At 38.2% G+C, this 256,372-nt stretch overlaps 9 protein-coding genes and 1 non-coding gene across 15 annotated transcripts; 4 read left to right on the forward strand and 6 right to left on the reverse strand.

Moving 5' to 3' along the window:
- Positions 1–795: 795 nt before the first annotated feature.
- Positions 796–20,641, reverse strand: ppp1r14bb (protein phosphatase 1, regulatory (inhibitor) subunit 14Bb). Its single transcript, XM_046852316.1, has 4 exons — positions 20,000–20,641; positions 3,134–3,217; positions 2,999–3,031; positions 796–2,524 (listed from the first exon to the last, which is right to left on the reverse strand). Exons 1-4 carry the CDS (start codon positions 20,195–20,197, stop codon positions 2,456–2,458), a joined length of 384 nt encoding a protein of 127 aa, XP_046708272.1. The 5' UTR covers positions 20,198–20,641; the 3' UTR covers positions 796–2,455.
- Positions 20,642–39,553: 18,912 nt separating this feature from the next.
- plcb3 (phospholipase C, beta 3 (phosphatidylinositol-specific)) lies at positions 39,554–99,026 on the forward strand. Of its 4 annotated transcripts, none has more exons than XM_046851039.1 (34): positions 39,554–40,414; positions 60,595–60,681; positions 76,399–76,467; positions 77,620–77,772; positions 78,210–78,289; positions 79,183–79,236; positions 79,440–79,512; positions 83,104–83,204; positions 84,384–84,550; positions 84,684–84,830; positions 85,267–85,424; positions 85,554–85,636; positions 86,189–86,273; positions 86,526–86,673; positions 86,955–87,068; positions 87,206–87,282; positions 87,919–88,015; positions 88,155–88,239; positions 88,359–88,483; positions 89,615–89,769; positions 89,864–90,025; positions 90,789–90,888; positions 91,175–91,279; positions 91,449–91,543; positions 91,647–91,776; positions 91,977–92,012; positions 92,130–92,239; positions 92,359–92,468; positions 92,592–92,751; positions 93,844–93,920; positions 94,163–94,252; positions 94,446–94,503; positions 95,117–95,203; positions 95,309–99,026. In XM_046851039.1, exons 1-34 carry the CDS (start codon positions 40,316–40,318, stop codon positions 95,594–95,596), a joined length of 3,765 nt encoding a protein of 1,254 aa, XP_046706995.1. In that variant the 5' UTR covers positions 39,554–40,315; the 3' UTR covers positions 95,597–99,026. The 4 variants fall into 4 exon arrangements, with proteins under 4 accessions (XP_046706995.1, XP_046706996.1, XP_046706998.1 ...); XM_046851040.1 differs by having other exon boundaries at positions 91,449–91,534; XM_046851041.1 differs by having other exon boundaries at positions 39,556–40,414; positions 86,967–87,068.
- Positions 99,027–102,342: 3,316 nt separating this feature from the next.
- Positions 102,343–161,213, reverse strand: slc8a4b (solute carrier family 8 member 4b). The gene is made up of 10 exons (XM_046851921.1): positions 160,759–161,213; positions 159,876–160,016; positions 134,943–136,019; positions 134,484–134,747; positions 133,512–133,990; positions 110,803–110,909; positions 108,180–108,301; positions 107,433–107,532; positions 106,876–107,148; positions 102,343–105,567 (listed from the first exon to the last, which is right to left on the reverse strand). The coding sequence occupies exons 3-10, from the start codon at positions 135,966–135,968 to the stop codon at positions 105,188–105,190; spliced, it is 2,751 nt and encodes a 916-aa protein (XP_046707877.1). The 5' UTR covers positions 135,969–136,019; positions 159,876–160,016; positions 160,759–161,213; the 3' UTR covers positions 102,343–105,187.
- A 7,594-nt stretch (positions 161,214–168,807) lies between these two features.
- Positions 168,808–175,115, forward strand: cct7 (chaperonin containing TCP1, subunit 7 (eta)). The gene is made up of 11 exons (XM_046851845.1): positions 168,808–168,950; positions 171,175–171,328; positions 171,472–171,578; positions 171,663–171,841; positions 171,921–172,092; positions 172,468–172,632; positions 172,906–173,094; positions 173,381–173,478; positions 173,618–173,750; positions 173,876–174,082; positions 174,465–175,115. Exons 1-11 carry the CDS (start codon positions 168,945–168,947, stop codon positions 174,693–174,695), a joined length of 1,641 nt encoding a protein of 546 aa, XP_046707801.1. The 5' UTR covers positions 168,808–168,944; the 3' UTR covers positions 174,696–175,115.
- Positions 175,116–175,196: 81 nt separating this feature from the next.
- On the reverse strand, positions 175,197–187,941 carry hspa12b (heat shock protein 12B). The gene is made up of 13 exons (XM_046851844.1): positions 187,606–187,941; positions 186,676–186,747; positions 185,084–185,178; positions 184,350–184,474; positions 183,966–184,152; positions 183,681–183,785; positions 182,753–182,869; positions 181,939–182,116; positions 178,986–179,072; positions 177,682–177,786; positions 176,630–176,888; positions 176,425–176,528; positions 175,197–176,342 (listed from the first exon to the last, which is right to left on the reverse strand). The coding sequence occupies exons 2-13, from the start codon at positions 186,722–186,724 to the stop codon at positions 175,681–175,683; spliced, it is 2,073 nt and encodes a 690-aa protein (XP_046707800.1). The 5' UTR covers positions 186,725–186,747; positions 187,606–187,941; the 3' UTR covers positions 175,197–175,680.
- Positions 187,942–196,264: 8,323 nt separating this feature from the next.
- LOC124387639 (polyadenylate-binding protein-interacting protein 2B-like) lies at positions 196,265–205,532 on the forward strand. The gene is made up of 4 exons (XM_046852092.1): positions 196,265–196,419; positions 203,855–204,015; positions 204,419–204,598; positions 204,824–205,532. Exons 1-4 carry the CDS (start codon positions 196,413–196,415, stop codon positions 204,878–204,880), a joined length of 405 nt encoding a protein of 134 aa, XP_046708048.1. The 5' UTR covers positions 196,265–196,412; the 3' UTR covers positions 204,881–205,532.
- Positions 205,533–206,731: 1,199 nt separating this feature from the next.
- On the reverse strand, positions 206,732–212,899 carry nagk (N-acetylglucosamine kinase). The gene is made up of 10 exons (XM_046852091.1): positions 212,800–212,899; positions 212,486–212,570; positions 211,436–211,534; positions 211,193–211,334; positions 208,589–208,699; positions 208,364–208,476; positions 208,187–208,274; positions 207,996–208,093; positions 207,811–207,889; positions 206,732–207,371 (listed from the first exon to the last, which is right to left on the reverse strand). Exons 1-10 carry the CDS (start codon positions 212,826–212,828, stop codon positions 207,178–207,180), a joined length of 1,038 nt encoding a protein of 345 aa, XP_046708047.1. The 5' UTR covers positions 212,829–212,899; the 3' UTR covers positions 206,732–207,177.
- A 2,199-nt stretch (positions 212,900–215,098) lies between these two features.
- On the forward strand, positions 215,099–229,459 carry dok1b (docking protein 1b). Its single transcript, XM_046852456.1, has 5 exons — positions 215,099–215,457; positions 223,494–223,787; positions 224,628–224,718; positions 226,860–227,032; positions 227,645–229,459. The coding sequence occupies exons 1-5, from the start codon at positions 215,401–215,403 to the stop codon at positions 228,791–228,793; spliced, it is 1,764 nt and encodes a 587-aa protein (XP_046708412.1). The 5' UTR covers positions 215,099–215,400; the 3' UTR covers positions 228,794–229,459.
- A 2,359-nt stretch (positions 229,460–231,818) lies between these two features.
- On the reverse strand, positions 231,819–255,008 carry LOC124387305 (meiosis 1 associated protein). 3 transcript variants are annotated; one of them, XM_046851571.1, is made up of 10 exons: positions 254,782–255,008; positions 252,325–252,583; positions 251,987–252,172; positions 250,471–250,660; positions 238,315–238,500; positions 238,040–238,199; positions 236,951–237,092; positions 236,076–236,273; positions 233,781–233,963; positions 231,819–233,034 (listed from the first exon to the last, which is right to left on the reverse strand). In XM_046851571.1, exons 2-10 carry the CDS (start codon positions 252,571–252,573, stop codon positions 232,876–232,878), a joined length of 1,653 nt encoding a protein of 550 aa, XP_046707527.1. In that variant the 5' UTR covers positions 252,574–252,583; positions 254,782–255,008; the 3' UTR covers positions 231,819–232,875. The 3 variants fall into 3 exon arrangements, with proteins under 3 accessions (XP_046707527.1, XP_046707528.1, XP_046707529.1); XM_046851572.1 differs by lacking the exon at positions 254,782–255,008 and adding an exon at positions 252,726–252,746; XM_046851573.1 differs by lacking the exon at positions 254,782–255,008 and adding an exon at positions 252,664–252,683.
- trnae-cuc lies at positions 243,150–243,221 on the reverse strand. The gene has a single exon. It is a non-coding gene; the product is annotated as a tRNA-Glu (tRNA).
- Positions 255,009–256,372: the final 1,364 nt, after the last annotated feature.

Here is a 256,372-nt window from a genome sequence, read left to right on the forward strand (position 1 = left end):
TGGCAGTTTTCTGGGGGGTGGACATTGCTGTCACTCATTAGTCAGACACTGATGTCATGCATGGGGAACTGGGGAAAATCAGTGTTCAAGTTCATCCTAAAAGTGTTCAGTAGCATTGAGGTCTACATTTCTACACCAACCTTGGCAAGAATGTCATTTATTTGTAAACCAGCACAGGGGCATTGTCATGCTGGGAAAATATTTGGACACCTTTTTAACAGAGTTGTAACAATGCAGCATAGAAAGACAATTCTGTGCAAACAGAAGTTTGATTAAGACTTGGATATGAGTTTAGTGGTCTCTGCAAATATTTGACCATTATTGTGTAGATTGTAAAATACACCTGTACTGATAAAATCCATAGATTTGTTTTTGTTCTGTTAATTGGGGCTCACCGATTGTAAATATTTTGGGAGCCATTTCTCTTAAAAAAAAAAAATAAATAAAATATATATTCATGACAAGTAAAAGATGTCTTAGTTAACCAAAAATAATTAAAACAACTAGGACCATGTGACTGGTTATATGAAAATAATTCCCGTTTTGCAGAAGTGCATTATTATCCAAAGTTTTATGCTGGATAATAATGATTCATTCACCGTGCTTCCATTGAATTATTCTGCAAGCACAATCTATTTTAATTTTTAACCTGTAGTGAGCATTGCTAATAACCTAGTCTTTTTCTCAAGTGAACATGCAATATGTCTTGTGCTCACCTTTGAGTGGCTCCGCGTTTCTCCATTGTATAATTTACATGCAAATGTGCATCACAAATCAAACAACACGCACAGCAAATGATGTTTAACAATATTTTTTTTTTATTAAAGTTGCATAAAATTGAACACACCCAGGAAACTAACAAATTATTGCTACATTTTCTCATAATTGCCCCCCACCCCTAAAATATGACCTTCAATCACATCACAAACTAATGTCAAATGCCTGCACTTTATCAAAAGCATCATCTGTCTTATTAAATTTAGTTAGCATATTATGTGTGCTGTTGTAGAGAAAAAAAAATCAACAGCTTCACCTGGTACAATTCACACACTAATAAAACGAATGACTCCGTTTTATTTTATATACACCTAAAAACGACTGTTCTCCACACGTATTCACCTTTTTTTTTTCTTATAGTAAACCGAAGTCAAGGAAAGTACAGTGAGGAGATTTTTAACCCTATAGCCTAAAAAATTCCAATTGCTCTTTTCTATATTTTCCAAATGAATACCTCCAAGTATTTGGTTTTTGTAACATAGCATATGTACTAAGGCAACGTCTGATATAGAAAAGGGTTTCTTACTGAGAGCGGATGAGGGCTGGATGGATAGAGGAAGATCGCAAAATAAACAGAAGCGTTCAGAGGGACTCTCTCTGTCTTGTACATCATGTATGCCCTGATCATGCGGAGTTCAAATTAAAATACAAACTAGCATATACCATTTAAGAGGCTGTGCATTCGTTTGTGGAAATTGAACAAATGTGTGTAAAATGGAGGATTGAAAATGAAGCCTCTTAGTCCTCTGACAGACGTGGAATATGCGATTAGCCCTATTAACATTGTGTTTAATCAGCTATGAGAAAAGAAGCAGATGGCTTTCTGGGTAAGATGATTTAGCAGAATCAAATGAAAACATTAATTGGGATCTTATAAACTGGCAGACCTCACGGCAAGCCGCGAGACCCTCCAGCACGCCGTCATCTCCCTCTGTGCCCCACATGCTATCGTGTGCACATCTGTGTGTGAGTGTGGGGCTTAATAACCACAGCTGTGGTGTGTGGTACATGTTCCCACTAATCCCTGAGGGGGGTGACGCCCGTCTGTCTGAGTGTGAGTGTATGCGGGTGCGGGTTTCTGTCTATGTGGGTTGCAATGTCTCTTTTATAAAAAAAAAAAAAAAAAAAAGCCTTTTAAAATAGCTTTTCCACCACCATCCCCCTCATCCTCATCATTCCCATTAAAGATCTATCATCGCAAAGCACTTTCATGTTGAATGGGAAAAGAAAAAAATATTTTTGATAAAAAAGATTAAGATAAAACAAGGGAATACATAAGAATAAAAACAACAAGGCCACATAAAACTTACTATATCGCAGTGTGGGTCATAATAATTCCAGAGAACTACAAACAGTACGTTTGTTGTCCACTAGGGACAAAATTTCATTCACCTAATACCTAAAATATGTAGAAATATATTGCTAGGATTTCTACAAATGCCTCAAAACAACAAGGTAATCGTTTCCCCTTATAGAAAAAAAAATATATACCATAAAGTTAACAAAAATGAACAAAACAAAAATAAGCCCTGCTTATAAGAATCTGATTGGCTAGATTCCCCAGTCCCATCACTTCTCCCTCTGCCTCATGCGATTGCTTGAGAACCTGGTAAAACAGAGGAAGAAGCTGCGATTGGCTGGGGGAGGGTTAGAAGGAGGAGCCGAGGCTGTGAGTGTATCATTTCTTCTGAGGTGTGCTGAGCTTCTGCATGCCACGGATTTTGTCAAGCAGCTCGACTACAAAGTCCTGTAGGGGAAAACGAAGGACAAAACACAATCAGCTTTTCAAAAGATACACAGAGAAATCTGGGATGCAAATACAGTGTGCATTTGGTTGTGTATATCATACCTGTACTAAAGTGCTCAAACATATTTGTTAGGGTTGGGGAGTATACAAATATTAATATAATTAGAGGCTTTTGGATAATTTTGGTCACTATTACTAACTGTATATAGAATCAACAGTTTTTATCAGGTTTTCTTGTTAAATATTTAATTGTTCCACTGTAAACAACTCAGTAACCCAGACACAGTGTGTCTGTTCAAATACATGATTTTATTCATATTTTATTTATGAAAAATGTCTTCCCTTTGTATGCATGATAAAAGAAAATCTAGAACAAACCAAGTCAAAATATTTAAACATATAAAAACTGAATTATATAAAAAAATATCCTAAATGACATATGTATTCTAACTTGCTGCTAAAAAAGATGCTTACTTCAGTAGGTTTGTAACAGTCCACCAGCAGATCCTGTGAACAAACAGAAGAAATATTGCATTAGTAAGATCACTTCTTCCTGAAACTATTGCAAAATAATAGGATGACATGGGTAGAGGATGTAAGTGGTAGGACCTTAACACGTGCAGCTCGATCCTTATCGCTCTCCATGTCCAATAACTCATCCACATCTATCTCCAGTTCAGGAATTGCCTCTTCCTGTAGGGTGCACACACACACACACACACACACACACACACACACACACACACACACACACACACACACACACACACACACACACACACACACACACAGAGACACAAACCCAGTGGTAAGAGTCCTGCACATGTGATTTGTGCCAAACAAAAATAACAGGCTCGAGTGATTAAATCTCATGGAGGATTAAATAACCCTTGCCATATAAACAGTGTAGTGGCACCAGCTCACCACAAGAGGTCTCTGTTATGAAGTTGATCAAGTACAACATGCAAAAGTCTAGCCTGATGTCATCTTTACAGTGTAGAACTGTAACAAACCACGTGGCCAGTTTGCGGACAATTCACCAACACGCTGGTGTGAACATCCCAATTCAGATTTATTTCTGTGATTCACTCTTGTGTGAAGGATTTCCACTCGAACATGGCTGTGGTGATTTGCTTATTCAGCCACTCTTGGTAAACTTGGCAATTCAAGTCTTTATGATTGTCACTTACTATGCAGGGGTACAGTTGTGCTAGTACATGTTTGAGCCTATTTTCATTGAAGGTTAATTATAATGCTACAGCATTCAAAGACATCCTATATAACTGTATGCTTCCAGCTTGGGGAGAACCAAATATGGATGCGACGACCAGGTGTCCACATACATTTGGCATATGTAGTGTACATGGTATATTATAATGACATCGTGTTGTTGTTTTTTTTCCTTCTGCATTAAGGACTTGACTACAGCTCCATACAAAATATGCCAAACAAACCTAATGCAAAATTCCAGACTACATTTGTTGTAGTAAAACCATCAAGATTATCCTGAATGTCATTTTAACAGTGGAATGTGCGTTTTGGGCACCGCAGTGCGTTAGGACGTTGGACCACTGTGACATGATGTTTATTTATTTTTATTGAACTGGCAGAGTCTGTGTTCCAATAATCCAATAAATCCCAAAGTGATTCTGGCAGAACAAATATATCGATAAACATTTGCATCCTACAATCGTATCTCTCTGATGTACATGTAGCTAATGGTGAGTAAAATGTTATTTCCTTCAGAGTGCAAATGATTTGCTTTTTTTTAATTCTCAGAAACGGTCTACATATGAACAGAGAGAAATGTACTGTTTGCTACGAAGCTGAACAGAAATGCTGATCAGAGCTGGAAACTAATATTAGCTCATGTAGGCTATTTAGGCAACTGGATCTAACCACAGAAAATAATCTGACATAAGACAGAATCCAAAACCTCCCCAAGGCTCAGCAGTGAAACAGAGCAGAACCTCAATTTAGCATTAACAGTTCATTCTCAAAGTCTCCTTGGTCTACTAGGGAAAGTTTTTAAGACACAATCAACCTAAATTTGTGTTTATGCTATTGCTCGTTCAACATTTGCATCTCCTCCAGTGTTAATATGGTCGATTCAGTGAAGTTTGGACGTACAGCTAAATGCCTGTTGGGAACTGGTGGGCATGAAACAGATGGGTTTGGAAATGGTCATCGAAAGTCACTGGCTCAGTGTGTGTTTTCCATTCCTCTCGCTTTGGCTCGATTTGTCCACACGTCTGCTGTCTCCAAGCCGTCCTACAGCAATTAGCTCAGCCTTCCTAATATTGTTTTGCTTGTTCCCTTTTATTTTAGTTCTATGTTTTATTTGTCCTAGTAGTCTCATTGTGCTTAAATCTGCCTGTTGAATGTGCAAGATCAGATGTGCGCTTCATTTCGGGTGTAAAAATAGCGCACATGGCTGGAAACGCCAAACCCAAATTACATGCTGACGTTCTCCCTCTCCCTCTCCCTCTCCCTCTCTCTCCTCTTCTCTATTGCTTTAATTCTTTTCACTTACATACAATGTAGTTTAATGAAGGCTCGTCTTTATTCAGCCCAGCCCACCCATCTCTCTCTCTCTCTCTCTCTCTCTCTCTTTATCTCTCTCTCTCTCTCTCTCTCTAATTTTTAACACACAACCCTCTTGTCAATCCTCAATAGTACCTCAGTGCAAACACAGCCAATGCAACAACAGTCTAAAAATTAAGTTGCACTGTGCCAAGAAACATTAAAATGTCCTTAAATCCTAAAAACACTCACAGTGTTCTGTAGTGGAAAATGAAATGTGGTTGGAAGTGCTGCTGGTGGCACTCGCACGTCCTCTTTTCCACTGCCATGTTCACTCGTTTCTCTCTTTCCTCCCCCTCGGCTTGGGCTGCCCACACCAGCTGTCATTGCACCTGCCCAACTGCCCCCTACCCAAATCTCTCTCACTCTTTTACACACACACACAAGCAGTCGCTCTTCACACAAACGACCTTTCACTCAGGAACAGAGTTGGTACACTGATTCTGCCACAACATGGCTCTGTTCCCGATTTTACTCGATTTCTCTGAATTACACGCACTTATTAGAAACGTGGAACCGAACCCCGACGTTCACACCAGAAATCCAGGGTTTGAGCATGACGGACAGTAACAGTTAAACGAAATACAGCTTTTAAACCGTACTAGTAAAACACAAATAAATTCATGCAGTAGTGAGTGAGGAAGCGGTTTGATTTTCATGTAACATGTGCGCATCACTGCAGATTAGCAAAACAATAGTTTAACTGCAATCGCTCAATATGAAAAACAATAGTCTCTGCTACCCAAGTTAGATTTTCCCTGCTAATGTCCCTATTATGCAGTACATTCAGTAGCAGGTTATATATTGTAGCATAACCTGAAACTATGCTGATCAGCTTTGCTTTCATTGTTGCACATTGGACAGTAAATGGGAACTAACTGCAGGTGGAAACTAAAGTGTCTAGGGAACTGAAGAAAGGTTGGACCGCACGTGCCATAGGAAGGGTTTAATCATTTGTATGTGTTTCTTTACTGAAACCAAATACCCAATTTAGAGACAACTGAGACTTTAAAACGTTTTTTCTGTCACTTTGATGCTTGAAACTGCTCTATCTAGAAAATGAAGGAACCCTTAATAATATGATCTGATCTGTCAACCAATCCAATGTGTGGCAACACAGAGCTTGATCTGATCATTCGATTTATAGGTCTGACCCACAGGAGAATTTCCCAGATGGTGAACTCAAATGAGGTAGTTAGCTAACAAACTCATGAGATGCTCAATAAACTTCACTTTAAATAACACATTTGGCCTTTTATGTGTGTGAGTGTGTGAGAGAGAGAGAGAGAGAGAGAGAGAGAAAGAGAACACACAAGCAGAAAGTCAGGACTTAAAATGAGTCACACATGAAGTTATTCAGGAAAGTTCACAAAGTGCTTTCATTCGGTAGCAGGAATTCATAGTAATCAGTGTCTTATCAAATTCGATGAAATTCCAATTTGCTGCCTTAGGACACAGTAAGTACACCGTAAGGTCTAGGCCAAAGAGAGTGTGGCACTTATTAATGTGTGTGTGTGTGTGTGTGTGCGCATCATCTTGTGTGATTCAGTGGCGTTGGTATGATTCAGAGTGACTGAAAAAACCTTTCCGGTGACCTGTTATAGTGGCGTGTTACCATGAGAGTTAACAGGCTAAATCATTAATATGCACTTGAGTAGTGTGCGTGTGTGTGTGTGTGTGTGTGTGTGTGTGTGTGTGTGTGTGTGTATATGCTCCAGGCAGCATGTACGCACTCAGAGTATGAGAGCGGGTCAATCATAGCTCCTGCACTCATCTGACCCCTGTAAATCACATGACTTCCTTCATCACAGAGGAAGAGGAGGGATAATAACTGCCTGCTATGTGCAGGCTTTGAGACAAACTTCAACACACTCACACACAGACTCTCTTAACTATTCCCCAAGGGCCTTCTGCTGCTAGGCAGCTCTGCACTAAACAGTAACATGAAACCAAAGATCAAAATGTGTGAGGTTAGAGAAACAAGCAATAGATTGTGTGTCAGGTCCGTGTTCCACTGCAGTATTTGTTGGCATCTACTCTGTATACACACAGACATTGGGCCAAAATATCATGTCTACCGCACCATAACACGACCCGCAAGACGAAACTGTTGTTCAGAACGCAGTAACAAAACAAAGTGCAAGATCAGTGTGCAAACCTAGCATTTCTGTGGAATGACATTGTAGTGTAGCACATTGCTATAAATATACAGGACAGTCTAAAGGTACAGGAAAACCAGAATAAATGTTCAGACATCATCTGCTGTCTGTACAGTATAGTTGAAGTTAAATTAACATTAAGAAGATATACATTTATGGATTTCTGGCTGCAGAGATTTTGCTCACATAACACCTAACCACATCGACCTTAAACAGCCTCTATTCCTAACATAACCCTGATCAAACTCAAAAACTATATTTAGAACACACACACACACACACACACACATACATATATACATATATATATATATATATATATATATATATATATATATATATATATATATATATATATATATATATATATATATAAATGTTCTTTGGGTTGCTGGAGGGTAGAAAATTCAATCTCAAGTCCTATGCAATGCTTAACTTCCAGTCTCAATTTTCAAACCTAATATTTCTCCTATTTCATTCATATCCTGTCACATGTCAGCTAAGCAATATCTTAGGCATGTGCTCTGTCCATCACATGTGAAGACATTTTATCTTTCCAAAAAGCTGCTCGTGCCGAGTCACAGGACAGCTGAACACATTCGAAGGAGGGTGATATAGACTAGGAACATTCCGTGGAATGTTTATAGACATTAACAGCATCCTGTGGAAGTAAAAAAAAAAAAAGTCTCAGAAGAAAAAAAGGGGTGGGATCCAACCAGTAGAAGGAAAAAGTGAGAATTGTGAGGACCTGATTTGCAAAGATGACTACAAGAATTACTGCTGTGTCCAAATAGCCGCTGTTTTAACTACATTTCCCATGAACAAGTGTGAAGTGTTGCTCCTTCATTCTTAAGTAGTCAAAAAAGTTAAATAATTAGCAAAATGTATCTTAAGTAGACTTATATATCTATTCATCAGGACATTTTTGATGATGAACTGGAGAAAGTGCTTTTTTTTTTTCTTTTTTTTCCAAAGAGTTGCTTGTTTTTGATACTGCAGTTATTTGTTTGATGGACAGCTTGAAAATGGCTATGAACCACTCCAGCAGATATTCAGTTTATTTCAGGTGTGAAACTCAAAAAAAGGATACACTTAATTTCTATCAATATCCACTCACGAAAGCTAAACTATATTGAGTAATGGAGCAGAGTAATGTTGAGAATGTTTATAATGAGTTGTGATTGTAGATCATTTTTTTGCATAGTTTTTTTAAAGAACGGTGTTTATTATCTTGTAAATATTTTTTGGTTTATTATGCCTACTTATAATATCCAAATTTTATCCTGTGTTTATTATACAAGTTCTCTGAGAAACTGTAAAAGAGCTATTTTGATGATGATATAATTGCTGGGCCTGAGATAAAAGAGACAAGGACGGAAATAGGGTGATTATGTGCAGACAGGAAGTAGGAAATGGGAAGCTAAAGGTCAGAGTCAAAAAATCAGGCTGACTTACTATCTCTTTAGCTAATCTCTTCTCTTCCTCTCCAGACTTACACAAGCACACACAGAGCTGCTAAAGGAGTTGGCACGTTTCAGCATCTCAACAGCATTTCTAAATAAATAGCGAGAAATCAAGTCAAAACTTGAAACCCACTTCCTGCCCAGTCAATATAAACTCATAAGCTAGACAAATAAACAGAAACAGGATGTTCATATCAGTTAGAACAATACATGCTCACAGTTAAAGGACTGTGTGTGTCTGAGTAAGCGTGTGAGTAAGAGTATGTTGTTAACGTGTGTGTGTGTGTGTGTAACTAAATTTCTGCATGAGTAAATCCCATATAGCCAGGCCCAGAATCATTTCTGGCTCAAATAAAACACTCTCCTCCTTATGTGATGTGGGACATGCAATTACAAACAGAATCCTAATTATAAAACTACATATATTGTAATATCATTCATTTCACCCAACTACAAATAAGGCAGATCATGAGATTTGCATTAAATCAATTACTATTGCCTAGTGCTACACGATCCAATTACCAGAGATGCTTAATATAATGATGTAATAAAAATAATATAATAATAATAATAATAATATTAATATTCAAGCCTTTTTTTAATGAATTGACATCACATGTGCATGTCATGTAAGCCTCGGAGCTAGACTAGGTGTAATGCTAGCTCATGAACGGCATATGCTGCACTATGACGTTTTATGACCTGATGATACAAAGTCTTTGAGATGGACACAGGAGCAAAACCGAAGACTAACTTGTGGCTGGTTCTGCCTAAACTTTTCTACAGTCCCTATTTGCTGTTATAATAACCTCCACTGTTCTAGAAAGATCTTCCAGTAGACTTTGGCCTAGGGTTCTAAGTCCTCCTAAAAGTGTTTAATAAGGTTGAGGTGCAGAGCTCTGTAGCAGGCAAGCTCTTCCACTCTGGCCAATGATATGAATCCATATCTTCATAAAGCTTGCTTTGTGTACAGGGGCATTGTCATGCTGGAACAGGTTCGGGTCTCTTAGTTCAATTCAATTAAAATCATATTTAAAAACATCCTGTAATAATTGCGTGCCTCCAACTTTGTGGTAGCAGTTTGGGAAAGAACCACATATGAATGAAAATGTCTAGAGCCAAAATACTATATAGTTTATCTCACATTTTACTCTGTGGGGCATGATTGTACATGCTCCATTTCTTTTGAAAATATATTTCATTATTTTTGAATATGAACATTGGGCAATTGTGTATACTCTACTAGACAAGTAGATGATAGGAGATACACCTAAGGTATTGACAGACATATAGCAGCCAGTGGGAAAAACACATTTTTCCTCTTCATCTTCCCCATCTGTTTATAGTTTTCAGTTTTATTCCAAGTCCTAATCTGCCTTCACTTTTATCTACTCTTTGCCACACGCGCCATTTTGCGCACTTAGACATTTGGAAAACTCGTCACTTTATCACTGCCTCATCATCCATAGAAGCCTGTGGCACTTTACCAGGATGTGGCTGTAATAACTGTAGTGTAGTAATGCAAGAGAGTGGAAGAGGACTGTATCGGCCGCTGCCTGCGGTCTCTCATCATCAGGCCTCTCTTATCAAGACTTTAGCACACTCAATAACACATCAATACACAGTCAGTAGAGACGGACATCTTTCCATATCCCAGAGAGAGAAAACAATCAATTACATCATTGTTTTCAGATAAAGTAAAACTGCAGTGATTTTTTTTTTTATTATTATTTTATGTATTACATCAGAAGCAGAAAATCTTACAGTAGACAAGACATTGAAAGTGTGCTTAGAAAAGATTACTTATAATTAAAAGGCAGGTGTCATACATTCTGTTATTAATACACGTGAAAATATCTTTGCTAAATCTTTCAGAAATCTATTTTTATAATAGGAACATATGTATTAAAAGTACCCCTAAACATTAACAGTGGGGGAAACAATTACTGGATTGTGAACACTTGCATAAGAACTACTTTAACACTAAAGGATTATTGATAAGACATATTTAGACTGTAACAGCTATAGTCTTACCTCATGCTATATAGGTGTGAATTTTACAATTCAGCAACTGTCCCAACATCTGCCCTTAGACTAGTGAGTTTTGAATAAACAGGGTTTCTGTTCTTTTCCCCAGAGCAGAAAAACACTGAAAATCGTATCATCGGTAATAACAGATGCTTTACAGATTAAGTAGATAAACACAGAGTATGAATAAATGCTTTGAACACTATAAAAAGGCTGATAAGAGATAATAGACCCATAGCACTAAGCCTCTATGTGTCAGTCATGACAGTGTTGATAAGAGACAATACGCATGAAATGCAAAAAGTCTTACCGCATCATGTAGTCTGATTTATTCACCTGAGACGTGCCTATGATTGTGCAGATTACAGAAGCAAGTTCTCAGTTCACATGGGAAGAGTTTCTATAGCTACAGTCTGCCATCTCATACACTTGCACACATAACACACTCCTTCAGCAGGTCACTATGGAGTTAACTTCCTATTTCCTGCTTATCAAAAACTGAAGGGGTAAAATAACAGAATAAATAAGGGTGGGGGGGCATAACAGAGTGGGATGATGAGACGAGTGGATGGAAGCCTGTAGCACATAGGGAGGCTTGATGAAGATAAGTGATCTTACATGATGAGCTGCAGTTAAATCATGAGTCCAGTGAGCCTGACCGGACAGACAATGAGTAGAATGCACTGAAGCTAGCTCTTTGTTAGAGAGAACAATAAATCAAGCCTTGGCTCGCAAATAAACGCTTTTTCTTGACTCTTGATTGCGTTCAAAAGGCCTGACGCCCTAGATGTTTTTTCTGAAATGAAACATTCCATGGTCACTTTGCATCATTTGCCTCATGCTGTGTAGCTCATGGCCAACGAGGACTATTAAATTTAATTATACGTCTATTCATTACATCCATCCATTATTGTATATCCAACTATCCAAGGATATAAAGCCTGGGTTTGGTGGGGGTGTGCGAGAGAGAGAGATCTAAGAAATTAGTAAACGCATATTATGTATACAGACGTTGGATATCATGGGACAGCAGTGCATTGCATTGGATCGTGCATTCCGGTCATGCTGGAGTTAAATCTTGAGTTAATATTCACATCAAACAGAATGGGGAAATGATTTCATTTTGACTTTCAACATGGCATGGATAATTGTGCCTGACAGGCTGGGTTTTCAGGTTCGAATGTCTCTTAGGTTTACACAGACATGCAGCACATGTGCAACCACCATGATGAGCAGAAAAGAATGGTTAAACTGGTTCGAGCAGACAGGGACGATGCAATACCTCAAACCATCATTATTACAACAGTGTGGAGCAGAATGGCTTTCAGAATGTGCAATACTCTGAACGGTAAGGGCGACGGCAGCTCCTGCTAACTACAACGTGCACATGTTTAAACTGTATATAGTTTGTTTTTGTTTTTCCTCAGGTAACTCTCATTAAACGTGAACTAAGATTTCTATAGAGCTTCCACAACACATTTGTGACTTGCTTTGAATTAGGGCTTCTGCTAAATGTAAATAAATCACTAATTAGACTTGAAAGAATAATCTGTATATAGAATTTTAGTAATCCATGACAATTATATGATCTGAAAATGATTACTTAAGGTTAACATTAGTCAGCCTGCGCTTATGCAAACATACTCGGTCATCCAAAATAACAGATTTTTCATGAAGACCTCGTTTTTTGTGTGTGTGTGTGTGTGTGTGTGTGTGTGTGTGTGTGTGTGTATACATGCTCCTGAGAATAAATCTGTTCATATCCAAGTTGATAAATGAGCCCATTGTTCAGTGTAATTCGGGAGGTTTAATCTGCACTTGGGCCACTTGGAAGATGGGTGCTGTCCTCCCCTGCTCTGCTCTCACTAATTACAGGTTTCAAACAGCAATTTCCACAAGTGTCTTTAAACCAGTGAAAGCACCTGGGCTTGATTAAACACAGCGAGGGGGTTTACTACTGCCCCATGCGTAGCCCCAAAGTCTGGACTGGACCCTGTAATTAGTTGGCAAGCATGGGGAAAAATACCTTTTTTATTTATTTATTTTTTACAATTTTTAAGGTTTCGAGTGAGAAATACAAGTTTGCATTATAGCGTTTCACTCCTTAGGAGATTTCTGAAGCTAGAAAATGAGAAGCTGCCTGGATGCTACATAAACTTCAGGCATAAAAACACCCTACAACCATTTACACTGAACATAATTATTAAGGCAAGGAAGACAGTTTCCACTACCACTCCATGTTGCAATAACATTACACAGCTTGACCCTAAGCAAAACATATAAACAACCACCAGCTACACCCCCTTTTCTACTGCAAACGTTTCGAAGCGCCTTTCAAAAGCTAAAGGTCACTTTTACAATGCCAAGGGCTGCCACTGCGTCTGTGTGATCACCACAAGCACTCGTTTCAGACACGCATGTTTCCCTGAACTGAAAAATAAAGTCTTGGGGCAGTTGTTTAATTCCACAAATAAACTTTTTTTTTTTTTTTTTTTTTAAGTGAAATGAAAGCACAACCATTACACACAATAAAATTCTTAGGAGACGGAACAGAGAAAAAGCAGTTATTATATGCAGCTTTTCCACAGTGAAGCAACACAGTAAAAATGTAATGAGGTTTTGTGGTATCAGTGTGTAACACAATCTCGAATTCTTTCCTCGGAAAAAAATTGCGCCACTTTCAATTGATGAACAAGTCAAGTCAGGAAGCTTTTATTGTCCTTTTAACCAAATATAGCTGATACAGTACACAGTGAAATGAGACAACATTTCTCCAGAACCCTAGTGCCACATAAAACAACACAGAGCTGCAAGAACACAGATCTAAACAAGCAAAACAGCTACTTAGTTATAATAAAATAATAATGTAATGTATTGGGTGGTGCTATAGACATGGATGTGTGTGAATCAAAATGAGTAACACACAGTTGAGAGAGTGATTTGAAGACTGTCTTTAAATTACATCACTTTTGGGGAGGTGTGTCTTCAAGTTTTGTTTCTCACAATAAGATGCAAGATGTTGAAACTGATAGTGATACTTACTCGTATGTTATTGATGCTGTAGATGAAAATGACTTCGGAAAACACTTAGCTATTCCTAATGCTTTAAGGGTCAAAGGGGAATGGAACCATAGTTACGGTACGCCAAGTTATCAAACTGGGCAGTCTGTCTGTCTCCTCGAGACTGACTGCTGAATAAAGCATGTGAACTGAAAGAGCAGCTATTTCCAGGAGACCCGCTGGCCTTAGAAACTCCTTGCCACACAAAGCTTTTTAATCTTCCTGATGCCTTCTGGAAAAAGACCAAATCTCACAGCAGGCTTCAGCGTCCAGCCTGTAGACCGGTCCCGAACTGTAGTCCAACTGGGTGCTAATCTCTATAACTGCACATGAATGTACTTGTGCTGCTTTAACGTTCATACTGTACTCATATGAACAACAAATAATATCAGTTTTACTTTAGCAAAGTCAGCTCAAATCTCATCTGGACCAATTTTAAGACATGTTTATCTCTACAATTTATCCAAAATTAGACGGCATTTTTTTTTTTTTTTTACCAAAGAGAAAATGGAGCTTTTGGGAAATTTGAATATGCGGTTTTGTTTGAAAATGCAGCTCTTTCAAAACAACGTTGTATGTCTTAGCCATGTGGCGCAATAATAAAAACAAAGAACTTTATATTCTTCCGTGACCCGCTGCTGCAACTCTGACTCTCTAGCTGTCCATTAAAAAACAAAAAAAGCTTTTCCTACGCATCATCTATAAATTTGGCAATTTAGATGCATGCTTTAAAATGAAAACTCGTCTTTTTTCAGCTCTATCCTGATTCATTTCTGTAGCCTGTGTATTTCATTAATATAATAAGCATTTCTTTAGTATTTATAATGACTGTTTCAAGGTTCAGTCAGACATGAAGAAAATCACACACAAACTTCAATTATGATGTGGTGTTGCGTTGCCATTTTCACTTGACCTCCATCTAATACATTTTTCCTACAACAAAAAGCATTTCAATGTGACACATAGTGAAATGCTTTTTACGACTGTCCAACTATTTACTTTCAGGTTTACAAGTTGGACAGTCGTAAAAAGCATTTCACTATATGTCATACTCTGTATGAATGTGTATGTGACACATAAAATTTGATTTTGAACATCATATTACTTCTATAACACAAAAATGCCAATGCCAATTTTTTCGACCTGTTTAATCTCATATTCAATGCTGAGAAACGGCCACAAAGCTAGTGTCGCTCAAATAGGCTTGTTAACACACCCATAGATACGTTTTACATGATAAAATGGTGTTTTTTTGGAATTCTATAAGTTTATGGAGCATGTCAGCTTGTACTGACTGTATGTTTGTGAGTACCGTTATTATTGATGCAGTTGCTGACCTCGGATATTCTTAAAAAATAAGGACATGTAAAAACACACATCTCAAATTTCTGCAAGTAAACATGGACCATATTTTTTTGGAAAGATTTGGGAGGCGTGTGTTCTGCTGATTTACTGAGATAAGGACATGATCAGATTATAACATTAAGAGTTAAGAGAGATGTAGATTAGATAATTTTTATAATGGTTTTTATGATGCCAATATTTGATACTTCTCTCTGTGTGTGTGTGTGTGTGTGTGTGTGTGTGTGTGTGTGTGTGTGTGTGTGAGACTGAAAAAAGAGAATAAGAGAGAGCGCTTTCGGTTTTTATCAGGCTTCTGTAGTAATTAAGTGTAAACTCCCATGAAATTTTAATCTCGGAGTGGTCGGTTGATTTGCCACACTTGTGAAATCAGTTTCACACTCAAGCACTTCCTAGTCATGCTAGAAAAATAAAGACAAAATGTGAAATTATGTATTTAAAAATAGTAGTGGTAAATCATTACCACTTTCATTTTGCCACACTTTAACCCCAAACCCACACACACACACACACACACACACACACACAGAGCACTGTTCACATATACCTTCAAAATGATCAATTCAACGTGCATAAATTCTAAATCATGTGAAACGCAGACATATAGCAATGTGCTTCATTTGGTCATAGCTACTAGTCACAAGAAGCGGATTAAAATCGCTAGAACTAAAATCTAAACAGAACATGTAAATGTAAACAACAAACTTTACATAGAGCCTTTTCTCCCTGACTCATTGTTCGTTTGAAAAGAAAAGCAGTTAGTAATCATTGCTGAAGGTGAGAATTAAACTACTCATTTTGTTCTCTCAATAATGAAAAGTGCTTCCTCTTAAAGGGGCTTGTTTTGACTTAACAGGAACAGGAAGTGTGATAGACAATGAGAATTGCAGTAAAATGGGAACCATGATTTGGTACCATGATTTGGTATATTTCCACAGTGTGATATTTCTGCGAATGAAAAATGAAAAAGTTCAGAAAAAAACGCTTAAATATTCAGCACAGCATTTCCCAGTGAGTGTGCGGACTACAAAGCCTGAGAAAGACAGGTCTAAACCTGCTCCATAAACACACATCCACACACCCACACAAAGGTGTAAGCAGGACGGAAAATGCTAGATTGGCATGAACGTGTGTGTGTGTGTGTGTGTGTGTGTGTGTGTGTGTGTGTGTGTGTGTGTGTGTGTGGGGAAGATTCCACAAATGTTGAAGGACAGATGCAGAGGTCACAGGAGTCTCACTTTAGCATGAATGAAGATCAAAAGATCTCGACTTGTGGATCTTTTACACCATAGGATTGTTAGCATGGACTCAGTATCCTTATTTTTTAAAGATCATTGCAGAGAACTCTGTATTAGCCATATTTATACTTTTGTATGATATAGAAATCATTAGAAGGTAACAGTGCGGTAACCTGAACACTGTTAATCCCTGCATCTGCATGCTAAGTTACCTAACGTGCTAACCTTGCTCTCATAAATGATTATGTTGTTACGGTATATTCTGACAAAATAAATTACTGAGACTATGCTAAAAATCAAATCTCTGATCCTGTGATAAAAGAAAAGGGCATGTAAGGCATGACTTTGCTAAGAGCTTACATGTTAGCATATAATAGTCAAAACTATAAGGACTTTTTCATCCACGCATGATTGTTCCCCTAAAACCGATACCACAAAGTTAAGGTACACAATTGTAAAAGGATGTCTTCTTATTTTTCCTTCGTTTTAACTAGGAGACCCAAATCTCTTCCAGCATGACAATGCCCCTGTGCACAATCCAAGCTCTATGAAAATATCGTCCACAAACTTTTGCCCACAGAAATGTGAAGAGTCTAAATCAGCTTGTTATGGCGAAATCTAAAGATATTTACCATGACTTGCATTTCTTTTTGGCGTCACAGATGCCATGAGTGTGCTTCAAGGGTTTGTTTTTGCCCTCTGTTTCTCTCTAAGCTTATATTATATTTACCAAGGCAAAGCTAAAATCCAAATCTGAAAGATACAACAGAGAACTGAATCCTGTTGGGACAATGCGGCCAAAGACCATCACATGTAAAAAACTTAACCATCTTTAATGATGCTATTCGGGTACTGAGGCCAAACAGCTCAATACTAGTATATAAAAGAAGCTCACAGTGATTCATGTTGCTATGTGACAGGTTTTAACCAAAGTGTGAAATTGCGTGTGTATGTGTGGTCCTTAGGAAAAATGATGTGTATTTCTTATGCTTTTGGCCAGAGGTTAAAACCACAGCTGTCCTTTTCCATCTTTTGCTCATGGTCTGGCTGTTATTCTGTCAACTTATTTTTTTTAAACATCTGCTTTTTCCACTTCTCTGTACTTCTATCTGAATTGCCTCTCATTTTCCACACACACACACACACACACACACACACACACACACACACACACACACACACACACACACACACACACACACAAACACACACGCTCGCTTTGCTTTCTTAAATCAAATGCAACCGCAGCCTGAACAACATAGCGATTCATCAGATAACTTTTCCTCCATAAATAACTGCACTGTTTGCCCTGCCTCACTGTGTACAAAAGAAAATCTGGGCCACTATTAACCATGTGTCAAAGCAAACACACACGTGTTGTCGAGTGTGTTTGCATGTCGACACGCTTGCTCAGAATGCCACTCTTCCTTGTTCCTTTCAGTTCGTGTTATTATCTTTATAAAATCACCTTATACTTCCTCTCACCTTTTCCTGCTTTTCTCTGGGTGCCAGTTCCTGCCATCTGCCCCGTTACCTTCACTAAAAGACGGTTACCAAAAAATAAATTTAAAAAAATCCTTATGCATAGACACTGTGGCTACAATGACACACATGCTAAGGTGGCATATTATTTTTACATACTGCTTAAAATAGAAGTATGCAATTTTTTTGAGGGTATGGTACGCATGTGGCTTTTTATGGTATATATACACATTAAGAATATACAATCTACTATTAAATATGATAGTATGATTTTCTGTAATGATTATAGTGTATACCATAATAAAGTGATAAAGTTGTGGGCATAGTTTTCATTAATATAAAGAATGCAATTTAGTACAATACTATGCAATTTGCCAAAGTCGTGATATAGAATTTACTATTTAAATTATAATGTATACTATTTAGTACACTAGTACAACCTTCAGAATAAAAAGAAATGGGCCAACACAGTATAGGGTTAGTATTACTAATTTATAGTGTATACTATTTAGTATAGGTAGAATGCTGTTTTGTGATTACAATAAGTAAATAAATTAGTATGTTGTCTTCTTTGTAAATCCTGATCATACTAAATAATAAAAAGTGCTGATGCATTATATTCTACCATTTAGTATGTTGTCTAAATAGTAGGTCTAGAGACCATTTGGTACAGTAGTTTGCAGTTGAGGTAGAAAGAGTAAGAATGTACTAAAGGCTATTTTTAAGTGTTAAATATGTTGTTTGTGGAAAAAAATAGCACCCATTGTGTCTACAAGTAGTACTGTTGTATGCTGCCTTGTGTGTATTAAGTCTATATAGTATACAGTATAATGTTTGTACAAATAGTGTCCTTGGATTATAAGATACAATTTAGTATTGCTGAATGCTGCTTTGGGTAAAAAGTAAAAAAAAAAAGAACACTAATGGACATGATACAACTTTAATGCTGTAGTATGATGAGGTGTGTATAAAAATAGTAACCATACTGTATAGGCTACTATTTAGTCTGCTAGTATGTAAAATACAGACATACTGCATAGCCTACTATTTAGTATGCTAGTATGTAAAATACAGACATACTGTATAGGCTACTATTTAGTACGCTAGTAAGAGTTTTGCAATGAAAATACAGAAATGCTGTATAGGCTACTATTTAGTATGCTAGTATGTAAAATACAGACGTACTGTATAGGCTACTATTTAGTTCACTAGTATGTAAAATACAGGCATACGGTATAGGCTACTATTTGGTACACTAGTATGAGGGTTTTTTTTGTGTTTCCTTATGGAGTCAGGGGGGAGGGTCTGACAGCCAGCCCGGACAGTGAGGGAGGGAGGGAGGGAGGGAGGAAAAGGACGGGGAGGGAAGCGGGTTATGAGCCACATGCAGAGTTCTTTTGTTATAATGAGCAGGAGATGATCTGAACCAGTTTAGGGCCTCTGATCTAACTCTGTTAAAGCCCTCTCCCCTCTGTTCAGGAAGCCACTGTAGATGAATGACTTTAGGAACTTTTGTATTTACTTCACTTCACTGAATAACAGAGAGAGGAAAAATCTGTTACAATTGCTTAGGATTGCAATTTGCATGTTCAGCATTGAAGGATTTAGGAACCCAGCACTGAACAGCACACTTCTACAATGATCAAACTACAATGAATGGTGTCCCCCAGATGATGATGGGATCTCTGAGTATGGTTTCTCCCAAGGTTTCTTCCTTATACAAATTCAAAAAGTAAACATATAGGCACTAAGATGGTGTGAACGTCCTAATAGCACTGTAGATAAGTGTGTAAACCAAAGACCTCATGGTTCCTAAACTTTTCGCTAGAAATAGAAAGTGGGTCATAGCCACACACACACACACACACACACACACACACACACACACACACACACACACACACACCTCGCGATCAGTGCGCTACATTGTATCCCCTGAATGCGTTTGTAAATTGGATTTGTTTACTAAGAAATGTAGCCCATCTTCTCGTTCTCATTTATTCTACACATCATCTACTGATCCACTCAACACTCCATGGCAGACGGATCTCCGGACTGTTAATGGTATCGAGTGGAAGTGGATCTGACTCGATCACTCACCTCGCAGTCGTACAGCTCTGTGAGCTGATCTATGATCCACTCTTCCAAGTTCAGTCTCTTTCTCAGCTCCTTCCGGTCGTATTTCACCGTCACCCGGCCTTGTTTCCGCGCCGGGGTCTCGGTCTCTTCGGTCCCGGTAGGAGTTTGGAAATAGACGCGGTTCTGTGAGCTTGAATCCGGGCTTGTTACCGCTGCCATAGTCCGATATTGGGTAGAAAGAGCAGCGGGAGAAAACTGTGCTCTGGGTTTTTCCTCGCCGTGTTGCTCAGCTCAGAGTGAACCCAGAAAAAAACGCCACGTGAAGATAAAACTGTGTCTGTATCCGACTCAACAAACACACACACACTCACACACACTTACACACACTTACACACAGCTCATGTGCGCGCGGCAGCCCGAATAACTGAAGCGCGTGAAGACGTGAAGCTCAACACGTGTCGGATTGTGAACTGAGAGAAACACACACACAAACTCTCTCTCTCTCTCTCTCTCTCTCTCTTTACTGGTTTAAGTCCTGTAAAGATCTGGACGACCGGATTTTCTTTCCTCCTGAACTTTATTCAGATTCACACAACGTGAAAACAAACACTCCTCTATCCCTCCTCTTTTCTTCTCCTGGTCGTTTTGTCCTTCCCTTTCCCCTCCTCTCTCTTTTCCTCTTATGGCTTCTGCTGCTGTAGATTACTGTGCCTAACCCCCTCCCACACACACACACACACACACACACACACACACACAACCACGTGTCTCTCTAACTATAATTCAACGTTTATGCAGCAAGTTATGCTTCACCAAAAATCTGACTCCAACATTAACATTACAAACCAAACAGGAAACTTTCAACTTTTCCAGCTGTAAATTGTTTAAATAGAACTACAGTTGAATGTCACATAAGGTCAAAGTGTGAGATTTTCCATTTCTATGGGGACATTTGGTCCTCACCAGAATATAAACACACACTTTTGAGATGTACTTTTCACTAAATTGTGCAATGGTAAAAAAAAATAATAAAATAAAATAGGTACAGTATTTTTATATATATTTTTACAAATATTTGCTAAAGGACTCAGACTCACCTGTCACTTCTTAAAGTCAATTGTAATGTTACCATAAAACTTACCTCACACCCTGAACCACTAAAATCCTGAGGAAACCTTTATGTGTTTGTTTGCTTGGTTTATTCGAATGTTCAGCCATACATTCAAACGCAAACAAGTTTGTCATTACAAGTAAAGAAACAAAAACTAGCAAAAAAATAAGTTATGCATATTCTGTGTAACTTTGTAAACCTTGTTTGTTTATTTATTTTGTATTTTTGTATGTACAAAATATACATAGTTTCAAATGTATAAGGACAAATTCCCATTCTGCATTTAGTCCTCATTAGCTGTTATAATAACCTCTACTCTTCTGGGGAGATGTTCCACTAGATTTTGAATAGTGTTTGTGGAGATTTGTGTTCAAGGACATGAGAAAAGTCAGGTACTGATGTAGAGTGTGGAGGCCTGGGGTGCAGTCAGTGTTCCAATTCATCCCAAAGGTATTTAAGAGGGGTTGAGCTCAGAGATCTATAGCAGGACATTCAAAATATTCCACTCCAAACAATATAGACCATATCTTCATGGAGCTGGCTTTGTGCACACGGATGTTTTCATGCCGGAACAGGTTTGCGGCTCCTAATTTAAGTGAAGGGAAAATGTATTGTGGTAACAGTTTAAGGGAGGAACCACATATGGCTGGAAAATTCAGGTGTCACAATACTTTTGTCTGTAGAATACATGAATATGCGTTGTATATTTTATTTAACAATGTGTCTGTAATCTACGACTATGATTTATTTTAAATTAAAATAAATAATGGAAAAAAGTTTACCTGACGGTGAAACAACTTAATGAGTGAGGAGTTTTAATCAGTTATGGCAGTCTGTTCAAGAAGTAAAGATTTACATTTTTCTTTTCATTTTATTCTTTTAGTATAGTGGAAAAATTGGGTATAGCAAGATTTATAGATTTATACAAAGGTTTGTGCATGTGCAGCAGAAGGACATGGGGTATATCGGTAAGAGACTGCTGAGGATGGAGCCACCAGGAAGAAGGAAAAGAGGAAGACAAAGGAGGAGGTTTTTGGATGTGGTGAAGGAAGACATGCAGGTAGTTGGTTTGAAAGTGGCAGATGTAGAGGACAGAGGGGTATGGAGACGAATGAGCCGCTGTGGCGACCCCTAATGGGAGAAGCAGAATGAACAAGACGGAGAAGATACAAACACATTGCATAATTTGCCATTATTAAAATTTGTGAAACACTGTAATATTAATGTTGGTTTTATGTGGATAGGAACAAGCTAACGATTTTTATTTTAACTCCACTGAAAAATGTCCTGCAGCACTGATTCACACACACCTGACTTGTCATACTGGTTTGTGGAAGGGCATGCACACAAGAAAAACAGCATGGAGATGATGTGAAAATGGCAGCGTTCCAAAGGTCCTGCTGTTTTATAAGACCCGACCTGTGGATTTATTTCATAGTGTCAAAATGTAAAGTAGTTTCAGGCTCATGTGAAAGCTGCCCATCCTTAATGAGCCTCAATTATTCAATACTGTCTGGATCTTACAGTCCAATAAACACAGACAGACATGCCTTAACACACTTTTCATTTTTGTCTCTTATTAGGTTACCACCTCAGTGAGCGTGTTTGACCCATTTGTTTTACAGCTTGCGTTTAAAAGCTTTTAGTAATGCTATCTTTTTATCTTAATTGTACCTCTGTAATGGGTTTATTTTTAATCTTTTGTCACAAAATGGTGCTCTGATTTACACAAGCCTGAAGTAATGATGTAACCATCATTTCTGAATACAGTGTTGTATTAGCATTTAATATTGCCAAACAATGTTGAATTATTGTCTAATATCCTTGTTCCATCAAAGCCTATACTGTAATGTGATGTTAAGTAAGCAGTGTTTGTGTGGGGGCATTTTTTTCATTTCTGTCTGATTTCCTAGAGCCCCGAACAGCACTACAGGGTCTTAAACAGCGTGTGACCGGAATTTGTGTGGGCAGCACTGGATTTTCCTCAAACAACACTGATTGAAAGTGATTGTGTTCGTTTGTCAGCAAGTGGTTCAAATCACCACGTCATGATTAAATCTTGGGCAGTGGAAGCAACATGCACTTAATGTCACAGTTTAGGTCCCTTATTATAGTATGTAAGTGTTTTTTTGTATAATAGTAGTAGTAGTAATAGTAGAGGCCCACAAGAATGACTAGCAGAACAAGCGTTCAGCTACAACCTGTGCTTTATCTTGTGCCACTCACTTGTCCTACTGCTAAATGTCACAGTTCAGCTGAAGTCCAAAATGGCTGTATTACAAAGCTACTTACTGAAATGTAAGCTAAACCCTTTTGGTGTGCCAGGAAATCCCTTATTTGCCAAGGAACTTGGAGCAGCTTCTGAGTACCCTTAGCAAAGTTCAGCTTGATCCAAGAGAATGATATGGGATCAAATCTTATTGAGTAAAAACCTTATTTTACAACCTGCCAGCGATGCTTAATATAATCATGTATGGCCTTTCTCACTTCAGGTGTGTAATATGAAAATAGGCAGAAAGGCTTAAATGGCAGTAGATGTTGTGTTAGTGTTGCCACCATGCTGAAACTGTCATTGATGTCACTGTGTACCATTAAGTCACAAACTATTTACATATGAAAAGCATATTGCTGTAATAGTTACATTGTTGACATAATGGTATACAAGTATAATAAAGTGACAACATTTTCATGTGCACAACTAACTTGAACTTTGGTGTATTGTATTAAAGCTGCCACTTTTTAAATGTTTTTTTTTTTTTATCTTTAATCTTTTTATTTTATTTTATTCACACAGTAAATTTAGCTGGAATTAAATTGGAACTTCATTTCAAGTGTCCAGTCATTTTCCTTGAATATTCGTTTCACAGCCCCCGGCTGAAACCTTTGCAGGGCACAATGCAGGGCATACATGCATGCATATATATGCATGTTCTTCCACTTAGAAATCATGGAGGGGTCTGAAATTGTTATCGTAGGTGCATGTCCAATGTGAGAGACATAATCTAAAAAAAAAAATCCAGAAATCACAATGTATGATTTTTTAACTATTTATTTGTAGGATACAGCTGCAAATAAGTATTTGAACAGCTGAGAAAGTCAATGTTAATATTTGGTACAGTAGCCTTTGTTTGCAATTACAGAGGTCAAACGTTTCCTGTAGTTTTTTTACCAGGTTTGCACACACTGCAGGAGGGATTTTGGCCCACTCCTCCACACAGATCTTCTCTAGATCAGTCCGGTTTCTGGCCTGTCGCTGAGAAACAGGGAGTTTGAGCTCTCTCCGAAGATTCTCTATTAGGTTTAGGTCTGGAGACTGGCTAGGCCACGCCAGAACCTTGATATGCTTCTTACAGAGCCACTCCTTGGTTATCCTGGCTGTGTGCTTCGGGTCATTGTCACATTGGAAGACCCAGCCTCGACCCATCTTCAATGCTCTAACTGAGGGAAGGAGGTTGTTCCCCAAAATCTCGCAATACATGGCCCTGGTCATCCTTTCCTTAATACAGTGCAGTCTCCTGTCCCATGTGCAGAAAAACACCCCAAAGATGATGCTACCACCCCATGCTTCACAGTAGGGATGGTGTTCTTGGGATGGTACTCATCATTCTTCTTCCTCCAAACACGTTTAGTGGAATTATGACCCAAAAGTTAAATTTTGGTCTCATCTGACCACATGACTTTCTCCCATGACTCCTTTGGATCATCCAAATGGTCATTGGCAAACTTAAGACGTGCCTGGACATGTGCTGGTTTAAGCAGGGGAACCTTCTGTGCCATGCATGATTTCAAACCATGACGTCTTAGTGTATTACCAACAGTAACCTTGGAAACGGTGGTCCCAGCTTTTTTCAGGTCATTGACCAGCTCCACCCGTGTAGTTCTGGGCTGATTTCTCACCTTCCTTAGGATCATTGAGACCCCACGAGGTGAGATCTTGCATGGAGCCCTTTAGTGTCTTTGGACAGCTCTTTGGTCCTGGCCATGTTGTTGGATTCTTACTGATTGTATGGGGTGGACAGGTGTCTTTATGCAGCTAACGATCTCTAACAGGTGCATCTAATTTAGGATAATAAATGTAGTGGAGGTGGACATTTTAAAGGCAGACTAACAGGTCTTTGAGGGTCAGAATTCTAGCTGATAGACAGGTGTATCATACAAATAAATAGTTTAAAAATCATATATTGTGGTTTCTGGATTGTTTTTTTTTTCCGATTATGTCTCTCACAGTGGACATGCACCTACGATGACAATTTCAGACCCCTCCATGGTTTCTAAGTGGGAGAACTTGCAAAATAGCAGGGTGTTCAAATACTTATTTTCTCACTGTATATATATATATATATATATATATATATATATATATATATATATATATATACATACATATACATAAATAAAATAGCAATTCCTCTCACAGACAGCAGAGGGCTCTAAAATTGACAAACAGCTTCTTAAAACAGGTCTCGTTAGATAACAAATCGATTTACAGTTTAATGTCACAAAGTAGACAAACTATTATATTTCAAAAGAGAAATAAAAAGTCACCTTGGTAATGCTGGGGCTTGACCCCACAACCTTGTGGGGAACTACTGACAGGTATACCTACGCCTTACCGACTGAGCTATCAAATCTATGAAGTCTTTTCAAAAAAGACAAATAAGTAAAGCAATCTTTAAAACATGTCTCTTTATTTAACCAATCGATTAACAGTTTAATGTGACAAACTAGACATACTATTATATTTCAAAAGAGAAATAAAAACTTTACCTTGGCAATGCTGGGGTTTCATCCCACAACCTTGTGGGGATCTGCTGACCAGTATACCTATGCCTTAATCACTGAGCTATCAGATCTGACTTGTGCACGCAGTCAATAAGCCTAATGAACCAGCATGGCTTCTTTTCCATACTTCAACACCATGTAACTCATATTAAAAGTAGGACAAACAAGTCTTTCAAAAAAGACAAATAAATAAAGCAATCTTTAAAACAGGTCTCTTTAATTAACAAATCCATTTACAGTTTAATGTCACAAAGTCGACTTACTATTATATTTTAAAAGAGAAATAAAAACTTTACCCTGGCAATGCTGGGGATTGAACCCACAACCTCGTGGGGACCTACTGACCCATATCTTCTTCTTCTTCTTTCGGCTGCTCAAATTAGGGGTCGCCACAGCGGATCATCTGTCTCCATACCACCCTGTCATCTACATCTGCCTCTTTCACACCAACTACCTGCATGTCTTCCCTCACCACATCCATGAACCTCCTCCTTGGCCTTCCTCTTTTCCTCCTACCTGGTGGCTCCATCTTCAGCATTCTTCTACCAATATAATTTATGTCCCTTCTCTGCACATGTCCAAACCATCTCAATCTCGCCTCCCTCACCTTGTCACCAAAACATCCTACATGTGCTGTCCCTCTAATAAACTCATTTCTAATCTTGTCCATCCTCGTCACTCCCAACGAAAACCTTAACACCTGCTATCCTGTCTTTTACTCAATGCCACTGTCTCTAATCCATACAACATCGCAGGTCTCACCACAGTCCTATAAACTTTCCTTTCATTCTTGCAGATACCCTACTATCACAAATCACTCCTGTCACTCTTCTCCACCCACTCCACCCTGCCTGCACTCTTTTCTTTACTTCTAACACACTCTCCATTACTTTGCACTGTTGACCCCAGGTACCTGAACCTCCACCTTCTCCACCTCTTCTCCCTGCAACCGCATCACCCACTGCCCTCCCTCTCATTCACACACATGTACTCTGTCTTACTCCTACTGACTTTCATTCCCCTTCTCTCCAGCGCATATCTCCACTCCTCCAGGCTCTTCTCAACCTGCTCTCTACTCTCACCACAAATCACAATATCATCTGCAAACATCATAGTCCAGGGAGACTCCTGTCTGACCTCGTCCGTCAACCTGTCCATCACCACTGCAAACAGGAAAGGGCTCAGGGCCGATCCTTGATGCAGTCCAACCTTCACCCTGAACCAGTCTGTCGTACCTACTGTCCTCATACATGTCCTGCACCACCCTCACATACTTCTCTGACACACCTGACTTCCTCATACAATACCACAACTCCTCTCTTGGCACTCTGTCGTACGCTTTCTCTGAATCCACAAATACACAATGCAATTCCTTCTGTCCTTCTCTATACTTCTCCATCAACATCCTCAAAGCAAATAAGGCATCTGTGGTGCTCTTCCTCGGCATGAAACCATACTGTTGCTCACAGATGGTCACCTCTTCTCTCAGCCTGGCTTCCACTACTCTTTCCCATAACTTCATGGTGTGACTGATCAACTTAATTCTGTAGTTACTGCAGGTCTGCACATCTCCTTATGCTTAAAGATCGGTACCAGCACACTCCTTCTCCATTCCTCAGGCATCCTCTCCCTTCCAGAATCCTGTTAAACAATCTGGTTAAAAACTCCACTGCCATCTCTCCTAAACATCTCACGCTTCTACCGGTATGTTGTCTTTTCACTCTTCATCCTCTTAATTGCTGCTCTCAATTCCTCCTTACTTATCCTATCCTGCTTTACCATCTCCACCTCATATCTCTCTCTCAATCTGGTTAAAAACTCCACTGCCATCTCTCCTAAACATCTCACGCTTCTACCGTATGTCATCTGGTCCAACCGACTTTCCATTCTTCATCCTCTTAATCGCTGCTCTCACTTCCTCCTTACTAATCCTATCTACATCCTGCTTCACCAACTCCACATCCTCCAACCTTCTCTCTGTGATTTTCCTCATTCATCAGCTGCTCAAAATACTCCCTCCACCTTCTCCACCTCTTCTCCTGCAACCGCATCACCCACTGCCCTCCCTCTCATTCACACACATGTACTCTGTCTTACTCCTACTGACTTTCATTCCCCTTCTCTCCAGCGCATATCTCCACCTCCAGGCTCTTCTCAACCTGCTCTACTCTCACCACAAATCACAATATCATCTGCAAACATCATAGTCCAGGGAGACTCCTGTCTGACCTCGTCCGTCAACCTGTCCATCACCACTGCAAACAGGAAAGGGCTCAGGGCCGATCCTTGATGCAGTCCAACCTTCACCCTGAACCAGTCTGTCGTACCTACTGTCCTCATACATGTCCTGCACCACCCTCACATACTTCTCTGACACACCTGACTTCCTCATACAATACCACAACTCCTCTCTTGGCACTCTGTCGACGCTTTCTCTGAATCCACAAATACACAATGCAATTCCTTCTGTCCTTCTCTATACTTCTCCATCAACATCCTCAAAGCAAATAAGGCATCTGTGGTGCTCTTCCTCGGCATGATACCCTACTATCACAAATCACTCCTGTCACTCTTCTCCACCCACTCCACCCTGCCTGCACTCTTTTCTTTACTTCTCTAACACACTCTCCATTACTTTGCACTGTTGACCCCAGGTACCTGAACTCCTCCACCTTCTCCACCTCTTCTCCCTGCAACCGCATCACTCCACTGCCCTCCCTCTCATTTACACACATGTACTCTGTCTTACTCCTACTGACTTTCATTCCCCTTCTCTCCAGCGCATATCTCCACCTCTCCAGGCTCTTCTCAACCTGCTCTCTACTCTCACCACAAATCACAATATCATCTGCAAACATCATAGTCCAGGAGACTCCTGTCTGACCTCGTCCGTCAACCTGTCCATCACCACTGCAAACAGGAAAGGGCTCAGGGCCGATCCTTGATGCAGTCCAACCTTCACCCTGAACCAGTCTGTCGTACCTACTGTCCTCATACATGTCCTGCACCACCCTCACATACTTCTCTGACACACCTGACTTCCTCATACAATACCACAACTCCTCTCTTGGCACTCTGTCGTCGCTTTCTCTAAATCCACAAATACACAATGCAATTCCTTCTGTCCTTCTCTATACTTCTCCATCAACATCCTCAAAGCAAATAAGGCATCTGTGGTGCTCTTCCTCGGCATGAAACCATACTGTTGCTCACAGATGGTCACCTCTTCTCTCAGCCTGGCTTCCACTACTCTTTCCCATAACTTCATGGTGTGACTGATCAACTTAATTCCCCTGTAGTTACTGCAGGTCTGCACATCTCCCTTATGCTTAAAGATCGGTACCAGCACACTCCTTCTCCATTCCTCAGGCATCCTCTCCCTTCCAGAATCCTGTTAAACAATCTGGTTAAAAACTCCACTGCCATCTCTCCTAAACATCTCACGCTTCTACCGGTATGTCATCTGGTCCAACCGACTTTCCATTCTTCATCCTCTTAATCGCTGCTCTCACTTCCTCCTTACTAATCCTATCTACATCCTGCTTCACCAACTCCACATCCTCAACCTTCTCTCTCTGTGATTTTCCTCATTCATCAGCTGCTCAAAATACTCCCTCCACCTTCTCAACACACTCTCCTCACTAGTCAACACATTTCCTCTCCATCCTTTATTGCTCTAACTTGCAGTACATCCTTCCCAGCTCGGTCCCTCTGCCTGGCCAATCGGTATAAATCCTTTTCTCCTTCCTTAGTGTCCAACCTCTTATACAGCTCCTCATATGCCTTTTCCTTGGCTTTCGCCACATCCCTTTTACCTGCTGCCGCATCTCCTTGTACTCCTGCCTACTTTTCTCATCACTCTGTCGATCCCACTTCTGTTTTGCCAACCTCTTTCCCCTAATGCTCTCCTGCACTTCCTCATTCCACCACCACGTCTCCTTGTCTTGCTTTCTATTTCCAGATGTCACACCAAGTACTTTTCTAGCTGCCTCCTCATCACTCCTGCAGTAGTTGCCCAATCATCTGGCACCTCTTCACCACCACCAAGCCCCTGTCTGACCTCTTCCCTGAACCTCACACTACACTCTTCCTCCTTCAGTTTCCACCATCTTATTCTTCTTTCAATCCTTACTTTCCTCCTCTTCTTCTTCGCCTCCAAAACCATCCTACAGACCACCATCCGATGCTGTCTAGCTACACTGTCCCCGCCAACACCTTACAGTCTCCAATCTCCTTCAGGTTGCATCTCCTGCATAGCACATAGTCCACCTGTGTGCACCTTCCTCCACTCTTATCGTCACCCTATGATCCTCCTTCTTCTTAAAATACGTGTTCACCACTGCCATTTCCATCCTTTTAGCAAAATCTACCACCATCTGCCCTTCCACATTCCTCTCCTTAAAACCATACCTACCCATCACCTCCTCATCACCTCTGTTCCTTCACCTACATGCCCATTAAAGTCTGCCCCAATCACCAATCGTTCTTTCCTAGGTACACCATCTACCACTTCATCTAATTCACTCCAGAATCTTTCCTTTTCCTCCATCTCACAGCCAACTTGTGGAGCATAGGCACTGATGACATTTATCATCATCCTTCAACTTCCACCTTCACGATCATCACCCTATCAGAAACTCTCTTCACCTCCACTACACTCTTACTGTACTCTTCCTTCAGAATCACCCCTACACCATTTCTCTTCCATCCACACCATGATAAAACAGTTTAAACCCACCTCCAATGTTCCTGGCCTTACTCCCTTTCCACTTGGTCTCCTGAACACACAGCATATCTACCTTTCTCCTCTCCATCATATCAGCTACTTCTCTCCCTTTACCCGTCATAGTACCAAGATTTAAAGTACCAACCCGAACCTCTACTCTCCTACACTGCTCCTTTTCCTGCTGTCTCTGTAGACGTCTTCCTCCTCTCCTTCTCCTCCTTCGGCCAACAGTAGCCCAATTTCCACTGGTACCCTGTCGGCTAACGATACCTGTGGCGGTCGTTGTTAACCCGGGCCTCGACCGATCCGGTATGAAATTCTCATTTGTGATCCGCATATTTGATTTGGCACATGTTTTACGCTGGATGCCCTTCCTAACGCAACCCTCCCCATTTACCCGGGCTTGGGACCGGCACTCAGAGTGCACTGGCTTGTGCCCCCCTAATGGTTGGGTTACCTACTGAGCTATCAAATCTGACTTTCTTAAGCAGTCAATAAGCCTAATGAACCAGCATGGCTTCTTCTCCATACTTCAACACCATGTAACTCATTAAAAGTAGGACAAACAAGTCTTTCAAAAAAGACAAATAAATAAAGCAATCTTTAAAACAGGTCTCTTTAATTAACAAATCCATTTACAGTTTAATGTCACAAAGTCAACTTACTATTATATTTTAAAAGAGAAATAAAAACATTACCTTGGCAATGCTGGGGTTTAAACCCACAACCTTGTAGGGACCTACAGACCCGTATACCTATGCCTTACCCACTGAGCTATCAAATCGACAGTTGTAAACAGTCAATAAGCCTAATGAACCAGCAAGGCTTCTTTTCCATACTTCAACGCCATGTAACTCATATTAAAAGTTTGCCAAACAAGTCTTTCAAAAAAGACAAATAAATAAAGCAATCTTTAAAACAGGTCTCTTTAATTAACAAATCGATTTCCAGTTTAATGTCACAAAGTCGACTTACTTTTATATTTCAAAAATGAAATAAAAACTTCACCTAGGTTACACTGGGGTTTTAACCCACAACCTTGCGGGGATCTACTGATCTGTATACCTATGCCTTAAACACTGAGCTATCAGATGCGACATTTGCAAGCAGTCAATAAGCCTATTGAACCAGCATCGCTTCTTTTCGATACTTCAACACCATGTAACTCATATTAAAAGAAGGCCAAACAAGTCTTTCAAAAAAGACAAAGAAATAAAGCAATCTTTTAAACAGGTCTTTTTAATTATCAAATAGATTAACAGTTAAATGTCACAAAGTAGATAAACTATTAGATTTCAAAAAAGAAATAAAATTATTAATTTGGCTGTGCAAGGGCTTGAACCCACAACCTTATGGATAACTGCTGAGCAGTAAACCAATGTCTTACCCACTGAGCTAACCTATCCTGTCTTTGCAAGCAGTCAATATGCCTAATGAACCAACAAGGCTTCTTTTCCATACTTCAACACCATGTAACTCATTAAAAGAAGGCCAAACAAGTCTTTCAAAAAAGACAAAGATATAAAGCAATATTTTAAACACATCTCTTTAATTATCAAATAGATTTACAGTTTAATGTCACAAAGTAGACAAACTATTAGATTTTAAACAAGAAATTAAATTGTTACCTTGGCTGTGTCGGGGATGTAACCCACAACATTGTAGGGCCCTGCAGATAGATAAACAAACGCCTGAACCAATTGAGCTATCAGTTCCCACTTGAAGAAGCAGTCAATAAGCCTAATGAACCAACATGGCTTCTTTTCCATACTTCAACACCATGTAACTCATATTAAAAGAAGCCTAATGAACCAACCATGTAACTCATATTAAAAGAAGGCCAAACAAGTCTTTCAATTAAGACAAAGAAATAAAGCAATCTTTTAAACAGGTCTTTTTAATTATCAAATAGATTCACAGTTTAATGTCACAAAGTAGACAAACTATTAGATTTCAAAAACGAAATAAAATTGCTACCTTGGCTGTGTCGGGGCTTGAACCCACAACCTTGTGGGGACCTGCTAACAGATAAACCAACGCCTTAACTCATTGAGCTATCATTTCCATACTAAACATGTCTCTTTAATTATCAAATAGATTTACAGTTTAATGTCCCAAAGTAGATAAACTATTAGATTTCAAAAAGAAATTAAATTATTACATTGGCTGTGCAAGGGCTTGAACCCACAACCTTATGGATAACTGCTGAGCAGTAAACCAATGCCTTACCCACTGAGCTAACCTATCCTGTCTTTGCAAGCAGTCAATATGCCTAATGAACCAACATGGCTTCTTTTCCATACTTCAACACCATGTAACTCATTAAAAGAAGGCCAAACAAGTCTTTCAAAAAAGACAAAGATATAAAGCAATATTTTAAACACATCTCTTTAATTATCAAATAGATTTACAGTTTAATGTCACAAAGTAGACAAACTATTAGATTTTAAACAAGAAATTAAATTGTTACCTTGGCTGTGTCGGGGATGTAACCCACAACATTGTAGGGCCCTGCAGATAGATAAACAAACGCCTGAACCAATTGAGCTATCAGTTCCCACTTGAAGAAGCAGTCAATAAGCCTAATGAACCAACATGGCTTCTTTTCCATACTTCAACACCATGTAACTCATATTTAAAGAAGCCTAATGAACCAACCATGTAACTCATATTAAAAGAAGGCCAAACAAGTCTTTCAAAAAAGACAAAGAAATAAAGCAATCTTTTAAACAGGTCTTTTTAATTATCAAATAGATTAACAGTTTAATGTCACAAAGTAGACAAACTATTAGATTTCAAAAACGAAATAAAATTGCTACCTTGGCTGTGTCGGGGCTTGAACCGACAACCTTGTGGGGACCCGCTAAGAGATAAACCAATGCCTTAACCCATTGAGCTATCCTCTCCATACTAAACATGTCTCTTTAATTATCAAATAGATTTACAGTTTAATGTCCCAAAGTAGATAAACTATTAGATTTCAAAAAAGAAATTAAATTATTACATTGGCAGTGCCAGGGTTTGAACCCACAACCTTATGGGCAACTGCTGATCGGTAAACCAATGCCTTACCCACTGAGCTATCCTATCCGGTCTTTGCAAGCAGTCAATATGCCTAATGAACCAACATGGCTTCTTTTCCATACTTCAACACTATGTAACTCATATTAAAAGAAGGCCAAACAAGTCTTTCAAATAAGACAAAGAAATAAAGCAATCTTTTAAACAGGTCTTTTTAATTATCAAATCGATTTACAGTTTAATGTCACAAAGTCGACTTACTATTATATTTTAAAAGAGAAATAAAAACTTTACCTTGGCAATGCTGGGATTTGAACACACAACCTTGTGGGGAATTGTGACCCGTATACCTATGCCTTAACCACGGAGCTATCACATCTGCCTAATGAACCAGCATGGCTTCTTTTCTATACTTCAACACCATGTAACTCATTAAATGTAGGACAAACAAGTCTTTTAAAAAAGACAAAGAAATAAAGCAATCTTTTAAAGCAGTTTAAAGCACTGACATTTACTTTTTAAAACAAAAAGTAAAAAAAGTTGCTTTATTGAAAACATAATATCCAGTTGTTAGGTGTTGTTTTACCCAGAATTCTCCATAGTGTTTCACCACTAATGCACAGTAATTGCGAGCTGTGGCTTTGAAAGGGGTTTAACAGGAAGTCATTGTCTTATATATGCTATATATCTGGTCCATTACTATAATACAGTTATTCTTATAATGAGTAAACAATTTTGAGAAAGGGAGAGATGTAAAGAGGACATAGGGTGTGTTTGTTATTGTGAAGAATATGAGATTAGATTGATTAGTTTAATTTGACTGAAGCCGGAGAGAATAAAAGGGGCTCAAAAGATCGAGTCAGAAATACAGAAGTCAGCAGAACCACAGAACGACTGGAAACAACTTACATCTGTTTATTCGCTGTTAACTGTAAAAAATCAGCTAGTACGATTTGTTCCAGCATTGCCATGGGGTCCATCCAAAGCCAGGACTCTACACCCGGGTCTGATGAAGGTCATACTTTAATTATGTAGGACGGAGAGCTTACTATTTCTCCTGTCTTGATCTGAGATACTTAGTCACATGAAGAGAATTTGGCATGCATCATTCCCCACAGAGTGCATTCTTCTGGCAATGTCAGCTGGAAAAGATGTATTCGCTGTCCAAACATGTTGTGGAGGAAGCATGTGTTAGCCTTCACCCTTCCCAAATTGGCACACGTGATAAGGGAGTTGCAAAATGGGTGGGAATTGCTAACAGCTAACAATGAGGAAATATTAAGGACTGGAAATTCTTTTTTTTCTGCATTTGCATTGATTTGCATATGGAGGAAAAAATACATGTCCTCAGATCACTGATCATTTCTGTAAATGCAGCTGAAAGAAGCAATAAGGAATGAAGGCAATATCAGAAAACATACTAGAAACATCTCTAGTTTCCATCTCTTCTTACAGCTATCACTTTCAATTATCAATTGAAGAACCACTGAGAACAAACAGACTCACACCGACTGCCAGAACATGACCTTCAGCTCAAAACCCCAATAGTTACAATAGAAATCCTTCATAAAATCAACACTACAACCTACAAACTGCCAAGGTCTAATCAATGTTTGTTTTCCTGTGTTCTGGTTTTATCATTACATCCAGACGTTTTGAGCTCCTCAATTTCCTCATCTCCATAAGCTTCATTAAATCTAGGTTACCACATTACTCAGCAAAGAAATATCTTCACATTAATTCTTCACATTTGACCCTGAAGAGGAGCAAAAGAGGAGAAAATATTTTATAATAACATTTCAGTATGCATTCATTGCCTTTTGCGTTGAGTTGATCTGCGTGTGGATATAGGTGCATGAGGTAGGGTTTTTTCTATACCAAACGTATACTCAAAAAATATAACGATTCGCTTTTCCTGCAGGATTTTAGAAGACCAGACACACAGGCAGCTAATGCTTTGCACAACTGAAACATTTCAGAGAGTTTAAGAACAAAACTCTAGACAAATGAGTAATTATTTTACTTGTTATTTGCTAATATCAATGGTGTGAACACTGTCCACTCACAGTAGTGGGCTTTGTGTAGAGGCAGGCAAATAGGATGGAGAACCCAAGTGCATGTCTATCAGTGCAGAGATTCCAAAATTAGACCCTAAACATTATCATTAGTTTATTCCTCACCGTTTAGAACAATGTATAGTCTTCTGAGAAAATCTGTACATACATTGTGGAATGCCCTATATATATATATATATATATATATATATATATATATATATATATATATATATATATATTTTACCTCAACAGCAGTAAAAGTGGAGTTGTATATTAATGAAATGAGGGATTCTAGTGAGGGAATACAAACCTGATGAATAAATGTCTTTGTCAAATGTCTATTTATTAAAAAGAAGTTTGAAACGGTTGTGTTTTGTGTATATTTCACCCAAAAATAGCACATTTGCACTGCAAGCTTATGTAGCATGTTCTGTTTTCCTATTTAACTGGCCCCCTGTTTGAGCAATTAACCTTTTTATATTACTGTAATTAATGTAACTAAATAGACTCAAGCCGTTTAAAGCATACGAAAGATACTGCCTTAATTACTGCTACACCCTCGCATTTAAATTGTACTTCTGTACTGTACATTCAGCATTTATTCCTGTGTGTGTTTCTGCACTAGGTGGCGCCAGTGTACTCTCAAGATTTTGGACAAGGCCTGCAGATAAAGCTGTGAGAATCCTGAGGATTCAACAATGAGGCTTTTGAAGCTTTTCAGAGCTGCCGGCCAGCACATTTCTGCTTTCTGCAGAGTAATGTGATCAACCTCACTCTGCTGCTGGGACTGAGTCAGGACTTTGTTATGAAGAAAGGAAAACACGGAGGGAAATGAAATGAAAAGAGGATTGTAAGGAGGATGGACGACGAAAAAAAAAGTTCAGATTTTGAGTAGTGCTGGTTCCTATTATTAACTTATCATTTCAGATAGCAGAGGAACTGGTAAAGACACTGTGTGTGTGTGTGTGTGTGTGTGTGTGTGTGTGTGTGTCTGTCTGTCTTTCCAAGTTTGCCCCTTAAGGTTTCTCTGTGCTCTAATACAATGTCTCTCTGTAAGTCTTTGGCATACTGTCAGAAATAGTCTGATTTGAGTAATGGGGAGCACACACACACACACACACACACACACACACACACACAAAGCACTATTTAATTATCTATACTCACCTCTTTATTCTCTTTTCATTACCTGTCAGTACAGTTTGTCTTTTTATCGTCTGTACGTTCCCCTAGTCCAGAGCTCTGATTCTTTAACACAAGTGCAATATGACACAACAGAAACACAAGTATAGTGTATTCTCTGAAATACGATCCAATGCAGCTAGTTCTCTCACCGGGCAGCACCTGTGTGAATAAATGCAGACATTTCACTGGGAAAGGAACACCTGTTGTGGAAATGTGGAGAAAAAGGGCTGGCATTTACAGGTGCATTCTCTTGAGCACAAACTTTAAAATCATGAGGTAAGATTTCAGAAGCATAAAGAGACTGTGGGCTAACAAACTGGCCTAGATGTTTTAGGAATTTCAGGTGGACCATGTTTAGCATAAGATATTACAATGAGAGAGAGAGAGAGAGAGAGAGAGAGAGAGAGAGAGAAGACCTGCACATCATCTACATCACTTTATCTCATTACAATCTGCACTTGTTTATGAGGAGAGTTTGATTCCGAGTTAAACGGAATACACGGCCATGTTTATGTTCAGAGGCAGTTTCCCAATTTAGCATATAAAAGACGAAATGTTTAAAATTACTCTCTAGTTTCTTTTCCACGGCGTCTTCAAATACAGCGAGAAGTCAGACTATATCTATTCTTCTTAGGAAGTTATGTAAGACTGCCTAATGCTTTCAAATGCCAAGAATAAGGAGCAACCTAAAGATCATTCATATGTATGAGGTGTAAGAATGCAGGTCTTTATGCCACCATCACAGCGTCAAATACACATTTGCACACTCCTTCACACCTAAGGGCCATTTAGAATAGCCAGCCTGCTGGAATGCTTTGGTAATGGAAAGAAACCTACCCATGCACAGAAACCTGAGCTCTGGATCATACCTTAGAGCTGTAAGGCAGCAACCCCAACCTATTGTGCTGACTTTCGCTTCAGATTTTTAAACTCCACATGTTTGAGTTACAGCTGAGTATCTAAGCATTGAGTGTCTTGCACAAAGAGTCAATAGCCGGCAATCAGTGATGCAGGGATTAGCGTTTAAATTATTACAACAAGGACCCCTAAAAAACAAGTAATACATAACAGATAGAAAGGGTGGGATGGCTGATTATATATATGTTTAAGAGTACAGGAAAAAGTCCAAACTGGTTTCTCCATACACTCACGGACTCATGTCTAGTTTTGTATCATGACAATAAAGGTATTCTGAAATCAATAATTAATTATAGACAATGTAGTAAAATGTTCATCTTTGTTCTGCTGCCATAGCTGTGTGTTTCATAACCACTGAAGCTACTGTATTATACATGCATCATGGCTACTTGACCAGGTGTTGCTTTGTTTTATTTGTCATTGTTCTGATGTTTGTATTATTGCTTCAGCTGGACATTTTGGCTCGGGTTTGATATTGGTTCAAAATCAGTCGGATTTCCCTGTCTCTGTCTTTCTCTTTTCAAAATGGTGTATATTTTATTCCTGAAACAAATTTATATATATATATATATATATATATATATATATATATATATATATATATATATATATATATATATATTCCGTAGGACATCCCAGAAATCTAGTATATCACCTCAGGACACATCTTTTAAAACATGCTTCCATGGGTTTTGCATTATGCCATGCACAATTTGCCAGCAAATGCATGCAGAGAATCAGCTACTAGGGAGTATTTCAACACGTCTCTGATTGGATCTTTTATCAGATATTGGACCAAACCCAGAGCTCTGTATCATATTGGGGAAAGTGTGATATGTGTTGAGATCAATATACACACAGAAAAATAGGGGGATTGTTTCTGTACATAAAGGTACACTTGAAACGAAAGTACGCTGTAAGGTACAGGGAATGATCGTTAAGGTGACAACTGTGGTCCTAAGGTACAAAATCAGTTCTTACCAATGTTCAGAGCAACGTTGCTGCTGCCCTGTTTGAAGCATTTGTACATTTAGGTACACTTTTCTGTGTAGTTTTGATCATGGTTACTGGTTTAGATGAAAGAATATGGATGGTTTTTATTATTAGATCATTGGTGGTGTCTATATTTTTACAACTTTGGTCCTGGTGCAGAACAAGTCCATGTCTGAAGGTCGGTTTCATTATCAACAGTCTGCAACTTCAGCACGCATTTAGCAATCACCTTTTGATTTTTCATGACTTTATCATCCTTGGTTATCAGAAATGACACGTGAGCTGAGTGATATGCTTTGAGACTGGTGAAGGATATTCCTGTGTAGACTCTGGTAGCTCTGTGGTGGTTTATGTAGGACGGTGGTCCTGGAGCGCAGTAGTCTTTGTCTCTTTTCACTGTACCAATTGCATATGGTTGAACTTACAATAAATGGGAATTGACATAAATGTGTGCACGTGTGAGACCACATCCATGTACATAGATATTGTGTACCCTAGTGTTGATACCTGCTACCTGCTTTTTTTTTTTTTTTTTTGGTGGATTGAAGCCACTGAAGTGAAACGTGTTCTTGTTCAAACTAATACAGAGCCCCTTAGTCTGGGGGACTTTATAGGGAGGAAGGCAATGACGTGAAATATTTCAGGAATTCTCTTGAGTCTCTTTCTCCCGTGAGAAGTTTATAGACCTGCCTTGATTGCAGGACAATATTCAATGACAGACTAGTGAAGAGAGAGAGAGAGAGAGTGTGTGTGTGTGTGTGTGTGTGTGTGTGTGTGGCCGGGTTGAGTGTGTTTAAATCAGTCTGTTTTACCCGTCAGTGTTCCGCCATGGAGGAGAACCCGCCTCTAGAAGAGAAGAGAAAAGGAAAGTAGCAGTGACAAAGTGTAAACGATAGGAGAAAGAAGACAAGGAAAAGAAGGGAAGGAGAAAGAAAAGCAGCACTCCCTCGTCTGTTCGCTTTTCTCACACACTTCCTCACCTCCCCCTGTCTGTCTGTCTCTCTCTCTCTCATTCCCTGCCCTTCACTCACTCACCCACTCGCTCCCTCTGTCTCTCCGTCGTTCACTTGAAGAACAGAAAGACAACATGAAGGAAAAGGAAGGACACTTCTTCACCGGGCGCATCGGAGTCGAGTGAAAGTTTGCTCGGAGGATAGAGGAAGAAGCAGGAGGACGTGGACGGGAAGGAAACGCGCAATACAAAGTGCAATGAAACGAGCATATGGAGTCGTAAACTGTAACCGAGTGTAACACCGTGTAACACAGTGTAACGAGTTCGCCTGCTCGTTAATGTGTGACTCAGAAGCTAAGCGACTTTCGCACGCGCGCGCTCGAGCCTCCAGTGTGTGTTTCTCCCTGCTCTCGGTCTCTCTCTGAAGTTCGCGCGGTCATCACCGGAGTCGGAAACTCGCATCAGGTTCCACACTGAGAAGCGTGCGCGCGCGCGTGTGTGTGTGTGTGTGTGTGGAGAGGAAGGGGGTACCCGATTGAGGAAGAGTGTGTGCCTGGACTGTGGACCGGAGGACAAGGCTGTTGTTGCAGCCATGGCCGGGGCGAAACCGGGAGTGCACGCGCTCCAGCTCAAACCGGTCTCGGTGCACGAAACGCTCAAAGCGGGAAGCAAGTTTATCAAATGGGACGAGGTAAGCGGAGAACGTGTCTGTGCATGGGTTCACGGGTTCACTGTGTGCCTCCTGAAGTGAAGTGAAGTGAAGTGAAGTGAAGTGCTGCATTCAGGGTCCCGGATGAAGGCATGTAACTTGGAGCAGTTCTTTATGGGGGTAACTGGCAGCGCGTGACTGACAGCCGAGTGCTAATGAGCCAAACACGAATTCCTGTCCAACAAGTTCCTCTAACATGCAGGGTTGTTTTTGTTTATTTGTTTGTTTTACCTCCATACACAACACAATACATGACACAGTGCTTGGGCACTTTTCAGTATCCGTCGCGCGACTGTTTTGGTTTGTTTGTTTGTTTGTTTGTTTGTTTGTTTGTTTGTTTGTTTGTTTGTTGTTTTGTTTGTTTGTTTGAACTCAAGCGCGACAAACGACAAATCCTAAAATGATAGCCCCATCTAAAATAAATAAATAAATATTTAACAACTTATCTTGGTGCAATATCCAAAAAAAAGTTAGACAACACTTTGACAATCTGTGATTCTCAGATATTTAGAAGGTGTGGAAGCCCTAATCTTTTCTAACTTTGCACCAACAGCATTATTCTGTTTGTCTATGCCAAATATTGACAGAAATGTAAACAAAAAAAAAGAGTCTGCATTACTGTTGAAGCGTTAATTACAATTCATTACCTCCTGTCAAGACATGGTTTCACTTCTCGCTTTAGCGTCTGGTGACCATACGTGATCTAGTAGAAAACTTTTTTTGTGTCCAACAATGAAAATTACTTTTCATAACATGATGCACAAACATGACAGCATGCTGGTGTCACCTCACAGCTCTGCAGTTCTGGGTTCGAGCCTGACCTCGGGTTACTTTCTGTATAAAGTTTCACATTCACATAACCCAGGAATTCTCCAGGTTCTCCAGTTTCCTTCCATATGACAAAAACATGCCCATAGATGGATTGGATGAGGTCAAATTTGTGAATGGGAGTGTGCGTACCACCCTGAGACTGACTTTTTTCCCATCAGTGTTGTATTTCTTAGACCTGGAGTTATCGGAACAGGATCTAGATCCACCTCCATCCTGATCCAGATTAAGCAGTTAATAATAATGAATAGGGGAATGAATAAACCTTCTTGATGGAGGATGGAGGAAAAAGTCTATTAGAAATTTTAAAACTGTTACTCAATTTATCACATTAAGTTATTCTGTGGTTTTTATTTAATTTTTGTCATTTATTTTTAATCTATTTTTACATTTTTGTCCAATTTTAATAACGAAGCTTAGCCTTACTTAATGTTTACTTTACTTAAGAGTCAATATAATCTATCAAAAAATATTATCCTTAGTATAATTAGACCTCTCACCCAATTTATTTTCCTCTTTACCTGTTTTACCTGTTACTCGGTTACTCTGGTAGCTCAGTAGGCAACTTATGAATGAAAGCTTGTACGTTTAAATCCCAGTACCACCAAGTTAACACTGTTGGGCCCTTTAATAAGTCCCTCAACCCTCAGAGACTCAGTTGTATAAATGAGATTATTGTAACTCATTCTCTATAACAGTGACTGCTAAATCTCTAAAATTGTAAATATAAAAGTGTAAAAATGTGTGTGTTCCATATATGGAGGCTTTGGCTGAATTTTTCAGAATGTGTTCAGGTGATTTAAAGCCTCTGTTTAGCTTTTTATGGTCCTCTAAAAGTGTTGTAACCACTGCCAGTCACTGATATTGTGGTTGATATGAAGGAAGCCATTATTAGGACATGATTGTGTAAGAAGTTGTTGAACTGCAGAGTTTGTACATCTCATCAGACCAGTGTCTCATTAATAATTAACTGTACAAGCCGCGATTGTTCATGAATGGCTCGCCGTAATGTATTTGCAATGTCTGTAACGGTGTTTTTTTGTATGTGTTTTTATGTATTAGACAGATACATATTTTGCATGACGATTTCAGATCCACGATTCACGTTTCCATTGTTATTTTAACAACCTGTGCTCATTTTGCCTACTCCAAGGGTACTAAACTGATCTCACCAAACACAACCTGTACAAAGCATGCAGGTTACATCTAAAGGGTCTTCATAGATTTGGATGTGGATTAGTCACTGTACCGCAGCGCTTTTTATTAGACAGTGATCGCAATTGTAAATGAACCTTACAGGCTGCAGTCTGGTATGATGTTTACTCATCCAAATATCAATTGTGTGTGCATTAGCAATTTATTTATTACAGATGGATGAAGCTTCTCTTATTTGACTACTGCACAAGGATTACTAAAAAATGATTTCTGATACACAGAGATTTAGTACTACACGGTGATTTATGTAAAGCATGTACATGGTACACTAAAGGCGCTATATTAGTTATATTTTTATATATATTATTTATATGTTTTTCAACACACAAAGCACTATATGTTTACTAGTCCAAATATTTTAATACCTGGGATGAATACTATTTCCGTATTTCAAAATCTGAACTCTGGTAGAATTTTCAGGAGGTTGAATGGCAGTGACATTATTTCTGTGGCTCACCTGTTATTCCACATTCTGATTGATGTTAAAGAATACCAGGCACTTATGCTGAAGATGCCATATAGTCTGGGGGAGAGGCAATTATAGCTAGCTAGGCTACATTCCAAACCACATGCTATTGTCCTAAATGGTTGCTGTATGAATAAAATAGTGCATTTCATGAAGCAACGAAAGTAGAATTGTATGTACTATTTAGAATATAATGTAAGGGACAGCACTGTGGTGCAGATGGTAGCATTAGTACTTTATTCCTCAAGGGCCCCTGATCTGAGCCTAAGCCTGAGCTGCTGTTTTTAGAGCTTTATATGTGTCTGTGTGGGTTTCTTCCCGTTCTCCAGTTTCTTCCCACTTGCCAAAAATATTCCGGTAGGTCAACTGGCTACTAGGTGTCTCATAGAAAGTGTATTCCTACTTCATGCCCAGTGTTCCTCGCACAGGCTATGGATTCACTATGATGGATAAAATAGGATACGGTTAATGCATTTCAACAATGTGTTGTGATTTGCAACATAACCCTAGTTGGCTGTTTTGCTTTTCTAAACTGGTTTGAGTGACAACTGCTTTTGATTTTTGAGTGACGACTTTGAGGACAAGCGATTCGAATGACACCAATGGCAAGAAAAGTCAGAACAGATACATGGTTATAGGATGACATCTCAAAAGATTAAATTTAGCACGTTATTTGATATGTTTAGCTTCAGTATATGTTTAACTGAAATTAGTGTGTGTATATATTGTAAGGTCCCCTGGTGGTCTAGTGGTTAAGATGCAGCGCTCCCACCGCTGCGACCCGGGTTTGATTCCCGGTCAGGGAACCATCCCCAGCCACTCTCAGTGCCGGTCCCAAGCCCGGATAAATTGGGGAGGGTTGCGTTAGGAAGGGCATCCAGCGTAAAAACATGTGCCAAATCAAACGTGCGGAGGATCCGCTGTGGCGACCCCTAACGGGAGAAGCCGAAAGAAAGTTTGTAGTGTGTGTATATATTGTATGCTCCAGAATGGGACAGACTCTAAACACAACGCACACACAAGCACATTCTTCACACTTACATCCAGCTGTTTGAACATTAAATAGGATAGACAGATGCAGGCTAATGGATTCACAAGCTAATGGGTACACGCCTTGAATTACTCTTGTTATGGTGAATGTTTGGGTGTAATGGGAATGCAGTCAGATTACATTTCCATATCGCAGTAATTGCCTAATGTGCTTCTGCACCATCGGATACAATATCATCAAGATGATGTGGGTTTTTTTTTTCTTTTTAAACGCATGATCACTTGTGGGTTTTGTTTTGAATTTTGAGGATGTTGACTGTCAGCATACGCCATTGTGGCAGTTTTTTACAATTGAATATCTTTTATATTTAGATAAACACACAACACTGTAAGATTGGGGTACAATATAATATAATTTATATGACTTAAGCGGAAAGGTTTTTTATCTTCGCAGGCATGGACAATGATAAATAAATAGCTGAGAGTGTAACAATGGATGTAAGAATAAGGACTGAACTGGAAAGGCATACAAAATTCACAAAATTTTATATTGCACATGTTCAGTAAATTGTCATTAAATGTCTTATTTTGTATACACACAATACATCTGTAACTCCAAAATACATAAACCAGACATAGTATATGATTTCCTTATTTATGGTTGCATTCAATCTTCACTTATGAAACCCAAACGTGTTCCAGCATGACTGTGTTCCTGTGCACAAGGCCCATAAAGATATCGCTTACATGGATTTGAGTGAAAGATCTTGAGTGGAAGCTATAGAGCTCTGACATCAACCCTAATAAACACCTTTAAGATCATACCCGCTGACTGCTCCCCAGAGCTCCTCACCCTACATCAGTACCTGACTTTACTAACACCCCTGTGGCTGAAGGAACACAAATCTCCACAAGCACCCTCCAAAATGAAGTGTAACATCTTCCCAGAAGTGTTGAGGTTATAATAGCAGCATGTGGGGGTTAAATGTGGTATGGGATAATCAAAAAGCACATACCAATTTGTGATCAGGTGCCTACAAAATCTGGTCCATATAGTGTATAATAATATAGTAGGCTACTGAATATTTTGACTTTTTTTTGCAATGAAGTGCCAGAGTGAATTCTTTGGCTTTTCACCAAGTGTTCTGCCGGGAAAGGCTCTGGATTTGCCGTAATCGCCCTTAGGTTTACAGCAGTTACTGATATTGCAGGTTTTTGTTGTTTTATTTCTCCTGTAGTCTTCGGTTTGCAGTAAAGTTCTCTGTTCTCAACAAAGTGTCCGGAACTAAACCATCTGTGGGCCCAGGAAAAAAAAAAAAAGTCTGCTGACTCTGCAATATTCACGAGTCACACTCCTCTGTGTCCTCTGAGGGAATTTGCAGGAAGTGTTTAGGGTTGTGATTAACTGTGTAAAACTGTAAGAGACAAGATGAGACCTTTTCTCTTGCGCCTTGAAATGAAGTGACAATGAGTCAGAAGAGGCGTGTGAGGGCGAATGAGAGACTGATGTAAGAGCTGTGTGTGAAACAACGACGTTTCATACAAAAGAGCTGGGACTAAAGAAACAGTGGAAGAGTTGCGTCAGGGATAGTGGGAGAGCAAGACAACTAAAGACAGGAAATGTGCTGTATTAGTATTGTCGCTTTTCCTATTGCAGGAGTTTAATAACGGATGATAAAGACACATAACGATACGAGCACTTAAAGTATCAGCAAATTTGATTATTCTGGACTAGAGATCTTTTGTTAATCTGTTTATTGTGTATAAACATTTAACTGTTGTATATATGTGCTTCAGCAACCATATTGAAGATCCTCCAAAATTGATATTCTGACTAGTTTATACTGCTCACAAGTGTAGCAAAGCTGCAGTTGTGACGGCTTTTTACACAGAACCCCTCCGTGTTTATGAGCCTGCCTTGTTTGTGTGTGCATGTGTACATTTCTCTCCAAATAACTTCCTGATCCAGATTACATCCAGAGCCAAAACATTTCTGTCTGTCCCTCTGTCTTTTCTTCCTGTGTCTCTCTTTCTCAGCATCGCTCTCTCTCCCCATGTTTCTTGTGTACCTCTGTGTAGCTCTCTTACCCCATATATCTTTCTCATTCTATGTCTTGTTTTTCTAGTATCTCTCCAAGTATATCTCTTTCTTTCCCAAGGTTTTTTCTCCATTTCCTTCTCTCACAGTGGGCTTGTCTCTCCTCATGTCTCTCCTCATGTCTCTTTTGGTCTCTGGTTATCTCTCCCCGTACGTCTTTCTTTCCCATGTCTCTTGCTTTATCTTTCTTTAACCTCATGTTTCATTCTTCTTGTATTTCTTTTTCTCACCATTTCGTCCTTTTTTTGCCCATGCTTACAGATTTAGTATGTCCCTGTCTTTTTTTTTATTCCCTTGATTATCTTTCCTGCCTTTATCTCTCTCTTTCTCGCTTTTTGGCTTTTTTGGTTGATCTTGGATTAGCTCTATCTGAACTCAGTGTTGTGCGTGTAAAGTTCTTGCCGATGTCCAGTTACTTACGAGTTTTATCTAAGAATGTGTCTGTATAATTTATTGTAGAGGCTTATTTTTCTGCTAAATTTTGATAGTGATACTGCTAGCGATAAACCAACATATTATTTGTACAGTTTCTCACAATGGTAAAGAAAAATAAATAAATGAGGCCTGGGTTATGTCGTTCACAATCTACACTGGTATGGGCCTATGACCGGATAGGGAAAGATCTGGGGAATATTTAGTAATACATCAGACTTCTAACTGCCTGTCACAGCTTTCTGTATTAGCAGAGAAAAAGAGGGTAATGCAGCAAACACTAATGAAAAGTGAAAGTGTTACGTTTGTATGAAATAACACCTTTTTTATACACACCTGCCTTCTTACTGTGTAACTACCTGTTTTGACTTGCTGTTCTTATTTGTGTGTGTGTTTGTGTGTGTTTGCGTAACAGACACTAAAGGCATTGAAAAAATGCGGGGATGCTGGGATGTATATGCTTAGTAGCAGATTCCTTCTGGGAATTAGTCTTTATTCATACAGGCAGTAATGTGTGCAAGCCACAGATCAGGTGAAAGGTTTCCATCAGGTACATAGATAGAATTTTAAAGGCTTTTGGAATAGGATGAACGCAAAGCTGCTTTTTAAGGAAAATGCAATAAACCTCTCTCATCTGGGCCCCATGCAGCTAAATAAATATGGTTTAATAGCCTTGATGTAAAGGACAGCACGAGCAGCGCATCGGGTTTAGCCTGCCGTAAATCAGCAGCAGTGTGTATAATAAGCAGACTGATTAGAAAAGAGCTAATGAAAAAGGTGTGATGCTATAAACTGGCTGTGTGAACAGAGTTTCATAGTCAATACCTGCTTCGTGAAGGAGGTTTTTAAGCTTTTAACAAAAAATAAAGGGATTATAATTGAATACATACAGTGCCCTCCACTAACATTGGCACCCTTAATAAATGTAATCAAAGTTTTTTTAATAAAAATCTTTTGTTAATTTTTTTTCTACAACATTAGGACGAAAATGCCTTTGTTGAATGTATGTGTGGTACATTTTCAGCCACTTTCACCATCCTTTTCCCAGTGCAGAGAGACCATATAAACACACATCCTCTTTTAGGTTGTTTTATAACAATCCAGGCTGACTTTTTAATATTCAATCTTCTCGTTTTGTAAAGCTCACCACACTCACTGCCGAACATCACCGCTATGTTTCTCATGTTTCTCCCCCTGTTAAACAGAAAGTCATGGTTAAACATGAAAACGACCGTTTCCTTTTCTCCCAAGTGTGCTAAAATAGTAAAATATCAGTAAAAATACAGATATATTTTATATATATATATATATATATATATATATATATATATATATATATATATATATATATATATATATATGACTCAATAGGTGTGCCAATATTTGCCACCTGTATATGTTTTTTTTTTTTTTTTTTTTTTTTTAAATCAATGTGTTGAGTTTGCAAAATCATGATATCTACCAGAGCAGAATTTGTTTATTTAACTAAAAAAAAAAAAGGTTACTAAAATAAAGACAGCATTCTTTACTTGTATTCACCAGGGGTGCCAATATTAGTGGAGCACATTGTACATTATAATTTTGAAAAAAAACTAGAGACCATAGTTGATTTAGCCTGAACTTGTTATTAAAACAAAAGAATGTTATAATGGCATTTCCTTTTCCTGACCATTAACCGCTTCTGATTGGACTCCACCTACACTTATCGTTGTGCACTGGGTGGGTCTGATTTCTTTCTCCAGTTTACAACATTATGGATCTAAAAGAAATGAATGGAATCTAATTAAAAAAAATTATAATTAGGGCTGAAATTGTAGTTTTGTTAGAAATTTTGCTTAATTACAATTTGCCCACCCAGAAAATTATGAGCAAAATAAATAAATAAATGCTCTTGCTACCGGAATATGGATATTGGGTTTAGACTTGTGAGAGCAATGTTGGACTTTGTCCTGTGAATTTTGGGACAGGTCTAAGTTCTCAGCTCGCTGGCATGTGACCTGACCAGTTAAACAGGTGTGCCAGTTACAGACACATGCTGTGGAGGCTACTTTGTAACTGTAACGTAAAATTCATGAAGTAGCTAGCTACACTAAGAGAAGTACATCTCTAAATTATATGAATAATAAAACTTTCCTTTGCTGTATCATATCCGCTGATGCGGACATCGACATTTTAATTTCTGGTTTACATAGGTTACAATTAAATATAATGTTGTTTGCGAAAGTTGTAAAATACATCATTTTGTTATGACATGCAGTGCACATACTAATGCTTGTTCTAGTCTAGTTTGTAGTGCTGAACTCAGTTAAGCTTTTTCTAGATAGATCAATACAAGCTGTATTTTTATTTTTCACATCGTAGGTTTTGGTTAACCCTGACTGGACATGACTTCACTGTCCTGAGCGCTGCGAAGCAGACAAGCTTAATTACAGTAACCTCCTGCCTCTCCTGTCTCATTCGCTTCACTTCTCACTCTCATGTTTCCCATTCACTCAAACCCCTCTTACACTCTGGCTTTGTGAAGTGTTTACCTTGTCCTCCACACATCCTGTTTATGGTGAGGACAGACGTACACACTGCATAACGTACATTACACAATATGCACATATGTCCCAAAGATGTGGTATTTTATGTGGTATGGCTTTCCCCAGGCTTTACAAAGAATGAAACATGAAAGAGTTTGCTCTGCATGCAAACATGGCTTCTGCTGGTTTCGCTCATCTTAGGAAAGACTTTTGTGCTACAGCTTTGCAAATATGTTGTTCCGAATGTTAAAAAATGTGCTTTTAATGATCATTCGGATTGATACTGCATTTTACTTAACTCAGAACTTGGTTAGAATTTCATGTCTTTTGACCACTGAACATCTGAGATGTAAAAAGTAGAAAACCATAGACACCTCCTCAAAGATGTAAAGCCAGAGTTCTAGATTTCTATCTATCCCATGTGAAATGAGAGAAACGGTACTGATGTCTGTGTATATGCAGTACTTATTAACTGATTTATGTAGCCACAATAATGTCTTAAGCTGAACTGGGCAATGACTCTTCATGTAGTGTTTCCATATTGAGGAGACTAATATTAGGCAAATATTGTGATAAATGTATTTACACACGTTTTTTTTTGCTTTCCTGAGCAATTAAAATGTGCTCCTAGCCTCTTGTTTGCAGTTCCCTAGTGCAGCTGATCTGTAAGGCCCTTTGATGACTCGTTTGTGGTATATCCTGTACATGCTTTGTGCCTTTCTGGCACAGCTTTGCTTTGAGGCTTTCTGAAGCAGTGCTTTGTAACTCCTTTGCACAATTCACTTTTGAGGTGTTCTGCAGCACAACCACCTCACAGATACATGCAGAAGCTGAACTTTATGCCCTCTGCTCATTTCTCCTATGTGTGGGCCTTTGGTGGCTAAATGCATAAGGCTGAGTGCTACTGATAAGAAGGTTGCCACTGGCAAAAAAACTGCCACTGGCTGTTAGCAAGACCCTTAAACTGTTCTGCACCAGCAGCACTGTCTCATGGCTGAGCCTGTGCTCCAACCCCAGGTTTCTAAAGCTGGAATTTGCGAAGAATTTTACTGTGATGTATGTAATGTATGTTTGACAAATAATGAATGTAGTTGTTTCAAACAGTATTTTGTGGATATTTGATGCAGTTCGTTAATGAAGTAATACTTTGTGGCTTTGTGTGTTAGACCCTCAGATAAATCATTTTGTAGTACAGATAAGTATATTGGGGTTCTCTTGTGCAGCTCATTCAAGAGACTCTCTAGCACAATGCAGAGGGATATCTCTGGTGCAGCTCATTCAAGCACTCACTCATCGTTCATTTATAAAACGTCTAAAGCAGTACCTTGTGGTTCCCTGGTGCAGCATATCCATGAAGCCCTCTGAAACAGCACTTGGCAGATGTCTTGCACAGCTCATCTGTTAAGCTCTCTGAAACCATTCTTGGTGGTTCTTTGGTGCAACTAATTCAAGAGGCTTTGTGAAGTAGTGCTGCAACTTGTGTTGACTTGTTTGTGGTGCATTTTACCCTTTGGTTTTACACCTTTGAGGCTGTACTTTATGCAGGGCTTTGTCTGAGTCAGCTAATTTTCTAGACTATCTGATGCTGCAGATTGTTCCTCAGACCCCTTAGAAGTACCTTTTTAATGTTCTTTTTAATGCGCTCAGTCCGAAAGACTTTTGGAATTCTATCGCCAGTGTTGACTCTTGCTTGTGTGTTAATGAATGTCTCACCACACACAGAAACATGCTAGCAGATACTTGACACTGAGGTGAGAGAGCAGGGGATTGAAGGGCGGTGTTACAACAAAATGCCACTTTGTCAGTCTCAGCTTCCCACATTTCACATGTGGGTGTGTTTGACCTTTGCAACCTGCCTTCAGGCTTTCCTCTCTCCCTCGATTAGGATTGTTGCGTTGTTCCTGAGGGAGACCTGTCACTGTTTGTGTATGGGTGTGTGTTTGTTTTTTGCTGCTGGAACGTGCAGGGCAACTGCAGTAAATCATGTGGATCATTTCATAGCTGCTCAAAGGTCTCCCTAATGCCATCTGTCTCCTTCCTTTCTTGGATTTCTTTTCTCTGTCTCCATTCCAACTCTTCTTGCCTATGTATCTCTGTCTTTTTACTGCTAATAAGTCTAAAGGTAAATTATGGACATAGCCTTAGCAGAAGGCTATTACATATTGTCAATAGACAAACTTCAACATAGCAGGAAACTAAACACACAAAATAGTAAATGGCTTGTTTACTTTCTCTCTTTGTTTCAACATGCCTAGTAATTACACACAATGAATCTAGCAACTCCACTCGTGCCACCAGGGCTATAGCCTTATATGTTCTTCACTTTAACATGCAATGCATCTTCTGTCTTTTTTTTTTTTTTTTTGTCGGTAAGTTCAACTGACCAGATTTAGCTTAGTTTTTTAAGAGGTCTGCCATTGCCATGGTTTGTTTTAAAGGCTGCTGAAGCTACATCACAGTGTGTTTTACTTTCTACTGTTTGTTGGTATTGCACCTTGTACATATAATTATAGCAGTAATTCATTCAAGTGTATGTACAGTGCTCTGACCACAGAATCCACAGGGCAGCTATTATGAACGCATACACAGTGAAGAATAAACACTTAAAAAAAACATGAGAGAGATAATGATACAGTTTATAAACAAAATTATTGGGACATGGCTATACGTCGTCTTCTTTCGGTTTCTCCCATTGGGGGTTGCCACAGTGGATCATCTGTCTTCATACCCCCCTGTCCTCAACATCTGCCTCTTTCAAACCAACTACCTGCATGACTTCTCTCAACACATTCATAAACCTCCTCCTTGGTCTTCCTCTTTTTCTCCTTCCTGGTGGCTCCATCCTCAGTATTCTCCTACCGATAAACCCTGTGTCTCTCCTCTGCACATGTCCAGACCATCTCAATTTAGTATCCCTCACCTTGTCTACATGCGCATTCCCTTTAATAAACTCATTTCTAATACTGCCATCGTTGTCACTCCCAACGAAAACCTCAACATCTTCAGCTCTGCTATCTCCAGCTCCACCTCCAGAGTCAATGCCACTGTCTCTAAACCATACAACATCGAAGGTCTCACCACAATCCTATTAACTTTCCCTTTCACTCTTGCAGATACTCTTTTATCATAAATCATTCCTGACACTCTTCACCCACTCCACCCTGCCTGCACTCTTTTCTTCACTTCTCTAACACACTCTACATTACTTTGCACTGTTGACTCCAGGTACCTGAACTCCTCCACCTTCACCACCTCTTCTTCCTGCAACTGCACCTCTCCACTGCCCTCCCTCTCATTCACACACATGTAATCTGTCTTACTCCTACTGACTTTCATTTCCCTTCTCTCTAGCATGTACCTCTACCTCTCCAGGCTCCTCTCAACTTGATCCCTACTCTCACCACAAATCACAATATCATCTGCAAACATCATAGTCCAGGGCATCCTCTCACCTTCCAAAATTTTCTTTACATTCTGGTTAAAAACTCCACTGCCATTTCTCCATGTCCTCTGGTCCAACCGACTTTCCGCTCTACATCCTCTTAATAGCTGCTCTCACTTCCTCCTGACTTCCTGCTTCACCATCTCCACCTCATCGAACCTTCTCTCTCTCCCATTTTCCTCATTCATCAGCTGCTCAAAATACTCCCTCCATCTTCTCAACACACTCTCCTCACTAGTCAACACATTTCCACCTCCATCCTTTATTGCCCTCTGCCTGGGCAATCGGCAAATCCTTTTCTCCTTCCTTAGTGTCCAACTTCTCATGCAGCTCCTTATATGCCTTTTACTTTGCTTTTGCACATCCCTCTTTACCTGCTGCTGCATCTCCATGTACTCCTGCCTACTTTTCTCATCTCTCTGTCGATCTATATTGTTTTGCCAACCTCTTTTCTTTATGCTTCCCTGCACTTCCTCATTCCACCACCACGTCTCTTTGTCTTTCTTTCTCTTTCCAGATTTCACACGAAGAACCTTTCTGCACTATTTTAATGTAATTCATCATTATGTTGTGAGTGAGCTGATTGTGCAACCTGATGCTAGCGAGTCACGCCAGAACAGACCAAGTGCGAATGTCCCGAAGTTACAAACAAACAGTTTACACAATAACACTATTAAACTACACCATTTTCACATGGGTAAATACAGTTTCTGCTCACCGTGCTGATGTTTTGCCTTTAACCGTGACACCAGTGTTTTCTTTTCATGTGCTAGTGGATCACTGTGGTACTTCCATACCAAACAAGCTCAGCTTTGCATAACTCCCGGGTAAACTTGTGTTTAATATACAAGCCCTCATGCCTTGGATGACTTAGGACGCACACTTTTTCCTGCTGCTGTCTGCCATTTTCACAAGTGGCTGTATTATCTTGCCATCACGATCCATAACTTGAGCAGACCAACTAATCTATAACTGCATTTGTTGACAATAAATTAGATGTTGCAGCTCTAATCAAATGGAATGTTCAGAAAGGACATGCAAATCTTATGGTCAGGTGTCCACAAACTTTTGTCCCTATAATGTAGGAGAACTGTTAAAGAGGAAGTAGGGTAATATGCAAAAATATAGCTATGTAACATTAAATACACAGATTGCAATTTCAGCAATAAATGTTAATTTTGTTAAAAAAAAAAAAAAAAAGGAAACAAATTATTTGTTCATTTTAAAAGACCTGTCTTATTTTCTCTTGTATATTTAGTGGGGCTGCAACAACTAATCGATAATAATCGATAATGAAATTAGTTGTCAACTAGTTATCAGTTATCAATTATTTGGGCTGCTTAAGTTACGGGTTAGCATGACGGCAAGATAACAGCGCTGCTTGCGAAGTGGAGGAGAGTACATGGTCAATCGACAGCAGGAAAAAGTGTACGTCCCAAGTCATCCACAGCATGGGAGTATTTTATATTAAATGCAACAATAGTTAGCTTTTGTGGCATGTAAGTGCAACAGTGATGCACATGAAAAGAAAACACTGGTGTCACGGATGAAGGCGAATCATCAGCACGGTAAGCAGAAACTGTATTTACTCATCATGTGAAAATGGTATGGTTTAATGAAGTGCTATTGTGTAATCTGTTTGTGCAACCTGAGGCTTGCGAGTAACGACAGCACAGATCTAGCGCGACTGTCCTGTAGCAATCAGCTCGCTCGTGACATAGTCATGGAATCAACTAAAACGGTGTGTACATACACTAAATCTTAAAGAAGTAAATAACAGCAGCAGTACACGATTACATTTTTAGTCACTGTCATGGTTTTCAGCGAATGCACCTTGTACACCAATGCAATTATTTTTTTTTTCTTTCTTTGTAATCAACCCTGTTAGTTTGCTCCGTTTTTGCATTTCATTCTATTTTTAATAGCATTTGTCTATTACAACAGTTAACTTTTGTAATAGAAATGTGTTCATTTATAAGGTTTGTGTATGTGCACAGCAATGTACAATGGCTGCTGTTTATAAAGCAAAGACAAACTGTTTGTAATGCATTTGTAAATTGCACTTCCTTGTTGTCATGCTGCACCTTTCCCGGAATTTAAATACTTTTTTAATTCTGTCTGCAGTTGCATTGTTTTTGCTCTCCGTCAGGTACTGTGGTGAAACTGTCTGATACAGTAAAGTGTAGCAGGAAGTTGGACCTAACAAAAAATGTTAGGTGGCCTCTTGAAAATATTTAACATCAGACTTTCTGGCCCTTTAACAAGCCTCTCATTTGACTCATTTTGTACATGTTTGGAAAGGCAGAGTCGCTAGTTTCAGTGTTCGTGACAACTCCAGGCTCTTCCAGGTGCTAAGAAATCACTGCGGTCGGAAGGCGAAATGTTTTTCGTCTGAAATCTCTGTGCCTCTGTGAGTTACATAAGTGTCACTATTTTCACATCGTATTTCACCTAATACCAGAAACAGTGCCCCTACCAGTGAAATCTGGTTGTGAAATTGGAGAGGAGACCTAATCTCATTATCTGTCAAACATTTGCAATGATATCCAGCTGCATTTATGCAAGTAATATGTAAGTATTTCCTTTTTGTTAAAAACCCCAAAAAACAACAATTATCTCATCTTATTGTTTATTTTGTGTCACTTGTGAATTTATTGGACAATACATGCTTGTTCAAACACTTCAGTTAATTTATTATTTTATTATTATTGTAATTAATATTTTACTGCTTGGTAAATGTAAAGTGAGCTTAAAAAAAATTGCACAATCCAGCTTTAAGGGTTTATAAGCATGTTAATATTGCAAGCCAAATACAAGGAGAGCCAAGAGGCCTACAAACTCACCCACTGAAATAGCTGACATAGTTTCTGCGTTACTGTGTGTGTATGCATGTTTGTGTGTCTGTGTGAGCGAGTGTGTTTAAGAAATGAACAAAAACACACTCCTATTGTGGTCTCTTGGCTTAGCCAGGGCTCATGCTGGTCCAGTTTTTTATTGAATAGATTACTAAAAGGACTGCTTTAATAGTCTACTTACAGTCCCCTGAGGGACTTTTCGTGTGCACCGATCCAACACACACACATACTGTCTCAGATTCCCACATAAATCCCTGCGTCATGCCGTTGGTGTGAATTCCTGGAAAAATAAACACGCACTGTGTTTTGGTGTGAAACTGACATGAGGGAGCAGGAGAGATGCTTGTTTATGCTTGTGTACTGTGTGTATTCTTAGTTGCGTATGTAGGCTGGTGATCTGTAAAGGAATAAACAGAAACGGGTAAAAATAATTGGTGATTGAGCGGTGTGATGTGGTTTGACATCAGGCTGGGAAATCAGGATTATAATATCGATGTTGTGATACAGAGCTCTTTATAAGGAACATTATACTAATACTGGGTGGAGCCTTTTTTTTAATATCTTAAAACATTCTTGGTTTTTCATGTTATGGATATTCTCAAGATGTTTTAAATGTTAGTTCAAGATAGTGCTCAATGTTAACATGATTGCAGGACTGTAGTTTGTTCAGGTGCACTTTCGTATTGTGAATCTTTCATTCTAAGACATCCTAAAGGTGTTCTATTGAATTCGGAGGCAGTGACTGAGATCGGACAAAGAAAAACACTGAACTCATTGTCATGCCCATGAAACTAGTTTGAGGTGACTTTTGCTTTATTATTTAATGGCATGCATTATCATCCTTGAAGTAGCCAATATTAGATGGGAAATATTGTAGCCAGGAATCACATGATCAGCAAATCAAATGCCATTCAAATGATGTTCGATTGCTATTGAATGAACCAAGAAAACATTTTCTACATTGTTATACAGTACCACCTGTACCACCGGCCTGGACTGTTGGACACAAGACTGATTGGGTTAATGAATTCATGCTGCTTTTTCCATATTCTGACCATACCGTTTATCTATCTCATCAGAAATCAAGGTTCATCAAATCAGAAAATAATTTTCCAGTCTTGCCTGGTTTTAATCTTCATCTGCTGTAGACCTTTTACATGGTGTACCTTTTGTGATGCTTTTCTGCTTACCACAAATGTGCAGAATGGTTTGAGTTTCTGTCCGCTCCAACCAGTCTGCCCATTCGTACCTATGTCACAAACGAGATGTTTATGCCTACAGCACTGCTACTTGCTAAGTGCTTTCCTTTATTGTACCATTCGGAGTAAACTCAAGAGACTCACTTGTAAAATTTCAGTTTGGGTCAGTAGTTGTATATATATATATATATATATATATATATATATATATATATATATATATATATATATATATATATATATATATATATATATATATATATATATATATATATATATATATATATATATATATATATATATATATATATATATATATATATATATATATATATATATATATATATATATATGTATGTGTATATATATATATATATATATATATATATATATATATATATATATATATATAAACACCAGCCCTATTGACCTTCGCATTCATTGCACAGTCAAAGTCAAACAGTAGCTGAAGCTGCTGGCTCGTACCTGCATGATTTTAAACATTGTACTGCTGTAGCATGATTGGCTGATTAGATAATTGCATGAATGCTGTTGAGGTTTTCCTCGCCACAGTCGCCACCGGCTCGCTCATTAGGGACAAACTTACTTATAAAGAACATATTCACTTTTAATCACCACATTTTCTGTGCTTTGAGACAGTGTTCATTGTTAAAAGCGCTATACAAATAAAAATGAATTAAATTATTTCTGCATGCTATGTGAATGTCTCTTATAATGCATGATAGCTTTGTTAATTTCTTTTAACTAACAAACATATACATACATCCTGATTCTGATTTAATGTTTAACTTTAAAACTGGCCATTTATTGAAAAGATGAGAATTTTTCATGTTTTTATTTTTACATTTTTGTTGTAGAAATTTGAAGACATAAGTTTTGTTAGAGTGTGTGTGTGTGTGTGTGTAGAGAATACAAATGGGTAGAAGGCTCATTAAGACTTGTTAGCTGAATGCCATTGCCTGTAGGGGGTGAGAAGATCTCTGGAAGTGATCATTGCACTGCAGTGTATCTTACTCTCCATAATGAGTGTGTACTATAAGGCTAAAGGTTAAGGCTAGTGCACCCGCTAGCACACACTGACAGATAAAGGGGATATAAAGTGCAGGCGCTAAGTTATAAGAAGATCAAAAAGAAAGGCAGTGTGTCACCATAACACACTCCTTCTCTCCACTCTCGCTCGTCGCTAACAACCCATTCCTTCACTCCTCACTGGAGTGTTCAAAACCGATGGATCCTGCGCCAAGTTGCTTTGTTTAGCAAACAGTGGTTTGAATGTCATTGAGGACCCACAATACAACGGTAATATATTTGTGTTTATGCAAACAAGCAAAATACATGTTTGTGTGTGTAGTGTTTTGTGTCTATGAGCAAGGGGGAAAAAATATCCCTTCATATCTTGGCAAAAGGTAAACATTTTTTCCCAAGAAGCCATAAATGTAATCACTGCATTTGGTTGTCCCATTTTTACAGTCAACTCGCTCTCTGCTTGTGGTGCTTTGTTTATTTATGAACATCATTTGAGATTGTTGCAAAAAGAGACAGAGAGCACAGGAAAAGTTACTTAAAAGGAAATGGAATGTACAAGCAGAATCTTGATAAATATGAGATTTTGGTGGCTTTTTATTTATTACAAAAAAAAAGAAAAACAGGAAAAGGATGTGAAAATAACAAGCAAATACAGGCTAAACAAACAATATCGTTCTCTCTTGCTTTAAGATGGGTGATATCGATTAAACCCAGGACGATATTCTCCTTAAACGTTTTTTTGATTCCATGAAGATCTTGCATGTTCCACCACTCTCTCTGTATTATTCCATTATCTCTCTGTACCTCTCTCTTTCTCTGACAGTGCGCATTAAGATGATGAAGGTATGGGTTTACACTGTGGCTCTTGTGGCTTCGGTACTGGCGCTTCACCTTTCAGCTATTAGACTTTGACTTTAAATCCAACTGTCCCTAAGAGGCATTGAGTTTACGTTGTTTCTCTGAAAGCCGTTCACTGATCCCAGGCGTATCTCTTTCCACTCACCAGTTTTCATCTGTTCATCGGCACTCTCCCCCTAGCGCTGTGCTCGAGGGAAGCTTCTTCCGGAGCCGCAGTGAATCCTCGACTGTCTGCGACCCACATGCACAACCCTAATGACTGGAGATGTGGGTTCTGTGGCATGAGGTCCACAGGAAATGTCTCTGTCAGACTGTCATTTAGGGGGAAGGACTGCAGAGCATAGTTCATTAATTCAGTAGTCACATGGTGCACATGGTCTGCACATGGCATGTCTTAGCTGAGCAGGAAATGGCCTTTAATGTCTTTACATATGGCCCAGGAAACAATGTCAGCATAAATTACTCTGTGGTTGATAATGTCCATCCAATAATATATTTAAACAGGAAATATATATATATATATATATATATATATATATATATATATATATATATATATATATATATATATATACATAAATGACTGATGTACCATTAACATGTTTAGATTTCATATGAGTTTGAATAATATAGCTAAAAATGTAATATCCCCATGGAGAAAGCATGTCTATATTGCCCATTAGTCCCAGTAAAGGATGTGTGGTGTTCAAATTCTTCCAGTCCTAGTAAAGGAGTGTGGATTTAGCGTCCATTTGTCCCAGTGAAGGTGCTGTGGTCTCAATGCTTATTATACTATTGAAGAAGGAATTGTTCATAGTGTGCCAATTCTAGTAAAGCCAGCACTTTCTTCTGATTAAAGTCAAAACTGTGCATTATCTCATACTGTATTGGACCTCCTCAAAATATCTCATAAAACCTTCTTTAAATCTAGTTATAGACCTTATATTGAAGTCTATTCAGCGTCCAACTTGGAAACAATCCCAGGTGGTTATTTTTAGTACAAGCTTTTATCTACTTGAATGGGGGAAAGACCAGTATACCAGAAACAGATCGATAACATGTTTCAAACATTGATTAAAAATCTGGAAAAATGGTATAAAGAATGTGTGGTTTTTGGCTCCTGTAACATTTTAGATTGCTATAGCTGAAGCGCAATGTACGGTTCGAATCTCACGCGCTCGGTTTATTGCAGAATTGCAATTGTGTTTGGCTGATTTGAAAAAGTTTTATGTTAAAACAATGAAATGTATTTATACAAATATAATTATTAATAATGAAATGGAGTAAAATGTTAATACAGTACAGAAAGTAAAGAATGCGGAGACGTGTATCTTTAACTCTGCCTCTTTTTTGACGTCATAGGACACTTCAACCAACAAACAAGCAGAGAAACTAAGCATAGGCTACTACAGTACATGTACTCACTATACATGTGATACAGTGTACCGTATTTCTAACAATTTACACAAAATTCATCTCGCTATAGTCTTGCTATTTTCTGTGTGTGTTTAAACTGTGTGGGAGGATGATTTACGGTTAAACAATAAAAAAAAAAAAAAAGCCTTTTTTGGGGTGCCGTCCGTTTATCGCGGTTTTTCTTTTATCGCGGGCGGTTTTGGAACGTGACCACCACGATAAACGGGTGATTACTGTATTTTCTTTTTATTTAATATGACTTGAACAAAGCACACTGTATTCAAATGCATCCTTATAAGAACGTATTCGACCAGACTGTTGACCATCTTGCATAATACAATGAAGATTACAAGACAAGATGCATACTCCTGCTGACAGAAACTCTCTGTTTCATGACCTAGGTCATGATTTTTTTTAAAACATCTTCGTAGACATTGGAAAGTGCGTCTATACGTCAGACGCTAGTCTTGTGTTGACCAGACTAATCGATAACAAAATTATTTGCCAGGATCTTTTTTTTTTCCATCCTTATTGATTCAATGTTACAGTTGTACTGCACTTACTGCTCGTCAGTGATGCATCATTGCTTTTTAAACATAGAGGTTTATTTTCCTGAAGATTTCCTTAGTGAGCACTGACATTGGAAATATTTTGACTAGTCAGCTCCTCAAAATCATAAATTCAAGCTATGTCACTATTGTGTCTTAATGTATTATTGACTTTGTGTGTGTGTGTGTGTGTGTGTGTGTGTGTGTGTGTGTGTGTGTGTGTGTGTGTGTGTGTGTGTGTAGGAACCGAACAGTGGTCAGTCCACGCTGGTGACCCTGAAAGTGGACCCTGAGGGATTCTTCCTCTACTGGTCTAGTGGATCAAGCATGGTAGGTGTTTTTTATTTTAATTTTTTTTAAGAATTCTTTCTGTATTACAAACAGTTACACTCACTTATTGTTCATAAAAGTTGTTAAACCTTGCAGTACTCAAGCCTTCCAGGATTGAAGCTTGAATATTGACTTAAACAGACTTTAATTCATTGTTCGATTGTTTGCTCTTGGAATTCAGCAGTGTACTGCTTTTCCTTAGGGGAACAGGCCACCCTGATTTTGCACTTCTAAAGTATTTATCAGTCATATTTCCCTCTATGTGCCCCTTTTTTATTGACATTTTATATATTGCATGCTTTATACCATAGCATCTCCCAAAAGTCTCTATACGACGGGGAAATAAATAATTTTTTGTGAAACCTTTTAAGTAACTATTTCTGAAAACATTCTCTACGTGATAAGATTTTTTTTGTAAACATAAACAAGGCCATCTTTCTCCAGCTTATGATAAACCTGTTTTAACACATGCATGTAATTGCATGACCCCTGCAACCTTGTGACAGCTTCCAGATCCTGCAATGAGCATGTTTTTATACGTTCTGCTTTTGTCAAGGCAAACAAGCTGTCTGATATAAAATATACAATATAAACTAATTCTTGAAAAAAAGAATTCTGAGACCTTTATCTAAAAGTGTTAATTTCTTCAATGCATGTGGTCATTTTGGACATGCTGTGTGTCTAAACCCCAGTGCTGAACAGTGTGATCAGTTTATTACATAATATGTGCGTCAATCGTCTTGTGCATTTCCATGACAGTGTCGAATGAAATATCGTTTATTTGCCAAACAGCTTAACATTCAGCACTTTGTTACTCTGCTCACTTTTATTTCCCTCTAATGTAAATATACTGATCCGTACCATTTTGATTAGTATTCAGATGTTCTCAATTCTGTCAGTGTGGGTTTTTTATTGTTATGTACTTTTATTATTAATATTACCATAATTCCATGCGTGTTTTGTGCCATGTCCAATTCGGCCTAAACTGATTTCATACTTTCACTGAATGCTGTTCTCATCTCCAGTCATTCTCGTTGATCTGCTTCACTTTGCAATTAACGTGCACCATGTGAGTGCTCATGAATTGAATCAGATTTCAGCCAGTGAAATTAAATCACTCTGTGGCCCATCCTTTTTCTTTTGTGTTTGTTTTTGGTTCCTCTTTCTTTTCTTTAAATTTTTTCAGGCTTGTCATTAAAGCATGTACAGCACGTGGTTTACTCGGCTATAGTCTCCTGTGTATCAGGGTTTGATTCCTGTAATTGGTTGTCATGTGACACTGGGCTCTGTAAATGTGCATGTGAGCAGACGGCAAAAACAGAACTGTAAGTGGTACTGTAAAAATACATTTTTTTTAATAAATCCAGCACTCCATTCATCTTCCATTCATGGAGGGTTTATAAATGTAGACGATAAAGGAATTGATTAGGGATAGATTGGATTTCTCTTGTAAGAAAGTCTTATTGTGTGTATACCTTCACACAAAAACCGAAAGTAATTTCTTCAGGAGATGAGCTCACTGTGTGTGTGTGTGTGTGTGTGTGTGTGTGTGTGTGTGTGTGTGTGTGTGTGTGTGTGTGTGTGTGTGTGTGTGCGTGTGTGTGTTGTAGTATTAGGACACTAGGGCAATCTTCGCCTGAGGAGAAGCAGTAACCCTGTTTGGTGGTAGGAATAAATGCCCAGGGGAAGCCAGCCTCGTCTATAGAGGAAGGAGGACACTTTATCTTGTCTCTTCAGTAACTGCATACTTTTAGATTTAATGTCGCTATTATTATATTTAATAATACTATTATCGCACTTACCTCGTTTCTCCTTCTAAGTAGCATAAAGTTCTATTCGTCCACGAAACCGATTTTGTCCTTGTCTAACCTTTCTTTTTTTCTGATCCTTTTACTTTTACCTTTCGACATGGATTTAGACAAACACTACATGAGTTCACTTCTTTTGTGTCTGAAAACACAGCTATAAGGTGTGGTAGTTATGTGTGTGTGTGTGTGTGTGTGTGTGTGTGTGTGTGTGTGTGTGTGTCTGTGAAAGAGTATGTAGACTACTGTAGAAATGTTTTTGTTAGTAAAAGGAAAACACACCCTGTTGCAAATCTCCTCCCAAGTATTATTCTATAACTATGCTACAACTATTGTTCAGTGTCCACTAATGGAAGGCACACTGCTGAATGGACGTGTTTTGCTAGCATATTTTGGATCTGTTTCGAGAAAACAATTATTCTTCTGATGGTATCTGTCTTGTTTTAGAATGATAATACTTCACCTAAAGGGCAACAAGGGGTCAACAAACTTTTTTTGTCAAACGTAGAAATTCTGTATATGATATACCTTTACAGACACCACTCTCAATGTGATTAACTGGCTGTGAAAGATTTTGGATTGGTGCGTTCTCCAACATTATCATCAAAACCATAATTAAGAGAAAATCTGCACAGAGTCTAGCTTCAATATTAGTGTATTGGTTAATTTCAATTTCCCAGAAAGCACCTTTTGTCTTGAGTCAGTGTTTATATAACAAATAATGAGCAACAAGGTGGTGTTCTGCAAACCGAAGCATCTGTTGCCACGCCTAAGTTGATTATTTTCCGGGAACAGCACATCCTATATTGTTTTATTTTTTTTTTAATTGATTAAAGAATATGCATGTGAGATCAGTTAATAGATACATTTACTGATGTATAATGTCCATGAAGCAAGAGAATTGCATTTGCATCACAGCAGCTATAAACATTTGTACATTCAGTCTCTCACCAGCCTGTCTTTTTTTTTAAATAAGACAAAAAAAGTGCAATTTGTCATGTGACTGAGAAACTACAAAAGGCAAAAATTACTGTCTTGGAAGTTTTTACAATAAAAAACAATGTCAATTAACAGCTGACACAAGGGACCTTCCAAGAAGTCCTAAATTAACATCCCCTGACAGAAAACCGTACCATATCAACACTTACACTTTTTTTCTTTTTTATCTGCATATGTAGTAAATCCTGTGAATAACCGATATGTACTTTTTAAAACATATTGCTCCAGATTTAGTCCCGTTGCTGTTATAATAACCTCCACTTTTCTGAGAAGTCTTTCCATTAATTTTTTGGAGCATGGCTGTGGGGATTTGTGCTCATTCAGCAACAAGAGCATTAATGAGGTTAAGCATTGATATTGGTTCAGGGAGGTCTGCATTCCAGTTCATCCAGGTTGAGGTCATGTCTTTGTGGACTTATTGATGGGAAATCTTAACACTACAGCATACAAGGACATTTTGTACTACTGTGCAATTTCAACTTCACAGAAACAGTTTGAGGTAGACCCAGGTGCGATGGTTTGGCATCTATTGGCTTTTGGCTATATATTGCATCTCTCACTATCTCACCATCTCTAAAATCAATAGTTAATGAGATAAAGTGTATTAAATATGAATCTGTGGTTTGCCTTGCATTTCACTTGCTGAGAACAGTGTTGTGGTACGATATTAATGTATTGTATACTATAATATGTTTGATCATCAATGCATCAGGCATATTAAACATGTGGATAATATTTTGCTGTTTCATGTATATTTATTGCCTCTCATCGTTAAAGACTAATTTCTTTCTTCAGTTGGACCGTCAATCAGAATGCACATTGAATCTGAATAACAAAAAAGCTGTAGGCCATTGTATCATTTTGTTTAAGTTCAGGTAGATTTTCACACACAGCTGTTTAGGTTTTCTGATGTACATTAAAGTTACAGAAAAAATAGGGAGAGTTAGTTCATAGCATAGACACATGTGTTGTCTAGCAAACACTGAACAGAAGTGAGGCTGATTAAAAAAAAAAAATCAATATAGCAAGAAATCCAACAGCTGGGAAACTCTTGGAAACAGCTAGATGTTTTTTGGCTTGGGAGACCATGAAGTGGCAACAGCATTTTATACTCTATACGGAGTACAGGAGCTTATGAATAAAACACACCACAACAAAAGATTTTAGAGATGATAAACTATTTATTTCAGCATTGCTGGGGTTTGCCCTTGTCAAAAAGAATGCCAGATGCGTCATGTAATCGCCTGCTGGCTGCTGAACAATAAGAAACATGGGAGGTCTTGCACAGCAAAAAAGTCTAAATGAAACTTACCTCTCTTTAAAGCCAAGAGTTGCATTTAAAGATGTCGTTTTTATTTTTAGTGCTTATGGAAATGTTTCAAGCCTGACATGCATTTGTGTTCACTAAATGTATACACTGTAATAAAAATTCTACAAACACTTTAAAATTTTTATTACAGGATCATGACTGTTGTCACCTGCTGTATTTTATCTATATGCTACTTCAGTAGAACAATACCTTTTTTCTGCTAGTGGTTTATTTATTCTCCATAAATGGTTTGTTTATGCATATATTTTCTTACCATTTTGACCTATTAAGAAATTTAGGTTCTCTGCAGGTTAAATTTGTTGTTTGCTAATTCCCATTCACCAGCCAGCTTTTCCCTGTTATACCACTTCTACCTACCAGAATGGGTCAAGGGTAAACAAAGCTAAAAAAAAATTATCATATTTTTTTTGCTGCTAATTCTCCCTTACAAAGGACAGACTGGGAGAAAAACTGTCAAACCTCTTTTGCATAAATGAACTCACATTGGCCTACAGTTGGTTAGTTTCTTTGTGATAGACAGCAGAGAGGATATTCCATTTCTCCTAGTAAGAGAGCACAACGAAAGCAATTTTCGAGTCTCAATTAGCTCCTGGCTACAGATCATCAGGAATTTTTACTCTCTTCACAGTTACAGATCCTAGTTAGATTTCTGAATTGCCTTAACTGAGAGAAATCTGGATGAAAGTTGAAATCACAGCTGCAACCTGACTGACTATCAGGTGATTCTCTTCTTAATTAGAGCATATCACACTTTTAAAGATGATTTCTACAGATAGAGAGCTCAGTTCAAGCAAGCAATTTACAGATGCCATAGGTGGTCTATTGGTTAGGATGAGGCGCTCTCACTGCTGCGGCCCGGGTTTGATCCCCGTTCAGGGAACCGACCCCAGCCATTAGGGTTGCAAAAGCCAGTGCACTCTTAGTGCCAGTCCCAAGCCCATATAAATGGGGAGGGTTGCTTTAGGAAGGGCATCTAGAGTAAAAACGTGCCAAATCGAACATGCAGATGATCCGCTGTGGTGACCCCTAATGGGAGAAGCCGAAAGATAGACATCGCTTTTTGTTGTCAGTTATAAGCTAGTTTGCAGCCAGTTTTCTTGTATCCACTAATCACAGAGATTATTTTTAAAACTCGGGAGTATTTCAGTAAACCACTACAGTGAGTAATATTCCCTTGAAGTCAACAAGTTGATTCCTTTGTGTGGTTTGTTTGTGTGGGTGTGGACATCATGTGTATAATAATTTCCAAGTATTATACCATGGCACTGTTAAATGCTCGATCCTGAATGGTTGGAAGATAATGGGTTGATGGTTGTATGGATTATATTAATGTACTTGTTCTGGTACAGTATTGTTTCTATAGTAATTGCTAACATGGGTACGTAGTGAAGTACAACATATACAGAGGAGAGTGTGCCAGTGCTTTATAACAGAAGCAAAAAAGTCTTCAGGACAGAGAAGAGAGTGTGTTTTTATAAAATTTTTAAGTGGTAACAGTTTAGTTATCAATTTTATTCATAAATATAAATAAAAAAGGTTAGTGTTGGCAAATTGCTGTGTTTCAAGAGAAATAAAATGCTTCGGCATGTGATACTCTGTTGTTTTTGACGCTCAGTTTTCTTTAACTGCAAGCCCCGCTGTGCTTTATTACTGTCAGTATTTGAAATATATTTTGAGTGCTTTGTGTGAGTCCCATTTTTAAAGACAAAGTGGAGGACAAGGAGACACGAGGTGTGCGCTACATTGTTTAATCTTCTTTCGTGCCAAGTCATTTAACAGGAAGAAAGCAAGCTTACTGTGTGTATCTGCTCTTCCTCCACACTGACTTAACAAACCCCTTGACATAATGCTCACTTGGAGTGTGCATGAATAAAGAGTTTCTATGAGGCCTTTCTCTCACTCTGAATGTGTATAACAAGCCAATTGTTTTATATCAAAGGAAGCACTATTAATCTCATGAGTTTATTTTCACACCTGTTTCTATTTGATCTAAAAGACATACACCATATGGATTCCTCGAGTAATTAGAATACAAAAGAAATCTAATCATTTAGTCAATTTAACTACACACGGAGCACTGTGTTCCCCCACAGACTATTATTACAGGCGCACCACCCGATAAATTTAGTTTTGCTCTTTAATAAAGAAAAAGTACTTCTTATCCTATTGCTTGATTAATCAATGGAATAGAATCGATAGAATACTCATTACTAAAATTATTGATAGCTGCGGTCTAGTCCCTATTTGCTCTTATAATATCCTTCAATACTGAACTGAACTGAAACTCACACACACTTGCTCAACTGTGTGTACTGAACTGCTACAAACTGAACTCAAACACACACTCGTACTCATTTCACACATCTATGTCTTCAGCACCACCCATATTATATTATTTATTAGTACACAACTATTTACATGCTGTTTTTGTACATCCATTGACTGCTGCTGTTGCTGTTTTGCACAACCTCTGTTGACAATTTGTGTTTATTTAATTTTTATACTCCTGTATCCAGTTCTGTCTTTCACACTGCACTGTGTAATACACAGTAGGACCAGGGTTCTGGAGGAACGTCGTCTCATTTCACTGTGTACTGCGTCAGCTATATGACAATAAATCTTCTTGGGACGAGGTTTCACTTGATTTTAAAGCAAGGTTTTGAAGATTTGTGCTCATCCAGCCACACGGGTGTTAGAAAAGTCAGATACTGGTGTTGTGTGAGGAGCTGTGGTCAGAGCTATGTTGAAGGCCATTCCGGATCTTCCATTTCAACCCATGTAATCCATACTTTCATTGAGCTTGCTTTGTGCAGGTTTGAGTCTCAGAAAAGTCTAAGTAATCAGAAAATTTAATTCCATCCCAAGTAAATATGTGCCTCCAAATCTTTTGCTAATAGTTTGCAGAAGAATCACAGATGGCAGGTGTCCAAAATACTTTTGTCCACATAGAGTATCTCACCTGAGGAGAGCTAGCCCACAACTTTGATTCTGCAAGCTACACTGCATCTTTTCTCTAAAATTTAGAAAATCCTTGACCTAGATTTCTTATAGATCTTAAAAGCATGTTGTTGCTTTTTTATTTACTTGCGCTGTTGTGACTTTTTCGTAATGGATTAGCATTTGTAAGACCTTTTGGTTTCTGTCTTAATGTCTCTGTGGTTAGTGTGAGGATGTGGCGTTCGTTCTAATGGAGGGCTGGTCAGTGTGACATTAGGGATAATGGTGTAATGTTGCATTTGTCCTTTCTCATTTAGCCTTGTTGGTTTTGCAGTAAAGTGGGATTTGGCGAGTTAGTGGTGTTAGACTAATAGTTATCTAATACATGTGCTACAATAGGTGACATTAGCGTGCACTCAGCTGTGGTTTCTTTTAGCCCTCTTTTATAGACACAAAACCTCCCTCTGTTCTCTTTCTACCTCTTTCTTTAAAAGTATCTGCTTTTATTCAACTTCCTTTCCCGCCGCTGTTGTGCAATGTCTTTTGTTTTATACTCATTACTATATACTTTGTGCCTGATTTGTTTTCTTTCCGATTTGCTTATTTTCCGTGTCATTCATTCAGATAATTTTTGGTTTTCTTTTGTTTTTATTTGCTGTTTCTCTCTGTGGACAGCTGGTGGTCATCAGCACTGAACACAAAGACAACAGTGTTGTCCATTTTGCATAACTAGAGAGAGATGATGACTTTTCCTTGCTCGACATTCGATATCTGTCCATCTCTCCTCTTTATCTGCAAGCGTGGGAAAACTTGCAGGAAATGGTTGGGTAGCTATGCAGTACAACTTGTCCTGTGCCCTCTTAACCCATAACTCTCTCTTCAATCCACCCAGTCTGTTTTTCATAGCGCATTTCATCTCTCTCCCGCAACAGATAAAATAACTTGAGAGAGACCAGATCACGAACAAACGTCTACTTCTGTCACTCTTTTGTATTCTTCTCTATTCTTCCTCTTTCTTTGTTTAGAAGACTGGCAGGAAGTCTGGGTGTAATAATGACAGATACAGAGAAGAAGAGTTTGAAATATGTGTAGATGATATTTTGACAGGATGTCTTCTTAATAGGAACTGTATTTTATAAGAGAGAATATTAAATCATGGGAAGGTGATGTGAAAGAGACATCGGAAGCGTTACAAGGACCTGAATCAGTCACACAGTTTGGATGAAGGCTCTGATTTAAAGCCTTTAAGGAAACAAGAGTATGTGTGCGTGTGTCAAATCGAAAACTGAGTGAAGCATGAAAGGAAGTGCAATTACGTGAAAGTGGTGCTGTTCCTGCACTTTGTTTAACTTTGTCCTTTTTTATTTGAAATGTTTTAAAATGGAAATGGTGAACAGATCGAGATAAAACAATTTCTTTTATCGAATGTGAAACTGTTTTGCTGCCACTTATCTTTGACTACAGTGATGCTTATCCTCCATGAAAATGAAAAAAGAAAAAGGCAAGCAGTACTCAAACTAGAAATTGCGGTTTCACTTTATTAGGAACAAAAAATTGTTCAATGCTTCAGTCATGTGGCAGCAGCACAATGCATAAAATTATGTACATCCAGATCAAGAGCTTTTAGTTAATGTTTAAACATCAGGGGGGGCGTGTACCATGTGACTTTTTGGTTGTTGGTGCCAGATGGGCTGGTTTGAGAATTTCAGTCGCTGCTGATCTCCTGGGAGTTTCCAAAGAACTAAAACAAAAATATCCTTTAAATGGCAGTTCTGGATGTTGGAAATGCTTCGATGGTAAAAGATGTTAGAGGAGAACGGGTTGCACATTAGTGCAACATTAACTCATATAACTGGTCTTTACAACCACAATAAAAACAAAAGCATGTTGTAATGCACACTGGAGGTGGATTGGTTACAACAACCTATAGTTTCACACCTTTGAACCAAGAACAGGAATATGAGGCTTCACTGAAACGGGACAGCTGAAAACCCTCAGTTCTTCTCTTTCAGCTATCAAGCACAGAGGGATCAGTGCTAATACGTGCTTATTGTGAGACTTTTTCTCTAATCTAATGGATAACTTGAAGCACCTGGTTCATAAGTGCTTTTAAGGACAATAAAGTACTTTTAGCATGCACTTGTTGAGGCTAATGTTTTGCATGTTGTTCAGCTGCACAAAGGAGTGTAAATCACCAAGAGTGATCACAAAGTCAAGTAAAATTAGAGATGAATTAATATTATTCAAAATCCCTCTGAATTCACAGTTTGTAACAAACCAGCACTTGCTTAAATACAGGAAGTGTGTTTTTTGGATTGATAATGTGAGCATTTCCTCTCAGCTTTCTCCGTCTCTTACTTTTTTCTCTCTTCCTCACAAGTGGACTTTCATTCCTGATGTCAAATTCCCCTTGTGGTTTTTCTTTTTCAATTATTTTTTTTCTTTTACTTTTTTCTTCTTTTTTTTGTTTGTTTATTGAAATAAAGGTGATGGGACACACGGTTCAAACGCGCACACACATGCATGCTTGCAGATAGACGAGTATCTTAAACCTGAAAGTCTTTCTTAAAATAGCTGAATTTAGACACTAGAGAGTGAATGCCTACATGTATGTGCAGAGAAAGATAACGCTAGAATGAAGAAGATATAGAGGAGGAATAGTGGACTGCTAGCGCTCTTCCTTTCCTCCTGTTATTATACCTCATCTACACTGATTAGCTACATACTTAATATCATCTCCTTCCTCTCATCTGCAATCTAAATCATCTCACACCCCTCAGCTCTGCACTCTGCTCCAGTGAATAAACCTCTTCACTTCTATCCCTCACATCCTCTTTCCTCTCTAATCCTCTCTTTTTCTTTCCTTTGTTTTTTTTCCCCTGTTAATTGTCTTGACAACTTAAACAGTGGTAAATAGAAGCAGATGGCAGATGGTGACTTTTTTTAAAAGATTTTCTCAAAAGTTCATTTCAAATAGATTCCTTTTGTGATCTTTACACACCTTTTGATTTACTTAAAAGAATGGCTTTTGTACAAATAGTTTGAGCTGGTTATGGTAACACCTGACTGACAAAAAGTCAATACATTCATCTTCAGTGAGCACTTTATCCTGGGAACAGTGTGCATGAGTTAGGAATACATCCTGAATTGCATTTAATTACAGGGCACTGTGCCATACATGTTCACACACTCGTTTACATCTAGAACCTATTTACTGTAGTGAGTCCACCTTGGTTACTATGGAAGGAAACTTACACAAGCACAGGGAGAACATAAGAATCCTAAAACATTAGGAGAAAAACCGGAATCCCTGGAGCTGAAAGCAATCATGACTCCCTTTTCTAAATACAATATTACTCAGTATGTTATTATCACCATGTTGTTGGAGAACCTTAGAGATGAAAACATGAGAATGATAGAAACGTTGACTGGTTCAGGATTAAAGCAAAAAAACTGAGCTGAGTTTGTATTTAAGTCCAGTTTATTATATATTTAAACAGAAACTGGTTTGGTGTGAGTTTTAAATCATTAAAAGGATCATTAGGGTGAAAATCACTGTGGGAGCAGAGTTTGTTTTGATAGAGATGGTTGTGTTTTTCTGCTCAGTAACACACTGTGACTGTGACAAAGAGCAGGTATGAGAGCGAAGACATGATGGAGGACAGTTCCTGGCTCTCAGTAGTATAGCGTGTCCACGATGCCGACACACACGCGCCCACACACACACACACACAGAGTGTATGTTTCATCCAACAAATAGCGTAATCTCTCTATCGCTATTGTTTTACACACACACACACACACACACACACACACACACACACACACACACACACACACACACACACACTCTTTTCTCAAGACCAAACAGACACTATTACCACTGGTTAAAAGAGTTATGTTTCACTATGAAGATGATTCTTAGAAAGGTATGTGCCTGTGTGTTTCTATGTGAGCAGAGAAACATATTTGGACAAAGTCTCCAAAATCACAGAAGTGTGCTTTAAAATTACATTACATTAAATTTTAAATTTAATAAATTATTAAAAAAAAAAAAAAAAATATATATATATATATATATATATATATATATATATATATATATATATATATATATATATATATATATATATATATATATATATATATATTTTTTTTACAAACTTTCAGATTTGTTTCTCATGTTTTTTTTTTCTTCTGATATTTTGAGAAGATTGTTAATATTACGCCTTTTATGCATCTTATTTGTCAGATGTTTTCCTATTCACTATGAATGCTCACTACAAAGGTTCATAAATGCTTAACGGTGAACTTCATTTGAGATTAAAAGCTTCGTACACTATACATTCAAAAGTATTGGGACTTTTCCAACCATATGTGATTTTTCTTCAAACTGTTACCACATACTTGGAGGCACACAATTGTACAGAAGGCTTTTGGTTTTGTTAGTATTACCTTTTCTTATCACTTGATCAAGGAGACCCAAACCTGTTCCAGCAGGACAATGCACAAAGCCAGCTTCATAAACATTTACAGGGGTTGGAGTGAAAGATCTGCTCTAGAGCTCTAAACTAAACCTATTGACCTCAACCTATTGCGCATCTCTGGGATGATTTGGAACGCTGACGGCACCCCAGGCCTCCTCACTGTTTAGGGACTGTGTCCTGATGTCCTGATTCACCCTTGTATATAGTAATATTATGAAAAGTGAAATAGTGGTGGAACAGTGAAATAGGTTTGTTGGACGATTTTAAATTTGAAACCAAATTGTTACAAATTAGTTTTTTACTGTGACCCCTGGACAAAAGGGTCCAGTCAGAGTCTCAGGGTCAGAGGTCAGAGAAGAGCCTCAGGCTTCCTGGTGGATGGACATCACATTCGTCATCCAGGTTACTTGCAGCCTTTCACAACACACAGGGCCACTAATCTTCGATTTTGTCAATGACTTCTTTCTGTCATGGCATGCAGTGTATTAGGCTGGAGTTTCCCATACTCCCGTTTCATGACCCTCTTGCCGTTCCTGTTCACTCCCCTGTGAAAGCCAAAACAGGTCTCAGAACTCAGAAAACACGTTTGACCGAACATGTACAGACAGTTAGCGAACAGAGCTTATCTTGCAAAAGCACCTGTTTCTTGGACAAATGTAGCAGTTGGTAGTTTTTCAGTCAGTGTAACATTTTCTTCAATGACAAATAATGCTCGTTTGTTGACCTTATGCTGTAAAATGTATTATTATTTTTTAAATTAAGTGCTGTTTTATAGTCTCTCTTCTTCTAGTTGTTCTCGAGTGTGTGAGAACGCCGTGATAAATAGACTTCCAGATTGTTTGACTTCACATCAGGCAGTGTTAGTGATTGAGGAATATGCGGTGTGTGTGTGTGTATATAGAGTGGTTCTTGTGCCCTTGTGCTGCCACTCGATATTCAGAAAGCACTATTGAGCTCTGAAAAGAAACACACAACCGGAAAAAAAAATTTGTTTCTCTTTAAGTGTGTGACTGTGTGTAAATCCTGTTCTTTTGCAGAGACAGAAGCAGCTAAATATTACATTTACAGCTTTCCTGTTCAACTCTAGAAGAACAGAACATGCACACACATGCAGGATTGCTCATCTTACAGAATGACTCGACAAGTCCAGATATGCGACAAGTCCAGACTCGTCAAAGCACTCGTGCAAAACACAGCTTGTTGTACAACTGGGTCTGTGCTGTCTTGAGTGCTATCAGTTGAACAGCTTGTTTTAAAAAATATTTGTAATCATATTTTTGTTTTCACATTTGTTTCATTTCCATCTGCATGGTTTGTCGGAAATAAAAATGTTTCCTGCACACAAAACCAGGACAAGCACAAAGCCATAAGGACAGGACAAGCCATAAGAGAGAGCTCTGATCAGCTGGTCCTATTGGATTAAGAATCAGTAGAAAGATATATGATAAGTATGTCCCACAAAGTGTCCTGTGGCTGAGATGAACCAAGCAGTGTGATCATATGCTATATGGACAAAAGTATTGGGACATTTCCACCCATATGTGTTTCTTGCCTAAACTGTTACCACAAAGTTGCAGGCACAGTATTGTATAGAATGTCCTTTAAATGTGGGGGAATTAAATTCCAATAAACCATGACAATGCCCCTGTGCACAAAGCCAGCTCCATGGAAATATGGTTTATATGGGTTGGAGTGAAAGATTTTGAATGGCTGTTCTGGAGCTCTGACCTCAACCATACTGAACACCTTTGGAATGAATTGGAACACTTACTTCATCCCAGGCCTCCACACCTGACTTTACTAATTTCCTTGTAGCTGAATGAGCGCAAATCTCAACAAGCACACTCCAAAATCTAGTAAATCATCTTCCCATGAGAGTGGAGGTTATTATTACAGCAATAATTGAGAGCAAAATGTGGAATGGAATGTTCAAAAAGCTCATACAAATCATTGTTCACAAGCTTTTATCCATACATTGTATATTCAAAAATTGTATGGCACTTAAATGTTTACTTAGAATCAGCAAAGAGAATTCATTGATTTAAATTGACAAATATCTGTGCATGTGAAAAGTAGGGCTTGTACTAAATGACCCTCGGCTCCTTTTCCAAGAGTGCTCTTTGGTTTAGGGTTTAAGATGTTTACGGGTAAGAGATTGAATGTTTGGGGAAAATCCTCAAGACGAAATCACATTCCCTATTTGTTGACTGTTCTGCACAGTGTTTCCATGATAGCCAGTCAGAGACACAGGCAGAGTTACACACTCAGAGTTATTGATGAAAAACACTTGTACTGATCGTTTCTTCAGGCTCTAAGTGGGAAATAATGGCACATAACTGTTTGTAATGCAATTAATGGAGACTTGACTTTGAGACATGGGAGGAAAAAAAAACAGCTCCATGCTGAGCCTTTATATACAATGATACAGTGCTAAACCATCAATTAGTTATTTAGAATATTTATAGTTTATTATATTTAGTTTAGGCAATACAATTAATACTACTGTTCTTTTATTTTCTGCTGATGAATGGTTTGTGCTGTACAAGAGACCACTGCTGTGTTTCAATCCTGTCTTCGTGTAAGGGTGCATAGAGGGCACTTGTGAGCACCGTTTGAAATCCTGAAATGAGGAATGGGACACCCTACAGCTTCAGAGTTCACATGCATCCACAAAACAAGACCGCAAGACGACAGCTGTGCCTTTTGAGGCCTTATGAGGAAGAGCAGCTATTGACCAACTCTGCATTTTATTTATATAAAAAGATTTTACAACAGTTTTAGGGCATGTTAACAACCATACTGTGTGTACTATGTCAAATAAATCAGTACCTGATATGTTTTATATGTTATATAATCGTTTCACTCCTTTTCAATTTAATTTGTTTATACAAAGTTTATCATAAGCAGCAAGTTACCGGTGCATCGATTGTTTCAGCTTGTTAGCAAACACGTTGCCATAATACGCATGTTAAGGAGAAATGTGTGTAAGCACGAGTGTGTGTGTCCATGTCCCTGGGTGCCTGCTGTGATTAGGAACATTTCCCTAGCGGTCTCCTACTAGTAACCTCTAACCCGTCATGCACACTCAAGGGAACATTCAACTCAACAACTTCATCGTATCAGAGAGCGTGAGTTAGAGAATGTGAGTTATGCTAACAAATGAGAGCATGTAGAAACTAGAAAAGAATAATGCAGAGGCAACCCAAAGCGAAGAGCGTTTGATTTCGAAGATCAAGAGATCAAGACAGAAAATGATACAATAGTAGAGAGGATGAAAGAGAAAAAGAGCAAGGCTTGTAAAACCTAGCAGGAGGGAGAGAGTATTTACAGTCCTGTTCTGCTTTGTTTACCATGCCCGTTTATGAGCTGCTTTGTGTACAGAAAACCCAAGCTGGTGCTCTTTTGTCTTTATCACCGCAGTGTCACTGTGTCCTTCTGCACACCCTGTATTTGGACTGGAAGCTGGCTAAGTGAGCTACTTGTGGCATAACCTTTTGTCTCTGAAGTCACATTGCAGTGTGTTTGCAATTATTGGTCAGTGTTTGGCGAGTCTGTATGTCTGAGTGACGTCAGGATGTGAGCTCATTGCAGTATTCCAGCGTGGGACTGCAGAGAGCCGATAGCTCAGGCTCATGAGCCACTGACGGTGACCTCGTCATGAGTCTGTTATTATTGAGATCATCAGAGGAAAGACTTTTTTTTTTACGTGCATTATTCATTGCACAGCTCGGTCTCCCCCGGTCGTGCCGTCATGGGGAAATCAGGCCTAATATCCGGTCAATCACTTGCTCATTAACGTTTTATAGCTTTTTGTCATTTCACTTTTGAGTGATCATCCCAAATTAACTTCTTGTCTTCTGTGCTTTTCCCTTGCTACAAGTCCCCATTAGATCCTGTAACAGAAATCTTCTTTCCGCTTTCAATGTAGAACTTTTCACTTCGTCGTTAAACAAGGACTATTTCGCTCTATTTACTTACGACCCAGATCTGTAGACAGTGTTCAGCACTCTAACGCAAACTGAACTTGAAGGCTTTGTTAGGCTCTGTCTCTTGTGAATAACAGTGTGACTTGTGTGAATGCCCAGAGTTCAGAGCTGCAGATGGTTTGAAAGTACACGCATGCAATTGTTTATAACGTTCTATTTTCATTTCTCCTCAGGAGACCGAGATTGTGGACATCAGCCATATCAGAGACACCAGAACGGGGAAGTTTGCCAAGATACCAAAGGTATTCTGTGTGTGTGTGTGTGTGTGTGTGTGTGTGTGTGTGTGTGTGTGTGTGTGTGTATATAAATGTGTTTTTGCATGAACTGTTTTATAGTTCAAATGGTGTGTGTGTGTGTGTGTGTGTGTGTGTGTGTGTGTGTGTGTGCGTGCACGTGTTAGCCATTTTATAGCTTGTGTGTTTTAACCCTCTCTGTGTTAAAATTGTGCTGTTTAAGGTCTGTGGAATTAAACCTAAGAGGCATATATATGTATACAGTATATATATATATATATATATATATATATATATATATATATATATATATATATATATATATATATATATATATATATATATATATATATATATATATAATTTTACATACATTCCTTGATATACTAGCATAAGATCATTGAAAATAATAGTTATTCTAGATCCCTCCATTCTTTCATCGTGTTTGCCTGCAGGTTTACTGGCAGGCATTTCTGAATGATGATGTGCTTATGTTTGCAAGACCGGACCTCCCTGACTGACCCACAAAGTCCTGTGCCAGGTTTTTTACAGCCCTACAGTTAGAGTGAGAGATATCCACATGTCAATAACTCAACTCATAAGCCAATTCAATTTGAACCGGATTTTTAAAAGTTGTATATGCATAGAGGCACAGCAGCTTTATAGAATTCCGGATGTAGATTGATATCCCTAATGAGACTCTTTTTTTTTTTTTTTTTTTTTATATAGAGGATTCAGACTCCAAAGAGGGACATGTGTAGAAGAGTAGCATTAAAACAGAGCTGAGTATAGTGAAAATATGTTCAGTATGAGTATACTGGGAGGAGTCCAGGAATATGAACAGGAAGAGTAAGTCACTAAAGGTTTACTAGAGAGATGATTCACTAGAGCTGAACCCTGAGTCTTGCACTTAATCAGATCGACCCAAGCACAAACGCATATTTTATGTGCACATGCGCACATTTATACCCACATTGTGCCCTACCACTCTTATCATTCCTCCAGCGCTCATACAGAGGAAGCCACACTGACTGTGGTGTAACGACTTGCAGGAAGTGAGGCCTGTCTCGTCATGAAGAACGTTTATTTCGTCGAGGTCCAGAATCTGACACTGTGTGTGTGTGTGTGTGTGTGTGTGTGTGTGTGTGTGTGTGTGTTTAGGATTCACGTGTGCGTGAATTGCTTGGCTGTGTAAGAGGAGAGGCCTATGCTGAGGCTAATGCTGAGGCTAAGTTATTAACAGTTGTCTACGGCAACGACTTAGTCAACATCTCCTTCCTTAACTTCCAGGCCATGCATGAGGACGTTGCCAAGGTAACCATGGTGACCAAGCACCACACGCCCTCTCTTTTTTCTTTTTTCTTCAATGGTTGTCTACTGTTTCTCGGTCATGTCTGTCTCTCATCCTCTCTGCCATTCTTAAAATAATCATGTATTACAAATTTAAAGGCCGTTTTCTTCATTCCCAAGGACACTATACTTAAAGCTAGACAAAACACAAGATATTTATAGCTACAACAAAAAACTGTATTTTTATATATTAATAATATAAAGCATAGAGGAAAAACTAATTTTCCAATTAGAGCAAAGCATAGCTAACCAAATGTATTCCAAAAGACACAATCAAATGTATTCCTTTTACTAGAACATTTTTCGAAACAGGATATTGCTTTACATATCCTCACATAAATTTCTTCTGTTTGCTTATTTGTGTGTGTGTGTGTGTGTGTGTGTGTTTACTGTATCTCCAGGTGTGGACTAATGAGCTGTTTAAACTTGCCACAAACATACTGTCCCAAAACGCCTCCCGCAACACCTTCTTACTTAAGGCGTGAGTAGTGAGTGAATGAGTGAGTGAATTAGTGATTGAACGAATGAGTGAATTGGTAAATGAATGAATAAATTAGTGAGTGATTGAGTAAATGATTGAGAGAGTGAATTGGTAAATGAGAGAAAGAATGAATTAGTGAATGATTTAATTGGTGAGTGAATGATTTAATTGGTGTGTGAATAAATTACTGAGTGAATTAATGAATTAGTGAGTGATTGAATTAATGAGTGAATTAGTGAATGATTGAATTGGTGAGTGAGTGAGTGAAGCTCACTCTGCTCAGTGGTAAAGTGGTAGCTCAGTGGTCAAGATGAGAGCATCAACCGCTCTGTTATCTGCCAAATATACTTTAGAATTGATTATAATTGATTATTATGAAACATTGACATAATTGGTGCGAAAAATGTTAGACACATTACATGGTGCTGAAGATGTGTAAAAGATGAGTCTAACATTTCTCTTCACTCTCATGCTCCCCTTCTTTTTAAATCATCCTCAGAAAGTTGTGCCCTAGGCCAAAGGATCAGAGCCCTAGGCAGCTTCATCATTCTGTAAAAATAAAAAACATTTTTATTCTTGAGCTGCTATGGTTTCACTGATTCTTACACTGCCTTCACACACTCAGCAGATCCTAATCTCACTTAAGTCGCAATTACAATATTCGTATGTGTATATTGAAAAAATACTCTACGAATGCAGTATGATACAATTCTGTGCATAATTATGACTAGGAGGTATGGCTTTATCCAGCTTTCAGACAGGAAGTGCAAATATGATCATTCTAATGGCACATAAAAACATTTTGATAATAGATTAAATAGTTATTACAATACAATGCGTTACAGTTGCCGTTGCTTATTCTGTTTTTTTCTTTTATTTCTTTATCGACTAAGATACACCAAGCTAACACTGCAGGTCAACCAAGATGGAAAAATCCCACTAAAGAAGTGAGTATGACCTCACGCACAGAGCCGTAGTTATTCCACCACATCTTGTTTCACAAATTTGGTTTTCCTTCCCCTCTGTTCTTTTGTTTTCAGTTCTGCTGTATGAAACCTAATAGTGCACGCTCTCAAAACGAAGTGTATGCTAACAGGATGAACTGATCATGCTCATAATGACACTGGGTTCATGTTACTCTCCTTCACAGTTTTTTAAAGATGTTTTCTGACAAGAAGCGAGTGGAGTCAGCGTTGGAGCAGAGCGGCCTTATGGCTAACAGGGTATTTGCTCATTGCGTGTGTGTGCGTGCGTGTGTGTGTCTTATGTACATGGGAGGATAAACAAAGGATACATTTTGTTTTATATATATAAATTATATATTTTCTTTCTCTCTCTCGATCTCTCTCTCTCTCTCTCTCTCTCTCTCTCTCTCTCTCTCTCTCTCTCTCTCTCTCTCTCTCTCTCTCTATATATATATATATATATATATATATATATATATATATATATATATATATATATATATATATATATAATCCTCTGAAGTCATGATCTGTGGCAAGCATGCAGTTCATATCATGCAAAGTAGCAAACGAACACACTCTATACTTTCCATCTTCTCAACACACTCTCCTCACTAGTCAACACATTTCCATCTCCATCCTTTATTGCTCTAACTTGCAGTACATCCTTCCCAGCTCGGTCCCTCTGCCTGGCCAATCCGTACAAATCCTTTTCTTCTTCCTTAGTGTCCAACTTCTCATACAGCTCCTCATATGCATTTTCCTTGGCTTTCGCCACATCCCTCTTAACCTGCTGTCGCATCTCCTTGTACTCCTGCCTACTTTTCTCATCACTCTGTCTATCCCAATTCTGTTTCGCCAACCTCTTTCTCCTTGTGCTCTCCTGCACTTCCTCATTACACCACTATGTCTCTTTGTCTGTCTTTCTCTTTCCAGATGTCACACCAAGAACCTTTCTAGCTGTCTCACTGATCACTTCTGCAGTAGTTGCCCAATCATCCAGCACCTCTTCACCATCCTCTTCTGGTTGCATCTCCTACATAGAACATAGTCTACCTGTGTGCACCTTCCTCCACTTTTATATGTCACCCTATGATCCTCCTTCTTCTTAAAATAATTGTTCACCACTGCCATTTACATCCTTTTAGCAAAATCTACCACCATCTGCTCTTTCACATTCCTCTTCTTAAGGCCATACCTACCCATCACCTCCTCATCACCTCTGTTCCCTTTACTTCACATGCCCATTTAAAAACCACCCCAATCACTAATCGTACATTCCTAGTTACACCTTCTACCACTTCATCTAACTCACTCTAGAATTTTTCTTTTTTATTCCATCTCATGACCCACTTGTGGAGCATAAGCACTAATGACATTTATCATCACCCCTTCAACTTCCTGCTTCACAACCATCAACCTATCAGAAACACTCTTCACCTCCACTACACTCTTACTAATCTCTTCTTTCAGGATCACCCCTACACCATTCCTCTTTCCATCCACACCATGTTAGAACAGTTTAAACCCACCTTCAATGTTCCTGGTCTTACTCTCTTACCACTTGGTCTCCTGAACACACGACATGTCTACATTTTTCCTCTCCATAATATCAGCTACCTCTTTTTTTTTTTTTTTTTTTTTTTACCAGTCATAGTACCAACATTTAAAGTGCCCGCCTGAACCTTCATTCTCCTACTCCATTTCCTGCTGTCTCTGTAGACGTCTTCTTCCTCTCCTTCTCCTCCTTCGGGGAACAGTAGCCCAATTTCCACCGGTACCTTGTAAGCTAACAATACCTGTGGCGGTCGTTGGTAACCCGGGCCTCGACCAATCCGGTATGAAATTTTGATTCGTGATCCACATATTTGATTTGGCACGTTATTACGCTGGATGCGCTTCCTAACGCAACCCTTCCCATTTATCCGGGCTTGGGACCGGCACTAACATTGCACTGACTTGTCCAACCCTAATGGCTAGATTACTTAAGGAACTATTGTTATAGGAAAATAATGGCATGTTGGTGATGTGGTCTGACACAAAAAAAAAGATTTTTTTTTAAAGCAAGAGCAAATGTCTGTTTATATTGAATATCAGCACAACTGTGAATCAGCAATAAGCTAAAAGTTGTTTTGTTTTTTTACATGAAAAGTTATGTACATAACTTTTTTAAACCTTTTTCACAACATGAATGAATGAGGTTCCACTCTATAGCTTGTATTGTACATCTTTATGATTGGCTTTCTTTTTTCTTTTCCATGTTCATCGATCAAACTTACATGAATGAAGATACACTATTTGGACATCTGACTTAGCATGTCCTAAATTGTTTTGAATCCTCTTCTACTACACCCAGTGATTGCAGAGATTTATTATTCATTTATTAATTTATAGGCATTATCATTTTTATCTCATCACAATGTAGCAGCTTTAAGCAATCCATTTACACGCCAACCTCTATTACAAAGGGTAATGCAACAAGAAATAAATAAACTACAGCTTGTCGGATTAGAAAGAAGCCACAAAGCCCAATGGCCTATGTTTTGGAGACTTCACCCAAGGTCTTCAAAGTTGCAGTTTTATTTATGAAGGTTGTAAAGTATTGACACTGGCGACTCCTTCTAAAATATGGCAAATACATGTTTTCTCACAGAAAGCTAGATCATATATTATTACAGTCATTTTATTTTTTTTCCTTTGTGTATATAGTTCACAGCAATTTTAATTGTTACAATAGAAGTAAATAACTATTTAGATGCAGACAATAATGTTCTCCTTTGATTTTGGGGTGTATTCATTTTTGTAATAAGTCTAATAAGTAAAACGCACTGTAGAACTGAAATCATAATGCCAATTTCACCTCCCAAATCAAACCAGTTCTGCATTTTCACACAGTCTTAGCTAGAGGTTCGAAATGTTAATTGATCTTCTGGACCTGCACAGTAATGTAGTGATTGGTGTGGCAGATATGGGTGTGAGGTGTAGGGAGAAATTCTCAGAACATCCTGATATAAGCTTACATTAAATCATAAATGTTTTCTTTTAGTTCAGTTAACCTGCTCAGTTGTTCCCAGTATGACTTGCAACAATAAGATGAACAGAGGTTTTACATTCGAAACATAAGTCTTTATCAGGTCGTCTTAATAGATGCCGGTTACTGCGAGCCAGTATGCTGTAGAACACTGCCCTCAGTTGGTGCAAATCAGAATTTCACTCAGTATGGTCCACATTTCTTTATGCTACCCTGATTCATTGGTTATGTCTGAAAGATTTCAGTTCATGTTCAGTTCAGTCAGCATGGTTGCAATTAAATTGTTCAGCTACACATGTCAGCTAATTGTACAATCCTAGTGTAGGGAGTAATTTCAGTCTCAAATACTGTTATTTGTGTACTAGATTAACAAGTCGCACTTCTTGTACATTAAGAGGCACAAGAGCCACCACTGTTGGAGGCTGCTTCTGAATATCTCGAAATATCTGAAGCTAGAGTATTGATACATTACAGTCATAAACTGATAGCAAAAAGATTTTGGTTGATCTGATGTTAGAACGAACATCAGCACAATTTAATTTAATTTATTTATTTATTTTAATGTCCACTTAGTACAAGATGTTTGTGTTTGACATGAGATATTGATAACCTATACATTTTATTTGCTACATGTCAAAATACTGAATGGAATATAGGAATTGGCCATTATTATATTCATGAAAATGAATCAGAAGATACATATGGGTTTGCTTTTTCGTTATTCTGACCACTGGAAAGCTGAAGCATATCCACTGACTGCAGTAGTGTGAAAGGATGAGTCTTTCCTGCATTGTTAGTGTTTAATTTATCTTTTTCAGGGAGACGGGATTAAGTTGGAGGAGTTCACCTGGGAAAAGTTCCAGAGCTTCCTGACCTTCCTGTGCCTGAGACCTGAGATCGAACATATCTTAATGCAGCTGTGAGTAATGGACAGAGGATGAAAATTTTAAGTGATGTTTATCACACTCTAATGCTCATTTCCCTTAAATATTTTGCCAACTATTATAATTGTATTATTATGTCACAGTACATCATGTGTTTTATTAGTTTATGGTTACGATTACTTTTGTAAAACGTGTATTCCTGCTATCACTTTGGTTATATTAGCTAAAAAATGTAGCTGATGAAACTAAAGTGTCCTTCCTTAAGTCTCTCGTTGCAAAAAAACGACCATTATACTTGGTTTTTTTAATACCTGTTGTTAAATAACATGCATTTCATCTGTTTATTGCACATCATATGAGCTCCTGTCAATTTGATCAGTTACTATAGAAATGGCACGATGGATGGATAGATAGAATTTTATTGTCGTTGTGTAGTACAGGTACACAGCAATGAAATGCAGTTCAGCATCTACCAGAAGTGCAAATAGTACCATTGTGCAAACTGACAAATTCAGATATATATGTAAATATATGTACAGCAAATAAATCTTTTAGGGGTGGTAGCTCAGTGGTTATGGCACTGGGTTACTGATCGGAAGATCAGGGTTCAAGCCGTAGTATCGCAAAGCTGCCAGTCTTGAACATGCTGGGATATGTGAAGAAAAGTAGTTCACTGTGCTATAATGTTTGTGACAAATAAATATTCTATTCTAATATAAAGGCAGTGAAAAAATGTGCACATTAATGTAAAGCAGTGATCTAAATTACAACCAGTGCGCTTTTTTTTTTTTGTCAGAGTTGAAATTTTAATGAAAATAAATGACACGTTCTGACAAGCCAGATGCAAGAATTTAACAGTGCTGTGGTATAGTCTGATGTAATGTTTGTAAACAAAGGTTTTTATCTGTATTAGTTGACATTTTAGAGATTGGACTACCATAAAACATTTTCTGTATTAGTTGAGCATTAGAAAGGATGTCTGATTTGTGTCTTTCTATGCACAAAGAAATACTAATATTATAAAATATATTAATGTTAATATACAGTGCAGTTATACACCACCAGGTGATAACAAACGCAATGTGTATGAAATGTGTAATGAATTGCAAATTAATTTCACCGTGATATTGAATCTATTATTTTTGTGTGTGTGTGTGTGTGTGTGTGTGTGTGTGTGTGTGTGTGTGTGTGTGTGTGTGTCAATGCATGTTCAGTGGCTCTAAAGGGAAGCCGTTTCTATCCCTGGATCAGATGTTGGATTTCATCAACCGTAAGCAAAGGGATTCACGGCTGAATGAGGTGCTTTACCCACCCCTCAAGCGAGAGCAGGTACGACAGCTGATGGAAAAATACGAGACTAACGCCCGACAGTTGGAAAGAGGTAAACACACACAGCCAGAAGTTACAGTGGGAGGAATATAATGAGATAATTGACAGTAAATATGATAATAATTTGGTGTGTGTGTGTGTGTGTGTGTGTGTGTGTGTGTGTGTGTGTGTGTGTGTGTGTGTAGACCAGATCTCTCTTATGAGTTTCAGTAAATATCTGGGAGGAGAGGAAAATGCTGTGGTTCCCTCAGAGAGGTTCGACATCATGGACGATATGAACCAGCCGCTGTCTCATTATTTTATCAACTCTTCACATAACACGTACCTCACAAGTTCGTATACTTCCTTTAAAAAGCCCTATATCTGAAGTACTGTCACACTCACGATTCCTTGCAAACATTCAAATCTATAATGAATATATATTTGCACCCTGATCCACAGCACTGTATTTATTGTGGACTTTAAATGGGTTTAATTGATATATTTTTTTTAATCTTTCTTGTAATTTCTGTAATATTTTTATTTTATTGTATTTTTTTTGTAAAACAGCCAATGTTCTTTTTTTTATTCGTGAGAAAATGTAAATAAAATAGCAAGTTTTATAGCATCTGGAAGTGATTAAAATAAACTTTTTTCAAATCGAGTTTGTACCAAATATTGTTTAAATGGTATCATACGACATAGTATTTATTTTGTGTGTGTGTGTGTGTGTGTGTGTGTGTGTGTGTGTGTGTGTGTGTGTGTGTGTGTATGCACGTGTGCATTCAGTGGGTCAGTTAACAGGTCTATCCTCAGTGGAAATGTACAGACAGGTTTTGCTCACCGGTTGCCGCTGTATCGAGCTGGACTGCTGGAAAGGTCGTCCAACTGATGAAGAGCCCATTATCACACACGGCTTCACCATGACAACTGAAATCCCCTTCAAGGTGCAGCCATCTGCCCGAGCTCGACTCTGTTAATCTCTCTCATGCTCATATACCTGAATAATTCTGGTCAACTCTCTCATGTTTATATACCTGATTCGTTCTGTTCATCATGTTCATCTACCTGTGCAGGAGGTGATTGAAGCCATTGCTGAAAGTGCCTTTAAAACCTCCCCTTACCCCCTTATCCTCTCCTTCGAGAATCACGTTGACTCGTAAGTGTAACACTCAGACTTGATATCCATACTGATAAATGTATTCATATTGTTACTGATAGCAATAGTATGTATTTTTTTATAACCACAGTGGTTTTGAGCTCTTAGATCTGAATGTTAGAGGGTGTTACACGCCTTCTAATGTCGTATTGTTTCTTATTGTTTATATCAACAGCTAATTCACATAACCCTATTCTAGCATTTTCAATAATAATAATACAGGTAACAATATTGACATAGTTATCTGGAAAGATTTAATGAAGGAATCTCCAGTGTCAGCAGTTGAAACAGTTACACTTTCCACTGTGACCAAGTCGTCCAGATGAATGATTTTGCACTGATTAATTTCATAAGAGGAAACTGAGATAACGTTGAGGGAACGATTGTTTATAGCTGATGCATTCTAAGTGATTTAATTTTGGGATGGTAGTTGATGAATTTCTGATGTCTGCATACCCCATTCTGATTCATGTCGCATGTCCTGGACTTTATTGTCAAAGCTTCTACCAAGTATAGCTCAATTGAACTTCTCTGTCTCTCGTTTCTTATCAGCGCAAGGCAGCAGGCTAAGATGGCAGAATACTGTCGTTCCATATTTGGTGATGCATTGCTCATCGAACCTTTAGAGAAGTACCCGGTGAGTGACAGGTGAAAGAGCTGCTTCCAGCTCATGCCATGCATTTATTTTTTGCCTTACCTTCAGCAGGTCTGTTAATAATGTGCTTGAATGTCAAAGACAATGTAAATACCCCCACGATGTTGCCCTAATAGTGTGTTATATACAAATGTCCTAATTAAGGATCATGGTTTACTGCATAGTTATGTCTTTTGCTTTACTGATTGTGAATCAGTCTCAAACGTGGTTTAAATGGAATGTGGTTTGCTGTAGCTGGTCCCAGGTCAGCCACTGCCCAGCCCTCAGGAGTTGCTCGGGAAAATCCTGATAAAGAACAAGAAAAAACATCACCGTCGCACGGCTAACGGAGGCAGCATCAGATATAAGGAGGGAGCAGACGAGCAGGCCTCGTCTCTCAACGGTGAGCACACACTCGGACGATAATACACACTTAAGTACCCATTAAAGTTTCCCCTTTTTACTTCTCATGATTCGCTCGCATTTAGAAAGATGCATCCAAATCACTGTGCTGTTCAGCCATATGCTCTCCAAATCATTTAATGATTCCATTTCCATGTTTATGCTCAGAAGCTTTCATGTACATTTCATTTACAGAAATCATTGTTATTCATAGATCCCATTTTCCCGTCTGATTGTTTCAAACATTCATTTCCTATCCATTTCATATCCATGCATAATAAGATTTGTCTTTAGATGCTCCATTGCCTGAAGGGGAAACAAGCCAGATCATATCCAATGAGAGTGAGAAGCTTACAGAGAGGATGAGCAAAGACGTTGACATGCGGAAGTCCGTTGGTGGGTTGGGGCTTGATTGACATGAAGTCTCCACCAATCACAGTGCAGATTAATGTCAGAGTGGCGTCATTAAATAGTGTAGCCATTGTTAGCCATGTTTTCATGTGTGTATTGTGTGTTTTTTTTTTATGGTGAAGATCGGGGTGATGGAGAGAGTGAGGAAGAGGAAGAGGAAGAGCTAGTGACGGACCCCAAAAAGCACCATTCAGATGAGGTCATTTAGCTCAATACCTGTTTCTCTCTTATTCTCACTCTTTCTTTTGAATCTCTCATTATCACATTCTCTTTCCACTTTCTTTTCTATTTTTCTTTTCCTTCAAAAAGTTTGATCTAACATTTTTAACAATTAATAATGATTTGATTCAGTTCAGTGTATTAAACATCATGTTATATAAATTAAAGTCTAAGAGGAATGATGACACACAATGCCATGCCAGTTAGAGGTTGACCGATATGGGTTTTTCTCTGGCCTACGCCGATATTTAGAAACAGGGCAGCCGATAACCGATATGTGATGACGATATTTTTCGCAAATTTCTCTTTTTCTCCCTTCATCTCATAAAATCTAACAGTAAATTAATAAGACAGATAATTGCTTAAAATAAACATCTATTAAACAACACAAGCCTCTCCAATCAGTGCTCTGTTTTTGGTACCGAGTTTACTTGTCAACAATTGACGTCTACTTTCTCTACCCGGCATGTTTTTCTTCAAACAGAAATCTTGTTTAATATTTCAAAGTCATATGTATATAACTATGTTTGCACCAGTCGGAAGAAGAAACTGAAAAGCATTTACTGGGTTAATTCACACTCTGTCTACTCTTCTTTTTTCTTCCTCTATCCTGCAGGGAACGGCATATAGTGAAGTCACAGCTACAGAAGAGATGTCCACTCTGGTCAACTACATTGAGCCAGTTAAATTCAAAACCTTCGACGTGGCAGTCAGTGAGTATTGATGCATGCACGTGTGTGTTTTTGTTTCGTTTGTAATTTATGACTTTGTGATAAATGTGTGTGCGTGTGTTGTAAACATTCCTCTACGGTGTAATGTAACTGATCCTCTTTATTCTTTTTATGTGAATAGAAAGAAACAAGTATTTTGAAATGTCATCCTTTGTGGAGACCAAAGGCATGGACACACTAAAGAGTTCCCCTATTGAATTTGTGGAGTATCCTTTCCATATCTATCCTCATTTTCAACAAATGTATTGTGTAAGATCATTATTTGTGCATGACACCATGTCACTGTGAGCATGTGGTTTTGTTTTCCTGAACTGTGTGTTCTAAGATACAATAAGAAGCAGTTGAGTCGGATCTATCCCAAAGGCACTCGTGTGGACTCCAGTAACTACATGCCACAGCTGTTCTGGAACGTAGGCTGCCAGATGGCGGCGCTAAACTTCCAGACTCTTGGTGAGCCTTAAGAATAAGAATTGGAAATCACCTTAATTGCCAAATATCATGGGTTGTTTGTACAAGGAATTTGTCATGATGTGCTGGTGCTATAAAAATAAAAAACTAGGAAAATAAAAGAATAAAGTAATAATTTAAGATAAAGACATTCACAATTCATGCAGGGTATTTAAGAATGAGGCAGTGTAAATAATATTTTCAAAATAGGTCCAAAATACACTTTTGAATATATTAGTCTTTGTTGTTTGCATTAATGCATATGAAATAACAATGTGGGATTCACATTAATGTAATAGTGTTTATGGAGGTGGATGATGATCGGCCTTTGATATTGTTAATTTATGTAAAACACCTCATGGACTTGGACATCCCACACTTTCACAAACATATGTGACAAGCTGAGGATTATGTCTTTGAGGAACGTGTTTTCATTTGTTTCAGGGATAGTGGTTTTAATCAATAATTAAATTGAGCTAATTACGGTATATAGCCATATATATATATATATATATATATATATATATATATATATATATATATATATATATATATATATATATTCCCCAGTTTGTTACCAAATTTGGAGGTACACAATTGTATAGGATGTCTTTTAAATGCAGTAACATAAAATTATATCTTCATTCGAACTCCAAAAACCAAACCTGTTCCAGAATGACCATGTCTGCACAAAACCAGCTCCATGAACATATGGGTTGAACACCTTAGGGCTGCATTGAAACATTGATTTTACAAATGCCCTTGTGACTGAATAAGCACAAATATTTACAATCTAGTGAAACACCTTTCCAGAAGAGTAAGGTTTGTTATAACAGCCATAGGGAACTAAATGTGGACTGGGATGTTCTGAAAGCACATGCAAATCTTTTGGCCAGGTATCCACAAACTTTTGAACACAGTGTATTTCAGACAGATTTTGAATCAATTGGCATTGTAATTTTTTGATTCTATCTTCTGTTGTTCCTCATGGAACTGGCTATAATTATCAGTCAATATTTGCGTAGTTTGCTTGCTCACTTTAATGTTTGTTTGTTAGTATGTTCATCTGTTAGGTAGTTATGAATACAGATATACACAGCAGTATATAAAATGACTTTAATGTGTTTGCTTTAGATCTGCCCATGCAGTTAAACATGGGTGTGTTTGAGTATAACGGACGCAGTGGCTACCTACTCAAGCCTGAGTTCATGAGGCGCACAGACAAACACTTTGACCCCTTCACTGAGAGCATAATGGATGGTATTGTGGCTAATACAGTCAAGATCAAGGTAGTGTTTTTTTTGTGTGTGTTTATGTTGATGTAATTCATTTCATACTTTCCAGTCACCTATATGTTTGTGCTGATCTCTCTCTTACATCTAGATTTTGTCTGGTCAGTTTCTGACTGATAAGAAAGTGGGTGTGTACGTTGAAGTAGACATGTTCGGACTTCCTACTGACACCAAGAGGAAATACCGCACCAAAACCTCCAATAACAACTCGATGGACCCAATCTGGGAAGAAGACCCTTTCGTTTTTATCAAGGTCACTACTGTACAGATATTGGAAATATTTTATACAATGTGTTGTACAGATTTTAGATGTTCAGAATAATTTCTTATGTCATTGCAATGTTGCTCTTTACATGACAGTAAATAAAAAGCGAACAATATATAGGTCACTAAAATTTTCATTGTTTGGTATGAGCTTTGAGAGTGGGCAGAATCATGATACATCTATCGTAGAGCTTTTTTTTTTATTGTAACAACAATATATTTTTATTTTAATAATGGTTGTAAAACAGCAATATAATGGCAGTGCTGTATTTTATCATCGCTGTCTAAACTCAACATTAATTGCAAGAATGTATGTTAGTTAACATTAGATCTGAGATGCCCAAACCAGGGCCTGGAGTGACATTTGCTTTGGCCCTATGCCATATCTAAGAAGAGGGATAGAAAAAAACTTGTGAAAAACAACAACCAGCTTCACTAGATGTCACTGAATAGCTTTATTAGTCATTGAAATCTATTGCACAATAAATTGGATTTCTTTCAAGTTTCACTGAACTTGAATTTAGAAAATAAACATCCAATAGTTAAGCAGAATACAAAATAATACTTTCTATTGATCTGTTATTTAAATATTAAATCAAATTAAAGGAAACATGGCAACTTAAATTTTTACATAATGTTTGGTACAATGCAACATTTATTTGGCTTTCATAAGATAAAGGTAAAAGAGAAATACAATGTTCTTGATATAATCTATCCCACCTCTCTCCCTCGTTCTGTGTTTGTCTCTGTAGGTAGTGTTGCCCACACTAGCATCACTAAGAGTAGCTGTCTTTGAGGAGAATGGGAAGTTCATAGGCCATCGAATCTTACCAGTGGTGGCTTTACGTCCAGGTCAGTTTTAGCTTTTCTACAAATGTCTGGCAGTGAGTAAAAACTAGTGTAACAATGCCATTCCCAAATGCCTCTAAAAGATGCCTTGATTTTTTTTTGTAGTTCATGCTCAATTACCACCTAAAGGAGTAATACTTTTCATCTTAAAAATAAACAATGTTTGTATTTTTAGGGCATATAATCTGTCTAGCACAAAAGCAAGATATATACAGACTACACTTTAATCATATATTGTCTTTTTTTTTTTCAATTGTTCTTACATTGTGTGTGTGTGTGTGTTTTACAGGGTACCATTACATAAATTTAAAAAATGAGCTAAATCAGCCACTCCTGCTTCCCTCTCTCCTTGTATACACTGAAGTTCAAGACTACATTCCCAATGAGCACCAAGGTGAGCCTACAGACAAACATTGGTAATATAGACAACATTTTGTAATATATCTTTTGTGCCTTTATAACCTTCCGGATGTTAGTTTTATTACAACGGGTCCAGTGTATTAGAGTGCAGAATAACACAATTTCTTTTATTAACCATTGACTGTATCATCACCTGTGTTTAGAGTATGCTGAGGCCCTGACCAATCCAATCAAACATGTGTTGGATCAGAGAGAGAGGCAGCTGGCTGTGTTTATGGAGGACAATGAGGTCAGTAAGGTGTGTAATGATATTTGATAAACTTTATTATAATATAAACCAAACATTTAGACAAGAACACTGTCTTATCTGCTGTATGGTGTTTGTGTGTGTGTTCTTGCAGCGAGTCCAAGTGAAGCCTGATGAAGGAGAGAAACTAGAATTCAGCAGCAATGTAGCTAATGTTGATTACACAGCAAATTTGCCCTCACCGACTCTGCCACCTTTGGTAGCTGAGGTACTGACTCCTCAAGGTAAAGAAACAATCGCTCGCCTTCACGATCACATATTTCAAGAGCAATCCATGTTTTGTGAGCTTTGTAAGTGTGTATATGTGTATGTATATATGTGTGTGTGTCTACATAAATGTTTGTGTGCATGTCTGACATGACGCCCATCTCTCCACATGCTTGTATACTGAGTGACCTGCTTCTCATTTTGTGTAATGCTTTAGCCCCGAAAGAAGACCTTATCACCAATATACTAACAGGTAGGGCATCATGATCACCATCATCATCATCCATCGTCATCATCATCTTGCATCAGACTCACAGCATTGAACCAGAGACAAATTTCTCTCAACATGAACATGCGTGTTTTATTACAGTGATTGTGCCCGAGTCTATTGAAGAGCTGAAGCAAGACAAGGCCTATGTGAAGTTGCTAAAGAAACAGTGCAAAGAACTAAAAGAGCTCCGTAAGAAGCACCTCAAAAAGGTACACACACACACACACACACACACAGACAAACACAATTCTGTATAAAGTACTACATAAAATATACACTTGTAGTGCAAAATTCCAGCCACATTTCATGTGTACATTGTATGTGTTAGGTGTGGACCCTCAGTAAGGAGCAGAAGACGAGATGTAACCAGCTGAACTCGGACATCCAGAGACGCAAGAGTCAAGTGGAGAAAAAACTGCGGCTCAGTGTGAAGAAAAAGTACGGGATGAAAAATAAGTTTAAGTTGTAATTTCACAACAATCATTTCATGCAATATTTAGTGTGTGTGTGTGTGTGTGTGTGTGTGTGTGTGTGTGTGTGTGTGTGTGTGTGTGTGGACAGTGAGCCTGAGGAGCCTGTGAGAACTGAGCTGAGTGCTCTAGCAAGAGAGCTGGAGAAGCAGACAGTGCAGCTGAGAGAGTGGCAGATGCAGGAGCTGCTTGAACTGCGAAAGAAACAGCACCTATTGGAGAGAGAAAAGAAGTATGCTCATCTTGAAGAGGTACTACACACGCATTTACAGCATTTAGGTCAGGGACTAACATTATTAAAGTTAGTTAAACATAAAGTAAAGCATCAGTAGGGGGGACAAATAAGTGAGATGGGACCAGGTAAAGTTGTGTACTCCACTTGTGTAACAGTACAGAGAAGAGTCTTGGTGCTTGTGTTCTTTTATTTATTTTTTTTTGCATTTCTTGCATTTAGAGAGTCCTACTCCATGCCCATGTGGAGATTCTTGCAAAAGAAAAATATATACAGTAAAACCCCGTTGTACGAGCATAATTCGTTCTTGAAAATTGCTCGTAGGTCCATTTGCTCGTATGTTCAAACTGATTTTCCCCATAAGAATGAATGTAAAAGTGATTTAATCCGTTCCGAGATCTCATCCGATCGCTTATTTCTGCACTTATAAAGTATTTTTGTAGCCTGTTTTAACAAACAAATACACCACGAATTACTGTGATGTAAATATAATTTAACACTTACCCATGTGGTAGTGGTTGATTGCGAGTGTGAGACGCGCACCATGCTCATAACCTCCTCGGTTTCCATGGTAATTCTATTTACTTTCGTTTTCACAGCACCATCACTGATTTTATTGGGAGAAATTTCTCAAGATTTCTGGTGAAATAAAAATATAAAACTAAATAAAGTTACGTTTTTGCCGCACTGAACAACGAGAGCGACCGAGTGATACGTCATCAACTAAGCGACTGATGCGACCCTCCGCCAAAAGCGGGGAACTGGCAGCGTGAGTTTGCTCGTGCCTCGAAATTTGCTCGTGAAACAGGGTAAAATTTTGCGAGCGAGTTTGCTCGTATCTCCGTTTGCTCGTACTATAGGTTACTCGTACAACGGGGTTTTACTGTATTACATTAGGAAGACCTGTCGTCTTCAGAGCTGTATATTGTTTCATGTTAGCTGTTTTTCCATGCTGCTACACACATACGGTAGATGTACTTTTATTAACATGAGTAAAAAAAAATCTCCAGATTACTTCATAAATTTATCCTGAAATTGAACAAAAAAATACAGAATTACTGGGCTTTAAAAAGAATTGAATGTTAGACCTGTTTTTATCTTGATTCTTCAGTCATTTAAGAAATTAAAAGTAGTTGCTGAGGAATGCCAGACAGCCCAGATTAAGAAACTCAAGGACACCTGTGACAAGTAAGCACCCTCTCTCTCTCTCTCTCTCTCTCTCTCTCTCTCTCTCTCTCTCTCTCTCTCTCTCTCTCTCTCTCTCTCTCTCTCTCTCTCTCTCTCTCTCTCTCGCTCGTTAGCTCGCATGCACGCACACACACACACACACACACACACACACACACACACACACACACACACACACACTGTCTCTGAGTGTGTATTTATCATGTAACATTAACCTTTGTTACATCATTCCATCTCACTAGAGAGAAGAAAGAGTTACAGAAGATCTTAGACAGAAAAAGGCAGAACAGCATCATTGAGGCCAAGAAGGGGGATAAAGAAAAAGCTGAGTTGTGAGTAAATTCTCTCTGTAAACAACTCCACCACCAGCTTTCAAAGAACAGTTTTTATTCTACAATGTGCATTTATTTATGTCAAATGTCAATCAAACATTCAAATGTCTTAAAAAAAAATATATCAATTGTGTGTGTTTCTGTTGTAACTATAACACCCCCCCTCTGTCTCTCTCTCTGGCTCTGTCTCAAGGGAAGTGAACGAGATAAATAAAAAACATATCCAGGATTCTGTGAGCTCGCTGCGCAAGGTGACTGGTCTTTTATTTCAAATTTTAATAAGTGTCCTGTCAAAGAAAAAAGACAGCTCTCTCCATGCTGCCTTAATGGAGAGACATGTCTTTAGAAAAAAGCCTTTATTATTTTTTCTTTTTAAATCAAAAAATTTAAACCAGATATTATTTAGACTTTAGTCAAGTAAACACAAATGAAAACAAACCAAATGTGCAAAAATAAAAAATGAAGAGGTGCTGCTACCAGTGCATAACTGTTCTCCAAACTCTATCTATCCCAAAAGAATGATTTCCTCGCCAACTCTCTGGTTTGGTTAATTGTGGAGGACAGTCTATTTATTAATGTGTTATCTGAACATGGTTTATGATCCCTAACTTGCACATGAGGTCATATGGTCATTGCGGAAGCTGTTTTGTGCAGCTTGTGCATTACCCACTGTCCCCATTCAGTCACCGTTCACAAGCCAGTGAAGGCTGCGAGCATAAATCAGCATCAACCTCACACCTTTGGGTCAGTTTAAAAGTAATGCTTTAAGGCATGTACTTTCCACTGTACATATTCCTACCACTGATTCTTCTAGTATTTTTTTCCTATTCTCATCTTTTTTTTTTTCCCCCTTTCTTTTTGCAGTTGGATGAAGCTCAGGAAAAACGGCAAGAGAAGCTAAAGAATCAGCAGAAAGACATATTGCAGAAAATAAGCGAGGAGCAACCACTGGTCGGTCCATCCCTCTGTTCATTCGTACACACACATACACACACACACCTTTTGGTTTCATCTTTGGCTTATTGTTTACCTCATTTCCTGTATTTCTTGCTACAGCACCAGCTTCGTTTGGAGCGTGAATGTGAAGCCGAGCTCGAGCGATTGCCCGACGAGATTTTCCGCTACCTTCAGGGCGAGCTAGAGAGCAAAGGCCTGCGCTGCGATGCTCTGTTCAGCCAACTGCCCAACCATGAAAGTGCAGGATCAGGCCCACCTTCCAACTGCAGCACGCCTCGTTTTAACTCACCAAATCACATGTCGAGCCTGGACAACAGCACGGCCTCGCTCGACAACTCCTCGTCGTCCAGCACCGTCACGTCCGAATCGGAGCTCACGGCCGTCTAACTCCTTCCTTATCACTCTGTCCTGCATTGCCATTTTTTTCACTGGATTATGGTGATCGAAGTAGTATTACTGAAAGGTGTATAAATGTTTTTAAAGGATTTCAGTAATGTTTTATCTCACATACCCCATTTTAAAGTCTTTTTTTTTATATTATTATTCTCTTGTTTTTTCTTTTAACCAAAGTTTTCTTGGATAAAATACCCATATCTGTGTTAAGCACTTGTGGAATGGAGGGATTTTTTTTTTTAAACAACAAAGAGACTCTATTTATTTCTGTGGTATGATATGAGGCAGACGGGAGGTTAAACTGTAGTGCTCTGCATTGTCCTGCAGGTGGCAGTGTGGCTTTAGGTGGTAGACTGGTGAGTTTAGTAACTCGGTGATATAAGCGCAAGGCATAATTTGAATGGTACTTGTTTACAAAATAATGCACAGATGGGCAATCCTATAAGCCAGGCTATCATCTCTTCTCCCTATGGGACTGTAAAGCTGATTCCCATTGCATATTTCTGCTGCATCCGAAACATCAGCGTAATTAATATTGTGTGTGTGTGTGTGTTGGGGAGGCAAATTATTTTTTTTTGCATAGGTTTCCTCTCCCCTGCCCTATCTTCCACTATCACTCCATACATACATGCCCCTCTCTGCAGTGTGTGGTATGGTTTAATCTAATCCCTGCTCTAATTCTGTGTGTAATTGGTGCACCAATCCCATGCACTGCATTCTGAAAACCACTACTGTTCAGGAAACTGGACATGGTTTTTGTTGTTCGTCAACCGATCGCACATTTGACCTACTATATCCTGCCGCTCGGTTTAATGGAATGTGAAGCTAAATGTGCGTGTGGTATCAGGGGTCGGGTGTAGCCAGAATGTGTTACCGAATATACATGAATGTCAACTCGTTTAGTAAATATTTGTAGAATATTTTAAAAGGTTTACGTTTTAGGTTGGGTCTCGAATAGATTTTTTGTTTTTACCCTCCAGATCTGTTAGTTTCTCTTCATCATGCTTTTCTGCTTCTCACTGGCAATTCAAGGAGGCTCCAGAGAGAGAGAGAGCAGGTCAGATTTCCTCATTGGTCTCTATCAGTAAGGGCCAAATGACTTATTAGAATTGCACTATTTGATGGAATGGGGTTGTTGACCACGAATAGAAAGAAAAATAACCCAACAGGCTACAGAAACCCCAGTGCAGAAAGAACAAAATATAGCAGCTTCAACAAGGGCGTGTTTTAGAAAAACGAGGTATACGTCGATCTGACATAGGGCTGATACTAAAACTGTGGACTGGTATTGAATATTATTTGAGATCCCTTTTTAAAGTCTGTTCCACTCATGTTTATGTGCTCCTTTATGCCCTGGTATTATTACTATCAGGAGAATCAGCTTGGTTAGTTGATGCATACATGCATCTGACTAGTTATACAAATGAAAAGTGAAAAATAAAAATAGGACAGTTGCATAACCTTTGCCAATTTCAGCTAGTAAAAAATTTTTCATACATAATTTGGAAGAATGAACTCGATCTCTAGTCTGTATTACGCACATATTTTGTAATTGCATAGCAAAGCAAAAAAATTTGGACCTTTTCAGTTTTCAACCTGTTAATGCACCCTCATTCCTCCATGGTTTCCTTTTATCCTCAGTGATTTTTCTCTTGGTTAGCAGGGACCTGTGGATGTGTTCTGACTCATGAACACATGACCAAGTTCCAGTGAGCTGTCGAGTCTGACATTTCCTCTCAATTCACTGTAGCAAAGGCAAAAACATGCTGCCACATTGCTTTTTAATAACAATCTGATAAGCTCCTGTAACACAGTGACACGCTGACGGAGCTCTCACTCTCTCTCTCACACACACACACATACCTCATTATGAGAGAAAGATCAGACATTACACCATGTGTGATTCTAAAAGGTAATGTGCGCAGTTGGTGTTAGTAGCTATTACCTGGTCCGTTTGATCGGGATGGTGGATTATTGTTGAGGAAATAATGAGGCCGTAGGCAAAGCAGCACTGCTATTCTCTGCAGAGTTGGGATGGTGCAGGCATTACCGGCTCACACCGAGAGGGGTAGACTGAGATTTTTGTCTCAGCTTGGTGTAAATTTAGAAGAATATAGGGTGTACACTGCTGTGTGTGTGTGTGTGTGTCTGTGTAAGTGTTTGTTAGAGAATGTATGAGGATGCAGTGGATCACTTGAGCTCTACAGAGCACCTGAGGTCTTTATCATGTTAGTGTTTAAAGCTTTAAAATTTTAAATAGGAGCAATGGTACTTATTGTAAAGTGCTGTCTGATGATGTACGACAAGGATCACCTTTATACAATAATACAAAGAAACAAAAAAGATTTGTTTGTGTGATATGGTTTAGACATGCCTCATTATGTCCAAATTGTAAACTATCAATAATAACATTGTGTCAGAATCATGTTAATCAGACTTAAGTAGTTTTATGTGTATTCTACTACTGATTAGAGTTGAAGGTCAAGTCAGCTTTGAGTGTGTTCTTGTACACGTGTGATTCAAAACTTTAGTGGATGCAAAAGATTATAGACATCTATAGATTTGTCTTTGAGTTTACACCCACACAATGAACATCTCCTCAATCTGTCATCTGCTGCCTGTCTGTCTGTCTATATGCAGGAAAAAACACCTCGTTATGAGCACTCGAGCATGCTGATTAAACTGTTTTGGTTATTTCACGCATTTTATCTCAAGTCATGTATGGCACAGCTGATACTCCTCCTCTAAGCGAGGACCTAACTTCACCTCACCTCTGTATTAACTATGCTAGAGACACTAAAGTGAGCATGAGTTTCCTACAAAGTAATTTTTTTTAATATTTTATGACTGTTTCCTAAAATAATTCATACATCTTCACATATTTACCCATGTCCTAATTGGTGCACTTTCATTTCCATTTGTTTTTGTTTGTACACTTATGTATTAGAAAGATATATCAAGCAGATTTTTTTATATCAAGCCTTTAGATCCAGGTACAGTAGCCAGTAAAAGTTATAATAAATGTTTAAACTTGAAATTTGCCCACTGATTACTTTGTGTTGAAGAGAGAGTGTGGGGGTGAGGGGGAGGGGTCAAGTAATACTGTGGCATTAAACAAGTTTAGAGCCATAGCACATTCAGTGTGTATGGTGAATATAAACACTTTAGCCAAGGGCTAATTTTATTTCGCCTCAAGTCACAGCTTTAACCCAAGTATATGTGGTATTTGTCTTTCTGTCTCTCTGCTTTTGCTCGCTCCGTCCATAATTGTCTTTCTGTATCTTTCTTACTGAAACACTGTATGTAGAGAAAAGTACTGCTCTGCCTTGTGAAAGGGAAAATCATTACTTTGGATGTAATTTTTATTGCTTCGACAAATGATACACTTAACTGTACATTCAATAAATACCGAATTTTGTCAAGATGTTTAGCACTCACTGCATGTTTCACTTTGTATAACTGTAACCAGACATTTGTGTGGTTTTGAATTGATCTTTTCAGGGACTTTATTATAACTGAATGAGTGAATTGCTTCATATAAACATGGCACATTTCCCCCAACTACATTTACAATATTTTTACATTTACTAACATTACCACATATAATATGCATTAACTGCTGAGGGAGAATCTTTAGTGATGGTTAACAAATAAATGCTAATCATTTCATGCGTATTAGATAAGTGAGAGTGTTTTCTGTCATGTGGTTTAACCCTAATAGAACTGGACAGCTGATATAGCGATAAAACTGATATTAGCAGGAGGAAGATACTTCTTTTTAATGTTCATATAAAGGGTTACACTGGAAATCTGTTACACTGGATTGTACGTGTGATGTGGAATGTCAGGAAGAGAAGCTGAAGCACCGCATTAGTCTTCATTATATATGCACAAAATCAATGTGTTCTATTTGTGGGGAAATGATTTAATGCACAAGTCTATTTTTTTCTTTATTGATCCGCCTCAACTTTAGCATTTGTTTTCAGTAGCATTTTAATTATTGCTTTATCCACATATGAAGAATAGAATACACTATATAGATAAAAGCATTGGGACGTGTTTATTTTCCAGTCATGTGGTTCTTTCCCAATCTGTTGCCACAACGTTGAAGGCACACAATTGTATAGAATGTCTTTGGATGCAGTAGCATGACATTTTCAATGAACTTGAACTTCAGTTCACTTGAGTGGCCTGCTATAGAGCTCTGACCTCAACCCCATTGAACACCTTTGGGATGAATTGAAACGTTGACTGACCCCCAGACCTCCTCACCCTACATCAGTACCTGACTTTAATAACACCCTTATGTCTGAATGAGCACAAAACTACAAGCACATTACAACATTTTGTGGAACATCATCCCAGAAGTGTGGAGATTATTATAAGAGCAAATGGGAATTAAATGAATCTTATTTCCAGGTGTCCACACATCAATAATCCTAAAAATTGATTTATTTTCATAATTTAATACAAAAAGACAAACTTGTATATTACATAGATTCATCACACTCAGACTGATATTTATTTTTATTAGTTTTTGTTTCTTTTAATTTCAAATATTTTGGCTCACATTCAACAATATTAGAAGACTTCATAAGACCAATCAAAAAACCATTTTAGAGAATTGTTGGCCTTCTGGAAAGTATGTTCATTTACTGTATATGTACTCAATGCTTGGTAGGGGCTCATTTTACTTTAATTACTGCCTCAATTCGACGTGGCATGGAGGTGATCAGTCTGTGGTACTGCTGAGGTGGTATGGAAACCCAGTTTTCTTTGACAGTGGCCTTCAGCTCATTTGCATTTTTTGGTCTCTTGTTTCTCATTTTCCTCTTGACAATAAACCAAGAGGAACCACCACTGACTGTGCAAACTTTACACTGGACCTCAAGCAACTTGGATTCTGTGCCTCTCAGACTCTGGAAACTTAATTTCTAAATGAAATGCTACATGTTCTTTCCTCTCCTCTGAAAAGACGACTTTGGCCCACTGAGCAACAGTCCAGTCCTTTTTGTCCTTTGACCAGGTAAGACACCTCTGACGTTGTCTCTGGTTCAGGAATGGCTTTACACAATGAACGTGCCAGTTGTAGCCCATGGATACGTCTCTGTGTGGTGGCTCTTAAAGCACTGACTCCAGCTGCAGTCCACTCTTTTGTGAATCTCCACCAAATTTTTGAATGTGCTTCATTTCATCTTTTTCTACCACATTTTTTCCTTCCATTCAACTTTCCATTAATGTGCTTGGATACAGCACTCTGAACAGCAGCTTCTTTAGCGATGACCTTTTGTGTTTTGTGTCAATGACCGTGTTCTGGACAATTATCAAGTCAGCAGTCTTCCCCCATGATTGTGTAGCCTGAACCAGACTGAGACACCATTTAAAGACTCAGGAAACCTTTGTGGATGTTTGGATTTAATGAGCTGATTAGAGTGTGACACCACGAGTCTCCAATATTAAACTATTTTATAATATTAAAATTTTCTGATATACTGAATTCATCATTTTGGGTTTTCATTATCTGTCAGCTAAATTAAAAGGAATAAACACTTGAAATAAATCAGTCTGTGTTTGATGAATCTATATGATATACGAGTTGCACTTTTTGTATTGAATTACTAAAATAAATCAACTTTTTAATAAAAATTCAAATTTATATATATATATATATATATATATATATATATATATATATATATATAATTGTATATGGATGGAAAAATCAGCTGTCTCAAAACTTTTGTCCATATAGTTTAGATTGCGATACTTTTTTTCTATTTTCTTGTATTGGGTACCTTTTCTTTCTGTCCCCGTCTTCTAAATGCCTTTGCTTATTTGCAGAGGATGAATGAGCTCTTGCTGTGAAAGAGTGTTTCTGAAGTAAGAGTGAACATTAAAGTCATTGTGTGAAGGCTGTGACCCTTTTACAGAGCTTAAATGGCTTTCGAGTTGTAGAAGAGCACTCAGATGTCATGTGATGTTAACATTATTTAATATTTGTGCCATTTGTAGACATAACATTTTTCCTTTTTGATGGTTTAGTGCCTTGGTTTAGTTTAAATGCATTTTTTCTCAAAGCCTCATGGGTGAAACACAAAGATCTGATCAGATGGTGAAGGACACGGATATATTAGAGCCTGCAAGAGTCTTATTGATTTGTGGTAATCCAGCTGTGTTTATTGATTCCAGATTACATTAAGAGTCCCGAAACAATTCCAGCTGCTACTCGCATCTTTCTGCTTTTATTTGTTGTGCTGCTCATTCGATCTACTTTTTTAGTTTTAGTCAGTCCCTCATTCACATTTTAAACACAGAGCTCTCCTTTCAGAGGGACTCTGTTCTCTCTCTCTCTCTCTTTCTTTCCTTGCTCTCATTTTCTTGTTTCCTTTCCAGTGAATGGATGGATGACAGGCTGACAGGAGAAACATCTGCATACTGACAAATACACAGTGTTTCTCTCTTCATGAAATTCTGGAGTGTCTGACAAAATGCTTTTCAAAGAAACAACAGTTTAAAGAGCGCTCCAACATTTTTGTGTGTTAATGTGCATGTCGCCTGTGTGATTTTCTGTTCTTTTCCATTATCTTTGCAGCGCAGGGATACGTTCTGAAATTCTTGCCTCTGGTAATCACACACACTCAGACACAATACAGATGCACCCCATGGACATAAAGCTGTTTAAACTCCAGGGTGTGTATGACCGATAGTACATCCACAAATTACAATTCACATCAGCATCATCAGGGCGCTTTTCAAATTTTAATTCAGATTTTTTTGAAGAAAGTGTAATGTCTTTGTAAACAACTTTCATAACTCACTTACGGTTTAAAAATATCTTGAGCTGACATTTTCTAGAAGCACACTTGAAGATGAACAAGGTTAAAGATGATGAAACATGCAAATGCTGCAAGCAAACAAGGTCTCTAGATGACCTGCACACAATCCTCACTCATACACACAGAAGCTCCCGCACGAGGCCGGATCTCAGAGCACGAAATGAGCAACTCGAATTAAACGGGCAAACAAGGAGGCAGATAAACGGATAAATTCTTAATGAGATCTACACCGATGAAAAGCACTTGATGACTCTTGGATGGGAACACGCTGTGAATAAAAGCAAAGAGAAATGAATGAAATACTCAAGAGCTTTGGAGCAGAGAGCAGGTCAGGAGGAAAAACAAGACTGGGTGATGAAATGAACATAAACATGTAGGTATGGTTAATTCATGGATAGCACACACACACACACACACACACACACACACAAATACAAACATGCACAGTGTGTGACATAAAAGCTTCCTGGGGACCTTTGCTATTTTTGCTTTTGGACATGCTCCACATCATTAAATACATAATACACCCCATAGACCCGCCCACTCATACATAAATAACTCAAATTAATTACTGCTAAAAACAAAATATTGCTAGAATCAGAGTACATTAAAACAAATCACGCAAAGAAAGCTGCAAATGCACTACCCTTTTTTAGCAGGAATGACCAAGTAGTTGAACCTACTGTTTACTGCAGCTGAATCACTTCTGATCGAACGGAAATGTGTGTGTGTGTCTGCACGCAAGTTAGTGTGTCCATGCACATAAAGAGAGGAGTCTTGGAAAATGTTTCTGTGTGTCAGATGTGTGGAATGATGTCTGTACGGTGAGATGTTAAGGGTTGATCTGTATGAATGTGTGTGTGCCTTCTGCATTATGCCTGTCAAGATGCAATTCTGTGAGTCAGTACCTAAGTAAAATTAATAGGCCAGGAAGAGAAAAGCGAACACACACACACACACACACACACACACACACACACACACACACACATCACATACTTTAAAATTGTGTGTGAAACATACAATCGTAACTGCTCTAAAGCTACTTTCTCCTGATCACTTGGTTTTCTAAATAATTAATCACAAGCAATTCACAAGCAATCTCAGTCTGTCTCTCTCTGTGTTTCTCACTCTCTCTCACACACTTACACTCCGGCTATCTGGATATGGAATGCAATTATTACACTTATCTCTGCTTCGGGATGCTTTGGGTTTGGAACGCCAATTTATTAAGAGCAACCAGACAGCCAGAAAGAAAAGTATCTACCTTATAAGGCGCTCAACACACAAATACACGAGCATACACATGAGACAATGACTCCACAATGGTCGCCTAGCAACAGGAATAGCTAAAAATACCTCACGCACGCATTCTATCACTCAAAACAATGGATCAAGCATCAGTAGCTACTTAGAATAGCTAAAGATCTGCACAAGTACTAAATCTGTCACACTCATTTCTTTTTCCCCCTGTCTCCATTTCTACGCGGTGATGGATGACTATCCTGAGCACAGAAATACAGAGATACGAGGAGAGGAGGAGGAGAAGGAAGAGAAGGAGGAAGTAGTCATAACTTCCCCTGTTTCTTTGTCCTGCTCCTATTCAATCACTAGACAAATAGTTACAGACACTTTATCTTTACAGCACAGAGTAAAGCCAGCTGTAACAAATACAGACCGTGACCACAGAAAACACAGTGACGACCGATAACGTACAGTACCACAGGGCTTGGACATGAAAGAACAAAGTCATCAATATAAAATAATAATAATAACAATAATAATAATAATAATAATAATAATAATCATCATCATCATCATCATTGAGTCCGTGTAGACACACAAGCAGGAACAGAGCATGTGTACATGCACTGAACACACATAGCAAAGGTCATTTCCTGTTTCTGTTCAGGATTTCCATAGTAACACTTCTCCCTTTGGCGTGTTGTGGGTGGTGTCCATGCTGTGAATGCCACCTCCTACTGACCATATATATCATCACTGCATAACTCGGCTCTTTCTTCCTCACGGCATGCTCAAGCTTCAGGTACGAGCCTGTCAGACAAAAAAACAACAAAAAATGTCCTTGGACTAAATTAGCTTAATATGTCAGTGGGAACTCTTCACTGGAAATCCTCTTGTTTATCCGACCGGGTTTCAGGAGGTTTAGCAAATCCGGCTCATACAATTTTAAATAGTATGTAATCTTCAGCACCAGCCAAATCATTTTTAAACCTGTCTCATGGTTTTTTACGTTGCATTTGTGAGTCCAGACTTAGGATGTTCTCAGTGTGCATCTTCCTTTAAAGGACCTGCTTATTATCTGTCCACGTCCTCTGCTTTTTCGTACGACTTTCTTGCGATTTTGAACGTGTATAGTGGGCCATTGGCCCGAATGTCTATTTGAAAATACCGTAATGACAATGACACGATAACAATACTGACACTTGACGCCATTCAAAAAGAGTAGAAAAACATCATCCTTCTATCTGAAATGGGAGTTTTGAATTGGCTCATACAGGAAGGAGGGGAAGAGAAAAGGCTCATTGGTTACTGGAATAGACAATTTTAGAGGTCTTAGAGTAAGGCAAAGGGATAAAACAATCCACAGTAAGGTACATCTTCAGAGAACCGAGAGGATTGGGGGTAGTAGAACATGACACTCACAGTTCATTTAAATACTAAAACGTTACTGCTTATCTAGTGGGAAAAGTAAACTTAAAGTCTCTTTACATGCTCTATCTCTGTCTCAGAATCCAGGAATGTGGCAGTTTGCTTCCAGTGAGGCCAGCAAAATGTAAATAAACCAAAGACCGAGGAAAAAGAACGAAGTCACCAGTTTGCAAGTCCGTGGGCCACCGAGTTCTCCTCCAGCCACCGAGGGGCGCCGGCGATACAGCAACACGCTCACACACACCACACACAGCACAGTGAAGAGTGTGACAGAGAATGCCAGTGAGCCTGGGTCTACAAAGAATTTTTTGCCTTGGCTTTGCCAGTACACTGCAGCAATGGTCCAAGCCACACCGATGCCCAGGAACACGTTCACTGCATTACTGCCAGTCACATTTCCAATAGAAGCGTCAGCATACTGGTCCTGAATGGCAGCCACCTTACTGGCAAAGGTGTCTGTGGAAGAGAGGAAACAGGAATATTGTTTAATAAATCAATTTGTCCAGCTGCCAGGTAACAACAGGCATATGACTATTGGAAATATACTATAATGATAAAAGGTTAGATAAATATTTGCAGCGGGTGGAGAAAGGATGGTCAGGGAAATTAAGATTCCACACATCGTAAAGATAAAGCTGGTAAACAAGCTGGCTGAAGTAATTAAACCATGCATCACTTCTTCTGCATTTACATTCATTACTCCCTACATGTGTGTTTAAATCCAATATTGCGCTGGCCACTTAATTCAGCTATTGCATAAGCTCTATATGTATTATTACAGTTAAGTGTACAAGTTCTGCATGTTCTACTCATCCTCAGTGTGTGCTTGTGTGTGATGCACTGAGATTGACTTAACTTGCATTCAGTTTATATTCCAGCCTTCTGGACAAAAAAATTTACTGGCTGGGCATGATATATAATTTACACAAATTTGAAAATATAAAAAAAGTCCTTTTTATAAAATAGTCCTGGCAGTCTGAGAAAACCTGTTAGATCCTGTCAAGGTTTTCCCAGGCCACACCCACTCCACACAGTTAACAGTAAACAGAAAAACATGGGCATTTCAGCCCTGGTGGCAGCTACACATTTGTCTGATGCAATAAAACATTCTAAAATGACCTAATTTCACATGAGCATTTACTGATTTCATTTATTCTCAATTAGACCTTAGATTAGATTTTTTAATGTAAATTACAATCAATAATTCACACTCAATTTATTACTTTTTAACATGTCTATGTTGTTCTCATAAAGATCAGTATAAAGATGATTAGCTGTTATATACATCAAATATAGAGCCATAAAACATATGTATGGGCATAAAAAATTAAGCCAAGCCCAACATGGAAAAATATTTGAATGGCTTTAACAACAGACCACTAGTTAGCAAAATTGCAAGAATTAAACAAATACTGTGAACTGTTTGAAGAAAAAGTCTAGAAACTGGGAAATTTGACTTATTCACACAAAAACACAGGTCTGTGTGAACATAAAAAAAAAATAAAAAAAATTCTAAAAGATTAGTCATTATTTGAATATGTGCCACACCTGATGCAGCCAATCAAAGGCCTGATAACAAGCTCATAAATGAAGCCAGGATTAACAGAGCAGATAGACATCTACTCTATTTGGTTAATAATTGCTCAATTTCTGATTAATTATTTCTGCTCAATATTTTTGCATTTTGGGTTTGGACCCTTTTTTCCCCAGCAGTCTACTTTTCATTAATTGCCCACTTGTTTCATCATTCATTCAGTTACAAACCTGGTACTGATGTGCCCAGTGCAACGAACACCACGGCGGTAACGGAGTCCTTCAAGCCGATGGTGCAACCAAAGTGTGAGGCCAAATCCCCTGTCACTGCTGTTAAAACGCCAATCAAACAGATTGATACAATGAAACACGCCCAGCCGTTCCAGTACTCAGTAGGTGGCACAAACGCGAACAGAACCTTCCAGAAGACTGTAAGGAAATGCATGATGTAGTCGAAGCAGGAGGGAAGGCGCTCTTCACCACTCTCTTCCTCATCGTCATTACCTGAAGGGCCGAAGGGCAAAGTTTAGACTAGGAAAAGCAGATAGGGCATGAATATTTCATGATGTATAACAGCTGAGAAAGGGCAGTGTAGTATAAATATGAATCAGTCATCAATCAAACCACTTGGGACTGACATGAGGTCAGACTGGATTAACCCCCTGTGTGTAGTCATTAGCTTATTTTAATTATCCATTTCAGTAGCACAAAAAGGGTAAGTATATTTTTATAATCTTAAGATAAGCACTCAGATCTAGTGGCTCTAAGTGACAAGTGTTTCAGCCTACCTGCGCTCACCGTCACTGCACTGACAAACTGCTCCCTCCAGCTGCTGCTGCCAACTACCAGAGCCAGATTGGTCTTTTTAATGAGCTTATCCACTGTGCTCTACACACACACACACACACACACACACACACAAACACACAAACACACAAAAACAAGTGTACTTTATATATTGATCATTAATATTACAAATCAATAATATCTATTGATGTAAAAATACAATTGGTCTTTAGACTCATATATAGGAAGGAAATGTAATGGCAGACCTTATAGCTATAATGACGCACTTTGGACTTCAATATCATATTGGATAAACACAAAATGTCCAGCTGTCTGGGTCACACTGAGTTTTTTAATATGTGACAAATATTTGAATTCTTCTTTGGAAAACTACCCCCTGTTGTATTGTAATCGAAATGCTTTAATAATTCATATATAATTATAATTCATTAGAATAAGAAATGTAGTAACTGTAATATGTAACAACATATTGTAGCTAGGCTAATAGATTATTTTTGCTGAAGTTATTTAGATACTATTTGTATACCAATTATTCTATGAACAATGAGGGCTGCATAGCTTGTTGAGGAATTACAAGACAGAACAGCAATTAATATAAATGCAAAAATAATAAAAAATAAATAACAAATTACTCTGCCAAAGCGATTGTGGTTTTCTAATGTATCACTGCATGACCACTGCATACCCCTAGCATACACTGGACTACCCTTAGTTTTCATTTTGGTTACCTTAAACTCATAGGATTCCTCAATCACCACTTCCAGCCTGGTGTGGTCTCCCAGACTGGGACATCCCATCTTAGCTACTTCTTCCTCTGCTCCCACAGCTGGCTTGTTCTCATTGGAATCACCTAAAAAGACAGAGACAGACAGAGTGAGAGCTAGAAAGAGAAAGACAGAGACTAACAGTGACTGATTAGAAAGAAATTAGCTAACAGAGAGGTAACAGAGATACATGTGTCTTTTTAGCTCCTGAAAAGCAGGAATTCAATAAATCTCAGAAGAATCAGGGTGGTCCAGTGGTAGCCAATTATAATCCCAGGATAATAAATGTCCATGCAGCTAAGTATTAATGCACCTAATGCTGCTCCGCATCATAGGTTGCATGTACAAATAATTTGTCAAGGTGTGCTGGTGCTATAAACAAATAAGATAAGAAAAATAAAATAAAATAAAGTAATACAAAAAACAAATTTGTACAGAGCATGTACTAGAAAGTGAACCAAGACAAATCAGAAATGTCATTTCCTTTTACTCTCTTCATAAGGGTTCTATAGTTAGTAGTAAAGAATAATACTCTCTCTCTCTCTCTCTCTCTCTCTCTCTCTCTCTCTCTCTTAAAAACCTTGTTATAGATCATGTGTTAAACTGAATGTAAAAACTAATGACTGTGGTTTCCTGTGAATATACAGTATACAATATCACTTTGCACACACACACTGTGAAGAGGAGGGTGACATCAAGCCATGTGATAATTCCTAAGGTAGATGTTTGATAATAAGTGTCGTCTCATTAGAAAGTGTCTCTACAGCGCATGTGTTAAGGCTTGTGTGTGTCTGAGGTCTGATGGTCATTAATGGTGCTGATTATATAAAAGGATTTTTTTTTTCACAATCAAGCTGCCTTGTGGCTTCTACCCAAGAGAGAATAAACATGAGCTACTATGACTAAGAATTGAGGACTGTGGGATGTGATATTGTGAGGTGATTACTGATATATATTGCATAGATACTTTTCTGAAATTAGACAGGACTTTTATATTATTGACTAATTCCTTTGTGAATACTGGGGAAAGGTTTTTTGTTTGTACCACAGAGCTGTTGAATTCTCAGTTATTTGTTCGTTAGAAAAGCTCCAGCTGCTTAATCATTATCATTTCTAGAGGTATCACTAATACATTAATATATGTAGATGCTGCACATGTTCCTAATGTGTATGTTTTTAACAATATATTTAAATATAGATACAGTGGAACCCGGTTATCTCGCCCTCGGTTAACTCGACAACCCTATTAAGTCGACGTTTTTGAAGTGGAACCGCCAAATTCTCGCTTTTTCTACGCATTTTTTATCGGTTATGTCGACTTTTTTTATGTCGCGGAACCCTGATATCTCAAACACAAGGGGGGAAAAATAAGAAATTTTAACTTCAGTTATGTCGATCGGCACTGTGCAGCCGCAGAAGAACTCGAGAAAGTGGCGGAAAAATCAAACCTTACAGATACTACAGGTGTTTGTATTGTATACTGGTGAATCTCTGCTGTTAGTAAGTGCACATATGCATTTTTTTGTTAAATGTTATGCGATGAACGGGAGCGCGGCGCTCCCGGCTTCAACTCCTTACCGGCGGCGGCGTCGCTCCTTACCGAGAGCCGTGCTCCTTACCGAGCGCGCGAGCAGGGTAAGGAGCACGGCTCTCTCGGTAAGGAGCGACGCGCGCGCTCGGTAAGGAGCACGGCTCTCTCGGTAAGGAGTTGAAGCCGGGAGCTTCAGAGAAAGCGGCCGAGAAAGCACCTGCCACGCCCCCTTCGGCCGTTCACGTTTGAGACTTTCTGTCCCTCGTTTTTGGTTTCGGGTTCGGTTTTGGATCTTCCGGGTTTTTTTTCCGGCTTCGCGCCGTGCCGCCGGTCGGCTTTTTCGGACACTTTGCTTTGTGTGTTTGTGCGGATTACTTCAGCCTGATGGTCATAAGTTTTCAGACACTTAGTTATGTTTTTTTTTTTTTTTCCACATGTGGACTAAATGTGAGACGGCACTGTGCAGCCGCTGTTTTTTTTTTTTTTGAGCGATCTGTGTGTTTATAATGTTGGAGAATATAATAAAGGTTTGTATGGAGAATGGACGGTGGTTTGTATTGTATACTGGTAAATCTCTGCTGTTAGTAGGTGCACTTATGCCTTTTGTTGTTAACAAACGTATGTACATTTTATAGCATGCCTTCATCAAACAAATCGCAGCAATGCTGTTGTGTAAAAAAAACTCTCCAAAAACACGTGCATGCACATTCTCATTTATTAACGCACATCATGTACATAAAGAAATTTCAAGCACGTTAATATACTGCCGCCATTTTGTTTTCGTTTATCTCGATCATCGGTTACCTCGATGCTTTTTGGCGACCCCTAGGACATCGACATAACCGGGTTCCACTGTATATGTTTACAACAAAAATCGGATCAGCAAATGCCGTGGTGTAAGATGAGCTCAGAAAAGTGCAGTTGTAGAATTGACTGATTGACATTGGAGTGTTAAAGGCCAACTGAATTGTGTTTTTACTAAGACAGTATGCCTCTTAATGCTTTATTCCTTCCATATTGTTCACCACTAACACTAAGGTAGCACACACACTTTACCATGTTTCTGTCCAATCTCCAGAAGAAGCGGCTCGCCCAATTCAATAATGAAGCTTTTGTTTTTCTCATACTCCTCATCATCAATGATCTTTACTTCAATAATCTTCCTGTAAACAGAAAGAGTTAAATAACAGTAAACAGGTATGCAACAAACCCGGGTTGATGGTAACAATACACTCCATCCATTAATCGTAGAATGTATTCATGCACATCTTACCCCGATATTTCGGTTGCAAATAATGCATCAAAGATTTATTCTTCTACGCATTACACATTTTACACACACACATACACACACATGCCCGCACACACACACACACACACACACACACACACAGAAAAACCTCTCAGCACAGCAGTACATCTGCACAGGAAGCAGTCAACAGATTGAGAGCTACTTAAGGAGAGTGAAGAAGAAATAATGACTGAGTGTAAGAGAGAAACAGGCTCAAGGGGAAAGTGTGCAGCTCAGCGATCAAGATCAACTAGTGATGAGATGAAGAGGAAACAGTTTAAATGAGTAAAAAAGGGAGAGAGAAACAAAATCATTAAGGACCAGTGTGATTGACTGTAATGATATGGTTGATAAGCACGCATAGGAAGAAAGGAAGAGAGAGAGAGAGAGACAGAGACAGAGAGAAAAAGGAGTAAAAGGACAAAAGTGTGACAGAAACTACATAAACCAGAACATATAATTCTTTGTCTCTTGTCACACAGAGTTAGATGACATAGTAATGAAAGTCAGCAGTAGAAAGTAAACTAGAACTCATCATTCTTTTGTCTATTACACAAACACACACACACACACACACACACACACACACACACACACACACACACACACACACACACACACACACACACACACAAACACACAAACACACACAAACACACACACAGTACTACAAACTTCACAGAAAATAATATTGACAGGAAAATCACCAATAAAGCAGATGTCTGTCTGCAATGCCAATTTTCCATGCAGCGAAATTATTATTCCACTGCTACACCACCATCACTTTGCTACCTAGTAAATGATTAAAAGTTTAGGCAGGTCTTCCTATTTAAATATAGAATATATATATATATATATATATATATATATATATATATATATATATATATATATATATTTTTTTTTTTTTTTTTTTTTTTTCCTATGGCTACTGAGCTTTTATGTAGTAATAATATATATATTTTTTTTATTAAAAAACAGGTAAGATAAAAAATTGACTGTGAGAAATATAATCTTCCTTCATTTAAGCCAATCAGTATTTAATGACTCAGGTCACTACAACAATTGTTACATTAAATACTTTTAATTTCATTTTTTTTATTATAGCAGCATTTAAATAATGTATCTCTCAGACTTACAGCACACCTATATTCCCCTTTGTCAGCCATTTTCATAAAAAAAAATAAAAGAAATGTAATTTAAACTTTTTTGCTGTGAATTCTGACTCCATGAGCTTATCCAACAAAATCCATTTGAATAAAAAGTTCAAATACAATATCAATTGTATATTTCAGTTTTCCTTTCATTCCTTTTACAGACAGTCATGAAAACTGTTTTTTTATTTACATATAGTAATTGAAAATTGGTTTCCCTCCACTTGCTCATGTGATTTCTTTCATTCCACTATTATTCCTCGTTTTCTCTCTTTCATCATTTCTAACTTCTTACTCTCCATCCCCCTCTTGCCTGCTCCTTTTCGCTTCTCTCTTATTCGATTTTCCTGCTCGCCTTCTTGAAAACAATCCAGCTGCACAATTAAGATCTTGTCTGCTCTGTCTTTTTCCTTCTTCTACTCTGTCTAACACACACACACACACACACACACACACACACACACACACACACACACACACACGCAAAGACAGAAGGCTGCAGGGATTTCATCATAGGGTGTGGTGGCTATAAAGAGCATATGGCCTGTGATTTATTGCCATGTACAGCCACCTGAAGAGTAACATTCTTCTATCTCTTAAAGAACCAGTGACAAATGTTTCTCATTTCTCTGAGTGTTTTGCATAAAAAAGCCAGTTTTCAAAAGTCATCCACTTAGAGTGGCATTAAATCAAACCAAAAGCCCTCAAAGTAGCAGGGGGAACACGCATTCGCTTAAGGGTGCCAATGTAGAATCAATGCCACTGCTGGAGAGAGAGATAGACTGAAAGCCTTCTTACAGCGCACACAAGCGGGAAGCCTGCAAAATTCACACAAAACATCTTACACAGAGTCAGACATTAGCTGTAAACAAATTATCTTATCGCTGAACTTGCTTGACCGATAATGCCAAAAAGAGCTATTAAAAGAGAAATATTTAGACACAACTCTCAATTTCTCTCTTATACATACGCAATACTAAAGTTTAAACGAAGTATTGTTTGCTTTGCAACTGGAGATTTCATGTCTGATCATTGTGAAACAACACACACACACACACACACACACACACACACACACACACACACACAAACACAGAACAGTTTAGTATAATCATTGCTAGTGGTACATAGACTAAACAGCATTAATAATTTAATCATGCAAATGTATATATAATCATGCAAATGTAAATCTTCTGCATTTCCATGTTCCACTAATAACTGCAAATCTAGTGTGTGTGTGTGTGTCTGTGTGTGTATGTGTGTGTGTGTGTGCGTGTGTGTGCGTGTGTGTGTGTGTGTGTGTGTGTTGACAGATAACAGATTATCTGACAGTTCAGATAAACCTGCATATTTGCTTATTGTGCCTCTTAGTGTGTATGTATGTGGACAGAGAAATAGGGTGAAAATAAATTAGGCCACATACAGGCAAAGGGTCTAAGAAATCCATCATTTATGAGCTGCTCATGTTCTCCAAAATTCACCACCTGCTCCCGCCTGTACGCACATGCATGCATGCAAACACACTCACACAGCCACACGCAGCCTGTGCTCCCTCCGAATAAAACAAACTATCTTGCTTCATGGTGGGGCATGAGGATAGAACTGTATGTTTATAAGCTTGCCTCAGTGTGGCTCCTCTTAGATGTCGCACAAGTTTGCAAAAACACTGTGGAATGTTGTTTCTGAGAGAGCCACAGTGCCACTATCTTCTAACATTCCTGTTTTTTTGTAGTGTAAATTCAATTTGATTCATTATTCATTCATTGGGAATAAGCTGAGAAGGTCAGTCCAGACATCTCTATCCCTGGCTAAAGATTTAAGCTACTACTGGCAGATCCACACTTGTTTCTAAGCCAACTATGAGATGACATCTGCCATCAGGTTCTGGGTCAGTCCCCAGGGTATTTGTTCAGCAGGAGCCAATCAGGAGGGAACCTTGTAGTTGGGCTGAACAAATTTATTTTGCACCTTTTCCATAGAGAATGAGTCTAGCAACTCAAGGCAACATCAAAGAAACCTATTGCTTACAGTCTTTTCTGTCCCTTTGTTACTACCCACAGTTTTGCAATCATAGGTGAGTATAGGGTCATAGATTGACCAGAGCTTTTGCTTCATCACCACAGACCAGAACAGTGACTGTTATCCTCTGCTACCACTGAGCTGATCTGTTTATCAGTCTCACACTCTCATTTTCCATTACATTTCAAATAAGATCCCATGACAAGTCCTGCACCAGGGACAAGGTCTCTCTTTTTTGGGTAAGAGCTTTGGCCTTGGTGCTGATTTTCATCTCCAGTGCAAAATTTTTAACAGTGACAAGGTCGAGTACATAAAAGACATCCAGTCCAGAAGGTGCCAAAAGGAACATCAACTGCATATTGCACAAATGCAACCTCTAGGCCTTCTCACCATACTGAATACAACTCTATTCTTGTTTGTGTCTTTACATCCTTTCTATGAACTGCAAGTCTCAATGTACCCCATCCCCATACTCCTGATTCAGTGCTTCACTACTGAAGCCACATACATTACAGTACGTGGCAAGAGAGAAAGAGAGAGAGAGAGAGAGAGAGAGAGAGAGAGAGAGAGAGAGACAGAGAGAGAGACAGAGACAGAGAGAGAGACAGACAGACAGACAAGTAAAAGAAACCAATTAAAACTAAAGAAAGAACAGTTGAAACATCTACATCTATTGTATTTATACAATTATATAAAAATGAGTGAACACAAAGCACATAGTACTGGGGAGTTTAAGATGCTTAGTAAATGCCTATAGCAATACAGTTGTCTTAAATTTCTCTATCATTCTATCATTCTATCTATCTATCTATCTATCTATCTATCTATCTATCTATCTATCTATCTATCTATCTATCTATCTATCTCTTTCACAAAGTACAACATTCCTGTACTTCAAGTTCAAGGTTATTTTTATAGCTTATACCTTGAGAGGAACCAGACTCAAAAGGGGAACCATCCTCATTTGGGTGCTATCAAGAGTGTGATTATAAATTTGAGAGAACCACCATGAGCACCTGAGCGTGTGATTATTAGTAATGCCCTTTCTACAGTCTTACACAGTCAGTTGACATGTTGAACCAGGAGCCATTAAACAACTCATAAAATAGATCAACATCTGAGATCCTTATAGATCCAACACCAACTCCTCCATGCCAGAGCCTTTAAATGTTCAAAGAAATCTAATCTATCCAAAGGGCGCTGTCACATCTCTAGATGGTTCGGGATGTTTGCAGGGTCGAAATCTACTCTTTAAAAGGTCCATACTGTACTTGAGTAAAACTACAAATAACCTGCATTAATATCACTCCAGTACAAAATTACTTCTTTTTACATTTCCAGTTGAGTAAAAGTACAAAAGGTACAGTATTTGCTTTTAAATGTACTGAAGTATTAAAATAACGAAAGTACTGATCTTTGGGGACTGTATTCAATCTTTAAGTCAATTCGTTAAATCCATTCTCCTGCAAATCATGCCTTTTTAAGGAAAGAGTAACCTAACTGCACGCAAACTCTCATGAACATACAGTTGTGGTCTCACAACAAGTTCACATTTAACACAAACTGTATATTCACCTTATATGAGTAGTAAAGAAAAACACTTATAAGACATTACACATTAAAATAGAATGAAGTAGGAGAACATTTTCTTAAAATATAAATATTATTATAAAGTACAGATACTGATAAAAAACTTAAGTACTTAAGTCCAGGAAAAAGTCTTTGCAATTGCACATCAGTTCTTGGCTGGTAAACAGAGTGTGTACGTAAAAAGAGAGTATGTGCGTAAAAGAGAGAGATTTGCTAATTTTATTGCTTTCTTGTGAGTAACGTTAATAGGGTAACAAAAACCTGCGTAAACATTTATGAGGACTTGTTCCATCAGGAATCAGCTGTCGAAGACATTTTTAATTTGATATCATGTGGAAATAACAGTTAGGTTAGGGGTAATACATTTTTATTAGCCATATGGTGAGTTATAACAGTGTGTAGACTGATTTATGTTGACAACTGACTTGTAGCACACTTTACAATAGTAATGATGTAGCATCAGTTTCTAAGTGAGTTTATCTGAAATACAGGTACTGAAATATAAGAGCTACAAAGTTAGTTGTTATGACATTCTTTTGTTAGTGTCATAACACCACCTTATGTCAATATAATATCTATTACTTATCTATTACTATACTTAATGCATTATGAGATTGAGCTAAAAAAACATATTCATAAATGCAGTAATTTGATAGAATGGGAATAGACAAATCAGAAAGACTTAACGATTTACTTAAATGACAGTAAGAAAGGGGCTTTTACATGCCACATACACATTACAGCACAATGAAATGATTTCTTTGCATAACCCAGCTTGTTGCAAAGCTTTGGTCAAAGCAAAGGTTCAGCCATGATACTGCACCCCTGGAACAGAAAGTATTAAAGGCTTTGTTCAAGGGCCTTTTTACACAAGGACTAAGAACTGAGTCACTTTCAGTAACTTGGTTTTAATTGATGGTGTATTTTTCGAAATAAATAAACCAAACAAGTCAAATCAACACCTGCACAAACCAATGCTCATTAAAAATATTTCCAAAATATAAACCAATATCTTAAAGACCATATATTTTATTTCAGCTTTCAAAATTCAGTCTAACAGCAATGTTTTTCACCACAATTCTGTCACCTGCCAATTTCTACCCAGCAGTCAGCTCTAGTTTCTCATACAACTATCACCCAGGGAGAGTGAAAACTAACACATTTGTCCTTTTGAGACATATAAAGCCAGTCAACCACATCTTATCAAAATTCTGCTCAGACTCCATCACAGCACAATGTAACACATTTGAATGAAAGTGCTATCTACCTTCTTCTGCATACATGAGCTCACAAACACCAGCGAGTGTTGCAGTGACTGACAGAGAAGCCATCCTTCCCACCCAGGGAGCATGGGCAATTTCACTCCTTTGGCTCGAGGCCATGAATGGCTGTGTCACCGGTGCAAAAATCACAATTTTAAATCCTGACAATGCCACAGTCATCCATGGCCATGAGCCAACTGAGCAGAATTGGCCATGCTTTCCTTTTCCTGTTGTGCCACTCAGGAGACTTTAAACAGCAAAATTCTAATATTAACCTGAAGACAATAGTTTTCAACAGTTTGCTATTTTTATTTTCATGTGGACATAGATTTTAATCTTGGATTGAATAAACATCCAAACCCATGAGGATGTTGCTTAGCATCCTCAAATATTCACAAACCACACTGATACAAGTGAACAGTTCATCAATGCTGCTGAACAGGAAAAGATTAGAGGTTTTGATTTTAAAGTTGCTCTCTGGCTTTCGAAATAAACATATGACCACACCTCAAGACCAGTAATTACACACACTCACAAACACACTCGTACACACTAAGAGCAACACACATTCACAGTGTGTGAGAAAGATGGTTTGGTTTTGAGTTGAGTTAAACATTTTGAACGGAAAAAAAAATCACCAATTTCTTAAACATGTCTATTGTTCCCATAATGGCTCTTGTTTATAAATAGAAATACCAACAGCTGATGTAGCTGAATTTCATTTAAATATACATATATAAAATAAACGTTATCATCATTAATCATGCCAGGTTTTAAATTATATGGAACTAAATGTAACTTCATACCACAAAGTTACAACCTTTCAGACCCTATAATATTATAGTTAATATATAAGTTAAGTCATGCAAATTTCTATAAAGTACGACACGATGTTGTCAAAAACAAAAAAAGTTGATTAAAAAAATTCAAAGATATGATTAGTATGGACATTTTTTTTCTTTATAAAAAAAAAAAAACCATTCAACCCATTGGCTAAAATGTCAAATGTATTTTTTTTTTCTTTTTCATTAAACATTTATACTGGTTTATCTATCTTCCTTTCGTTCGATGAGAAACTAGTTTGCTCTTCCTCACTTGCTATCTATAATATACCCAATTCTTTCCTGTGTCTTCATGTATGTTTAAACAACCTCATAGCTCACTTTCAATCCCTCTCTCTCTCTTTCTTGCCCTTTCACTTTTTTCTCTCTCATTACCTATTCATCCCTTTTTGCTTATAAATGTTTTATGAGCTGAAAAATATTTTGCAGGGCTGACAGTCCGACCCAAAGCTCTCACACTACATAGGGATTTCATCGAGATGTCTCATCAGGAGCAGAAGGTGAACATGCGATGGATCGAGGTCACATTTAAGGCAGGGTCTACTGATCATCTCCCTCACCATGCCGACAGGGCATCTGCTTTCTCTGTATCTATATCTCTCCTGAATTTTGATCCCGTCACACCTCCAGTCTGGCTGCTTACTTACACTTCTTTCTTTATCTCTCTCTGGCACACATACGAACATACATACACACGCACACACATCTAGGACTCACTCCCTTGTTGAATTTCTGTCAACTTTATTGATTCAGCACACAATGGCAAGAAGTAATCGATAAGCACAATCCACTACCTTGTCATTACATGACAAAGAAAAGCTGTAAATGTTCGCCTGTCTGTAGGAATCCCAATAAAAATGGTCTTTTCTTGTCGTTTCAACGCTTAAAATTTTTTTTAAATATTAAGAAAATACTGAACCAGGCTTTTCTTCACTTCAGCAGTGACACAAATTCCTATTTCTGTGCAGGATCCAGAATTACAGATTGTCACATAGGAAATATATTTTAATAGAAATTGTGATCATCCCATGGCTTAAATTAACATACAGCACCAGCAAGAACAATTATAAGTGAAGTAAAACATAGCTTAGCAGCACCCTTTTGCAAGCAGAGTCACAACAAAATCAGAATAACGTGTCTTCTTGCTTGGGTGCGCACAGCAAGAAGTTAGGCTGTGCATACACACACACACACACACACACACACACACACACACACACACACACACACACACTCGGCTTTTTTTTCCCCTCTTCCAGCACAATTTGCATTTAGTCAAATAGGAATCAGGAATAAGGTGGTTTGAATGGAATTGTTTTTCCTCACACTTATTCCCTTGAACACTTTTCTAAAACTTTTCTGAAGTGCTGAGTAATCTCAAGTGTCTTCCTTTTTCCATCTGATTAATCAGGTCACAGCTCAAGTGAAAAGATGGGGAGAAAACACAGGTGGAAGTATTAACCTTGTTAATGAGCAGCTTTTATATAACTCCATTTCAGAGCCAGTATTACACAATTTTATTGTAAATACTTCATTAATGTGGGACACTGGTGTCAGATGAGACTGTCCTACATTAACTTCAGTAGCTTACTGTAAATGTTGACCAGTTGCAAAATCATTACCTGCTTTCAATGCTCTGCCTTCAGCCTGCCATAGTTAGGCTATAACTCTAGATAGCTGTCTAATATATAGAAACAATGCAGACTTTGGTAGTAACAGTGTTTCTATGCTAACAGTAGGCATGCTGTGTGAGTCACATCAGCGCAAACAAAAAGATATTTTGAAGAGTTGGCAGCTTTACACAAAGCTGACACTTTCGTGTATGTATTTTGGCTGAAGTTACACTCCTCCAGGGAGATCTTTTTTCAAAAAAAACATCTAGTGAACCCCATGAAACAGTTTCAAACATGCCTTCTTATATTTATGTAGCAAAAAATACACCCCCTTTTTTTGAGCATGCTTTTAGCTAATTAAGCAGAGTAAATGATAGATATATTACAAGCTTCTAAGTGGATAAACTGTCAAACAGTCTCTTGCAGCTCTAACAGTGAAAAATTGTTTCTCGTTTTCTGCAAATTCACCAGACTCGGGTAAACAAGTTTATTATAAATGTGTGGCCACCAAATTCAGAAATTGCATTAAACAGCATATAAATATTATACATCGATGCTGAATTCTCAAATCTGATTGGTTTGGATAGTATTGAAAAATGTAAAACTAATTTGACTACTTCTGAAAGATGGCATTTAATTAACAAGGCTATATCTCATTTAGAATGTTTTAGCCAAAATAAATATTTTTGAGTGTTCTTTCTGTTATTAAAATCACTAGAGGTAAACATATAATGCAAGTAATAACAACAATGAACCTATCTTTAAAAAATGTTATCTATACACTGTAAAATGGACATTAACATTCTGCCACAAGCATATGCTACATATAAACATAATCCAGCATATATGCCACATTTGTCAATAGAACATTTTAATTAATTCCACCTCTACCACTATGCTGTCTGAATGAGATCAATATTTAATGCTTACTCCTTATTTAATGAGGTACTTATAAATAAAAATAAAGACTTTAATATGGCGTGACAGAAAATCCACTCTAACAACTATTGGCAAATACTTACCATTTTCAAATTCACTTGAAATAAAAATACAAAAAAAATATTTTTTCGATCATCTATACACATTTTACTAAGCGAATATTTAAACATATTTATTATTTTAGATAAGTATTAGCCAAATCTAATGAGAAAATAACATTAGGATCCAGTGCAGTACCACACAAGGGCATCAGTATTGGTTCCAAGCCCTCTCAAAACATCACCGTGAAAGATACATAGGTCACATAAAAATATATTCCAAGGTTGTGAAGATACCCTGGAGTACTGTTAAGTCTATCATTACACAGTGAAAAGTGTGTGGCACCACTAACAAACTGCCAAAATCTGGGCATTCATCAAAAGTAGATGATGGGTAAAAAGGCCATCAGGAATCAAAGGACAACTTTGAAAGACCTACAGGATTTCATGACCAACAAAGGAAAAACATGCCCACACAACAGTATCAAAGATACTCTCGCCTACATACTGTAGACTGGTTGTAAAAACCTATATCTCTAAAAGACTTTATCTGGCTGGAGTCCTGTTTAAAGTTTGACACCTGAAGATTCCTACACAAAACATGACAATTTGTGGTCATATGAAACAAATGCAGATCTTTTTTGCATGAATGTCAACATGGCTTTAAAAACAAAACAACACTATATAAGATGTTAAGCATGATGGAGCAGAATTTAGATCAATATGGATTAGGAAATGAGTCAAGATAGAGGGAAGGATGGATGATGCTTGCAGAGAGGTTCTGAGAATAAACCTGAAGAAACGTTGGTATTTGGATAGAAATTCATATTTAAACTGGACAATAATCCCAAGCATAAAGTCAGAGCTACCATGGAGTGGCTTGCTAGGAATAAGCGAGACCATCTGGACTCATTTAGTTAAAGCCCCTGACCTAAATCCATTTGAAAATCTATAGCCTGAACGTGTGCTGTCTATCAGCAATAACTAAAGTGGAGGAAAATATCTGAATCCACAGGTGACAAGCTTTAAAAAAAAATACCCAAAAAAGACTGCTAGCTGTAGACTGCAGATTGTAGACTGTAGATTGTTAAGAGCCTCTAGCAAATAATGACTATAGATTGCATATACTTGAGAAATTTGCACATTTCAGCTAAAAAATAAATGTTATAAATACAAATATAATGGAACCACAGATTTTTAGGTTATGCTAAACTGTGAGATTTGGATAAAACAAAGCAAATCCCATTCGATACAGCACAATGTAAATATTTTCAAAGAGACTTTTCCGTTATAATCAGAATAATACAAAATGTATTATTAATGTAAAATTAATGTTATGGCACCCTTAAGATCCTAATTCGTTCTTCTTGCAAAGCATGTCCTTGTTCTACTTCTGTCACTTTCCTAATCTACAGTGTCACACTCTCCATTCTTCTTGCTTCAGCCAGCATCCAGTCTGTTTGAATCCAGCACACTGCCAGCACACAACTACACACTCACTCAAATATGTGTACAAAAGTCTGTTATCTAAAAATAAATTAAAACACTGCCTCATCAACACTTGTTTCTTTCATGCTAATTGAGCTACTTTCGTGTTAGAAGGAGTTTGGAGGCTTGAGAAGGAAGTGAAAGAAGCTATAAAGCTCAAGGATAACTTACATAATATAGTGCCAAAAATACAGCTCAACAAAACCACCCTTAGCCACAGACCAAATGGTACATTCAAACCACTGCAGTTTCCCACTGAGGTAGCCGATAGCAACTGCTCATAGAGTGACACAGCAATATAACTTCAGTGTCTGCCACAATCAAAGAAGTAGTAACTAGATAATTAGACGGTTGTCTGATGGATAGTGGTACTAGCACATACTGAGTTATAGCTTGGTAGGGCAGCATGTTTCTCATGACGAACCACACATCTTGTATTTTCCTGTCTGTCATTATGGAGTCGTCCTCCAGAGGAGTCAAGTTTTCTGTTGCAATGGTGCACAATTCTGCCTAAATATCAGAATCCCAGCAGAACTCGCTGCACACTACAAACCCTTCCTGTCTGTCTAAGGGATGACAAGGGACCCACTAGATGCTGGCTTTCGCTTCCTTGACAGCATTTCAAACCCTCAAACTTACTTCTTGCCTGCCCACTGCTCTCAGACACAGTGGCACTTCCTGATTGTGTCATTTACACAGAAGTGTCATCATTCAGCTAAAAAACTGTGGCGGTCCCACAGGAATTACAGGCTTAGCTCAAGGGCACAGTGGCAGCGGCTATCCTTCTTGCATGTTGGACTCATAAGTTACAGTGATAACATTTAGCTACGTCACTCTGTTCTGGTACACCTGTATCACAAATGACCCCTAAGCTATATATGACATACATGCAAAATTCCATCAAGCTTGTATCAGTGTCATGATCTCATCCCAACCCTAAAATCCCAATTATTTATAAGCAAGCTGCAAAGGGCCTTCATTCCAAGTTCATTCAAGCAAGGAACCTATTTCCACTTGTGTAATCATTTACATATTTGGCAGATCCTTTTTAGTGGTTAAGAGTTAATGGCAGTCCTCAAGGGTCCAACAGTGGCAGCTTGGCATATTTGAGATTTAAACTCACAAACTCAGCTGTAACAGGTTTACTCCCGCTTGGTCAAACAAATTCCAGCAATCACACTAGCCTCTGGTGTAAAATATTGCAGACCCCTGGCCAACTAAACATCTTACTGGCCAGCTCCACCCACTGACCACACTGTGTATACTATACTAGGCATATACTAAGCCCCTATCTAATTTTTATGGATATTATCACCCTTCTGGCAGAAGGTATCAAAGTATCCATGCCACCCTGAGGCAGTCAGAATACTCAACACACTGGCTGTAAACACTCACCTGGACTACTCAAAACCTTCCTACAGCTACCACTGCACACCTATCACTGACTTATTGCACTTTATAATTACACATATGGGACACTTCCTTATTATGACTCATATTGCTGCTACTACAATCAAGTGATATCACGGCCAATTGTTTACAGTTTTTTTGCACTTCTTTCCCACTCAGCAAACTCTTTTTCAATTTAGGGTTTTATTGGCCTGTGTACACCAATCAGGTATAACATCATGACCACCTGCCTAATATTGCTGCCAAAACAGTCCTGGCCCATCAAGCATGAACTTCTTCAGCAATGTGAGCTACAGGAGCTCACCTGTTAGATCGGACCACACGCGCCAGCCTTCACTCTCCGCATGAATCAATGAGCCATGACCCTGCCACCGGTTCACCACTGTTCCTTCCTTGGAGCACTTTTGATAGATACTGACCACCGAAGCCCTGGAAACGCTGCATATCTGGAGATGCTCTGACCCTGTCATCTAACCATCTATCACAATTTGGTCCTTGTCAAACTCACTCAAATCCTTAAACTTGCCCATTTTTTCTGCTTCTAACACATCAACTTGAGGACAAAATGTTCACTTGCTGTCTAATATATCCCACCCACTAACAGGTGCCATGATTAAGAGATAATCAGTGTTATTCACTTTATCAGTCATAATGTTATGTCATTTTATTATGCCTGATCTTTGTATTTGTTGTATTATGAGTTTGCATTTGTCTCACATTGTCATGAATTTGCCCTTTGTTTTATCCTGTGCAAAATCATCACTTGTCCAAGCAGCTATTTTCCATTAAACTACAAATGGGAATATAATTTTATGTAATTTCTATGAGAAAAAAATTCCATATATCACTCGTGACTCGTGTCAGTTGATTTGAAAAAACCCTTTGAGCAAGTTTCTCCTTTATTATTGGTTCTTTTCAGTTTCTCTTCTCCCTTTCTTCTGCAGTTGCTGCCTTGCACAATGAGCCTGCTGTCCAGAAAAAGTGTTTTTGTGACAATACCTATTATAAAAAGCGCTCTCCAAATACAATTACTCCATGGATATCTACAGGTTAAGGTGAACAGAAAGAATGAATAGGGAGAGCAATGATGAGCTTCTCGGCACAGTACCATAGAGCACTGAGAGCACTGTAGAGCTCGAGGGATCAACCCGGCACCTGACTCTACTCCTAATTAAAGACAAAGAATAAGGGAGAAATAGAACGAGATAGAGGGAACGAGATATAATAAGAATAAGATGAGGAGCACAATTAATTACAACACATTTCACTTGTCTTACATGAAGATAAGACTCTTAATCACACACTTCCCCACTGCACATTCGCAAAATGTAGCAGGATAATAAGAAAGTAACAAAGAAAAGGTGGTGAGCACACTCATATCCTGTTTCTACACATAATCTCTAAATGTGTTATCTATTAACAGTTCTCTTTTCGGTTCTCTTTTTTTATTCTGATATGTATACAGCAAAACCAATCACTATTACGTTCACTAAACTCATTGCCATGGCAACACTTGCTGACGTTCTCAGTCACGCAAGAGAGCTGTGTTTCAAACCCTGTTCTCTTTATAATACATCACATCCTTTCCAAGCCATCCTAATAGCCGACTCCAATCACTGGCTTTCTTTAGGGCTGCAGCGCCTATGGTTGCCTAATCAGATTTCCCATAACTGGACTATAAATCATATTTAAGCACAATGTCAGACTAAGACCCAAATGGACAATTGGAAAAGCACTCAGACAAGTCTAGGAAGCAGCGTTGACCACTGGCCACACTGACCAATAATATGAAGGTAAAGGCTAAGATGATAAATCTTGAGCAAATAAAATATATATAAAATTCACAAAACCAATGATACATCATTTTTCCACATCCCACAATTATTTCTCTATTTGAATTAATTTCCTAACATTGAGATTACCTGACCAGTGCTTTATCCATCTAGCTTAAATTGACTTTACCAAATTGTAGAGAAGGTTACTTTAAATACTGCATATAATGTAAATTATGGGACACATTTTATGAAAGAGACTAATATATATTAGGTTTTTTTTGGAAAGTGTGTCTTCCAATGTTGGGAGCGTTTAAGGAACAGCACTGTTTAACCTACGTTAATAAATTGCATTACATCATTATTATGGAAATGTGATTTAAAGCTTTTATCGTAGGTGGTCCTAAGGTCTGAGTGCTCAATTTTTAAATAATTGAATGAACTGAAATCTGTGTAGCGTACTGTTTCATCTATTTACCAGCTACCAGTGCAACAGAATGTTTCGTATTTACTTCGATCAATGTTATAATGAGGGAAAACAACTTTATTAATCTAAGCTACTTAATGGTTATATCTTATTATATAATATATCCAGAATTCTGCCATAGCTTACAGTTTTTCTCAGTTGCGTTGGAGCATTTCTCGAATCATCCTTAAGATTTGCAAATCAGTAAGTGCATTCTCAAAACAATGTGTACAAACAGCACAATACATTGGATTTCTTGCAAAAGCCTGTTTTTTGCTCAAAATCCTTAGTACTTCTCTCAAAAGTAAGTATTTGTATCAATGAACATATCATTGGCATCAAAATAACAAGTCCTTTTATCATTGTTTATGAACAAGATAGTCAAAATGTTTAGTCATTTTTTCAATATGACAATGCTTTATTTTAGTATTTCTTGATGTAAACTATGTTTTGGATTACAAGTATTTAAAATGCACGAGGCTGAATTGGCAACTATGAATTTAAACAGCACAAATTTACACATTACTGTATGTGGGATATTGATTGTAAGAGACTGGACAGGATTCACACTTTTTTATTTTCTTTACTAGTGGACTGACTAAAAAATTACAATATAATGTCATTGTGATAGAAAATAAAAAGACACAAATTAAAATTCCAAAAGGTAAACATAGGAAACACTTCTTAGGTGAAACTGGCATGCCGCACTATACAGTACAATCAGTCTCTACCCCCCCGACATCCCAGTCTGTCGGGCCACAGATTTTCATCCACATCACAACAGATATCATCCCTTGCAATACCATTGCGAGGCCATGATTGACAACATGGTCCACAATAGTGGCTCTAATTTCATCTGAAATGTGTCTACGTCTCTGGCCTCTTCTTCCTCTTCCTCTATTTAGCCTCCTTACCCTTCCAGCGTGCATCCTTATTTTTTGCTCTCAACCATGTTCGTTTCCTAGTTGTTCATCCATTTTCAACAATTGTAAATCTTTGTTTTGCTCTTTTTATAAACACTCGCCAATTACAGTAAAGGTTCACGAGATTTACCCTTGACCTATTTTAGAGAACTAGTTGATTATTGTTTGATCTGAAAGTGAACACGCCCCCTCATTAGTGACATTCAAGGTTCATCTGCACAATTCATCAATTCAAGACACATTTACCAATTAAAGTTTAATAGAACTGTAAAGAAGAAGAGCTTGACAAATTTTGACAACTGATTTAACCATTTGGCACTTAATGACTTATGCAATGATCTGATGCCTAAATGTTTTGGAGGTTAAAACCATTTAGGTGAAACCAGTATAATACATTTTGATTAACATGACATAAACAACTGATAATGTAGGAAAAAGCAGACACTTGTACACATTCGGTAAATGATGTACCAAAGCATTCACAATTTGATCAAAGCAACGAGAAATGTTCTTATGATGAGCACAAATGACTGAATGATATGGAGTTTGAACAAGTAGTTTTGAGGATTTCATTTCTGATCTGAGAAACTCTCCAAAGCGACTGAGAAAATCTGTAATAAAAAAAAAACAAAAAAAAAACAGGGAACCGACCCCAGCCATTAGGGTTGCACAAGCCAGTGCACTCTTAGTGCCGGTCCCAAGCCCGGATAAATGGGGAGAGTTGCGTTACGAAGGGCATCCAGCGTAAAAACATGTGCCAAATCGAACATGCGGATCATGAATACGGATGATCCGCTGTGGCGACCCCTAATGAGAGAAGCCGAAAGAAAAAAGTTTTGTACACGTATATAAAAACAAACTTACGCTGAGAGAGAGGGTCAGAGGTGTTGGTGTAATTTTGAACTGCTGAGGCAGTTGTTTGTCAGTGTGATTTATTCCATGGTATAGTTAACTAGATTCCATAAACATTGTACTAGCAATTCTTTACATTTTTTTATTGAATTATAGTTTAAGCCAAATAGAAAAATGCTGGAAGGCAGCAACATTATTTGCTTTATGAAAGTTTTCTGTTACTATCCGACTTTCAAATGTAATAAAAGGCTCACATGCTTTGTTGCCCTGGAAGCACTGCTTTTTCTAAACACTGTTTAGTCAAGATTGTTACAAAACCCTTTGCAAAAGTTATTGTTAACTTATTTCTGACACATTCAGTTATATTTCTGATAAAATTCAATCTGTGTTCAGCTTCAAATTTAGCGATAGATAGATAGATAGATAGATAGATAGATAGATAGATAGATAGATAGATAGATAGATAGATAGATAGATAGATAGATAGATAGATAGATAGATAGATAGATAGATAGATAGATAGATAGATAGATAAACACCCTATATGTGTTTTTCTTAAATCCCTGTGGTCCTCCAGGAGAGATATTTCACCATACTGCGCTATATATAGTATATGATCATAGAGTCCAGATTTAACTTGACTTCCTTTACAATTAGTGGATGCTATACGTAGATCCTTCTCTCTTAATGTGGTGTGCTAATGACCGGTCTGCATGTATGCCCTTGGAGACTCCAGCACTAGAGAGGGTAGAGTGATGACAGTGTGTCCAGTGTGAAGTCTCTAATCATGAGCGCAAGCGGCAGTGTGTGACCTCCACGTCCCTACATCTTCGTTCTGTAATTAGAGCTGTGCACTGGGTGTGTGCACATACATGTACACGTGTGTTCAATGATTATAGGTTTATGTTCATATTAGTGGGGGGGGAAAGGGCATAATGAAAAATATTGATGTTAATGGATATTGATGCAGGGTTATAAGGAAGACGAAAAACATCAAGTGAATGAAATGCAAAAGGATAGCACATACACACTTTTTATACGAATTGCTTTTGTTTGCTTTTGATTTTTTTTTTTTCCCCAGATGAAGTATTAGTCTGGAACATTTATGTGGCTTTTATTGTATTTGCTAATTATATTTGGGTCATAAACACTTATCTTTACTGTAATGAACACAAGTACATGGTCACTTCGTACAATAAACACACACACACACACACACACACACACACACACACACACACACACACACACACACAGTTATTTGTCCTGGTGGCATCTAATTGACAGAAAATGACAGAAAAAATTATTATATATTAAAGAATATTTTTCACATATATACTTATTATTACTTACATTGCTTAAACTCAGAGGTTAAACCTTTACATGTATATCAAAGCTATTATTGGGTAACAGGATGTCTGAAGATATTTAGTCTCAGAATGTGTGTGATTAGCTATTAGAGCTATTTTACTTTGCTATGTTTGTAATTAAGGCTGACATGATTTATTTTGACAGATTGGGCTATTGTTAAAAATGGAAATAAAGTGAAGGTTTAGATACCAACAATCCCATTTGTGCTTGCCTGCTTTTACACGCTTATTGCTAGCAGATAACTAGCTAAATAAGGTAAGAGAAAGATAAGAGGAAATACGAAGGCTGCATATCATTTGTGATGGTTTAAATGGCATATTTTTAATTACTCAGAGTCGTGTCGGCCAAAGAAACTTCGATTTGTATTGTCATGCTAATACTTTAATCTGAATAAGTGCACTAATGCAACAGCTTCAGCACTGTCTTTTCTCTCATGAATAAAAGGGGCCGTGATTTATACAGAATTATTCTAATTTTGTGAGGCGATTTTTATTTCCCAAACTCGGATACCAAACATTTCTCCTGTTGAGTCATTCCAGCATGAATAGAGCATTTTGTCTCTTGAGAGCCATTACCATGCTTACATGACACACTCCTTCACAAAGCATGATGGTACTTATTCACCTGTGAGAGACACACTCGCTGAGAAACATCATGTAGAGGTAGACAGAGCAACAGGAAGGGTGAATGGTCCTTCTTTTTTTTCCTTTCTATGTTTACAAAGAAGCCTGGGATCAAAGATGCTATGATGTTGAGGCAAACCAGGATAAAAGGCTCTCTGAGATTACAGTTCCCTTGAAAAAAGAGCAACAGGTGGCATTTGACAAGATATAAAATGTTGGAAACACAGGTCTCCAACACAGGACTTTGACTGAGCTTCACACAGTGAAGCACGTGCACACGCACACACACACACACACACACACACACACACACACACACACACACACACACACACACACACAAGCAGAGAAAAGTAGATGATGTGTGTGTGTGTGTGTGTGTGTGTGTGTGTGTGTGTGTGATTACTGGGTCAGGCTGTAGATTGTGAACAGGTTGCTGAGCAGTTTGGAGCAGGAGGAGGCTCCCCATCATGAAGTATCACCCGAGGGGCCATGCTCTACTTTTACACACACACACACACACACACACACACACACACACAAACTTCAGAGTTATATGCTCTTTGGGTATTTCTGGTGTGGATTTAGGCTTGGCTTTGGGAGTGATTTCTGGGTCACTCTGAAGAAAAGAGAGAACAAGAAGTACAAAGACTACAGAACAGAAGTGATGTGTGTGTGTGTGTGTGTGTGTGTGTGTGTGTGTGTGTGTGTGTGTGTGTGTGTGTGTCTTTATTTAAGTGAAGCAGAGAAAGCGAAGTAGTCATACATTTTCCATATGATGCTATGATCAAGATCAAGATTTCACTTCACAAAATAGGCACTTTTGTGATGCAATGTACTGATGTGTAACTGAGTGCATTTAAGTGCAACAACCCAAGTAAATCCTGACAAAGGCCATAACAAAGTCCACAACACAGTTCTTGCACAGCAAAACTGCCCTTGCTCTTGTGGTGTCACAAGACATTCACAAGTATATGTGAACCTAGGTATATGGAAGCCAAGCACATTCAGGTCCCCTGTGAAGCTGCATGAGTGACAGTTCAAAAAGATACTGTGGCTGGATTCACATGTCTCAAAGGAAGAACAAGATAGCCTTCACCCTCCCCAGGGATACAACAGACAAGAACTAGATATGGTACTGAAATTAGAAATTATTCAACTGCAGGAAAATGGGGTCAAAATTCTACAAAGTTCATATTGCCCTGAAATGCTGGATTTGATTACAAACTATGCATTCTTATTTAATACCAAGATCTCTGCACACTTAATGGGGGAGTACAAGTATGAGAGGTTAAAGAACTTGAACATAAGACAATGTGTAAAAAGGGTGAAAAGGGATAGAGTAGAAAATAAACAAGCAGGCTGCACAAAAAAGGTGTCTGTGTGTAAATTGGCCAGGATTTCAAGTGTGAAAACCACTGCTGGGGATCGGAGGATGTCAGATGATGGAAAATGAAATAAGTGTTTGTGCTTCAATGTATGTGTGTGCATTTCTAAAAATTCGCCATGATCTAAGTGTGATAAATTGCATGGAATGAGCGAATTACTTCTGAGCCTGGTTTTAAATCCATCACTGGTGTGAAGGACAGAGGTACAATTCACTAGTAATACATTTCTACCACGCAAACCGCTTCTAACTTGTGCACACCTCTTCTCATTTCACCCTGCCAACACTGTAGATTTCCACTGAGACTAGACAGATTCAGTCTCAACAAACTCTTATCTATCGCATACATGAATACACACACACACACACACTCACTGGATAGACTTTTCAATATAGCTACACACAATAGCAGACAGAAATACACAGTCCTACACTATGTATCGAAAAGTCTCAGGAAATGGGAGAGGGCAGAGTCTGAGGGAAGTGAGTGTTAATGAGAAGAGGAAGAGGTATGAGAATAGATGCAGAGAGCGATGAAGGGAGAGATGAGGCTTACTGTACATGGTCAAACCTCATTTGTTAGTGCAGAGAGCAGGAACATGCAGAAGATATAGAATAACACAAGAATGAATGAAAGCAAGGGGGGAGCTAAGGCAGGGGGCTGATGAAGGCCTGTGGGAGGATAATGAAAGACAGGACTGAAAGCACCATCATCTCCATCACCAGGGAAATGGGTAAAGGCAAAGAGAAAAAGTGAACAGAAGAAGACTGCATTAGACAGTAAGAGGAAAACAGTGAAAATGGAAAGAGAAAGATGGGGAAAAAAAGGGAGCAGAAGGAAAGGGCGGTATGAAAATAGACAAACATCAGCAGTGACAGTTGCAAAAAAGCAAAGTAATGACTGTAATCTTCACATGCGTCTCTGTTTCTCTGTGCCTAATCAATCTTGAGATCCCTGCTTAACAAGATGCCACTACATAGATTTCTCTCTCTCTCTCTCTCTCTCTCTCTCTCTCTCTCACCTTCATTGCAATCGCTCACTCTATTTTTAGTTATTTCTAATAATTTTTGCAGCGCTTGCTCCAGTGGGTCACCTTCCACTTACTCTTTACTTAATTTAAATGATGTCCATATTGTTCACTATGCCACACTTAGGACATGGAGATTGAATTAAACTATCACTATCTGTCAAACTATCTGATTAATGTTAACACATAGCTATATCTTATACACAACTGTTTATTACCATGCTCTTTCTTACATTTTTCTTTATTATTTCTCTGGTAACAACTACTTTACACTGAATAGTCAGTGTAGATTTACCATATCCTTAAACACTGAGTAGAACTCTACAAAAAAAACAACAACAAAGAAATCCGTTTTCAAACATAATCAGAATAAAAATTCTTGGAACATAAATCAGTTTCAGATCTTAAAGCATTCCGAAAAAAACTATGGTTCAGATTAAAAAGAAATGCATGCCCAGAGCAAGTTATAAAAAAGTATATTTGAATGTCTAGTCTTCAAAGTTTTCTGTGTGATAAATAAAAAGAGATTATGTATGTCTTGTAATCATTTTGCTCATAAAAATGATCTGCTGCAGCAGTCTTACTGTATTGGTAAAAACTAAGCTGAAATCTAAATTACTAATCAAGTTGTTACAAACCGCTTTTCAGAACATTTGAAGCTACATATCAATTCAATACAATACAGCAAAGGGAATTCTTCTTACCGGAGAGAAAGTAATATTGTTGTGAATTCTTATGTTTATAAAAATGCCTAAGTTCCTGACTTGGTATTATGAGTTAAAAGATCATTTCATTGCTCTCTTGTTGGATTTTTCCAAGTTTTGAGTAAAGTGTATTGCAGGACAGCTATTTTTACCTCAGGGTAAGGTTATATAAGGTGTACTTAATATTTCCTGTCTTGTTTTTTCATCTAGCTAATATTAGCTAGTTTGGATTAATGTTATTTGTACTGCCAGTCTTTGAAGCAGGTCTTTCCTCACTGTTGTGCATGTAACCTTCAGTCTACCTCTTGTGTCCTTTCACTAGACCTTATGAAGTATTGCTACTGTCATTTCTCAATATCTTGGTGTTTTTTTTTAAGTTATCTGTTGAGTCAATTTAACCTTCCGGTCATTCTGTCGCATCTGCTCACTGAATATTTAAGTGTGATGTCACAAGCAATATGGCTCACATGGTGTGAACAATCCTGCTATTTAATACATGTACAGACTAATTTGTATGACTTTTAAAATCTGCTTTCACTGTCAGACAACCACATGCAATATACTTCTAGTAAAATCTAATCGAGTCCCATACCTGTATCTCTGCATCTGCTGTTTATCTGCAAAAATGTCTACATCTTCAGATGAGAATGAACATTACTCATGGAGACATATTTACACACACACACGCACACACACACACACACACACACACACACACACACACACACACACACACACACACACACACACACACAAATGTCTCAAAAGAACACACTCTAAAAATAACCCAAACCCTTTTGCCATAGTGTCTTGGCTCAAAAACAATTCTGACAGATGCTGAAAAAACCCAACCACACATGAATAAATCAACACACCTTTAAACAAATAAACACACATACACAAACACACACACACACAGTATTCAGTCCTTGGAAATGTAATCAAAGTAAATAGGACAGAACACAATACACATACATGCATTTGCCTACTTACATGGTCTCATCATTTTTGAACTCCAGTTTTCCAGCAGTCTCCTCATAGTCTTCTCCACCACGGGCCGTACCATCAATAGTGCGGTATGGGACAGCGACAAGACCCCGAGCTCCAGATGTCCTCTGGACCTTCACCTGCATGATGCCCACACTCTCACTGACCCGTGTCGACTCGCTCTCAAATGTGAAAATTCCAGCATGGTCATCATCGTAGATGGTCACCGTGGCCGTGTGAGCCTCACCCAGAGCTGCCTTCAGAGCCGGAGCAGCCCCATCCAGCACATGACCATCAGTCCCACCCACAATGCGTGGGTTGCTCAGGTGCACGTAGAAATACTCGTCCTCTTCAAAGATGTCATCATCGATTATGCCCACAGTCAGTTCTTTAAGGGTCTCTCCAGGCTTGAACACCAAAGTGCCCTCAGCAAATTCATAATCAGAGCCAGCATTGGCAGTGCCGTCTTCTGTCCGAAAGTCAACCTGAGGAGATTCACAGGTCAGAGATCAGTGGGAGAAAGAAAAGCAGTTGTTCTAGTAGTAACTTTACAGCAATCCAAGGGTCATGTGAAGGTTATATGGATCTGCCTCTCTCGGTGCTGGAAGCACAGCAAGTTGGCTAGGTATATACATGGGCCTGTAAACTAAACCTATGATTTAACATGAGAAACAAATACGGTATATCAAGCACCACAAAAAATTACATAAAATTGCTGAATATAAACATAATTTAGGCTTTTCATTATATACATTACCTGTCAAAAATAATTCTACTGGAATTTTATAAAAGTTTGTTAATGTACAGTAATTTCATACTTATTCATAATTGTAGTTCATAATTATTCAATTACATCTAAAAGTGAAAAAAAACCTGTTTATGATTTATGGTGCAATAAAAGTTTTACTTGACCTTTAAAAGCACAACCAATTTATTTACATAGGGCTTTTCCTGAAGACATTTCAGAATAAAAATTACCTTTACAGTGCACCCTGCATCTCCCCCATGTCTCACTACTGTGAGTTTTAGCAGGCCACAGTTTTCAAAGCACTGGTAGAGTGCAGGTTCAAACTCCAGGCATGTGGTGTAGGGATCGTCCTCCTGCTCCCTCGTCTCTCCACTGCTCACCACCTTCCGGGCCTGATCAGCTGCATGCTTCTTCAGAATGTTTCCTGCTCCGGTCATCATCCGTGTCGCTTGAATGCGATAAAATGCTCGGCTCTTCTGCTGCTGCATCAGCACCTGAGAGTAAGGCCATGAAATAACATACTGTTATTTCATATAAATTCATAAAAATAGTTAGATAAAATACAGATACACTCAGTATAACAAGCTTTACACTGTGGAACATCTTTTGTAAGACTTTGGTCTATGATACTTGTACAAACCCCTCCTTTAATGCCACTGGATTAAAATCTACTATGAACACAGTCATACCTGATAGTTGGCCATCTCTATAAGTTGCTCCATGTCTTTATCTGGATGTCTCTGCTTGAGCTCTTTTAGTGTCTTGGCCATATCTCTTCTGGCCTCGTCCTCATGATCACGTCCTCCAAGTCCATCCTCTCCCCCCAGCATTCCATCCAGGTGAGCTGCCATGCCATCAAGCTCCAAAATGTCCATTTTATTGAAGGCTGTCTCTTTCGCTGTTTCATCCCCTTCTGTTTCCACCACAATGCCGTGGCTTTTGTCGACACGATAGTGCTTGCGATTGTACTTGTAGAAGAAGAGGCGCCGATCAGCAATCCACGCCTGCACTACGCACACGGGGAAAAATAGGAAGGTGAGCACAGCCTCCCAGATCGCCACCTCGCCAGGGGACACCACACAGAGGATGACATAGAGCCAAACATAGGCAAATACACTCCATGCCGCTGTCACAAAGAAGACTCGCAGGTGCTTGACCTTCCTGGTCTCACCATCAGGCACCACATAAACGCAGAGGCCAATGATGACAAACATGTTAAAGGCAGCGCTTCCCACTATGGTGCTTGGGCCAAGATCTCCAGCCTCAAAATTGTGCCCACACACCTCGATGACTGAAAGCAGGATCTCAGGAGCTGAAGATCCAAGAGCCATAAGGGTTAAGTTGGAGACGGTCTCATTCCAGATGCGCACTGTTGCCGTGCAGGTCTCACCATTGGGTCTCTTGATGGTGATTTCTTTTTCTTGGGAGGTGATTACCTCGATCGAAGACATAAAGCGATCTGCAATAATCGACATCCCTAGGAACATATACACCATGGCTACAAAGTAGACAATGGCACGAGCCACCTTGTCACCCACTGAGGGATTTTGGGGGTTCCACACTGGTAAAATCACTCCCTCAGTGCAGACATCGCCTTGAGAACAGTTGGCTCTGGAAGAGGTTAGGTCATGGGAGCCAGCATTAGATGGGACAGAGAAAGAGATAAGAAAAAGGAAAGGGAAAAGGAAACAGAGGGTTCGGGGGCTGAGATGCATGGTTCAGGATGATCAGATCTCCAGAGCAGCTGTTGATCTTCTTTGTGTGAGCTATGAGGAGACAAAAAAGAAAAAAAAAGCAATACAATTCATTATGTTTCCACTTCTATTGGTTTGGAAACCAATGCATTACAAAGGATTTAGATAATTTTTTCAGGATTCCATCAGTGATGATATGCAACTTAAAACTAGTTTAAAAATTAAATGCAACCTTTTAGGTCTTAAAGCATGTTCGGTATTTCCCTTACATCTGGTTGGAATGCCACCTTAGTAGATCAATATTTCCACTCATGGAGGTAATATTAACTTTATCATAAACCTCCATAATCTGATATTTAAATAGCCTTTGGAAGGTTTCTAGCCCTTTCCTTTATCTGTTGCCAAAGACTTATCCTCCCTTCACCTACATGCCATGTTGTTGTCACATCACCATTCATCTCACAGCTGTTTACTCATCCTCTTCCACATATCAACACCTCATTTTTTATTCACCTGCTACAAAATGTTTGGCTCCTTAATGGGTATATTATACAGACTTCATAACTTGTTGATATTGGTGTGTGTACAAACATTTAACAATAGTCTAATGTAAAACCTTTAAAAATAAAAAATATATAATAAAAAACAGTAAAATATGAGCAACACAACAAATGAGGTAAAGAAATGCTAAGGCAGTGATTTGTCCATCTCTGTCTGTCTCTCGCTCTCTCTCTTGCTCACTAGCTTTCTGTCTCTCTCTCTCGTCGCTTGGGGCACAACAGTGCAGATTTGAGTGTTTCTGACAGAATGCACGCTGTCTGGCCATTCATGACATTTCACAAGTCTGACGTGATTACACACACACACACACACACATGCACACACACACACACACACACACACACACACACACACACACACACACACACACACACACACACCATGTTAGCTGCACTGCACTGCACTTCACTCACTATTGATTGATTTATATTTTGAATTATACTTTTTTCTTAAATTAATTTAATCTGCAAATGTAATGCCTTTCTCTCTCCCCTCTCTCTCTCCAGCTCTCTCTCTCTTTCTGTGACTCTGGGCCACTGTTATTAATCAAATTATCTTAATTCTGCATAGGTTGGATGGCTAAAAGCCTTTATGTGAGCATATTTATGAATAAGTAAACAGATATGTACATGAGGCAGGTGGAGGCCCAGCAGCAGGGTATATCATTTCAATGTGTCTGTGAGTGAGTGTGTGTGGGTGTGTGCGTGTATGCGTGTGCTGGAGCAGGCTAGAATCACACCTGGGTCTGTTTCCCTCTAAAGCCACTTAAATAATAGTAAAAAAGCTTACACAGAAGAAACAAGAAGTATAGATTAATTTGTCAAAAAGTCACCAATACTTTTTCACCATACTCTGTATCTGAAGGTTTTGCTGTAACTGCTGTTAGTTTTTAGGACGATGGAGAATAATTATTAAAAAGAGAATTTGATATCATATCTATTTAATATATATATATATATATATATATATATATATATATATATATATATATATATATATATATATATATATATGTGTGTTCTAAGGTTAAAGTATACACAGGCCAATGTGACGGTTCTAACAACAGGAAGTTCCAGTGCGTGTGTGTGTGTGTGTGTGTGTGTGTGTGTGTGTGTGTGTGCGTTTGTTTGTCAAGGTTCGGGGATTAGGTTACTAGATTCTGGTCTAATGAGACAAACAATTAAACAGATTTGTCGATTTGCAATGCATATAGCTAGTAGCAACAAAACAGAGATGCACACTGAACACTGGTGTGTCAAAGGAGAACACACACACACACACACACACACACACACACACATACACACACATACACACACAGAGATTGTTGATAATAGATGATTTTCAGCACTTCTTAATTCTGGCTCCACATTTACACTAAAATGGCAGAGCCACAAGTGACATTTCAGCAGTGCTTTTCTTAATTGTATGCAAATTATTCATAGGACAGTAAATCAGCAAAGACAGAGTGCTGGCTATAATAAATTCCTCACACCAATCCTATGGCAACAGGGATTGAAGAAAATTATATATAGTATCTGTTTTGTATATATCACAGTACTAAAATATTACTAAATTCTAAAAGTAAAAAAATTATAAGTTAACATTTTACCTATAGTTCTATTGGTAATCAGAAGTAATCCAGGCCTGGACTAGTCACACTAGTTGTTGCTAAATGCATTTACATTCACGGCATTTGGCAGATGCTCTTCTTCAAAGCAACATACAATTAAATTATACATTTGAGCAGTATAGGGTTAAGTGTCTTGCTTAAGGGCCCAGCAGTGGAAGCTTTGTGGTGGTACTTTGTTATTTGAAGTCACAACCTTCCGATCAAAAGTCTAAAATCTTAACCACTGAGCTACCACCTCCCCAGTGTAAGACCACTGCAAGCCTGTACAAGACTGAGTGGCGTCAGCAGCTTGTCTTGTTAAAGACAATAAGAGACAGACTAAAAAATTAATGAACTCAAGGTCTGAGGCTAAAACTGGAAACTAAAAACTTCCATGGTTTAGAATGTGCGTAACCCTCAAAGAACCTATATAAGAAGCTTTTTAAAGAGAATTTCAAGAGTCACTGGAACTACTACAAGCAGAATATCTGAAGAAGAAAAAGTCTATTTGTATGTTCTGTATGTATTATGGATGAGTGTGTGATTATAGTCATTATACTTGTTGAAAAAAATAATTGTACTTAGCACACTCTCGGTCAATATCTCCCTTTTTCTCTTAACAAATATTCTTACATTGATCTTTTTTTATCTTCATCAATCAGTAAAAAGCAATATTTCAGCTGCTGTTAAAAAAACTCACAGCAAGCACATGCATACCTTTTCATGGTGAGCATTAAATTCAGCAGGTGAATAAATTCACCAAAGCGCTATAAGTCTGCTGTTTAACGAGGGTCGACCTTGCATTGTTTATACAGATTCGACTCACTAAAAACGGGTATAATTGCATTTCTCTTCACAGTGTATAATGTAGTCTACTGAACCATGTAATTTATCTGGGCAGGAGGGGAAAAATTATACAGAAAAATGCCTAGGTTTCCACCAACTATTCGGCTTGACTGAACCAGAACATGTTTCGGTCCATTGCAAATACATATTTAAAATGCGGAATTTTATATTTTGTTAATGATCCGGATTAAGAACAGGCCGATTTTTTTTGCTAATATAACCATGTGTGTATTAAAGCACCAAACTGCAAAAAGACTAAAATGAAAACATAAACTGAGTGAAGTACGAATATGAATACAGGCATCAATACAGCACAGGTTTATCATGCACAAAGCAGGAGCTTAATTAAGACATTTTAATTAAGTGTTTTACTGACAATTGTTCTCTCAGCAAGTAGTTAATACGGACTGCAAATAAAAATTTATAAACAACTGCAATTTTGCTAATGTAAAAAAGTGGTTTACATGTGGGATGCTAATTGAGCAGGCATCCTTGCTATGACTTGAACACAGCAACATGTTTACATTTCTTTTTTTAATTGGTTTTTAATTTAACCTTCAATTAGCAACATGTCACTTGTTTTGACATTTTGGCATTTTCTTTTCTGCCAATTCTATTGTCTCTATGTTCAAAATGTAAACATTTTTTACAACTAGTTAACATATACATTTCTTCTTTCATTAATTATTGCTGGTTTTATTATTGGCATTGTGTTTTTACGTTTCCTTTACCTCAATTTAATTGTATTTGACCCGTTTTACTTTTAAAATTTAAGCATCTTTAGTCCACAGCCTTTTTGTACAGAACTTTGGTCAGTGAAAAATGTTTTTGAAATGTTCTTTCTTGTACATGCATTTAAATGATATTAATTTAATTCACAATTAATTCAATTGTTTTGGCTTCACTTGACATTAAATGTATTCATGATCTGTGTTTATTATATAGCCATGTGTTTATAAGCCTACACTACATTATAGGTATGCATATGTCTCGTAAATGGTGTTTGGTTGAGAATCTATGAATGCAGTTCATGGATGTTCTTATTTACAATCCTGGACAAGACCGCATGTCTGTGTAATACATCTATAAATCAGTAACTAACAGTTGTATTAAAGGCAGAAAATCTATAGAACGAGATTTCAAACATCTGTGCATTTGTCCTAGATATATCCTCTTCTCTCACCTAGTGTTTCCTGCATTGGCTTTGGATTCTCCATGTCTCTGATTAGGATAAAGCCATTGCTGAATAAAGACTTATTTACTCTTATGTCTCACTCTGTGAAGATGATTCTTCATTCTTCAATGAAGAAAAAATAGGAAAACGGTAATAGGAAAAGATGAGGGTGAGAAAGATTTGGAAATTGCCTGTTCCAATATCCTGTTTTTTCTATGAAAAACAGACAAAGTAAAAAATAAAATCAAAATAAAAAATTAAACACATTCTGTCGTTCCTATTTATTCAAACTTACTGTACTTTGCAGTATTATATTGATAATTCTGCTTAAGGAAAAGTAAACTCTTAACATAACCTCATGTATAGAACCTGTTGAGTTTAAAAACATTCTGTATAGTTTTGTTGTTAATTCACACATAAAAGGACAAAAATTATGAAATGGACAAGAAATGATGAGGCTGCTGAGGCCAAAATACTTCAGACCAGGCTGTGAATGTGTCAGAGTGGTGTCTGTATGAGTGTGTCTTTTTCTCTCTCTCTCACTCACACACTCAACTCTATGCTTAACGTTTGTCCTTTGTCCATCCTATTTTCCATTTTACCCACGTCACTCTATGTGTGCATGAAAATTGCTCATCACACCAGAATTCAAATTCTTAATTGGCTCAATTAATTTGAGTCAGGACCACATCCCTTTCTCTTCCAAGGACAGCAAGTGTCTCTGTAGAGTCACTTTTATGTGTCATTGTGTCATGATTATCTGTAGTGAGCAGGTTGATTGTGTGTGCTGTAGGTGCTTTCCTCCCCATTTGCCGAGTCATATTGTGCTTGTGTGTGTGTGTGTGTGTGTGTGTGTGTGTGTGTGTGTGTGTGTGTGCGTGTGTGTGTGTGTGTGTGTGTGTGTGTGTGTCTGTGTGTGTGTGTCTGTGTGTGTGTCTGTGTGTGTGTTTTGCTTTATTCTGTCCTAATTATCTTTGGTAAGACTCTTTCAGAATTCACTTCATTAACTTTACACCCAACCTGCATGTGCCCTTCACAAACACCCACACACACACACAAACATGCAGCTGCTGGCAGGCACATGCATTTTTTGCCTTATGCCCTCAGAAGGGTTCTAAGTCAAATAAGTTGTTAACTCTCAGGAACCTTTTCAACCTTTTCAAAAGGCACCATCTTTCAGCTGCCTAGACATGCTGTTAAATCGCCATCAGTGGTGACATATGTTCTCTCCATGCCTTCCTCAGTCCGTCTTTCCACAAGGAATGTCTTACAGGATACCGTGTGCAGCTAAGATGGTCAAATATAGTACGTGGCATGTTTTTTGCAGCTTGCTGGGGGAAGGCTCCCTGCTAAATCTCCTCATGGCAAAGGGCTGCCACACTCACACTCTCTGCCCAGCCAATTTTATAACCAACCAAGCTGGGTGACAAGATTCCCAGACCAACAGGAGACAGATGAGTTTTAATGAGTGGACACTAAGACTGGACCACATAACCAGGAAATCAAGAGCAGAAGGTAAAGATGAGTGGTTGTAGCAATGCAGATCTTGCACGGTGAATACAGAATTAATGATTGGAATTATTTATGATACATAATGTTGTGACAAGGACATGTCATACACGGGGAACTGCTCCATATAGTTAGTTGGAAGTCAAATAATATGAAACTGCTTTTCTCCAGTGCAGTGTACAGATGAACAATATTGTATCATAACAACAATAGACAGAAATTCTAGGGAGTACTTATGGTTGTGGTTATTTCTGCTATGTACATATATTTCTTTTTTGTTAAATAATTGTTCAGCCTAGTTTACATCAGTGTAGTAAGCAAGTTGGGAAAATTATGTTTAAATATACCCCTCAATATGGTTTTATCCGGCTTGCTAGATTGAATAAATTCCTAGCTATGTACATTGAGCTAATATAATGAATTTAATCAAAGTCCTTTTGATTGTAATACAAACATATTTGTTATCAAGCCTTTGCAGTCTGGCTTGCATCAGCACGATGTCATGTGACTTTACCCACACAGAGTTTCCATTTTTACTCCTACATGAACCTGTTGATATCCACCTAATTATGACAGTTTAGCCTTGTGGGTGTCTGGTCTGTAGAGAAGCATACAGTCTTGGGCTTGGATGCTTAACAACTATAGAATCATAAAGGGATTCTACATAGAACCTTTCTTGTAGTGTTTCCTAAACAAGACAATTCAAAGAACCTTTAGGGTGCATGATCTAACCTTTTATTTAAACAGTGTACTTGCATATCACGCAATGTTATTATACATAGAAAAGAAACATTTGTGTGCATCACAATAATAATTAAGTTTTACATAAATGAATCACTTTTTCTTTTAAATAAACATTAATTACCCAGCTTTCAATAATTCAGGGAAAACCAGCCCATCATCACCAGTGATTCTTTCATGACCTTGCTGCAAACTCAGTTTGTGTCTTGTAAATGCAAATGCTGTAAAGATGGCGCTAGCTTCGAAAGTGTGGCCTGGAGATGTGGCATCTCGTTCCTACATATGTAACCTAGAGATGTTCCCTTTCAGGAACTCGAGTTACATCAAAAACACTTTGGAAACGAGTGTAAAATACCGCCAGACTGACCAATCCCTGCCTAGTGTGGATGGGCACAGCTAGGTCGAAGGACTGAGGGGCAAGGAGTGGCACTAAGGTCAAGGCTGTAAGACCTGCCCGTAGCATTGCAAATGTCTTGAAGAGATACTCACAGAGGGAAAGGCCTTAGAGCTTTTACACTGAAAGGGTGGGGAGACCAGAGGACTCATAAAAGGAGTGGAAAGCATCTACAATCCGCCTACTAAGAGTCTGCTTATCTGCAGGAAAACCCTTTTTATACAGACCGTAGCAGACAAACAGCTGGTCCGACTTTCTATACACGGAAGTTCTGTAGACATATGTGTCCAGTGCTCGCACCGGGCACACCCGGTTAATCTTGTCCTGTTCCGGGGCCTTAAAAGGGGAGGATAGAATGCCTGAAGCACGACTAGACATGGGACAGCTGAGAGCATCTTGGGACATACCCCGGTCTGGAGTAAAGTAAGGCACTAGCCATGCCTGGGGTGAACTCCAGACAGTAGGGACTCATGAAAAGGCATGAAGGTCCCCAACTCTCTTTAGAGACAAGATGGCCAGTAGAAAAACAGTATTGACTGTTAAAAATATCAATGGCACCTCGGGCAGGGGCTCGAAGGGAGGCTTAGACAAGGCCTCCAGGAAAACGGGCAGGTCCCACACAGGCACTCTGGGTCCCACTTAAGGCCTCAGCCCCAGGTGTACCGCAGAGGAAATGTGTCACTAATGAGTTTTTCACCTTGCGACTGCTCGGCAAGAGGAGCATGATAAGCTGCAATAGAGGACACGTAAACCTTTAGGGTGGAAGAAGATAACCCTTAGGCAAACCGTTCTTTGAGAAAATCCAGCACTGGGCCAATAAGGCATTTGACTGGGTCTAAGTGGTGACCTCCGCACCATGTAGTGAACAGGTGCCACTTGTTCAGCTCCTCATGGAAGGAGCTCTGAATTGGAGAATGGTCTCTACAACCTCGGCCGAAAGACCAGTGGGGAAGCGGGAAGCGTTCCCAAACTGTTGTTGACCCAGCACGAGTTCCTGAAAGGGTACTTGCCCTTTCTTTCATATTGCCTTGCTTTGAGCTGACCCAGAGCTTAGCTGGAGGTGTACATACTTAAGAACATGAGTACTTCTATGGTCATGGCTACAGCAGGAACAAGACTCAGAGCATGGCCTGCAACAACCCTAATTTTAGCTCTGGGACCAGATGAACGCCTGGAGTTAAACCAAATGAGCAAAAGATCCTCATCCTTAAAATTTTGTAGAACTCGAAATAAAATGCATTTTATATTGATTCGATCTATTATTTTTTCTCTTTCTTAGAAGGTCAAAAAAGACATCCACAGCTAATCTGCCAAATAACACTGCCAATTAGGACAACAAAGAATTTATGTAGTTCTCCTGTTCTGCCCTGAAGTTATCACGCTTTAAGGAGGCAGAAGCAGGAAAAAAGCAAATAATAATCACAAGGTAAAGGCAATCAGTCAGGTCTTGTCAGTGTAACGGCCTTTATGAAATAACTGGAAAGAAAATTGGCAATCAAAGCAGTCCTTCTGTTGACAGGAAGAGCCCAACAGGGCTAAGCACATAATGAGGTTATTCTGCAAGAGAGAAAGGTAAAAAAGAAATCTCAAGGACCACAAACTAAAATAGAAACCTGTAGACAATATAAACCCTATTCACAAAAAAAGGCTTTAGTTCATGTAATGGAATGTGCACTGTTACTGACAATACATATATACACAACAACTGCACTGTAAATGACTGTCAGTTGATAACAATAAACATTGTTTTTTTATGTAGAACAATTCAACAAACATTTTATGAACTTAAGGCATCAGTACCTCACAGGAATTAAACATTTAAGCTGATTTAAGCACACATTACTTAAAGACAGACTCAACAAGCTAATTAACAAAAACATCCATACTAATCAAGACAGAAGCATTGCTTCTCTTCAGTAAGAATGTTTTAATCAAGAGTGCACTGATTGGGTGGGTTTCGTTTTAATTATTCCAGTAAAGGCAATGGAATGGAGCATATTGCCATAATGAATAAAATTGCACACTGCATTAAACAGGGCAGGGTAGGAAACAGACAGAGGCAAATATACTAATGGAGAAAAGTGTGGATCTGCTGGCTTAGGTTCCTCACTTAAACTGATTTACTCTTGATTGTTGCCATCATGCCATCAGATCATTCTATCAGATAAGAAATAGAAGATAAAGATTATTGTCCACCTGTCTATTCAACAATGATTTAAAGTAAATCTTTCTACCTGGTCTCACTCTCAAATAAACCCACACCTGTATTACACACAGATCTTGATCCTAACCCCTGTACACTGTCAGGTAAACTCTCCTCTCACCTGCTATGCTGAGCTCTGACAGATCCAGGCAGCACACAACACCAGCGCTATTCTTGGTGTAATGTCTTGAGATGCGAGCAACACTCTCACAGTGTACATTCAGGTGTGAAAATTGTTAATGCTGGTATACTGAAATACTTGTTCTGTTCTTTTTACCACCTAAATCTGGAAGCAAGTTCTTTGTTTAGTATTGCTGTGCCAGCTGAAGTGTGTTTTTGCATATTTTATTTTCATTTGTGTACAAACACAACACACAAACAGTAGTCACATTAGCATTTTGGTGTTCCAAAGGAGCAATGGATTTTTAAAAGGCAATACATACATATCATGTCCTAGAAATATTAAATTCTCAAACACCTGCTGCTGCTTAGCGTGAAAAGGAACGAAAGAGTCAAACACTAAACAAAAGTTTTACAGCCTGTACGTTCATGCCATCAAGTCAGGTTCTGACAGATGTGTTATGAGGCCTGATATCATCTAAAGATATTGACTACATCCATCTTCTTGCTGACTCCAAAAAACAAAAACCAATGAGGCCTAACAATTGCTAGTATCTGTCAGAGAGGCTTCAGGGGACAGAGTCCATTAAGAATCACAATGACAATAAAAAAAACATGCATATTAAAGACACTTATGCTGATTGTAGACAAAAAAGTCCCTGATACGGGATTTTGTGAAAGTTGAGACAGGGCTGAGATGATGGTGGCTTCAAACGCAAAAGCCCCATACGAACCCAGGTAGCTAACTAATTTACTAATTTAAAAAATAATCTAAATATCATAAAAAAGCTTCCCGAGATTAGAAAATCGTATTAACGCTTGAATCATATTATCCAGATAACAGCTGGTAGATGTTTGTTTAACTTAAAAGGACTTTAAGTCTTTTTTGTAGCTTTTGCATTCATGTCAGACAATTAAAGATATACCACACTACATTACATTATTGATGAATAGTGAATTTTCACATTTAGCTAGTCAGGTATGTAACTATAGTTTGTTAACCTTAAATTAATGTCAGGGGTTGTGCAACTCTTGTATACTTCTTTGCACATGACTTCCACAATTTCCAATAACATCAAATAGTGAAGTACTGTATGACACTAGTAAACACTGAAATCATCTTGAAATTTTATACTGGCCATGATGTCAGGGGAAACAGGCCTCCTTAGAAATAATCAATGTGACCTGGTAGAATCCCTACAGTGGTAGAAGTACCTAGATTTTTTTGAAGTGACACACCGCTAAATAAGTCACATAAATGTATGGTATATACCAAAATAATGATGTACAGCACCCTGCTAGCCTCTGCTTAGACCAGGGCGTACCTTGTGCTTTCCTTCATAGCACATAAACAGTTGGTCTGAGAATCAAATGGCTGGCATACAGTCTAAATAATATTATAGGGTACGAACCACAGAAAGGAACATTCTGCAGGCTCAGCCCTTACTGAAGGATGCAAGGTCAGTCAACAGGTCCACAAAACAGGGTAATATACACTTGGGCAGAAATACCAGATTCAACATAACGTCACATAACGTATCTCATTTCTAGAGCATGTAAATTGCCTCACAGTTTCCAAGTTAAAATCCTGCACTAACCCATCAAAAGGGCCTTTTAGTGACTTCAGTAAAATTGGAAGGTCATCTAAGACCTTCCACCTTGGAGGCAACAGTGATTAGCCTGTGAGATCCAAAAGATACCCATAGTGTTGTAATGTTCTGCAGTATTTGCAGCATACACCTGTGATATTAATAGGATCTTGCTCTTACACTTAGATTAAGGATCCTGGGTATCCAGCAATGCAATGGGTGTGGCATACACTGAAAATGTAAGCTATTTTACTGCAAGCATTGGAACAAACAGACTAATTGTCAAAAATGGTTTCTCTTCACAAGAGCTGAATTACACCTTACTGAGTCTTGGTGATGGGAGTGCACCATCGAACCACGGCACTTTGTCTATTAAAACCACCAACAAAACAATAAAGGCACCAACTGCAGCCACACAGACATACCAAGCCTACAAATGATTTATTATATTAGCCAGAACACATCACAGCTGTCAATAGAACTATGACATAATGAAGTCTGCTATATTTTCTTTTCAATTGTTTTGAGAAGAGCTCATTTAGTGCTGTGGGTTGCATTTCACCATTCAGTACTTGAGGGACTGCCATCTTTAGTGGCTGCCTCAGCTAACCTCTTAGTGTTGACTGCAAGATGACAGGGGCCAACAGGCCCCCCCTTAGATGCTGCTGATACCAGTAGAATTTAGCAGCTCAGCTATTATTATTAGCCTGGAAGTATCTCTCACACATGATGGTAAACAAAGCATCATTGTGCTTTTCTGATAAGGTGCAAGGGCTAGCCAGTGATCTATCTCTTTTTAAATGGTTTTCTGAGCTTTATATTATGCTTATCGGTCATCATTGAATGTGGACATTTGCAACTAGACTGCTATTTAAGTTGCAGGGTTTGGGAGGGATCACAGCTGTCTCTGACTCTGAGCCAGTGTCTAAATCTGCCAGCCAAGCGTGTTACAGCGACATAGGCATCACTGCACAGTCAGGATCTCAAAGTCAAAAACAGTGTCCTTAAGATGCTAGTGCCAATGTCAATAGCACACAGCTTTGCCTCCAAGCTCAACCTAATCCAAACAGTGCACGATATGGTAATAGAAACCACCCAATTATGCTAGATCCTCTAGTTAGCGAGATGATAAAGTGATAAACTTCAGAGAACAGGTCACCTGTTGCTTCATAGACGTATCTAATATTCATGAACATATATGATATTCTTTAAAGGTCTTAGCATGGGGGAGTGTGTGCAAAATGAGGTATCCGGGTGTTTCAAGTGTGTGCTTACAAGGTAACAATGATGGCACATTCACAAGAGTTAATGAGTTCATGGGTCATAGTTAGTCTACCTACACATCCCATTACCAGCAAATGAGACAAGTAATGAGAGACAAAACAGCAAAAAATAAAAAAGACAAAAGGTTTTTAAAAAACAAAGAAAAATAGTGTTAATGCAAATCCAAAAATTGAGAAGCAAATTTCCCAGCCTGGCTTGTAAACAAAGAACACAAAATATAAAGTGTTTTTAAGTTTTTTATTTTATTTAAACAGGCCTGAGGTCAGTATTAGAATCTCAAAAGCAATGACTCATCCTTATTAATCTGGATGCTCACTAATTAGAGAACAGCCACTGAAGTCAGCACAGTCAATGTGACCTTCATCAGTCACTGATCCTGAGTGTGTTTGGACAGGAAAAGAGAGCAATGGCCTAGATGACCCTGCGCTAACAAACAAGCAGGTGGCAACGCAGCAGGAGAAAGACAGAGGAAAAGTGCATAAATGTGTGTGTGTGTGTGTGTGTGTGTGTGTGTGTCTGTTGGTGACAACAGGTATATGGAACAGCCTTAGCAATGAGCTATCATTAGAAACTACAGGTACATCAGCAGGCCATGATTATCAACTCCTAGTACAGTTCTCAGGAACATTAAACCACATTCAGGCTACTTGTCTAGAAAGAGTGCAAATTCGTTTCAACTAGACGGCACTGTAATTTCAAACTGCCACACAGAGAGCAATATAACTACACAAAAGAGGAAAAACAAATTAATCATATGTTGTATTCACCAGCCAATGTAGTACATGTGTAACTTTAACCTCCTACGATCTGGGTGTCCACATACGTGGACATTGTGCACAATGGTGTCTTTATTGTTTTCTGTAGATACAGACCGAGTGTCCACATAAGTGACATCATTTTTTTCCAAGAAGAGCTTCATGTTCAAAGAAAATATATGTTTATTATAATCATTGGTTCTTCCTAACCCCAAATAACTGGAAGAAATCTAAAATGCAAGCCAAGCCAAAGCTCAGGGCTTAGGAGGTTAATGTTTTATCAAAACATGATGAATAATGAGTGCCTTCATTAAATTCTGTATCAACCACAAGTTAATACGATATCAGTGTGCTCATTTTTCTGCATTTATATTTTATTCTATATTTTATTTATATTTTTCTGTCAAATTCATAGCCCATATAAGAGCTACACAATAACTGGACATTAACCAGTTGGTTTACTCTGAGCATGATTAGCTTTGCAAATGTAATGTAATCCCTGAAGCCCTAAGCACTGATAAGATAAACTGATCAACTATTTTCTTTCAGACGTGAGCCAGACACAAGCCCAGACCATATGGCAACCATAGCTATTGATTACTGATGTTCCAAAAGCACTGTGAAGTGCCTCTTACTCTTTCACAAAGTGCTAATACAACTTCGTAAATGAAAGGATGTAGACATTATTATTATTTTTATTACAGTGGAACTGTGAAAGAGGTAGTAGTGCTGGAGATGGAGAAAGAAAAAGGTATAGTTATTACACTATTCATTTATTTTGAATTTCCTGACGTTTCAATTATAGAAAGCCAGACTGTTTGGGTTTGATTTAATCGAATAGCAACTGAATATAAAAACATAAAAAAAACCTAAATAATAATAATAATAAAACAATAATAATAATCATCATCATAAGCATCATCATCATCATCATCGTCATCATCTCTGGGTCTTCATATTTTAATATAAAATATTATAAAATATTATAAATGTATAATATACACTTTATAGCTAGAAGTTTGTGGACACTCGGCCATTACATTCATATGTTCTTATTGATCTTACTATTCCAGATGTAGCTCTCATAATAACTGACACTTTTTCTGAAAAAAAACTTTTTATTAGATTGTTGAACAAGGCCTTAATCATCTCCCTAAAACAATTCATTAATAACTCTCGCAGAACAAGTTTTTTGTTCTTATGTGTTACGTTCCCCTTAGTAAGTCTAGGGTAGGGAAAGTAACATATGGTGTTATTGTGATGGATGTTGTAAGAAAGGACATAACCAAGTGTTGGCTTTTTGTTTTACTTTACATTCTGGTGTATAATACAAATGTACATGCATAAGAGACAGGACTATATACAACAAAACAACAACAAACAGCCAGTATCAATGAGCTTAAAACAGTGAATCACAGAGGTGGACTCAGCGACGGTGCCAAAACAAAACAACTTCCGTACCTATGTACATCCTAACCTGCCCAAAAATACAGCAGGTGGCACTTACCTCAGGAACATGTTTAGGACCTTAAGTTCCGGTAAAGGACACTTTTACATTTCTAACTTTGTGGCAATAGTTTGGGTAAAAACCCAAAGTGTGAGATGGTCAGGTGTCAACAAACTTTTCACCATATACGTATTATACATTGCTTTTTTTATATGAATGCATTACTTCACAGACTCAGTGGGTTAGGTGCCACAGAATAAACCACAGGATTCCTATTTAAAAAATCTGGGAGCTTAACACAAATCGAATCCTTAATTCTTAAAACAGCATTGAAGAGGGATATATTTACACAGGCATGTAGTAATATTAAAATAGAGAAAGGCTAAATTGGACAAAATGGAGATCAACTGAAAGGGCAGGTAGATTAGTGCAGAAGGCTGCTTTCATTTTATAACTTCAAATTTCCTTAAATTTGTAAGAGAAAAAAGTAAAGGTTATGTCGGTCTTCTGTCCTTCATGTGAATGCACATGCAATTCTGTCTCTGTCTCTCTCTCTCTCTCTCTCTCTACCTCTATTTTTCAGAAAGGAAAGGGCAGTATTGGATCCTGCTGAAATGAAATGACTCACTGGCACCACTGGCTCACCAAGCACCAGAAGCAAATCTGTTCCACCACAGAACGCAGCATATCACTGAGCCATTCACTCAGTAATCATATCAGAAAAGAGCTTAACGCCCTCAGTAATCACATCTCCCCAGCTACAGAATAAGCTCTAAAGAATTTGCAACCACATCCTAGCTTACAACTGAATCTTGCCGCAATATTGTTCTTTGGATAATACAACTATTAGCTGTACAATTGTCACACACCACAATAATGGTTTCATTCATCAATCAACCACATAATGCAAAATCTCTTTTAAAAACTCACTTTGAGGGTAACAAAGATCAAACCGGGGGCTAGAAGCATGCTTGGCGGTCATTACTTTTCTTATCAAACCTAAAAAAAAATCATTTATTTTAAATCCCCCTAAAACCTTCTCAATATGTTAAACATGACTGCTATGATTAACCTTTAAAAGCAAAGTGAACATGAATTCTGGATTTCATGTGTTATCTTGACCTCGATATCATACGTATATGTTACACACACTATTGCAGCTGTATATTGTACAAAGTTCTAAAGTAAACTCTTTACCGTACCTGATGCACAATACTGTTATTTGCACTATATATATACTTTATGTACTGATCTGTCATATAATCTTTATTTCTATTAATTACTCATACTGTCTATATTGTCTCACATTGTCTGTTTTTGTCTTGGCTTGTCTGTTTTGTCTTGTATAGTCCAAGCCGAATGTATAGTGTTATTTATGTCTGTAGTTTAAGAGTTACTAACAGCTGGAACCAAATTCCTTGTGTGTGTCAACACACTTTGCCAATAAACCTGATTCTGATTATGATATCCAGTGATTTGTTCTAATTGTTACATAATCCCATTTTTTCAACATTTTAACAAATGAATTGTTGTTTCACAATCTGTATAAGTAAGCACAGTGTTATGTATTATCTCACAAATTGTACCACAATGTTTAGAAAAATACACAGAAAATTTACCACACAGCATAACAAAAAAAAAAGCCACAAAGGAATAGAAAGTCCTGTGTGTGATACTTTCAGTTCCCTCATCGCTAACCGTGAGAGCAATCTTTACTTTTTAAAAGAGAAGGGACAAATCAAGTATAATACGACTGAGATTTGAATATTTATTTTGATTTTAATACAGAATTTGCAATTTCCTGTCCCCTACAATTTTACTGATCAATACACAAAAGGTTTCAGACTGGTGAATTTAAATGTCTGTTTTAAAGTGGTTTCAAGTGATTTCAAATCAAGATTATACAAGAAATATATTCTCTATAGACTAAGTATTGAACACCTGATATTTCCAGCCATATGTGCTTCTTCTACAAACTTACAAAGTACCTACAAAGTTGGAGGTACACAATTGTATATCCCCTTCGCTTGAACTGAAATTAAGAATGAAAAGCCCCTGTGCACAGAGCAATAAGATAAGAGTAACAAGGATCTTGAGTGGCCTGTTATAGAGCTCTGACCTTAATAATCTGGAATGCTGACTGAACCCCAGGCCTCCCAAACCTAAAATCAGTACCTGAATTTATAAACACCCTTGTGGCTGAATGAGCACAAAGCTCCACAAGCACACTCCAAAACACACTTTAAATTTAGAAGAACATCTTTTATAAAAGCAGGTTATTATAATAGCAAATGGGACTAAATGTGGAATAGGATGTTCAAAATGCACGCAAGAATCTTGTGGTCAGGTGTCCACAAGCTTTTGTCCATATATATTAACCTCATGAATGCCTCCTTCAATCTGCACTATTCCTCTACTCCTCAGACTGATCTTATAGCAAAAATATTGTATTATAATATTCAGTATATACAATATATACACTATTATATTCAGAGTAAAAATACAATACACTGATTTAACATATACACCTTGGATTATGAACAGTATATATTATTTGAAGGTTTTATTTTATTGCTGATGTTTTGTGCTGCCATGCTGTTTTGATGTCACACCATAAACAGGGTTTAAGGTTTAAAGGACATGGTCCCCATTTACTCTGTCAAGAATGAAAGGTTGCAAACAGTGTTTTTAAAAAAAAATCCTTTAAATATGATTTATTTAAAAGAACCATTCTTTGCACTATTTGCTGTACTATGTTAAAAATCTTCATTTTCCCATTGCTCATTTTAATAAAATTGTAAAAATAAATAAATAAATTGAATAATATTTCAATTGCATTATGCAAGCACAAAGAAATTAAATGATATTAAGAAAGAAAGGTGATTTATACTTGTCTTGTGTAAGTTACAGCACAATAAAATTCGGTCTCTGCATATCTCAGCGATGTCAGGAAGCTGGGTTTAGCCATGATACAGTGCCCCTGGAGCACAGAGGATAAAGGGCCTTGCTCAAGGGCCCCAAGAGTGGCAGCTTGGCTATACTGGGGCTTGAACTCCTGACCTTCCGATCAGTAACCCAGAGCCTTGATTACTGAGCTACCACCTGCCAGAATCATTTATCAAGTGTAAGACTACATGTTCTCAAGACAGCTTTTACAAACAGGAATTAATACCGGAGAATCATGTAAAAATAATATCCATAGAAATGTGATTAAGGAAAGATTTTTTTTCTATGCAGAGCACATAATCCAGACACTAGGCTCCAGTGAGAATAAAACAGAGAGCAAGAGACACTGAAAGCAACTTCCTCTTTGAAAGCTATAATTGGAGCTGCTGATTGTGGAGCTGCCGGTGATGTGATAGCAACACACAGCGCTAAACGCTGCCTTTGATCATGCTAACCCGTGCGTTTGAAGCTGAGAAGCTCTCATCTGACAACACACATGCATGCATATACACACATGCTGTACACCAAGTGTACAGAGATGAGGGTATTGACATACAGGGGGGAAAATGCAGTATATGCTGCTAGCACAGTTTAAACAATTAATTACAGGGTCATGGTATAGGGTTGGTTAAAGTTGGTTAATGATTTTTTTTATTGTGACATTCAGGAGACTTAGAAGTGTAACACAAAAATGTGTGCAAAGTCTTGTCCGTGGTGCTTTGTGACAGATTTGTGGGCACGTATATACCACACCTATCTGTGGACCTTCCCTAAACTGTTCCCACCAATTTAGATCACACTATTGCACAGGACAGATAAATATGCTGGAACATGCATGTGGGAAGTGGTACCTCAGTGGTTAAGATGCTGGACTTGTTCAGCTGTAAAAACAAAATTGAGCTAATCTGCTAAATGCTGCAAATGTAAATAATTGCAAGTTGCTCTGCATAAGGGTGTCTGCCAAATGCTATAAATGTAGCCCTATACCTGTTACATTGTGACAATGCCAAGATATGGCTTGCCAAGAGTGATTTTAAATAATATTAGTGTACAGAGTCTTGACCTCAACTCCACTGAATACCTCTGGAATGTACAGGAATGCTCATTGCACCCCAGACCTCCACCAATATCACTGCCTGACCTCACTAATGCTCTTATGGCTGAATGGGCAAATGCCCACATGTATGCTATAAAAACTTAATGGAAAGCCTTCACAGATGAGTGCAGGTTAATAGAAAAGCAAAGGGACCAAATCTGTGGTCAGAGGTCCACAAACTTTTGGCCATACAGTACTTGGCGTATATTTTGTTAAGTGGCTATAAACCTTTCTTATATATAATTAATGCACTTCAAAACAGCTTTAAATGTATAAAATCTTCTAAAACACTAGAGCAATAAAACACATTTTGGAGGCAACTGGACAGTAACAGCTATAATCTCTGGTTTACTGGCATCTATTTTTGTAAACAATGAAACAAAATATTCCTCTAATTCAACATTTATGATTCTTTGCACTGCAGTATGTCATAAATTTGAGCTTTGTCTAGCTTATATAAAGAAAGGTGAAAGCTGCCAGCCTTGGCTGCAAATCTCCACCACTTCAAATCAATTTTTAAGACCCCGCCATGGTTTCCAATCATTAAACGTCACTGCCTAAAAGCCTCTCATAAAGCAGACTGGGTTTACAGACCTGAGATGAAGCCTACTAGGACAATCATCATGTTCACTCGCTTGTGGTGTCAATCGTCCAGCGATGCATGTGTGTAGAGCACTTTGTGGACTTTGTCCACTTTGTGGACTTGTAGCCTGTTCCTCATAATATGTTTTTCATCCTCTCTCTAGAACCAAATATGTTCACTTTAACTGCTGTGACAGTCGTTTTGGATGTTGTGTGCATGCATGCCAGTCAGTCGCTACAATCCTGTCTCTAACACAGAACTGTCTGAGAACATGAGATATAAGTAAGAGAACACTGCAGTTCAGCTGTACAAGTCCTCGGACTCAAGTGGAATTAATTAAAAGACCAGACAGCTATTTCACCCAACCTGAATGTACACCTTGGGCAGAAAATATCAATCCACCCTCCTTCCTTCTTGTTTTACCTCACTCTATCCCTTAAAGTCCTTCCTCTTATCTCGCCCCCATAGTACCACTTTAATTCTGCTGCTCTCCTCTCTATCTGTTTGTACTCCACTATACAAATCACATTCTTTCTTCCCTTGCCTTTAAAGCACTGCAACTCCAAGTTCTCTACATCTTCCTCATTCATTCTCACATCTATTTAATAATTTCTCCCCTACCTTTGCTCCCCTTTCACCTCTAGTGCCCATCATTGCCAGCTTTAATCATCAGCTTTTCTAGTCCTATTGACCAGACTTATTACTTAGATTATAAATTAGGTTGCACTTATAAATTTAGATTTCGCATTTGCAATTGTTTTTAATATTTTGTCAAAGCTACAGATTGATTGCCAGACTGATGCCCAGTATCAATTATTGTATATCAGGAGTTGTAATAAATTAGAATTGTGAAAAATGCACAGTACTTCAAAAATACACGTGCAAAATATTATCTATCAAATGTCTAAAAGTAAAATATTCACAGCAAACTCATCAATTCACATAACTTGTTTTTTTTCTTTATTCTAGATAGATAGATAGATAGATAGATAGATAGATAGATAGATAGATAGATAGACAGACAGACAGACAGACAGACAGACAGACAGACAGACAGACAGATAGACAGATATTTAGATTGTAGGTCCTTCCTGTCTATCAACTGACTTAACTGTTTTTTACTACACACTGAGTTGAAGGAAATCTCCACCCAGAAAAAAAATGCAATATGCATACTTTTGCATGTGCTAATTTCTTATCTGGTGCTGTATCATTGTTATTTCCATAGGAAGTGTGCAGATGTCCACAGTGTCCACACAAGGCAGTTAAATGGGTTTTCAGAAGCAGATTTGTGCTTTTTGGTGGAGGGGCCTAAAATTGCAGGCTTTCATTCACATAGAAGTATTTCTTTCAAACCATGTCTTGATTGAGCACTTCTATGCATCACTTTTGTGCACTCAGGTCTACAAAATGGTAGGCAAGAGGAGTAGTTTTTATTATTTTCCTGTAGTACTAACACTCAAATGTCAGGATGCAGGGCATGTCATTGTGAAGAAATACCAGCAGACCAGGAGTTGTTCTTGTATAAGACGTTTTTACCCATGCAGGCAGCACAAGCTGTGATTTTTCTAAAAGTACTAACAACAGAAAATGTAAGATAACAGCAGTGCACAAGACCTGAAAGTCAAATTTTCTACATCGAAAACAATAACAACTCTTTCCCCATCAAAAAAGTAGAAACAGTACACAAAACAGAACCTTCTGCATGCAAACCTGAGCATCAATAGCTTCTACACCTGATGTGAAACACACTGTTTGGTTGAAGCAGCATGGACCATGACAAAGAGATTCTTGGAAATAACAAATGTTCATCAAAAATTGGGCTCAAATGTTCCTAAGTCTGAATATTCACCTAAGAAATATGTGAAAACTACCTAGATGATGCAGTTGCATGCAAGTTATAGTAGATACTCAGCTCACCTAGTTAGTGAGCTACTGTATGAGAAGACAACATTCTGAAATCTGTTTATAGATGTGGAGGTGAAGTGCTGCTGCATCAGTCTCTTTCAGTAGAAATGAAGAAACGGTTAAAATCCCACTAGTGCAAAAAATCAGCAAGTAGTTGGATACCATTGTGGGAAACATAGGAATATAAAGTTTAAACTAAACACAAATTCAGTTCAGCAGTTGATTTCAAGATTAGTTTTGTTGATTGTGTGTGAAATACTGATATTCTTTAGAGCAACTATGTGTATTTAACTTTTAATCACAGAATTGTATGATTTATCTACCATTGCAGAACACTGATGCAACCCCACACAAAACCTTAACTAGGTTTGCTGGCTTTAGTGATGTTTGAATGATGATAGCTGCAGTACTGACAAGTCATTCTGTAATGCAGGCCTTCCTTAGCCAAGCTCCATTTCCTCCTGCCATCTATTTTAATTACTTCTTTTCTCCCTGCAGGCCAAATAAGAATGTGCATACATTTCCTGGCACTGTTGCCATATTAATGAAAAATTTGGCATTGGCTCCAATAAAATTTCTGCAAATTTTAAAAGCTTAATGAAGAAAAACCTGTGGAGTGTATTCACAGTTCATTTCATTTCTGGCATGAAAAATCCATCTTCCAATCAAAGGGTTATTCTGATGCACAAATTTAAATAAAAAAGTCAGAAAATATTACAGAATCCACATGCTCACAAACTATGGATACAGTTGAGGCGGAGTGATTCAGTGTCTGTGTGATTTGAACATTTTTATATTACCATAGTCTGGAGCTGGATTTGTGAAGGTCCACGTTTTCCAAGTGCAAAGAGATACTGTCTCAGCTAGGCCCTTTAATACAATTACAATTTAAGTCCTAATCATGATAATTGCACAATCAGGAGTTTCTAATAGGCATTAAATCAAGTTTAGCTTTCATTTGACCCAAGCATATTCCAGGGTTTTTACTAAAAAAGTAGTACTTAACAAAGCTAGATCCATTCATCATCAACAATAGCATGCTGAAGCTACTGACTAGAGCTACACTATGAAAAAAATAAAATAAAACTTGGATTAATAATAGAAAAGTAGGTTTTAAACATGTTAGTTTTGAAACTTATTAACTAATGTCCATACTCCTCTCACTAGACTATAGGTGTAGGCTAAAGTTATATCAAACACCTAGTATGAGTTATCGTTTTCATTCAACATAACCATCTTTTTAATATCATTTAGACTAGCCTGCGATTACTATGCTACCTGCACTGTGCTCAAGAAAATAAATTTTATGACGTGTCATTGCCACACATGAAAGAAATGATTAAAAGTTCACCTTCTTTTATGCTGTTGTGTGTTAATTTAAAGCATAGGTTTTGCCATAGTTTTCAAAAATGGGTACAGAGATTTGTCGTCCTGTATATTTTCATATGAGGTCATGAATAAACAAATGTAGCTGTTTCACATATGTGAAGTTCTAGTCTGGAGTCTACGTGGACAACTCGATGGACCAATCAAATAAAAGAAAAGAAGAAACCCATAGAAAGGTCAGAGAAATGTTTTTACAAGCCATCCTCCTACGAAGGCTTTGTATCTTTTTCTGATCCCTCTTTAATCCAGTCATTAAGAGAGGATCTGCTTCAGGCACTACAGACCCACTGGCCCACACACGCACCAACACACACATCAGCGTGCATGGATGCATGTCTCTTCCTGATACCAGAGTCATCAGTGCAGAGTACTGAATATATTGCGTAATGCAGGTCAGACTTCAATTCCACTGTGGATTGGGAAAATCTAAAGTGTGTGACAGCACGAGTGGAAAGCGCTGGAGGGTGATAAGTGGAGACTTGACAAAAAAGCAGAAAGGTACAGGGGTGAGGGGAAATAGTTACTATCTGTAGTGATTTTGGGTCATCAGAATTTTGACAGTCCCATGATTGAGATGTGTGAAACACTAAATAAATCCTTCACATAAAGCAAACTGCAGCCTATTACCAGACCATAAGGAAAAATCCACTGGAGCAAAAGAAATATGTCTAGTGGTCAGTAGAAACCTCAAAATTAATTTCACACATGATAGCACAAAGTTCAAGTAATTTTTTGGAAAGTGAAAAAAATACACAGAGCAATCCAATTGGATAGTGCTAACTTTTACATTTATGCTATTTGTTTCTCAGCACACTGTAAATGAAAGAATCCAGTTATGGTGCAGAATGTCAGGTTTACTTTGCGATTTGCGTACGTGACGGCCACAGCTCTTCTATACACAGTCTCCCTGTTGTAAGGGACCAAAAGAAATTGTCCAAATTGTAACATAATATTAAGTGAAATGTCAATGTTGAGTACTTGATTGTGAATCCTATGCAGTCATTGCCTGCCTAAAGTCTGTATTATTAAACTATCACAGACATCACCAGACTCTGTGTGGTTTGCATGCTTATGCACTTCTAAGCCTGTAATGCAACTGTTTTCTATTCATTTTGATGTTTTGTCTCCCTTTGTTTATGGTACTATGATACACTGTATAACAGGCCATATTTAGGCTTATAGAGGTTATAAAGTTGTATAAAGAGCCATATATATATATATATATATATATATATATATATATATATATATATATATATATATATATATATATATGGCTGCACACATCAAGGATAAACCCAAAATTATAAGGAACAAACTTATAGCCACTAAATGTATACATTCTTTTATACAACTTTATAACCTCTTTAACTCTGTAAATGCTTTGAGAAAATGTCAATTTTTTAAAAGTGCTATATAAATAAAATTGAATTGAATTGAATTGAACTCATGCTGCTGCTGGGTCACTGGGAGTCAGGTTATTATTAAAGATCAACAAGTTATCTCTACGCTTAGCCATACATGCCCATGCTGCCCTTTCACTCAAATATAGTGCCATGCTTTAGATTATATGCAGTTACCTTTTTTAATTCACCATTTGCTCTCTTGTGTATAACTAAGATAATGACACACAATTACCATGATGACTGGACTGTAATTCCTCTTTATATACATATTATTTATGCTGTATAGTGGTAATATTGTGTTATTGCTTAGCTGCTGCATTGTAAGGAGTTTTTTTACAATGCAGCCTTGTAAAGCTAGAAGTGCTTACCCACTGCTGGTCTGACAGAAACCAAAGTTCCACAAGGTAATGGCTTTGTTGTGGTCTATCTGGTGACTTGGTGACAGAAACCTGGTGCTAGACAGTCATGGCTGGAATTTCTTTCTCTGTCAATAGGTAGGCTTCCTTAACCTGCAACACACAAATACATTACTGTCGCTAAGAGAACAAGAGTTCCTAATTTTCCACTGAATTATGTCATGACGGGATCTGATAAACTATTTATAACTTGGGTCCTATTGACACGTTTTTCCTTAATTGTACTCATGATCATTTACAATATTCTTCATTATTGCTGTATTAAAATAGAGCATATATACAACTCTTTACTTTAAAGATTATTCTGTCTCTATCTGAAAGGGCAATCAAACAACAACAGGTCCATCACAGCCATGATCCCAAATCACATTTCAACCCTCGTAATGACATGCCGATTAAATGTCAATGTTAACATTTAGTGAGCCGAAATAAGAGCAATCAGGTATAGTGCTTCATTAACTCCTAGTTAGTCCACACTGGTGGAATGAAAAGTACCCATTTGTTGCTGCGGTACTCGTAATGGGACATCCTTTATTCCTTCAATATATAATCTTTATTATTTTTTACAAGCTTTAAAGACACACATGCAAAAAGAATAGTATTGAGGGTACCATAAGAAAGGGCTACAACCCTTGTTGCTGTTTCCATAGTAGTGCACCGAAAAAAAAAAAGGTTGCTTTTTTCCTCAATATATGATACAAACACTTGTCAATGAAAAGGAAGTTCTTGTTGGTATGTGACTCCTAGTATACCTCCTTTCCCTAAACATCCTAATGCTATGATGCTGGCTGTAGTCTAATGTGCACATATTATGCAATCCATGCGTTTGACCTACCCACTGAATCAGGTCAGAGATAATCCACAGGAGAGCTCCGAGGTGAGGGATGCACCTGTCTGTCGGTTCGGGTCCTGCTGTCTCTAGAGGAAACGCACGCTGTTGGGGTCCATGGCTTTAGTTATCTGGAGCTAGTTTCCCGAACACTACGGTATGAAGCAGTAGGGCAAAAAAAAAAGGATTCTCATCCGATTCAGAATCGATCGCAGACTCTGAGAATAATTTACGGCACCCTCTCGATGCGAATTACGCGCTCAGCCTGTCTCCTTCATCAGCTGAGTGAACGCTCCTGTCGCTCCTTTATAGCCGATAATAACTTATGCAAATGCCTGTGCCTTGGAGAGCTTCAAGCTCAGAGAAGAGAATCAGGAACTGCAGACACTGAAACTGAACGGAGTGGGAGATGTGTGTGTGTGTGTGTGTGTGTGAGAGAGAGAGAGAGAGAGAGAGTGTGTTTTCCGTTAGCATCATTTTGCCTAGTGTGAATAGAGATGGGGCGGGACCTTAACTTCAGATATTGTATTACGTCATAAAAAATGCTAATGACTGAAAGTTAATTGAATTTCACTATGATGCTGATGATTCTACACCTCATGATGGCTGTGGTTATCAACTCTACAGTAATTGGTAAACCCATGGTTTTGCTGTGGTGAGGTTTTCACTGGTAATTATGGTTGATTAATTAACAGGGTGATGTATTTGTCAACACTGGGCCAAATCTGGAGCTTATCCAGGAAACATTGTTTGAGAGATTGGCATATAACCTATATGTAGGAGAACATGCACAAACACATTCACCCACGTTTATATCCAGGGGTAATAGAGTTGACTGATAGTTTGAAATATCGTTTTATTTTTGTTACAATTGTATTTGTTATTTATTTATTAATAAAACAAATACTTGAACAAAATCAAATGACAAACACCAAAGGTAGAAGCAAGAACTAAATAAATGGTTAATGTCAGGTTAAACACAACAGTAAAACCATTGACAAGCAATGAACAATGTGGATTATCTTGCTACAGTGGCACCTGTCAAGACATAGAATATATTTACAAAGCAATTTCTCGAAATCTATACCTAATTAAGTGTTGACTTGGCTTCCGAATTTAGCACATCTCAATGAGACAGAGCATCTGTTGGATGTGCTGGACAAACAAGTCTGATTCATAGAGGCCAACTCACAACATGCTGTACCTAAAGGACCTGCTGCCAGGAACCACAGCACACCTTGTGTACCAATGTTAACCGATTAGTGCATGCTGTTAGGCCAGCCAACCTAGTATCCTAAGTTGGAAAATTTGTATTGTGAATGCAAATGATTATTGATCATTCAGATCTATTGTTACCAGCTTTAATGGATTAATTAAAGGATACATTTAGTACAGCTTTAAACAAAATATCACATGCAACTGTAGTCTATAACTTAATAAAATAGTAAGTGTTTTAGGTGACATACCATCTTATATATTGTGCCAGGATGTGTTTTCTGAGAAAAACGAATGCAGTAGATCCAGGCTACAACATGGCAGCTTGACTCTGTAGGGCATGTTTCCTCACCCTTTGATTTGAGTTGGCTATTATGGCTCCATCCAGCTGGGAAACATAATGCAGAAAAGTGGCCCAAACCTTATGGGCTATTAGATCAGAGACAACCTGCCTGTGAGGACTGAATAACCAGTCAGAAATTGGCAAAAATAGATCAGTGACAATTATCTGAATAAAGTCCTTGGCATTCATTTCTCTCCCTTTTTAGTACTGGTATATTGTGCCAGTGGAATAAAGCACAGTAAATGCTGCTAAAATGTGTATCAGCGGTCAAACTGTAATTATTTAAAAATTAACTCGCCTCAACAGCTAGTGCATAAATGTGGCTCTATTATACTACTGGCACCAATACATTTCTATGTTAACTGCCATTAAGTGTTGCGATTCATATTAGCTGCTGAAACAGCTAGGTCCTGTTCTGCTGGTCAAATTGTGCTGATCCCAAAACAGTAGTTAAAATGCCCTCGTTAAGAGAATATTGATCAGGTTTGTCAAGAGGCATGATTAATTGTGAAGTGTGACTTACGTTATTGGGATTAATGACCTGACTAAACCTATAAACTTCAGCCTGGAAGGTGCTTGTATCACACAATTAGACCTAAGGTAATAGCTTAAGAATCAATGATGAATGGATTACAATTATTTCCACTTCAACAGGCTTTGCACCACACGCACAAGCACCGCCTGCGGACACACAAACAAGCCTGGCTTGGTGTTTTATGTTCAGTTTTAATATCCATACACATTTGAGTCATACAAAAGATGTCTAATGAAAAGGTGTGTAATCATATCACAATTTGAACTGATACATTAATTTAACAGGCAATGATTGAAATGACTCAAGGCAGCATGTGATTGTATGTTATACGTGTGGCAGTCAGCTAGTGACGTATTAATATGGATTGTTAACACACAAAAAAAAGATAGAGAACAATGTACATTTTGGTGGTAAATAATAATGAATGTGAATGAATAAATTTGTAAACTTATGTAACTAGATTAACAAGGTGATTTTACTTTGAGTTTACCTGGAACAAATTCTGAACAAAGTTGGTCACATTTCGATCAGAGGAAATTACACTGAATCCGCAGATAAAGTGGTATCATTTAAAAAAAAAATCATTGCCTTATGAACTGACATGTAAAATGTCAATGTAAAAGTTCACACCCCAACTGTATAGTGAGCTACAATCATTCAAATATGAAAAAATGTTGTACAAATTGTATTTCATATTATTATGGTTATATGATCCAGGCAACGAAGCGCCAATGCTTTTCCTTCACATTTAATGTTATTTACGTATGACAACAAGAACAAAGGTTTAAGGATTTTGCTGCCAGATGTTCTGCCATCTTCTATGGGTACATGCAAATCTACCTGCCTCACAAGACAGCTGGTAATACTACATTTCATCTGAATGGCTAAAGATATCATACCATCAAATACACATAGCATCCATGGTGGTGAAATAACTCCCATCTAGCAATCCACCCACCCTTTCATTACAGCAGGATGTGATGGCTAAATACACTCCATTGCACATGGGCCACATGTGAGGATATGAAACCACATTACCACAATAAACGACACACCAAGGAAGGAGGAGATAGAAATGGAAAGAGGCAAGGTAATGACATAGGCTAAGACAAAAAGACAGAAAGAGCTATGGAGTTCTCCCTGTAATCTTATAAGAACATGGATGGAGGTCCTACTGGGTGGAACCTACAAGAACCTGTTTGCAGCCTTAAATTTTAAACCAGCAGTGAGCAAGTTTAGTCTAGTGTACTTAGTAGGCGTGGTCTTATTATGGGTTTACTCTAATATGAATAAATTAGTTATAATGTTCTCTTCAAGTTTATGTCTTAAATAATGACAAGTCTTTGACGCATTCAAAAGCCAACTTGACACACATTGAATTCAGCTTGACAGTTTTCTGCACTAAGTGCTAGCCTTTTACTAAAATAATGGAGCAGGTCAGATTTCGCAGCTGCCGTAAGCATGGACTCAGCAGTAGGTGGGTCGTCTGCCACTATATCCAGAAATATCTGCGTTAAAGGCTACCCTCTGGAAGGGTGAGGCAGGCTGCGTATGTGTATAAATGCCTGATAATTGCATGTGTCTAAAAGCAGTGAACATCGCAAGCTTTGCGCTCAACCACAGACTGCAGACACATGAGAGAGAGAGAGAAGAGTGTTCCACCTCTACAGCTCAAGCTACATTAACTAACCACAGAAACTAAAGTCTGTAGTTACATAGACAAAAAATAGCCTGTCTTTGGGACATGGACATGGAGCAGCAGATTTGTAAAAAAGTCTAAAGTGTGCAGCCCAGGACATGAATAGCCAGTGGTTTCTGTTTTCAGGAATCTGTGTGAGAGCAAGAAAATCCTCTTTTTGCATTATTATGATGAGTTGCATATTGTACAGCAAAAGAATATTGATATCATTACAACTGACAAATTAGCAGTCATGTGTCATTTACTCGTATATGAAAGATAACAATGGGGCAAAATAGCAGTAAAGGGGAATGGCAGTTATTGCACAAAATAAATGAAGAGGAAAGAAAGAATAAATAAAAGGAAGTAAAATTAATGTAACCATTAATCCCAGTAATGGTGACTGAAATAGCCTGCATGGTCTAATTAAGAATAAAGATTGAGAATTGAAGGCGCAGACTCTCATTTCGTGAACTGAGTAATCTTAGCATTGTGGGCCTTGTCATATAGTGACACCAAGTGGACACTGAGGAAAAGGGGAATTTTTTTGTCGTTTGTTTACCTTTGTTACAGTCCTTCAAAGTGTACAATGTAAATATTAGATGTGTAATATTCCATTCAGATAAATGTGCAAATAATCAGGCTGCTAGAGAATCTTTGTCAGCTTGTAAGGCATTCTGATATTAACTGACTAAACTGATCTGTACTAACTATATATAAATATACATTAATAAATGATTGGCTAGACACATGAAATAATGGTTCAAGTTACGTACTAACACAACATCATCATTCACATTATCTTATAGAGTACTAGCCGAGCTGAATTACTGCTCTAACATGCATAGCTGCATTGCATTCTGGAGCTTTGAGTCCAATACTTCATTAGTAGGCCATTGGAATATGGTGGGAGGCAAAATGTGGAATGTGCTACAGTGGACAAGCAACCAAAACCTTAAAGTTATCATTGAATATAGAGATCGCTGAAATTGCCTCCCTTGTTAAATGCTGTTGTAAGTCTGCAAGCAATGTAACCTCATGCCTCCAGTGAAACTGCAGCATTAAAATCACACAGGGAAATACAACACAAATGAGCAACTGTGCATCAAATGTTTCAATACAGACATTCTTAAATTCTGTAAGTGTCCCTTCAAATGTGTCAAACCTCAGATTTTCTCTTATTTGTATCAATACAGCATAATGTACTGAATAGAGATGTTAAGCTTTGATTCATTGTTGTACCCAGCGTATTTGTTGTGTATTATTTGCATTGTTGCCTTGTGGATCTTTAGCACATCTTTCACCCAGAAAAAAGTGAATGTAGCTTCAGGGTTGGGCTGCGAAACAGGGAACAAGGCTGCTGAAAAGTCAAGTCAGTGTGAACTTTGTCATTCAGCCAACCGACAAAGTGCAAAGGAGAACGAAAATGTGTTTCTCCAAAAGCTACGATGTGCAATTGTAATATATAACAAATAACAGCCAAGACAGGTAACAAATAGACAGCAAACATGACAGTACTGAAATGTATAAACATAGAAAGCACAATAGACAGAAAAACATCAAATATAAGAAATATTGCACAGTTTTACAGATTCAAAGGTTTTATTAGACGATAAATAATCACATTGCTTGGTTTAGTGGACATGTGGCAGGCATGTCAAGTCGTACGAGGCCATTTTCTCAGGACCTTGACATAACAAGAGTCGTTTACACGTGATCAAGACTTAAACTTTTCGCGGCCTTTACAAAACAAGAGTTGGGTTTTTTGTGGGTTTTTTGTCATCACGACTTCATTTTCTCATGACCTCAATGTTTTCTCGTGATCATGACATAATTTGGATGAAAACAGAAAATCTAGCGACTTCTGAATGTTTCTAGGGTAATGAATGGAGTACAGTTTGGTGTCTAAAAATCTATCATAAAGTTATCTGTTTTTGAAAGAGGTGTCCCAGTGAAGAACCTGACAAAATCGAGAAAGATAATGAGGAAGCTAATTTTCTTGGAGAAAATGAAGAAAGAAAAAAATATGATAATTCATTGCTCTTTAGGACTTCCGCAGAAAAGAACGCATGTCAGTAGTTGCAGGGTTTCATTGGCATGGTTACTTCACAAACTACCACAAGTTTGCAGTGAGCACTGCAAAATCGTGGTAGTTTGTGAACAGGAAACAGAATTGACTAGTTTACCCCTCTCTACTCAATAGTTCGAGTCGTTCGATCATGCTCATGTGCAGTGCATTACATAGGAAACAGAATTGAGTAGTACATCTCATGAGTTCTGGTTCCTCTCAAGCTTTCTTCCTCATAACATCTAAGGGAGTTTTTACTTGCCACAGTCACCATGGCTGCTCATTAGGGATAAATACACACCATTCACCTCAACTCTTAAATTCTGTAAAACTGCTTTGAGACAATGTCAAGTCAAGTCAAGTTTATTTCTATAGCGCTTTTCACAACAGACATTGACTCAAAACAGCTTTACAGAATTTAAGAGTTACGGTGATTGGTGTGCATTTATCCCTGATGAGCAGCCGTGGCGACTGTGGCAAGTAAAAACTCCCTTAGATGTAATGAGGAAGAAACCTTGAGAGGAACCAGACTCAAAAGGGGAACCCATCCTCATTTGGGTGACATCAAGAGAGTAATTATAAATCTTTCAACAATACAGAACACTGGAGAGTGAGAACTAACATGATTACTGGAGTATAAGATTATAAGTAATGTTCTTTCTACAGTCTTATACAGTCTTTATGGTTATAATGTCTGTTGTTGTCTTGATTTGAATTGACTCTGGACTCTGGACCCCGGTTTTGTAGGGTTTGGTCCGAATCTTGACATTATTTTTACAAATAATTATCACGAGTCACGTCAAAAAAAAGAAAGAAGTAACGACATCATAATTTGTCCCTATCTACATTTTTATTATTGGAACTAGTCAAAAGTTTGTGTACCAGATTCAGGTTTAATGGTTAAGTGTGTTGGCACACACAAGGAATTCCAGCTTCCAACTGTTAGTGACTCTCATAATTACAGACATAAAGAACACTATACATTTAGCTTGGACTATACAAGCGAAAACAGATATTGTGAGACAATATAGACAGTATTAAATAGGGATACAGAGTATATGACAGATGTATGTATGTAGACGTTGTTGGGGGATCTGCTTATTGAAAAGGTGACGTTGTTATTTCTTATCTTCTTCTTCTTCTTTCGGCTTCTCCCATTAGGGGGCGCCACAGCGGATCATCCGTCTCCATACCCCCCTGTCCTCTACATCATGGGCGTAAATTTAATTTAACAGTAGGGGGGGACAATAAATATAAAATTTCTTATGAGCAATTTTTGAAGGGGGACACAAATAATACAGTCAAATTGTACTGATAAAGACACAGTGTCCCCACAGTAGAAAAACTTTGCTTTTATCATTATTATTGTAGCATGGAAACTGCGTTATTATGGTTATTTTCAAAGTTTTTTTCAGGTTCAATGACAAAGCAAAACATTTTTTGCCGCAACTAATTTCTGAATGAGTCTGCATCTACTACATTAAAGAGAATCGCTTTATTTAAAGTGAATAAAATCCCCTAGTTAATGAAGTTGAACACTAATTGAGCCACAGACACACACGTGACTCGTGTGTGTAGAGTAGATGAGATGAACTGGGAAAGCAGGCAGTGGGTCAAACCACTGTGAGGAAGAGGAGGGGGAACTCAACTGTTTCTAAATGCATTTTTTGCGGGTTTTTTTTTTTTTACTTACACAATTAATCAACCAATCAAAGAGTGCGATATTTTTTAAATATTTTTTTTGGGGGGGGCAATCCTCGGATGGGGGGACAACCCTCGTATGGGTGAGGACATGTCCCCTCCGCCCCCGGGATTTACGCCCATGCTCTACATCTGCCTCTTTCACAAAAACTACCTGCATGTCTTCCTTCACTACATCCATGAACCTCCTCCTTGGCCTTCCTCTTTTCCCCTTTCCTGGTGACTCCATCCTCAGCATTCTTCCACCAATATAACTCATGTCCCTACCATCTCAATCTCGCCTCCCTCACCTTGTCACCAAAACGTCCTACATGGGCTGTCCCTCTAATAAACTCATTTCTAATCTTGTCCATCCTCATCACTCTCAACGAAAACCTTAACATCTTCAATATGTTATTAATGTTAATATATGGTATTTCTTATCCAAGAAACAAAATGAAACAAAACAAACAACAAAAAAGATTCGTTCATTTTGAAAAAAAAAACCAAGTGGCTAAAACAATCCGATCCTTATCTCACTACTGTCCACTAGGTGGCACTTTAGCGCACTCCAGTCTGCCACAACTCGTAGAAGAAGAGGATGTTCTAGAGAGTTCCAAGTGCATTGTGGGAGCGTCACCCGGCACCGTCTTCCTCTCGCCAACCTGCCAAAATGATGGTAAGTGCACAATCATGCCGGTTTTATCCTCCGCCATCTGCCTCGGGGACACAACACAAGTCTTTCTTCCGTTATTATACGGTTAGAGGACGGCGTGGTGCTTAAATCTGTGCCTTTATTTTCTACCTGGTGAATTGAAATAGTTAATTTGAGCATGTTGAAATGTCGCTAGCGCCGGTGCTGTTAGCTGCTCCTTTTATAGTGTGTGTGTGTGTGTGTGTGTGTGTGTGAGTGTGTGAGAGAGAGTGAGAGATTCAGAATAATTGTGTGTTAGTGAAATCAGTGATATTACAGTCGGATAATTGTGTGTTTGTGATGCAGGTAAAGCCCCACTTCTCCATGAGAACAGGCTAAACACTGAATACACTGCTAATGTCTACCGGCTTTACCTTCATCCCAGAAATCCAGTTTTCTTCTTTATTCTGTGTTTAAGTTCAACATTTTCAGGTTATCTCTACATGGACTATCTCTCTCCCATACTAATATTCAACATTATTATCCGAATCAGTCAATTCTACAGCCGTCCTCTTTCTTTCTTTGTTTCTTTCTTTCATGATATTTTCACTGTTTTAAAGGGTTTTTTATATAATTGTATCTGTAACACACTATGACTGATTCATTGGACATGTAAACCTGATGATACATGGCATTAAATGTGGTCCAGTAGAGTATTGTGGCCTGTTGAAGCAGATGCATTAGTTGACAGTGAACCATCTCATTGTCCTGAAATCACCCTCCCCAACACACACACACCCACACACACCACTGCACACACTGAGTCTGTATATGCTCTGATCTTACTCTATTTTTAATGTAATCAAGATTTCAGATGAAGACTATTTGTTACATCAGGGACGATCTCAGATCTGAGTGTTAAATCACTAGTGTGGTTTCTAAGAGACCAAACTGCTAATCTTACAAACACATCTGTACTACACAACATCTGCACACACACACACACACACACACACACATATATATATATATATATATATATATATATATATATATATATATATATATATTAGATTTAAAATTTGCATGAATTGCTGCTATATATATATATAACTCAACAGGGTAAACTGTTATATCTTAGTGTTACCTTCTTAAAGGGCTGCTATAAATCACGTAATACTACTACTTATTTCGGCTTCTCCCATTAGGGGTCGCCACAGCAGATCATCTACTGATTCCTGATCCGCATATTTGATTGGCACACGTTTTCCGCTTGATGCCCTTCCTAACGCAACTCACCCCATTTATCCGGGCTTGGGACCGGCACTAAGAGTGCAGTGGCTTATGCAACCCTAATGGCTGTGTTACATTAGATAATACATTACCGCTAAAACCCCCAAGCCGGAAAATGAACAAAAAACAACGCAGTGGATTCACGTTTATTATTATATTTAGAAAATAGCAGTTTTTATGCCGGTCGTATTGTTTTATTTTGTTGTATTTTTTGGGGACCGCTGCCTTACAGTGTCCTATGATGTCATAAAAGGGGCAGCGTTAAAGATGCATGTCTCCGCATTCTTTACTTTCTGTACTGTATTAACATTTTACTTCATTTCAACATAAAACGCCATAAAAACAATAAAAGTTTTTTTTGGTCTGTCGTGCTATCTGGGAGAGGCAAATGCATTTCCACGATAAACCGGGGCGGTATTTGAACCGCGATAAAGCGGCGGATTACTGTATTTTATTTGATCATTATTAATGATCAGCTCTTCAGTTTGTACTTGTGCTTTTTATATTGTGCCCCAACTCCAAGGCAAATTGTTAATTTAAAAATTGGTAATTTATCTTAATTTTTTTTAACGATTGCAGAATGAAAACGTTTTCCTCCCGATATTAATCTTGTAATTACACGGAGCAGTCATGTGTTAACGTGAACCGGACGTGTTAATCAGTCAACAACAAGCCCTAGCAGAGGAGCAGAAGAACTTTAAAAAGCCTCCCGCATCGGTCAAAACGCATGTGCAGGAAAATTTCCTTGCTGATCGAAGAAAATGATCTGATCCGTGTCTCAAAAACCTTAATGTGATCCCACCTTGAGTTTAGTCCTCCATTGCACCACTCATGACCAAAGTTCTACGTGTGCTGTTGACGTAAACGATCCTGTTACTACTTGAATTGAAAACTTGATTTACACTGATTATTTTGTCTGTCTGTACCTTGTTTTCTTTTGCTAAATTGTATTTTTTTTTCTCTCTCTTCTTCACAGCCCACACAAGTAATCCTTCTGAAAGAGGGGACAGACACGTCCCAGGGTGTCCCCCAGCTTGTCAGCAACATCAATGCCTGCCAGGTGATTTCCGAGGCTGTGCGCACTACGCTGGGTCCCCGTGGCATGGACAAACTTATTGTGGACAACAGAGGTGAGAATGAGATGAGAACAGCCAACATTTGGCTGCCAGATTATTCCACCGGTCATAAGCAGGGTGTGATCAGAGTAGTGTGACTTACATTCAATAGTATTTAGGCAATACTAGGAGTGCTGAAGTTGTGTGTGTGTTTGCAGGTAAAGCCACCATCTCTAACGATGGAGCGACCATCCTAAAGCTGCTGGATGTGGTTCACCCTGCAGCCAAAACCCTGGTTGATATCGCCCGCTCTCAGGATGCTGAGGTGCACAAAATAAAAGCGATTAAAATTTGTGAATGCCGATGTCAGGAAATGCTTAAGCTCATACTTTTGTGTTCATGTCTCCAGGTCGGCGATGGTACCACCTCTGTAACGCTGCTTGCGGCAGAGTTTCTGAAGCAGCTGAAGTCGTATGTAGAGGAGGGGCTTCACCCTCAGACCATCATCCGTTCTTTCCGCACTTCCACGCATCTCGCTGTCAAAAAGATTAAAGAGATCGCAGTCACCGTCAAAAAGGACGACAAGCAGTGAGTCTTAATCAAATGTTTTTGGCTCATATGTGGATAATCACATATAATCACATATAATTATTTCTCTGATTCTCAGCGAGCAGAGGTGTTTGCTGGAGAAGTGCGCTGCCACCGCGATGAACTCGAAGCTGATTGCTGGCCAGAAGGACTTCTTCTCTAAGATGGTGGTGGATGCGGTGATGATGCTGGATGAGCTGCTGCCACTTAAGATGATTGGCATGAAGAAAGTTCAAGGTGGAGCTTTGGAGGTGAGAACTCGGCTTTTACTTATAACAAGGATATCGGTGTGGGATTCTTCTATGGTTGCATGGTCTTTTTGCTCGTGTTTGTATCCAATTATAATAGAAATTAAATTAATATATTAAAACATTAATGTTTAATGCAAATGAGATTTTGATAAAAGTGCTAAAAATGTCAAGATGTTCCAAGGTTGCTGGAACTCAATATCAATATGGAGTTTCTACATAATGTCAAATATGCAAATGATTATTATTATTATTTTTTTATAAATGGATTTTCTGGTTAAATAAATAAACTGTTATAATCTGGATGTGCGTATACCGCATATTCTTATAAACTCTGCTGAATGTATTTTGGAGTAAGCCTACTGTTTGGTTCTGCAGGACTCTCAGCTGGTGGCTGGTGTGGCCTTTAAAAAGACCTTCTCTTACGCTGGCTTTGAGATGCAGCCTAAGCGTTACGATAATCCTAAAATCGCTCTGCTCAACATTGAGCTGGAGCTGAAAGCGGAGAAGGAAAACGCTGAAGTCCGTGTCAGCAACGTGGAGGTTTGTATATGCACATGCTCGCCATGTGATTTACACTAAGCTCTCGGTTTTCTGATTGTTCTGTTGGTTGCGCCATCCATCTCCTCTGCAGATTTGGTGCTGGAGTAAATTTAAGTGGAATAATTTTAAACAAATTTTGATCCTTTCTAACTTTGAACATAAGGCTTTATGTATTTTGATGTTATTGTGTGTAAGAAGTATTTTTTTTATTATTATTATTATGATGCACATTGTCCAAATTATCTTTGTGTGCGTCTGTGTTCTGTCCTTCAGGACTATCAAGCCATTGTGGATGCAGAATGGAACATCCTTTATGATAAGCTGGAGAAGATCTACAAGTCTGGAGCTAAAGTGGTGCTGTCCAAACTGCCCATTGGAGATGTTGCTACACAGTACTTTGCAGATAGAGATCTGTTCTGCGCTGGCCGGGTCCAGGAGGAGGATCTGAAGAGAACCATGATGGTATGAAAGATTCGTCTGCTTGTCCTGACTTTTCTTGTCTGTGATCTATCTTCTGCTGCTCTTTTATCCTGTCTGTCTGTCAATCTAATCTAATCTGTTAGTGAGTGGTTAGGATTGTATTAATTTTGAGTAGTTGGTAAAGCATGACTAGGAATGTACTTGGTACTAAATAATTGGTACTAAAATAAATATATATGAATGCCTATATAAATGTATAAAATGTTTTGCCTATTAATGTGCATCCTGAGTAACCTAAGAAACTGAGTGACCATGGTGTGTCCTCCAGGCCTGCGGTGGCTCTATCCAGACCAGTGTTGGCTCCCTCACTGATGATGTGCTGGGTCGCTGTGTGCTCTTTGAGGAGGTGCAGGTTGGAGGAGATAGGTAAAGCTGGTTTATTCACACATTGTGGCGCACTCTTCATGAATCATGTTGTAATTACACATGAGATTAAGATGATCTTTAGTGCTGGTGACTGCAAAATAAATGTTTGTGGACTGAGCAAGTTTTTCCACTTCTCCAGGTACAACTTCTTCAAAGGCTGCCCCAAGGCCACGACCTGCACCTTCATCCTGAGGGGTGGAGCTGAACAGTTTATGGAGGAGACGGAGAGATCTCTTCATGATGCAATTATGATCGTACGCAGAGCCATCAAGGTGTGATACAGATTATACTATGCAAAATGTTTTTATTTTATTTGTTTATTATAAAATTGATGTATACAGTTTTGTCGAATTAAAACCCGCTTACTTGACCACAATTTGTAATATCTCAATTGCAGAGTGACTCAATTGTGGCTGGAGGTGGTGCTATAGAGATGGAGTTGTCAAAATATTTGAGGGATTATTCCAGGACCATCCCAGGCAAGCAGCAGCTTCTGATGGGAGCCTACGCAAAAGCGCTGGAGATCATTCCCAGACAGTTGTGTGATAATGCTGGCTTTGATGCAACTAATATTCTGAACAAGCTCCGGGCCAAACATGCACAGGTAACAATACTGATGTGGTTATTCACAACGCTTCTATAGTGCTATACAGTAACCTACTTTCCCAGGAGGAGGCCATTTGACTTAAAATGCCAAGAGGACACAACAACAGCTCTATGGTTGGTCAGCTGCCAACATTTTTATATTATTAGCTTGTCTTTTTTCAAACAAATTGTCCAAACATGAGGCTTTTTTGGTGGAAATTGCACTAAAGCTCATGAACATTGGAGCATCAGTGTACAAAGGCCAAATATTATTCACCATTTTTACACTTCTAGTTCTGTTTGTACAAAATCTACTTTGCAATTACAGCCATTGGTTGTTTTTTTTTTTTTAAATATATATTTTGGAGTATTAACGCGTTTACATTTTGTGTGTCTGTCAGGGTGGAATGTGGTACGGTGTGGACGTGAACAATGAGGACATCGCTGATAATTTCCAGGCGTGTGTGTGGGAACCATCCGTTGTGCGCATCAACGCTCTGACCGCTGCGTCTGAGGCTGCCTGCCTTATTCTGTCTGTGGATGAGACCATCAAGAACCCCCGCTCTGGTGGCGACGGCCCTCCAGCACCTGGTGGAAGAGGCAGGGGTCGTGGTAGACCTCATGCCCACTAGAATTCCTCACACACATGCACCAACCCTGCGCACAGCAGCTTTTTATGTGTAGCCTCTGGACTGTTAGATCATCTAAGGAATGCAGTTTTGGTCCCATTTAACTTTCTAACCTGTTTCTGAATGCCTACATCATTATTAACTGTTGTGTCGGCTGCTGGTTATGGAGCACAAAAGAAAGTGCAGAGTGTTAAATTAATCACTAAAGTTTATGCATACGGTTTTGTAAGTAAAATGGGATTTAGGCTGTTTACCTTGCGGCTGCTTGGTTTGTTATAGTCTGATCACACACAAGGACTTACCGGTTTGTGAAATTGTAGAAGCACTGATACTGGACTTTGAGCCAGACTGCAGGATGTTCCCATGTTGTCATTCGATGGAACTATTTATTGGACCATTAAAATCCGTACTTTCACATTTCAACTGCTGTCTTGTGATTTCTTTATTTACATGCTGGTGCTCTGTAAGATTTTAGCAGCATATCCTCAAACCTTTTATATACCGTTTGTAAGTGGAGTACTGAACTTTAATATAGTGGTTAAAGCAGTTCGATGGACTGGTTGTACCAAAGATACTAGAATAGGTTGTGTGTTCATAATGTGTATTTATACATATTCAAAGTTAATGCATAGCAAAAAAAAAAAAGTACTACTTAAAAAAAAAAATGAGGATATTTGTGTACATTTGTAATGTGTTTAAGATTTCTAGCATTTCATTATGTTTTGAGGTGACTGTTTTTCCCCAAGCCGCTAGATGGCGGTGTTGGTTTAATACAAAAACGCTGATTGGGAAAATGCATAAGAGTTGATTATGAAAAAAAAGCCTACTTAAAAATAACTCAGCAATAGTAACAGTATACAAAAATAAAGTTTTTAAGTGGTTTTGTAACTAATGATGATACGGTTTGATAAACAGAAAACATTCAGGCACCCCAATGGGTAAATTAGTCTCTAAAATTGTTCTTATAGCTACCATCTTCAAAGCATGCTTAGTTGGACAGGAAGTCAATAGAGGCCTTGACCTGTCCCCCTGTGGCCATGTCTACAGCAGTCACTTTAATTTCGGTGTCTCCGAACTGCATGGTGGCTCGTATCTCCCTGCGCTCAAGTGCTCCTGCGTTCACACCGTTGCCGATGGCGTTTGTCTCTGACTCGGGCAAATCCAGAGTTATGGTGCCACACTTTCTAACTCCAGCATCTGTAATGTACACCACATCATCACTGGTGCAGCAGTAAATATTTAATATAATCTTTTTTTGTCCCACCCTGGCTGGGGTGTAGCTCCGCCTAACCACCTCTCCCAAGGCCACAGACTGGTCAGTGCAAACGAAACGATCGAGGATGTCTGTGCACCACTGACGGCCATCTTTGATGAGAAGTTTCTCATGTGGATGACGACCTTCAACGAAGCGGTTCAAGACACCGACTCCGTACGTTAACGGGCACCGGCGCACTCGCACGACTGTGGGGTCCAAGCCAAACAGCACTGCCCCCTTCAAAATGGTAAGACCCACATCCTGGGGTATGATGATCCGACAGCGCTGGCCCAGTGAATTCTGGACTGCACGTTGGAGCATAGGAGACTCAGCGAAGCCACCGACCAAAAAGAGGAAGCTTACATTCTTTACTTCCTCCTTCTCCATCAGGTCCTCTATTGGAAAAGAGGAAAAAAGTTTACTCAGCTGTCTTTAAGATCATTGTTTTTCACATTTGTATCTTTTTTTATGTCTTACCAATGTGTTTGATGATCTTGCTAATGGTAGGCTGAAAAAGCTCATTTGTCGCCTCTGCCGTGAGCCTTAGCATCCCTTGAGAAGACCATTTTACTATATTCATACTGAAAAAGACACCCAGATGAATGATCTGACATTCCAAAGTAAAATGCATATGTATGTACTGCAGTATTAGTCTTATTAAATCTATATTTCTGAGCCATACTTGCTCTTGCGTAATGCTGTCTCCACGCTCTGGCCGCAGTGCCTCTTGTAGAAGTCGATGAAGGAAAAGGGCAGGGAAATGTTGAGTGCACTCGTTCTGCTTGGGGCTGCTGTGCGTTTGCGGGCCTCGAAGGCGATGGTCAGATCCACCCAGGCAGCTGGACGCTTGGCTTTAAATGTTCCAATGAAGTCTGTCCCAAATATCTTACACAGCATGGCCTCAAAAGCCAGGTCTACACCTACAGCGCCGTACGGACCCCCTGATAAACGCAATGGAATTACTCGAGTGCTTACTGCACTATATTGCACAAAAAAAAACTATAGTACACTGAAATAGTACACTGGTTCATGGATTTGGGGTTTATTATAAATATCATGCGACTTAAATAAACACTCTTGCATATTGTAAGTGCCATTATGTAACCAAAAGGAAAAATAAGCTTTAAGTTTGTTTCGTTCATTTCTTTAAGAGATTTGAAGGCTGTTTCTGTGAGGGAAAGAGTTTGAAACAGTTTTCCTTCTGCATGAATACCACAACACTTAAGAAAGGTGTTAGTAATGGGGAAAAAAGAGTTTACTATGTATAATAATAATAATTATGATAAACATTACAATATATTGCATATTTTGAGTGATTATAGATTTACCACCTGCTCTTAGACCTCCACTGTAAGTGCGCTTTGTAGAAATGTTAATCTGTTACTGGATCAGAGAATCGCCAAATTCTTTTCTATTGTAATAATAGTATGAGATTAGATCAAAATATGCTATGGTAAGTATGAGATTTAAGAATTTAGTTAGAACACTTGCATCAACAAATCAGACGGAATATTATAACTCTGAAATAAACTAGATTCTACTTTTTTATTACATAGTAATACAGTAACACATCCAATCGGTCATTGGTCACAGGTTTTTACTGGCACATTGTTTTTAAACAGGATGTGAATTTCTGCAATTTTCCTTTATTTTGCCAAATTACTCCGAAAACTGTGCTGTGATGGAATGTCTGTAGTAATTCTAAGCACATGGCTCTATCACTCCCGTACTCACCTGATGCTTTGTACAGCTCCTTCAATGTTCCCTGAGGCTGCTCAATTTGATGTACTGTGAGATCCACTGTCCCGCCACCACAGTCTGCCACCATGTACTTGTCACCTACAACAACATGCATGCAGTTTGCAGTTTGCGTACATTCTGTAGTAAAGTGTAAAGTTTCACTGTGTGAGAGAATCAAGGGAACATAAAGGGCACAGTGTGTGGGCATAAAGCAGGAACAGGAGAAATGAGAGCATGCTGCCTCTTACTTATTTCAATTCAAATCAGTTTCTTTGAATTTTAAATGAGCTCACAAACAAATACATGCTGCCTCTCTTTAGAGGCCTCCATTCCCAGGGGGACCACCCGCAACCATCTTACTATGAGGGTGTACTGGACAAAACTGTCAAACGGTCATGCAAACCCTCAATTAAATTCATCACTAACAAGGCAAAATGTATATATTTTTTATTTTTGTGTGATGCCTTGGCACACATTCTGTATTTCAGTGTGTCTCTCTGTTCTACCCTCTCACTCTCTCTTACTGGCTCGCTCCTCCTCTTTCTTGGCAGGAAACATCTGGACCTGAAGTACTGATTATTTTGACCTGGACCTCCTGAGCTTGCCTGGCAAGGAATAGCATGCTTTAAAATACACACACCCACACAAAGCACCTCCACGTCCATATAGAGAACGAAGCCAGAAATAACATACATGTGATTACTGGTACATTCAAATATGAGTTTGAAATTACAGCAGAACATGTAATTGTAAATATCCAATTCAACAGGAATTGTTTATCTGCCCCACTTATTCACAGATTCATTTGTATTATACATCAGGTACAGGATGTGTGGAAATGGTGAATGGCTTTTTTTTTGCCTCCCTGGTGTAATAGTGTACCACCAGGATATTATGGCTTTCTCAGGAAATGAAATGCTGTGTACTCTGGTGTGTTTGTTTGTGGGTTTAGTTTGGCTGGTTTAAGATGCTGAAATGGTCATGGTTGGGCAGTCTGATTTGTGTTGTATCAATGTCAAAAAATGCCTGGTTACAGTTCCCCCCATTGGCTTTTTAATAAGCCGAACCATTTCATCTGTGAATGCTGTTTGCCTGCTTCTCTCAGTTGCTGCCAATCTCTGTCACAACATATTCACATTCCACTTGTGTATTGTCTCATAGAGGTGATTATAGGTGATTAGGAAGGGCATCCAGCATCAAAACATGTACCAAATCAAACATGCGGATGATCCGCTGTGGCGACCCCTAATGGGAGAAGCCGAAAGAAAGTTTACTATATTTGTGTACATGTTTCTTACCTGTCTTCATCTCAGACCACAGTTCCCCAGTTCCACTCTCGACAAGGAATGTTCGGCTGTGTCTGGCCCTGCGAAGCTGTTCACGTGCTGTAATGTACAAACATAGACTTCACTCTCTAATCTGTGAAGCGTCGTTACTAATCAGCAGCAAATGGCTTTCATTAGCAAAAACCACATTACAACAAGAGAGGGGGGTTGGCATGAAAATCGAGAAAACTATCAAAGCTCACATTTTTCATGACCATGATCTCTTTTTTCTTAAACACCCACTTTTCACTATGGTTCGGCTGAGCTGACACGACTGCATGGCATTTGTGTGGTGTAAAAGTGTGGATTAAATTACAGTAAATGCTTACCGATGACCTACTCAAGGAGGTCTGGATTCTCATTCTGTCTGATGAAAATGAGTGTGTGTATTCCAGGGGGAATGTTTTTATTGTTGCTGTAAAGCAAAGCATTTCCTCACTTAACGCTGATCATATTAACTGTGACCGTTCATTTCAGCTGAACTTCAGCCAGTGCATTTAAGTTACAACTGTACCATATAAGCATTTTTATGCCTTGCATAATGCATTTGCAAGAAAGAGAAGTTATTTGCTCAAATCGCTGTAAAACGGTTTACATTTAGCAGATACCCCTATCCAGAGCGAGATGCAAAAATGCTTTGTAGTCTTTTTTTCAGAATATATCCTCATGTTAAGCTAAACCTTGTCAGAGAGGAGTTAGTAAGAGTAGATACAGCAACCAAAACAGTCTAGATTATTTTTTTCATATAAAGTACTCAATAAGTGCTTACAGAAGACATCTAGGGAAAGCTGGGACGGAGATAAGACTTAATAAATAATTACCAATGTGCTTGTTGAGCATTACTTTCACATCATGCCCTCCTTTGCTTTTATAAGATCTTTCACCCTTATGGGAAGGCTTTCCACTCAAATTTGGAGTGTGACTGTGGGTATTTGTGCTCATTCAGCTGTAAGAGTATTAGTGAGGTCTGGCAGTGAGCTGCGGTAAGGAGGCATGAAGCGTAGTCAGCATTCAAATGTATCCTAAATATGCTCACTCAAGTTCTTCCACTTTAACTTCATTGATCATGCATTGTACCCAGCTCTTTCTGCATTACTGGACCAGATTTAGGCTTCTTAGTTCCAGTGAAGGGAAATTGCAATGCTACAGCATACAAAGACATTCTGTACAATTGTGTGCTTCCACCATCGTGGCAACAGTTCGGGGAAAACCAATCAATGATTTAAATCGAATGTGGGCAGCTATTGGAAGCCAGTGGAGGGAATGCAGCAATAGCATGATGTAGTAGAACATGGGGAATTTACAGACAAATCATGCACATCTTTCCATATTATCAATGCTACTGAATGTAGACTATTCAAAACTATAAATCCCCTTGTGCCTCTGAGAGTCTTAAAAAGGTTCTATATAGAAATTTTTGGCACCATTTGCAAGAACCCGTAACTATAAATCCAACCTTTAAAGATCGCTTTTTTTTTCTGATCCTGAAGCTATTTATTACAACATACCGTATAGTGCATTAAAATCGAACCACTCAGATGTCTTGAACAAAATATGTAAATGAATGCAAATCTTTACAAATGTGCGTTCCTGAATTTCAGAGCTGGCACTTGGCTTTTGTAGCAGTCTGGAAACCATTTACAGTATGGAACAACATTAAAGAAATGAAGAAATGAGAGAAGAGAAAGGAAAGGAAAACAAAACAAAAAATTCAATTTGGAAAGTAATGACTTCCAATCCTGGCTGACATCATTGCAGCCAAAAGCTGACCAAATCTGTCAGTTTCACTATATAAGGACAACCTGAATATGTAATATGAGGATCTGTGTTTGTGTGTGTGTGTGTGTGTGTGTGTGTGTGTGTGTCTGTGTGTGTGTGTGTGTGTGTGTGTGTGTGTGTATAATGATGATCAGTAATAAGGATTATTCTGGATCTTGGAATGCATGCATGCAATCAGACAAAGTGGATGGAAAATTGCAAAGTATATTTACAGTTGCTGAAACATTTGCCATTGTGCTTTGTATAGTTTCTTTATTTGTATAATGCTTTTTGTTTATAAGTGTGCAATAAAAAGTGTACTATAAGTGTACAGCTTCAAAAAAGGCACTTCTCAGATTTAAAAGTGAAAGACATAGAGGGGGCAAACCAACCTGAAACGATTTTAATGCCAAACATGTTTTTGGGACTGGGAGAGCAGGGAGCCATCATTCAAACACTTGTGGATTTTAGAGAGAAAAAAAAAGGGGCATGGGTTTAAAGGAAAGGGCAGGCATGTGGAGTAAATGTGAAATGTTTGACTGAACAGACTAAAAGAGGCTGAGATCATGATCCAACAACACCTTGTTCCAATTATGCATGTGTGGTGTATGTGTGTGTATGTGTGTGTATGTGTGTGTGTTGGGGGGTATAAGCTTTTGTCTTTATGCTGTGAGTTTGTACAAGCTTATGTAAGGGAGAAAGCTTCAAAGATTAATAGCATGTTTTGTTTAGGAATAGCTGCATAAACAATAGGGGTTTTATTGTCTTATGATAGATGCTGATGGTGGTTTACTTGAGGAAAATGATAGTCCGGGCCCCCACTTTCTCCCTCTCGCTCTGTCCTAATGTAAACCACATGCTGTTTTACTATACCCCTCTGATTGAACCCCCCTTAGCTCTCTATCTGGTCCTACATTTACTCTAACACACGCACAAAAGAAGGACACAATATTTCCCTTAGAAACCACAACCCCACCATGGGATGAAAGCCCATCTTGATTTCCCAGACCCTGAAGATGTTTTGCATCCCATGTTAATGCAGGAAAGTGATTTGCTTTGTACTGGAGCTTTGCCTGGAGTGTCCTTTGTACAATCATGTTTATCGTAAAAAAAAACAACGTTTAAAAAAAAGGGCAGTGTTTTTGGGAAGAGAAAAAAGGTCCAATACCTTGCCTGAAGCTGGAATCAAAGGGACGGGGCCCATCCAGGTCCAGGCCATTGGTCATTGGTCTCTGGCTAAGGTCAATGACCTGATGAAGGCGGAGCTTTCTGCAATAGATTGAGGCAGCTTCAGGTTCAAGTGCAATAAGCAGCTGCTCAGCCGAGTCTCTAGCCACAAGACCTGCCTGAAGAAAGAGAAAACAAAAGGGGATTAATGTTTAAACAAGTAACAGTATCTAAAGCCTTGTGTCAATGCTGCTTTACGGATCTGTGCTACCGACACAAAGACAAAACGACGCTTTTTAAAGTAAGCCACAACAATAAATTAAATGCCATGTTTTTCTTAATTTTTCTCCATCCTTCTCTCCCCTTTCTCCCTCACTGTCTTCCAGTCTCTCTCATGCTTGGCCGGAGCAGGTGTGGTTTCCTGTATTTGTGCCGTCTCACGTATTGTTTAATCTCAGAGTCACTACCAGGAGGAAACTACGCCCCTCTCGATGCCTCAAAACCAAGGAGAGCCATGTAGCCATGAGGAAACGGTAACTGTATTAGTGGAAATAGTGAATTGAGAGGAGAAATGAATGAGAAAGTGTGATGGATGATGGGTTGTCACACACCCTCACCACATTCTTATTGGTGTGCGCATTCCTTTTTACACACACATACACACACATTTCCTGAAAATTCATCTATAGACTAGAGACATTGTGTGGAGCGTCATTGTGTGTGTGTGTGTGTGTGTGTGTGTGTGTGTGTGTGTGTGTGTGTGTCGATGTATGCCCCTCGGTTATACACAGATGGTCTGAGTTCAAGTTGATTACCAGGTAAGCAGCCTCTCTCATGAACTGCTTGGCTGGTTGTCTCCACACAGCAGGAACAGTGATGACCCATCTCACTTCATCACCCTCCAGTACAGATGAACACTGGTCCTTCACCTCCTACACATATCAAAACGAAAAACTATGGTTAACGTTAATACTTCCACCATCTTTAGAAAAAGACATTTCCATTACACATTCACATTTAGTCTAGCATATGTCACAAAAAAGAAAAACTACTGAGGTGTCAAGGACATATACAGTTTTAAAAAATTAATTTTATAAGTAGTCATACCCTGAAGGTTTGGTGCTAATTTGTACAAATGCTAAAGTAATCTACTTGGTGGAAAAAATAAATAAATAAAAAATCAAGTGTGAGAACAAAACAGTCAATGCTGGGAGATGAAAATAGGGTGAAAGGTGAGGATTTTGTTCTGTTGCCTGTTTTGATTTTCTGGACCTTTGCAAAAAGAACTAAGATAAAAATCTATAGTTCACTATAAACTGTAACCTGTAATCTAATATTTACTTCACCCAGGCCACACTATATAGTAAACATGCACTGTGTAATGTAATTCCTTTCATTACTGGAAGTCTGGATTACATTAAATTGCTCATATACCAAACGGATCAAAGATTTACATGGTCAGATTGGATGCTGGTGTTTACCCATAAGGTTCAAAAAGTAAAAGGAAGATGGTTGAGATAAGATGAAGAACACAGCGCATACTGATTCCACCAGATTAGCCATGTATAACTAAAGCATGAGGACTACCTGCTTAAATTCTTAATCTTAACCGTTCCTTGTAATTGCTTTTATTTTAAATCAACACTATATATTGAATGATGTAGTTGTGTGCTACTGTGTGTCTTAGGAATAAGTGAGATGTGACATAAAACTGAGAGAATAAAAGCATATTTTTAAACTTACTTTTAAAACATGCTCCCGGAAGAATCTTAAAGCATGTGCAAAAACCTCAATGGCCCGAACTCTCCTTCCGCTCACTGACTCCAGCTCTGTCATCATTGTGAGGTCCTATAAAACAGAACAACATGCTGCAAAAACTCTCCATTTCTTATTGAACCACTCAGGCTTTAAATTAACGTTTTCAATAAATGTTCTTGCCATTTAATTTCCATAATGTAAACCAACACCCAGACATACTGTACTTTTATGCAATTCAACAGAAGAATCCACCAAATATAATATTCATACACTAGTGCTATGAATCTTCATCTTGAACTTGTCGAAGTAGAGCCAGTGTTTAGCTTCTTCAGGATCCAAATCATGGTAGCTGTCTCGTGCTGCAAATCCGAAACTGTGGAAGCGCAGCTCAGGGGTCAGCAGCAAGCAGGTTGGGCTCTTCTGGTTTGCCACACCTGGATCTCCACCCTCCCATCGCCTGTGGAAATTAAAAGATGATGCTGTTAAGAAATAGAAGTATTTGGGAAAGATTGTGCTCTAAAGCATAGACAGAAATGCAGGATGGTCTTGTCATTGGTGCTGATGTATTTCCTCAGTCAAAACACTCTGTAGAAGTAAATTGCAGGTTGATAACTTATTAAAAGAAGTTAGGTCAATAAAAAGCTTTACATTTACCTCATCATATGGATGACCTCTGGGTCCTCTGTGAAACTGAAGGCATAGCCACTGGACGTAGTGCCAAAATCAATAGCCACCACTACAGAAAACGGGCTTGCAACACGTGGTCTCATCTCAGCCCTCTGCAGGGAGGGAAGGTGGGAGAGAAAGATTTTAAAAGATTTTGGTATGAGGATCAACATGATAACATTTTCAACCAAAAACTATTTGGTGTATGTCCAGTGAGGAAGAGAAAAAGGAGTCTTTCCATCCTGAAAACTGAGCTGTGGTTATCAGATCTACAGCTCTGCCTGGTACTGATATAAACAGCATCCCCTCGCTCTCACACCTTCCATTCCTCTCTCTCTCTCTCTCTCTCTCTCTCTCTCTCTCTCTCTCTCTCTCTCTCTCTCTGATCCTATCAAAAACTACATTAAGGGAAAATTTACATTCCAGGCTTGGATTTAATATATGTGTCAAATTAAATGTGTTTTAATTGTTTAAAAAGGTTGACTCTGGATTCAAGTGTCTTAGAGGCTACCGTGTGTGTATAAAGACTAATTTAGGTTTTGGTTTGAAAAATACATACGAGGTACTTAGAAAAAATATAATTGCAGACTGTGCAAATGGTCGTTTTTGCTTTATTGGTACTGAGCTTTGAAACAGTGGTCAGATTTGTCTTTGCACTATTATGGTTAACAGCAAAAATGTGAACGTGGCACCTGATCTGAGATTATTATGTGGCGCCATACCGGAGAGGGCGAGGGAGTGATTGGAGCGATACTGCAGTCGTTTCTGTAGGGAGAAGGAGAGCTGCTTGGAGATGTAGACCTGGATCTGTCATCATCTAGAAGAGAAGAAAGGGAGAGACAAATTTTCAAAACCTGGAGTGCACACTTGCATATAAACACACACACACGAATATATATATATATTGCTAATTATTTTGGTTTAGGAATCTGATTCTTTTTTTCTGGCCCATAAAATTAGTTTTACATCCAGTAGCAAATGGTTTCTTAAATGACAAACTGATGCTTTATAACTTTCTGGATATATCACAGCTGGTGAAAGTATTTATAAAATGCACAATGGCTTTTCATACCTACATGTCAACAAATCATCACTTCTCTCTCATCTGTTCTAAACTCTGCTGGAAAAAATGTACCACTGACTACATTAAGTAGACCAATATCAGGTTACAGTATTTTGCTGAGGTTTCTAATTATTGATAAATTCCAAACCACTTGAAAGGCTGTATGACCTTATGCCATCGTTATAAAAACTTACTGAATTTACTAGCTTAAATGAGTTTTTAAATAATCCACAAATGTGCGCACGTGTGTACATGTGCGCACAATGACATACACACGATGAATAACTCACTCATGACAATGACTGGAATCTTATCACATGCAAACACACACGCATATCACAGAGGGGATGTTAGATAAGGATATGCCACACCTATGTGAACCACAACACCCCACTACCAGAATCTGTTTAACATCATTTATCAAATAATATTTCATCAGAATCTATTTATGATTATCACTGTTCTTCAGTAGCATCAGTCTATTTCATATTTTAACATTGAGTGTTACCAAAGGATGCAGCAAATAACATTGTGTTAGTCTGATACATAAATAAAATAGATGGCCAATAAATCTATTGAATCTGAGCCAAATTAAGTCTTATTATCTATTGGCTTGTATTGGTATTGTAGCAGGTTCAAAAATCGAGGTGTGAAATCATTTTTGTAAAAGTAAATAAAAGTGTTAGTACCTTAGACTTTAAACTTTTCAGAATTTCCATTAATAAGAAATTGAACTTAAGACATACCAATCACTTCATTAGGAGCACCTGGAAATTTATGCAATTATCTACCTAACTAATCATGTGGCAGCAGCACAGGCATAAAACACATACACACAGATAAAGAGCAATCAATTTAATCTGTGTTCACATCGAACGTCAGCAAGTGCACAAAAGTGTCCATGGCATGAACACTGGTGCAAGATGGGCTTGTTTAAGTATTTTCAAAACTGCTGATCTAATTGGGAATTTACAAAGGAGCCTGTAGAGTTCAAAACAAGAAACAAAATAAAAAAAAATCTAGTGGGTGGCAGCTCTGAATGTGGAAACACTTTAATCTTCAGGGAGGTCAGAGGAAAATGTTTAAACTGATTCAAAGTGGCATGAAGGTTATTGTAACTCAAATGACTAATATCTTCAACCATGGTGAGAAAAGCAGAGTGCAGGATGCATCTCAGAATGTGTAACACACCGAGACCTTGCAGCTGATAAGGGCTATAAGGGCTAAAAAGTTTGGATAGTATAATTATACCTGGGACCTGGAGACTGTTAGTGCTGGGCTGCAGGAGTTCTGCCATCATGGAGGAGACAGAGCTGTCACAGCCTGGTTAGAACAGGAATACTATTAATAGATTATAGCATCAGTGTAAATTCATATATTGAACAGCATAACAAAACAAATTATATTTCTTTCCTTTTTTTTTTGTTTTTTTGGTCCAAAAGAGAGTTAGAGGTAGAGAGAGAGTGAGAGAGAGAGAGAGAGAGAGAGGGGGTGTTGTTTGTATATTTTACTGTCAAGAACAAAACTCACAGCCACTTTTCCACACCATTAACACCAGCTGTCTCTACGTCCACTCACACATGGACTTGAAGGTCATGATTCTGTATTTTTGTTTTACTTCAAGTTCAGATGACAGTGTAAGTTTTTGTGCAACTCTTTAACAATGGTGCAGAATACAATACCTTTTGATTATAATTATCCCTACAAGTGAGACTTTGCCCAGTTGGGTGGCAGCAAAGGAAAAGCCATTATTTATGTCCTCCAAAACCTTCATAAGATACTAAATTTGGCCTAGCACATACTGTGTAAATAATACAACCTATTGGTGGAAGTGCTCCACCTTAATGTCTCTCACTGCCCATCTTCCATTTTCCCGTTCATCTCTACAACAAGTTCCCAATAACAAAAGATAAGCAACATAAACTCCCACTTAGGAATCCCATCAGCGTTCATTCAAGCCATTATACTGCACATGATGAAAATACAAAATCACCCAACAATGCACAAGACAATTGGTGCAAATGTTCCTTTGCAATGCACTTTTTCAAGTTACTCACATACACCTGATTTAGTCCAACTCTTGCAGCAGTTTAGTGTATAGTGACAGTGTCTTCTGTAGAATTGGTAAAAGCTTTAGAGAATAAAATCAATAAAAGACTAGAATAAAATATATCAACTCACCCCTGTGTTGATGCACCAATGTTCTAGTCTTTGTGACCAATTACTCGACCAATTTGAATAGAAAATTAAACTGACCAACAGAAAATATGATGAAATATCCAACTGGCGATGCCAAGAATTCAGATCAAACAAAGGCACAATTAGAGTGTGCTTAGAGTTTGAGTTTCATTAAAATAAAAAAACAAAAAGCTTCTCAGTCTACAGTCCAGATTAAAGAATTCCTTTTCACTCCCTTGCCGTGTGTTCCCTCCTGTGTCTGTATCCAGGCTCTCAATCCCTCAACTGCACTGGAATGTCAGAGAGGAAAGGGTGATAAAGAGGGAGTCACACATACACATGCATTTTAGTTAGCTCTGGAGGCTTTCATAGTGCAGAGGAGAGGGGAGGAGAGAGTGACTTCATAGGGGATCATATTCAATGACCATGTGCATATGTGTGTGTGTGTGTGTGTGTGTGTGTGTGTGTGTGCGTGTGTGAGTGTGTGTGTAGAGGGAGGAGAGTGTTTAGAGTGGCAGTACAGAGTGATTAAGTCATCTGCTCCCCCTTTCCTCTTCTTCCTCCCTCCACACCCCCTGCATCAGAACCTCTGTTTTTCCTCCCAACCCGGCTGCCCCTGTCTTGCCTCGACTTTCTTCCTGTCTTCTCCACATTCTCTTTCATCTTTTGCCCTCTTCACATCCTCATCCTTTCCCATCTGTTTCTTTCTCCATATTGCTCAGTGTCATATTGCAGCTTTGCCATTTTTAACCTAAGGCAGAATCAGAGATTACTCAGTTTGACAGCACCATTTGTGGTCTTAAAGACTTTTCTTTATTTGAGGGACTTGATGCATAAACATCATGAATATCAGCTGTAGAGTGACAAAATATGGGATGAATCTTTATTAGATAGTCAAGAATATAGTCCAAAGTAGGAATATGCAATAATGGAGCATAGCTAAAATTGTACTGAATGGTATAATACCCAGTACATATTAGCTTATTGTTGCCATCTTTAAATAAAATCCTCCGCATAATTAATAATGTCAAGTCAATGTCAAAAATATGTTTGCAATATAAGGCAGCTGATTGCAAAAAATTGCTAAATATGTTTGAATGCATGATGCCTTAAAACTAAAATCCACTTACCATTTAAGTGTAATGCAAATGTCAGTATCTAAATGAATATATATATGTGTGTGTGTGTGTGTGTATACTGTATATATATATATATATATATATATATATATATATATATATATATATATATATATATATATGTGTACTTTCTCAGGTGTTCAAATACTTATTTGCAGCTGTATCATACAAATAAATAGTTTAAAAATCATATATTGTGATTTCTGGATTTTTTTTAGATCATGTCTCTCACAGTGGACATGCACCTACGATGACAATTTCAGACCCCTCCATGATTTCTAAGTGGGAGACCTTGCAAAATAGCAGGGTGTTCAAATAATTATTTTCCTCACTGTGTATACAATATGTATATATATATATATATATATATATATATATATATATATATATATATATATATATATATATATATATACACACACACACACACACACACACACACATATATATATATATAGTTTTGACCTTTTGTTATGAAGACAGAAGAGTATTAATGTAATTGGACCTGTCTCTCATCCTAGAAGTCGTATATTTTGTTTATAAGCACAAATAGCAACACATACACACAATCCTTATTACTGCTTGCAATTAGGTCTCGACAGAATGCTGAAAGTATTATACACAACACACTTTAGCACAAGAAAAAGCCTGCACATTCTCGGTTTTGCCCCATTTCAAAATTGATTTATTTTGGCCAGGTCTGGAGACCATTACTAATGCCAGTGTGTGAGGCCCCTGTAAGGGGACTCATGCAAATCACTCTTACATTCATCTTTATCCCCACATCAAACCATCTATGTTTATATACTGTATATTTATATCCTGATTAAATAATATTCAGTGGAAATCGAGTGATATTTCACTTATATTGCACATTTGCTGCATGATTATAGAGAGCATAATGTTAAAATAGTAACAAAAATGACTTGCTGTCTGCATTGCTCATGTCTCATGTCATAGTCATCAGCCAAAGTCATAGTCAACTGGTTCACACATAGAAGTTCTCTACCTTCTGTTTTATCTATCTACATCTATCAGCACGCAGACTTGTCCTTTCCCACCTTTGACTTAAACAGGAAATCAGTGAATCAACTGACAGGAAGTTCACCATATAGACCTGCTGCAAAATTGTTCGTGCTGTACATCGAACCAGGAAGTGATTTGTCTCTGACCCCAAACTTTTCCTGTATTGTTTGCCACCCTTCCGCTTTCTAATAGCCAACACCCAAAGCTGAGCAAGAGTTGTCTGGGACATGATGTCCACAGTCTACACAAACAAAGGGGAAAAAAAGGGTTTTGTAGTTAATTCCACATTAATAGTGCTTTTACAGTTACAGGGGCAAAACCAGATTCCTCTGATATCTCTGGGTGTGTAGATGTGCAAACAAAAGTACTGGCATATCAAAAAAGCCAAAAGGTCTTTTCCACCCTCAAGTGTTCCTTCCTGACCAGACCAAGCTGTACACTGTGCTCTCATGCTACAAGCATATGGATGATTGTATACACATGTGTGTGTTGGTATAATGCATTTTGTTCTCCCACCCTTGGCTTTCCTGTGACAGATCTCCACCTTTAATGCATGCACACCCTCAGAAATATGCCCGTAGACACATATACAATCCTGTTGCACTAAAGCACAGACTCTTCATTTTACCCCCTTCCCCCAAAATGCTGAAATGAAATGACTTGCTGAAGGATCAAATCCAGCTTCACCCTGCGTATGTGTGTGGCAGCTCTTAGGTTTTCTGCACATGTTAGTGTGTTGGAACACCTTTTGGTATGTGTGGAAGACAAAGTACAGAGAAAACGTTTATTTGTCGACATTTCGAAAATGAGCTTTGTGTGGTTTGTGTGTGCTAGATGTCTGTGTATGTCTGCACACACACAATTCTCCAGAGAGTGATTATGATTAATAGCCCCCTATAAGCATGCACCTAGCCCCTTCGACATGTCTTTTTAGACCAGGGCTTAAGAGGAGCTGAAGAATAAGGGTGCAGACAGCATGAAGCTTTCCATTTTACTCTTGTGCAATCTGGACCCCTCGACAGAGACCAAATAAATCAACACAACTCTTTCTTACCACACTGGAAAACTTTGATGCGTTTACAGATGAGGTTTTACAGCAGATGCCAGAAACTTCTGCATTAAATCTCCAAGACTGTGCAAATTATATTTACATGTGGAGTCATTTTTACATTGTGGGTGCCCTGCTTTGCCCTTTAGACACACTCATCAAGAAAAACTCTCTTGTAGAAGAAAGCAGGGAATTTTTTTTTGTTGTTGTTTCCTAAATATTCTCTATCATCTGACAGTAGGATTGACTTTGCATTCCTGACACACAGACGTACGTAGGAGATGTGCAGAAGATTTCACACATACAGTTTATTTTTAGGAATACACAAAGAACACAGATGGCTATGGATAGCATCTAATTAGCTAATGAGAGTCATTTAATTTATTTTAACTTATTAATAATTTAGTGGGGTTTTTTAGTAGTTACACTTTCTTTATAGATCTGCTACACTATACTCTTTGAATTGCTGCGCTCGTACCAGACATTTGAAATAGATATTTGCAAGTTTTGTCTTCAAGAATATAGTATTTTCTGATGAAGCTAGCTCTCTGGAACCTAAAACGCCAATCACATATAAGCGTCTGCTAGTGCAAAAAGATGAGTTTTCTGAATTTGTCTCCAGTCACAAGACAATCTGACGATAGTACTGCATCTGACATGGTTTGTTCACTAGCACAAGATTCAGAACTTTGTAGTCTGGAGTCAGTTTGATATCTGCACTTCTGTACACCAATTTAAAACAGAAAAACAAACTTGTTAAACACTGACACTATGTTGTAAAAGAGGCTGGTAGTGTGAAAGTAACAGAGAATCAGTGTACGGATTCCCCTTGTCCCTTGTCATTACTGGTGCTGTGCATTTTTGAAGATTTTTAAACTTGAATGAAATGTTGCTCATTTTCTGGAGACAGGTGAGTCAGATATCAGATGACAGATCATTTTTCACTTCTTATCACATGCAGTGATGTTGCCTATTTCTCTCTCTTTTTTTTAAAAGATGATGTCAAGTGATATCTCAAAGTTTTCCTAAATCCAGTTGATTCTGTTAGAAGCACAGAGATGCAGTGGGTCAAACAGCTTTATGTCATGTTTATGTCAGTGTGGACATTCCAAAATCATGCAAGTTGGACCGGATGAGGATAAATTACCCGTAGGACACATCTCCTGTTCCTAGAACCATTTATAGGTGAATGAATCCCATCTACGGCCCAGTGTTTCAGGACAGGCTCCAGACTCATTACATCACTGACCAGGATAAATCAGTTATTAAACCCAAATGAAGGAGTGAGTAGTTGTTTATGTATCAAAAATATTTTCATATTCAATAGCTAAGAAATAATTGTCAAAATAGCCAATTTATACATCTGGACCAAAACAGAACACGGGGTATACAGAGGAGGCTGTATGGAAGTGATCAGTGTACTCAGTGCGCCGCCTGCAGGACACAAATAGAAATGTATGAAATGAATGTAAAAGTTGTGTATTATAGATGTGTTGTATATCGCTGTACTACACTGGAATTACCATAACTAATGAAGTATCTCTTGCTGTTTCGTTTCAAATGTGCTTGTACAATTCCCAATCAGTAAAAGCAGCTTCAGATAATGACAATAGCATGATTGTTGATGCCAGATAAGACTAGTTTGAGCTGATCTTTCTCACACAAAAATGTTTACTTTTCAGTCAGGATGATGCCATAAAAAAAGTCATCCAGTATGAATCATTTCTGCATAAGAAAATGCCTTGTTGATTAGCGAGGGAAATAGAAAAGGGTTAGACTAGTCTAAGCTGGCAATGAGTAGCTTCAGATCATTCATATAGTCACTCTGTACAAATGTGGTCAGCAGAAAAGCATCTCAGAATGCAAATAGAACGTTGGGACAGGTGGCACAGATACGTTTAAGTCCAAGGTTATTTCCATAGCGCTTTTCACAATGGACATTGCCTCTAAGCAGTTTTACAGAACTTAAGAATTAAAGCGAATTATGTGTATTTATCCCTGATAAAGAGCCTGGGGTGACTGTGGCAAGAAAAAAACTCCCTAGATGAATGAGGAAGAAACCTTGAGAGGAACCAGACTCAAAAGAAAAACCATACTCATTTACAACAATTAAAACACTGGAGAGTAAGAACTACCATGAGCACTGCAGTGTGTGTGATTATGAGTAATGTCCTTTCTACAGTCTTACACATTTAGTTGACATTGTGGAACCAGGAGCTACTGAGCAACTCATAAAATAGATCAACATTTGAGATCATCACCAACTCCTCCATGCCAGAACCTTTGAAAATTTGAAGAGGTCCAATGCCAAATTATAAATGAAGTGGGACTCAAATGCCGCTGGTACGTCTCTAGATGGTTCGGGATGTTTGTGTGGTCGGCATCTACTTGTTTGAAGGTCCATAATCTTCATGAGGTGGGACACAACTGGAACTGACACAACCTCAGGATGCCTCAGGATGAAAGAGAAAGAGAAGCAGTGGAGAGGAATTAGCGTAGCTGCTGTTTATAATATTAACAAGCACAAGTTGATTTATTGAGCATTTAGTGCAAACATCATCACAGTGAGGCAGTAGACACAGTGCCACACAGTACATGTAAAGACTGATTTATTTTAGGTGCAATTTGTGCAAAACAGCAATTTTGTGCAAACAGTTAATGAGCTTGCTCATTTGTGTGTGTGTGTGTGTGTGTGTGTGTGTGTGTGTGTGTGTGTGTGTGTGTGTGTGTGTGTGTGTCAGTGTGTCAGTGTGTGTGTGTCAGTGTGTGTCAGTGTTTGTGTAAATCCAGTCCCTTTGTATTTAATGGTGATATGACTTGTGGAAAGCTGTTACACAGTCTGGACATGAGGGCTCGAATGCTTGGGTACCTTTTCTCAGATGGCAGGAGAGTGAAGAGTGTGTATGAAGTGTATATAAGTAAACGTTCTTGGATCAAAGTGATTTCAAGTTTCCAGGAACTTTTAGAAGGATTATTCACCGTGTTAACCAAAACCCCATATTCCCAGAAGATATGAAATGGTTTCCCAATAAAAACCCTGACAAAATTCCAATGTTGTGTTTGTTGGAAAGCTAGTTAGTAATGCAACATCTGCTGTTTACCCACATGGCAAAAAACACAGCCTGCTTTCCATTGTGTACTGTTTGTTTGAATCTGATGTTATGTTATGTTATGTTATGTTATGTTATGTTATGTTATATGTTATATTATATTATGTGTTATGTTATGTTATGTTATGTCATGATATATGTTATGTTATGTTATGTTATGTTATGTTATGTTATGTTATGTTATGTTATGGTATGTTATGGTATGTTATGGTATGTTATGTTATGTTATGGTATGTTATGTTATGTTATGTTATGTTATGTTATGTTATGTTATTATTATATTATATTATATATTATATTATATTATATTATGTATATATTATATTATATGTTATGTTATGTTATGTTGTTATGTTATGTTATGTTATGTTATATGTTATATATTATGTTATATTATATATTATATTATATGTTATGTTATGTTATGTTATATTATATTATATATATGTTATGTTATGTTATGTTATGTTATAGTTATGTTATGTTATGGTGTGTTATATGTTATGTTATGTTATGTATTATGTTATGTTATGTTATGTTATATTATATTATATTATATTATATTATATGTTATGTTATGTTATGTTATGTTATGTTATGTTATGTTATGTTATGTTATGGTATGTGTTATGTTATGTTATTATGTTATGTTATGTTATGTTATGTTATATTATGTTATTATATTATATATTATGTTATGTTATGTTATGTTATTATGTTATGTTATGTTATGTTATGTTATGTTATGTTATGTTATGTTATGTTATATGTTATGTTATGTATGTTATGTTATGTTATATGTGTTATGTTATGTTATTATATTATATGTTATGTTATGTTATGTTATGTTATGTTATGTTATGGTATGTTATGTTATGTTGTTATGTTATGTTATGTTATGATATGATATGATATGTGTTATGTTATGTTATGTTATGTTATGTTATATTATATTATATATATTATATTATATTATATTATATGTTATTATGTTATATGTTATGTTATGTTATGTTATATGTTATGTTATGTTATGTTATGTTATGTTATGTTATATTATATGTTATTATATTATATGTTATGTTATGTTATGTATATTATATTATGTATATATTATATTATATGTTATGTTATGTTATGTTATGTTATGTGTTATGTTATGTTATTATGTGTTATGTTATGTTATGTTATATTATATTATGTTATGTTATGTTATGTTATGTTATGTTATGTTATGTTATGGTGTGTTATATGTTATGTTATGTTATGGTATGTGTTATGTTATGTTATGTTATGTTATGTTATGTTATGTTATGGTGTGTTATATGTTATGTTATGGTATGTGTTATGTTATGTTATGTTATGTTATGTTATATGTTATATGTTATGTTATGTTATGTTATGTTATGTTATGTTATGTTATGTTATGTTATGTACCACATATATCAGTATATCTGTAGCAATTATCATTAACATTAATGTTTTGTTGGTATGTGTTTAAGCACTGGTGGTGCTGCTGGGATCACCCTCGTGGTAAAGAAAACGCAAATTCAGCACATGCGTCACTAGGGGCCAATTCCTACAGTCTTATGCGGAAGTGCAGTGCAAAGGCGGAAATGAAAAACGCCTACTTTTGTTCCAGAAGTAAACAACTGCAAATGTGTGAATAGAGGGGAAAGTTATGGCTTTGTGGTTTCAAAAAACCATTAGCTCACACCTGCTCACTTATTTTTTATTTATTTTCATTTACCTTTATTTTTTAACACTAGCCCTGTCTCAGGTGTCATTTGTTTTGAATAAAAAGCGGCAGTCAAATGAGCGCCTGAACTTTAAATATGTGTAGATTTTCACAGGCTTCAACGCTGATAACCTTCTACAACAAAAAGCATGGAAATGTTATTTTAAATAAATTTGTGTGTGAAACTAAAATCGTGTTATGCTTGTATAATTACACGACAAAGTGCTTCTGTGTTTGCGTTTGTTTGTGTCTGTTTGTGTCCTCTTTCTAGTGTTGATTCGTTTATACGGTTATCACTAGTGTCTGTATGTATTTTATATTTTTTATTATCCTTATTATTCGTGTTGAAAAGGCAAAAATCTAGCAGAAAAAGGATTGCAATGTATTGGGCATTTCTCAACTATTTATTATAAGCAGAAATCATTCATGCATTTACTTTTATTGATTTTGAAAGATAACATTGTTGGAGGAAAAAAGCCTGTGATGATGAGGATGATGATGGTGTCTGGTGTGGAAGTGCTATAGGAAGCAGGGGGAAGCTCCAAAGCTGCGCACGCGCAGTCCGGAGTAGGAGGGGGCTGCCTGTTTGTTTAAGCGCAGACCACGTGACCATCGTGTCCCACTAACGCATTTATCCCACAGCAGTGAGCAGCTTCCATTACCCCGGGAGTGGAGGAATTATCTCTGGGCGCTTTGGAGTAATTATTTTCTTCGTGGATTTTGGTCGGGTTTTTTTGAGAGAGACCACAATGCCAGGTATATTCTTTTAACCCCTTTTACACGTGTCTGATTTGGTGCATAGGTGTACATTTTGAAAGGTTAAGGCGCGTGCTTTGGCTCGGACTTCATTAACTCCATCTTTGGACACACACTTCGTGCGGGTTTTTGTTGCACTTTGTTAAAGCGGAGGGGAAACGACGTGAACGCAAACAAAAAAAAACCAAAAAATAAAAACGCACACAACAAACACAAACACGCGCGTACGCGCATGCACGGGAGCGCGCGTTTGTACCTCGGTGTACATTTTCAGACTTGCGCGCACCCATGGACGGGAATATAGCAAAGAAATAACGCATTTATATATAAAATTCCCGATGTCGGTAGCCATGTTTGAGCTCCTATTTCCCCTCAGAAGGTCCTCTGAAACATTTTAGACCCATGGCTTTGTTAGTTCATGTTCCTCGACCTTTTGTTGATTCACCTTTTAGTTCATATATAATGCGCGTCGCCCATTTCGTGCACTTATTTCTTTATGATTTATTCAAATGCTATCTTATGACCTAAATTTGTTTTGTAGGGGTGTTCTGGAGCGTGTAATGGTCCACCAGATAGCTGTCTCACATAACGGCAACAACGTCCTTCACACAGGAAACACTGTAACCCCAAACACTAGCCAGCTAGCGTGCTCTTTGTTTTGACCCGACGTGTTTTCAGCAGGCAGGACTACAGGACACACTGAAATCCCCCTTGAATTGCTTTGTGGATGAGGGGAAAGAAAAGAGGGGCATTAGTGCGAGTTTTCTAGTGTTCGAGTGTTAAATCCTGGAGACATTTTGTTTTTATTCTCTCCAGTTGGCCTACACGCGCTGTGCGTCGTTAGCACGCGCTGCTACACGAGCTTCATTTGCTCCATATGTGTGAGCATGTCGACGTCCTGTTTCACATCACTGGAAAGAAATGCACACCAGTTTGGAGCAAATGGCTTCTCGGTTACATAACCAAGATCATGTACCAGGGCCAGTTTACTTGCAGTTTAATTATTGTAGTCTTTCCATCCCATTTCTCATTATATTTACTAGATGCAGAAGCTCAGGCATGTTCCTGGATGAAAAAAAGTTTGTTTTGGTGTATGCTCTAGGTGTCCCTGACTGCCACAATGTGCTTTATAGTGAAGTATAACAGATTATGCATGCAGGAATGAAAATGTATAACATTCTTTTAAGACACTATAGGGCAAAACGTTTTAATGGTGATACCAAAAGTAATCACCCCCACTCCCCTGCTGTTGGAGTTTAAATAGTTTTGATAGTCACATTGCACCATTTGTGTGTGTGTTTATAACCAGGTCATGTTTCTTTCCCCACTATACTGATGTTGACTCTGACCTTATACACAGAATGAAGGCTAAACTTGACCTGGTGCTCAGATTCGATATTGATTTCCTGCAAATATTGCAGTGTGCTTAAACAAAGTTTCACAATTGCCCCGGTCACTCCAAAAAATGACTCGACGTGGCTCTGCTTTTTCGAAGACGAGCAAAATCCAGCCCATGCATGTCCTTCCTGTTGCCTTTTATTGGTCGTTTCTGTACTATTTGTTTCTCTGTCCCGTTTTGAGACTCGGGACAGTTTAGGACGCATTTTATAATAATTCCATTCATGTATGAGGGTTGTCAAGTTGCAACCAATGTATTTCGAATATACTGCTACTATTGTGAATTAATATACTGCAAGGTATTGCAAAACAGACGGGTGGGTTTTCTTTTCTTTTTTTTAATGAATCACAGTGTTGTGAGTTACACCCACAGAAACCTTACCTGGAACTGGAGGCTGGTGTCGCCTGTTGGTGTATGTATATCGTAGATTTTAATAATCAGTATTGTGAAGCTAACACACAGTGCAGTTCCCCCACATAGTGCAGGAAAGGACATGTTTTGTGATTGAATTTTATGAATATTTTGCCTGAAATTGGTGACTTTCATTGCATTTCTTTTTTTTTTTTTTTTTTTAATCGTGCATTGTGCCTTTACAATACCCAATCGACATTTATTCATAAATCACTGATAAAATGATTAATGGTCAAGAGCATTTATTGTTTGATATAAAACTCTGTTTGCGGTAATGCAGTTTTTATACATTTACGGCTTTGACACTTTACCTAAGAAATGAAGCAACGTGTTTCACTGCGGTTGTAATTTTCACGCAACCCTTTTTAAGTTTGTTGTTGATTGTGTCAAAAAAAAAAAAACATGACTGTCATTAGTGGCCCTTTAGGATTGTCACCTGATTGGTGTTGGATTTCTTTTTCATCACTAAAATCAGTCCTGGGTTACCTATGCACAGAAAATAGTGTGTAAAGAGGCTTAAGGTTCTTTATAAGCATTACCCTTTCTTACCATTCATCTGATTACTGTTTATCCCTGTGCATACGGACATTTTCAGACCTGAGGAAAGGTGATGTGTGTGTTTCCAGGTGGTTGTCATCACATTTTTATAGTTCTCCATGTCATTTGGTGTGGCGAATGGGTCCAGACAGACACGGACTGAAGAACACGCTAATTGCTAATGTGTCATGAGCTTCATTGGCAATGCAAAGATCCTCCTGAGTGGCAAAAAGCTTCAGTGTGTTGTTTTTCCCCCCTCTCTCTAAGGTAATTGTGATTGGTTACGTGTTCCTCACCATCAGTCATGAACCAAAAATACCCAGTTTCGTTGCCTTTTATGGAGTCCTGCTGTTTGCACTAATGATAAACAGCACAGTGTTTAGTATTTGATGAGAGAGAACAAGTAACAGCAATATGCTTATCCTTTAAGAATTTATTTGCATATGTTGCTCCATCTTTGTTGTTGTAGGCCAGGTGGATCTCATCACAAGTGTTAGATTCACACTTTCAGCCCAATGACCGCCAAAGAACGTGAAAGGGCTTTAAGAAAAGGGTTTTAAGAAAGCAGTAACACTCACTATCTATATGTCTGTCTGAAGCCTGGAAATTGCACCAGGAAAGCAATTAACACAGGCTCAAAGTGGCTTCATCCTGAATGTGGAAATGAGGTCATGTTCACACATCTGATCTTCTAAAATGACGGCTAATCTTCAAGCAGTCAGGCTGGTCATATACCTCCTGTGGGAGGTGTCTTCAGCAGTAATGGAAATCTTTTTTTAAATGACGGCAGAGCGCAATCCTGAAATCATAACACGTTACTTAACGCGCTTTTTTTTAATGCAGTAAACACATTTATAACAAAATGATGTTGCATAAAAACCAAACAAATCCCATACATTCACATTTGCAATGGATCTGTTGTTTAAAAGAATTTTAGAGCTTGCAGTTACTATTAAAATGACAGTACAGGCAGTTCTCTACTTAGGATGGAGATACGTTGGTGCTATAACTGTGATGGTCTTTTCTGCTTCATGCTGATTTCTCATTTTTTTTTCTGCACTAAACTGAAGGCTTTTCTCTTTTTTTCTTCACTACAAGCAGGAGACATACTTGGGCGATTGGAAGACACGCTTTTCTCACTAAAATTGCTTTTTGAAACGGGAAAATAATACACACCGAGACAACTTGCATCTCACAGGGCAAGAGATACGCTCATCCCAGCTGTGCTTCCAACAGCTGCCTCTGCCTGTCACGTGAAATAATTTTTTTTTGTACTATTTTGTCGTATCGTCATCGTAAGTTCGGAAAATAGTCAGTTGAACGTTCACAATTCGGGGACCATCTGTATATAGTGAAGCACAATACCTGTGATAAGTCAGAAAAAAATATTATGGCATAATTTAGCACAATATTGGTGTTAAATATGGTCATTTTACCCAGGGCGATTTATTATTATTTTTTCTTGTCAGCTTTAATTGTTATTGAATTAATACCAGTTATGATGTTTGGACATAAATAGCAATTGTATAAAAACAAATGAAAAGGGAGTTACTTTAGTGTCACCACAGAGCTATGCTGGTCAGTGTCATGGTGTATGACAATAACCATATTGATTACTAACCATGCTACGTTTCTACCCCGTTAACGTTTTACTCTTTTCTTTCTTTTTTATTTTTTTATAAACACTATCATTTTCAATACTTTAGTGTTATTGGACTGCACCCACATTTGTATTTTATTTCCTAGGATATATATATTTGCTTTCACTGAGGAATATACTGTAAACTGTAGATGGCCTTAGAACATGTTCAGGTTTTTTGGGATATGTAAAATGTACCGTTTAGAATGTTTAAAGCTTTTATTTAGTCATAGTTTGTGGTTGGCATTAACTTTTATTGACCGCCTATAAAACATGTTAATTGAGTGCTCATCCTATTTGCATTGGCTTCTAAGCACATGTATAGATCCTGCTATATAAATACACCCGCATTTTCTGTGATCTAGTCCTTTTATAAATAAAGCTACAGAGTGGAACCATGAATAGCATGATTCAAATAAAGTGCCCCGTCCCCCAGCTTTTTCAACTCACACTTACTTTCTTTTGTCTGGGTTTAATAAAGCCACTTTAATGGATCTGAAATGCTATTATAAAGACTATTCATTCGAAAATATATTTTGTAGGCACATAGGTATCTGCTTAAAGCCAAAACAATAGATAATGCAATGGACTGTGTTTTCTCCTTGCACACACCGATCCGCTGATAAGCTCCTGCGCCACCCAGACCTGCATAACGTGAACACGTGACCGCGTTCCTACATTCTTCCCTCTCCTTATTCCAAAGGCAATGTTTTCTGCTTTATTTTTCTTTTAAGAAAATCAGCTTCCCCTGTTGCCCAAAATGCAAACAGCCAAAATATAGTATTTGAACTGAAACTAGCGCATGAAAGGATTTCATAGTCCCTGCATTAGTAATGCATCAGCTGCATGTCTTACTCACCCCAAGCATAATATGACCGAGAAGAGCCACAGTGGACATGAGCGTTTTGATGGGAAAATCGAGTGTTCTGTATTTACGATTTAAACATGACCCATGATTCAAGCCTCATCCGGTACAAGTGGTAATAGATGCATGTCATGTGTGTGTGACTGAGGTTGAGGTAGTGTGACAAAGTTAACATGCTTAAAAAGCAGCCCAAATTATATTAATCCTCAAAATCTTCTTACTGCAAACCATATGTTTTTTTTTTTTTTTTTAAGTTTTGAAAGCATTACCAAGTGCTAAATGTTTTCTAAAAATAAAATGCCAGGCAGCACTTCAACATCATGTACTGCTCTGCCTACAAAACCATTCTGTATCTGTGACTGTGCCGAGTGTCTGATATATCAAGCAATTTTTGTTTTGTATATAGACATGGCTGTCGACCGGATAAGCTAGATCAAGCGTTATCAATAGCTATGTAGGCCCATAAATCCACACACAATCTGTGCTTAGTACTGAAATCTGTATTTACAAATGAGGGTGAAAAACAGCGCTAGTAATGCTAGTGAAAATGTGTACTGTAATAGTGGGTAAACAGATGTCCACCAAAAAAAAAAAATACAAAATCACTCACCCTTGAAAACATTGCTCGTCACTGAAGTGAGAACTCTGAGGAAGGCTGAAGGGTTTCATCTTGTGCTACAACGTTGAACACCTGTAAACATATTGCAAACAGTCTCTCGGTATGGCATTGTAGTTTGGACCAGATGGGTTGGTTTCAATATCTCAGATTTTGCTAATCCCCTGAGACGTTTGCATTCATCAGTCTACACAATCATGCAGGAAAAAACCCATCAGAACCCTAGTTTCAGTAACAGTTTCTATATTTTCTCATGTAAAGTTGAACATTAATAAAGCAATTATGAGCAAATAGCTGGTCCATTACACTACAAATATTTCCTTTTATATATAGGGATGTAGTTTAATGTCAGCAAATGTAATTTGTACTGTAAGCTTTAGCATGTATTCAATTTAATTGATGAATGTTGGCCAAATACGGTTCAAAGGATGTTGTAAATGAACCTGTAAGAGCCCTTTGCAGTGTCCTGCATGCACCAGACCTTAATGACCAGTATTTTCCTATTGTTACAGGTTTTTAGAAACAAATAGTAGGTGTTGCATATTAATTATAGGGAACTATTTGCACATTGGATTTTATATAGATATAGAGCGTGAGACACTTCCACTTTTTGGATTATTTAGACAACCAGGGTTGAGATAATTTGGAGATATGTGATACCACTTTGAGTATCTGACTATTAAGCTGTATAGTAAGCGATTTTTATACCACTCCATTGGCAGTGGTTTTGTCCTTATCTGTCTGTTTGCAGTCTGCACTGGTTCACCTAATCTGACTGTCTCTCTGCGAACGCAACACGCTGTACTTAGTCTCTCTCCTAAAATCACAACATGTGGGTAGAAGATAACTGTCAGGTACATGCTTGTGTGAGAGAATGAACAGTCACGCGTTTAATTCCCTATTAAGCCTAGTGCAGACTGTGTGATTCCTGACCCCAGTTCCCCAGGTTTGGTACACAGAGACTACAATACCCAGGTCTGCACTCACAGCAGCTGCTCATGAAGCACGAGCGGTTTTGTGATTGTCAGTCTGTGAGCTGTCGAAGCAGCTCTGCTATTTTTCAAGCATGTTTGATTTTCGCATTTATGAATCTGTCATGGAACCTCCCCTGTTTATTTGCAAGTACAGTGCTGAGAACCAGCCAGTGAGAAGCTGAAAGGAAACTCATCCCCCTCATATAGCAGATTTTTAAATCTAGCTTCTCATTCATCTCACCTATATGGTCAAAAGGCCATGAAAGACCATCACACCCACGTGTTGCCACAAAGTTGGAAGCACACAATTGTCTGTCTTTGTATGCTGTAGCTAGAGACCCAAACATGTTCCTGGATGACTGTCACTGTGCACATGAGCCTGGAGAAGGTTGGGGTGGAAGAACTTTTCCGTCCTGTATCGAGTCCTGATCTTAACCACACTGAACACTTTAAGGATTAACTGGAATGCCAACTGTGCACCAGGGTTTGTACTTGATGTCAGTGCCTGGGCTTATTGACACTCAATCCTCCACAACTATGCTCTGAAATCTACTGGTATTCCCAGAAGAATTGAGGTTATTATAACCACAAAAGGGTACTAAGGCTGGAATAGGATGCTTATACGTACAGGTGTGAGGGTCTGGTGTACACTTTTTTCTTTTTTGGCTAACACAATAAAAATTAGAAGTCATGTGACATGTTGCACTCATAATTGTTAGCAACCGTGAACTAGAAGACGGGTATAAACATGGCTTTTTCTTCAATTTGTGAGACCTGAAATTTGGGATCATGTGCACTTACACCAATGTTCCATGATCACGGGTGTTTGTGTTTTCTGCACCCATTAGATTTTTCTGTTGTTTTGGAACGGTGTTGTACATGGGATTTAAACGAGGCAGTGCATGCAATCTAATGTTTTCCCTCTAGTTTTTCCATTATGAAGTTTAACTCCCATGATCTAATTTTTCATGATTTATTCGTGTCGCTTTTACAGAGCCGACAGATTTGAACGGGCCTGATCTAGCAAAGACGGTGGGGGGCGGGGCTCCAGGGAAAGATGGAAAAGACACTGTATCCAATGGCCATGCAGAGGGAGATGTCAACCCTTTTGCAGAGTACATGTGGATGGAGAACGAGGAGGAATACAACAGACAGGTATGTGTTTTTATTTATATAATATCATTAAACTAATATATATATATATATATATATATATATATATATATATATATATATATATAGTGCATGTGTATAGATAGATAATATACACACAAGCGCACACCACCGTCTGTGTAGTATTGACGGGTGCAACTCTGTTGCAGCATTAATTGTAAGAGAGCTGACAAAGTCTTCAGCATATATTGTTTTACTCCAGCATCTCTGTGCTCAATTTGTTGACATGCAGTGGCCTGTCTGCAATATCCTGACTGACACAATGTGCTCATTAGGACAAGCTAACACACCCTTTGTGATTTTTGAGGGTGGAGATTTCACCGCCAATCCTTTCGTGAACCCTCTCTGTTTATCTTATTGTGGTCTTTCTTTACTGTTTTCTCAGGTAGAGGAGGAGCTGTTGGAGCAAGAGTTCCTGGAGCGCTGTTTCCAGGAAATGTTGGACGAAGAGGATCAGGATTGGTTTATTCCAGCAAGAGACCTCCCTCCAGGGATGGGACAAATTCAGCAGCAGTTTAACGGCTTGTCTGTCAGCGACAGCAACAGCAACACAGAGGAGATTGTGGTAAGCTTTGAGGCCTAGCAAGCGCAGTTTTACCTGAAAACCAAAGATCACACCAGTTTTCTCATCAGGGGTACTGGATGATTGACAGCACAGATGCTTAGCTTTAGTTGCATACATTGAAATGATTGTTAGTTGAGCCAGGAGAAGTATGACTCCTACATTAAACATGTTGGTCTTTCATGTTGACATCTGACACGATGTCTTTTTTTTCTCGTCTCTTCTCAGCGCAAGAGCAGCTTAAACCCTGAAGCCAAGGAGTTTGTCCCAGGAGTGAAATACTAGGGCTCATCCTCACCCTCTGGAGTGGAGTCCTCTCACATGCACATACAGAGACTTTTTTGGCTGAAATTGGCCCAGCCATGTATATGCTCTCATTAAATATGTACACACACACAGCTGTGAGGGGCTGGAGGAGGAGGGTGAGGGTTTTTTGGGAGGGGAGGGAGGGAAGAGGGTTTATCTATAAGCTTTTTATTTTTCCATTTGTTACATGTAAATCAAGGGCAGGGAGTTTAGATGCAGCCTCTAGGAGGTGCCATGGCAACCTAACATTGTACTCAAAACAGAGCCGTTTTATTTCTTTGTATTGATAATCCGAAAAGACAGATCACCCCAGCTCTCACTTAGAAGTCCGTGCCTGATAATGTATTTACTTTCTCCTTGCCTGGATTTTTTTTTTTTTTTTACTACAAGGGAAGTTTTTGTCTGGCTGGGAAATGCATGCCCCATGACTGTGGGTGTGGAGGGACAGGTGTGACTGGACGTAAAATGGTTCACTGGATATATTGGGCCAGTTTGAGTAGAATTTCAAGAAAACGCTGTGGAGGTTTTCACATGAAAACATTATTTGATTTTGAGTAGAAATTCTTACATGCAAGAATGCAGTAATTTGAAACAAAAAGGAAAAAAAAAAATAAAAGTAAAAATGTTGGTATTTCTGAGTGTTTGTGTGTCATGCCTTTTTTTTTATTAAATTTTTTTCTTGACTCAAGTTTCTTATATACTAATAATAATATAATATACATATTTCTCGTGCATGCAGCGGTTCTGGTGTCTCTTGATATGGCTGTAGAATTTTTCATTTACAGAAAGCGTTTCCTTATGTTTTCTTTTAAACAGTTCAGAATCGAGATCCTGCTGAGCATCAAGTTGTAGGTGATTGTGTGAAATATGAAATGCACCATATTGAAACATGATTCTTTCAGTGAGCTGAAGTTTTTAGATGGAACTCTGTTGCAGAGAGTTTGATGCTGTTTGTACCCAGTTTAACATGACTACTGTTTCAGTACCTCTAGGCACATCAGACCAGTGTTTTTCAACCTTTGTTGAGCCACAGTACACTTTTCAATGAAAAAAATTACAAGGCACCCCACCATCCAAAAATGAGACACTTTGTAGCCTAATACAGTAGAAATAATGACAATAGTCTCTGAATTTATTTATACTCACTCAGTGTGAGTCTATAGTCTTTTTTTTCTTTCTTTCTTTCCATATAAAGTTAGCTATTCCAGTTGAACATGTTAATTTGTATGCACAGTGACAAGGTTTCTGATCTCTCTTCTAGGTGAAGACTTTTTCAAAATGGCCACCAAAGAGAATAGGTACATGGTTGTATGTCATTAAAATGGAATGTGTTAGACAAAGTATGCAAAAACATTATGAAGTAGCAAAGGAAAGGGTAAATTTAGGGTAAAATTAGTGGACTTAATCAGAATGCAAGCTTGAGGTGTATTTAATCTACAGTTTCTGTCTGCCTTATTTTAATGTAGTTTTCCCAGTCAGGAAATTGTGTGGCAGCAGTGCAATGCAATACCAAGTCTGTAAAATGTACACATGAAGGTACAGATACTCCAGTTAATAGCAGTGAAATGCCAAAGTTGATAAGATCAGAGGTGAACGATTACGCTGATAAGGCCTGAGGTGAATGGTTAGACTGGTTTGAGCTGAAGGCTAAAATGTAGTGATCGCTCTACATACCAGGGCTTGTAGAAAGTAATCTCAGAAAGCATGCACCAAACATCTGGTTCCACTCCTGTCAGTCAAATGCATTTCCATATGCATGCTGTCTAATCTTTCTGATGAAATATTCATTTCTACTACACAGGCAAAACTTTACATGAAGATACCATTTTGCATTGTAATCACGATTTTTAATTCTGTTTTATGGATTACACTGTTGCGATATTTACTGTATAAAAATATACCAATTTGTATTTTTCATTTTCACAATTAGTGCAGATACTAATCTCAGATCAGCATTGATTTTTATATTCAAAATAAGTAGAGGAATTATGAAAAAAATATGAACGTAATTGCAGCTTTTTTGCATTTAATAACCCTAATTTCAATGTAAAGAATAATACACAATCTCCTACTGGGTTAACGATCATATTACTTTTAAGGAGCCACTGTAAACAGTGATACACAGGATAATAGGAATACTACTAAGGAATGTCTGTTAGTCATGGTATTTTTCTGATTGTACTTAACAGCATTAGGTCTCTCTCCCCTCCCCCTCTCTTCCATACCAGGGTGCAGTTCAGTGCAGTTGCAGCTTGATTGGTTCTTATTATTGTTGATCACTGCTCAGTGAACGAGTGGCTGAAGAAGACACTGGCACTAGTGGAGTAGTCCAAGGGCAAGGTGGCACCTGCATTCTGGGCTCCAAGCTTGGCACCACCCACAGCAGATGACTGGCTTAGAGTGAGAAGGCTATACTTGTGGAAATGACTGTAACCAGACAGTTTGGCCTGAGAGAGGACCAGTGTGAAACCTGTAAGAAAAAGCAACCACAGGCTCACCATAGTGTCATGTGCAGCTGGTTGTGGTTTTCACTGAGCTGACGCAGATGCGGTGTTTTAAAAACAACAAAAAATGTAATCTATAAAAAAAAAAAAAAGTGAAACCTACTATCACATTAGGCTACTGATTGGAAGGTTGTGAGTTCAAATCCCTGTATCTTCAAGATTGGGTTCTTATGTTTATTGGGTTCTCATTTTCTTCAGCAGCTCAGTTCATTATACTTCCAAAAACTTCCTAAAATTCCTATACAGCTAAAAATCACTTTGGATGAAAGTGTCAGCCAAATGACATCACTACAAATCTATTTAAATGACTTCGTGTTGACTATCGAAGATGAATATTACCTTAAAGAAAAAAAAAACATTTTTCTCATCAGTCTCATTTTCTCATCAGTTCCCCACCAAACTCACCATCCTTTATCAGCTCCCAGCTTAACCACACAGACCCAACACACAGAATGGGCAGGCCAAGATCTCCCAAGAACAGCTCCTGAGCAAAAATGAATTACAAAGAGATTAAACAAAAATAAACAGGAAAACACAGTGTGTGTTACATCGATGTATAGTACTGAGACAAGCAGTCAAGTGTGCCAAACCTGCTGCACGTTGGGCAGCACTGCTACAACATGCTGCGCTAGAACTTTACCAGCCTGCGTAAACACGTATCGACAGAAGTCGTCACCTGCATTAGCACCTATAACGCAAACGTTTGAGGCGTGAAGACAGACAGCAGCTTATACACCGTATTTAGAGCACACGGCTATCGTTCTTTCTTCAGTCACAGTACCTTCAGCCAGTATTCTACAGAACCCAGCAAAATAGGATTTCTGGAAGTTTCTGTACAGGTGGGGGAGCATGCCCATTAAATCTGACACCTGCAGTAGATACAGAGGAATCAATCATGCAACATAGATGCACAACTATTTGAGGTACACATCATTAAGCAAGCAAAGTGACCACAAACCTTGAAGTAGTCCTCCATTACGTTTTTGACATAAGTGATATCATGTGGAGGTGTGACCAGGTTATCCTTGGCATCAAATACTGCTTTTACAGCAAGATGGGAAATCCAAAATGCTGAAGAACATGAATCAGAAAACCTCAGAAAAAACATACTAAACCCAATAAGCACAGTAATGATTCCATAAATATAAATAAGGGTATGAGGTATATAAATATTAATAATTACCTGAACCTTCATCCCCCATCATGTGTCCCCACCCCCCACAGCCCACCTGAGTGCCATCAGGGTTCACCAGCTTACAGTTTGAACCAGTTCCTGAGATCAGAACTATACCACCTGCAGGACAGAAGAACCTGTGTATTTCTTTGATTTGCCACTGTATACACACAATACAAATTTCAATGTGTACACAGTCAAATCCCTGCTGAATGAACACCTAGTGTTCTGAACATAATTAAACATTCGTGTGTTAATTTAACTCTGTGGATTTTGCTGTGAACGCTAATGTTAACAATGAGTAGGGTTGCAAAGGGCTGGAAAATTTCCGGGGAATTTTGGAAATATTCCAAGTTCAAAGTTTACCAGGAATTTATGAGAATTAATCAGAAATTTTGGGGAGTTTATATAAACTATATTACAGAAGTGGGAAGTAATGAAGTACAAATACTGTGTTACTGTTTAAGTAGGATTTTCTGGCATCAATACTTTTTCACTATTTATTTTGAAATAAAATAATGTTTTATTTTCACTTATTACATTTTGTACACAAATATCTGTACTTTCTACTTTTTACGTTTTTAAAACAAGATCGTTAATTTCCTTTTAATCTATTTGGTGACGTGATGAATATTTTTCTTCTCGTTGCGCACCGTTTTTAGTCCATCAACCTGTTTCTTGTCATTGGCTTGGCTTTTTCGACCTACTACTGGTGTATCATTTCCTGGCTCACACACCACAGATGCAGACTAGTTTACAAAGCTAACAATGAGCAATGCAGAGGGCAACAAGAAGTCTAGCTAACGTGGATGAGACAGAGGGAGTCAGTGATGTAAAGATGACTGAGAACAGACACATTCCTGATCATCATCATCTTTTCTCTGCTTGTGTTCTATATGGTGGATGTTCAGCCTGGATGCATTCATTAGGCAACACATTTTAAATTATTTTGTATTAATATAAGGTCAACCCCTAAAAATTTGCGGTTTGGAAAATTTGCGGGTTCTCATTTGAAACCTACTGTTACTAGCAGCAAATTGCGGATTATCTTATTAAAATTTGCGGGAATCCACAGCGGGACTGAATATTCAGGATTGTTAGGAACAACATTTTTAATTGTTTTCACTAAAAATTTCATACATTTTTTATATTATATTTTATTTTATTATATATTATATTATTTTGGGTTTCTGGTGGTCTAGTGGTTAGGATGCGGCGCTCTCACCGCTGCGGCCCGGGTTCGATCCCCGGTCAGGAACCAACCCCAGCCACTCTTGGTGCCGGTCCCAAGCCCAGATAAATAGTGAGGGTTTTGTTAGGAAGGGCATCCAGCGAAAGGGAGAAGCCGAAAGAAAGTTTTTATATATTATTTTATATTTTTTTCAAAACACATTATTGTATTATTCATTCTAAGTGATAAATAAAGCATTTATGTCAATTACTTCACATTTTATGTTGAGTATGCATCAAAAAGGAATCAAATTACTGGCGTAATGTCTAGATGAATTCACTAAGGTACCATAGGGGCTGCGATCAAAATTCACAGATTTTCGGAACTCGCGAGGGTCTTATAACGTAAGAGTTCCGGGGGACCACTGTATTAATATGATGTGAGGTACAGTTACCAGCGTGACACTAAAACAGGTAGTAGTACTGGCTACTTTTTACTTAAGTACATGTCAGAGCCCAAACTTCTTTATTTAACGCAAGTAAAAAAGTATAGTCAGTACTTTAACTTTTACCAGAGTATTTTAAAACATGAGTATCTGTACTTCACCTCAAGTGAAGGATGTGTGTACTTTTGCCGCCTCCGCTGTATTATATAAAAACAAACATTTTGTTTGGTCATAAGCTGACATGCATGCAAACTAATACAGAGGGGTTTTTAATGACATTTTCGACTTTGATATAATTGTTAGCATAATTTTGTTGCACAGGGAAGTTTTAAACATAAATTTGTCACATTTTTGTAATTATGAGAATACTTGCCATTTTTTTGACATTATTTTGTGTGCAGGATTAAAAAACTAAAAGTGCATATTATTGATGAATGTGCAGGGTAGAACTTCAGGGTTCCCTGGTGGTCTAGTGGTTAGGATGCAGTGCTCTCATCTCTGCGGCCTGGGTTCGATTCCCAGTCAGGGAACCCACCCCAGCCATTAGGGTTGCACAAGCCAGTGCACTCTTAGTGCGGGTCCCAAACCCGGATAAATAGGGAGGGTTGCGTTAGGAAGGGCATCCAGCGTAAAAACACGTGCCAAATCAAACATGCCGAGCATGAATACGGATGATCCGCTGTGGCGACCCCTAATGGGAGATGCCGAAAGAAAGTGTGTGTGTGTGTGTGTGTGTGTGTGTGCAGGGTAGAAATTCACCTGAAATTGCATTAAACCTGTTTTTTTAACCAAGATTATCCTGCAAGAATTTTTTTTAACTACATTTAATTTAATTAATTTAAATTAGGCTAACCTGTAATTTTGTAAATCCCCAGTTAATTCCTATATATTCCTGTTAATTCTCTTGGATACTTTCCAGTCTTGAAAATTTTGCAACCCTAAATACAAATATAAATCTTTATTTTCCCCATTATTGCGAACATGTAAGAGACAATACCATGGTCACTTGCGGTTGCCATGGCACCGATGGCATCTGTGGTTATGTAATAACTCTGGCTTAGTTTAGGAAATCTTTCCTTCATCTCATCAATCAGTTTCTGGATGGCATGCTTCTGCTCTCCACCACTCAGTGACATGCCCTACAGTATATTAGAAAAATGACTTCAGTCTAAGCAATCAGCTTGTTTGGTTCTAGGTACATGCTATCAAGCTGAACATTGAAACGGTTCTACACACTCACCAGAGAATGCACGGGCATGCCAGGATCCAGCCCAGCACTGATCTTTGCCTTCTGGACCATCTCATTAATGCCCTCGATACACTTATCAACACCAACCAACTACAGAACATAGATTACTTCAGTAAGGAAATGTCTGAAACACTCATTCTTAATGGGTCCTAATTGGACCAGTGTGGACGAATTGTAGGAAAAATAAAGACAGGCTGAAGAAGACATTAAAAGACTGTATTCATTTTATAACAAACTTTTACCATGATGTGTGTATCATATACAGTGGTGTTGTGTGTGTGTGTGTGTGTGTGTGTGTGTGTGTGTGTGTGTGTGTGTGTAGGTGGGGGTCTAAACCAATGTAGGCTTATTGTTTTTTATTAGACACACTGCTGTGCTGAGAATAGTTTAGTGACTATCTATTGTCGAGTCAAACATGCTCCTGAGGTACCAGCGACAAATAATCATGTCTCTTTCTCCTTTCCATATCGACCCGATTCATGCCGATGTCCTAAGCTCTCTTCATTTAGCGATCACTGCGATTTCTCATGAAGCACCTGAAGATCTACTGAGCACCTCAAGAACTTTGAGGATGGATTCAGACTGTAATCTACACAGACTGTCAGTCTACTACAATAACCCAGGACCCCACATATCAGCATTTAAGGACCCAACATTAATAAAGCTATAATGAATGAACATCCTGTGCCACCCAGATGAGGATGGGATTCCTTTAAACTCTGGTTCCTCTTAAGGTTTCTTCCTCATAACATCTCAGGGAGTTTTTCCTTGTCGCTGTCGCCTCTGGCTTGCTCATTAAAGATAAACCTACAGGCAATAAACTCATAAATCCGAGTTGTATAACCTATTTATCTCTGTAAAGCTGCTTTGGGACAATGTCCAATCTTAAAAAAAACTGAACTGAATTAATATCTGCTCCACCAACAACGCAGACACATTGTGAGTAGTAATTGTACATCTATAAACTGTACTTATGTGTATGAAACAAGTGCAGGCACAAGGTACAATATAAATATGGTGGATCTCAGGCTCTTTCCTTACCCAGTGATTAGTGCAGGGTCCATCAGTCTCGGCTAGGATCTCCCCTGTAGCAGAGATCAGCACAGCTTTGGAGTGAGTTCCTCCTCTGACAAAGTAAAAACCACATTGTTACAGCATTTAATACTTATTTAATAACACTCTTATAGGACTCAGTAGCTCATACAGAGGACACCTGAAACAGACACAAGCTCTAAAAAACCTAAACCAAACGCACTACACACCAATAACCAGAGCCCCGGTAATGTCTAGTTTCATTTGCTGTTAACGAAAATTGTAAATGTTCATAATTTCAATTGTTATTGTTTCAATCTCACCCTTCAACGCCACCATACACTGCACTCATTTTGCCGCTTCCGGTTTTGTCCCCGTGACAATCCGATCACGTGTACATCACGTGTACATCACGTGAACCCCCCCCCCCCGGAACATCTTCCACCAATCAGATTAACGCTCGAGCTCTGCTTTGAACTTGACCACGCTGTTATCTTAAGTCGTTCTGATCATTCTCTCTCAGAGGCAGGAGAGGCAGCTGAGGCAGCGACGGGGCAATACTTCACCTGTTATATTCCAATAAATAAAATACATATAATAGAATGTGAAATTATATATATATATATAAAACGCATTAAGCTGAGCGTTTTAGTGTCCCACTATTTTCACTGCAACCCTGTCGATTCTGTTTTTTTCCCCATTTTTTCTCTCTGATCTGATGACATTTCTCTTTGATTCTGGACACCAATGTTTTGATCAATGTTTCCTGTCAGTGGTTTCATTGTTACGGCGGATCAGTGCATACATATGATCTATATTCTAGATATGAGATTTTATTGTAGTTACTTGTTTGGTTGGTTTGTTTTTCAAGATATTATAAGTTAATATTTAAATATGTTTTGCATACTATGTACTGGATATTTTTTCTAGGTTTTCTTGACCTGTAACATGTCTGGGGAATAAACCCAGCAATGAAACCAGAAAAACTGAAATCATAAGTGAATATAGTACGAAAATAAATAAATAAATAAACTTAAACAATTTTAAATGACCACTAGATGGCAGTATGTCTTTGTCTCTTCATAATGATCTTAAGAGACATTTTATTGCACTATAGTTGCAGTTTTTTTAATGAAATTATTAAGTAATTGAACTGTTAAATTTCTGATGTTCAGAGATTCAATTCAAATGAAATAATAATTCAAAAAGTTAAAATGAGTTGAAACAGTAAAGTCCTATTTTGAAGTGGATTTTATGTGAATATATGTTAGTTCTCTCACATAAACCATTCCACTAGTGTCAATGAAGCACACTGTAATTTTACAAACAGTTTATGATTAAAGTTGATACTGCAGGATCACTTGATGTGTGGTTGATGTGGTCTTGATGTGGTGGTTCCCTACCACCCACTTGTTGGCCCACCCTGTCTGTGTCTGAATGCTATTTGGTTGGGTGGGTGTGAGAGAAGAATCAGCACATTACAGACTCTCTTTCAGTATGAAGACTGAACATCACAAATGCTATCTAACACTTGACAGTGTTACTGATTATGTATTCAAAAGATATATCTTACTCTGCGAATATGAAGTTTGAGTTCACTCTTATCTTGCACTTATCTTGTACTAAAAAGGAACAACGATGCATCAGCAGTTTATCAACCACTAGTACATCTAATTTAGAGGTTATAGACATTATTGAAGACGTATGGAAACATAACCGTGTTAAATGACCAAGAATTAGTTTTATATTTTTCATTCGTCAAAGCAGCTATCTTTTGTTTTGATCAAATTCTTTGCACACTCTCAGCATTCCCTCAGTCAACCTCAAGAGGTAGTCACCTGCAATGATTTTCCAACAATCTTAAAGAGTTCCCAGATGTGTTGAGTGCTTGTTGGCTGCTTTTCCTTCACAGTCCGGTCCAACTCAAACCATCCCAACCCGATTTAGATCGGTGATTGTGGAGGCCAGGTTATCTAATGCAGCACTCCATCACACTCCTTCTTGAAAGAATAGCTCTTACATAATGTAGAGGTGTGTTTGGGGTCATTGTCGTGTTGGAAAACAAACGATGGTCCCACTAAGTGCAAACCAGACTGGATGGTCCGTCACTGCTTTGTGTATGTGTGAGTGTGTGTTTATAAATATGTATACATATACATGTAAAGCTCTTGTCAAATGTGGTACACTATGGCCTAAAGTGCCCTTATGAATTGTGCTTAATGTTCATAACATATATTTGTTTCTTCAGTATAGTGCTGTTGTTTGTGCAGTAAATATAGATTATATAGGGGGTGCAAAATGCAAAATGTGTGCGCATATTAAATAGGGATCAACAACAAAATGATTTAACAGGAACAATTTATGATTTTTTTATAACAGCAATAGTTGCCAGATTGAAATAAACTTTCAGTTTCAGTAAAGTTTTAAATATACCCAGTTCACTATGCAATTGTCTGTAGGCAAATGTTTTGTTAGCTAAGCTACTTTGTAGGATCTGTTAGCTAAGCTATTATCATAGATAGTACTCTATTATCCAGTTTTAATACAACACGAGTACGATAACAGGAGAGGTATTATTTCACTATCTGGCAACTCGTGGTTGGTTGATGGGAGTATGCAGCATGTGTGTACACTGAGCGGAGCAGCGCTTCCTCACTTCACTTCAGACGCACAGAGAAGTGAGAAGTGAACTTCACTTGTTTGTTGTCGTCGAAAAGATTAAACTCATTTCCTTACTGCTGTGCTAAGATTAAAAAACAACAACAACAAAAACCCACAGCTGATTGAAACAAACACTTTAAATAAAACCCCCGTTTGACGAACCGCTGAAGTTTTTATGGCAAGCGGAAGTTGATGCCTTCTGAAAAAAAAAGTCAGAGATTGGGGAGGATTGTCTTGTTTATCTTTAGAGAAGAAGGACAAAGATGGACACTCATATCAAAGAAGGACAACTTTATGTTCAACACCAGAAGTTTGGAAAGGTAAGACGTCTTTTTTATTATTATTTGAGATTACACCACAGTAATATCAAATAAAGGTCTCTTCCTCAGATGAAACTGATAAAAAAAAACAACAACAAAAAGAGCCTGTTTACTGAGAGTTGGTTTTGACATCAGTCACAGCAAAGTGCACCACTTTTGTCCTAGAAAAATTGCAACGTGTTTACAAGTCGTTCTCCAGATACTCCAGATTGTCTTCTGACAGCAGAAACATTTCAGGGACTCAGTACTGATATCATGGAAACTGGTTTCTTCCTCTGCCAAAAGCCAGTCACATGAAAGAGCAGCACAGTCATGATCACAGGAGAAAACCTGCACACTTTGAGGAATCTGTCTGCTATTATCAGATGTTGAACTTACAGACTCCTGACATACTACAGTTCTAAAGGACACATGCTTCTAAGTGCTCATGTGCACTTATGTGTCTACTGCTCTGCATGTGATGGAAAATGTGTAACCTTCTTGTTTAGACAGAAAGCCAAACCACAAGAGTGAGACATTAAGGCATTGCACTGCTTTAGACATCTTTGTTTTTTCCTTCCTGAATGTTTTTTTTTACTATTAAAGCAAACAACAAGCAGAATTCTTGTTACATAAACCATAAACTTGCAGAAAGCTCAGGTTAAAGTAAGTTTTTTCCCCCTATAAAAGCACATCCTGACGTTCTATTCCTCTTATACTGCGGGTATTTGCCAATACGAACTGTTTCCTGTTTATTAAAGAACGTCTTCTTTTTATCTGTTCGTAGTCATGGAATGTCTGCGGAATAAGTAAGTTCCTGCAATCACTCATGGCATAGCCCCTATAGACTTCATCTCCCTGTTCAGAGTCTCTTCACGTCAGAGTAATGCTCGTCACTGATCAGTTTTAACGTGCGAACACCTCTGCCGTGAAAACTTTGTGTCTTGACACCACTTTTGACAGAAACGCCTCACTGGAGGGGAAATACTGTTAACACGTTAATGAAGTGTCTGTTATAACGGAAACAATAGTGCATTAGAACGAGCACGTTCATAAACTTCTGGAAGAGAAGTTCTATCAAAGCTGCTGTTGAATGTTTCATCATATAAAAAAATCCCTATCATAAATGAAAAAGTCTAATTATAAAGTCGATATGTATATATATATATATATATATATGAATATTTCTGAATTCCTATATAAACAGTATTATTAGTTCATTCCAGTAAAGCGATGCAGGATCCTTATTTATTTTTGTGTGAAAATAAAACCATTTTTTAAAATAAATAGTTATACATATTGTTTAATAGCTTCTAGTTTAATGACAGATTTCGAAATATTTGTAAAATGTTCCAATACGTTCTTATTCGAGTGTATTCTAGGTGAAAGTGAGTAGTTAATAACAGCCTGTTATATTGACGGGATTGAACATTTCTGATAAAAACGGAGCTTTCAGAATGATTCGAAGGTTTGGTTCGAGTTTGGTGTTTATACGTAGGATTACATTTCTGTGATCTTTCAATTTCAGAAATCTTTTTTTTTTTTTTTTTTTGCACTACTCATGCTAATGTCTAGTACAAGTTCTAACTTCTGTATGAACAGATCAGTTACTGCCTATATATATATATATATATATATATATATATATATATATATATATATATATATATATATATATATATATATATATATATATATATATATATAAATTAAAAAAGGAAATATCATGTTTGGTCATGCAATGGCTGGTGTTTTTTTCCAAATGTTGATTGATGGCTTGTGAAAATAAAGACTGAGGTAAACCAGGACATGTGCTTGGTGGCTCAGGAAGCGCAGGTGGTATGTGTGAAATGGGTTACGGATTCCGTTTCATCCTTTAATATAAAGATCACTTCAAAATGTAGTTAGTTTGAGGTTGGAGATTTGGTTGGAGTTTTTACACAAAATATAACTGCCTCGTTGTGTGATTGTAGTTAGAATAGACACGCATTCATCATCGAACTAATCTATATTAATCTGTATAAAATTACTTTTGTAAATAATCTTTGTAGTGTTTGTTGTTTCCCGTAACGAATACTTTAAAAAACATTGTGTAGAGTAACTATTGGTGATATCACAGCAGAAGTCTGGTCCTGTTCCACATTTGACCTTCACATTGACCTTTCGGATCAGACCACGTATAAGTTTGTGCTAGACGACTTTTTAAGGCCTTGACGAACGTTGTATGTCTTCTGAGACTCCCATGTTTTGTGTAACAAGGAGTCCAAGGGGTCGCCTTTGAGCCAGTTCTCTTATGAATGTTTTAAGAATGTGGCTTCCCAGAACAGTATGACAGAGAAGACATACTCTGTGACTGACTTTTACTTATTGAGGAAGTGTAGCTTTGTGTTCAAATGATTGTGTTTTAATAACTCTTTACAGATTTTCTCACTTCAGATACAGTATAAACTGACATATACATATATAGACACACACACACACACACACACACACACACACACACACACACACACACACGTCATTTAAAGCTCTGAGGTGAAGAACTGATACCAAAGTGATCCAGAATAGAACGTGCAGTTTTTTTTTTCCACTTGAGTAACAACATAACTTCTCCGTGTTTTAGTCACAAACCTCAGAGCAGCAACACTTAGAGACAGAACTACAAGACACCTAATACTCTTCAGGGGCTTTTTGAAAAATTGAAAATTACATTTCCGGTGAAAGCTGCTAACACAATATTCAACCCTCACTTGTCATTATACACTTCCTACCACCTTAACACTTCAGACGTCTTCAACTACTAACGGGGTTTTTTTTTTTGTTTGTTTGTTTGAATTGAACAACAAACTTCATGTTTAAATAGAAATGATCACCTTTTCGCCTTTAGTCCTGATCTGCCCTTACACCCGAGAGTTTACATGCCAATGCAGTTGTGTTTTTAACATGGTTATTTGTTTAGAAGTCAGTTTGTACTCCGTGCCGTGTTAAATTTGAGAGAAACCTTTGTTTCTACGAGTGTTGAAAAAAATGTGTAAGTGTGTCATTTACACTGATGTCTGTATGACCTGCACATCTTTGGAGGAGTATCTTGGATTTTCTTGCATGTGAAAGTAGCTGCAAATCGGACGCATGGTTCTGGTTATTTTATGCGAATAATCAATTATGTCATTATAAGACGATGTAAGGCCTAAAGGGGAAAGGTGTGTGTGTTTATATATGTGTCTATCACAGTACTACTACTACTACACACTTCTGATAAGACAGGGATGCAGATTTGAGGAAGTCACTCTCTCTTGCATTATTTGCATAAGTTCCAGCCTGTGTAACATATTCCACGGACTGACTGTTGCCTTTTATGGAGCTGGTGGTGTAAATAAAGTGCTGAAATCACATCGTACTTTTTTTTTTATTTTTATACATGAACCGTAAATTAAACTTCTTGGATTTTTCGATGAATTACATTTTTTAATTCTGGTTTCAGTTCTCTATGGAGTTGTAGTAGGTGGTAGATCATTCTCTCTATGCTATTGATTGTGTAAATATCCATGCACTGCGCATATTCTTTTGTTATTCATGAAAAGTAGCTTTATTCTTTTACATTTTTCCAAAAATGTAAATGTGAGACAATAATAATTATAAATAAATAAATTGTCCATGCCTTTTCTTCATGTCTCACCCCAGCAACAGTATATTTCCACCTTGTTCCAAAAGTATGTGGACACCTGAAATTCTCACACAGAGTTTCTGTGGGGATTTGTGTTTATTCAGCTCTCTCTAAGATTAACAGTGAGATCTGTTTGCTGCAATCGAGGAGGCCTGGAGTGAAGTTGGCATTCAAATACTTCACAAAAGTGTCGCTTTGTGCACGCCAGGTCGAGTTTCTCCACAACAAAGTCAAACCGTGTTTTTGTGTTAAAGGTCACTTTACCGCACAGGTACATTGTCATGCTGGAACATTGGGACTTTTTGTTCTAGTGATGGGAAATTGTAATGCGACAACATTTCAAATACATCCTATACAACCGTTTGCTTCCGAATTGATGGTAACAGTTTGGGGAACGACTGCATTAAGGTGTGATAGTCAGGTGTAACATTCCTTCGGTGATTAGAATTCACTTAATAACAGTTTGATTAGCTGAAGCAGGAAGTTAGATGGTATTTCAAGAATGACGGGTGTACTGGATGGGATTTAACAATATAATGGGTTGTGAAGAGAGGCCCGTTTTTAACATGATGACACGTCAGATATTTTTGTGTCAGCAGGATAATTGTGAGAGTCACGGTAAATGGTATATATTTATAAAAAAAAGAAAAAAAAAAGCAGGCTCAGTTTCTTGCACAAATAAATTTTTTGAACCCGAAAACGGAGTCTGTTATAAAGGGCCTTATGGAAATTCGTGTCCGGATCAGAGACGTGCAGGCGTTTCAAAAGACCTGCTTGAGAGACGCATTGTGACGTCTGTCTGTAGGTTTTTGTGAATCATAGATATGGCTCAGTGTGTCCGGGACAGTTTTTTTATTTGGTTACAGCGGTGTCACAACGCAGCCTTATCAAGGTGTCTATTTCTATTATCATCTTGTCTCAGCTTGTTTTCTTGGTCACTTGAATTGATTTTAATCCAACCCTCGATAATCCGAAACAGTTCGAAGTACGAATAACGTCAGCTTGTGCCTAATGCGATCTCTCGATGTGGAAGTCTGATAGGGAACTTTTTAATAGTACATTTATAATTGTAATACACATCGAAATGATAAGCCTGATATTCGAATAGTTGGATTATGTTCCTTCATTTTTACTCATGGATCAGCAGAAGTAATTATACACTTCATGAGGACGCAATTTTACAGATCAGACACTGTGAGGTGGAGGATCACGAACCAAAAAAAGGAAATACTTCTTGTTCTATTTGACCCAGTGAAACTTCACCCACACTCTGCAAACCTGATATCAATTGACTTCGAGTGCACATCTATACATGCACACAGTGTAAACCGCAAAGCCCTGACCACAAGTATGAACTATAGCTTTTATAATCATTTAGAATGGAAAAGCTGCTAAAAGGAAAATAACCATTACAACAGTTGTGATTTTTTTTTTTTTTAAATAAACTCCATAAATATTTTCAGTAATTATTGATATGCTGTTTTTTTTTTCAAACTCGTTGAAAACTACAGTGAAAAAAAATGTCTGCCGTTTTCTCAGGCCGAACTTTAAACAGTATAGAAGGTATGTGGCAGATCAACATCAGCACCGAATTTGCATACCGAGTCATGCACATATAATATTAGTAAAAATTTTAATTTAGGTTTCCATTTCAGTTGCTTTATTTCCACGAATTTGAACAAAATCTGCTGGAGTTAGAACATAAATGACATTTGCTGTAGGCTGCAGATGTTCCTTGAACTGTGATTAGTCATGTGTCCTGTTTGATAAGACTATAGAGGATGTTTGCTTTGACTGTGTTTTGTGATTGTGTTCATTTTTGCACAGATTGTATCTGCTTTACATGTACTTTTTTTTTTTTTCTAAACAAAGTATCGACTGTTAGCTGCATTTGTTCTCGATTCACTTGATTTGTTTTTAGTTACATTTTCATTTCAGATAATAGTTTTAACGGATTTTTTGTCTGCTTTTTAATCAGCTGCTGGTTTGCTGTCGACGTTCAATAAATGACAATTTTCCCCATAAACAAAAAGGACACGGTGTCATTCTGAAGCCTCCGCATTATGAAATTGGTTTTGGTTGTAGCGCTTGCGGGAAAGGAGTTTTGCAGATGAAGATCTGCTGATTTTCTGTACACCTGCAGTGTGTTGGAGGAAGCGAAGCATACTGGGTGATCCCACACATTTCCTTTTTGCTGCACTGGCAGATGCACATGTACATTATAAATTAATAAAGCAGATTTGTTGCTCACTAATAAGTCTGTGTGTGTGTGTGTGTGTGTGTGTGTGTGTGTGTGTGTGTGTGTTTAACTGTACCCTTGACGCTGTACTAGACACGCTTTTCCTGTCTAAGTTAATTTTTCCCTCGTACATATTTGCTGGTAAGGTCCGTTCCTACTCTTACGTTTAGCCTGTAAGATGTTTAAAATGCTGACTGTCAGATCAGAGAATCATGAAACTGCACAGCAGTGTGTCTGCTAAGCAGAAATAAAGTTGCAGGAAGTAGACGATTGTTAAATACGACTTGTAGTAATGCAACCGGATGCCTGAATGACCTAACGACTGTCTTTCACTCGGTCTCCTGTGGCTTGACTTGATGTGTAATGTCGCAATAATGTAATGTACGCTTTTAAATTTCATTTAATCTGAGCTTATGAAGTTCACTGTTCCTCAGAACTGTTTGGTGATCACATTGACAATAAATCTAATGACACGTGTTCTCCTGTAACACACCAGCATATCTGCCCTGAGCTTTCAGTTTGTACTAGGATCAGAACCAGACACGTTTTTTTTAATGACACGCTCACTAATGCAAGGAATTTTTCTTTTGGTACCCCGAAGCTTCTAGGCACAATAATATTAAATAAAAATAATAAAAAGAAATATTATAAACAGTGTGCAGTCAGTAAAATTTTTAATTTCAGATCCTATATATAGACATGTTCATGTGGGAAATATATTATTGTATTGTTATCAGTTATTATTAATATGTTAACAATAATTATTTATCATCTGGGGTATAATCACATTTATTTTTCCCTGCACTCTGAAATAAGTGCATCAATGCATTTTTTATTTTTTTTGCCATACCACCAGCCCCTATTTAAAACCAACCAGTTATTTTTTTTATTTGTTTCTGTGGGCATGACCAATGACCAACCACAGGGAGGTTCTAGAAAACATTTCTTTAGCTGTTTATATTAAGTGGGGCATTGCCATGATAGGGAAATTTGTGTGTGTGTGTGTGTGTGTGTGTGTGTATATATATAATATATATATTACATTTATTTATGATTTTTTTTCTTTTCAATAATGTATTGATTGGATACATAATTATGAATACGCATCATTGCTTCACCAGTTTAATTGAAGTAAAAGTCATATATAACATTATAATCAGAATTGGCATTTTGGTCCATAGAATGCAGCCCGTCACCGCATTAGTACTAAATTGTTCCCTGTGTAGCGTTTAATGTGTTTGCTCAGACCCTAGATCATTCTGGATCTAGACAACAGTCCACAGTTGGTGTCTGACCAAAGTTCCTCAGATCATTTTTAATTTATGCTTTTTTGTATTCTTCATTACTGAAAATGAAGCCTTTACTGTTAGACTCAATTTAGTAAATTAAACATCTTTTTCTAAAAATAGTTGAGAAACTACTTTTGGAAGTAAAGTTAGAAAGCAGACGGGGGTTGTGGTGGAGAGCAAACAAGGAAAAATGGTATAGAATGAGGTAGGAGGATAGGAGTGAATGTAATATGCAAATACACACTGTGTCTCTCACACACACACACACACACACACACACACACACACACACACACACACACACACACTCAATTGTCTTTAGTTTGTTTATTTCCTTCACTCTTTTGTGCAGCTGGAGGACGAGTCTGCATAGTCACTGGCAGCAAGTTTCTTTGTGGTCACCTCAGCATAGTCAGCCAAATGCTAAAAAAAGGTGTCGTGATGTAAGAAAGAAGTCTGTCTGGGTTTGATGGCAAACAGTGAGTGGCTATTTAGGGTGTAGAAAAGATCCAAATCCAGCTTCAGTTGAATGTGAGTGAAAGGCAACTCTCCAGTTCATGATAATCTTGCATCCAACAAAAAGCTTAATATTCATGACCCCATGTTTGATCTTCTAGTTAAGGGCATAACAAATCACTTCCTCCTTCAGCCATACAATAGCTTTAAAGACTGTGTCGGCTTTAAGTGGTGTAATTCTCAAGCGTGATCGCTTTTGGAGTGTGTACGTCTTTGCTTGTGCCAAGATCCTTAAACATACCTGGCATTCTCCCAAAAAGCCTATTGCCCTCGCTTATTGCCAAACTGTATCAAAGAAATTGTAGTCTATTTATCTCCTTATTTTATACCCTTATTCATCTGTTTTCAGAAATGGAAGAAGAACTGGTTCGTGCTGTACCCGGCGAGTCAGAACGGCATCGCGCGGCTCGAGTTCTACGACTGCGCGGGTTCCGCCTCCGATAAACCCAGCACGAAAAAACTCGACAAAAAGATCATCCGCCTTTCAGAGTGCATCAGCATCCTTCCTGCCCTCACTGAAAGCTGTCCTAAAGAGAACATGTCCGCCTTCTGTGTAGAGACAAACGACAAGACGCATGTGTTCGCAGCTGAAAAGCAAATTTGCAATGAGTGGGTGGAGAAGATGTGTGAAATTGCCTTTCAGGTGAGACATCATGGCCAAAGAGGAAGTTTTTAATATCACCACAATAACATGACCTGACCTTTAGTAAGGTCATATTTACTGTCATTGGATAATAAGTGGACACTGGACATAAGCACGGTATGTGCTTTTTGAGAATCGCACTTCACATTTAGTCCCAACGTGCTCTTATAATTCCTTCCACTCTTCTGGGAAGATGTTCTGCTAGAACATTTGTGTTCATCAGCCACAAGGGCGTTAGTAAAGTACTGACGTAGGTGAGGAGAGGAGGCCTGGGGTGCAGTGTTCAGTAGCAGTGTTTTCTATTCAAATTAAAGAGTAATGATAACAAATAAACTAAACTTTACTTTCTAATCTGCTTAACAAATGTATATTTCTTTTCAAAATTCTAGTTCAGAGAAACTTCTAGTACAGTAAGGAACAATCCAATGCATTGTGCAGTAGAGTTCAACGCCTAATAAAGCTACTCAGTGACCTCTAATGAGAGATATGAAGCTGCTACTTGTTTTTTCCCCTCTTCTCAGGCCAAAATCAAAGGCCACCACAGGCCAATGTGTGATCTGTAATCTAAGCACTCGAGCTTCAGCAGGTGCAGAATACTGAATACCAAAGAAATCATTCTAAATATAAAACCGCGCTTCGTTGTCCTCGTCTCAGGTTGTTTGTGTACGTGTACAGAATGAACAGCGAATGTCTAGGCCTGTTTCGGATACATGCTGGGAATTTCCAAAGGCAATAGGGAATCTGAGGTTTTATGGGAATAAGAAGAGCAACTCCGCACACTCAGCATCTCTGTGTTTCCTATTCACACACAAACTTACTTTCTTTGTCTTTGTCTTTTAGGGAGGAGGCGGCTCTTTCAGTAATATGGACTCGAATGGACAACAGGATCTTAAGATGTCCGAGAACTTGATCTATTACTCCAGAGAGGAAGGTAAGAAAGTTAAATAGCACAAATGACATGTTTTAAGGTTCTCAATGTATTTATTTATTTTTAAACACTGAACAAATCATTCTTATGAAGTCCAGGACAGCAGCACAGATGTTTGAGATTCAGCCAGTGTGTGTTTCTTTTTGTTTTTTTTCCCCCCGATGTTACATAACAGCAGTTTTCTCACCTGACCGTAGCCAGTAGAGGGACTTTTGTATTATTATTTTTTTATTTAACTGTTTGTCATGACTCTCACCATTACTCTGAAACATTTATTTGGCTAAATGTTTATCAGAGAAAACAAAAGACACAAGATTATACTATAATATATACTGCAATGGATGGGTGTGCTTTGGGATTGTAGTCATCATCAATACAGTTAGGAGACAGAGCTATGTATTATATACATCTCTGGTACACAAGATCCCAAACAAAGGGGCTTTGTGACATCGTTTCCTGTCTGATTTTGGCGGTAACACAGTTACTGTTGGCCTTTTTAAAGGAACAGTCAAGCAATCATCACTCACTTTCCTCAAAAGATTTTGTTTGGCTCAAGAATCCTAAGATTTTAGCCACAGAACATGATCGACTACGTCTGAGGGCAAAAATTGTGTATATTTTGGCTGCAATATGTTTTTAACCGTATAGGAGAAAAGTCAAAACGGGCCTCATACAAATGACACTTCCTCTGGTCACATGTTAGACACACAGCTCTGGAAAAACATGGCTTATAATGTGTTTACACTAGACCGTATGGAGGAGAGCTTCCTAACTGTGACCAGAACTGTCACACCCACACAGTCATTAACTGCGCTTTTTTGCAATGGCGGGCTGCATTGGTGCCTTGGTGGTCATGATTGAATTAAAGAAAAAAATCTTTCTAGGCTCAGAGAAGCACCGAGAGCCTCACCCCCTTTGGCACAGCCCACCTTTACACATACCTTGGAATGGAAAAGAGACAGTGTGCACTATCAATAGAGTTTTTTAAAGGCCTCTATGTGTTTCTTTGAACAGAAGTTTTTTTTTTAGGGAAATAGAGGTCATTAATACTTCTGTTTTTCAGAAAGGTACCTATGACTTCCTCAAAGAGACTGTGTGTGTCTGTGAGTGAGCATTGACATTAAGAGGCTTGTGATACTGCAGTCTTGACACACTCAAGTCATATCTTTAGTGCCTGAGTGTGTGGGATCACATTTGTAGCTTAGAAGTATCCTCAGTATATGAGGTAACGCTGTGCCCCATATAGCACCAACTGTCAGTTTTATGGACGCTTACTTTTCCAATGGCCTAAAAGAAAGCTGTAGTTCTGAAATGATGCCAATGTGAGCCAATTCTTGATTGAGAGTGTTGGAAAGGTCTGGCTGTTTCTCAACTTCTTGTTCCCATTAGAACACAAATAATGAAGCAGGGTTATATTTACAAGGTAGTATCAAAAGATTTCAAGACTGGTTTTGTAACATGCCATGCAGCACAAGACTGCACGCACAGTCACAGGGAGCACCAACCTTCTTAATTCAGTGTGCCGAAAGACGGTGTCAATGAAAAGTCTTTTGCAACTGGTGCTATTCTTACCACGTGCATTACCACGTCTGCTATTCTGAGAATTGCGCACCCGTCACTGAGCTCTCCTCACACGCGAGTTTCTGGTCGGAAACAACGCGACCTCACCTCCGCACCCACCTTACTCGCCCGATTTGGCTCATTCCAGAATTGGCAGGAACTCTGGGAGCGCTGTATTGCTGTGCAAGGGGACTATTCTGAAGGTGACAGCATGTAAACGTAGATATATATGAAGTACTTTCTTGTAAAAAGAGCTTGAAACGTTTTAATACCACCTCATATACCACCCCTACCCAAGACTACCAAGTTGTGATTTGTACATCACAGTGCATTAGACAAAGCACTAATTGTTGCCCCAAATTTATCCTCTACTTTATATATGGGATACTGTGTACAATCATACTTTATTTTCTCTGTGTGAATAATTTATAGACAAAAATAATGATATATTTTACAATAATGGATTTTGGGCACTTTAAATAAAACGAACTTGGAACTACAGCTGCAGTGGTTTAAGCTTTCCACATGTGCAAGCACAGTTAAGCAGATCTGAACAAACATATTGTATCTGTTGTTCCTTGCAGTCAATGAATTCTGGGTGAGTGTCCAAAGAACCGAAGCATCTGAACGTTGTGGCCTACTTGGTAATTACTTCCTTAAAGCAGATTCAGAGAGCCTGATATTGAAGGAGCCTAAGTTGAAGAAGAAGTTGTTGGTGTGGCCCTACAAACTGCTGCGTCGCTATGGCAGAGACCGGGTAAGGTTCATTATCTTTAACATGATATGAAAGGAAATGAAATTGCTCTAAATTTTGAGACATTCTATTGATTTATGTACACAAGGGTTTTATTTTGGTCACAAACCCTTTCCCAATGGCCGTACTCATTAACACGTGCAAAAAAAACAAATGGCGTACTCCCAAAATACTTTGTGGTTGCACTCAGCCTATACTTTTGGTGACAGCTACTCTCTTACCAAAGCAGGAACTTGAGGCCATGGTTGTTTCCATCTCTGCTTCCTGTCACAGAAACTAATTTGATACAGGAAACTAGCCTTTCTTTCTCCCTTAAGTGTAGGCAGGGGGAGGTCTAAAGGTGACTGGAATCAAGCATAAGGTATCTAGGATGGATCTAAATTAACGTGCAGGCAGTTATAGCAGATTACAGTTCAGTCATATAAAAGCATGTTCACTTAGAAAAAAGATTGTTTACAGGTTTAGTGCTGTACCAAAACATCTGTAGTATTAAAATATTTTCTGGATGGCTATTGCCCATTATACCTTGTTATTTGGGTCAAAAGATATGCAACCTTAAATTGAAAGTGTTTAGGTACCTTGGTTGACAATTATTATTTCTGATGTTCGGTGCAGGTTATGTTCTCATTTGAGGCCGGACGCCGTTGTGAATCCGGCCCAGGCAACTTCACCTTCGAGACAAAGCAGGGGAACGAGATCTTCCAGATTGTGGAGTCCGCCATTCGGGAACAGAAGGCTCAGGCTGAGGAAGGCCAACAGAACTCCTTTGACGGGGATAGTCCTGCTCTCCTACAGATCCGGGCTGCAATAGCTGAGGGAATCAGCCGAGAGGCAGATGGAGACTCTGGTGGCAGTAAACCTGGATCTGCTGATGGAGTCATTAGCCGAAGGGAGGGAGAAAATAAAAATGTTAAGGGTCGCACCTTACCAGAGCCTCCAGCTCCTGTTCCAAGCACGATACCTTGTGGGCCAAAAAGTGCACTTGATGATCAAGTGAATCTGTACTCTGAACCTGCTGACTCAGTACGTCTCCCCGCTCCTTTGGGAGAATGCCTTTATTCTGACCCAGTAGACAGCATTAAATCGACAGCAATGCACAACCCATGGCATCGTCCACTTGGTGAGGAGGGTGGAGGCAGCAAGTCGGAACCTTTTTATACAGATTTTTATGACCGTGTGACTCTTGACCTGACCCCAAGAACAGCAGCGATGGGACTCGAACCACGTAACAGACGTCCTGCTGAAGTGACCCGAGCAGAGCATATCTACGATGAGCCTGAAGGAAGAGCAGGTCCTCCAGTAACCCAGCCAATCTCCACTCTGTATGATGAGGCACGTCTGGAAAACCAGTCCTGGAAATCCAGAGGAGTTGAAGAACCTCAGGGTCATGAATTGACTTATAATCAAATTAGAGATGACTATGGTGGCAGTCATTTTGGTAAGATACCTCTACCACCAGCTATGGCCAAGCCTAAAGGTCCCAAGCCTGTCACAGCACCCAAACCAGGGAAGGGAGCACTTCCTAGGAAAGAACTACCTATACTTCCTAAAGGTAAAACAGGAGCTAACCTGAACAACAACAACAATAGCAGCAGTATCAGTTATCATGGAGAAGGGTTTGGAAATGGAGGAACTGGTGGAGACAAAGTAGAGAATCCTGCTGAGATTTATAGTAAAGTGTATAAGCATAAGCCTTCAGCCACAGCATGGCACTCAAGCATGCAGCCTCCAGACATCATTTATGACAACTTGGGAGATATTTGATTCGAATGTGCCTACATGGCCTTTTTTTTTATTTTTTTATAAAGAGTCCAAAACTGTGCTTGGGTGACTGTAGAAACAGATTCCTGGAGTTTCTGAATGATAACACACTCTCTGGTGTCTGTTCTCGGGCCAACGTAATATCTGGGATTACTACAGTAAATGGAAAACCGGAAAAAAATGTGTAGGTTAGTGTCATAGACAAATGACATCCTAGACAATGCGCTGTGACGGATTATCGTGACAAAGGAAGAACAATGAAACTACAAATTTTGCAGGAATGAATTGTGTTCTCTCAAACACATTTTGTGCATGTGGGTTACTCACGTGGTCTTCTGTCAATTTTGCACAAATTTTACAAGTTTCTCCTTCTTAAGGAATCATACTGAGTCTGTGACTAGCATAATGGAGGCTTCAAAGCCTTTCATAATAGAAATCTAAACTGCCAGACGAGGACATCTGCCGTTGTCCTACAATGCAAATTTCACCATAGGTGGTCAAAGATGATCGGCTACGCAGACAATCAATGCCCACATCTACATTTGTTTTCCATTGAGATTCTAAATGTAGCGATTTACTAATCATCTGTAATGTGTATGTGTGGGAGAAAGTCAGAAAACAGCTGTGCTGTTGATATTATATGACGGTAATAAAAAAGATTTTTCAGAACCATTGAGCACCTTCTATTCTAAGAAATATCTGTTTGTCTTAAAACCAGTCTTTTCGTCATCTCAGGAAATGGTAAAGAGTGAAGAGCTTCCCGAATACTCCTTTTTCTGCTTTCTCACCATCCCTCTATTTACTCCCTATTCTGTCCTTCTGAAACAGCTATTGAGAAATGCCAAGAAAGATAAAACACAGCCTGATGCCTAGTGAATATTAACCAGCTGTACAAAAAAAGGGCTTTAATTTAAATGGCTAGAATGTTGGCAAGGTTATTTTGTGTCTGCCTGGCTGTGTTTGAAGGTACAGGCTGTTCCTAGTCCTAGTTTTTTTTTTTCTTATTCACCCGTTCACTGTTTCCTTTTTCGTTCTCTTCTTCTCAGTCTTTTCTTCCACTGTCTGAATGTTTTTATTCAATGACCACCCTCTTGGCCTGCCAGATTCTGATCTATTCATCACATTGCGGTGCAGTTTTAGTACGGCGTTTTCTAAAAAAAAACAGGCATTTTGTAAAAGTTAATTAGTCTGAGCTTAATACAAGTACGCATCTCTTTACATTATGCTTTCCTGTCAGTGCAGCTATTTTTGAGAGCGGGCATTTTTATTGGTGAACGCATACATTAATTCATTTAAGGGTTAGGGAGCATGTCCAGAGAACGCTGGGCATCTGATCAATTACAGGCCCCATGCACATTCACACACTCGGGGCAATTTAGTATATATAATACATCTACTGGCACTGGTTTTTGGGATGTGGGAGGAGCAACACAGGCACATACCTGAGCTCAGGGTCGAACTGGGAACCCTGGAGCTGTAATGCGCCACTGTGGATTCATTAAGATTCTACAAATGCCATTATTTCTAAAGTTAGCATGTGGCCAGTCTGCAAGTGTAATAATGTGTGCATAATGTCCTATAAAATGAACATGCTGGCATTTATAAACCAGAGAGCTGAGCCTAACTGTGTTAGTAAAACAAATCTTATATATAGTATAATCTCCCGATGCTCTTGCAGAACCAAAGATGTCATGAAAAATACATTTGAAATGAATTTTATTAGTATTCATTGAATTGGTAACATTTTTCAGTGGTATCATGATTGGTGTTTCCCAGTCTATAAAAAGGATCGCACTGGGGGATGTATTTCTCATCTTGCTTGACTTCCCCTTTTCTAGAATGTGCAGTTTCTGTTTTCTTTCCAACCCCTTTTGTATGCCTGAATAACCGTAGGGGAAAGAAAAAAAAAACAACAAAAAAAAAAAAACAGAAGTGTGCCCTTGCTCTCTGAAGTGTACAACAGAAGAACTTTTGGTACGAGAAATGCTCATCATAGTCAAATTATATGCTGAATAATAAACTGTGGCTAATCTTTTATTTCATCTAGAAAATTCTGCTAAATCTCTCTGAACACGTGTCAATAAAACATAAAGCACACAGCACGGTGCACGTGTGTTTGGTGGCATAATAAAACTACAGCTTGGTGTTACTAATCACTGTGTGTTTGTACTTGTCAACTGCTTACTAAGTACAGAGGTAAATAAACCTTGTATAACAATAGTAAAGCTATTTGGAGGACTCGGATTACATCGATTTTGTAACGAGTCATACTGATAGGATATTCCGTAAGTACAAACAGGAAAGCTGGAAAACCTACTTCATGAAAAATCTGTTACTGCCAGAAACTAATCATTTCTATTTATGGAAACAGCATCAGTCTTTATAGTCAATGCCAGATCCTGTCTCTGCTTTCCACACACTTCATGACTAAATGTTTTTGGTAGATGAATTATTTAGGGCTGTTTGTGTGAAAATTAAACAAAGTTGTTTGGACGAGGACAAAACTCTATTAACACATATTATTGCCGTTTTTTGTATATTGGGTATTAAACCAACAACATCAAGATTAGAACAGTTTAATCGAACAGTGACTGTTATCATGAAAGAAACTCGGATGCATTGAACGAATGCCTTAATGCTGTGGTATGAGAGAGAGGAAGCTCTTTATTATAACACAACATACTCTTAAAATCAAACACATTTGCGTGCCTGTTGTTTATGTGGACGAATGCCTGAACATATTGTCTCAATCTCCGTGAGTTTTTTTGTTCCATTTGTAGAATTGGTTCTACGTGGTAGGGGAAAAAAAAAAGGTTGCCGTGGACTTTAACTCGGAGTCTAAATAACACTTCGCAGACGTTACAAAATCCGCATGCAATCTGACCCAGGAGAGAACACGTGTTCACGCTATTAGGTGGACTCAGATGTGAAAGCGCTCTGGGCAAAACCTTCAAGTAATACAAATCAGAAAATCTGGCTTTTGAAAAATGTTAAAAGCCTTTAAAAAAAATAGATACGGAACAGGAAGTGCAAAAAACAAGAACTTTATTTTTCCTTTTTTTTTTTTTTTTTTTTTAACAAAATCTAGTTTGCGATGGGGTTTGCATAACGTCTAACCCCAAAATGAAGTCATGGTGTCATAGGTGTAGGCGGCATTGGGTGGGTGGAATAGCGGAAATGTTAATGAAGCAGCTCTGATGGGGATCAGTCAGTGACATTGAGTAATGCCATTTCCTTGACATAACTTTAGTTCCAGAAACTGAAGTCTCATTTTTTTTCACTTTTACAGTTTAAAAAAAAAAAACCTACACGGATTTATCTTTAGTTATTGTGTCACACCAATAAAACTATTCCACCCTGCTTTTGTTGATTTTATTCAGCATCACAGTCTGTGAATGTGCCAACAGATGCTGTTAAAGTGTATTTAGCTTCTAATATGTCTACCTCAATATTCATATAATTAAGCACTGTGAGAACAAAACTGCCATTTAAGACCGAAATAGGGCGTTAACAGCCGTCTATCGTTCGTTCTCTGTCTTTTTTTGTGCAAAGAATAAGGCATTTTATCTGCTCTAATGTTTAACAGCTGTAGCCTTACAAACAGCTGGTGTAAGCTGCACTCCAAGGCTGCCATATTGTCCTCTAACAGCTAATGGAAATCAGTGAGTGGAACAAATCACAGACTCCTTATAAACTTGGGTTAAAAATTGTTATAAATTATTAATTCGGCTGTATTTTCTGATATTTTATATCAATGCCTGTATTTTCTTTTGTCTATAGGTCTGTAGCAGTGGATACTTCGGATTGCTGAATCACGAATGATTACAAATATCTAACATTAGAATTTAGCTTTTAATTCTTAACTAATTATGAATTCGTCTGTTTGCATGTGAAAATATCGTTGTGTTTGTGAAGTGTTAATTTCTACAAAAACAACAACAACAAAAAGCCAGCTTGGTTTAGAGCTGGAAGTGTTTCTGTGCTATAAATATAAGGCTGGGTCTTCAGTGCACTGTGGTGTGATGTGTAGCTTAAACACTCACTATTAGAGAATCGTAAACACTAAACTCAGAGATGTGATGCTCTCACATCATAAGAAGATCATTATCCATGTCGTCGTCCATTAAGCAAAGGGTGGGATCATGGGGTCGTGAGCGGCTCAGGGTCAGAGGGGGGCGGGACAACTTGGCTGGCGGTGCGGAGGACAGAGGAGCGACCATGGCTTTGACGCGACCTTGATGCAACTATATACAAAAATAAAAGCCATTCGTCATCATAAATATTTTATTAACACCAGAATGGGTTCATTTCATTATCATCAGCTTAAAAAATGACTAGTGTTTTCAACTTCATCAACCTCAGTACAGTAGAAGTAATTGCAATGGACAAGAAAGACATTTCCCTATGATAAAAAAAGAAAAACCAGTTTACTCAAAGCTCTAAAGGTATCTTTTGGTGAGACTTCAAAACATTCATGTGAAACAGAAAGCTTATAGAAAAATTCTCCAGTCAGAGGTGTTTTGGAAATTAAGCGCTGAATCATTCGTCTTTTCAGGGATTTGAGTTGAGTGGAAAGATTTTGTAGTTATTGCATCCCTTCTGAGGATGTGTGGAGCTAATGAGCCATGAATACCACAAGATTTCTTAAAACATCATCATAAGTAACTGATTGTACTGTTCCAGTGTTCCAGCTGCATGAAAAAGGAACAGATTTCTCTCATGTCTGTCACTTACTTTTATATGCAATTTCAAGTTCTTCGTTTATATTTAGTGGCTAATCTTTGGACTGAATTCCAGAACGTTTTTAGATTTCACGTGTTTTTAACTGTGGATTGTCTTTTCTATTTTTAATCACATGTTGGCTACAAACGTACAGTATTTTGATATAAAGTTGAAAGGACACTGGGGTATTCCTATACAGTGCTTAATCACCAAATTAGCTGTTCCAAATCATAAAAAAAAAAAATCCCAAATGTGTAGTACATCTGACCTGCCGAGGTGTGGAGCCCTCTGTTGGTCTGTTTGGATTTCTACGTTGGCCTCGTGCTTGGCTCTGACAGCGAGAGCTGTAGGAGTGAGAGACCAGTCCTCTAATCTTCAGGTACGGGTAAAGATTACAGCCCAGACAAAGAGGGTTAAACACTGGATCCGTCTCCAGTTGATCCAGACACTTCTGTGACAGAAAGAATAAAAACACCATATATTTTGGTGGTGATGGTGGTGGTCACAAAATATTTTATACAAACAAATAAACTATTTTTAGAGCGGAGAAAAAGATGTATCTTTCAAATGTCAACTGTTATATGGATTGCAAACGTACTGTTTGTGTGACCTGTCATATACATATATAGTATCTCTCAAAAGTGAGTACACCCACACATTTTAACAACCATTTTATTATATGTTCTCAGGGGACAATACTATAGAAATGAAGCTTGGATATATTTTAGAGTGGTCAACGTGCATCTTGTAGAGCAGTACACATTTACTGCCCTCTAAAAATAACAACATGCAGTCATTATTGTCTAAATAGCTGGAAACAAAAGTGAGCGAACATGTAAAAGCTGTGTCCAAATTGTCAATATTTTGTGTGAACACCGTTGTTTTCGAGCTGCACAGGTTGTTCCTGGGATCCCCTTCGACTCCATAATGACATCACGGAGCTGCTGGATGTTTGACACATAGCGCTTCTCCACCTTCTGCTTGAAGATGCCCCATAGGTGCTTAACAAGGTTCAGGTCTGAAGACATACTTGGCCACACCATCACCTTCACCTTTACCTTCCTCAGCAAGGCAGTTGTCATCTTGGTGGTGTGTTTAGGTCATAATACTGCCGTTCGCCCAGTTTCTGAAGGGAGGGCATCATTTTCAGCTTCAGAATGTCACAGTACATTATGGAATCCACGTTTTACTTTAATGAACCACAGCTCCCCAGTACCAGCAGCACTCATGCAGCCCCAGACCATGATGCTACCACCACCATGCTTGACTGTAGGCAAGACACCATTTTCTTGGTTCTGTTCACCAGGGCGTCGCCACGCATGCTGGACACCTTCTGAGCCAAACACGTTTATCTCAGTCTAATCAGACCACAAGACATGATTCCAGTAATTCATGCTCCCAGCTTCTGCACCTGACACACAGCACGAGGACTCAACTTCTTTGATAGACCCTTGCGAGATCTGCTCCGAGGATATCCCATCTCGGAAAACCTCTGTATGACTCTGGTCACTTTACTGTAACTCATTTTCAGAGTGTTACTGATCTTCTTATAGTCTAGGACATCTTTGTGGAGAGCAACGATTCTAATTCTCAAATCCTCAGAGAGTCTTTAACATGAGGTGCCATGTTGAGCATCCAGTAGTCAGTATGAGAGAATTGTACTCAAAGCACCAAATTGTAACTGCTCCATTAAAAGACACACAAATTTGTATGGTCCTGTCAAGCAACAAAAACATGAACATGATGAATAGGACATGTGGCTTTGCATGGTTACATGAGGGTGTACTTACTTTTGTTTAGACAATAAGTATGTAGACAATATGCTTTATGTTGAGTTATTTTCTCAAATCCTCAGAGAGTCTTTAACATGAGGTGCCATGTTGAACATCCAGTAGTCAGTATGAGAGATATCTATCTATCTATCTATCTATCTATCTATCTATCTATCTATCTATCTATCTATCTATCTATCTATCTATCTTTAGTATAGATAGGTACATAGGTAGATAGATAGATAGATAGATAGATAGATAGATAGATAGATAGATAGATAGATAGATAGATAGATAGATAGATAGATAGATAGATGTGTACACACACACACACACTGTTGACTCTGTTGCAGAAGAGGAAATGACACATGCAGGAACAGGATGTTAGAACCCAAAAAAGATGGTACTTTATGAGTCATTCATGATCAGAAGTACAGGGAATGCTACACATTATGCACTCAAATGATGAAGCAACATACCACATAGGCATTATGAAAGTTCAAAAAGCAATCCAGTGAAGGCCACAGCGCTTCTGTGGAATTACAAAAAAAATCTGAATTCTCCTGTCAGAAATTTTTAGATATCCCCCTTTCTACTTAACATGTCTATACTAACTGAGCACCTCAAATATTTAGCAAAGTTTGAGGGATTTGGCTGGGAAAAGGTGCTGACACCAAATAAACTGAAACTATATCATTTAAATACTGAGGCCATGTTTGTTTTTTGTGTGTAAGAAATTAGCAGAGACAGAGAGAGAGAGAGAGAGAGAGAGAGAGAGAGAGAGAGAATACCTCCACTGTATTAAGCGTGTTGGGTGGTGGGTCCTCGTTTGAGACAGGTAGACTGCACGGCAGCATTAATTCTCTTGTAAGGACAGGTTTTAGTAAGAGTGAGAGGGAGGATGAGGATTGGAGGACGTAGAAGGAAAATGCGCTGGATGCAGAATGAAACTCGGTCTCTGAACGCACTAAGAGAAACAAGTCGCGGGTCTGAGGAAGCACAAAGATGTGAAAACATTACAATTATTTATTTTTATTAACACTAGTAATATTCCAGAGAAGTAATAATAAATAAAAAGTTGACTATATAGTGTATAGACGGGCATAAAAGTTAATAGTTGGCTGTATAGAGAGGTTTTTAATTTTTCCCCGGAAAACGTTAATTGAACTATTTGAAATGTCATTCGTTTAACCTTATTTTAAATAAATGATTTTGTGAAGTCAATAATATATACATCTTAAAGATGAAATTATAGTGTTATTGTTTTCCAGCTCAATTCTATCTGCAGACTTGAGACCAGACTGAGCTTTTGGGGGAAAACAGACTGCTGCTCCTTTCATGCTACAACAACAAGCTACAAGATGAAGTTTTGTTGATTTATTTTGATAGATTCTGAACAAATCTGCAATAACACGGGGGTCAAATGATGTAATAATTAAATAGATAAATTAAATAAAGTCAATCTTCTTTTTAGTAAAAGGTATCAGATTTTTTCTTTCGAGGTTTATTTTTGACCTGCTGAGATACATTTTGTTGATTACAGTTTTTAAAAGTGTACCTTTTAGTCTAACAATGCCTCAAATATTGCAATATGTTTATGTATCATAAAATGAATTGGATCTTTTTTTTTTCTCATTGCATATGCACAGACTCGTTCTTCACTGACTCTGAGTGTGTGACAGAGAGCCTGGAAGGTCTGATGGTTGCTCTCCATCTCTTCCCAGTCCAGCTGCCAGCAAGTTGTAGGTCTTATGACTATTGGAAGGCCGTACAGAACAGACTGACACACTCCTTCTGCATGCAAAGCTCTGACACACACACACACACACACACACACACACACACACACACACATTTACAAACTCCCAATGTTTCTATACTAAAGAAACAATAACCACAAAATAGTCTAATACATACGCTAGATACTGTCAACATGTATAATGAATTCTGAATGTAACAGGTAAATAAGTAAACAGTACAGTGATAAAAAAAACGAAAGCAAAATCCTGACAGTTATTGAAGTCGGTGGAAAGAAAGAGTGAGAGTGGAACTGAGATGAGAGAAAGCAAAACAGGAGACGGACCAACATGGTGCTGATTTTTTTTTCCCCCCTTTACTGCACAACAACAAGGTGAGAATGCTTTTACTGTCTCTCGAAAAATTCCCTGAAATAAATGACATCACAAGCATGCAAAATGTATGCAAAATCCAGAAGCTTCCACAATGCGTGGCAGTGTGTCTGTCTATCTGTGTGCTCATGACAGACACAGAAGTCTCTGTCTAGATGTTCCACACCACATCAGAGTATGACTCATGGCCATGTTCAGCGTGACACAGAAGCCTTTTTTGCATAAGCTATTCATTTTCGCGTCTGTCTCACTGCTTTAGCTACGATTCTAAGTTTTTAGTTCCTCTCTCAATGTTTTTGTCCTGCTTTAATACTTTAATACTATATTTAATACTGCTAACTGACAACACGTGCATGTTCAAAACGGTGCGTATTTGGAAAACAGAATAGTAAAATTTTAAAAAAGTGGTCTTTCAATACTGAAAAGGATCGAATTAGCAATTCTGTTATTGACTGTTGCTAACAGTAAGGACATGCACATGCTGTGTGTTGGATCTGTTGAAAAGGCTGTATAAAAAGCCTTGTTCATGACAGAAGAAATCACTGGCTCCGCACATGCCTCAGGCTTAACCATTATCATTACACTGACACAGTTACAGCAGCATCTTATCTGCAGTGAAACTGTACTTGATGACTCGGAGTCGCTGTGGCCCGGAGCTCTGATTGGACAGGCTTCTGATTTCCGGGGGGAAGTCGTGTATGCTCTCGGTTTTGGCTCCAAGGCTCGGAGTGCAGGGGAGTAGAGCTGGGCTCACAAGCCTTTCCTGCATGTCACACCTTATACACACTACAGCCACACACACACACACACACACATTACACACATTTTGTATGTTTATTTGGCTATTTAGGAAAGTGTAAGTCTCCCGTTATAGTAAGTGAATATGTGTAATGTAAATCACCAGGATCAGGTCTGTGAGTAGGAGTGGCTTTTGGACTCTTTGGTTGTACTGATGCAGGTAGCAGCAGCTGAAGGTGCTCTCTTTCTCCGGTTTGGTCATGAAGCCATGCCTTTAGAACGTTCTCCACAGCGACAACACTGTTCTCCACTAACTGCAAGTCCATCTCAGCCCCTAGCATCAGATCGTCTACAGAAAGAGTAGAGAAATTGGTGCCAAAAATGATTTCTGAAACTGTACACTCCTTTTTAGAATACAGGTACAAATAAAATGAAAAAGTACTGAAACACATACACATACAGCGGGTCACATAAAAAGGCCGGAAATTGCGCACTGTGATTTCTTTATACTTTTTTCGTTGCTGTGCCTCACGTTACCACTAGATGGTAGTGCAGAACTGTGGTGTCTAATTGGGAAATCTTAAAAAAGCCTTACAAAGTTTTCTTTCTTTTTTTTTTTTTTTTGCTTCACGACTTTTATAAAAAAACAGAAACTTACTTGCTAAATTAAAAAAACTATTTTATAAAATAATTCTTTATTTTGTATAAAAAAGACTAAACACCTAAGTAAAATATTTTTATTTATATTGTATAATGTACCTAAAATAAATTAATAAAATATTATTAATATTCATGTTGCTCAGTGTTCCAATGATAGGCTCCTTGATTAATTTATTAATTAATTTATTAATTTATATTTTTCTAATCAGATATTGCTTGTTCTTCTTACAAATGTTCATTAATTGTATTAATTTGGCTGACAGTATTTGGTTATTTTTTCAGACCATATAATTCTGTAATAGGACTAATATTAATACATAATATACAATATGTCATAAGGAGCCTAATTGTTCTTGACTGTCATCCTGGAAATAAACCTCTGTAAGATGAGACTCATTGATGCTTCCTCTGGAGCTATATTTAATTATTCATGTACCTCCAAAGGGCCCAAGGAGTCTAATGGGAGCCAAGTGGTCATGTTTAAACTTTCATTAAGTAGCAAACAGAGAGAAAGGGAGAGAGAGAGGGAAAGAGAGGGAAAGAGAGAGAGAGAAAGAGAGAGAGAGAGAGAGAGAGAGAGAGAGAGGAAGGGTTGGAGCCAGAGAATGATTGGAGAGAAAAAAAAGAAAAGACTCTAGCATGCAATCACTGTATTGGGATTTATGATGGGAGAGGCTAAAGTTCTTCTAAAACGAAAACATAGCAGTTTTGTAATAAATATGTTTTCCCCCTGGTTATCAGTGTAGCACAACGACTAATCCTTTGTATCTCATCTAGAATTTGCAAGGCAAACACAAATAAAACTGTTTGCTGTTCACAAGCTGTCAAGAAAAACACAGAAAGCGTGTGCTGGAGGTTAATACGCAACCCGAAGCGGCTTTATGATCAGGTTACATGCGAGTAAATAAACAACATTATACAGCAAATGAAATGAAGAAAAATTTCTCCCTCTTACTAAAGGAAGCAAAAAAAAGACAAGGATATTAACACGGATCAATCCTCTGAATAAGGTAGAGTTGACATGAGTTTGTTGACAAGTCATTAGTTCTAATATTGAATACTAAATGAAGGCTGATGAATGTCATACACCACTGCACACTGATACGATCTAACATCTAGTTAAATGTCACCCAGATGGTGTGAGTGGGCTAAAAAGGTGAGAATGGAGAAGTGGGAAATGGAGAACATGAAGAGTAGCAGATGCAGAGCAACCCCCACATCACCTGTTAAACACAGAGATTACATCGCACCCCCCAACCCCCCCCCCCCCCACCCCTTCTGGGTGTGTTTAAATTCAGTTTCAATCTAATCCAAATGTTTGCTCTTAACATGTATGTTTTACATGCTGCTTCCTCTAATTTCTATTTTTACATTTCCTTCTTTCGTTTTGCTTCACTCTCTGTTAAATAACCTTTTACACAGGAGCCTCGTGATCTGCTCATATTCATGTCGATTCGTTTGCATTTCTTTTACTTAATCAGTATCGCCAGATTGTGCTGCAAATTAGGCCGATTGTGATTCATGGGCCTCTGCCTCATATGACTGTGTGTGTACATCCTGCGCTTGAGTGAAAGAACATAACTTTCCCATACCAGCAGGTGGCAGTAATCTGTATTCCGCATTCAAACAGGGAAACCGGAAAAGCTTTAACTGTATTATATAAAGCAGGCAGCGTTTACAGCTACCGCGATCATTAATAACAGAATCGTAGCTTTTTTTTGATCGAGTCTGCTAAGTTGCAAAGACAAGAGCAATAAAGATAACAAACGTGTTCCGTTTTTGTCTCGTGTGCTAATTTGCTATATATATATATATATATATATATATATATATATATATATATATATATATACATACATACATACACACACTGCTCAACATGCAGAACAGCTGATGCCATCCGACTCAAACCAACGATGTCGGAAAAAACTAAAGCTGACCGACACTCAAAAACCCACTGACATTCCCTGATGGCTGACCGTCAGCTTGGTGTGTCCCGGGCTTTAAGTTCTTATCGTTTGTTCTTAATCCAGCCTTACATATTTAATTGGTTAAATCTGATGCCGCTTTTGGAGAGAAAAGGAGAATAACATTAGGAGAGAGAATGAGAATAACATTAGGAGAGAGAATGAGAATAACATTAGGAGAGAGAATGAGAATAACATTAGGAGAGAGAATGAGAATAACATTAGGAGAGAGAATGAACTGTATTGTTCGCGAGTTTTTACCCACAGCTGTAGTTTAGGCTACAGGAGACTCGGGCACTAAAACCTGGAAACAAGTGGACTGATTGAAGAGGCTTTTGTTGTTCAATAATGTTTAATTTAAGTTAAATTTGTTAACTGTTTATTAACTTATTGGTTTTATGAGATAAGGGGGTGAAATCATCCAAATATATTGGTAAAAAAAAAAAAAAAACAGCATTGTATATCACAGTACCGCCCCTTCTTCTTCTTCCTCTACTTTTTCTTCTTTCAGCTTCTCCCATTAGGGGCGCCACAGCAGATCATCCGTCTCCACACCCCCCTGTCCTCTACATCTGCCTCTTTCAAACCAACTAACTGCATGTCCTCCCTCACCACATCCATAAACCTCCTCCTTGGTCTTCCTCTTTTCCTCCTTCCTGGTGGCTCCATCCTCAGCATTCTCCTACCGATATACCCCATGTCCCTCCTCTGCACATGTCCAAACCATCTCAATCTCACCTCCCTCACCTTCTCTCTCAAACATATCACAGTGCCGCCCCTCCGGGGAAAAAATAAAAAATAAAACAAAAACTTTAATTGTATCTTAATATTAAGATACATATAAATGAAAACAAGATAAATATAAAAAAAGAAATGCATTTCACTGCGAACGCAGTAAGTGATGCCATTTTTGCAAATAACCATAATTGATGGAAATTATGCCCAGGGAGAGACAACGAGAGACAAAGTCTGGCACTTAGAAGTGAAAAAGAAAAAAATGTCCATGAATCTGTAAAACTTAAGGGTAATTAAAGTTTAACGCTACAAACGTTTAATTTAATGCTGCGGTTATCAATAATCAGCATCAACTCAGAATTAGCAAAGACGTAATCATATGATGAGTTGATTGATGACTTTGCCGCTACAGTTGTATGTATATATTTATACAGTGAATGACTACAGTTGTATGTATGTATGTATATGTATATATATATATATATATATATATATATATATATATATATATATATATATATATATATATATATATACACAGTACATTTCTGCTTAGGCCACCCATCTGGCCAGAAGCAACCCTGGTATTTCGCCCATCGGCTGCCGTGATTTCTAAATATTGGCATCGACATCGGCCAGAGAAAAACCCATATCGGTCGACCTCTCATCCTTACACATGATCCGTCTCTCACTGTTGCTCACTAGCTGTCCATCTCTCTCATGGCTTGATACTAAGTGTAGATAAAGATCAGAGATGTTGTCTGTCCTGGAAACGCCACCAATTTAGCTGCCACTATGACCCTCTGTTATCTGTCATACTGAAACAAATGGAGCCTAACTGATCCCTTTGCCATCACTTCCACATCAGACGGTTTAGTTTGACATGTATTGTGCCCCTAATAGCTAATGAGTCACTGGGACCCGTTACTCTAGAGTAATAATTATCAGCCTATAGCTTATCTCTGATCTTAGGAGGAAATGAAGTGTGTTTGGATATAGATCTTTGATAGTTCCATAGCACTATAAGTGGTTTTGTTTCTAGTAAGAACACGTTAAAAATATTCTGAGTGATAGAGCATCATGAAAAGGTTCTCAGGAATCCACATAGAGTTTACGTCATTTGACAGCTTCCTATTAACCACAGGAGAACTATAGAGAGGAAACAGCATAAAGTGTATGAAGCCAAGTCAAGAGTCAACCTCACACCCTTCCTGATTTCTCTCAAAGAAAAAAGACTGTGTGTGTAAGAGAACACTGAATTAAAATCGGTAATCATCACAAGCACATGAAGACGGACTTCCTTTTATACACACAAAGCACCCCCAGTGCTCTGCTAACATCATTACTAAAACTACCATGACGTTAATGTGACTTTCTTCCAGAGTGGCTTCTGTTTAATGGGTGGATTTCAGGAGAGATTGGTGAATTATAGAACAAATTAAAAAATTATAATAATTTGAAGTGTAATAAAATATAAAAGAAATAAAAACTTTCTTTCGGCTTCTCCCATTAGGGGTCGCCACAGCAGACCATCCGCATGTTTGATTCGGCACGTTTTTACGCTGGATGCCCTTCCTAACGCAACCCTCCCCATTTATCATGGCTTGGGACCGCCACTAAGAGTGGCTGGGGTTGGTTCCCTGACCGGGGATCGAACCCGGGCCACAGCGGTGAGAGCGCCGCATCCTAACCACTAGACCACCAGGGACCCAATAAAATATAAAATAAATAATACAATAAAAAAAAAAAATTAAACTCTTCATAATGCATAGTTCAGTCCTGGATTTTGTAAAACGGTAACACTAACAAGCTGCCTCTGATGCAAACCGTTTCCAGGATATTCCTGGTGGTCCGCTTGAATTTATCTCCAGCAAAACATTTTTGTGTTAAACATGACAGAGATCATTGCAGTGGGAGTTCAGAATCTTTAACTCCCTAATTGACGTGTCATTAAGGCTTGCGATTCTAATGAAAAACAAACGTATAAAGTCTGGCCAAGGGATGTGTTTTAAACAACATTCTAATGGGGAAATATAATACAAGTTATATTAGCACATTGAAAGGGTGATAAATCCCCTGGAATTAATGCACATAACCAACACACTATAAAACGAGTGCAAGTTACAAGTGGTGATTTGAATCTGCAGAACAAAAAGAAATCATCTGTAAAGAAATCTTTCAGACAGCCAGTCACTAAACTGAGAAATGAATGGAGAAAGCTGAAACTGTAACACAAGTAGCTCATACCTTAGTAGAAGAAAAAAGGTAGCTCAGTGCTTAAAGCTCTGCATTACTAATTGTTCAGCAAGGCTCTTAACCCTCTCTGTTCCAGAGGCACTGTTTTATGTCTGACCCCAGTTTCCCCATATGCTGGAATATGTGGGGAAAAAGGAATTTCACAATGCTGTGATGTAGAGAAGACCATTAAAATGCATCTACTACAATGTTTTAAAAATGAAAGAATGTGAGATAACAGATCCTCTCGAAACTCTAAAGTCTCTTAACTCCCTTTAAACAGAACTATTCAGAGCCAAATCCTTGAGAGACCACCATGACTGTTCCACACTACACACATACACACCCAAGTACAAAAACACTTTATCCTTTAACTCATTTTATCCAAGGTAGCAAGGCACAGTCGAAAGTTGTGAGGGAAAACATGAAATGTGTGTGTTTTGTTGTCCTTTTTTGTTGTTGTTGTTGTTGTTTAAATGCAGAATCTTGGTATCAAATTTGCAGAAGCGGATTTCTGATTATTGCTGAAGGCAAAATTATCTCATTTACTGTACTACATTTTACTACATTTACTTAATCCTTACACCGCCTACAGAACAAAATGCCTTAATAAGATAATCAGAAAAATTGTGACATTATTACCAAACTCAAGCTGGGTTTATAGTAATTATATAGTATATATAAAAATGAAATGCTCTTATTTTGGATTCTCAACATATACATTTTAAAGTATCCTGGTCAGGATTATGATAGATTTGAAACATATACCAAGAACACAAAGCAAGTACATATCCTGAATGGAACCCCAGAATATAAAAACTTTCTTTCGGCTTCTCCCATTAGGGGTCGCCACAGCGGATCATCCGTATTCATGATCCGCATGTTCGATTTGGCACATGTTTTTACGCTGGATGCCCTTCCTAACGCAACTCTCCCCATTTATCCGGGCTTGGGACCGGCACTAAGAGTGCACTGGCTTGTGCAACCCTAATGGCTGGGGTCGGTTCCCTGACCGGGAATCGAACCCGAATATAATAATTGGAAAATAAACTTCAGTTCTCTCTGGGGATTGAAGGCTTAGTTTGATACAATGCAATTCTATTGATTGTAGCCCATTTCATGTTCCATGTGTAAAGTTTTCTGGCACTACAGAGGGGTTGACGCTGCTAAAAAAAGGAATGGCCAGAAATAAATACGGAATTGCGAGAGAAATTAATTTTTTTTTTAATGTAGTGAAAACGGTCTTCCATATAAATCTACTCCTCGCACCTCGCTGTTTTCTGCCTGTCTCTCCATTTTTTATGCATTACCCTGTCCATAGCGCTCCAGAGTTTAGCATGTGGTGCTTCAATAATAATGGTCCGCGGGGAACACAATGCTCCGTGTGTAATTCAATGGACTAAACGAAGGATATTTTGTATTCGATTTACTCGAGTAATTCGAGGAATCGTTTCAGCCCTACTCTACAGCACCATGCCACTCCAACAGTTTTCCTACAGGTCCCATCACATTTAATATTTGAGTTTCTCTTATTTTTTTGGGTTTACTTCTCCTACTCTCTTTGAGATCTGAATTTACCATGGCTTTTGGGAACAATTATTACATGCAGAAACCTCACATGAAATATTTCCATGTGACATCATTCATTTTTCGAAAAAGTCAGCAACAACAAGCCAACTAACAATGCACACATTTATCCAATTTCACATACAAGTTGTTACTGTTTTTTCCCACGCTTTGAACCCCGCGGCTTAAACAAGGAAGCGGCTAATTTATGGATTTTTCCTGGGTTTTTCCCCGGTTTCACAAACTTCAAGCCAAAAAACTGAGACCCATAACATTAGACCAATGAAATTGCGGAATCAGGTGAACAAATGAAACTCTTTATATTAAATCAGACGCTTCCACTGAATCGGACCGCACAACATCATAAATATGGATGAAGTTTCTCTGACGTTTGACCTGCCGCTCACTCACTAACTCCAGTTGCAACAGAAATCATATAAGCATAGACAGGTTTCCAAAACTCGTGCTTTTTTATTTTTTTAATGGCAACAGCGTTACGTGTTAGTCAAAGAAACTTGGAACTGAGCATCAGAAAATAATAAGGACATATTCCTCGGTCTTGCACACATGCAGTAATAGCGGCGGCAGGCTATTCCAAAAATGCCGCTCTGCTCTTAAAGGAGCCACAACATATTTCACCCGTTACACCGTGTAACAGACACTGTCTTTCATTAAAGCCTGTGTAAAGTTCATTAGTTTCAATGTAGACGGCTTATAGACAGGTGCAGCTTATTTATGTTCAAAATAAAAATATTTGTAAAATTCAGTGGGTGCGGCTTATATATGGGTGCGTTTAATAGACCGGAAATTACGGTAGTCTGGGAAACACTGTAAGCGATTTGGCTAAAATGACCCAGTTCTACAGTTTAGTCTCTAGCAGTTTAGGACAGGAATTGTATCAAAGATGTTAACATGTTTAGAGAGCCACTAATGCTGTGAGCCACAGTGGTTAATCTGCCATCCTACTCTGAATAACTATAGAGGAATTCATAATTCCTAAGCTGCCTACAGGAACATTTTTGATCTGCCACATACTGTTTTATTTTATTACAACCCCTGTTGCTTTTACAACAACGATTATTGACCTGGCTTGTTTTAATATTCATGCTTGTCAGTTAAGAAAGCAGCAGGTTATCTAAACTGGAGCTGATAACCCCACTTAAGGAGGTCATCGTTCATCAACTCCCACATGCCTTACAAACTGGTGAATCTGACCTTGAAATACTGTATGTTGATAGAGTCCATCTTCCCCTGAGATTCTGAGATTATAAAAAAAACACACATATAGCTAGACATAGATGCATGGTACAAGCTTTCTATGAAGCGATGAAACAGAAAACGCCTGGCAATATTGAGAGAACTAAACCTTTCGTTGGAATTGATGAAACCTTGAGAGAAGATGGGGGGAGAAGACAGATGTTATCCATCACTCTTTTTCTTGCAGTTCTGTGACCACTATGAGACTGTCCCAGGGAAGACAGAATAATCATGCTAAATTTAGGTGCAGGATGTCTCTAGGTATCCTCAAATAGACTTTATTTTTCCTTAAAAAAAAAAAAACATGGAAATCCTAATAAAATATAATTTAAAACCAGTAAAGTGAGATTGTGTTCTGTTGTGCATCCAGTCTGGGTTTATTGTGTAAGTCTGGGTTGATACTGATGTCTTCGTGTAACATGTTATACAATGTGTGTGAGGTGGTGATAAATGAGACTTAACTACATAAAAATAAGAAAATTTACAATTACATAGTAATGTTAATTATAAGAATAGATGGAATAGAACTAAGGCTTTTAATCACAAAAGGTTCGGACAAATTTAAATTGGATTAGAATGCATTCGAAATATAGTCAACTTGACACCATTAAGTTTTCAACATCGTAAAAGATACAACTTCAGGACGAAGCACTGTTGTCGAATAGTTTTGAAATGCAGGGATCTGATTTTCATGAGCATTAAGTGTTAAACGATAGAAATACACAACCGTGCACACAAGCGCACACACATTCTTAGCACACATTATCAGTCTTCCCAAACAAAAGCACCAACAGAGACCTATTCACATAGTTGGCAGTTCTCTGACATCCAGAGATATATTTAGATTACCCATACACGCTTTATCTCATCCAGTGGCAGCCTTAGTGTCATTAACGTTTTCAGTGATTTGCACAAAAGCATGTTGCCTTGTCCACACCATCCCATCACCATGGTGATGCCAAAGGGGGCTAAAAAGAAAACGAAATATAGCACGACCTATGGGCAGGTCTGTCTTGTACCCACAGCAGTATATCTGCATCTCAAAAACAGTAAAATCCAGAGTTACTGCCTCTGACAGAGACAGGGGAGAGAAATAGATAGAGAAGTTGAAAGTCAGACAGACAGACTGGGTGGCCCTGTATTGACTCGTCATGCGGAAAACTCATGATTTCTACCGACCCTGAAGTGTTGTCCTATTTCTTGCATAAGAAAACTGGAATTACGGCTTTCAGGAAAGAGCAATTGCCAGCTTTTGGACTGAAGTTCAACAGATCCCTGAACATTTCAAGTTACTCCCAACACTGTGCCTTGGTCAGTGATAGATAACAGAGCATAACCAATAGGCTTTGAGATTTCCACTAGATTTAATTAAAAAGGTCATTTCTCTTATGTTTTTAGTTGCCTAGACCCTTTGATATATTGTTTATGCAATTTCAGCTGAATTTCCACCTTCCACATTCATCAATCACATACACACAGCACACATTTAATGCAGGGCTTCTGAGGCCACACCCCCTACATGCACTGAGCATTATAACACTGAGCACTGAGCATTATAACGCAACATAAGACAAATCATTTCTGGAATCCTGCACACCAAATTTGTCAAAAAAGTCCATCTTGGTAAGTATTTATGGAAATTACGTAATTATAACATACATTTGTCATATAAATTCCCATAAATTTTCGGTAAGTTTCCAACATGAAATATTTCCAGAATTCCCCAGATGAAGTTTCTTTGGAAAGTTTCGGGAAATTAACAGCATTGCAAACCTAGCAGAAAGAGATTAATCTCATAAAATAATTTTCACTGTATTAGTATTGAATGCAATTATATAACTATACAAATGCATTTATATATGTTTAATAGATTTAAATGTTTCTTTTTGTTTTTAAAATACCCAGCAAAGGTGCTGATACTGTCTCATCACTAGCTTTAGCATTAGTATTAGTGTGCTGAATGCCAGAATTCATCTCTTTATGCATTAAAACAGCATATGAATTATGCGCTCAATGCACTCACTGAATATGCATTTAACAGTAATGTAATGATAATGTAGTCACTGAGTGGGCCACTGACCCGTCTCCATATTGCTTAAGAGCATTACACTGCACAGTGACTTCACTATCATAATTCGAGCACAGAGCTGAAATCCCAGCTGAACCCACATGACGTTGCACCAACATCTCACCAGCAGGGTTTGAACTGCTCACAGGCTTCATGGGATAAAAGAGATTGTATCTGTGGTTCAAAAGAGCCTTAAAAATAATTAACCTCTGATGAGCCGAAAGATTCAGACACTGGTAATAAAGAATGACTAAAAATAATTGCATAATATGAATTCAAAATGATTATTGCATAATTAATGCTTTTTGACAGGCATGTATCAAAAGGCCCTCGGCACAAATCTCTTTCTATTAGTGTACATATGCACACACTTTCATGCTTCCTTCCTTTTCGACAAAACAAGTTCCACAACCCTGATCATGAGGCTGTCATGCTCAAGTCTGTCGATTGGACTCTGAAAAACAGGATGCATGTGAAGGAGTGGTTTTGGCTCACGTTCCAGCAAGCCTACTCTGTTAATGGGTCTGGGCTCTGGAGGTCAGCATGGATCTGTGACGGAGTGTAGTAGATGAGTCTGTGTCTAGCAGAAGTGAAATCGGAATCACGGCACACAGAGACGTTGAACTATAATCCATATCAGCAGCTTAACAATTAGGGTCTTACTTTATCTTTCGGAAAAGTGCTATATTAAAAAGCTTAAGGGAGCGATGCAGTCAGAATAATCATGCAGTCAAGACTGTAGGACCGAGGCACGCCCATCTCCAGAGCAATAATGCTTATGTAACCGTCCTTTTAGAAATTCTATGTCACTCACATGACCTTAGTTTCTGCATAACTGTTTCGCAATATAAATAGAGTGCTTTGTCATTTACGCAGAAATCTTTATACTTTATACTGCTTATTTTGATTTGATTTTTTTTTAAATCTAATTTATTTCTCTTTTTATTAGAGTTATTTGATTTCCAGCTTGGCTGACTTATTAAGGGTCCGATATTTTTTAACTGTGTGATAGATACAGTACACAAACTCTGTTCTGATTGTGCTCTACCAATTCCACACACTGTCTGTGCCTATGACAGGGCAAAGGCAGAACTCACACACACACACACACACACACACACACACACACACACACACACATACACACACATACACAATCACACAGATAAGATAAGACTAACTTCCTATTAAAAAAAATCCCAGCAATCCTGGGCTTTATAACTGATGAAATACATCCGGGTTAGTAGCGTGCCACACACTACAAATACTGTATGATGAATTTAGTGACTCAGATGAGGCCCTGTACCTGATCATGCTCACTCATATAGAGTGTCATCACAGGTACTTGGAATGCTTTTATCTGGCTTTTTACTTGAAAAGGCAGCTTTAGTCTTTCTGGTTATTAGCCCTTAAAGATTCTTCAAGACTTTTGTATTGTTCTGGCTTCTGCTGCTTACACTTCTCAAAAGACACACTGAGCAAGAATGTCAGGTAAAAAGGATTGTATTTAAATGGAAACTTCCTGTTTTTAGCCTGTGCTATAGCAAGTATTTTAACGCTAAATGCAATCGTGTAGGAAACATGTAGACCTCTGATTAGAAGTTTGATTGAGAGTTCACCAAATTCTGTTTTTGTTCGTGCCTCACAAATGGCTATAGAGTCATTAAAATGTTGGAAAATGACAACAATGATGAGTACTGTATATAAGTAGTGCACAATGTACTAAATGTGCCAGAAATCAATATTTACTAAATAATAGTTTCAATTGAAGGTTTTCATAAAAATGCCCACTCCTACTAAAGTGAATGTGCTGAAGGGAAATTATGCTGACCTTCTGCCTGCTCCATGCCATCTGTAGAGCACGACTCTGGACTCCAGCCTGGCACTCTGTCTAGAAGGTTCTGTTCCACGGCAATGTGGACAACCACCAGCCGTCGCAGACTGACCAGGTCGGCGTTTTTCAGACCCTGTTCCAGTTGCCTGAGTAGAGCACGGCCTGGCTCACTGCTCAGTACTGTCACCTTCAAACAAACAACTCCGATTACAACCTGATCGATTCACAAGAAACCATTCTTTGGAAATCTGTTGTCTTTTTTTTTGGTTCAAAATATCTGTGAAATGAAAACTATATAAACAGTAGGTAAATAATCTAAAGTTTTGAAAAGCACCCATAGAAGTGTTTAACATATAGAATGGGGGTAAAGTTACATTAAAGTGGTAGTTGATAGTGGTCACTATTAACTGCTAACAAAAAAAATCGGTTGTATTTATTATTCATTTAATATAATACATGCATCTACTAATCTGATTCATGCATTTCCTTAATCTGACTAATATTTGAATAACATGCAAATGTTTATTCAACTTAAATGTACTATAATATCTATCTATCTATCTATCTATCTATCTATCTATCTATCTATCTATCTATCTATCTATCTATCTATTTGTTTTTTTGTTTTGGTTTTAGTCTTTCAGGAGTTTTAGCTACAGATTTAATAACCCTGATCCAAAATGTTGCTCATGATTCGGTTTATTTGGGTTCAGATCAGTTTTTATGAAGCTATAAAACAGTAATAAGAAAAAATGTTATTTATGCGCGGTATGGCGTTTATAGTTTTATGGGGTTTACAGCCAGCGTTGACCTATAAATAAAGAAAAATTGCGCATTTTGCCGATATTTTTATACACTCTCCGTATAATCTGTTCATTTAGGGTAAAAAGTACTTTGGTCCGAATCTGATTTTGGCACAAGAAGGTCCTCGACTCTATTACACAGAGCATGCAGCTGGAGTAGTCCACTAAATCATCCTATAACATGGAAGCAACTGGGTCTGAATTGCAGTCATTCTTGTTCTCTTACAGCTGTCTGTAGTAATTGACACAAAAAGCCCAAATGTAACATTAATCCCATTAAGGGCAAAATAAATATCAGAACAATCTGATTAAAAGCACTTGTCCTCCGCTTTGGTTCCTGTAGGAAGAACATTTGAATGTGGTCTGTGGAAAGCAGAGAGGAAACAGCAGGCCATGTGGTTTGTGTCAGAATGCTGATGGCTTCATTAACGATTGATAACAGGGGTTAATTCAGTGCCACATTCCATCAGCAAAAGATTTAAATATGAATGCTAGTGCTCTGAAAAAAGTTCGAAGGATTATCCTTATGTAACTCAACGGGTGGTTTCCATTTAAGAGTACACTGAAAGCACTTTAGACACGAGGCTGAGGCCCTGATCTCCAACTGAAATATTCATTCTTTTCCGCCACAGATGGAGGAATTGGAACATGCAAATTCAGAAAAATGCTTAACCCTCTATCAACATATAACAAATATGGTGTGTTCTTACCTCTACAGAGCTGCTGTGAAGGTTGTTTCCTAGATTGGTATGGCGGCTGTAGTGTTTGTACTGCTGCAGACTGTCCAGGACTGCCTGTTTAAGGAGCTCGACCTGTGACCGTCCACAGCCCTCGGTAGGCAGAGAGCGCAGCTCCTCAACACATGAGTGTAAACGCACAAGATTCCCCTTCACCTGCTGCCGAGGGACAGAACAGACAAACCGAAACAGGGGATATTGTGAAATGTACCAAAATACTGTAGGATGCATGACCCGTGTCATGATAAACTGTAAATATGAATTTCAGTACCATTATTAGTGGTACAGTACATCAAAACCAAAGGTCTTACCACAAATGGGAGCAGACACTCCTGATGCAGGTTTACTGCATAGAGGCTGAGAAGAGGTACTCGAGTTGGTCCCTCCAGACTGCTTGCCAGAGACAGGAAGTTCTCAAGGGCTTCACACAGCACAGAACGTGTCTGTGACCACCAAGGCGGCGACGTATCAACTATCAGCACGCGGGGTGGCTGATTGGAGAAGGACGATGCACGACACACCTGGCTGGCTGAAACACCTGACCGGTTTCTGCCGCTCATGCTTCTGAACCTGCAGGAAAACAAGAGATTAAAGACACTGATATGAAAAAAGAATTACTGAAGTGAATATAAACAAGGCAGCATTTTAACCTGCCAAATGATTCATTCTTAACACAACATAACTGGCAGCAATCAAGTTAATGGACAATCACCAGTAGCAGACTGGACCAAAATAATTTTTCCCCTAAGACTTTTTCCATGGTCGTTTGAAACAAGGCTGTTATTGTTGCTCACATCAAACAAGCAGGATACTGGTAGAGAATGGTTAAATACGCCTGTGATTCTCTGAAATCTATGGGCTCATCAGTTCTGTTCTCCTTCACAAGAGAACCCTTTCACCAAGCTGATGTTCTGGATCCTTCTGTGCCTCAGGCTTTCACCCCGTTTCAACATAACATGCACAACAAAAGATAGATTGTCTCATTTAAAAGAGTCCGGTGGTTTATACTGAAGGGCAGCACAGGCCCAATGTCATTAGACGAGCAAGCAGCCTGATCAAAACAAGAGCAGATGATGGGGACATTTTAATAGGCATAAAAACCTCTAAAGCAAAAACTGTGTCTTTGGCTTTTTATTTCAAATGTCTTCAGAAAGCTGCAAAAGACTGCATTAATGCCATCAACTGTCTGGTGTTTATTTGAGTTGTTGCCATTATGTGTGTCAGAATTATTACTGATTTTGAAACACTTCACTTAAAAACTGTATCATTACGTTTTGTAATTTTGTATTTTCAACAGTGTTACAAGTACGTTTTATTCAATATTGAATTTTGTTGTAGCCAGGATTCAAAAGACAAAGTAGAGGATGTACAATTTATAAGAGGCGAAAACAATAAGCAGGAGAGGCCACATATCATGGTGTTGAAAAAATCTTGCCAAAAAAGAATTGCACTCACACTTGCACAAACACAGACTTGGTGGTGAACCACAAAACTAAACAGGGTGGATGAAACTTACAAAGAGTATAAAAGTCAAATTGTAAACATTTAATAACAAAAATCAAATATTAAACAGGAGGATATCAAATTTAATGACCGCTTCACTGAAGCAAAACAACACTGCAGTATTAACTGTGTTTCATGATGTAACTTAACTGAAAGCTAATCCCCATAATTCATCAAAGAAAAAGACGGCCCAAAGAACATAAAGTGTATACACTAACACCTGGATGTCAGAACAGAAGAAAGAGCTTTCCGCAGGCTGATATATACTTCTATGAAGATGTTCATTAGTGCACTTGCGTTCAGGGTTTATATGGTAACAGTTTGTTTCGGATGTGCAGTGCTGTATGACGAGCGCACAGGAAAGTCTATCAGGTAATGCTGGGTTTGGGAGGAGACCTAATCAAAAACTAAGTGAAAGAAAAAGTGAGCAGAATACAAGTGATTCATAATATTTTGAAATGTCCTCAACACATCGATCATGTGGGGACCTCACAAAGACCTTAAATTCAGCATCACAGAGTGCAAGTGGACTCATCAGCTCCAGTATACATTACTGATAGTTCATTAAAAACCTCTTTTTTTTTTACTTTTTGTATAGTTCTTGGTCATATTTATCCCATGCCTGGTGCCACAAATGCAAAGGTTTTGTCTTTGAACCGATATTAAAACATTTTCTCTCAATTTCAGGTGAAATGTGTGCTTTTTGTTCCTTGTACACAGCCCTAGCAACTTAATGTGAAAACCTCTCAGATAACACGATTATCAACATAAGATCAAAATATACACAATAAGTCTTAAAATGTAAAGAATATAATATATAATAAATATATCTCTATATATCACTAATATGTCCTGGAAGCTGCAGTTTGTAGCTACATAGTGCACCTGTAGTATCTCTAAATACTTATAGAAGGTGTATTTTGGCTATATTTAAGTAAAAAAAAATCGTGTCCTAAAATGTTTATTGTTTTAAAGCTGAACCTTAATTCATCATGAAGAAATGAGATGAAAATGGAAATGTTAATCGAAAGATTTAGAAAAAATGCGAATAAGAGAATACAATGGTGTTTCTGAGGACCAGTTCCCTCTATCCCTGTCTCTCATGTCCTCATATACAGTATATACAATAAATATACACACTTTATATACAATGGCGTGGCTTGGTCTTTTGTGAAAGAGAAAGAAACTAAAACTGTTTCAATTCGAGATTCGGATTAACGATTGGAGATTTAATTCGAATTATAAACTCTTCATGAACAACTTACCTTGTTGCTGCGCCTACCGGTTAGCTTGAGAGACTGAATGCTAATATGCTAAACGCTGTGCTATGGATGTTTTATTCTTTTGTTTTTCATTTGCATACAAAACTATTTAGTAACACATTTGGGATATCCCTGTGCATCACTATGAACTATAACCCCTTTCCCCCCGCTGTTAGTTTGTACGGTTTTTTATTTTATACTTTGACAGACGTCTTCTATCAGGCAGCAGTGCCGCGATAGGGATGACCGAATACTCGATAGTTTCGATATCGGTACACATCGAATTTCCGATATCCTCATTTGCAAATTCACACTGTCACACGGCAAATTCACACTGTGATCTTCCACCTGTTTATGAACTCCTTTACACCTGCTTATGTATGCAGTGATAAAGTCTTAACATGTATATAAACTATGCACATGTTTAAAATATACACATATAACTATGTATGTAATCTGTACAGTCACACATTCATTACCTATCTGGTGGGCTTGGGGGGGATCCAGGACCCCCCATTAGGCATTAGGGAGTATTTTAGTAAAAAATATATGAATTACATAACAACTAAGGACCCCCCACCCAACCCCCCACCCCCCGGTTTTAAGCCAAGAGCTTCAGTTGCTGTACATGTCAAACATCATTATAGGAGAACAGTGAAATAAGCTGGTTTGAGTATTTCAGATACTGCTGCTGTCTTAGAGTTTTTTCCACAATCAACAGTCTATAGAATAGTATGGGGAAAAACATGCTGTGACCTGAGCATCTGGAGACTGATCGCCTTGTTGATGAGCCACACTGGATGAAAATGAGCAGACTGTGCTGAGTAGACAGGAAGTCTAATGTAACTCAAATATTTCTTCAGCTATGGTGAGCAGAGAAGCATCTTCAATTCCACAACCTATCAAAGCTTCACTAGATACTCCACTCCTGCTCGCCAAAAACAGAAATCTGAAGCTATGAGTTCTATGAGCACAGAATCACCCAGATTAACTAGTTGAATTGAAGCAAGGGTCACTTGCTTTTTACATTCAGAGTCTTCAACTGTCCAGTTTTGACCAAGGTTTTGTGCATGCCAAGATGCATTTCTGCTCACCATGGTTGTAAAGAGTGATACTATGAGTTACTGTATCCTTCTTGGCAGCTCGCCTCTTATAAACAAGAAGTTTCCATCCAAGACTGTTGCTCACGCAATGTTTTCATGCACCATTCTGTTAAACTATAGAGCCAATTGTGTGAAACTACAAAAAGATTTCTGAAGGTTTCAGACTAAAGCCTGTTTTTTTCCAAATTTGTATTTTTTTTTTCTTATTCTGTTGTTACTGCTGAAGATCCTGATCTGTACCTGCACAATGTTTTGTATTGCTCTGCTGCCACACAATTGACTGATTAGATAACTGCATAAAAATGTGGGTGTACAGGTGTTCAAGTGGACGCTACATTTTTATACACTTAAGGCTTTCCAGAGTATCTACCTTATGTTACCATGCTTGTATTTTACTATGTGTCTATGTGGGGGCCTTCAATTTAGAAAGTGGGACTTTATAAAAAAATAATGTAAATAATGTAATTCAGACCTTGTGGTTTAGTAATAGT

The sequence above is a fragment of the Silurus meridionalis genome, chromosome 6, assembly GCF_014805685.1.
Source record: "Silurus meridionalis isolate SWU-2019-XX chromosome 6, ASM1480568v1, whole genome shotgun sequence".
Lineage (NCBI taxonomy): Eukaryota > Metazoa > Chordata > Actinopteri > Siluriformes > Siluridae > Silurus > Silurus meridionalis.

What these genes read in the sequence shown, in the direction of transcription:
- hspa12b (XM_046851844.1), bottom strand. Translation starts at nt 186,724, where the DNA reads ATGATGGCAGAACTCCTGCAGCCCAGCACTAACAGTCTCCAGGTCCCA. An exon ending in TCACTCCCTCGCCCTCTCCG is followed by an intron (nt 184,475 to 185,083) that starts GTATGGCGCCAC and finishes CCCTCCCTGCAG; the next exon opens with AGGGCTGAGATGAGACCACG. An exon ending in GGAGCTGTACAAAGCATCAG is followed by an intron (nt 176,889 to 177,681) that starts GTGAGTACGGGA and finishes TGCGTTTATCAG; the next exon opens with GGGGTCCGTACGGCGCTGTA.
- plcb3 (XM_046851039.1), top strand. Translation starts at nt 40,316, where the DNA reads ATGGCCGGGGCGAAACCGGGAGTGCACGCGCTCCAGCTCAAACCGGTC. An exon ending in GAACATATCTTAATGCAGCT is followed by an intron (nt 83,205 to 84,383) that starts GTGAGTAATGGA and finishes ATGCATGTTCAG; the next exon opens with TGGCTCTAAAGGGAAGCCGT. An exon ending in CTGTGAGCTCGCTGCGCAAG is followed by an intron (nt 94,504 to 95,116) that starts GTGACTGGTCTT and finishes TTCTTTTTGCAG; the next exon opens with TTGGATGAAGCTCAGGAAAA.
- ppp1r14bb (XM_046852316.1), bottom strand. Translation starts at nt 20,197, where the DNA reads ATGGCAGCGGTAACAAGCCCGGATTCAAGCTCACAGAACCGCGTCTAT. An exon ending in CAGAGCTGTACGACTGCGAG is followed by an intron (nt 3,218 to 19,999) that starts GTGAGTGATCGA and finishes TGCACCCTACAG; the next exon opens with GAAGAGGCAATTCCTGAACT. An exon ending in ACTGTTACAAACCTACTGAA is followed by an intron (nt 2,525 to 2,998) that starts GTAAGCATCTTT and finishes TTTCCCCTACAG; the next exon opens with GACTTTGTAGTCGAGCTGCT.
- nagk (XM_046852091.1), bottom strand. Translation starts at nt 212,828, where the DNA reads ATGAGTGCAGTGTATGGTGGCGTTGAAGG. An exon ending in GTGTATGGTGGCGTTGAAGG is followed by an intron (nt 212,571 to 212,799) that starts GTGAGATTGAAA and finishes TTACTTTGTCAG; the next exon opens with AGGAGGAACTCACTCCAAAG. An exon ending in GATGGGGGATGAAGGTTCAG is followed by an intron (nt 208,477 to 208,588) that starts GTAATTATTAAT and finishes CATGTTCTTCAG; the next exon opens with CATTTTGGATTTCCCATCTT.
- slc8a4b (XM_046851921.1), bottom strand. Translation starts at nt 135,968, where the DNA reads ATGCATCTCAGCCCCCGAACCCTCTGTTTCCTTTTCCCTTTCCTTTTT. An exon ending in ATGCAGGGTGCACTGTAAAG is followed by an intron (nt 133,991 to 134,483) that starts GTAATTTTTATT and finishes GAATCTCCTCAG; the next exon opens with GTTGACTTTCGGACAGAAGA. An exon ending in ACTGGGCACATCAGTACCAG is followed by an intron (nt 105,568 to 106,875) that starts GTTTGTAACTGA and finishes TCTCTTCCACAG; the next exon opens with ACACCTTTGCCAGTAAGGTG.
- cct7 (XM_046851845.1), top strand. An exon ending in ACTTATTGTGGACAACAGAG is followed by an intron (nt 171,329 to 171,471) that starts GTGAGAATGAGA and finishes GTGTGTTTGCAG; the next exon opens with GTAAAGCCACCATCTCTAAC. An exon ending in CCCGCTCTCAGGATGCTGAG is followed by an intron (nt 171,579 to 171,662) that starts GTGCACAAAATA and finishes TCATGTCTCCAG; the next exon opens with GTCGGCGATGGTACCACCTC.
- LOC124387305 (XM_046851571.1), bottom strand. Translation starts at nt 252,573, where the DNA reads ATGAGCGGCAGAAACCGGTCAGGTGTTTCAGCCAGCCAGGTGTGTCGT. An exon ending in TTCACAGCAGCTCTGTAGAG is followed by an intron (nt 250,661 to 251,986) that starts GTAAGAACACAC and finishes GTTTGTTTGAAG; the next exon opens with GTGACAGTACTGAGCAGTGA. An exon ending in AGGGCTCCACACCTCGGCAG is followed by an intron (nt 233,035 to 233,780) that starts GTCAGATGTACT and finishes TTTTGTATATAG; the next exon opens with TTGCATCAAGGTCGCGTCAA.
- dok1b (XM_046852456.1), top strand. Translation starts at nt 215,401, where the DNA reads ATGGACACTCATATCAAAGAAGGACAACTTTATGTTCAACACCAGAAG. An exon ending in TGTGTGAAATTGCCTTTCAG is followed by an intron (nt 223,788 to 224,627) that starts GTGAGACATCAT and finishes TTTGTCTTTTAG; the next exon opens with GGAGGAGGCGGCTCTTTCAG. An exon ending in CTATTACTCCAGAGAGGAAG is followed by an intron (nt 224,719 to 226,859) that starts GTAAGAAAGTTA and finishes TGTTCCTTGCAG; the next exon opens with TCAATGAATTCTGGGTGAGT.
- LOC124387639 (XM_046852092.1), top strand. An exon ending in AGGAGGAATACAACAGACAG is followed by an intron (nt 204,016 to 204,418) that starts GTATGTGTTTTT and finishes CTGTTTTCTCAG; the next exon opens with GTAGAGGAGGAGCTGTTGGA. An exon ending in GCAACACAGAGGAGATTGTG is followed by an intron (nt 204,599 to 204,823) that starts GTAAGCTTTGAG and finishes GTCTCTTCTCAG; the next exon opens with CGCAAGAGCAGCTTAAACCC.